This window comes from Salminus brasiliensis, chromosome 16 (genome assembly GCF_030463535.1).
Source record: "Salminus brasiliensis chromosome 16, fSalBra1.hap2, whole genome shotgun sequence".
Classification (NCBI taxonomy): Eukaryota; Metazoa; Chordata; class Actinopteri; order Characiformes; family Bryconidae; genus Salminus; species Salminus brasiliensis.
The window spans coordinates 17,309,790-17,598,147 of record NC_132893.1 but is presented as its reverse complement, the minus strand read 5'-3'; the positions used below and the strand labels follow the sequence as shown (position 1 = coordinate 17,598,147).

The 288,358-nt window shown below is 42.4% G+C and overlaps 1 protein-coding gene across 1 annotated transcript; it reads left to right on the top strand.

Moving 5' to 3' along the window:
* The first annotated feature begins 55,561 nt into the window (after positions 1-55,561).
* Positions 55,562-236,317, top strand: rtn4rl1a (reticulon 4 receptor-like 1a). The gene is made up of 3 exons (XM_072658547.1): positions 55,562-56,156; positions 230,983-231,434; positions 233,599-236,317. Exons 1-3 carry the CDS (start codon positions 56,144-56,146, stop codon positions 234,490-234,492), a joined length of 1,359 nt encoding a protein of 452 aa, XP_072514648.1. The 5' UTR covers positions 55,562-56,143; the 3' UTR covers positions 234,493-236,317.
* The last annotated feature ends 52,041 nt before the right edge of the window (positions 236,318-288,358 follow it).

Below are 288,358 nucleotides of genomic sequence, written 5' to 3'. Positions count from 1 at the left end.
CACTATATTATTCCTCAACCCCATACCGTTCCTTTAGGTCTATGAACATCTGCATAGCTAATGAATATACTACAAAGTCAAATATTCGTATGACAAGGCAGTCATTCAGGATTTTCTTGGTTTGATAAAAGCATCCACTGCACTCCATCTGCTTCCTTTGCCAGTTCCAAGCTCCAAAAGGCCTTTTAAAAGGGAATATTTCTGAGAGATTTACTGTGAGAGTCCCTATTCCAATAATATGGCATGTTTCTGTTGTCTTGCACATGCGGAGAACGTACGCACATGTTGCAATAAACGGGAATGTATACGGATACAGGCTTTTATATGGTTTATATGGCTATTAGTCTATACATGGCCGTTAAACTGATTATTAAAAAAATTAAATACCTCGTTTAATTGGACAGAAATTGTATTCGGAATGCCTGATTGAGGTGTATACAGGGACGTATTCTGATTTTTCTGATTGAGCCATTAGTCTGTAATTGTTAACGGATTATCAGGCTGCATGTAACCGTGGCTACTGTGCCCACTTCTTTTGAAAAGAAGCATTTCTGTGTTTGCTTATGGACAATTAAATATCATTAGCACACTCTGGCTAAAGTGCTGCTAGTGAAACAGTGGCTGACTGACTGGGACACTCGGACTGACTCTCAGCTGTACATACAGCCTGAGCTACAATACAATGAGTCAATGAGCCAATAAACCTAGTTGTGAACTGTGTCAGTGTTCAGTGCTTGGATTAGCCCTGCAGATTTACACAAAGCTCTAACTGCTAACATCAGCTTGTATCTTAGTGAGGTCGCAGTTAAAAAATAAGAATACTGTGACAGACATTTGGTAAATTCCCCACAGTGTGGAACACCGCTGTAGCTTAACCACCGTATGCAACCACCGTTCCACCCAACATCACTCCTAGTGGGATGTTGGTCAGCACAGGCATCTGTTATACTGTTGTACCATAGCCTTAAGCGACTCTGCCATTCAGACACCCAGGGCAGGTGGGTTGCACCACTTAGGTGCCATGGCAAAGCCTGGATGCTTGTCTTCCATGCATATTTAGGGAGGGTGGGTCAAGTTCGAATGGCTCTAGGTACAGATCGGGTTTTGACCATTCATTGCTGTAGAGTACAGAGGGACTGGTTGGCTCTGTTGGCCAGTGTCAGGGTTTTGAATCTGATGTGGGCAGCCACAGGAAGCCAGTGGATTAACATGGTCGTGCTGCTGAGTTCTGATCAGTTCAATTCAGTACAAGGGCCTGATGGTGCACATAGGAAGACCAGCCAGAAGATGAGAGACTGAATGAGTACCTGAGTGATTCAAATTTGCAGCAAGAATCGAGAATGGTCACACACTGGTCATACAAGGCTTTGTGCTTCTGCAGATTGGGTATCCAGTGAGTTGGTGTCCATCAGATCAGCCGTGCTGGGGTATCATACATAATATGATGTACTGCTTCAGATCGTTAGTTTGCTAGTTACTTTAGAAAGCAAAGGAGCGGTCAGGATTGCTGCCTTACCCGACGACATTGCAGGGCATTCCAAATGAAGGGAATTTAACCAACTGAAGTTCACAAGATTAGTGTGTGGGGACTACAAGGACCCTGCTTAGAGACCCTGTGGGATTCTGGTTCGGCTGTGGAGTTTGACTCTCTCCCAGTTCGTGTCGACAGGTCAGTATCCGTGTGAATTAGGGAGAGTGGATTTCTTTTACTCAGCGGCTGAACTCAATTAAACAGTCGAACACGGATTCTAAATTCATTTGTAGGGACAGATTAGAAGCTTTATTGGGATGGAATATTTGACACCACTAGTCTAAAGGATCTATGAATGTAAGGATCTACAATAAAAAAAGAAAATAAGATGGAATAAAAGAGGAGAAGAAGACATGATTGGTAGAGAAGATTGCAGCGAGAGAGAGAGAGAGAGAGAGAGAGAGAGAGAAAGGGATAAAGTAGAGTCATAGAGAGAGGGGAGACAAGACGGACAGAGGGATGAAAGTGTGCTCTGCCCTTATGGAGATGATCAGGATTAAAAGATAACACGAAGAGAGAGAAGAGTGGAGGTGTAGGGTGAAGGCCATGTGGTCTGGCTTTAAAACTGATCCCTTCTGGCCAGGACACAGTGGGATTAGTCTGCATGTGTGTGCATGTTAAGTGTCTAACATCATGACATCTGCTCATCAGGTGTTTGTTAAGTCTTAACCTGCACCTGGATTCTTCTCATTACCCACTGTGAAGCTTAAAGCCACTGAAGAGTAGAGTCATAAAACTTCGGTCTGAACTTGAACCGAAGTGACTTTTCCTTGCTTTATCCAAGATCTATTGAACACTGGGGAACAAAAACTGCCTGTTTTTTTTCTTTTCTTTTAATAAATATCCTGCGTGAACGTCAGCCTACGTCTCCAAGCTCCACCAAACTGTAACATGAAGAGCATGTCCGGAGCCGAGTGGAGCTTAACACTAATGCTAATACACACGCTATAGAAACCCAAATCATAGCACAGTCACCCACTATGACACAGATGGAATTTGTGATCACACCGGTGATCAAACACACACATGAGCACACATGTCTGGAGCGGTGGGCAGCTATTCCGTAGTGATGGCTGCCCTGGGGAGGGAAGAGGGTGAACGGTCTTACTCAAGAGCCCAACAGTGGCAGCTTGCTGAGCCTGGGTATCGAACCCACAACCCTGTCATCAATAGCCCTGAGCTTTAACTGCTGAGCCATCTTTAAGCTGTGGGAACTGCCACAGCTGACCCCCTCATGGTCATTGGATCTGAACAGCATGTTAACAGACACTGCTGACAATCATATTGATAGCCGCTTACCAATAGTTTAACAATAATTGTTATTCATTAGTTGTTTAATCTTTAGTATAGAGTTGATATGTTTTAATGGCCGATTAATTTTAAAATAACCAATGAGAAGTCAGCTATTTGAGCTCCTTATAATTTACATATAATTTACATAAAGGTCTGATGGCTGTGACGGAGTATACATTAAATTTACTGATGATGAAACAGAAGCCATTCAACATTTGAATGCCACACAAAAAGGCATGATTACAAGTAATTCAAAGATTACGAGAAATAATAATAATAATCCATAAGAGGAACAAAAGCAGACGTCTGCCACACAGCTGTTGACATTGTGAAGAATCGTTTACAGTATATTATTATTAGTAGTAGTATATTTTCACCATGTTTAACAAGAGGCTACTTTTCACTGACACACAAGCCTGTCAACGACAATGTGCTTTGGGCATCTTCGAACATTAAAGCCCAGTATTTTGGGTCGCACTTTTATTAGGTCATCTTTTGCACTGTTGTGGGCAAATGTACATCTTTCAGCTAGAAAGCGATTGTTAAGCTTGTGGATCAAAAGACAGAAAGTCTGTTCTTTGTAAATGAGAGCACGGACCTTGTCATTATTGAAAACGGCTCGGAGATACCTTTATTATTGGTTGGAGGACACCCCAAATGAATGGAAGTTAACGACAGATCCCCTTGAATGGTTGAATGGTCCTCTCATGCCTCAGCAGCTCACTTTGAGTGGCATGCGTTGGAAGGCAAAAGCTTGATACAAGTCCATTTATTAGATCCTATCATCATGCTATATTACCCCCCCCCCCATGACATTTTCCTGCGCTCCTCCTAACCCCTTGTGTTTTTCCCTTCTTTCTGTTTTCTTACTTTTGCGTTCACATGTTTTGAGATGGCCAGTTCCACCTGTTCCATCCTGGTTCCATCTTCTCACATTTTCATCTTGTCTGGCTTGAAGCCACATTTACTGTTTTATTTTTCTTAATTCCGTTTTGTTCTATTGTTGTTTTTATTCCTGTTTTGATTTCTATTATGATCCGGTGTCGACCTGAGAAGGATGGGTTACCATTGAGTCTCTGTTCCTCTCAAGGTTTCTTCCTCTCTACCCGAGGGACAGTTTTTCCTTGCCACGTTGCCACTAGCTTGCTTAAAAGAAGTTGGACCCAGATCTCTGTAAAGCTGTTTTGTGACAATATGTGTTGTAAAAAAGTCTATATAAATAAAATCGAATTAAACTGAATTGAATTAAATGGTGAAAGGCTGTGGGCCTGGTCTGCAAGGAGACTCTGCGGTCAGGAGTGACCCCATGCCCATACACAACTCTGCACCTGGTTCGTTTAGAGACCTCTGGTTCATGTCGTGTTTAAATGAACCGCACCAGAGTTTGTTTAGAAACGGGCCGAGATCCACCTTCTCAGGAGGGCCAATCAGAATGCAACTGGTAATACCCTGATAGTTGTGCCCTGCTCAGAACACAATAGATCTCTGATATCTGTGTTTATCTGGTCAGTGCACCTGATAGAGCCAAGCCCACAACAGGCATGACTTTATCGTCCCATAATAGATGTTTAAAGTACTGAAAATAAGGAGGAAGAATAAAGCAGGCAGAAAGGTTAAAGCGGGAGTGGAAGAAGACCAGTGAGAGTGTGAAAGATAAGAGACTAGACGAGACCTAAATATGCGGTGACCCTACCTGGACAAATGTGAAAAGCTGCCTGACGTGAAAAGTCTGTACAAATATTTCAAGCTGGAAAGGTGAAGCACTCGAGGATTTTCATCTTGCTGAAGCCCCTATCCTGTCTTCTCTCTGTCCGTTGTGCTCAGCCAGTGAATAAATGTTTACTTTGTTAGATCTCATTCCTGTCTGCGCTCGTGTCTGGAGGGGCGGAGGGAGGAGGAGGAGGTGTGTGGGGGGGCGCTGCTTGTTTGTGTTTGCCTGTTTGTAGTTTGTTAAAAAAAAAAAAGGAGCCAGAGGGAGAGTAAACAACTGGAAGATGGTGTCAGAGTGGGAGAGAGAAAGAGCGAGCATCTCCTGCACATCTGCTTCTGCATCTTTAACAATTCAAGCCTGAATAGTAATGGAGATCACTGACACCAGACACACATCGGGTGCGAACACTGCACCCTCAGACAACCGCCTGGCTGAGTATTCCCCCTATATACAGAATTGTGTCAAGTTCCTTAAATAAATAAATAACTGGTATATTTCTCTAGATTTCTCCACTCCCAGTATAACCTGGCTCCCAGTTTCAACAGGTTTTAACATGCCCTTGTCCACTCGCCCTTTACATTTCCCCTTCGGAGGAATTCTCAAGGGCATCTAAAGGGCCAGTCCATTACTTTATTATTTATTACCCCCTTAGAACAGCGAAGGATCAAGTACACAACACAAGTGTTGACCTCAGAGGCAGAATGTTTCCCAGAGTTTCCCCATTTTGAACCTGAAAAGAGCCTCAAACTATGTTAAAATGCTTAATAAGTATTTGACTCGCTGGGCTTTAGGTTATTAGGTACTCCATCTGTAGCAAAACTTCATTATTTTACTCTTCCAGTTTGCTAATTACCGAGCTAATGGCTACACAGCTAAAAGAAACACAAATAAAGGAGATACACCATGCTGTTAAACCAAAGCTCACAGTCCGACCAAACACTTATTCACAAGTTTAATGGATCCTTTCCCCATCCCTTCCCCCTTATCTACTGCAATTGATGACCTACAACCTATTTAATTTGATTACTGTTGGAGAATAAATATGACATCTTTAGTTTTGGGAATAAACATTACCCAGCAGAAAGAAGCTGGTTAAGCTGGTTGACCAGAGCATTGAGTATTTATTTGTTTGGATTTGATGGATTTGCTGGTCTACCAGCATCATCGGCCTGACCGAGCTGGACAATCAGCATGACTGCAGGCACAGGGTATGTTTTCGCCTAGGTGACCAGCTTTTCAACCACCTTGACTATCGAAGACCAGCTTAGACCTCCCCAAATCAGCTCCCAGTAAAAGCTGGTCTCGAACTGGATTTTTCAACAGTTACTCTGTGATGGATCAGTGTGGACTGAAGACCTAGGGAGAAGACGTGGATTAACTGTAGACTGCTAAACCTGTCTAAACCAGTCGCCTTCACCAACTATCAAAATCAGCTTTATCTTTTGTCATTTCAGCCGTTTCTTTCACTTCACAGCTACAGTAACAGTAATATCATTTTAGGGTTCTAAAGAAACCAGTAAGCTAGTAGCTAGTATTGTATGTATGGATACAGCTATATTAATTCTAAAAAAAAGCTGGTCTGCTCTTATTCAGCAAAGTGATTTTTAATCATCAGTCTCCAATTAGCATTGTTTTGGAGGATGAACTGTTCCAGAAATCATTGCAATACATGATAATATTGTCATTTAAAGGCCAGTTTCTGCCACTGATATAATGCAAATATAATAGCATCATAATGCAGTTATACCACATTGACATTGGAATTGTAATAGAAAAATGTTTAAATATCATAACTAGCAACAAATCTAGCCACTGTTTTCTGGTGTTATTGGAGACTTTTGGAGACTCCGAGGAACACACATGCTCTTCAGTTACTGTTCTCAGCAGCGAGTTTCTTTCACTTCACAGCTACAGTAACAGTAATATCATTTTAGGGTTCTAAAGAAACCATGTAGCTAGGAATGTAAGTATGGATACAGCTATATTAATTCTAAAAAAGCTAACTAGCTAACTAGTAAGCTTCTTAAAGCTTTTAGAAATTTTTTTAAACATTTGATATGTGGGTCCAATCATTGCAATTTCTTAAGTAAAAAAAAAAAAAAGTTTTAAAGTTGAGTCATTTTCACTGTTTTAGTTTACATAAAGTAGCTTGTCCAGAAAAGGAAGATTTACTCATTAGCAGTACCTCTCAGTAAAAATCTAATTAATTAAGTATGATTATAATCAGATAATGATGTTTTTTACCCTCTGGGTGTGAAACACTACTGAGTAATGCTTTGAATGTTATGAGGGCATGCTGAAAATAGTGACAGAGACTGTGATTTCCTAATCTCGGGTACTGCACACATGAGCGGTACCCTCAAATGTGATAAAGCTGATTTTGGTAGCTCTGCTCAAAGCCTATAGCACACCTATCAAAACCATGTTTCTCAGGCTCTTATTGTCTTTGAGTAAGAGAAACCAGTAATACATGATCAAATATACATGTAAAAGCAGCCACCGCCTCTTGCTAACAAACGCCTGTGTTGGCCAACATCGCTTAAGAGTGATGAGAGGAGAGAGTGCCATCTACTCACTCAGACAGAACACAGCCAATTGAACTCTCTAGGACGGAAATAGCAATCTTGCTTCTCGTTATTTCTATGTTACTCATCTAAAACACATCTGTACCAGTCAGAAAGCACAATAGGTAATTTCATTTACTGGTCCTTCCAGTGGAAAGGAACAGCAAAGGAACAGCTAAATCAGAAACACCATTTAAAAGTTATGTCACTCTCTCTGCTGGTCTCTCTGAACACATTGCCAGTTTTACTGATTAATGAAAACTGCTGAAGTAAACAGATGCAAAACAGCTGCACGCAAAACATCTTTGGGAATAACATGTAAAGCTTATTGAGCTGTTCCTGAATAAAAAGCTGGTCTGCTCTTATTCAACAAAGTGATTTTTTCATCAGTCTCCAATTAGCATTGTTTTGGAGGATGAACTGTTCCAGAAATCATTGCAATACATGATAATATTGTCATTTAACTGATATAATGCAAATATAATAGCATCATAATGCAGTTATACCACATTGACATTGGAATTGTAATAGAAAAATGTTTAAATATCATAACTAGCAACAAATCTAGCCACTGTTTTCTGGTGTTATTGGAGACTTTTGGAGACTCCGAGGTGAACACACATGCTCTTCAGTTACTGTTCTCAGCAGCGGGTGCTGCCGTGAGCCCCAGCCCACAACACTCACAGTGCTCGGTCTCACAGTCAGAGCAGACCCACACCGCTCCACATCCATTTGGACTCGCTCTTCCAAACGTTCTGGCCAGAATTTTGCAGCCCCTGGTGTGAAAGAAAACAGCTATTAGCTCACAGACATACAACATAGTTCAACATATTTAACTCCGATATAACACAGCGTTTCTGCAGCCTCCAGCTCGCTTCCGACAGAGAGCAGCCGAGAGGACAGAACAGCACGCTGGATAAAAGCCAAAGTCTCTGTGAAAATACACGCAAGTTAGCACAATATCCAGGTCAGCGAAAGTGATCGTGGTCATGTCCGTATATTGTGTACAGTCGATAATGTCATTATTGTGACCGGCCTGAGCACAAGCATGTGGATATGCTGTAACTGCGTGTAGTAGAAGACAGAGTGATCTCCAAAATGCATTATTTTCAACATTTTAAGCGAGATTAATGTATTATTTTTGTGATGGGACAATTTGAGAGTGGAACATAGAAATAAGCACCATGCAAGAGATTTGAGCTCTCAGATGATATTTACTAAGGTCCCAGAACTTAGCTAATTAGCTAGCTTGTTTGGGCTATGGCCTGATCGCAGACGCCAGAAGAAAAGACCAGATGTTGCCAATGTCAAAACTTTATAAATATTCTGTCTCCTAAAAATGACTACGTGTCTGACGTGTCACACTTCTGTTCTGCTGTCTTTCTAGTTCATGGCCAAATAGTCTTATTTCCCCATGTGCATTTAAAAGAGCCCACCGTACCCAAACTACCAAGCCCACCGTAGTTGTGAGTTAACGTCATGCTGAGTTCATTTGAAAATGTGACTCAAGCAAACCTGGTTATCAAATGTGGCCAAAAACAGTGGAAAACACTCCCAGAACATCCCTGGACTTAGCAGTCTCAGGTCTGAGGCTTTATCCTCTAAACGTGTGTAATTTGAGCCTCAGTCAGCTGCGGTGTTTAGCATGCTGGCTAGCTGAGCTAGCTATCTTAATATAGCTATTAGCCAGCTGACTACAAGTCCAAACACGGCAGAACCTCAGTCTCAGTTTGCCTTGCTGTTACTCCCAACACCAGCTGCTTGACTTTGCTCTCTCAAACGTCGAGTTTTTAGTCTCGACACTAAATGTTTAGAAGTTTGCTTTTTGTCAGCAAGTCTTGAAGACTTGTTATCCGGCTAACTGAGCTAATGCTAGCTAAGCGGCTTCTCTCTCCTGATTCAGGGCAGCTTAACATTTGCAGTTGTGGCCAGGCTGACAAAGAGTGATTTAACACTTATTAAATTATAAATATAAAATTGCGCTTGTCCACTTAGCTAGTTTTTTCACCCTGTGAGCAAACTGAACTCCATATTTGATAATTTTTTTCAGTTTAAAAATAGAGCAGGTTGAGGTGGTACAGAGGTCCATAAAAATAGCTGCAACTAACAGCCCCACAACCCTTGTAATACAGCATACCGCGGTAATACTTTAAGGCAGTATGGCGGTATAAAAAGAGTGGATACCCAACCCTACTTGTACCGATCTGTTCCCATGGGCTCCTCTGAACAACTACCTAAAACTCTGAAAATCAAGTGACTTGATGGCAAAGCATGGGGAGCTTGTTTAGCTCTCAGCGGTTGCAGCGGTTCAATGAAAGCTGTGTGTCTTTCTGTATTGGCAGAGAATACACACCAAGAGCCCAAGTGCAAGGCTGCTCAATCCTGGTCTTGGAGATCTCCCACCCTGAGGAGTTCAGCTCCCACACAGCTGACTCTAATGTTCAGAAGGCCTTCATCACCTGGATCAGGTGTGTTAGAATCGGGGTGGAGCTAAACTCTGCAGGGTGGTAGATCTCCAGGACCAGAATTGAGCACCCCTGCCCTAGTGTGTATGATTTAGGGGCGCATCAGTGTGTCTTTGCTGGCGTAACGGTGGGCAAACTACACCATGAACTATGTCTCTTAATTATACATAGGTGTGTTCTGGACGTAACGTGCAATAAACCAATCAGCGTTTCACTTGCCATTCCCTTTAAGAGCCAGGTGCGGTCGGACTTTGATGGATTGCTATTTCAGTGGCGCAAAGAGAGAGGTGTACATGCCAAGATAGCAATGAACGTCTGCCGGCATTGTGCTTATATTGTGTTTTCCGCTGCCAAGATATCAATACGCCAGAAATGTACCTGCACACACCTCATTTTGAGACCGCTACGCCCATCATCGTAGATATATTCGCAAGGACCATTGCTATTTAAACAATGCAAGCAGGGAAGGCGTGGAAATAGACGGTTGTCGGGGTGTAAGATAGCAATGAGCATCGCAACGCGTCCTTGTGCGGGGTTTAAGATAGGGCCCTAAATGTTTTAAGTGTGTATGTGAGTGCGTTACTATCCCCCTGTGTTTTTGATCTACTGTGTATTACTGGCTATATTAAGTAGTGCCTTGCCTGCACCTGACCTTTACCATCCACTATCATTGTCTTTTAGATTCACAAATGAATGAATGAGTATGGGAGAGTTTTTGGATAGCAGTTTTTTTTTTTAATTACGCTGTTGAAGTATTTTGTCTACATGGCGAAATATTGTGATAAATATTGCATAAATCTTAAAATGTTATATAATGATATATATACATTATTAGAGAGAGAGAGAGAGAGAGATAAAGCACATAGCTCTATTGAAACTGAGTAGCCCATTGTCAAAGCACATGATGGTTTTGAGTCCGGCTCTTATTTCTGACACGTAGCTACTTAACATGCAGACTGAGTGGCTGAGGCTGGATGATTCAGCAGCAAACTGCTGTTTCTCTATAGATGTATTCATGTTGTTCTGGTTTATCTGCTCCACTTGCTGCCTCACACTCCCCCACATGAATCACACAGATTCACAGAAGTGGCCCTAATGATGAACCAATACAGATGTGCAAATACCCAGTCCCCTAAAAAACACTTCAAAAATCAATGCATACGGAATAACCATGTGTACAGAAACGGCGTTTGTTTCATTCGGGTGTTTAATGTGGAGTTGGTTACGCTGGGTTACAGCAATTTTGCTTTATCAGACACCAAGGATCTTCAGTCTTTTCCTTAATGTTTCTCATTAAAGAGCACCATTACAATCCAACTGTGTCTCAGAAAAAGGAAGGCACAGGCCATTCTAGCTGTTCTCAAATATGATGAAAACGACATTTGAGGATATAGAAAGGATATACTGGCGTGAGTGTATGTCTGTATTGTGCAGTTATGGAAGAATAGTAGGTTGAACCAGTCTGCATCAGGCTGCATCTCTTCACTGAGTTATTTACAGCCATTTATGTCCTGATGATTGTAATAAACGCATTTTATGGGCTGAGATTGCTGATCGTTAATCAGTGCTGATGGGCCATATAGCAGAACCATGGACAGCAACATTTCCCTTCAAAGAATGAACCCATATACTGTATAAGGCTAATAAAAACACTCTCAGCAGAGCTTTGCAAAGAGTCCAAAATAGATCATGGGGAAAAATATACATAAAGTGTGTGTGTGTGTGTGTGTGTGTGTGAGAGAGAGAGAGAGAGAGAGAGAGAGAGAGAGAGAGTGTGTGATACAGACCATTTGCTTAAAACAAGAAGTACACTGTATGTGCAAATGTTTATGGACACCCCCTGTAAAGAATGCATTCAGCTACTTTAAGTTGCACTCATTGCTGACTCTTTGCTGCACTCATTGCTGACATTAACCCATTAGCACCATGCTCAATGTCCCAATACTTTTGTCCATATAGTGTAATACACACAGCCGCTGTAGCAACTCAAACATACAACACAGTATTTCGAGTCATAATCCTTTTGCACAGTTAGTCTTTCATAACATATAAAGAATAAAAGTCTGTGCAAAAGTTTGGACACCCTTAACTGTCTCAAAGGCTCATGCTTTTCATTGGCAAACCCGGCCTGAGATGTCAGCAGTTGTAATTAGGAGCTGTGTGCTGAATCAGATTTCCAAGCTTTGCATGCCTCTGTCTGGCTGGAATAAAAATCTACAGCCGCACTGGACTTTTGCAGATAAGACTGGACACCCTTGCTATAAGCCAAGATATTATATATTATCATTTTGTCTGTGGTTTCTACAGTGCAGAACTGTTTTTCATGTAAATTCCACCTTGCTAACTGTGAAACATGGGGGTGGACGAATCATGCTTCGGGGTTGTGTTGCTACCAGTGGCATTAGCAGTATTGTCTGGATGGAGGGAAAATACTCCATTGAAAGGCTGCTGTCTGCCACAAAAAGGGTTTGCAAGCTGTGATTTCTGTATTAAGCACTGACTGTGTAAGATGCCTAAACTTTTTCAGAGGCCGCATTGATTATTTTCATTTTAATAGATTTTTTTTTTATTCTACATTAGGTCTTTTGTGATGGTCAAGACTTGTACTTAGAACATTAATCCAACAGTGCTTACTGAGGGATACTGTCAGGCCCTTGTTATCGCGCTCTACCCCGGGGCGATCCCGAGCTGCCGCCCACAGGCTCAAATAAGGATGTGTGTTTGATTCCGTGTATCGCTTCATGTTAATTTACGATCTTGTGTGTTTGGTTTATTTCCTTTGTGCTCACATGTGGTTTGGTTCTGTTGTTATCGTTCATTGTTAGGTTCATGTGTTTCACCTGGGACTGGGGGTACTTAAGGAGACTCAACACCATGGTTCAATGCTGAGAATTGTATTGTTTGGAACCTTGAGGTCGCCCCGGTGTTTTAAGGTCAGCTTCGGCTCAGTATCTACGTCCCAGCAAGGTGACCCACGTTCACGGCAGCACGCTGCGGTTCCAGGTTTGGTCGGCCTTGCCGTTTTGCTTAGTGGCTTGTTCCCCAGCTCTCCCCCCCAAACACATACAGGTTCAATTCACAACAACTACAGGTTAGAGCGAGGCTCCTTAAATGATCCCAGTCCCAGGTGCAACACATGGATACATTCTCTTTATAGCGCTGGTCCAGTTAACCCCTTTTTAACCCAGGCCCTGCCAGTAGGATTTCATTCTTGTCCCCCTATTGGTTTTCCCCTCTGTGCTTACTGTTCACGCCAGCTCAGCTCCCGGTTCCTCCCAGTCCCAGGTTTGTTTTGTTTCGCCTTCTCGTTTGTCACGTTTGTGTTGTGTTTACATTTGTACCCAGTAGTTGCTGCTTCTTTTGCCTCATTTGCCCATTTATGTTACCTTGGTTTTGGTTAATAAACAACTTGCTTGGATTCCATCTCTGCGAGTGTTCATCCCTCTGTGTCTGGCCTAGCACGCCATGACAGATCCAAACAGTTGGGTATTTTTTAGTAGCTTTTTAATATATTGTGCATGTCTAAACATTTATCTCTAATTTCTTAGTAATACATATTTTCACAGCTTTCCTTCAGATTCATGGTCTAACCAGTAGTATTTGAATTGGTGGGTCTTTTATTTGGAAAAGAAAAATAGGTAAGTAGGAAAAGGCAAGGAAGTCTGAGTGAACACTTACTACAGGGGAAAGTAAAGAGAGAGAGAGAGAGAGAGAGAGAGAGAGAGGGAGAGGTACATTATGAGTGGTCTAGTGTGTTCAGGTGTGTGTCAGTGTGATTTATGGAAAGGAAAAATATTGTAATGTAGCTGTGGGCTGGAGAAGGACAGTGAGCGAGACAGAGATAGGCTTCATCTTTCATAGCCAATCATTACTCACTGATTTCAACAAGTCTTCAAAGATATATGAACTCTGTTTCTGTCTTTAAGGCCCCGTAACATGAAGGGACATGTTGACACCTGATGACACTACATGTGTAACCACTGCAACTACAAAAGGAGAGCCACTTCATTCTTTAGGTAGGCCAGTACTTAGCATATTGTAGCCAGAGGGGAATTCTCAGGGCCTTCTGAAGTCATTTATCTGAACTGAAAATTGTTTCTGTTTTTATTTCATAGAATCTTGCAAAATTGTTTCAAATGCTAATGTTCACAGCTCAATTTAGTTATTTCCTAATTTTATTTATTTTCCGAACTGTTGCATTATCGCAATAGAAATATGATATTTTCATTTTTACATATATTTTTATATATTTATGTATATTTTATTTATTTAAGTACTGCTGTCTGGGTAAAACTGGGTCCTTGGGTACCACAATTTCGTTCCACCCCATGTACCACATGTGATGCGAATGACAATAAAGTCTCCTTGAATCCTTGAATCCTTGAATAGAACATGTAATACTGAAAAATGAGTGCTTCATCATAGACGTGCTCATAGACATTCTGTTGCTTTAATGATGCACTCTTATTCCATTGTCACATTTCTCTTGAAAACACACAGGAACATAGATTTTAACTGTTGAGATATAAGTAGAAATGGACAGATCAGTGTTTTTGGGGACGATATCAATGGCTGATATTCTTTTAGCTCGATCAGTCAATGTCTGATACCAATTGAGGATGGGGGCTGGATGCCACATTTACGATTCCAGGCAAGCTTAGCAATTCATCATCATGCAGGGCTTCTGTATTCCTCCTCACTGTCTCTCGAGATGTATTGGAGATGGGAGACTAGCTAGTGCTATGTGGGAATTATGTTCCCGCATTGTCTCTCAAGATGAAATGTGCTTCACTTTTTGGAATCAATTACATTTAAAACACTGTGGAACACAGAGAGACCCTAAATAGAGAACTGCAATGTGAGTGAGCTCAGAGTGGAAACCCTACCTGCTGTACTTTTGGCCGTGGTTAAGTGTGGTTAGCTCTGCTGTTCTCTGAAACTCACCGTACTGGGCTGAGTGGTGGACTCTCAAGATGGGTGTACAGTTAGTGGTGTTAAAAGTCTTTACTCTGCTTCCCCACAAGACAAATTAGTTTTAGTTTAAGTCAGACACGCCTAGCTAATAAGTGCCTTTAAGTGCCTTTATTATGCTGCTCTCTTGTTTGATTTAGCTGCTGTAAAAACTGCCTTTCCCCGTGGGATAAATAAAGTAATCTATCTATCTATCTATCTATCTATCTAGCTAGCTAGCTAGCTAGCTAGCTAACGACTAGCTAATACGGCACATGGCTTTAATGGCTTCTGCAGCTGTGCGCACTGTAGCGGTTGAAATGTATGTTCATGTTGTTCTACTGTGTTCACGTATGTCATTAGTTGACTGTAGAGCTATATGCCATAGTATGTTACATACCTCAGCACCTTATCCACGCTGTGTTGGTTTCCTGTGTCTAATGTCTGTTGTATTTATTGCATTGTTCTGATCCCATGTTAGCACTTTATGTATATGTACTGTATTGTATCTGTTCCAGGCTGCACCATAGTTCTAGAGGAACATCATTTCGCTCCACTGTGCACTTATACTCAAATAGAATGACAATAAAAGCCTCTTGACGTGACATAATTGAGGAACTGCAGCGTCCTGTGAGTGGAGGAGCCTCTTACAAAGATACTGTAATCCTTAACTCACAATATGACATCCTCATCTATCTGAAGAGACAAAGAGCCAGCTGCAGTTCTTGACCAGTCGCTAAACTACCTGACCTAACTGTCCGTTGTTTTTATTAACTGAACATTAGCTCACTCACATTTAGTGAGCAAGAAGAACAACAAGCACTAGCATGTTTTCCATTCCACTTTAAATTAAAAAGTATACCATATTTGTAGCTGTTTAATCAAGAATATGCCTGTATTAATCCAAATAAATTAGTTCGGGTCATAGAAGTAACACTTTTCAAACACATTTCACATAAAACATTGTAAGATATTGTCAGTGTATTGTAAATGTTAGACCAATTAATAAAAGCAGGAAGGTTTTATACTGACTTTCACTTAAATCACTTGGTGTACAAGCCTGCTTAAAACCTTTGAACTTTGTTCATAAGCTTGACTAAAAAGGATCAGAGTCAATAGGCAGCACTATTCCTCTTAATAAATGACCTCTTGCAATTCCTAATAGTGATTATTTAAAGATTCCTGATTTTTTAAATCAGATCATAACAACACCTGAGATTCTCTTGTAGAGCAAAACAATGAATACAACTTAATGCTTTACTAGCATTTAAAACCTATATAACATCATTTGTAACGTTTCTGAAACTGCTCTCAGATTTGGCTTAAACCTAGAACCACTGCATTTCCTTTTAAACGGCACACCACTAGGTGGCGTACTTCTAAAACTATGGCACGCCTTGGAAGCCATGGTCTGAATCTACTGGTCTAGAGTTCGTCTGGCTCTCAGGCTCTGTGAACAGATGCATCTGGAATATGATCTTATCAGCTCTCAGGACTGGTAACATTTGAGATGTATCGGCTAAAAGTCGGCCAGTAGCCAAGCGTTTTTTTAAACTCTAGATGCCTTTGCTAGCCTTCACCCTCCCAGTGCTGTGTTCAAGCTAGTGGAAGGGGACAAATGGATCTTCACACCATTTTGAATAATTCTGTTTACATCTTAATTGTTCAATTACATGGAAATTGTGAAAAATCTGAGATATTAGTTTTAGGTTGTAGGAATGAGAAACACATGTCTGGAACATCTGGCAGTTCTGTGGTGTTTAAGAGGTTAAATCCAATAAAGATCCAATGAAAAATGTTGAACTGATAAAGGTAGATACAGTCAAGCTAACTGCCCCTGGACAGAAAGACTTGCCTGTCAGTTTAACCACCAACAAAATGAGGAAGAGACAGTGTCTCTTATCTGTGTTATGGAGGACGCACCTGTGTGGACTTGGCACAGCCCAAAATCCCAGATTGCGTTACATATGGAGTTTGTTACTCACGAGTCGACTCGCCAAGTCAGTACTACCAAGTACACCAGTCCAAAGTTGGTGTACGTTGTACTGAGAATCGCTCTCTTTCTCCTCTCTCGTCTCTCACCTCTCTCACTTTCCTGTATGTGTTACTGGCTCAAGTCGCAGCACTTTTCATAATGCACCGATCTGATTGGCCTGAGTAGCGTCATGTGATATTTACAACACGTGATTGGTTTGGGAGATTGTTGGGCCACTACGGTTTGCCTGTCCGGACCTCTGCTCAAGAGTACATTTTGCGCATAGCCAGACACAAACTTGACTCCACACCAGCAATGTGGAGATTAGATGTTTCCAATAAATTGGCCAGTGAAGGCATTTCTCACTTGAACTGAACCCAAATAATTCATTTACAGTGTACTAGGGGTTTAAGGTACACAAAAGTCATGGTACGGTTCACAAAGGCGGGTTTAGATTGGTCAGTCCGGCCTGAAAAATGTTACTTCATGTAGTAACAAGAATAACAAGAATATGAACTACTTTTATTATTTGTTTAAGTGATATTTTTTTTTTCCCACAGTAAATGATTTGTATGAGAAGTGCACTCTCTGGCCAATTTATTGGAAACAGGTCATTTTCACATCCTATATCTCACAATGTGGGAGTGACACAAGTCATCAGGATTGACTTAATCATTACGTTACAAACAATAACAAATGAACACAGAAAAATGAAACCAATTTCTATTTATTTGTCACTAAAATATGAATATATAATAACTGTGCTGGACCTCGGCACAGTGTTGTCTGGGATCAGGACTTGTATTCTAAAATTTGAAGTCTGTGACACTAAAGAGGAGCTAGCAGCCCTTCTAGGTTCTCCTTATAAGGAAGACGAGCATGATGATGAGATGATAACCGGTCAATAGCACTACACTTGCTGTTTGATATGTGCATCACATCTGTTAGTTACTCTGATCTGAGTGCTCTGAGTTATGAAGCCTAGAATACCAGCGGCGTGAGAATCGGGTTCCGTAAAAATGGATCGGCCTGATACCCGATCCAGCTGGTTTAGTTAGTATCGGGACCGATATCCGATCCTAGTATCGGATCGGTACATCCCTAGGCAAACTGCCCCAGACCTATAATTGAGAAACAATTGAGAACCCCACGCCAAATCTCTGTTGAACAGACTGGCATTCAACAGTTCATCCATTCCATGGCGGTTTGGTACAAATACACTTACCGTTACACCCTTACTGTGTGAAGTAGGCCTGCATGGCAGGAGGCAAAGAAGAGGAGAAACCCGGTGGGGTCTGAGGTGTCTGTATCTGACTAATTATGTTCCACTAATGAACCTTATCAGAGACAGGAGCAGGAGGAGAGGAGGAAGATGTGAAATGTGAGCGAGAAGAAAGAAATAACCTTGAGTGAGAATTTGGGTGAACGGCTTCGAAATATTGCAGCTGCACTCTCATCTACTCGCACCCATACCAAAGCAAAGCAGGCCTCACTAATGACATTTCAAGCATTTCTACTATTTCCATAATCTTACCTACTGAAGTGATTATGTTGCATCATAACAACACTAGAACTATTTATACCAGTAACACACACACACACAAACATGAACACTCAGGCAATGAATCAGATACAAGCACTGTCACAGAGTATCCAGTGACCAACCAAAGTGACTCAGCTGTTACACAAGGCCATATATAACCATCATATAACTGCGCCAGATTCGGATCCAGAAATGAGAAAGGGGCAAAGGAGAAAGAGTGAAGACAAGCTAGACAGAGAGAAAAGAGAGAGAGAAATGAGAGAGGTGAAAAGGGGGGGGGGGAGAATGAAACAAGTAACCAAAGAAAAAATGAAAGAAAAAAAAAGACGAGGATATGAAGGACGAAAAAAGAAGGAAAGTAAACAAGACAGGCCGACAAAATAAAGGAATTGGGAAAAAACTAAGGAAAAGAAAGAAGAGAAACGAGAGGAAAAGAGAAAGGAAAAGAAAAAAGTGAGCAAATAAAAATAAATCAGACCAAATAGACCAAAAGAAATGAAGGACAACAACTAAACCAGGAAAGAAGGAAGGAAGGAAAGACAAAAAGGAAAAAAAGGAGACAAGAGAGGGAGCGAGGGAGAGAGCGGGGCAGACAGAAAATAAGAATAGAGTCTGAGAAGTGAAATCCACTTAAACAGAAGCACGATGTTGAAATTTCATTAAGGCTAAAGGCAGAGATAGTGGATTTCAGAGGGAATATTCTTATTAGCCATCCATGACTCTTCAGCAGTGTGCTCTGTAGAGGCCTGCAGAGAGGATTGAGAGAGCAGATTCAGGAAGCCTGTTGAACAGAGATAAACGGACTGCAGATTGGGGATAAAGAGATTGAGCAAAAGCAATTAACACTCCGTAATTATGATCATTGGTAACCTTTTTGATGGCGAGAGAGCGCAACCAAGCCCAGACATGTTTATGTGTGTGTGTGTGATTGTGTGTGTGTGTGTTTGTGTTTGTCGGAGAGAGCTTCTTTTAGAGAGACTTGAGCACAGTCTTTACCCCAAGCTTGGAAGCGCAGTTTTGGCAAATGAGCAGCAACATCCCGTTTCCTCAGACCGACTGTTAAGGTGCTTTTCCATGGTCTTATGAAAGGAACCGCTACAAAAGAAAGGCTGTCTAGGCCTGGCTTAATCCCCCTTTGTTTAAATCCCAATCCAGAACGGGTGTGGCTAACAGGCCATTTGCTGATAAAGCGCCAAAAGAGGCTTTGAAGCCGCAACAATGCTACAAGACCGCTTAAGACTTGCAGTGTGTAAATACTCTGAGGTCTGAGGTGCGGGGCTAACGGGGCCTAACCACTGTGCGGCTGTGGGAATTTCAGAAATCGAGGCTGGTGAAAAGTTGGACGGCTACTCTGTACAAAATCTGTTTGCCCACAAATATTTTCCATTGTAGCAACCGTTGTGAGTTTGGACAAGAGGCCCAGAGGTGGACAATGAGGCATTTCTAGACTGCTTGTTGTACTGGGGCACATAGAATTTAGAGGGGCACAGGTGTACCCCTCTGCTTACCTAATAATATTACTAGTCAATAGTAATGATGTTATGTACGTATAAGTAATATTATTAACAGCTAAATTATGATATTATGATATAATGATATTAGTTATTAGTAATATAATTAGTTCTTCTTCTGTTTCTTCTTATTATTATATTATTGATATTACTGTCACACACATGCATGAAATATGTCTTTGCGTCATCAGTTCATGTTATATACCCTGGCTTTTTAACCCTGGCTTTAAAATGTGTAGTGTACTGCTATACTGGCTACACCTATACACCGATTCTGCAAGCTAGTCAGTGCCTCTTTGCCCAGCTAACATAAATAAAGCCTATGCTAATATATCTGATGCATTTGCTTGATTTTTTTTTTCTTTAATTTTTACATATTTGTGGTGGGTTATACAGTTATAAGGGGGCCTATCATTACCTTGTCTGTTGCAAGGCTGAGTATCCATTATCCTAAATACCCCCCCCCCCCTCCAAAAAAAATAAAAATAAACTCTGACCGAAAAGCATTAGCTGCTCAAGCATTTGGAAAGTACATTATAAGAAATATAGTGTCTGTCATAAATTTGCATGGCGTGTCCTGTAGTTCTGCCCAGAAATACAGTATAAAATTTTACCACCCAGTATATTGGGCCTAATGGCAGTGGGCAGTCACAAAGTACAAAATGCTTCAGAACTGTTTAAAGCAGCATTATGTGAGAATTGGCATTTCTTGCTCCTGGGCTCCCCCTGCAGTCAGAAAGTGCTAAAGGTCACACTCTACACAGCATTTCTGGACAAGCTGAGAGATACAAAACCTGATCAGTCACTGAGAGTAAAAGAAGCATGTGGACTGGAGGTGGTAGAGTACTATTACAGGACTGTGCACAAATATGACTGTTATTTTAAGGTCAAAAGCTACATAATGTTGCTTTAAATATTTTTTCAATAGTGTTCTTATAGGGTTTTCATTTTTGTGAAACTCTTCTATCCACTCCACTACATTTCAACTCAAAACACTGCCCTGCTTTTTACCCCACTACATTCTGCAGGATGAGTCATTATTCATTAAGAGGGAGAAAACTGGTCTATCTAAGGGAATACATAATGCACTTTTGGATTGAACCAAACCAATCACTCCGCTGCTTTCACTGAACCCAGACCCTACATACTGATTTTCCAATCTCGCTGGATCCTCTGATTCAAGAGGGTTGAAATTTATAGTTAGTCGTCAGTTATGTAGCCAAATGATCCCTGAATTTTGACACAAGTGGACTTCTCATTAGCTTGAATATGATTTTTTTACCTGCTCAGAAGTTTGTCCATACTGTGTAAAGTTTGCACAAGCACAGCTCATATATTGGTCACACATTCAGCTACAGAAACAGATTTCTTTTACCAGGAGTGTCCAGCAGTGTTACCAAGATTGCAGACCTCAGCACTTTCCATTGTTTCCCCGGTATTCACAAACTGTGTGGAAGTCAAGCAACCCCAAAAAAAGGCCACTGCAGAATATTTTGACCCCTATGTATATTCATATGAGGTCTTTAGCTGTGTGTGTGTGTGAGAGAGAGAGAGAGAGAGAGAGAGAGAGAGAGAGAGAGAGAGAGAGAGAATCAGCATTATGTAAGTATTAACTGTGGTAAATACATAAATAGCTCTTTTCTCTTGCTCAACTTAATTCAGGATGCTTTACTGGCTTGGCAAATAGTGCTGTGTTTGCATGACAAGGTTTGAAACTAATGAACAGCTTCCACATTAGGCATTGAACATGCACTTTTGCCAGTGCTGAGTCTGTACCTTGTCCCTGTCATCCTCTATGACATGCTAAGTGGTCAGTTGATTTTAGGGCCCTATCTTACACCCTGTGCAGGACACGTCGCAATGCTCATTGCTATCTTACACCCCACCAACAGTCTATTTTCACACCTCCCCCCTGCGATGCTTTTGCTATCTTGGCAGCGGAAAACACAGGTGAACACTGACTGAAAACAACCTAGGCAGATGTCAACAGTCAGACGTTCATTGCTATCTTGGCAGTGAATTGTCAACACAGGCATGTGCCCATTGCGAGTTAACCCCTGCTTGTTACACACACATGGACATGCAACTGTGCAAACTTTTACATCAACAATATATTCCTTCTGTCTTTGTAAATGACCGAGTGAACAAGCAGGTCAGTTTCCTCTGCTGAGTGGGGTTGGACACGTCCAGGTAGCTGCACCATTGAAATCCACCAAAGTCAGACCACACCTGGCTCTTAAAGGGAATGATAAGTGACACGCTGAGTGGTTTATTGTGCGTAACACCCAAAACCCATGATTAATTAAGAGACTTGGTGCGCTTTTGCACATTTTGAGCCACGCAAGGTGTACTATTCCCATAGTTGCAATAGCAGAGACAAACTGACACGCCTCTAAATCAAGCTGGGCGGTGTGTGGTTGACAGCTCCCCTTAAGATACCTAAAACAGGGCTCATAGTGTTGCTAGATGGTTGATAGTGGGTGCTGTGGTATTCTAGGTGATTGCTTTTGCATGCTTTGTGGTTACAATGCAATTAAATTGAATTCACATTTATTTATATAGCACGAAAGTGGTCACAAAGCAGCTTTACAGAGGTCCAGGCCTGGGTCCAAGCCTGTTTTGAGCCAGGTCAACCTATCCTCATCTTGGTGACACCAGATAGCAGAACAAATAAGAGACAAGGACAACTGAAAATAGTGAAAAAGCTTTGGATAATCTGACATCAGGCCATAAATGATAAAAATATGAATGAAACAATGTGAAGATCCAGAGCAGGACGGCATTGCATGGGCAGCAGAGTAGTGGAGAGCCAGGTCAGGTAATCCTGGGCAGAACTATAGGAACAGGGCATCTTGATACATGGGAAACAGACAGAAATAAAGAAAGAAAAAAAGATGGAGAAGAATGAACAAAGACAAAGGGATTAGGAGGATTATGGCAAAAACTGGTGCGTTTACACAGCAGGGGAACCAGGACCAGAGGGTAGGCAGGCACCAGCACCCAACCACAAATGGATTCGCACCAGCAGCAAGGAGACAGCAGGGGCAGGTCAGGACATGGGTGAGGCAGAAGAAAGGGTTGAAGAAGAGGTTTAAGAATATAAATAGCTGCCCTGTTTTTAACCCGGCATTTCTACACAACATAAATGCAGGTTTACCAATCTTAGACTGTCTTTCCATCTAATTTCCAAGAAAGAAATTTGTCCATTTATTAATAACTTATGAAAAAAAAAGTTGCTGAACTTTTTAACCTTGAGCAGCTGAGTGTGTGTTTCTTTATAAGAGTTTTGCAGTCTCTCTCTTTTCTGGGGAGACCGTTGTGATGGGAGGGGACTGGAATTGTACAATAGACTCTGTTAATGATAGAAATGATATGGGCTGGACCACCAGATTAGGTCTTTCTGTGAAAGCTTCACATTATACGTCACAGCCACACTGGGTGCAGCTACCTAGACCCCGGAACAGGACACTGTGAGAATTCATGATCTCATGGTTAATCACAGTGCTCCTGGGCTACAGCCAGATTTGGCCATGATGCGAAATTAACTAGGTCAAATTTTAATAAAAAAGGATCAAGATTTTTTTAGCCAAAACATCAGTCCCCCGAGTCATTAAATAAAGCTGATGGAACTGTCCCCACAAATCCTGTTGAGCCAATGCAACTGCCTGCAGGTTTTTATTCCAACTTGTTTGCAGAGGCACCGCCAAAGAGGTGTTGTCTGGACACTGCTTTGACCTTTGGAGAGGTCACATGGGCAACCTGCTGAGCTTTTTTAGAGTTATTGGGAGGGACCTGTTAAGTGCTTTGTAAGCCAGCTTTGACACTAAAATATTGTCCTTTTTCCTCCGCACTTCTGGATCCTGTCCCGTTATATTGAGTTTTCATTGAGCTTTCAGGTTTTGGGGATGTCTTTTTTATCATAGATTAGAGTGCTGTACATGGGTGCTACTGCATGATTGAAGTATTCTGGTTCCAGTTATAAGTGATATTAGGCAGGACCGTCAATTGTCAGGGCAGTGGTATTCTATTGCAGTTAGACCCATCCTCTGTTTGCTGGGGAAAAGGTTAATGGATTTTACTCAGTGGTGCAGGCATGGAAGCTTTCCTCATTTTCAAGAGATGGCTTCATAACTTCATAACTTCACAACTTTTTTTTGGGGGGGGGCTCTCTTTTCCAATCCCACCCTCCCAACAATGTCCCGGGTTACTGGCACATTGAAAGTCTGCTTCATTTACAGAGTGAAGCTGTCATTAGTGACAACTGCCATTTGAGGAGAGGCTTGGCTTGGCTGAGAGCAGAGCAGCTGGCGAACACGCCAGACCTCAGGTCAGTGTGACCCTTCAGCTTCTGTTGTAGACTGTTTGGGTGTTAACACCTGCAGAGGACTGTCAAAGTGGAATGATTGACTTTCCAGAGTTGGTGGTGTTGGTAGTTGGTAGTGCAGACCCCAACTCTTGGGTACTTTAGTGGCCTCAAAAAGTCACTATATTTTGCTTGCCCAAAAGATCTTGAACTTCTGGAGTTGAGAGAGTTGCAGGAAACCAAAAAAAGAGCTGGTTCAAAAGACCTGGGAATGGGAGATCTCCAGTTGAGAACTGTATATGGAACAGACAGACAAGTGGCATGGCTTGATCCTTCTTGAGACTTTCTTATATTGCATGTACGTGGTTAAGAACTGGGGTTTAACACTTCTAGGCTTTAACACTTCTAAACCATAGTTTTTTTATTTAGTCAAGTCAAGTCAAGTGGCTTTTATTTTCATTTCAGCTCTGTACACATGGTGTCACATGGAACAAAACAAAAACAGTACAATACAGACAAAAACAATACAGTACAGGACAGACTGCAGAAAGTGCAAGAGGTAATGTGTCTAAGGTGCATAGATATTTAACAGGTAGGTATTGGTAATAAGGTGCAAAGAATTTGCATGGAAATTTAACATGCTATGATGTTATATGCAGACAGCATACTGAGGTAGTAAAGTGTAGAATGTATAAATAAGATAAATAGGATGCAGACAGATTAAAATGCTATGGGTAGTGGGGGGTTTAGTTCAGTCTCTGTTGTTTAGAAGTCTGACTGCTTGTGGGAAAAAGCTATTGCAGAACCGTGCAGTGACCGCACGGATGCTCCTGTACCTTCTGTCAGACGGCAGCAGTGAAAAAAGTGGGGTCCTTCACAATGCTGATGGCCTTACGGGTTCAGCGTGTGGTGTGAATGTCTGTGACAGAGGGGAGAGAGACTCCTATGATCTTCTCAGCTGTCCTCACTATTCGCTGTAGGGTCTTGCTGTCTGAGGCATTGCAATTCCCAAACCAGGCAATGATGCAGCAGCTCAGGATGTGTCTTTTGGAGGTCGCTGATAGCGCTGTAAAGTTCGCTCAGAGCAGAGGTAGCATTAGCGCTATGAGCTAGGTACACTGCTACTATGTACACATAACTTCGTTGTCAGCTCCCTTGGTAAATAAAAAGGTCTGGCTCTGACAATTGCAAACTCCACTAGGGGTGAGCAGTAACTGGAGACTAGCACAGCATTATTACACCATTCTGTGTTTATGTAAACACACACTCCTCCACCTCAATCTTTGCCACAAATCAGCATCAGCATCACACAGTAGTAAAACCGAATTCAGCCTGCGTATTTAACCCATCTGTGGCAGTGGACACAGTCACTGGTGAATAGGACAACGAGAACACACACCTAGAGTGGTGAACAGCCACCTCAGTGCCCAGGGAGCAATGGGGGGATCCTGGAGGTGTCTTGTTTAAGGGCGCCTTAGCCATCAGTGTTGAGGGAGGAGACAACTGATGTTCTTTCCTCCCCCCTGCCCCCCACTTCCTGCCGGTCCAGGGGATAGAACTAGCAACCTTCTAGTGACAGGCACATATCTCTAAACTTTAGGCCACCACTGCCCCCAAGCATCAACTTGTTGTAGTGTGGTTTTGATTGATGTTTCTGTGTTGTATTTTAGGGATTTCTTGTTGGTCTTTAGAGACAAAAGGTTGTGTCAGCCCCCTCTCTCACTCCACCACTGGGAAATAATCCCGACATGGTGATCTCGGATGACAAGTGGGAGGAAAGTAGGGATGCACCGATCTGATACTAGGATCGTATATCTAGGATATACAAGGATCAGGTATCTGATCATTAGTCTGATCCAAAGGACCGATCTATTCACTGAACCCGATTCTAGGCGTCATAATTTAGGATCAGTGTAACCTACAGACATCATACACATATAGCAAACTGCAAGACTCCCCCTATCTGATCAGCATGGTGCCCTCAACCTGTCATCAACAATCAGTGAGTAATCCAGCTCCATATAAGGAGAACCAAGAACTGAGGAGCTGCTAGCTCCTTTTTAGTCTCATAGACTTCGAATTTCAGAATAAAAGTCCTGAGCCCAGACAACACTGTGCAAAGGTCCAGCACAATTATTCTAGTTGTTATTCTAGTTATTATACAGTTATTATATTATTTTAGTGACAAATAAATATAAATTAGTTTTATTAGTTATACAAACCGGATTCCAAAAAAGTTGGGACACTAAACAAATTGTGAATAAAAACTGAATGCAATGATGTGGAGATGGCAAATGTCTATTTTATTCATAATAGAACATAGATGACAGATCAAAAGTTTAATCTGAGTAAATGTAACATTTTAAAGGAGAAATATGTTGATTCAAAATTTCATAGCATCAACAAATCATTGTAAAGTAATCAATCCTGATGCCTTAAGTATCTCCCAGGTGGTCAGGCAGATGGTTTATTAATTCAACAATGTTATTGTATCGGTATCAGGGATTAAAGACTAACCAGGTTTATTATGAATAAAACAAGATCACATATCATATCATATACACCTGTACAACTCTATTAGGGGCAGTGCTACTATGGGAGTAATGCCAAACATTGAAACCCGTGGACCGCCGGTCAGATGGCATGTTTTGTTTATTTAATGAGGTTCTGGTATTGTTTTGATGTTTTAATCTGTTCAGTTCAGCAACAAAACCTGGATGCTTGTCTTCCGTGGATCTTAAGGGATGGCGGGTCAAGCCGAGCCATACTTGAGTCTCAAAGGGCTCTTAGATCGGCTTTTGGCCGGTTTTAACGCTTGCTTTTCTGACTGTTTTCGGTGATGCTGTAATCAGTAATGTGTACGACAAAAAGGCAAATCAAATATGTAGTTACTGTCCAGGATCAAGGGAGGAAAATGCAAATGAGATTTTTTTATTTATTTATTCATTTATATTTTTTTTTATAATAATTTAGACATGAGTGTCCAAACTTCTGTCTGCAACTGCATTCACTGTAAACAATAGTTTGGAGAAGAAAACTGCCCAATCATTAAATGGCCAAAGTGTGGTCCTTTGGCCATTTTTACGGGAAGTTACACTGATGGTTCTTATTTATTTAACAAATCAAATTATAATATTTTTTCCTGATCCTGAACAGTCATATATTTTATATATTTCATATATATTTTGGTTATATAATAGACTTTAATATCAACCTCACAAATAACATGGTCCGAAAACATGCAAGCTTTAAAAACCTCTGAACACAGTCAGCTACAGTCAGAAAAGGGTCAAAACCAGAGTGATGGATAATAAACAGAACCGGCCAGAACTAAGATGAAAGAAATCAGGGCTTTCCAGAGACGAGGAACAAGAGATTCAGCAGTGATTGGTGAAGCCAAGAGTCCCATGATCACCAGATGTTTGCTGGGAGTTGGAGTTCTGAGTATGACTTGGTCCATTAGAAGAACCGGTTTGATGAGAGGAGTGCAGTTCTGCATTGAAGCCGCAGGGCTAAGCTTAAAAGCATTTACAGCTGCTGAGGTTGTGCACGGTTTGCCTCATTCCGCTATAGTGACTATAGTTACTATAGTTCAGTCACTGTAGTAAAACAGATAAAACACTGCTGTCATGTGTGAAGAACTAACAGTGTTAATGATTAATACCTTCAGTGGGTGTAAAGGTGCAGTTAAACACAAGTGATGCGTCAGTGGTAGAACCTGGAAAAAAAAGGATGAGTCAGATCTGAGCTGTTTTCATAATCAGTATGAATGGTGATGAAACGGGGAGTTCACACAGCTGCAATTTGCTATAAATGTCGCCACTGTCACATTCAAACCTCATATCTCCAAAATGGTAACTTTACAGGGGGAGGGAAAAAAATACTTTTAGTGGAACATCATTCAGATGTGATTCACTGTTTAGTCGATTTGAGCTGTTTCTAGTGGTCCATTCATTATGAATGGACCACTAGACACAATGTAAAGAATAACTGCCAAATTCAAAAAGTAAAGAAAAAAAAAGAAATATTCGCTTAACTTACTTTGCTTAATAATGTCCGGCCCTGGCATATTTGCTTCTTAAATAATGATCCTGTTAGGTCACTTAAAGTGCAGCTGTGTGCATGAGGTGAATGAGTGTAAGCCAGCCAGCAACTGGAAGTGAACTGAAACTACTGCGACTGTCAACATCTACAGCAGAGCACACAAATAGGCCAGCATACGTGCTGTCTGGATGGCTTCTCCATTCTGGATTTAGCCTGATTCATGCAGAGTTTGTCTAATGCGGCAATAATATCACTTATAACCATTATATAACCATATAGGGGGAAGACGCACCCCAACGAATCATATATAACCCAGTTTTCTCTGCCTGCGAGCAGAGCCGTCCTTAACTTGCATCTAAATGCTTGTTGCTTTCAATACAGGTTGCTCAAAGGCTTCGTGTGCCCAAGTATTTGATTGATTGATGTTTCCACAACAGGGTCTTATTTAGGGTCTTTGAGAAGAATGTTTTTACTTCAGTATTGAGTTGATTTTTAGCAGTGCTTATGGTTTGGAGGAGCTTGGGTTATGAAAACATGCACTTAAAAGCATAAGATCCTCGAGAAACCTTTGGAGGTTCTTCAGTGTAAGACCATGAAACCTCAAGATTTTTTTTTCCTTGAAAAAAAACCTTCCTTGAAGGTTCCTCAAAGCACCTTAAGCAGTTCCCACAGTTTTAAACTAAAGACAGTGGTGGGGAATCAGAGGTTGCCATGTCTGTACGGCAATGCATTAACTTTACTTATCTAATTTACATAAGTACCTATGTTTGTAACACTTTAGATTCAGACCAGGCTTCGTTTATTAAGAGAAGAGCAAGACTAATCCAAAACAGCAAAACTGTCAAAGAGCCCAAGGTCAAACATCAAATCCTAAACAATGTGTGAAGGCAAACAAGGTCAAAGTCAGGGAACACCCAAAAACAGGGTAGTGAGGCACAAAAGGTTCAGTACCCACACAGATAACAGGAAACCTGCTCAATATGCTAAGGTGCTAAGCAAATACCAATATTTCACAATAAGATAGAGGAACAAACAGGTATATATGAAGGCTAGGTGAAACACAGGTGAGTAGTACTCTACTCGTACTAGTAGAACAATTTAGTACTCTGGCGGTGATGAGCATGGGGAAGGTCTGCTAGTCTGAAGTCTGGAAGATCATGACAGGCAGAGGCCAAAGTACTGACAGCTCCAGACAAGGATTGTTTTTGATGAGCTCTTCAGAAGGTTTGTTGGGGTGGACTGTAGTAATGTAAATCATTTGAGAAATCTATGAAATGTTGACAAAACCAGCAGACAATTTAGCGAACAAATGGTTTGTTGATGCCAGAGAGAGTCTTGAGTCTCACCTCACTGAATAGTGTATAAAAATGAGTGTGCCACTTTTGGAAGGGCATGCATTAGTGTAGTTAGTAAATTGTAGAAGTGTGCAGTAAAGAGGAGACCAGAGTGGTGTTCAAAGCAATGCTGGCACATTTCAGGTCCTACAGAAAGGACCTTTCTGACCGCTTTATATGGCAGATAAACAATCACTCACTTAAAGCAGTGTTATGTAGCATTTTTACTTTATTTACCCTAGAATAACCTCTTCACATCGTGTTATATTAATGCTGAATAAAAGAAAAAAGAATAGCATCTCCATTGTTGCTGCTTCAGTCTCAGAATGCTGCTACTGCACTGTAACTTTGGTGAAGCTGCATGTGACCTCATGCATGATGATGTGTAACCCGAGTCATGTTTGTGTAAAATTATGTAATATTACTGGCCACTTGCTTCTTTCTTTGCCACTGCTGGGTCTGTAAACTACACTCGGTAAGGGGTAAGAAATGTGATTTGTCTTCACTGCAGGGAATTACACTTTCCACCTGTAGGAGGAGCCCATGTGCGAAAAATGCAAATTCTCGCATAATGTTGCTTTAAAAAATAGCATGAACAAAATGTGCTGATCAGTAGAATATGGGCAAACCAACCAAGTTTATAACCTACATGAAGTAAAAATGTATGTCACAACAAACCCCTATGTAAAGAATACACACACATTCCATTGCTAATTCTTTTTATATTGCTTGTGATTTGCGTAGAAAGTGGATGGAAACATCTCTGTTCGTGAATGGTTTCATTATGCAGAAACGATGCCCCCAATTCCCTTTTAAACCCCGATCATGATGCCAGAAACCACCTGGCATGGAAAATGCAGAGCAGTTCAGTCAGAAGAAGATGGTCACAGCTTCATGTTTAATAATGGAGAAGATTGCGTGCTGGTGGTGGGTTGCAGGCAGAGTTCACCACAGCTGGTTGTAATGCAGAAAGTCCTGAGAGGCACGCTGAATCTGCCACATCAGCGCTCTGCTTTATCTCTCCCCAGATTCGTTATCCCTTCTTCTTCTGGCAATTAGGCCTGCTGTCCATCACCTCTCCTCACGTCTGCCTCGCCTCTGCATCCCCGTGTCTTCCCCCTTTCTTCTATTGATTCATCCCTTCATACTGTCGCAGATGAGGAGGATGAGGATGATGAGATCGTTCTATAGGAAAGAAAAAAAACACTAGCCAGGTTTCCATTCGAACAGTTTGCAAATGCTAAAAAAAATGTTTGCAAAAAAGCAGAATAAGTAAATATGGCTCCCTAATCCGACATCCTATTAAATTCCATCTACGACAAGTCTTCGTAACTAAGCCATTTGCAATCTTTTCATGGCTGTGTTATTTGCAGTTCGAAAACAGGACAATAAGTGGCCCACCTAATGCTGGCTGAAGTCTCTGTGGCACCCCATGAAGCCCACCGTACACCTGGGAGCACGAATGTAGCAGACAGTTCTGGGAGAGCATTGCAGAGCAATTTTTCAGATTATTTTTTTTTGGGATTCATCACTTCCTCAGAACCTCAGAAAAGTTGTGTGTCACGATCAGACCCTCCGTAGGGCCAATAGTTTCCAGTCACCCGCTATCCCATGCCAAACTGTAGAAGAATCATGTGACGTGCGGCTAGGTATTTCATTGTTAATTTGAAATGCCCTTTTTTTTCACTCTTTGACTTTAGCTCTATGCTAACTTTCCTGCCTCGTCCCAGCATTTCTGTGCATTTTCAAAATTCACACGCTATTGGTAACCTTTAATTGATGAAATCTGAGTGAAATAAGATTCAAGTTATTTTGCTGGTCGGGCTACATAGCAAAAAAACGACATCTAGGGCTGTGACAATAGCCATATTACCGCTATACTGCAGTTATCTGATGCCTTCTGCAGTGTTGCGCTCATCTCCGCAGTTCTTATTTATTTATAAAATGGATAGTTCCAGCTCCAAGATCTGATTGACTGAATCGTGTATAGGGTTGGGCGGTATAACAGTAATACCTTATACAGTCTATACAGTGAGTTCCTTTAAGAACTCACTGGTAACTCCATCTACAGAAGCTTGAAGCCTTGGTGTAGTCTTGGATGATCAGTTATTGTTCTCAAGTCATGTAACTTCTCAAGCAAGCATAACTCGGTCATGCAGATTCTCCTGTACAACATCTGGAGAATTCGACCCTTCCTCTCTAGAGAGGCCGCCCAGGTGCTTGTTCAGTCTCTCGTCACTTCAAGACTTGACTACTGCAACTCTCTTCTGGCTGGTCTCCCTCTGCGCACCATCAGGCCCCTGCAACTTCTCCAGAATGCAACGGCACGGGTCATCTTCAACGTCCCTAAATTCAGCCATGTCACTCCACTGCTGCGTTCTCTTCACTGGCTTCCTGTAGCTGCTGCCCGCATAAGATTCAAAACCCTGACCCTGGCCTACAAAGCCAAGACTGGACCAGCCCCTCCGTACTTGATGGCAATGGTCAAAAGCCGATCTGCACCAAGAGCCCTTCGAGCTTCAAGTACGGCTCAGCTCGACCCGCCATCCCTCAAAATCCACGGAAGACAAGCGTCCAGGCTTTTTTCTGTTCTGCACCAAAGTCGAGGAACGAACTTCCCCTGGGTGTCTGAATAGCAGAGTCGCTTGCTGTCTTCAAACGCAGACTGAAGACCCACCTCTTCAGAGGGTACTTGGGCTAATAGCAGAGTGGTCACCTTACTGACTTCTGTTTAGTAGTGTCTTAACTTAGAGGTATCTTTGATTTTTTAATCTATTCAGGTTTTTCTTGGGTAAATAGCAAAGCACTTTTGTAAGTCGCTCTGGAGAAGAGCATCTGCTAAATGCCTTAAATGTAAATGTAAATGTCTGTTACTCCCAGCACCAGTCTTCTCCATTTCGCTCTCATGGTATCTGTAGTAAAGCTAGCTAAGTAAAGGCTAGCTTAGCGAGTGGGCTGGGTAATTCTCCTCTAAATGTGGGCTCTCAGTCAGACAGAGTTGAGGCCATTCATCCACAATTTAGTTCTTCGTCCCTTTTACTCATTTGAGTCCTCTCCAAACCTTATTAGAAATCTCCTTAAGAATGTATAGGTATCACACCAAACAAGAAAACTGTAGAAAGAGCCACAACCACTGAATCCACCTCTAGTCCTAACCTTCAGTGTGTCTAACTTTTCATGCAGTTTAGGGCATGTGAATTCCCCATGAACTTGCAGCTGTTTTTCCTCTTCATTCCACACAGAGCCCCCGAGGTCTGCAGTCAGCACTGTACTGCAACCGACCGCACAGGCAGGTAAAGAAGAGAAACTAGATGGGACTGAATAAATAAGGACAGAAGTGAGAGGCGGAGCGGTAATCCTGACTGCAGAATGTGCTGGCGCTGTATCAGAGGAAAAGGTTAGAATTCGCAGTGGGTTTTTTGGATGGCTGCACTTTGACTCCCAAGTCTTTTCTAGAAAACTGCTGCCTGACCAGAGGAACAGGCTGTTCCAGCAAAAAGTAACAATAATGAACTGCGTTATTAGCAGGGAGATGTGGGTCTCTGACCTTACAAATCTCAGACCTGATTTGATGGAAATTTACTTTCATTTACCTTTATTTAATTAAAACTTTTTACAAGAATCCAAGTTCTTCGCCTGCAGTGGTGGTGGTGGTGGTTTAGTCTGAAAGGGGGTGCACTATAAATCAGTGCCAAAATGGACAAAGTCACACATCGTAGTGTAGTTTTGGGTAGACATGCTCTTAGATTTTAGGCCTTAGATTTAGGTCTTTTTCTGTTGTTGATTTCTTGTCTTTTACTAATTACTGATTGTGTAAAGCTGCTTTGTGACCACATCAGTTGGAAAAACTATACAAATAAATACAATTTGATTTGATATCTGGAAGTGAAATAGAAATGACATTTTATGCAGAACAGTAAAACTGGCTCTCATCTGGTCACGCTGGGGAGGTATTTTAATAAAAAGTGTAACTGCAAGAGCAGCTTACGATACATTATTGCATGGTGTAAATAAAAAGCCCCATAACATCCGGTGTTGCATTTACTGGATATGGATTGAAGGGGATCTAACATTCATATATTTCTCTTGTTTTTTTTTTTGGTATTTATATTTTAAAATGAATATTTTAGGATGAATAGGAATGTAAGTCACATATCAGCTGTGTATTATTGCTGTTCTGATTTTGAAAAAAACAACAACAACAAACAAACAGCAACAGCAAGGAGTGCTTATCGATCACTTTAACAAATGAGTGTGTTCAACAAAAGCTAGTCTCAGAGCTTTGATACAGAAATAAAAAAACAAGGTATTAAACAGAAAAAGAATCAGTTCTACACACTGATTGTTTTACCATGTGCAGAGTGTGAACATGTGGTCCTCTGCCAGAGAGATGGAAACCTGTGGATGGATATTTGCTGCCAGAGGAGTTACAGTGCACTGCCGTTCACTAATACACTCGACAAAAATTGTTCTAACAATGATGTAGCTCTTTTTGCATATAGCATCATAGCATCATCTACAAAGGTTTATTTAACAATCTGGAGAACCCTTCCACCAGGCAAAGAACCACCTAAGGCGTCCAAATGGTTCTTTGAGTTGCATGATTCTATATACGGGAGTATTGCTTTTACTAAAGAACCCTACAACTATTTCATTGTTTACAATGCTGAACTCTATAATCTGCCTTTATAAAGGGCTGCTGTTAAACTACTGATAGTCTGCTCAGCTGCTAAGATGCTCCTACACTAGAATGTCCCGCTCATAGAAAATTACCATTTGACAGTAGCATTTTTTTTTGCTAAAGCCAGTAGAAACTTGAGAGTCTTGATATATCAGAATCTATGGAGATTTTTTAAATTAATTAATAAATGCTAAATAAATTAATTCATTAATGCTTCTATTCATCAAAATGTGCAAAAATGCATTTATTTTAATTTGGAATACAATAAAAATAAAAAAATAAGATAAATCGCTTTGAAATAGTTGCACTTTTCCCTCTTGAAAACGGCCAAAAATGTTAGTTACTATGATATGCTATTATTGTTAATGCTCGAATCCCAAAATCGCTGCATTGTAATCACTACTACAAGACTTCTATGCATCATGGTGCATTACTGCTCACTGACAGACGAAACCTTGTGAAAACGGACTGGTTTGGGATCGCTTGGAGCTTATGACTAAGTAATGACCAAGTAAGCCTTTTCTTAGGTCTGTGTTTACCTCTACCCTCTATTGTATAGACCCCCCACCCACCCCCCATCTTTGAAAAAACATGGGGTAAAGAAGAGAAACTAGGTAGGACTGAACAAATAAGGACAGAAATGAGAGGTGGAGCAGTAATCCTGGCTGCAGAATGAGCTGACGCCGTATCAGAGGAAAAGGTTAGAATTCGCAGTGGGTTTTTTGGATGGCTGCACGGCCAAGAATCTAATATACTGCCGTGCATTCTGATCTCCTGTGGACTAAGAGGACAAGAATGTTAAAATAGCAAATAGTTAAAATCCCTCTATCTCTCTCTCTCTCTTGCTTTCTTTCTTTTAGTTTCTCGCTCTATTTACTTAAAACATCCAGATATTGATTGGAATATTTGTATGGGACGGTATGTCACACTTCATGCTTGTCTCTGCAGGACCGGTTCTGTTGGAGAGTGGGTCCAACAAAGTAATACGGGTGAAATGTCATCATAAATGAAGACAAAAGTATGCTAGACAGGGTCAAGCAGAACGTCCTTTGCCCTTATTTGTACCACACAATTATATTTCACAGCTGTATTATTCGAATTGTTTAATACATGTTTATACAAATGTTTATAGTAAAAGTAGTAAATCTAGAGAAGCTGTTTTGGACTGTATTTGAGAAAGATTCATGAGAAATAATAAATAATGATTATATTCATCAAAATGTGCTCCAATGTGATTTTTAGGGGAAATGCATTTATTTTCATTTGGAATACAATCAAAAAAATAATAAATGGGTATATGAAAATAATTAGTTTTTAAATAGTTGCACTTATTCCTCTTAAAAATGGCCCAAAAATGATATAAATTCGATAAAAAAAACTATATAAAAATATTTTTGGATAAAAAAAAAAAAAACACCTATTTGGTGGCTCACGTCACGGCCTGTGTGTGGGTTTATGGGACTTTGGGAAGTTTTCCAGTCTAGTTTGTGGTCAAAAATAAATTGGTCATGTTTCAGTGAAATTAACTGTGTATTAGTTAGTAACTGTGGTCCAGCAGACGTTTAGCAGCTAGCTTCTCCATCTATTACAGGGAACGTCTTTAGTATTAGTTCCAGAAATCTCATTAATCTTTTTCAAATACTTTGTCCAAAAAATTGTCAGATGTTCATGGTAAATGCACCAATAGAAATGCTCCAACCGCTTCAACTGTAAACGATCAAACGGTCCAAAACAGCTTCTCTGGATTTACAACATGGAAGAAGCCCTTTTACTACTTTTACTATAATTTGTTCCCTGTTCACTCAGGAATACCTCAGCATTTTCAGGACTGCTGCTTTTAAGGACCTTTACATGAAAACGTCCCTTAAGGCTCATTTTTGGAAACGAGATGTGGAAGAGAGAAGAATGTTCATAAAGATTAAAGAACCATCACATACTGTAAACCTCTTGTACCAAAGTGTTCAGGAACCTTCACTTCTAAGTGTGTACTTCCGCTGTGTGAAAAGGACAAACCTCCTCACAAATTACCGCGCCTAAAAGTGTAAAAATCAATGTTGTTCAAGTTCAGGGAATTGCTCAGTAACTCCGACTAAAAGGGGGAACTGTACAATTAGAGGAGGAGGGAAGAGAGATGAGAGCCCTTCTGCCGAAAAGGTCGTGAGTTGAGCGCTGCTGGTGAACATTAGGAAGGCAGCCTCTCTGAACCCTCATTACGAGGCAAAAGGCCAGAGAATGGTCACAAAAGGTCAACCAAAGGTTAAAGGCCCATCAGCCGGTCCATTTTTTATGTGCGAGGCCTGGTCTTGTAGAGCAATGTTCTATGATCCATATTTCCTGCAAATGAAAATAATTACACGGTTTCGTGTCTAATTTCCACTAACTCGTGCTTCAGAGTGCATATTAAGGAAGCCTGTTTTTCGTTAACCTAATAATGCTGAGGCAAACGACTACTTCTGCCTTTTAATCTACTCTTCTCCTTTTAATAGTGCGATTTCTCAACACTGCTGTCGGTTCACTAATACATCTGCATACGGTTCACGAATCCTCTTCACCTTCTTTAATTGATACTCTCATTAAACCGATTAATACGCTTTTAGTCATGAGGCACAGTCATCTGCGTGTTGGCTCTGTCATCAGATGCAGTGATGCTGCAGCCATCTGTGGCTGGGAGTCCAAACGATTACGATTATACTCAAAAACAAATGGGTTTAAAGAAACCAAATTTGGATTATTTCCACAACCCAGCACTGTTTTGTTGTACAGGTGAGCTGGGTTGAAATGATCCACCATTTTTGGAGATTCAGCAAATGGTGAAAATGGTTCTCTGAGAAGCTACAAGCTACTCTAATGACTCAAAAAGGGGGAAAAGACAAAAAAATACATGCTGGACAGATTCCGGTTTGAGATACCTGTCTGTGCCTGTGTACCTACCTGACACTGTGACATTGGACGCCTCACATGTCCATTTTTTCCTGCCACTGTTGCCTTTTGCTGCATTCAAGTGTGTCAATTTGATCTGAAAATCTCTGAAAATCCCTCTGAAGTCGGACGCTGAAGTAGGACACTCCATAGACTCCATTGAAATTGTCAATGCAGCACATATCTCACCCACTCCACAACTCTGTGATGAGACACAGGAGCACAGGCAGTGCAAGACTCATTCCACTGAAATGCATCACAGGAGGTCGTTCCTACCTATGGCCAACTCCTCCCTTGATGTGTGACACTACGGTTCATCTGTGAAATACTCAATTATACTGTTCATATGTGCAATAATAATTGTACTGTAATATCATTTAATGTGTGCAATCACTCGGGGGCAATAATTTTCCATATTTATTATCACAGTTACTACCACTATGACACTATGGTACTATATTCATATCATTTATGTACATGTACATATTTCAGTTTTTTCTCTCTATGTTTGAAATTGATTTTAGAGTGTTTATGCTTACACGAACAGTTGCAACTGTAACAAATGTAATTTCCCTCCTGGGATCAATAAAGTATTTCTGGGGGGTTCTAAATTGGCTGAGTTGTGTGATGTTAAACTCTGATGTTTTCAACATGGCCGAACACTGTCAGCACCTCGGTATCGCGCCCTCCCCCGGGCCATTCCCAGCTGCCGCCCACAGGCCCTTGTTTACGTTCATGTGTTTGGTTCAGTGAGTTGATTCATGTTCATTTGTGTACATTTGTGTTCATGTGTGTTCGGTTCACATTCTGTTGTGTTGCTTCAAGGTTTCACCTGGGACAGGGGGGTACTTAAGGAGTCTCGACTCCGCCATTCGGTGCCGGGAATTGTGCGTACTGGAGCCTCCAGGACAACCTGAGGTTCCGCGTTGGTTTCAGGTGTACTTAGGACAGCTCAGGATTCACCCACGTTCAGGAGTCGGTCTCCCAGCTACTCACGTATCAAGCGAGGCTCGCTCGCTTCCTGTTTGGATGCTCAAAGTACCCACGCTCCAGCAAGGTGAGGGAGTTCCAGGTTTGATTGGCCTTGCTGTTGCCCAGCCCCCCTCATTTTATTATCAAGCGTTGCTCAGGGTTTGGTTAAGTTATACCCCCCCTATCACCCAGGCACTGCCTGTAGGGTTTAGTTCTAGCCCCCTTTTGGTTCCTCTCCTGTCATTCTCCCCTTTTGGTTCCTGCTCAGCTCCTAATTCCTCCCAGTCCCAGGTTTGGTTCTGTTCGCCATTTCGTTTGTTAGGTTTGAGTTTCTGTTTATCACTGTCAGTCACTGTTTGCTGCATTTTGCCTCACTTGCCCCCTTTTTGTTATCTGTTCTTGTTAATAAATCTGCTTGCATTGGAATCCATCTCTGCAAGTGTTCATCTCTTCGTGTCTGGCCTAGCACGCCATGACAGAAATCGTAAAAGTATTTTATACTAGAAGAAATATTTGTAGGTGTACACTGTAGTTTCTTGCTTTCCAATGTCATTTAATGGACATTATTAATCAGGTAAACATTACATAACATTAAAAACATTATTAACATGTACTTAACCATTGTAAACTGTTGACCTCTATGAATACGTAAGGGAATAACTAGGCCTTCATTATGCATGCAGTATAGTTGAAGACACATTTGGCTTGAATTAAACTTACTGCATGACAGAAGGCACACTATTCTAAAAGCTATTTCTCCACAATCTAAAATGTGCATATATATATATATGTATATATATATATATATATATATATATATATATATATATATATATATATATATATTAGGTGCAAAGGTTTTGGTGCCGCTTGGTCAATCTGTTTCTGTTGATTGAATGAAAATACGTTCAGCTCCTCTTACAGAGAGCAGCTGAATGCTGAAACTCCTCATTTTCTCCGTTTTAAAGCATTTGTTGTATGTTTGTCTATAATCGTTGTATCAAAGTTGCTGGGTGCTAATTTCTGTCAGAATCATGGCTCAAAAGTATCTTGATTATGGGGGTCTATCGACACTAGCTTTGGATATTCCGCACGAATGATTAAGTCACTCTGGATTAGAGCATCTGCTAAGCGCTGTAAATGAAAATGTGTATTTTAGCATATTGGATATGTAGAAATGTAGAAAGTTCCTGGCATATTCACATGCTAGGTTTTATGTTTTCCAAACTGTTGTCTTCAGTAAATGAACATGGTCTTAATATTTGCAAAACAAAAAGGCACCATATTTATGATTATTATTTGATGAGTGTTTGTTTCTGTATTGTTAAAAATGTTTGTATGTGTGTGTTTTTTTTCTGTCTGTTGTTCCACTGTAAGATGGCTCAACCTTGTGTGTCTGAAAGGATGTGAAGCTGATCAAGAAGCTGCCACTGAGAAAAGGAAACAAGTAAGAAAGCAGAACATTTGCACATCAAACTGAGAAGCTGGTTCACGTTTATTTATATAGCTATTTTAACAGCGGACGCAGTCACAAGGCAGCTCTGCAGAGATCCGGGTCCGAGCCCTGAACAAGCCAATGCCGACAGTATAGTATAGAAACACTCTAAAAAAAACCTTCAGAGGAACCAATACCCAAAAGAGAATCCCATCCTCCTCTGGTTGACACCAGGTAGCACAACAAATAACACAACAAGAGCAAGACAACTAAATAACTAATGGAAACACAGCAATGAAAAATGAATAATAGAAAGTCTAACATTACACAGACATGCTCAGATGTGACCACTGAAAACCACTGAAGAGATGAATGTCTTATCACTGGAGAATGAAGATTAGATTCATGATTGTCATGTTAATAGGAACTCTGTATAATTAGTTTTTTGTTGTAATGGTTTTAAAGAGAGATCAGTCTTATCAGGGGGATGAATGGAGCATGCTGATGAGGTTTATTGGCTTGGCTGGAGGGTGAATGTAGAGGCTACGAATCCAGACCTCAAAATCACTGAAAGTGTTTGGGAGTACTTGAATGGCAGGAGGCAGAAATTTCTCCACATTCTAAGACCTAACTAGGGATGTGCTGAAAAACTGAATGCCATACATTTTGAATGGTGGAGGCAAAATTAGTGTCCGAACATTGGAATTATTATTATTTATTTATTTTTTGGAAGGGTGGTTCTGAAATCAAAAAAGGTCAAAATGATATAGAGCACACCTAATGTTTAGCTAAATACCACTAAGCAAGTTACAACTGAACCAGATGCTTTTTGTAGTTAATTGTGCAGCCCCAGAGCATGTTGCTACCACCACCATGCTTAACAGGTGGTGCAGTGTTCTTCCATTTGAATACCTCAAGTTTACTGCTCCACACAAGACCTTTTATTTGTCTATGAGGTCAGCTTCATGCTGAAGTTTTCTCGTGGTGTTGTAATAGTGTTTTTAGAGCAGGTTCTTCTTTGTTGGACAGCAGCCTCTCATTCCATGGCAATGTAAAACATGCTTGACTGTGCAGGGTGACACTGGTGTTCCAGCAGCTTTCAGTTCATGTCAGGTCTGTGTGGTTTCTGGGTTGGTCCTGACCATTAGAACCAATTTCCACTCAGCTGATTCTGGTCTTGTTCTTCTGACTTTGGTAGAGTGACGACACCTTCCAAATACTTGTAGAATTGATTGGACTGATGATCATGGAATCTGCTGTCATTTACAAATGGCTCCAAGGCACATCCCTGACTTTTGTATAGTTTTCACCTTGTGTTGATTTCAGAAAATCCCCCAAATAATCACCAAATAATCCAAAATCATTAATATAAAAAAGCCTGATATATGTATTGTCAAGATAAAAGGGCTGTACACCTCTTTCACCTTCTCCACATTTTATTACATCACAGACTTACTCTGCAATAGTTTAATAGCCCACAATGACAAAGTGAAAGCAGGTCTGTAGACATTTGTGCTAACTTACAAACTTACTAACTTGAAAGCTCAGATGCTTCGTGGATAGGAAATGCACAGGGTCTCTTAATGAACAGGAGCTTACCAGGTTTAACAGGACTAGCTGCCAGTAAGAGCATCAGTACAGTAGTAACCAAAGCAGACATGAGCAAATCCAGATACATAAACAGAAAAACAAGGCAGAGTCAAAAACCACGGAATCCAAACAACCGACTTACCAAACCAGAATGACAAAATCAAGAAGGAGCCAAGATCAACACACTAGAAGACAGACACAAAGAAATGCTCAGTATGCCACATGGAGAGTTGGCAATACTTCACAAACTTAGACTGAAACTGACCCGAGTGGGAATGAGTCACAGGTGTGTTGAATTAGAACTCTAGTGAGGAGGATCGGGAAATCTGTGTGCCAAGCTTGTAGCTGTAATCGATGCCAAAGGTGCATCAAGCAAGTATTAGGCTAAGGGTGTGTGCAGATATGTAAACCCTAAATAGCACATTTTTGTAATTTTTTAGTAAAATAAAATGGCATTTTCTGAAAACTAGTTTTAACTTTGGAATTACTGGCGATTGTAACTCTTTCTACTCTATTAGAATACGTCTGTCACGTAACAAAACCTGAAGAAGGTGAAGGGGTGTGCAGGCTTTCCAGCTTGACTGTATATAGTGGTTATGTAAGTCCACAGAAATCCACATTTTCTACATAGTTGCAAAAAATGAGCATTTGCCCAAAACTAACTTCTTTCTTCCACTTTATCTGATTTCCGAGCTTCTCATATGCTGCGCTTAGGGGAGAGAGGATGATTCTCAGAAGGCTTGTTGGCGTAGCAAGCATTTTTTAAGGGGTGTCTACCAAAAGGAAAAAGACAGACCATCAGTGTAAGGCGTACACGATCAGCCATTGCATTAACAGCATATGGCATATAGGAGCACTCTGTAGTTCTGTAATTCCAGGCTGTAGTCCATCTGTTTCTCTGCATCCTTTGGTAGCCTCCTTTCACCCTGTTCTTCAGTGGTCAGGGCTAGGGTTGGGTGGTATCCACTTTATTTTTCATATCGTCATTCCATCTCAAAATATCGGGCGTGAGGAGAAACACACACTAACACACCACCACATCAGTGTCACTGCAGTGCTGAGAGTGACCCACCACCCAAATAACACCTGCTCTGTGGTGGTCCTGTGGGGTCCTGACCATTGAAGAACAGGATGAAAGGAGGTTTACGAAGTATGCAGAGATATACAAAGTGCTCCTGTGTGATGGCTGATGAAATGGACAGGGTATATGTGCACAAGAGCTAATAAGTCACGGGTGTGTTAAATTGGAATTCTGTCGAGGATGATTGGGAAATCTGTTCATGATTGGATGGTAAAGAACATGCGAGTGATCAGGTAGAAGGAAATTATTGAAATTGCAGTTGTCATGATCAGGCGCAGGAGGTAGACCAGGGTGCTAAGGTGCATTTTTTAGTTTCCACTGATCTTGATGTGAGTACAACTTAATTGGAGTCCAGCTGTGGTTAATTCAATTGATTGGACATGATTGGGGATTGCCAACACCTGCCAATATAAGGTCCCACAGTTGCCTGTGCATGTCTGAGCGAACTCCATGTCATAGGGTCAAGAGAATTATCTGCAGAGCAGGAACTCAAGGGTCACTCACCAGCATATCCTTATGGAGCTGAGTGAACCTTTCAGATGATCAACCATCCAGGCAGCGCTCCACAAATCACGCCTTTATGGTAGAGTGGCCAGATGGAAGCCACTGCTCAGTTAAAGCCTCAACTCAGTTGAGGGCCCACTTGGAGTTTGCCAAAAGTCACCTAGAGAACCCTCAGAATTGGGGAAACAAGATTCTCTGGTCTGATGAAACCAAAGTAACCTTTTAGCTTGAATACCAAGCATCACATTCGGAGGAAACCAGGCATCGCTAATCACCTGGCTAATGCAATCCCTACAGTGAAGCATGGCAGTGACAGCATCATGATGTGGGGATGTTTTTCAGCAGCAGGACCGGGATGCCTAGTCCTGATGGATGGAAAGATCAATGTGCACCGAGATCCTTGAAGAAAACCTGCTCCAGAATGTTCTGGACCTCAGACTGGCGGGGACCTAAAAACCTAAAAATCCAATTGAACATCTGTGGAAGGAGCTGAACATGGCTGTGTATCGACGCTCCCCATTCGACCTGACAGAGCTTGAAAGGATATGCCAAGAGGAATGGGAAGAAATGTCCAGAAACAAGTATGACAAGCTCGAAGTTTCTTTCCCAAGATGCCTTGAAGCTGTATTCGCTGCCAAAGGTGCATAAGGCAGGTATTAGGCTAAGGGTGTGTGCAGATATCTAATCCCTACATTTTTGTCAGTAAAATAACCTGTAATTACTGGTGATTGTGTGTGTGTGTGTGTGTGTGTGTGTGTGTGTGTAGATGTTTGAAGCAATAAATGAACGTTATCTATTCTATTAGAATGCACAAAACCTGGAGAAGGTAAAGGGGTGTGCAGGCTTTCCAGCTTGACTGTATATAGTGGTTATGTAAGTCCACAGAAATCCACATTTTCTACATAGTTGCAAAAAATGAGCATTTGCCCAAAACTAACTTCTTTCTTCCACTTTATCTGATTTCCGAGCTTCTCATATGCTGCGCTTAGGGGAGAGAGGATGATTCTCAGAAGGCTTGTTGGCGTAGCAAGCATTTTTAATGGGTGTCTACCAAAAGGAAAAAGACAGACCATCAGTGTAAGGCGTACACGATCAGCCATTGCATTAACAGCATATGGCATATAGGAGCACTCTGTAGTTCTGTAATTCCAGGCTGTAGTCCATCTGTTTCTCTGCATCCTTTGGTAGCCTCCTTTCACCCTGTTCTTCAGTGGTCAGGGCTAGGGTTGGGTGGTATCCACTTTATTTTTCATATCGTCATTCCATCTCAAAATATCGGGCGTGAGGAGAAACACACACCACCACCACCACCACATCAGTGTCACTGCAGTGCTAAGAGTGACCCACCACCCAAATTACACCTGCTCTGTGGTGGTCCTGTGGGGTCCTGACCATTGAAGAACAGGGTGAAAGGAGGTTTACAAAGTATGCAGAGATATACAAAGTGCTCCTGTATGGTAAGTGGATTTCTATCATGTCCTCATATTGTTCAGCTAATGTTTTTAATGAAACCTTGAAAAATGTAATGAAATACAAGAAAAATGTCTTGCAGTGGCTTAAAACTGGAGACGAGGACTCATGTTAAAAAAAGCTGCATTCCTAAACAAGCCAATAAAGATTAATGTCCGCACACTGCTAGAAAAAAATCCCTTCTAAGAATTGGTCTGTATTTTCTCATGATGTATTATTAGCTCCAGTACCTGTATTTTATTTTGAAGGGGTATGCTTTCTTCGATTTTCCTCAAAAATGCAGACGCTCATGATGCAATGTGGCACCGGCCTTGTGGCACCATGTTTCCAATGTTGTTATGCTGTACTAATGTAAGTGTTCCTGCTCATGTGAAACACAATTAGTGCTGCTTGTCTGTCGATTGGACCCCGAGGGAATATAGCAAGAGGGTCACAGCTCCTTCACGCGCAGTGTTATGTTGTCTTGCTTTTACACTCGGCTCTTCAAACCGCTCCTCTTCTGCTCTCTGTACTGAGGCTTCAGCGTTTGATCATGCAAGCCTGTTCTTTGAAAACACTCGTTTTTATTTATTTATTTATTTTTAAATTTAAACCACAGTGGCTTTTGCAGCAAGACCCTGGACTCAGAGATTATACTGGTCCATGCCTGGAAGGTTTTGCTCGCTGTAGATGAGCTTTCATAAATTGTAAAAATCAATAACGGAGAAATTTGGACTCGGAACACTGCCAAATGCACTGTGTAACTCTGGTGAAGCGGGACGACCACCGCACCCTGAGTTATATTCGTGTACAATCCAGTGATATTACTCTACCATGCCAGTGCAGATGGTTTGACATCTCTCAGCTTGTCCAGAAATGCATGTGTAAAGTGTGTCCTTTAATGACACTTCCTGAAGTTGTTTAATAAAAAGTCTGAGTCACGTCTCACATCCACCCTTCATGACAATAGGATAACTGTGATCATAGCATAAATAAATAAATAAACATGCAGATAAATGCTCTCACTATAGCAGGTCATTAAAACAGGCTGCAGGAGGCTGTGGTGTGGTGCCGGTGTGTGTATGCAAAGCAAGTGAAACGGCATACATTTGGAATGAAGTGTGTTAAGATGAGGCGTGAGATAAAGGTACGTTCTGCACACTCCCTCAATGCTCAACAGATAACATGCACGTGGGCAGCAAGAACACCCTGGGGGAAACAGGCTTTGGCATTCAGAAACACACCATTGAAAGAGTGAGAGCGAGCGAGAGAGATGGGTTTGCACATTTCAGAATGTACTACCACTACCTTCTCACTTCTGACTTCTACTGACTGTTTTCATTTCCGTAAGAAAATTAAGGTAAGGTATTTGCACGTATTTGTCACTGTACAGTGTGGACTGTACAGCGAAATGTGTCCCCCGCATTTAACCCATCTGGTAGTGAACACACACTCACACACACACACACACACACACACATGTGTTAGGGGCAGTGAGTACACACCCACACCCAGAGCGGTGGGCAGCCAACTCCAGCGCCCGGGGAGCAGAGAGGGTAAAGGGCCTTGCTCAAGGGCCCAACAGTGGCAACTTGCCAAGCCCGGGAATCGAACCCACAACCCTGTTATCGATATCCCGGTGCTCTAACCGCTGAGCCACCACTGCCCCTAATTACTGCATGTGTGTACATGCACATCTGTGTGTGTGTGTCTGTATAAATGTGTTTTTATATTCACACATTTAATTAAAGTCGTCAAAAGCCTCCTCATTAGCCAGTTAATATGTAAATGCATTAATAGATATAAACAGATATATAATACATTTATTCCTAATATATCCCGGTCATGCTTCTAGCCATCGGCAGCCGAAGCCCAGAGTGAGCACGATTGGCCTTGCTCTCTCCTGGCTGGGTAGATGGCGTTCTCCCCCACATTGCTATGCTGTGGTGCTGGTCTGCAGGCTGCAGGCCAGGTATGCAGCGCTTCCCTGCAGTCGCGTTGGTTGCCCAGTGATTGCCTTGCAGTTGCATCGGCAGCAGTTTGAAAAATGAGCGGCTTGAAGGGGCTCGGAAGGGGCATGTGTTGGTCCACCCTCACTAGTGTCCTTGGGTAATTGACTCGCTTATTTCCTTATTGATCATACTTAATATTCAATTGTCTTCTAATAAAATGTAATAAAACGAAGACGACCCAAGTAAACACAATAATAATAATAATCATAATAATTCATTTATTGAATGATTTATGTTTGAAACTGCCCCATATGAAAAAATAAAGCCCCCCTTATGTCCCTCCTAAAACAAACTTTAACCAAAGACAAACCCAGGCATGATCCCCGTTGAACCTAAACATCACCTACAGCGATGGTCTGTTAGTTTGGGGGATTTGGGGATTTAGAGCCCTCTCTGGTGAGAATGTGTAATTGCACCGAGCAAGTGGCGCTGTCTCCTTTCAGAGTGGATAAGTCTGATGATTGCAAGTTTACATGCATTCAGCTTGTCAGAGGAGTAGTTTAGTCAGATCTTGATGTCTTTAGAGGCTGTAAGATGATAATAATATATATGGTTGTTGTTGTCAGCATAATGACTGTATTTAGGTTTTCTTGAAAATGCAGATACATACAGTCACTGTCTACAGAACAACACATGTATATCCACCATAGTCACTTTTTAGTTGAAGGTAAAATTGCTTTAAAGCCTCAGAGGAGTCTACGAACGTGCTAGTGCGCCAAATATGATGTTTTTCTTTTATTCTCTTTTGTGATAACAGAAATACGGTCCAAACATTTCCTGAATGTGACTTAGATCTGCAGTTTCGAGGCTATGAAGACATTTCGCGCTGACCTTATCTGTCTGTCTATGTTTTGTGTGAAACTGACCAGTGGACTCTCAGAAACCTGTCCTCTGCCTCTCACTGTTTATAAACTACTTTATTACTATGTTCCACTACATTTGTGAAGACTCTAGTGAACCCATTTTAAGCACCAAAACAATTACAATCTGAGTCCACATGCATAAGGGTACGTTTCTACAGGAAATATGAAGAGTTTCCAAACTTTCAGGTTTAGGGCCAGAGTATCTCCTTATACAGATCACATGGGGTCTCATTATAGAGAGAGCTGACATTGCTCTGAACATCTGAGTGTTAATCTGCAAGTGCCTTAGAGGGACTCTAGAGGGTTAACTTTTAATGCAGATTAATGTAAATACATGAGAACTGTATTACTGTATTTTTTGAGCATATTGTTTTGCTCATTTATCATAAAATACTGTCATAATATAGAGCGCGATTATGTCCAACAAATGCAGAAAACTAAACATCGTGACAATAAAGTCGTGTTCATTGAGCAACAGCTAAAACTACCTGTTAGCATGAGTCCAGCAGCTAAATAAAGCATTCCTGGCCAGATGAAGACTGACTTTTCCGTTCTGATATCTCCATGTTCACACTAGCCAAGGCATCAGAGCCATTAGCATCCCTGCGGTTGTTATGGTAACCGGCGAGCGGTGCCAGTTAAGTCAATTAAAAAGAAATCGCAAGGACTGCCGTTTTTAATTGAACCCCATTAAACAATGAGAAGTAGACTAAAAGGTCCCAACAAGAAAGCTCACTGTGCCATGATCAAAAGACTGGATTCTGGAAGAGATGACAAGGAAGTGTGTTCGTCCGGAAATGGGTTACAGTGAACCACAGTGAGAGCCATTATCTAGCAGGGGTGAATTGACCAATCAAAATTCCTCCAAGTACCCAGTAATGACTCAGGCAGGAACTCAAGAGAACCCATATGAACTTTAGAGGCCTCATTCACTTTGTGGAAGGTCGGTGTTCCTGATTCTACCATTACAAAGGTAGACATTGGGTACAGAGGATATTCATGGAAGAAGAGCTGCACGTTGAAAACCGCCGTTGAGCAAGAGGATCATATCGGCTAATCTAACCTTGCTACCAAGTGTTTTTGAATAGTATTCTGTGGACTGATGAGCCAACTTGGAACTTTTTGAGAAGACTGGAGGTCCCATTACATCTGGCGTAAAGCTAATGCAGCATATCACTGTTGGTAACATACCAGCTGTTAAACATGGTGGTGATAGTGTGATGGTGTGGAGATGCTTTGCTGCTTCAGAGGGCCACCAGTTCTGACTTCACATTGTGGTAAATGAGTTTGACCAGGCGGTGGACCGGGAGACCTCAAGATGCGGTAAAGGTTTGAACAGGCTGTGGACCGATAAGACCGATGAGACATTCTCTGCTCTCCATAAAATTCCTCTCAGAACTAACCCTCTCTTTTTACCTTCTCCGAGTAAATGGCCACCCAGCCTGACCTGCTGGAAGATTACCCGCTGAGGTCCCCTCTACCTGCGTTAAAAACCAGCTGCCACCTACCGGTCCAACCACCACCACCCATACCAGACCAGTGGCTCACCCGCCTACCACTGCTACCTGTGTGGGGCAGTGGTGGCTCAGCGGTTAGAGCGCCGGGATATCGATAACAGGGTTGTGGGTTCGATTCCCGGGCTCGGCAAGCTGCCACTGTTGGGTCCTTGAGCAAGGCCCTTTACCCTCTCTGCTCCCCGGGCGCTGGAGTTGGCTGCCCGCCGGTGTGTGTACTCACTGCCCCTAACACATGTGAGTGTGTGTTCACTACCAGATGGGTTAAATGCAGAGGACACATTTTGCTGTACAGTGCCAAATACGTGCACCTTTACCTTTAATGACCATTTTAAAACTTTCAAAAAATGGACTCGTAACTATCTGCCACTTGGACTCGTAACTGTCTGCCACAATTAATATTACCACTATTAACTATCTGTTGTATCTGGTTTGGTAATTTTTATCATTAATGTTTAAATAGTTCTGACCAGAGGAGGATGGGTCGGGTCCCCCTTGTGAGTCTTGGTTCCTCTCAAGGTTTCTTCCTCCAGCTCTGAGGGAGTTTTTCTGGCTTGCTCACTGGGGGTCTTTGATCCATCATGTCTTATGTTCTTTCTTCTTTCTTCTTTGTCTCTGTCTTTTATTAATTACTATTTATGTAAAGCTGCTTTGTGACGACAACAGTTGTTAAAAGCGCTATACAAATGAATCTGACTTGACTTGACTTGTGGTCTAAAGGCTAGAGAAGCAAGCATGGTCCTGGGCACTGCTGGTTAGATCTCGGTCAAGGTGCCCTTGAGCAAGGAACCTCACTCCCGATGTCTTGCCCTGGTTCCGAGGTGGCTGCCTTCCGGCTGTGCTTTCTCACTGCCCTAATCACGAGTCTGTGTGGTGTTCACTGCCAAGGATGGGTTAAATGCGGTGCTTGAATACTGTTATACTGCTGTGCAAATACAGGATGTCCCCATTTTTTCTTTCTTTTTTCTTTTTTTTTTAACAAAATATTATCCTACATTAACTGTGGTGAGAGCTACCTCTAGGTCCTGTCTGTGATGACATTTTAGGATTGTTGGAGCCCTCTTTACACACCTTGTGGTCTGCTCTTGAGCTGAACCTGCTTGGACGGCTTGCCTTGGTCATGTTAGCAGTTGTTTTGTGGACAGTGGAACATCTGATTTCTGATTGTTCTGAGTCTCTTCTCAGACTCATATGTATCTACAACTTTCTTTCTGAAGGCCTTTAGAGAGCTCTTTGGATCTTGCCATGATACCACTCAATCACAAGCAAACCAAATGTCTGAAGTCTAACCACTTAACACTCCAATGCATATTATTTAGTAACTACAGGCACTTCTGTATAAATTGGTGGTGCTGTTCTTTGATCGTAAAAGTTTGGCTTTTTTTAAGAGTTAAATAAGACACTTCTCTCTTACCATATTTAAATCTTTTGCAGTTTTTTTCGTATTTAAAGAAATTTCTTTAGTTTGATGTGTTTAGTTATATTACATCCAACTGTCAGTACTGTTCAAATGAGGATTAGTTGTCTATATTTTTAAGTATGTTAAAGAAAAAAAAGTTTTTTGGGGGGTGTCCTATTTCTTTTTACATTTACATTTAAGGCTTTTAGCAGACGCTCTTATCCAAAGCGACTTACAAAAGTGCTTTGCTATTTAGACACTACTAAACACAAGTTAAATAAGGTGTCCACTCTGCTATTCGCCCAAGTATTCTCAGAAGAGGTGGGTCTTCAGTCTGCCTTTGAAGACAGCGAGCGACTCTGCTGTTCGGACACCCAGGAGAGGCTTGTTCCTCCACTTTGGTGCAGGACAGAAAAAAGCCTGGACGCTTGTCTTCCGTGGATTTTGAGGGATGGCGGGTCGAGCTGAGCCGTACTTGAAGCTCGTAGGGCTCTTGGTGCAGATCGGCTTTTGACCTTTGCCATCAAGTATGGAGGGGCTGGTCTGTTCTTGGCTTTGTAGGCCAGCGTCAGGGTTTTGAATCTGATGCGGGAAGCAGCTACAGGAAGCCAGTGGAGAGAACGCAGCAGTGGAGTGACATGGCTGAATTTAGGAACATTGAAGACGACCCGTGCCGCTGCATTCTGGATAAGCTGCAGGGGCCTGATGGTGCGCAGAGGGAGACCAGCCAGAAGAGAGATGCAGTAATCAAGTCTTGAAGTAACGAGAGACTGAATGAGCACCTGGGCAGCCTCTCTAGAGAGGAAGGGTCGAATTCTCCAGATGTTGTACAGGAGAAATCTGCAGGACCGAGTTACGTTTGCAACATGACCTGAGAACGATAACTGATCATCCATGACTACACCAAGACTTCAAGCTTCTGTAGATGGAGTGACCAGTGAGTTCTTAAAGGAGATGACAAGATCATTTTTAGGTCCCGGGATGACTGCTCTATTGCATGACTGTTCAATTTGAAACACTATACAAAAAGAATTATTATATAATTATTACATCAATATTTTTATATAGTAAAACAAGAACCGTCTTATGTGGTGGTACAGTGACTTCTTTTATCAATAATTTGTAAGTATTTCAGATCAGAGGAGGATTTCTTCCTCCAGCTCTCAGGAAGTTTTTCCCTGCCACTGCCATCTTTGGCTTGCTCACCGTAGAGGGGGTTAGGTTTTCATATTTTGTTGATCTCCGGTCCTATTACTGTATTCCTTTAAAGCTGCTTTTGATTTGATTTGTTTATTTGATTATTTAAAACATGAAACCACAAACTATATTCAAACTGTCTACTGTTCTACAAACAGATAAATAGCTACATGAGCTGAGCGTCTGCTTCATTTCGAAGCTGTAATTTAATTTCCAGCTATTCATTTCAGCACATTGTCAGTTTATACTCAAGCATAAAACTCCTGTATGCAGAATCACTGCATGCAGAAGCAGTAGGGGTGTAAATAATTCTGACTGGAGCGAGCGGGCTGAAATCCAGTATGCGTGGACACAGATATTGTGCATTTCTAACTGTTTCAGAAAGCTCTGCTTCAGGCGCAAACGTTCTGAGAGAATGAAAACTACTAAATCCAGGATCATAACTATGAAGTGTCTGTGTGTGACTGGCTCACTGGACGTGATGGAACACTGGGACACTTTTACTGACCAGCGAGTAAATCATCCCACCTCAATTATGGTTTTCAGTCGTGGAACAGCAGGACAAATGCTGAACCAGGCACAGGGGAAGTCCTGCTGAAATGTGGATCCAGTTTGTGGAAGATTGGGCTAAAATGAGCAGGAACTGTCTGAAGTAACGGGTACCTGATAGGATTGATGCTGCTATAAAGGCAAGGGGACGCAGAAATGATGTATGTGAGTAATTTCGGTACAGTGAGCTTATGATCTACATAGCATTGATTTCAAGACGACGACTGCAATCATGAATTTGGCTTTATTACGACATTAATGACTGTGAATGAGACCCAAGTCCCTAATTTGAAAAGAGAAGACTATATATATATATACAGTGGGGGGGGGGGGAGTATTTAGTCAGTCACCAATTGTGCAAGTTCTCCTACTTAAAAAAATGAGAGAGGCCTGTAATTGACATCATAGGTAGATCTCAACTATGAGAGATAAAATGAGAAAAAAAATTCTGAAAATCACATTGTCTGATTTTTAAAGAATTTATTTGCAAATAATAGTGGAAAATAAGTATTTGGTCAATAACAAAAGTTCATCTCAATACTTTGTTATATATCCTTTGTTGGCAATGACAAAAGTCAAATGTTTTCTGTAAGTCTTCACAAGGTTTGCACACACCGTTGCTGGTATGTTGGCCCATTCCTCCATGCAGATCTCCTCTAGAGCAGTGATGTTTTGGGGCTGTCGGCGGGCAACACGGACTTTCAACTCCCTCCAAAGGTTTTCTATGGGGTTGAGATCTGGAGACTGGCTAGGCCACTCCAGGACCTTGAAATGCTTCTTACGAAGCCACTCCTTTGTTGCCCTGGCAGTGTGCTTGGGATCATTGTCATGCTGAAAGACCCAGCCACGTTTCATCTTCAATGCCCTTGCTGATGGAAGGAGATTTGCACTCAAAATCTCACAATACATGGCCCCATTCATTCTTTCATGTACACGGACCAGTCGTCCTAGTCCCTTTGCAGAGAAACAGCCCCAAAGCATGATGTTGCCACCCCTATGCTTCACAGTTGGTATGGTGTTCTTTGGATGCAACTCAGCATTCACTCTCCTCCAAACACAACGAGGTGTGTTTGTACCAAACAGTTCTACTTTGGTTACATCTGACCATAAGACATTCTCCCAATACTCTTCCGGAACATCCAAATGCTCTCTAGCAAACTTCAGATGCGCCCGGATATGTACTGGCTTAAGTAGGGGAACACATCTGGCACTGCAAGATCTGAGTCCTTGGCGGCGTAGTGTGTTACTGATGGTAGCCCTTGTAACGTTGGTCCCAGCTTTCTGCAGGTCATTCACTAGGTCCACCTGTGTGGTTCTGGGATATTTGCTCACCGTTCTTGTGATCATTTTGACCCCACGGGCTGAGATCTTGTGTGGAGCCCCTGATCGAGGGAGATTAGCAGTGGACTTATAGGTCTCCCATTTTCTGATAATTGCTCCCACAGTAGATTTCTTCACACCAAGCTGCTTGCCTACTGCATATTCAGTCTTTCCAGCCTGGTGCAGGTCTACAATTAAGTTTCTGGTGTCCTTCGACAGCTCTTTGGGCTTCACCATAGTGGAGTTTGGAGTGTGACTGTTTGAGGTTGTGGGCAGGTGTCTTTTCTACTGTTAACAAGGTCAAACAGGTGCCATTAATACAGGTAATGAGTGGAGGACAGAGAAGCCTCTTAAAGAAGAAGTTACAGGTCTGTGAGAGTCAGAAATCTTGCTTGTTTGTAGGTGACCAAATACTTATTTTCCACCATTATTTGCAAATAAATTCTTTAAAAATCAGACAATGTGATTTTCAGACTTGTTTTTCTCATTTTGTCTCTCATAGTTGAGGTCTACCTATGATGTCAATTACAGGCCTCTCTTATTTTTTTAAGTGGGAGAACTTGCACAATTGGTGACTGACTTAATACTTTTTTTCCCCACTGTATATATATATATATGTGTGCGTTTATCATAAGCTTACTGGATGTATGAATTATATAAATGTTAAAAGCAGATATAAACAGCAAAGGCAGCTGGTAGACTTTTAATAATAAAGGTCTACTGAAGTTTCTTTGAGCAGTGCCATAGAGGAACGCGAAGAACGTGTTGGTAAAGAACCTTCATATCTGGGTCTTTAAACCTTAAAAAGGTTCTTCACATGGGCACAGAGTGAGGCGGCGGCCTAATGCGCTACCGCTGTGGGGCCTGGGGTTCACAAGTTTGAGTCCCAAGCCATGCTGCTTTGCCATCAGTGGCCAGAGTCTGAGAAAGCACAGTTGGCTGTGCTCTCTCCCTTCAGCTTTCTTAAGCAGTGTTGGTCAGCACAGGTTTCTGACAGCTAGTGTGGTGGTGGAGCTGGGGACCCTGCGCTTTTCTCTGAGCATGTCAGGCGCCTGGCAATGCCACATGGCTGGCTTCACATGTGTTGGAGGAGGAGACATGTGTTAAGTCCTTACCCTCCTAGTGCAGGGAGCATTGTTAGTGCTAGGGGGAGCTACAAACAGGTGGGTTCATTGGAAAAGGGTAGATGAAATATACAGGGTCAGTTCACTTTCCATCAATTACACTGATGTTTAATCACTGATTACCTTCCGTCACACACTTTTTAATCAGGGCCTGTTACTGAGAGCCTGGACATCCCTTCTCATGAATGCATTCAGCTACTTTAAGTTGGTAAATATTGGTACCATTGGTAACATAGATGTACAAATGCACTGCAGCACACACAGCTTGTCTAGTCCCAGTAGAGAAGTACTGCCAATAGAATAGGGCCCTCTAGAGCAGATAAACATTAACCTATTGGCACCATGCCTTATTCCAGACATGGGCTAGAGGACTATAAACCCCCCCCCCCCCCAAGCATTGAGCTGTGGAGCAGTGGAACTGTGTTCTCTGGAACGATGGTGCTCCATCCAATACTTTTAGGATGAGTTAAGCATGAGGTGGGGTCATGATCATCCAACATCCTGACCTCACTAATGCACTTTGTCATTACATGAAACCAAATCCTCCAAAATCTAGTAGAAAGCCTTCCTTGGACAGTAGGCAGTTTTTTAACACCCTTGGTTTTGTTTACAGGACTCGAAATGAAGTTAACCATTAATAATATACTTCAGATCCCAGAATTCATGACATAAAGCAATAAGAATTATGTTCTTACAAATATACTATAAAAAGACAGCAATTATACTCAGAGTATATATGAAATAGTTTTCAGCAGCCAAAAGCCCAGGAGCATGCCAATCTGCAATGAGTCAAAGCATTGCCTGCCACTAAATAATTCCAAATGTGATCTGCATAGTTATAATGGTTCCATTAGAGTCCTAAAAGGTGTAAAATTGTGAACACAAGTCAGCTTTATGTATCCAAACTTTGGACTGGTGATGCATTTCTATTGATTCTACTAATAGAGCAGTATATCTGTCTGCTCAACACAAGCGTAACTTCTCTCCTCACCAGTTACCTGCTCCTTCTCTCAGAAAAAAGACAGGTGGGACAGGTGGGAGCCCGCCTCCCCACACCAACTGCATTAAAACACAAGGGTCTGAACAAGAACACTGATTTTTTTTTTAAATGCTAAAATAAAATTTTATATATAATATATTTCGTTTTATATAGTTTATTTAGTTTTATATAGTTTATTTAGTTTATTTAGTTTTATTTATTTATTTATTTATTTAGGACTCAAGAGAAAATCAGTAAACTGCTCCGCGTCCCCTTCACTTCCCTCGAAGTTCGAATCAGTTTACGGAGCCGATTCTTTTGACCTGTCCGTTTTCATAAGCCGAAAGCCCGATTCATATTTGATTCTCAAATAAAATCACGATAATTCTCCTTTATTTCGATCACAATCGAGTTCAGCAAATTAGTCTGATTTCGCTAGGGATCTGCTCATTAACTCAGCCAGAACACGTAGCTAGCTAATATGCGTGTCTTGAAATACAAGGCTGTCTTGTAAACAGGTAAATAACACACGGAAACGGAACGTGTCTGGGGATAAAATGTATTAATTTGTGGATTTAAATTGTGTGAAAAAAAACCAATGCTGACATCGTTAATTCTACCACACTGCTGAGCAAACACTGCGTTAGAAAAAAGTTTTAGTTGGAGCAGTGAATCAAATGCAGAGAACCGGTTCACAGCGATTCTTCTTCTCCGACTCGCTCGCCGCTGCTCAGTAGAGTGAGGGAGGCTGGAGCGCGCGAGCGACAGAGAGAGCAGCTCCTCGCGCCAGGTAGCCTAGCCTAGCTCAACCTGCCGGAGGAATCCGGTCCGTGCGTGTTCTCTCCACCAAGTCTCACAGTTTAGCTTAGGCTGTGTAATTTTGTGCGTTTGCTAAAATTTTGAGCGCACACGGTTCAACAACAGAGTCCAAACCTCCCGACAGTCTGTCTGTAGTTCTCGGAGGGAGGTTTGGAGGCAGCTCGTGACGGGCGGACTGTGCTTTTGGACATATCCTCGGTTTTTAACGGAGCTGCCCGGAGTCAGTCCTGCCGTTAAACCGTCTCTTCATGGCGGTGTGTTTTTTGGGAGGCTGCCGCTGTTGTCACGGGATGCTGTAGTCGCCACCTGAGAGTCGGGTCAGCTCCTCTGATGTTTATCTGGACCTCCACCCAGTTCCACTCACACTGAGGACGAGAGGGGCCAGATAACTTCGCGTCCCTCTTCCTCCTCCTCCTCCTCCTCCTCCTCGACGCGGAGTATCGCAGAGCCAGGAGCCGAACATGAGGCGCATATTCTGAACGGGAATACCAGACGTTCACGCCATCTCCAGAATGTTCAGACGAGGTAAGAGGAAGACCCCCCACCACCAACCCCCCCCACCCCCGTTCACGAGGCGTGTTTTTGTGTTTAGCCGCTGGTCCGAGCCGTGTTTAGACTTTGCCCGGCCCTGGGAGCAGGACCGGGAACTCGGGGTTCAGTCCGGTCACCTGCTCCGCGCCTCGGGGCTGAGGAAGCGCGCTGAAGTTGGGGCTTTTAACTCTCCCCTATGAAATATTCATGCTCATATCGCTCTATTTATAAGTGTGGCTCAAAAATACACAGCCGGTGCCGCACTGCAGCCCGCAGTCCCTGTAGCTAACCTGCTCAGAGACAGCGGAGAGATCACTCAGTCCGGGCGGTGTTCAGATCTCCACCTAATCCGGAGTGCAGTGTCCCCTACAGCAGAGCACGGCCCAGCTCAGCTGGACCTGCTCAGTATTCATCACTGCTGACGGCCGACTGACGCCGTGGGTCAGGCCGGGTTTGGGTGCTGAGAGCTCAGTAGCAGGTAGCGGTTCAGTAGACTGAGGTGAGGCTCTCAGGGAGCTGACCCTGTAGTTGCCACAACAGAGACCAAGTTTGGAATAGCATGATTAAGATTCACCCAGGGAATCAGTGTGTGTGTGTGTGTGTGTGTGTGTGTGTTGGTTTGCCACGGAGTGGCGCTGATCTGCATAAAGGAGGTCCTGGAGCATTTCAGCAATAGTTGGAGATAAACGCCCCCTTCCTATTTGTCTTGGGGTCACTTGGGGTCAACAGCTAATACAGCTAGAAAGATGCCATGATGCACGTTATTGGGAATGAGTGTTACACCTATCATATACCATACACCATCACACCAACCATAACTTTAAACCCACCGGCTTAATATTATGGAGGTCCCGCCCCCCCGTGTGCCAGCAGAACTGCTTGCATGGACCCCACAGAGTTGCCTGCTTTAGGATCCTTTAGGTACGTTGTGAGGTGAGGCCCACATGGATCATATCAATGAGCCTTGGGTGCCTGTGACCAGCAGTTGACCTTTTTTTTTGGACTGCTTTTGGTAGTTGCTGACCACTGCATACCAGGAACACTTCACGAGACCTGCTGTTTTGCAGATGCTCTGACCCCAGTAGTCTAGTCATCACGTCTCTGGCCCTTGTCAGAGTTGCCAGTTTCCTGCTTCCATCACATGAACTTCAAGAACTGACTGTTCATCTGCTGCTGGCTAATATGTGTGTCTATGGTTTTAATGGAATGGATTATAGGTGTGCAGCTTTCAGTGTGTGTGTGTGTGTGTGTGTGTGTGTGTGTGTGTGTGTGTGTGTGTGCGTGTGCGTGTGTGTGTGTGAGCTGTGAAGTTGCAGAAGATGTTATTTTATGCTAATTTTATGATTCATATCGGTTTCATGTTTTTCCTTCTTATAGATGATATTGATATACTGTACATACTCGCAAATTCTGCTCTGACTGACCATCCATTCAGGTTCTGTTCAAAGGCAAACAAAGGTCTCGGGCCGTTGGGAGGTACTGGAGCTTCTGTACAGTCGGAGCAGTTTAACTAATTTTCCGCCGGCAGATTTTAAAACAGCCTGCTTAGTGAACTGGCTCCTTGGTTCGCTCTTCATTACAGACCTGGCAAGGCGGTGTGTGGGCTCTGGGTGCAGAGAGATAGAAGGATGGAATGGTGGGAGGAAGGAAGAGAGAGTGAGAGAGCGAGAGAGAAAGAGAGGCTTGATTGTGCGCTGGAAAGAGAGCATGACGCATCAGCGATGCCAGTGATCCTCTCTTCCATTTGAAAACACAATAAACACACAGGAAAAAAGAAACCACGGCGAGTTTTATGAGAGTTATGACTGTTTTTGGCTGCTTGTCCTGACCGTGGAAGGCTACAGTCCAAGCCTACGAGGCACTGGCACGGCGGCTCATGGTCGAGGGGATAAATCCGATTACTGTCGAGAGTTTGCTCCATGGGAAAACGATGAGGTTGACTGTTGACTGGAGCATATTGTGAAGCATGGCACATGCACGGAACTACTGTTTCTGTTTGGGGTGGACGGGATTCCTTTGTCAGTGCTCCTGTGGTCATTGTGATAGTGTGGCGGATTGCCCAGAACGTTTAATAATACACATGGCTCTTTTGAACTGTATTCAAATATGATCAGTTGAGGGCTATTAATGTCATTAGGCCATACAATTTAGATGTAAATACTCATTACATAGTTACATAATTTATGACATACTTACGCTGGGGATTACATTTTCACTCTGTATTGCAAGGATGGGGTCTGCGTTTTGGACTTTCTTCTTTTTGCTTCAATTTCAGCAAACCATGCAGGGCAGAATATGGCAATAATATATATTTTTGTTCCTAATTGAAAAACATTTAATCAAATTTCCTGCTGTAAAAAAAAAACCAACCCCACCTAGTTAAGCTTGTTGACCACCTTAGCTGTTTACCTTCTTTTGAGTTTGATGGTTTAGCTACAAAATCTACAAGCATGATCAACCTAACTAAGCTAGAAAACCAGTTTGACCAAGCATGACCACACTGGTTGACCGCATGCCCAGCAAGACCAAGCTGGTCAACCCTCATGACCAGCATGACCAAAATGCATGGTCATTTAGCTGGTTTACCAGCCTAAAGTATGTTTTCACCTGGGTGACCAGCTTTTTGACCAGCTTGGACCATCCGAAACCAGCTACCAGCAAAAGCCAGTCTTGAGTTGTATTTTTCAGCAGGAGAATCTCCTCATCATTTACAGGAAGAAATGTGGGATTGATTGGAAGTTTACACTTTACTCTCAGCTCCTTTTTAAAGTAAGCTACCAGTGAAAAATACTTGTGTACTGGTGTAAATGGGCCAGAACTGAGCCAGAAATGGGATGTAACCATTCCAGGAGTAAAAGTCAAAGTGGCATTACGTTTTGGTACACCTTTTCCTTCACTGTAGTGTGTAAACCTCTGCCATTCACTGTGAACTTGCCAGATATCCAAATAAGCACACGTTTAAGGTGAAAATCTACAACAGCAGACTTCAAACTTTAAGTCAAGTCCCGTTGGTGGGTCGCAGTGTGGGACTGTTCGTGAAGGGTCGTGAGGAAACATAATCTTTTGTTGATCTTCGAGAGCAGAGCTCAATGGATCTTAAATGGATTTTTGATCAGAAGGGGAAACTGGTCCCACGCAAGATGTCCCTTCTGCTGCTGTTTGTGCGCCATGGCAGTGTTTGCCATGAGTGCCTGTGTAAACATGAGAATCATGTAAAAGGATTCCCTCTAGTGACTGGTTATTTCCCGGTCAAAACCAGTGATGGCTATGCTGAGATAAGAGTGCAGAGTAGAGTAGCCTCTTGCATCATACCAATACCTAAATACAGAAACCAATAAGTGTGTGATTATCTTATTTTTTCTCACTAAGTGTGTAATGATGTAGGCCTCTTTTATCATGCTGTTTCGCTTGTGGTTGTTGAGTCACAATCCATTGAGCAAAGGTGTACTGAAAGCTTTAGGTTTAGCTTTTTTATTTTACTTCAAACATTGTTGAGTGGGTCACAGACAACCCAACTACACTTCTTGGTTTTGCCATGGAGGGAAAAAAATGTAAACTCGTGGTCTAAAGTGCAGTAGTATAGCAGTAGTTATTAGGATTTTGTTTGCAATAGTGGTTGTTCTGAGTTTCTAGCACAAATGGCATTTTAACATTTAGATGTATTTATAAGTTCAGTAAGGACCTGCATATCGAACTTACAACCCTGTGGCTAATAGACCAGTGCTCTAACTACTGAATGGATACGGTGAGATTGGTTTAATCTAGGGACCATTCGAAAAATAATCAAAACCGTCATTCAGAACCTCTTCGATTCACTGTCCATTATTTAGATCATTCATCAGTTGCAATTAATTGTAATATTGATTTGAGGTCATATCACCCAGCACTAGTTTAATCAACTGGTCTTTGTGGAAAGTTTAGTTTGACAATGAAGCAATTCTGGGATTTTTATTTTAAATTATTATTATTTATTTATTTATTCATGCTCTCCATACAAATTGTAGAGGAATGTATTCATAGAGAATATATATTCCTGTTTAATCATAACATTATAAGAACTAAATGATTAACTTTATAATTAAAATTTATATTTAATATAATAATATATAATGCAGAATTTGAGTGTTTTTGTTTTTTTCAGCTTTCACAAAAAAGGTTGACGACAGCTGGTGTGAAACCTGTCAGTATATTATTATGTTTAATGCAGGGAATGCACTACATTCAATCATTAATGAGTTGATTATATGAGTTGTTGGCTGTGTTAAGGTAAATTCCATGCCCAAATGGAATATACAAACAATTGAGGGAACAAAAAAGGTTCCCTCATGAAAACCTGACCATTTCCACCCCTGGACATAATCAAATGACAGCACTTTTTTTTATTGCTGGTGATTGTGGCAATGTCTCCAGGTTAACTGTATAATGGACTCGTTTTGCTTGTTGACCTAGTTTAGTATCTCAATTAATGAATCATCTTCACACACACTTCCACCCTCGCACACACATACGCCATCACCTGTGACTGGAACTGTGTCCTCCTCCCCAGATTGAAAAAACCCCACGGTTAATGATGGCACTTAGAAGGGCTGTGTGTGTTGGTGAGTGAGTGAGTGCGTGTGTGTATGTGTGTGCACTGTAAGTTTGTTTATGTTTGGCTGTGGGGGTAGCGTGTGGACACTATCCACAAAGCAAACAATGAACCATTGACAATGTTTGTGAAAAGACATCGATCCCAACAAATCCCCCTACTTTTTACTTTTTAAAAAGTGGCATAAAATGACCTCTATTATGCTTTATGTACCATTTCATGTGACCATGCCTAGTAAAAGGACTCAAGCCTGGCCCTCAGAGCCTTAAGATGTAGACTATATATCGCCGAGGTTTTAGATGTGAAGGACCCAGGACCCGGTGCAGTAGCCAATGCTGCCAATGCAGAAGCAATGCTGGGCATGGCCGATGCTGGATGTGGACAGCGATCGCTGCGGTAGTGGTATTATCAGCATGGCAGCAAAGCTGAGCAGGGCTGGTGGTTGATGTAGTAGCAATGCTGGGCAAGGCAGGCACGGCAGCGATACAGGCGCTGTGGTACTGATGCTGTGACCATTAGAATGAGAACATGTCTTCTAGGTAGGGCTAGGCAATATGATGATATCTTATTGTAGCATGAAAAAATTTGTTTATCGTGATATACAATAACGTTGCTGGCAAATTAAAAACATGTATCTCCATTTTTGCCTATATTAGTTTTCTCCATGGTTTGAACCCTGTAGCTGCTTCTGTACGCTGTGTAAATAATTCTGGATGAATAGACCACTAGAAATGCTCCAAATGACATGGAATAAACTCTTGTTTTGCATTAACAGACAATAAAAGTAAAGAATATTTTGCCTTCTCATCATTTGTTTTAAATGAACAGCAACAATATAATTTTTAGGGATTTTGAGGATATCCTTAAAGATATAGAGTTTGTGGTGTTTTCAGCTGCAAATATCCCATATGCTGAAGATTCCCAGCAGTCTTCCATCGACATAGGCTTTAGTTAATCTTCTGACAGGCCAGATCTCCTTTTCTCTGGTTTTTACCTCACATCTGTAAAGGCTCAGCCCAGCACACGCCACGGCTCAGTACAGTAAAAATAGCCCCAGCCCGGCTTCCTCTCCCTCAAACCAGATGATTAACCCTAACTCTCTGCAAACATTTGCCCTGCTCTCCCTCTTTGGAGTGCTAATTAAATCTGAGGGGTGGCAAGGCCTGGTCTTTAGCCGATGATAATTAGGAGGCGATGAAGAAGAAAACAAGCAGAGGCCCTGTTGTCTTGTAGCCCGTCGAGTGATTAATAATGGATAGGGGGAGGATGAAGAGGGTAATCACATGCTGAAAGGTCAGCGGTGACGCGAACCGGCTTTGGAGAGGAGAGTTTGCACGCAAAGGGTTGTTTGTGGAGGACAGGCTACGCTAGGCGTAAAGGATGCTGAATGATATTTGCATAAGATTAACTTTAAAGAGAGATAATGGTAAACGCTAAGGCACGCACATCTGCAGAACACACAGTGGGGGTGTATACTGATCGCTGCCCAGGACTTTATTGTTTTGCTGTTTTATTTGAGGGGAATCTCAGCTCCTTCCTGGCTGTTGGTGTAATGATTTATGAGAACAAGGCTTGGGACAATAACTGATACCAAACTGTGCAGTGATTTAAAATCTGAGACATATGTAAATTATTATCTTTTGGCTTTCTGTCATGTAGCTCTGCTATGTTTTCTTTGCAGTACACATGATCTGCTCTAAGCAGGGTTTGCTAGTAGCATGCAAACCGCTTCTGTCTGTGTCATATAAAATCAAGGAACAGCCATGAAGGCCCAGAAGCAGAGAAAATGTGACATGATGTTACATCGTTCACTGAGGAAAGAGCAGGACTGAAGGCCTGGTAACAGCACTCATGGTTTACTCATCACTGTATTTTAACAGTATCCAATTTTCATTTAGTCCAATTTGAATACATTTCAAAAAGGAAATGTGTTCATATTGTTAAGAATAAACAAGGGCACCCAGCGCCCCCTTTCAAGCACCCCCACCCCCCCCAAGGTTTGTTTCAGACCTGTGGAAACACCTGCCCACACAAACACACACCTCTGACTGGCCTAATAATTGTCTCTGTCTCTGTTGTAAAAAAAAAAAAGCATTGGCTAACCGTTTTGGGAGCTGTGAAAATATTCCCTTTTTTTAATGGTGGCGAGTTAAAGTGGAGAAACGTCCCTATTCAGATTCCGTTCTTTCTATTTGAAGTGTCACTGTGAATATTTTAAGCCATAACGCTACATTTGGAATGAAAAAAAGAGATGAGAGGCCCTTCTTGGATGGTGCCAGTAAAAGAAAATAGCTCTCATTATCACACATTACTTAATGGAGGAATAAGAAAGTGGCACGTTCACCCCTTCCCCACCAGTGTTCGGATCTCTGGCAGTGGGAGAAGCAAAGAAACTGCTCACCTTCAACATCAAGAGCGTCTTGACAGGAGCCAGCAGGAACACTGATTCAACATGGCAGCCTTCGTTTTCCCTCAAACCTGACATAAAGACGTGTTGAAATAGCAATCGAACTCTTTCAGTTTAGCAACAGTGGATCTGAAAGGCGAGCTTTCGCTGCTCCCCCCCACAGCTTTGAGAGAAGAACTCTCGCGAGTGGCCCCTGCAACAGCATCTCCTCCGGAGAGCGATGTGGGACTGCCCTGTGTCTTACTTCTCATGCTGTCAGACGCTCCTACAGGCAGACTGACAGGGTTAGCATTGAGCCAACGCTGGAGGAAGTGGCTAACGCTGCCAGAGCACAAAGCATATGAGGCTTTTACTCTCAGTTCCACTCTAAACGTCAGGGAAAACAATCATCGCCTCTGCCTCAGACAGGTCCCTCTGGAGGGGGGCAGGAGACCGCCACTCAGAGAGCCTGTGCTAAAAAGAGGGGAGGGGCATGAAGGAGAGGTAAGGGGCCATATCGCTGCTCTCTCATCTAGACCCCAATCAGAGAGTCTTAGTCTCCTTGGAGGAGCAGGGCAAAGGGCCAGCTTTCATCCACGGCTCTCCAGCATAGAGAGAGAGAGAGACAGAGAGACACACACAAAGAGAGAGACAGAGTGCTTAAATAATCTTAAAAAATAAAGATAAAGAAATAAACAATAAAATGGATATTAAGGGTCCAGTGGGAAAGGATGAAACCCACCCTTGAAGATGAATATTAAGTATTTGGACAGTATTTCCTCCATTTTCACAATATCAGAAACCATTGGACAGACCAACATGATTTATATGAGAGTTTGGAGGTGAGTGGATCTGGCACACCAGCCTTCACTGTTGAGCCTTTCATAGGTGTCATGGGCTTAATTCTGCGAAACACTGACGAAGTGAGGTGCCTTCCTGATGCCCCTGTGAAGAGCTTGCAACGCAGTGGGTGGTTGGTATGGACGAAGGACATGGACTGGGTGTAAGTCTTAGGTGTGGGTTTTTATCAGTTCTTGTAGTATTGCGTTATAGTACTGTTTAATTTTTCCGTAGTTCTGACTATAATTGGCCGCGAGCATAGTGGTACACTGTGTTGTACTTGTCAAGCCATCAGTATCGGACCGTAGCGCTTGTCGTGTTCTGCTCACAGCAGCATTAAAATGAACAGGGGTGAAGGGAAGAGGTTGGGCCTCCCTAGGTGGGCCTAGGTATTAGGTGCAGAACTCTTCCTGTAGCAGTTATATAGGATATAATATTTAGATGCAAATCCTTTGCAGTTAATGACTGCCTGAGCATAATCATGGTCATAACCATATTCTCTGCTCCCTTTAGATGCTTTACCAGGCCTTTACTGCCGCTGCCTTCAGTTGCTGCTTGTTTGCTGTCCCTACCACCCTTCATTTTGTTGAGGTCAGGGGACTGACTCTGCTGTTTAACAACACTCCATTTCGTTTGGTTTCGCTTATCGGTTGGTTGTCCAGTTACTTTTGAGCCTGTGAACATTGCACTTTTGCAGACGATTTGTACAAAGTGCCTCAATTATAGCATATAAGAGAGTTGTGGGACATATTAAGGCAAAGTTTTCAAAGTTTCATATAAAGTCACCAGGTATCCACTGGGCTCCTCCAAGCAGCTGCCTAGCACTCTAAATGAATGGATATCCACAAAGCAGGAGAGAGCTGTAAGAAGATAGCAAAGCATTTGCAGGTAGCCCTTTCCCTCAGTCCATAAAATAATTAAGAAGTGTCGGTTAACTGAAATAATGAAGGTCAAGTTGAGGTCTAGAATACCAAGCAAAACTGTCAAAAGAGAACTGCTCATAGGATTGCTAGAAAAGCAAAATTACAATCCCCGCTTTGGACTTGTTATGCAAACAATGGCACAGGGAACATTTCCCCGGTAAAGGGAGCAATGGACTTGATTATATGCCAGCAAATTGTGGATGCAAACATCCTGGTGTCTGTAAAAAAAGATAAAATATGTTTTTTACAACACGATAATGATCACATCTAAGCACATCTCAGAATCCACAGTTGACTACGTCAATGTTTTGACATCACCCACACAGTCCCCCAACCTAAGCATCATCAAAAAACTTTGGACCTCAGAAGAACAATGCATACAATGCGGTCCAAGAATCTCACAGAAACTGAAGCCCTTTACAAAGAAGAATAGAAAAAAATCCCAAACAAGATCTGCAACACTCTTTATTTATTTATGTATGTGTGTGTGTGTATATAACAAAACAGCCTGTCTAGTTATGTAGGTCCGCCTCTTCTCATAAAGCTTTGAAATGGCATCAGACTTTCAAGGTTTCAAGTTTTTTTTCCTCTTAAATATTAAAAATAATGCTTTTGTAGGTCAGTTTATCATCTACTCAGTAACACTTCACAGCAACAGACGTTCTGAACAGGAGTGCCAGGAGATTTCAGGATATTATATATATATAAACAGATTTTATGACATGATTTCACTATATTGGCTAAAAGTTTTACTTCCTTCAACCATTATTTCTTTACAAAAAAAGCTATAATAGCTTATTTCACTAAAAGCAAAATGTCTGGATATCATTTAAACGTATGTAATATTAGATATAAGCTACATTTCAAACACGTTAACTTGCAAAGACATCTGTTTTTGCAACAGTGGGAGACCGAGAGAGTCAGAGAGAAGGGTATGGTTATAAGAAAAAGGGGGAAAAACATATAAGTGGCCGACTGGAATATTGGATTTTTCAATAGCTTCATTACATTTCGCCCTCAAGTACAGCTGCGCCTCTGAGGACTCTACAGAATATATGTAATCTTTTACATTTGCATCCTCCTACACAGACACACACATAGACACGCAGTCAGACAGCCTGCTATCGTCCAAGGATGTATCTTTACAGTCAGTTTAAAATAAATCTTTTTTTTTTTTTTTTTTTTTTTTTTAGAACTCAACCTTGTAACACTGTAGATCACACAGTGTGCAATGCACAATATATGGGAGCTGTTCTTCTGTCTTGCTTTTATAGATTCTTATTCAGTAACATGTAGATCTGTCAGTATTGAGTACTCTTGTGTTTTTTTGGGTACCAAAGCATATAAATGAGATTAATTGAATAATACCATGCAATGCAGAGCCTTTCAAAGATTCCTAAAGGAGAATGATTTATATATGTTTATTAAACATATTCATATAGGTTTCTCATCATTTTTATTTTATATTAAGTTGCGAAACTCACTTTTTAAAGTAATGCTATGATATTGCCATTTTTTGCTAGCACTTCTATTGGCGTTTTAATGGTATATTGCAGAAGTGGTGCATTTTCTTTTGTACCTGTATTTTTCACTATGTATATTGCAGTTTTACAGGGTTTTATGGTCATTTGGTCTAGCCTAAATTAGTGCTATTGGTGTAGCCTGTTCATTGGTGATGCCTGCTAAGCTGTTCAGCCTAAAGAAGATCCATTCATTCATATACACTAACTTCACCATTTAATATTTAATATATATTATATTTGACTCATGTAAATGAAATTTGTATGATTCTGCTGGTGTGAGTTTCTGCTTCATTAGTGATGCACACAAAAGATACAGTGACAGTAATTCATTTTGCTTCAGTAATCATAACAGCCTTATCACATCACACTCACAAGAGCTGCTTTACTTGTGGTTTTATTTGAACAGAGGATAGAGTCCAGATCACTGGTTTTATACACACATGGACTTTGGTGGTATACATATTTCAGCATGCTTTGTATCAGTATTCGTTTACTACGTCTTTCTAAACTGGCTGTTTTCGAGCTGAAAGATAGCATTTGTTTGTTTACCAAAAGACTGGCTGCCTTTATCTGTGTAAATTTCAAGTCAAGTGATCTACAGTGGCTTTTTATGGTCAGTTAATGTAGTACTGGAAAATTGCTGTGTGGAATTGAACAGTGCTCGGAGTGATGAAGCACCTGCAAGCGTTGACGTGCGTGTGCCTCTATTAGAAAACGATCACGTTTTTGGACGCGTCACTGTATGTTCGGTGTGCCTTTAACTTTAACTTTATCTAACTTTATCTAACTAAAACGATATTAGCTACCTCTCTAATATTTTGCCTTTCTCTCTTCTCCCATCTCCCTGTATTTTTTATTTCTCTCTCCCTCTTCAGGTGCGTAGGGATTGGAAGACTGGGTTGGGCGTCAAACCGTGTCTCCACTTCCTGTATCCGTCATAGTGTTGTGATTGCGATTCCATAAAATTCTGAAGCAGCAGTGGCAGTCATTTTATATATGTAGCAGAAACACTGTACGTGAATGGTCGGAAAGGTCCCTGAATTGCATCAATTCCTCCTGACAGTATAAGCCAGCAACCAATTTCTGTTGGCCATTGCGACCACATAGAAATACATACACCTCAAGTGGTCTTTCAAGAGCTATGTCCGTCGTTGGGCCGGGAGTGTGGGAGACAAATGGAGACTGGAGAAAATGGCATAATAAAAGGAAGGTTAACAGGCCACAGTCCAATACATTTCAGTAAAACAAAAATGAAATGACTCGATTCTGGTGTTTTGGCCCAGTCGTAATGCTTGGTTGAAAAGACCTGTCATTGTACTGTGGCTCAACAACGTCTCGCACACTGCTTTTACTCTCTGGGTCTTGCCTAAGTGCTCGCACTGTCTGGGTACGGCTTAAGTGCTTTTCTGGATGCAAAGGCTGTTGTAGCGAGCAGAGCTCTTGAGGTAGTGCAGTTCCTTAAGTTATATTTATGTGCAGAGAGCCCATGCACAAACACAAATGCATATATTTGCCAATATATGGTTCATATTCAGGAGCGCTAGCCAGCTGAGAGCTTGCTGCAGTTTGATGCTCCCTATGTGCTGTTTTCCGTTTTAGAATAGGTGGTTGTGTTAAATTTGAAAGTCTCAGTCTGATTGGACTTGTTATCCCCCACGGAGCTCTGTTGAGGGAGTGATGAAATCTAAAATGAATTGTGCGCATAGACTTTCAGGGTCAGGACGGAAGGAGGAAGCGGTGTTATTCGAAGACTTATTAAACACACACACGCGCACGCACACAGGATCACAAGGCTGCAGGCGTCAGGTCTGATAGATGAAACAGATATGAGCCGTGTTTAGCAGCAGGATTGAAGCTTATAGATACAGTGCAGCCCAGTGTGTTTCTCTTGCTGTGTAACTGAGCAGTGTGTGCGTGTGCGCGTGTGTGTGTGTGCTGCTGGCCGTGTTCACTCTGGAGATGAGAGCGAGTGTGTGCTGGTGCTGTGGGACCAGGCTAGAGACACTCATAACAACAGCCAGGGCAGTCCATCTGAAGAGGCTTTCTCTGTCTGATTATAATAGATACTATTGTCTGAGAGCTGATGGTTATAAATGAGAGAGAAAGAGAGAAAGAGAGAGAGAGAGAGAGAGAGAAAATGAGAGTGATAGCTGGAGGAGAGTTTTAAGTAGAGCTCTTAGTGGATATAGATATAGGGCTTTGCATGTTTGTGTGTGTGCACGGGAGTGTCGCTGTGGTAGCCAGGCTCACGGGAGTGTATGGGTTTTGCCAGGCAGGAACAACATCCTACATTAGCCCTTCAGCATTCAGATAACAAACCTGTTTGAGTTCATGGGATATGTTACACAAAGTCCAATGCCAAGGGGACTGGGCCATTTTTTTGTTATTGGAATGCCCAACACTATGTCCACTCCTTTTGGAAAGAGACATGCCTACAGCATGCATGCAGCCTCTGTCTGCGCTATGATAAAACATCCCAATAAACCTGTAAACTGAGTCAGAGGTTCTCATAGAGATCTAATTGAGCTAGCTGACATCTCTAAAGACCATCTAGCCCCATGTTAGCCATAAGAAGTAGGGCCAAGTTCATAAACATTAGTTCAAGCATTCATGTAGGCATGGATTAAGACTGCATAGGATCACCAAATAGTTTCAGACTATCTCTGTTTTATACTGTCAGATATTATACACATATCTACAAGGCTGCACACATGCAGGTTAAGGTACTCACACTGGCTATAAACTAAAGTAAAACCACACATGTCCCATGATATTAAAAAAGCACCCAGACAAAAGACTCTGAATTATACATGCCTGGATGAAATGATGCAAATTACTTCTCAGAATACTGTGATATCCAGGTCAATACCTGTCTGTAAATCATCTCTAATGAGTTAAGCACAGTGATGAGCTCTGAACAAACACAGCTCTGAGGAAACACGCTTACACCTAAGCTGTGTTTTTAAGTAGTGCTGAGAGAGCGAGCTATTATTTCACCTCACAATGATTAAGCCCCCAGGATTTTGCACAAACATGAGGCGTTATACATAGAGATGTACCGATTCATTTTCTTCTGTTCCGATACTGATCCCGATACATGAACTTTGCGTATCCACCGATACTTGATACCTATCCTATATCATTGTTGGGGCAGAGGCTTAAGGCATCAGGATTGACATAATGATTACTTTACTAACTTTGAAAAAACAAACTAAAATAAATGAACACAGATATCAATTAACCCAATTTCTGCTTATTTGTCACTAAAATTAGTAACTGTGCTGGACCTCGGCACAGTGTTGTCTGGGCCCAGGACTTTTATTTTGAAATTCAAAGTCTGTGAGACTAAAGAGGAGCTAGCAGCTTTTCCCTTCTCGGTTCTTTTTATATGGAGGACAAGCTGGATTACTCGCTGATGACAGGTCGAGGGCACTCTGACCCTGGGTTATGACGCCTAGAATACCGGTGAGAATCGGTGAATGGATCTGTCCTTTGAATCACACTAATTATTATTATTATTATTATTATTATTATTATTATTATTTTCCGATCCATCTGATTTTGTTAGTACCGGGACTGATATCCGATCCTAGTATCAGATCGGTGCATCCCTAGTTACACAGTGCTTTCAAGTAAAGGTGCAATGACCAATCGACTTGGTCGAATAAAATCGACAGCCAATTAAATAGTCGATTAGATAGTGATGTCATCACGTGCCATTTCTCACGCTATCTAGGAGCGGTTAGGGACGCATGTGAGCCACAGATTATTCAACGAAAGATTAATTACAACCAGTTTAACCATAAGGGCCCTATCTTACACCCTGCCAACAGTCTATTTTCACGCCTTCCGCCTGCTTCGTTAAAATAGCAACAGTGCCTGCGAATATATCTACGCTGATGGGTGCGGCGGTCTCGAAATGAGGTGTGTTCAGGTACATTTCTGGCGTATTGCTGTCTTGGCAACGGAAAACACAGAGCGCCACTGACTGAAAACAACCTGGGCAGACGTCAACAGTCAGACGTAGTGCGTACCAGTTGCCAGCTATGCAAACTTTCGACATCAACGAAATAAAATAACATTCTAGAGGTGAGGAGATGTGCCACTGAAATTGCAATCCGCCAAAGTCAGACTGCACCTGGCTCTTTAAGGGAGCGGCAAGTGACCCGCTGATTAGTTTATTGCACGTTACGCCCAAAACACACCCATGATTAATTAAGAGACTTGGTACATGCCTATTGTGCGTTTTGATCTCCTCAAGTCGCACTTAAGATAGAAATGACACACTGACACCCTAGGAGTTACTTTTTACAATAAGAATTCCCTCAATCTCTGTGCAGAGCTGCAGTGGAAACATACAGTTCTATTAGTGTATGGGGGTGGGAGTCTCATATGGACAGGGGCTGAGTGTAAAAAGGAGTAATCTTCCAGTAAGTCATGTCATATTCCGTTTCATGTGCCTGTTTGTGCTGTTTGTGTAAGTTTGTTTCTGTAGGTGCAGGTCCATAATTGGCCACCAGAGGAGCTCTGGAAAAGTCAGAGAGACATTTAAGGCTCTTCCCTTTTTATGACCTTGAAGCACGTCCTGCACAGACCGACCCACTCTGGCTATTCTGTTTGTTATTTTGGGTCACCCCTGAAGTCATGTCCCTCCATTGTTTTTACAATACATTCACACTGGCTCATATAGTGGTCTATACAGTGTCCTAGACCTGGATGTCAACCCAGTCAACCCAGAGACGTTAAAAATAAGGAGACGGTCACTGGTTGAAATATGAATGGGAGTTCTTGTAGTGCTGGACGTCTGTTTACGGATAAGATCCCGGCAACAACAGAAAGAGCCAGTGGCAGAGCGGGACATAGAGGGACAGTGTGAGAGACCCAATGATGAGACGAACAAAGAGAGAAACAAAGAGTGAGAGAGACAGACTGACTGACAGACAGACAGACAGAGAGAGATAGACGGACACTGACGGTATGTAAGTTTGTTTGTGAATGTGTGAGAGCGGGTGTGTGAGACTGTGTTTGTATGCGTGAGACAGAGTGTGTGAGCGAGTTGAGTTGGTTCTCTCAGGGTTCTGTAAGGCCTGGGGACAGCAGCAGAATTTACCCTCTGGAGATGAAAGTGAGCAGTGAAGCTGCTGTGAGACGACGTGCTGCATAGATTCTACATGAGAGAAATGAGAAGTGTGTGTTTGTGTGTGTGTGTGTGTGTGTGTGGGATGGGGTGGGGGGTGGTGAGTCTAAATAAGAAAGATAGGATCAAGATACAGCAGGATTGAAGCCCTCATGAGAAACACACTCGCGTGATGTTCCACTGGGTCTAATAGCTGCAAACAGTTTGAGACTGTCGTGAGAGCGATTACTGAACCTCAGAAACACCAGTGACCCAGTTCCACTGGCAGCTATGCATGCCTATGTTATTACAGGGCCTGTTTCCACCTTCAGATTACTAGTATATCCAGAAACTATCTGGATCTATCAGTGTCTCCACCATGTTTGACAGATGTCATATCTGGTTTGCTTTGGATCTTTAAGCCTCTTGATCTTGTTCCAGAAGTTGTTTTATTTTATTTTATTTATTGATTTATTTTTGTGTGTGTATTTTTGTTTACATCTTGTCGGAAACCCTGTATTTACATTCATTTTGGTGGCCAGGCCGAGACTTATACCAACAGCATAGTGAGAAATGCCGCTGGAGTACTTAACGCAGTGTGGTGACCCTCCTGCACACATCAGCACACACCCCTCATCTCGATGCTCACGCAGCACTCGAAGCACAAAGCTTCAGCCGGCGTGGTTGAAAACACAGCTACACGGTTTCATGTAGCCGTGCTCTCGTGGAAAAAGCGTCCATTTATGGCTGTGATGCGCACACCCCCACCGGCAGCCGCAGGACTGAATCGCACAGAGAAACAAATTGACATCACTGTTTTCTTCTTCAGCGTTTTTGTGAAGCCCTGTCTTCTAGTCAATGTTCCATTCTGATTCCAGTGTGCTGTAGTACAAAGCCAGAACAATAGCTGTCACTGTCAAGTTACTTATAGACTACCGTGCATATTGACTCACAGCTCATTAATGAACTTGGTGTTGCAGACTGAATGCAGCAGTCAGCAAAGCAGCAGAATGAAGATTCATGCCGAGCTGTCAGACTATGACAGGATCATCTCGTGGGATGACTTCAGTTGGAAGAATACAGCAAATTTATAAGCACAGGTGCGTGGATCAAGTGTAAAAGGGGATTATCGGCAAGCTCAACTCTTTTCAGATTTCCAATAATAAAAAATTGCCACCATGCCATAAAAGGAAACGTATTTGATTAAATGGTGACACTTCATTTGATTGACGTTTCCAGGCCCACAGTGTCTCCACCATGTTTGACAGATGTCATATCTGGTTTGCTTTGGATCTTGAAGCCTCTTTATCTTGTTCCAGAAGTTGTTTTATTTTATTTTATTGATTTATTTTTGTGTGTGTATTTTTGTTTACATCTTGTCGGAAACCCTGTATTTCCATTCATTTTGGTGGCCAGGCCTATTTCTCGTACTTAGGCTAACTTTGTTGAACCTGACGCAGATTTCCAATAATATTAGCCTTAGCAGTTGCCATCATGCCATGAAAGGAAAAGTATTTGATTGATTAAATGGTGACACTTCATTTGATTTACGTTTGAGTGGATTTGTTGTGTTGTGATTGGAAAGGCAGTACGCGATTCTGAAGTTCTCAGCGGGGGCTCTCGCAAACCCAGTTTCTTTTAAAGCCTTTTTTCTCCCCAATAAGTGAAAGAAAGAACATTTGCCGCGGTGTGAAAAGAATCTTCCTCATGATGCTCCCCCCTTAACTCTCTTGACCCACAGCATAGCATTTCACTTGGAGCGTGACGATGCACAAGCAGTCACAGTAAGGACAGAGAATGCACAGTGCACAGTAAGCTGTAGACCGAGCACCCAGATGAATTTAATGTGGAACCAAATTTCTCAAGCAGGAGTTCCACCCTCAGAACAACAAACCTTAAGCTGTTGCATGGCATTGTGGGAACTGCAGCGAAATTACAAGTAATTGTCCCCCCTGTCCCTTCCTTCTTCTGTCTCTCTCCCTCCAGTCGGTTAAGAGAACGACTCCCACACTTTCATTGCATTTTTTAAAATTAGTAATCTCTCATCGTTCTGTTTACAAGTGAAATGACTTAATAATAAAATAATAAAAATATAAATAAAAATATACATTAAAATAAATAAATAAATGTTGCACTTTATTTTTGACCCGTTTCTGTTAGGGTTAGGCGGCATAAAGGTAATGCCATATTTAAAATATGGCATTTATTTATATGGCATTTTTAAATGTCTCAGCATTTCAACATTACAACATGTCTGATGGGTCAAGTTTTGGTTCTGTGTCTGTCTAATACATGGCCAAATAAGCCTTTTTGTTACTCCCAATAGCAGTAAATGTCAACATTTACATTTTAGTGTGTACCATCTACTTCAGGGGGACTATGCAACACTAGGTAGAGTGACCTGTAGCTTTGCATGTTCAGAATCAATGAAAAGAGGTCTAGGTTAGTCTTATTCATTTGGGCCAGGTTATGTTTTTTTTCCGGTATTGACCCGTACCAAACCTGTAATGTTACAGACATGCGTTCTGACCAAAAACACAATAATTGCAACAGTCTTGTAACACTAATTACATGTTATCCACTAGTTATACCAGTTAGATATTTATTGATCCCAATATTTCATTCATAACAAAAAGCTTTACACATTCATTACATCCCTCCATGCACTGGATGCCCCCACGACTCTCACTCGCAGCATTCAAAGTGGTGTTTCTGTTTACCCAGACAGCAGCGATGGACTGGAAGCAAGTTCAAGGGATGTTTATTTTTATGTTATTTTAGCTGGTTTGCTGAACGCAAGGATAAGTTCATGTTTCACAGGGAGTGAAATAGCTTCGGTAGGCGAGCGTACATCCTGTTCAGTATCGATGACTCTGTGAGTTTCAGTGTTTGATATCAGTGTTGGATATCTGCACATAGAGGCTGTGCATAGCCTGTGTAAATCAGCTGGACCAGTTAGATCGCCTGTTATCTCCGTCTTTCCCACTGTCCAGCTAGTCTCATCCCCTCAGCTGTGCTGAGCGAGTGAGGACGTGCTCAGCCTCCTAACCGAGCATGTTGTTGAGCATTCCAAATAAAAGCCAGACAAACTATGTAAATGTTAGTTAGTTATTCGTTATTGTTTAATATCTCTTAATATCATTCTTGCCATATCAGAGATGAGGCATCAGAGCTATAATTACAACTACAGCATCTGTTACAGCTTCAGTGTCCATTTTGCCTTCAGTCCTGAGCTGACCTCGCTGTGTTGATATCTGTTCCTGCCTGAAGTTTAAACGTTTAAAGTTCTGTCAGTTTGTAACTAAAGCTATTTTGTCCTCGACATTTGTTGAAGTGATCAGTATTCCCTAACTCTGAAGGCTGTCAAGAAGTCACAAGAGTGTTCTTAATAGACATTTAGTGGCAGGCGGAGAAAGCAGCGCTGTGTTAAGGAAGGCCACGTGAGATCCTTCTTACCCACTGCAATAAAGCTTTAAAATGAGTCTCCCTACTGCAGGGACAGCGCTGATATCCTGCTGACTGAACTGTGCTAAATTACACTGTACAGCTTAATGTAAACAGTATTGTGTGTGTGTGTGTGTGTGTGTGTGTGTGTACAGTACTGCTCTATTGTTATATCTGATTAAGGCAGTATGTCCAGTCCCCCGCCTTTGCCTACTGTGTGTCAGATCTGTGACAGATCCCATCCGATCTGATCTTTTGTGTTTCTATAAATAATACAGCCACACAACTTGGGTAAGATGTGCCAATACACAGCAGTAAAATCACTGTAAAATAGTGTTTTTACACTGTAAAACAGTTTTTAGGATCAGACTACATTCTAACCTGATTTGCTTTGGTAGCAATGACCGTTTTAAACTCTACAGTCTTGCCTACCTGACCATTCAGCTCCCTGTTCCTTTACAGCTCTGCAGTCTAATCACTTAGTGTGTGCATTTGCCTGCTCCTTGGTTCTGAATCCCCCATTCAGAGCTGGTTTAGAACCAAATAAGGGAGGGTGGTTCTCTCTGCTGGTAGAACAGAGCGTTTCCCTGATAGTTTGGTTTCTAAGCAGGCGCAATTCAAGAATAAAGACTGGATGGGAGGAACGTTACAGCTTTCCAAATGGAAATAATGGAATAACATCTTTGTTGTTGCACTGTAAATAAATAACTACAGCCACTGGTTTTGGCAGTGTGGACAAAAAAAACCCGGCAGAAAACAGGCGCTGAAGAGCTGAAATCCTCTGCTGCTCTGCGTGCTGTAAGTTGTTTGCTGCGTCACGTTTACAGCGAGGCTCTGAGATACCTCTAAGCTGAAGTTTTCCTTGTCCCACAAACTCTCCCTTTCACCTTAAACAATGCAGTTATTAGTTATTTTAGTTATTAGTGTTCCGTTCTACTGTTAAAATATACCCAATGTAGCTGCTATTTACTGTTGCTTACGATTTAAGGTGGAATTTAAGGTGGATTTAGCATTAGAGGCCAACTTTTGCTTTCGTTTTGGGTGCTAACTGGTAACATTTCCGCACTTTTTAGTTTTAATAAAGCTCTGTTTTGTTTTACTCTGAGAAATAATGCCACAGATGAACTCTGTCTAGGGTAGCGTTTGAAAAAGTTGAACTGCAGCCTAGAGGATGGCACTCCTGAGGGACGGAAGTGGATCTGAACCCTAAAAATCCGATACCTGATACACACAAAAAAAAAAAAACGCCTGGATTGGCCCCGATCCTGAGCCACTGGATCAGTTCAGGACATTCCTAGTTACTTGTATTGCTACTTTTGCGCTGCAGTTTTCTTTGGGATCTATCTGTGTATTTATCGCGAATCTGTTGCTGTGTAAAGTGTTAAATGTTCTGATCTACAGGGTGTAGACGTAATCGCAGTACACTCGGTCGTCTCCTCTCTATAGTGGACCATAGGACAGTATTAGGCCTGAGTTCAGTGTCAGCTGATATAACATCACTGTTTATTCAGCACTGAAACCGTACTAAAAACAAATGGCTCACTTGTTACACACAGTCAGTCTTATATCGTTGCATTCATGCAGAAAACGGAGACAGGCCGTCTCCAGTGGGCTGGCTGTCCTTACAAACACACTCTGACCTTGCCTATTGATCCTAGTGCCTCTCTCTGGACCTACTTACTAGTCAGCGAAACTTTATCGTGGTGTTTCTCACTGTGCTCCGGAGAGCTAGCTGACGTGTCTGACAGAAGACACTGCCTCAAGCGTTCCTGCAGCAATATTAGTGGTCATTAGAGCTCAAATTAGCAGCCTCCAAGGCCACCATGGCTACCTTAGGACTCGCAGACAGCGTTGAAAATGCAGGTGTTGTGTTTTGGCGCCTGTGGTCGTGTCGTGGTACTTATTTATGCCCCAACTGTACTAAAACCACCACATTTTAGGTTTTATTTTTCACTTCTGCTCACGTCTTTCTAAGTGGAAACAGCTCTTTACACACAGACAGACAGAGCTTTGGTATTTACTGACCAAAAAAAAAAGAGGCAATTACGCACACAGAGCAGTCAGGCATGCCCAGGCAGAGGGGCACTGGAAGGGAGCAGATTTCATCAGGCCTCGTTTGAGATTGACTGTGTCCTTTTGTTCCAGCAAATGGAAGCCCTGCCTCCACCTCAGTGTGACTCTGCCTCGCTAACAAAATTACAGTGAACACAAAGCATGCAGTCCCACGCAGTGTCACTTTAAAGCATAAAGATCCATCAGAGCCTATGGGCTTTTGGCAAGTGTAGGTTGATACGAGCGTCGTTGTGCAACTATGCATATTATTTAATGTGACAAGCAGGCCTCAGTCTGCGATCACGACAGCTGACAGGCTAGTTTCTGGCATCAGGGACCTTTGAACAACACCATTCTTTTAAAGGGGACTAGTCCCTCAGTCACAGTCGTGTGTTCAGTTGTCCAGAAGTTGTTCAGAAGTACAGGACAGTTTTAGAGTTGCTGAACCGTTTTAATCAAAATGCTGAAAATGTTAAGTTAAGCACACATTTGCATTACATAGAAGTCAGTTTTCTCACACTACTGAAATGGGTAAAAATAACAAAGGAGTGAAGGTTAACAATCTTACAGCAAACCACCCCATATTACAATTAGCCCCAGATTAGTCTGGCATTTGTCCACATGTATTATTATAATCACAGAGACACCATCAAACAAGGTTAATACTGCGACTATCTGGTGTTAACTAGTGTTAACAATGATGGGTAGCATTAAGGTATGTCTTGATCAAGTGTCTTGGCCCCCCAATCTGATCTGAGGACTTTAATGCTGAGTATTGGCCGATACTGATCAGATCTAGTTCGTTCTTTGTGTTTACTTTTTTTCACCCGGCATCACTACCACGCTGACTGTCGGCCTCGTCCAACATCGCTACTGTGCCGGTAACATCAATCAACAGGCTCGCCCAGCATCGCTTTTGCAGAGTTAGCATCGCTACTGTAATGACCACTGGCCTCGTCACGCATTGCTGTCCAGGAAAAGCAGTAGAAACACGGACATTATGTTAAGTTTTTATCTTCCACTGTAAAATTGTTTCACGCTGCAGACTCTAAGCTGTGTTGCCACCTTCTGGGAATGATGCTGAAGCTGCAAAATTGCAACCGGATTGGGCTGAAAATAGCTGATACCCCTTCCATTAAGATATGCCTGGATCAGTCATGATCCCAATCCTGTGGATCGGGTTAGGACGTTTCTGGTAGCATCGCTAACAGCATGTGTCTGTTTGATACGAAGGTTCCTTGAACTAATGATGAAGTAATTTAATTTAGCATTTGTATGCTGACGTTATGAATGCCAGCGTGGGTTTCTCTTTTCTGTCACTTTGTGAACATAGCTTGTTTTATGGTCACTTCAAAAAGACGTGTCTTCATCCACCCTGTCAACCTGCTGAAAATACAGCTAGACTTATTATGAATGTAGGATGCCCCAACAACTACTGTAGTTCCTTATTACCAATTGCCAGGGCTGCCAGCTGTTGTTTCAAGATTTGAAGATAAACCCTCTGTTCATTAATGATTAGGACTAATTAATGGTGAATAATTAGTCCATTTTATCTTTTTTCTCCCAATTTGGTATTGCTAATTAACCCATTTCCTCCTAGCACTAGCAATGCTCCTGACACCAGGAGGGTAAGGACTTAACACATCGGTCTCCTCCGATACATGCAATACCAGCCACCAGCACGGACAATTTTGCTCTCTCTGACTCTGGATGCTGATGGTAAAGTGGCATGGCTCGTGATTCGAACTCGCGCCCATAGTGGAGCTATACTGGTAGCACATTAGACATCAGACAGTCTGACTTGACCTTATACTGAAGCAACATTAGACATTACCTACTTTTAGCTTTCCAGTAAAATGGTAAAATAGTAAATGCTTGTTTTTTGTCAACAACATACCAGTCAATCAATATCTGCTGCTATTGATTTGCCCGGTTTTAATGCAGTATGGGTTTTTTCATGTTTTTCACCCCTCCTCTGGACTCACATCCTGGCCTCTGTGTTGCCTTAGACTCATCTGCAGCCTTCTGCAGATCTCTCTCTCTCTCCCTCTCTCCCTGTCTCTTCTGAATTATTAAAGTATGTTTTGATTCCCAGACCAATTGTGAAGCTGAGGCTGCTGCAGCTTTCAGCAGCCTGGTCCTTCTCTCCTTTCCTCTCCTCCTTCCTTCTATCCCTGTGCTTTCCAGCTCCCAGCCCGCTGCGACTCCGTGTTCCACAAAAACGTGACATCTTCCGCTGTGTCGAATTAAGTGTATTTTATTGATCTCAGCTTGTCTCACAGTTGTAGTCCAATTATAGACTCCATCATCCAGCCAACTTTGCAGGAGGGAGAGTTTATTGGCAGCGGGGCCACTCCTTTTCTTCCTAAATAATGCAGCATCTATAAATTAATATAGTGGAAGCGCAAACGGACGGGCTGCACAAAAGGGGGCTATCATTTTGCCTATATATGAGCTGCTCTCTTTGACACAGTTGGCCATTCACTGTTCACTTAGGATCCGGATTAAGGGCATCTTGGACAATCTATGTACTGTTTGTTCCAGACTTACTGTGTGTCTTTAAAGTAACGGTACTATAGGACATCTGCTTGTTTGTGTTTGTGACTTTCACAGAATAAGAGATGTTTGTGTACATTACAAAGACTGTTTTTAAGTTTTCTACTTCTCCAGAAAATCATAATTTCTCTTATCCTGACCATCTACCTACCTACCTATTTGAGGACCAGTGGCTTCGTACTTAAGAAAAAATGGAAAATGCCCATCCTACAAGGTTTTCGGAAATGTCTCTGAAGGCCCTCACTTCCAGGCATTTGGATGCTATAGCATTGCTAGGTGTTTACTATGGTGTTGCTCTGTGCACTGACGTTGCTTAGTGGTTGCTAGGCAGTTGCTATGGTATCCCAGGTGGTTGCTATGAAGTTGCTAGGTAGTTTCTAGGCAGTTGCTGTGTTGTTGCTAGGTGGTTGCTATGATATTGAATGTGGTTTTGCCAAAGGGGGTTACTAGTTGTCTAGTCTGTCACAATAATTATGTTATTGCACTATACAGCTCTGGACAAAATGAAGAGACCACTTAATTTATTTTCTTAAATTTGCGTTTGCATATGCCTGCCATTTTCTTCCAGGCATTTCATCACGCAAAGCTGAGTTACCTGAATTTGCAGACTATGAATGGCATAAAGTCACCCGACAGCAACGTGAAAGACTAGCGGAGAGAGCCTGCCAAGACATGAAAGCTGTGATTGGCAGTCAAGCTTATTTCACCATAGTGATTTCTGAATGCTCTCAAAGTTCAAATATTAGTCCTGTGTTGTTTAAATCTGAATAATAACTTTTTTGCATTAAAATTATTATAATAATTTCTTGCATTGTTTGAGCAGTTGTCATTTCTGCAAATAAATGCTCTAAATAGCAATACTTGTATTTGGAATTTGGCGGAAATGTTGTCCATGGTTTATGAAATACAATGCAAATGTTCATTTCCCTAAACACACTGCCTATAAATAGTAAAACTAGAGAAACTGATCATGTATGGTGGTCTCTTCATTTTTTCCAGAGCTGTATATGGATATGTCCTCAGCCGTTTTTGCTTACCTGGATATTGGCCATTACGTTTACTTGCATGTCGTATTGTTTACATAACCTCTGCAATATTGTATCCATTTGCGTTGCTCTGTTCTCTTGTATGTGGCCACCATTCTTTAATTAGCAGTTACTTGCTTTCTGTAGAAACTTCAGGTTGCAACAGTGACCAGTACATTTCCAAGTACACGTTTACATGCATGCCAACTAGAGTGTTTTCAGTGGTTGTAGAGGAGGATGCTTGTGGGGAAGCAAGTATTTATAATCCTTCAACAAAATGGTGGTGAATGTACTTCTTTATTTTATAAGCTGTAATCCACCTGTTAACAGTTAAAGGAATAAATGATCACAATTACATTTGAACAAAACTGAATAGTATTTTAATAACATTTTCAGTCACTGCTGAAAATTCCATCATTGTCTCTCTGTCAGGACGTTTGGCTGGTGTTTATCAGCATGCGCAGAAGTAAAAGATGAATTTCACCGTGAGCCGAGGCTTCCGCTTTCGTGTGTCATGGGCTGAAAGCCTCACTCACTTTCAGACAAGCCACCAATTGTGACATGACTCTGATGCGACATCAGGGAGAAAGCCTCATTCAGATTCTGACTCGCAGCCGGCCGGCCTAGGAGGACATGGCTGTTCCCAACAGACACAGGCTACCAGAAAACACAGATAGAGAATGATAATAATGAAGGAAGACAGATTCCCTTTGGTATCACCACATTATGGTGCTCGCCTAAGGTTGTATACTAGCTCCTGTCATCACTGAGTTTACTGTACATTCTGGAACTGTTCCTACTCATTTGCCTTTTCCTCTAAAAGCTGCAGCTTATCTGTTCATCAAAGCAAAAATATGCGACCCTGATTTTCGTATCCTGTTGTGCTAAAACCGGTTGTTGTTTTGGTCAGAATAGGCGAATGCCATTGTGAGAAGCTGTGACACGCAGGATCTTCTCAATACACAGCAATCAGTGTATCTAAAACACAGGTGACACTATCGCTCATCTCTCTCAGATCTTCATGTGCATCTCTTAACTCTTAGCACGGGCTGTTTCTACAGTGTGAAAGAGTCTAGCAGTGGCATCAGCAGCGGCAGTGCTTGCATAATCGGCCGCATTAGCGCTCCATCTGCCTCCTGAACAGAGTTTCTGCATGTGGCTCAGCTCCTCAGCTGCCGAGCTGTTGCCTCACTGCCTGGTCTTCAGTTGCTCACCATTTGGATCCTCTGGAACGCTGCGCGACCTGTCTGCTGTTGACTAGACCATAGCGGTACCAAAGAGAGAGCTGCACAAATTCTTTTGAGAAATACTGAATTGAAGGGTTCTTTAGGAAGGCAAAAGCGGTTCCTCTGTCCCTCAATGGTCTGTTCACCTGTAAGCCAAAACATCATGACCTGGTATGCTGTTGGTAGTCTGCTTGCTGCCTAAACAGCTTTCCAAGGTCCAGGTCCAAAGCTTGTGTGCCCAATGTAAGCGCATTCGAAAGTGGACAGGGGGTAGCATGACTTGTGCCACTGTAGCCCTTCTGTCAGTTTGGCCAAGACGGGGTAGCCTTTGTTTCCTGCGCACATTATTTGAGCTTTAGACACCAAACACCCTCTACTGCACTATTTCGGAGATCCTCCAACCCAGACGTCTGGCCATAATGACTTAACACCTGACCCCCCCCGCAAGAACTGTTCAGTTACCATTTAACATATGTCCCAGAGCATGATCTAAGCTGTTGTCACGATGACACGATTAATCAGCATGTTTTGTCTGTAGAGATCTCTGCTTTTTAAAGCACTGCGAATGCTGGCAGGGCACTTTGGGGGCTGCAGAAGAAAGAGAGAAGCAGTGAGCTGAAAACTAGAAGTCACATTAAGCATTCTTTTTAAAGACAAGACGCCTATCTCACCTTTATATCTCGAATGGCAGTGACTGATTGCGTTAATGAATGTGTTTGTGTGTGTGTGTGTGTTTGTGATGGAGAGAAGGCGCTGCATCAAGAAAATATGCTGAGTTGAAGACAGCTTCTGATTTCTATCACGGTAAGGGAAATAATGTGGCGTTAACTGTATAAATCAGTGAATTCTCTGTCCTGTGGTACACACAGGGGTACACACTCCCAAAATGTTTCACATTAAAACTGAATTACCATGATTTCACTCCCATCTCCGGGACCATTCCCTTGAATGATGCAATGGAAGCTAATGGGTGCTAGAATACTCATTACCCACCAGCTAGCTGCTGTTTTTTAATCTGACTTTTAACTAGCGGAGTTGTAAACGGAGCTTTAATGAGGCTATAACTGTAAGGGCCAAAGTATATATTTAGGGCTGGATAGTTGGGTTGCCACATCTTATAAATAGCCATTGATTTGTGCAGTGCTACAGTTTCCAGTGTGTTGGGAGCCCCTACACGTATTGGTTATTCTGGTAAACCTGTTTATTCAGAGCATAACAGCCATGTTCTTTTTATTTGTGTGAATTAAGGGGGCTATGTTGGGTTGCCAGTCCCAAAAACATCACCAGACGCTAAGCATCTTACCTGAGAATGTACAGCCATTTCCAGTTCCTACGTGTTTCGCAGGCTGCTTCGTTGTACCTTTAGGCCAGTCACATCCACAGAGCATCACAGTACAACTAGGACAACGTGAGCACCACTTCCTTCAGCAGACCCATCAATAAGGCCATGTTTCACACATTCCCATTTGGGCAAAGGTTAATATCTGTAGCGTCTCTCCATAAGACTTAGTCCTAGACCTCCCAAAACTCTCCTAGTGTTGTCTTAAGGGTTGAAGGTGATCCACCACTATGATTAATGGCAGAGAAACCCCCCTAAATCATTTTTTTTAAGCTTGACATTTAACAACTTTATTTAGAGTGACCCCAACATTACCAAAAGTAAAACCTGCATTTCCTGAAACTTCCCTATTGGCTCCTGGCATCATCTGCCTGCTTGTTGGGCGCATCGGCTACCTTCTCTTAGGTATGCAGTAGTATTTTACCAAAAGTAAAACCTGCATTTCCTGAAACTTCCCTATTGGCTCCTGGCATCATCTGCCTGCTTGTTGGGTGCATCGGCTACCTTCTCTTAGGTATGCAGTAGTATTTTATGCAATGGTTGACTGCCTGTCCTGAGTGTTGAAGGCTGTAAGAGCAAGTTACCATTTCCTGAATGGCTGAGTGTCACCATGTCAGCTAAGTGCTGCAGTGTTCAGTCTTGCATTACCACTGATCATGCTGTCACTGTTTTTTTGGCAGGTAGACAACAATAAAACTTTAACTTTAACACAAGAACAGTCACATGCTGTTATTTGAACAAGCAAATCTAAGTTGGCTATGCTAATAAATCATCTTAAGATTTCTTAAGATTTCTTTTCTACAGTGTACTTTCAGTGTATATCACCAGTGTAAATATACTGTCTGGGGTCATTTGTCATTTTGACCCTTAGGACAGGGGGAGTATACAGAATGCTAAGATGCTAAGAGTACACAAGGGTTAAAAGCATTCCTTGGTCATCGGTGTTCTGCCATGTTGTAGGCTGATGCTGCCTCCTTGCCTCTCAGCTGTTATCTGTTGTACACAGCTGGCTTTGACACATGCTAACGCTTTTTCTATGCATTTGATCAATGTAGTCCATTTGTTCCAGCCTAATTTTGGCCTTCTGTACAGCGATTGGCACTTCTTTGATCTTTATATTGCGAGACAACAGCAGATCCATAACTAGAATCTAGCCCTAGAATCAAAGCTGTATATATAAATCTGGACAACCCTAATGAGATCTGAGAAGTATAACACGACAATTAGCTTGTTTAATGTGTGAGGTGTGTGTATGTGTGTTTGTGTTCTGTGTGTGTTTATTTCCACTTTGCCGTGCAGAGGTCACCCAGCCTGAATCCAAATCATGACTAAGCTGTCAGGAGCAAATACTAATCTGAGATTTCCACCAGAACTACACAGTGCAAGAGAGAGATTACAGGAACAGAGTGATAGGAATACTGTTCTTTTAATCTGACTGCAGGAGTCTCTCTCTCTCTCTCTCTCTCTCTCTCTCTCTATCTTTCTCTCTCTCTTTTTCTACCAGACCCTGTTACTCTGCTAGAAAGTAGAGGCCTAAATACTGCAGAATGCCTGCCTGCTGAGCACCAGTGCAAGAACAACAACAGCGAGATGCATGTTGAAAACATGTGTGTGTTGGGTGTTGTGTGTGTGTGTGGGTTGGTTGGGTATGTGTTTGTTGCAAGAAAACACACAGTTAGCTGGAAGACACATATCCAGGATGATCCCCTTTCTGCCAACTTTCTGCTTACTGAGAATAATAAAAAAAAGCCCTCGTCTGACAGGGAGAGCCTGTACCAGCGTCCATCTGCCCCACTTTTAGAACTTCCTCTCTTTGGATCATGCTGGTGTTATAAAAGGATATTAGTAAGAGTTCCAGAGAAGATGGCTGATGACGCACTCCGCTGCTGATGGACAGGAAAATGAATCTCGGCTGACGCTGATATTGGCTGGCTGGCTAAAGCACTTCAGAAAGAGACCCAGTGTCTTTTTTTTTTTTTTTTGGGGGGGGGGGGGGGGAAAGGTTATTCTGCCTCATGTTAGTTAAAAATGGCCTTTTCCCCGTGTCTCACTTCAGTGAGTCAGTGGACACACCGGGTTATTTTCAGCACAGTTTAGGTTGCAGATTTAAAAAGGAAATCTGATGTTGATTACATGGTTTTTTTGACCCATTTCCTCCCACCGCTGCGATGTTTGCTCATCGTGAGATGAAAGCCAAATCAGCCTCTCTCTGCATTTCACCTTTCGGTCCTTTTGTTTAGAACGGGACATCTGTGTTCGATTCAGTATTCTGCTTAAAGAGCAAGCGGTTAAAACCACCCAACTAAAGGAGACGCCAACAAATCACAAATGAACTCCTCTAACTCCGTATGCACACGGTTTATGAAGAAACATAGTACAAAGTGCCATACTTAGAAGATTTATAACTGTGTGCTCTTGTCGGCAAAACTTGAGCGGAATATTTATGCAGCCCTCGACTGGTGCACTGCTACTCTAACTTTTATATGTGAATATGAATTATGCAGTGATGTCTAAAACAGAATACTTACTGCTATTATGTAAGCAGACCGGCTACTTTTCAGTGCAGGCCACAACTCTAATGTGTTTTTAATTGAGAATATGCATTATTACAACACAGTTTGACACGTTTGTGAACATGTTTATTGATGGTTATATTAATATAATAATTAATAAAGCTGAAAGGTGACAGATCAAAAAACACTCACTGAGCAGTTTATTAGGAACACTTTAACACTATACAACAGCCTCAGGTCTGCATGGGATGGGTTCTACAAGATATTAGGATATTAGATAGGGCTGCACAATATTTCGCTTTAGTGTGGTCGTCGCTATGTAAGGCAAATGAAGTCAAACACGTCATGCTTTTTTGCTGCTTAATACGTCCCATTTTCCATTACATATCTACCAGAGGCAGCATCTCCCTGCCCAGTATCATTTATTTTACTCTGCTATTAATGTCATGACCTGTTGGATTATTGACTTCTGGTAAAATCTGGTGAAAGTTGCTGTTTTTTAAATATCGCAATATATATTGCAGGATTTTTTTTTTGCTATGTCAGTTTTTCTCCCAATATCAGGAAGGAGTTGGGAAGCTTCTTTTGAGAACCATGTTCTTCTGGTTCGTGTTGACATGATTGACCCATGCAATTCCTGCAGATTTTACAGGACCACTTTCATGCCGTGACTCTCCCGTTCCAGCATCCTAGGAAGATCGCTGAAGAACACTCATTGTCATTGTTCATGAAACCAGCTTAAGGACTTTTGCTTTTTGACTTTATCATAATGGAAGCAGTCGGCAGAACAACTGTAAATTATGGTCATAAAGAAATGCATGTGATCAGCAACTGTACTGGGCTAAAATGGCATTCAAGCAGTTATTTGGCATTAAAGGGCTCCAAAGTGAGCCAAAAGAAATTCCCCACACTATTACACCAAGGCATGTTGAGTCCATAGATTCAAGCTGTTGGTGCCAAATTTTGACCCTACCTGTAGAAATTGAAATTCTTCAGACCAGGCGTTACAGTTTTCTAGTTTTCAGCTGTTCAGGTTTGGTGAGCCTGTGCTCACTGCAGCCTCAGCTTTCTGTTCTTGGCTGAAAGACGTAGTTTTTCTTTACTATAGACTGCTGTGCTGAAGATGCCAGAAGATCATCAGTTCTAGAAATAATCCAAATCTAAATCATAACAAAAATCATTGGTTTCCTTATCCTTTTTTGTTTTTAATGATTTGTCTAATTTTTCTCCCAATTTTGGTACTGCTTATTAACCCAGCTTACCCTTGAAGCTCCCACTAGCAGTGCTGCTCTCCAATACATGCAAAGCCATCCACTTTTTAGGAGGCAGCTAACACACGCTGAGAAAAGCGCAGGGCCCCCAGCTCCGCCACCCCAGTCAACAGACGCCTGTGCCAGCAAGCATCGCTTGAATAGTGAGGGAGTACCATCTACCCACCTGGAGAGAACACGGCAAATTGTGCTCTCTTCGACTCTGCCTGCTGAAGGCAAAAAGGCATGGCTCGTGCCTTCAACTCGCACAATGGAAGCACATTAGTCGGCTGAACCATTCGTTGAGGTGAACGCTATCTACAGCTACATTACATGGCTTTTGCATTACAATGCTGCCGGATGATTAGGCTAATTAGAAAACTGCATGAATGTGTAGATGTACAGGTCTTCCTAATGAATTACTCATGTTATGATATGACTCGGCTAGCACGTTAACTGATGTACCGACGATTCGAATTTGTCTGCTTTTCTCTGTGTAAATTTCAGAGCACATCGTCTGCTGTGGCCTTTTGTGGGCCTGTTCAGGGTTTAATTAAAGGCAGCAATAGCAAAATGCTGAGTGGTGCGCTGTAGTGCTTAGAGAATTGCAGCGGCGCTGAAAGTTGGCAAGCAGATTTTAGAGTTGTTGAATGGTAATTACTGTATTTCCAAAGATGTGTCTCTTCAAGAGCCTGTCATTTCCTCACCACTGCCTAAAGTGTAGGACATTCTGTGTTAATCAGATGGGGAGTCTGTAAAAACTGCCTTCACTTATGTGTTTACCTGAAACGCAGATGATTTGGCTCTATTCAGAACTTCCCCTGGACAAGGTGTACCAGGGTACCTTCCACTGGCACTGAGGAAACAGATGGTCCTCTGGGCTGCCAAGGCCCAGCTCAGCTGCAGGTGTTTTTGTGTGTGTGTGTGTGTGTGTGGGGTGTATGTTACCTGTTTGGATGCTCTCAAGGGTGTTTTCTTGCCCATCTGGAAAAGCTTAGCATACTACCAAGATACAGAGGACTGGAGAATTGTGAAAAATGATCATTATTTTGTTGCATATTTTGCAAGTCCTCGCTCTTTCCCTGCCCTAAATGTGAGAACAGATGTTTGAGCAAACCGATAATGTTTACTATGAGCTGATTAGTCTGTGAGATGACAGAAGCTCATTATAAGTGGAGAACAGTGAAACGTCATCTGAGCATTTTGGACTTTTTTTGCGGCAGTTTACAGCCAAGATTGAAGAAGCAGCGTACCGCAAAAAACAAGACACAGTCAACAGACCAGGATGTGTTTACTTTCTATAGTTTTACTGTGACTGTATTAGGCGAAGAAGTCAATATTATAGAAGGAGGATTTACTAAGATGCGCTGGTGCGTTTCCCATAGTCTGCCAACACTTCTTGCTGGTGGGGGAGGACAGTTTGGATGGGCAAGATAAGCCTGTCATCACCACCAGACAACCAGACTTGGGTTTTCTAAGCCTTGCCTGATACCACTGACCAGGGAAGGGATGCTGAAAGTAATGCACAAGGAAGCGAAAGGGTAGGAAACGAGTGGCAAGCCGTGCTAGGCTAAAAGCTAACCCAAGCCTAGCAGCTCTCAAGATGAGGCCGTTTAGTTAGCTGGAATGTCCGACAGAGTAGTGAAATGTTGGAAATACACAAATGGCGATGTCCGTGCCAAAAATACTACATTTAACAGCACGCTCCGTGTTTCCTTACCACCATAGTAAATAGTGAGCTGGGTCCATGCCTCCAAATCTCCTCTGGTATTAACATTAGCACACAAACTGAGTCAGCAGAGAGCTGGAAACCCCACTTTGTAACTGTACTTTGTCTCGGTTGCTGCGGTTCCTAACCACTTCCACTTCCACTTTTCAGTAATACCGCTCACAGTTGATGGTGGATTGTCTTGGAGGGGAAAAATATCACCAACTGACTTGTTGCAGCGGGGGCATCCTATTACAGCACCACGCTGGAATTTAGTGAGCTCTTTGGAAGCACCCATTCTTTCCCTAATGTCTGTAAAGTCTGCAGACTACATGGCCCGGAATTACACCATTTGTTGCTAGTGTAAACACACAGGTCACAGTTTTGAGTCTTGACAGATAGTGCTGCTATCTGTGTGGTTAGTCCGGCTAGCTGAATGGCCTCATCCGGAATGCTGTGTCCAGTTTGTTTTTGAGGAAGCAGGCATCTGAGAGGAGAAGGAGATGGTAAAGTGGTAAAGCCAGTAGGCTAGGGTTGGCTTTTAGCGTAGCATAGATACCCTCTTTTTATGGTTTTGCTTCCTTGCGCACTGCTTTTAACATCATCTTCTCAGGCAGAGGCACTAAGAAAAGCTGCATTAATAAGACCAGAGCCGTTAGCACTTAATCATCCTCTAAAGGGCAGTTGCATGTGTTTAGTAAATCATGGCAGTCTTTTTTTTTTTAACTAAACATTGTGTAACTTGGATTTTTAGTGAACCATTGCTTATACCGCTTCATCACTTTGGTAGTGGGAAGTGATTTTTCAAGGCCATTTGTAAATGCGTGTGTGTAGTAGTGTGACTACAGTGTGTCCTACTTCCAGTAAAAAAAAAAACAACTCGACCAAAGTAAAATAAAAAATAAGGGTTGATTGTTCAGTCGATCCTGATGTTTGCACTTAGCTCAGGCAAAAAATAGTGAAGGATGAACATATTTTCAAAACGCTCAAAATAGCAGATCAGCAGAGAGATGACAAGGAGACAGGGCTTCAGAGGAGACGGTGAGAAAACACACAAGCAGCTGTCCCAGAGTTTTTCACACGTAGTAGAGGAAGTGAGACATGTGCATGTTTTCTGTCCTTCTCTCTCTCTCTCTCTCTCTCTCTCTCTCTCTCTCTCTCTCTCTCTCTCTCTCTCACACACACACTCACACACACACACACACACACACACACACACACACACACACACATAGGACCTCAGGAGACCAATGCAAAGCTAGAGGACAGAAATGTGAAAGAAAAGCATTGCTGCCAGATCTGTACACACACGCCTCTTGTTGTCTTTTCCTGAGCTCCATCGTCTCCTGTGGTACCCAGAACCTCATAACTAGGAACGTGCACAGGCACACTGATGCTTGGTTAACTGTTCCAGGTCCCTGTATTCTAATACTCTTATGTTGCATCATGGACAGTCAGGGAGAAAATATGTAATATTTCATATATAAATTATATATTAAGAAAGCACAGATTGAGACATTTTTACACACGTGGACAAAATTGTTGGTACCCCTCGGTTAATGTAAGAAAAACCCACAATGGTCACAGAAATAACTTGAATCTGACAAAAGTAATAATAATTAAAAAGGCTATGAAAATTAACCAATGAAAGTCAGATATTGCGTTTTAACCATGCCTCAACAGAATTATTTAAAAAAATAAACTCATGAAACAGACCTGGACAGACATGATGGTACCCTTAATATTTTGTTGCACAACCATTTGAGACAATCACTGCAATCAAAGGATTCCTGTAACAGTCAATGAGACTTCTGGACCTTTCTGCAGGTATTTTGGCCCACTCCTCGTGCAAACTGCTCCAGTTGTCTCAGGTTTGAAGGGTGCCTTTTCCAGACAGCACATTTCTCTCTAGAATCCCTTGATAGTGTTAAGATTTCATAGTACCCTGCACAGATTCAAGACACCCTGTGCCAGATGCAGCAAAGCAGCCCCAGAACATAACAGATGCTCCTCCATGTTTCACAGTAGGGACAGTGTTCTTTTCTTGATATGCTTCATTTTTCCGTCTGTGAACATAGAGCTGATGTTCCATTTTTGGAATTTTCCAATTCCAGTCTGGCTTTTTTATGATTTGTTTTCAGCAATGGTGTCCTCCTTGGTCGTCTCAATGAAGTCCACTTTGGCTCAAACAACGATGGATGGTGCAATCTGACACTGATGTTCCTTAAGCTTGAATTGTGTCCATGTGTGTATTTCCGGGTCGGCCATGTCTGTTTGTTTGTCTTAGGTGTTCTTAGGTGTTGGATTACATTAGTTCATCTGTAAATTGTTCTCACATCCGGATAGCAATCAAATCACTTAAGGATGAGTGAGTTTCAAATACCTGAATGTTCGCAGTACATGATCAGATAATTAAAGAGATGCTGACTCTTATTTTAGTATAGTATGGTATGCTAGCATCCATGTTTTCTCATGCACACACACAATACCCACTGAAACCTGATTCTCACACTAATATAAAAGCAAACTGTTCATCTGGGACCTGTTCTCCTCATTCATTTCGACAGCGATGGGGGGCTCTCTTTGTTTACTCTGTGTTCGAATTTCCGGTGCAACGTCATTAGCGGGTGTCACAATAACTGGAAGTAGAGGGGAATTTGGCTTAAACAACAGTGTTATGAACACAACACAAAAAGATGGGAGTGTTGTGGAGCACCATACGCCTTGCATCCACTGCCTTCCAGAGAAAAGGACCTGCATCCATGAAGTTAAAATTGAAACATCCACCCAAATGTCCATACGTCTGCTCTTACCATTCCGTAGAGAAGATAGCAACCCCAAAACATCCTTACCTAGTGAAATGGCTTGGTTGCGAAGCTCCATTGATGTTGACATGTTGGGTGCGGCTCTTGAGTGAGGCTCTTTGATTTAGCTGTAAGGCTACCGTCTTATCCTGATAGCCCTCACAAGCAACCTAACGTGTTCGTTTCACCACAGCTTCATTACCAAATTTCCCCTCCACAGAATCCTTGAGAGGAGAAACCTTAAGAGGAACCAAGACTCAAAAGGGGAGCCCATCCTCCTGTGGTCGACACTAAATAGAAAATAACAACAAGAAACCCAAACTGAATGAAGAAAAGTTAGGTTAGTTAGTGAGATGAGATGCAGGTAAACAGTCACAAGCACAGGCATGCAGTGAGGGCCCCAGAGCAGGACGGCGGGCAGCAGGGTAGTGGAAAGCCAGGTCTGGTGGTACCAGGATGAGGAAGAGTTGGAACTGGGTGTCTTAATGCATGGTACAGAGACGGAAAGAGAACAGAAAGGAAGGGAAAGATACAAAGGGGTTAGGAGGAGCATGGGGAGGGGGGGTGGTTATACAACTGGACAGAATCCAGTGGGTAGGCTTGAGCAGCCATCCACAAATGGACTCGCATCAGTGGTAAGCAGACAGCAGGGGGCAGCTCAGCACATGGGGGGGAGAGAAAAGAAAAGAGAAAATTGAAGAAGTGTTTAGGAGTTTGAGTAGATTGATGTACGGCCTGTAAAGGACTGCGTTCACTTTGAATACGAAAGGCGAAAGAGACTGTCAGTTTCTTTTAGTTTTTATGTCTTGGCAGAAAGAAAACAAACCCCGAACTCTTCACCCGAAATTTTCACACTCAGTCTTGTATCATCTGGATATTTGGGGCTTTTGCAGTGACTTGCTCAACCTGCAATTACGAGGACTGTAAACAGACTTGTTCTGCTCGTTCCCAGTAACTTAAAAATCCCATCCCAAAGCATAGAAACGCCTCAGTGGGGATGAATGTGATTTTCTCTGACTGCGGCGGAGCAGCTTGGACCGTTTTTTCCATGATTTGTTTTCAGAGAGCTTCAGTATTTGGATTGTATAGGTCAGACCAGCGGTGAGTCATCCCGTTTAAGGAGCATTTTTGATTCTTTAGCCATTAAGTTTCTGTTTCAGAGATAGCAGATATTATTTATTTATTTATTTTTAATCCACACGGCCGACATGTAATCAACCAGCATACAGACAACAGCCATTCCACACAGCGGTTACCCAGAGCTAAGGAGCCAGGAAGGAGATGATTGAGCAAATGATTGAGCAACAAAAAAAAGGGAAGGGAAAAGTGAGAGAGAAAGAGAGAGAGAGAGAGCGAGTGTGAGTGAGATTATGCTTCCAGGCATTCATTCCGTCGATTTGTCAACAGCCGGATCAATATTCCCTCAATCTGTCTTGTAAAAGCATGACCTCAGATTCAGCTGCACAACTAATCGACCATTCATACACGCTCACACTGGAATGCAGAGAATGTAATCAGCCATACAACTCTGTACAACACACACACACACACACAGCCACACATGAACATGCGCGCACACACACACATACACACACACACACACACACACACACACACACACACACACACACACACACAAACCTGTCTGATACTATCTGGTGGTGCTATGTAGCCCTCATGGCTATGCAATAACCAAACACTCTAAACTAATCAGTTCAGTTGGGAATTATCTTCTTCCGTATCTCTTTCAGTACTGTATTCTCCAGAAGAAGGAAAAAGAAGTGCTCTCTTCTTCGTTAGTGACGCAGAGTGAAGAGCAGGAGAGATCAGACTGGTGTGAATAAATCAGATGAAATCAGTTTGTAAAGCTCGCAATTACAAAAACCAATGACAATTAGCCCGGCTTTCCAAGAATTGATCCATATTATGCAGCGATGCCGTGCTTAACCACGGCTCTAATGGGAATTCCAGATAAAGGAAAAAAAAGGAAAACTTTGAAGGAGGCCGTGACCACGCTGTGCAGCTCTATTTTAAGATGAAACATACTTTTGGCATTTGGCCACCTTCCCTCCTCCTTCTCGCAATTCAGAACCACCTACGCTCTGCTCTTCAGCGAGAGAGACACCAGACGTCCCTCGTCCATGTTCTGACACTTGCATGCTCTGAGGAGCGACGGAGCACTCCAAGCTATCGCCTGTCCCAAGAGGGTGAGTCCAGGGGCCAGGCGCTGAGGGGCCACAGCCTCTGGGAGTGTGGAACGCTCTCAGGAGTGTTGTGAATAATGCAGATCCAGGCTGAGTGCACTGGCCAGTCATACAGCCGCAGAGCTCCCACAGTTACCGATACATACTTCTCAGCCTCGGCAAGAAGTGCTAGGGGTTTGGGTTGTTCGGGGAGGCTGCTGTTGTGAAATTTCTTTGTGATAGAATAGATGTTTGAATAAAATTAATGCTGATAGACTTTTTTAATTTTTATTATTTTCTTTTTTATAATCTGGCACTACTAGTGTATTTTTACAGTATAAATATCACCATACAGGTCGTGCATTGTAAAAATGTCTTCAAGTATTGTGCGTAAGCTTGCTGAATCTTTCACATATGATAACCTAGTAAAAATTCCTTTCATGATGCCATAATATTATTAAACAACCATTTAAAATGCATAATAAAAATAAGTGAACAGATAAATTATCAAAAAAAAAAAAGTTAATATAAAATAATGTATAATATCAAAGTTATTGTAGTAGTAAAATTATAATATAACAATTATATATTTAATAAAATGTATATGGCATATAAATAAATAATAATTAAATCAACAAAAAAGCATAAAACATACACATACACTCAAACAAAAACATATACATAAAATGTATAGGGCTGCAACGATTATTCGGCCGAGTTGCTGGCGCTGGAAATGTGTCGACGATATCAATATTTTTATTTGAGTTTTAAAATTTTCACGATTTTAGCTTTTTTAGGTCTATACATAGCAAAGTTACTCCATTACCACTATGGAACTGCTCTATGATGGTCAGTCAATTTTGGTCAGCAAAGCCAAAGTTTAAAAAAAAATCGAAATATATCGTAATTTTGGCCCCACGTCCACAGTAGGTATGAACCAGCCATTATTAACAGCATCGACTATGACGAATAATCACGGCAGCCCTATACATTTTATTTTATTAAATATGTAAAATATATATTATTATACATTATTTTATATGAAAGTTTTTTTATTTCAATTATTTATTATATATTTATTTTGTTTTTATTAAATATTGTTAATATTATGACACCTTGAAAGGGATTTTTCCTAGGTTATCATATGGGAAAAATTCCTCATTTTTCACATTTTTACAATGCACAACCTGTACGGTGATATTTATACTGTAAAAATACACTAGTAGTGCTAGATTATTAAAACATTTTTTAAAAGTCTATCAATTATTTTATTTAATTGTTCTATCACAGTAAGAAATTTCACAACCCCCGTGACTAGCACTTCTTGCCAGGACTTGTAGCCTTTAAATGTGTGTGTTATTGCCTGCTACTTTAGAATTTCCAGTGACTAAAGTGAAAGTGTTAAGGCCAGAATGCTACAGCTAATGCTATTTATGCAGATTGCTTTGTTCGGAATGTAGCTGCGAAAGCTGTCAGATGTTGCTTAGGGTCGATAACAGCATGTTTTCTGGGTGTTTGCTGGTTTTCCGCTGTGTGTGATAGCAGTGTCTGGCTCCGCAGCTTGAGTCACACAATTAACGATTCATACCTCTGGGCCTCGGCAAGATATGGTAGATACTGGGTTGTTCGGAGACGCTGCTATTTTTTGTGTTTGTATTATTTTCCTTTCGGGACACCGTTTAAAAATACTGTCTTCCCAATAAACAGTGGGCGCATTTCGTAATTAATGCGTTAATTTTCTTAATGCGTTAATTTTCCAAATAACCTTGCACCATTTCTGTATTTACGTATTGCTCCGCCTGTATGATTTGGGTTCTAACTGGAAGTGGGTGTGGCTTCAACTGGAATCGTTTTGTAAGCAAGCGCACACATACACAGTAAGTAATACTGGAAATATTTAGACAAGTCCATAATTTGTCTCTCTTGGTATAATGTATTGGGTTTTAAAAACACCCCTGCTGGACACTGCGGAGTCCACGAAGGCCTGACTCCTGCATCTTCCGTCAATATGGTCAGGATACATGTGTGAAAAGGACCTGCAGGAGGGGCGTCTCTGTCATAAAGATGAGGGCGGCTGACAGCCTCACGCTCAATCAATGTTTCATTTGGAGTCCTAGAATGACAGAGATTGATGGCAAGAATAGAAGCTTATGGAGTGCATTCCTTTTCCTGACATGCTTTCTTTATTCTCCGCTGTCTTTAGGCTTTCTGTGCCTACTGCCATTCTTTCGTTCTGGTTTCTTCGAATTTTTCAGCCCTTTTCACGCACCCTTTTCATACATTCATTATTTTTAAATTATTTAAGATAATTATAGTGTATCGTGTGTTGCTGGGTTAGTGGTAAATACTGTGACCTTTTGTTCGCCAAGTCCATATCAGCCTAGCCCGAACACACACAAGCTGATGCACATGCTGATGGATATCTTGTTAAAGTAACAAATCGTCCTGGTGTGGCTGTGTCTCTGCTCCAAGGCCGAGTGAGGTGACAGCTCTGCTTTCTGCCTCCTCTCTCTCTCTCTCCCCACTCCGCATCCATCCGCGGGACAGATTTAGGACACAGCGGCCTGGCAGCGCTGCCTCTCAGAATAAAGCTCGGCTCCTTCCTGTTCTTTCTGGACACTTCCTCACCTAAAGCCCCGCCTTTTCACACGCACACAAACACACACATACACACCATGGAAGCCATGGACACTACCTGCTAGTTCTCCAGCAGCCTAGCAGAGCAAAAGCCAGAACGAGAGATGGAGAGGCATAGCGAGAAAGAAAAAGAGAGAAAGAGAGAGAGAGCGAGGGAGGAGAATGCGAGTTAGAGTGTAGCAGCAGGAGAGAGACAGACGGAGTGTTATTTGGAAGGGTTGGATGCAGTATTGATCAGGCCTTTCTGTCTAAGACTATTTACCACGCTCCAGTAATAGAGGATGTAGCAGGCAGAGCATGTTTCCAAAGGCCACAGCTCAGGTTGCAGGAGACTAATAGGGAAAGGGCCATGCCTGTCAGAGATACTGACCGCTCGTCTGGACCGCAGGCTGCTGCAGCCTCTACGGCAAAGCGTCCACTTTGTTTTTTCTCCCCCACCCCATTCCAAGTTCCCCCATTGCCTTGTAACATGTAACATCAGTGGGGCTGCTATCAGCTCATCAAGACACCCAGTTGTTTACGTGTGTGCATGTAGATCAGTGGTCATCGGCTTTTAGCCTCATTTTCCCCATTAACCTTTTTTCGTCTAGCCTTAAGGAGCTTACCTTTTTAGGGCATTTACAGCTCCATGCTTAGACGTTAGGGCTACCAAAAGGGTTCTTTGGGGAAATGCCACACGTTGAAGAAACACACGAGTCTCTCTAAAGACCGGTCTGACACGCTTGGATCTTCTGTTTGCTACAGAGAAGCTCATTATGAATGTGAAAAATAAAACATGACAGAATGCAGCTGGTACGAATAGACTCGGTGAGGAAATTAAAACGTACCTTTATCTTATCAAAGAAAACAGCATAATGGTAATATCAGGCTGTAAGCTGACAGAATATGCTGCAGCTGATTAATAGACATTCTCGGAGGCACTATATTAGCCAGTGCGCTCTCTCTCTCTCTCTCTCTCTCTCTCTCTCTCTGCACTCTTACCATCTGAAATACAGTAATAAAGTCAAATTAAACAGCAGCAACAACAAGCAGCTCAGTATAATAGATTTCTCTATTAAGTCACTCAATATTTCTCAGAAGTGTGTTTTTCAGGTGTGTGATGTTAACCGTTTGTCTGTACAGAGACGCTGGAAACCCAGTCCTATTAGCATTTTCAGCCGTTGACTTGAATTTCATTTAGTGATGGACAGCTAGAAGGGAACCTGGCTATTGATTGGTTCTTTAGAGATGCATAGGTGGCTTCAGGTCTTCCATTCCTTCCTATTCCATAGAATTTTTAACACTATTGGAGATGGCTGGACCTAGAGATGGGCAATCAGCATGATGACATTTTATTTTACCACATAAGCAATTTAATGTTAGCACGGTCAATTTTGGTATTGTATTTCATAGAAACAGTTTTATCATTTTGAATAGAAATGAAATAAAACTGAGAATGCACAAGTAGTGTTTATTTATCTGTCAGAATATCTCAAAACAAATTGTATTGTGATAAAGGTATTGAGATTAGGGTGTTATGGTTTGAATATTTCATACATGATATTAAACAACCATTTAAAAACAAAACACAAAAAGGAAAAATAGAATAGCATAGCATAGAATATCATTATTTTAAATCCTAAAATCTAAGGGATTTGTTTCTTTGCATATTTTCTTACATTTGCATTTAAAGTCACTTGCATATAAGATAATACCCACAATTTTATATCAAAATGTTCAAAACTGTATCTGTAATGAGACCCCCCTGTGACCCCCTGTGTGAGGAGCTACTCTGAGCTTAAACCTGGGAAATTAAAGTTTGATTTGAGAAACTCTTCATATTTGCTGTAAAAACATACCTTCACTCATGTGGACGAATCGTTTTGGTGCTTAAAATGGGTTTATCAGAGTCTTAGCTTCACAAAAACAGTGGAATGTAGGAATGAAATAGTTTATAAACGGAGAGGCAGAAGACGACTTTCTTAGCGTCCATTGGTACGTTTCATACAAACCCATAGAGGGACGCATGAATCCAGCAAATACAGATGAGGGGTAGATGAAGGACAAACGGACCCACCAGTTAGACACAACGAGAGGCAGTGACGAGTATCTTGACTAGTCTTCACAGCCTCGGATGTATGTCACGTATAATCAGGCAATAAGGTGCAATGGAATGTGCTTTGTACAGATATTACAGATGTACGATATTAATAGAAACATTGGGAAACATTGAATTTGACGTGCCAGTGCGTTTGTAGATTCTAGAGTTTGTAGATTTAACAAATATACTTAAACATTTGCACTAATTTATGTCTAACTGTACCTCATTTTCTACCAAATTTGCGAGGCCAATCACCCAATACCCGTTCCTATGAATACCCCACAACACCCCACCCCACAACATCCCTCCTAATAATGCCCCAACACTAGCGCATGTCTCCTTTGACACATTTGAAGTCGGCCATCCCCTCTCTTTGACTCTCCAGCAACAGCAAACCGATGCCTTTACTATAAGAGCAGGGCCAGTTGCGCTCTCTCTGGCTCCAGCTGCTGATGGCCAGCAGCGTGACCTGGGTTTGGTTCCAGCGCTCCTCAGATTGTAGTGCAGCTATTCAGTCTATATGTTTTCTAATAGTGTATGTAGGCCAGTGAGATGTTTAAGATGGTGGTTTTCTTGGAGTTAAATCTAGTGCTAAAAATGCTAACTTGCATATAGGTTATTATACGTGGTTATTAGCTAAGTAGGCCAAGAACGTACACGTATGGGCTTAATTCTGAGTGATTTAGCTGTGAAAGCTGTCGGATGCTGTTTACGGTCGACAACACCATGTTTGCCACTGTGTGTGAGAGCAGTGACTGGCTGTGCAGCATCACTTTACAACAGATGCAGACTGCAAAATAAGCCTTTCTGCCAGGGCTGTGAAGTTCACACGTGAGCTGAAACGTGAAGAGGGTGCTCTAGAGCATTGGTCCTCAAACCCGGTGCCGGAGGCCCACTTCCCTGCATGTTTGTTGCTTCCCCTGTTCTGACACACCCATACGAACTTAGCAAGAGCTTGTTAATGAGTTCACTGCTGGGTCAGGGTCGCTGGGAGCAGGAAAACACTAAAAACACGAAACCATAACAGCCCTAGTTTTAATGTAGTATTTTTCACATATTCCCCACTTTTAGCTGGACCATTCTGCAGGAAGGAGTGTGGAAACACTACCTTTACTGATGGTAGATGGTTAAGTGTGTTTGTAGTGAGAGGCCATTTACCCAAGCTGGGCTTGTAGCTCTCAAGAAGCACTTAGTGTACGTGTTCCTGCCTTGCCTCTTGCCGTGGCCGTGTCAAACTGTGCTCCTTTCCTCGGCGCCATTGCTCTATACTCTCAAACACACGGCCGGTCCTCCCTTCGCCTTTGCACACAGTCACCACAGACTCCCACTTGAAAACGCTGCAGATCGGGTAGGGGTAGACCTCCCGGACGGGGAGCGTTTGCGAGAGACAATAACAGAGGAGCTGAAACAGGATGGATGTGAGAGATCAAAGGCACGTTCAAGGGCTTGAAATTAGCCGGATAATTAAATCAGTAGATGGATACGGCGGCAAGCCACAGACCGACAGAGGCTCTGAGGAGGATCTTGCGTCAGAGACGTCGACGTGGGGGGTGGAGAGAGACACTTGTCTAGAGGCACCACACTGTCTGTCCGCGAAGCCTGTCCTTATGATGGAGGAGTTCATAGCGAGCAATACGGTGTGATCTATCTCCTCGTGCTTTCCGGGCACATCAAATGGCAGATACAAATATGGCACTTTCAGAAACGTCCTCCCTTCCATTTTTAATGCGCTTAGCCAATGTAGTTAATCACCAAACCCAGGCCCCTGCAGAACGGCCCTGAGACAGACCATCCATTGTGCGCTGCTTGCCTATGAGACGTCGGTGTCACTGCAGACTGATAAGCGGAATCAAGCACAAAAGTAAGCCATAAAAGAAAGCGCCAGCGCACCCCGCAAGAAGTGCAGCACCGCTCTCTGAATTTGGTCATTATGCTGTAATGTATGTCATGGATTTGCACCAAGATCGGAGGGGGTGGGTTACATAACACCATAGCCCACGTGAGATCACATCTCGTCCCTGTTTTTTTAAAGTTGTGATTGCATAGATTGACGGCTCTGGGTGTGTGACAGCTCTGGGAGTTCAAATAAGAACTTTTATTGCTATTAGATAAAAGCAGAGATTGATTTTCTCCTCTCTTTAAAAAGCTGCAAGTGTTTGAGTGACAGCATCTGAAAAACATTGGAAGCCCTACCCCGCTATTAAACTCTCAGCATAGAGGAGTGTGGCAAGATGACCCAGTGAGTAAGCTGACCCACCCCTCCGCATCTACGTTCTGTGCCCAGTGTTTGGCATAAGACCATATATTAAGGAGACCCCCACTTACTTTATATATATATAAATATAAAATCACCCAAAAGTAAATTCGGATCCTGGGCCTTGTCAAAACCCTTCTAGGACACGTCTAGTTTTCAGTGGAGCGCTCTCATTACACAAGAAAGTGAAGTCAAGTATGAGATGCTCTCGGTTTGTTAAATCTATTTTAGAAGTCATGTAGTGTCTCAAGCCCAGCTTAAGGTCAGGCTTGTTTATGATCATTCCGCTTCCCATCCAACAAGGTTTAAGGATAATGTGACCTCTTGCTCCTCCTTATGATTTTAAGACCCTTAAAAGAAACTCGTACTTCTTAGGAAATTTAAATATGTACTGGAATATGTATCTGCAGATGATTATGTAATTAGATGTGAGGTTTTGGGTTATCTAAAGTAAAAAAAGAAGTAAATATTAATATTATTACTGTATTATATAAAATCTGATCATTTAAACCCTCTTAAGAATAAAGTGATTCAATGGTTATGGTTGAGTGATACCATAAAAGGGCCACTTTTGGTTCCTTTAGTTCTTCACATTCACAATAGGTCATGTCCATACTGATTGCCTCTTTCAATGAACCATTTGAAGCACCTTTATTTTTATGAGTGTCTTTACGTCCCGACAGCGGCTCCACCTGGGGCACGTTTTAGCTACAAGCTACAATTTTTCCCAGGATTTTACAGTCATAGTTTTACGTCTGCCTCATTTTTCTCGCAGAGAGGACAATTGACCAAAATTCTAAATAACATTCTTTTTCTCCTTACCACAGCTGTTGTAGTTGAACAGATGTTTCTAACACTGGCACATCCACACACTGACAGCTGCTTCTTCTGCATTTAGCTATGCAAAATACTTGCCTGGATTTTTTTTTCTCCATAACACTATTCCAGACAGGGCCAGAAACCACATGAGCAAGAGTATTTGAGGTTACGTACCAGCTTAACAAGGTTGAAGTATGTGATGATTTTATGCATGCAGTTTAAATTATGCTAACTGATGCCTGCAAGCTTTTAAAATTGTTAGCAAAGTTAGCCTTGTAACTCCACTGCAAAATGTTGGGCTCCAAACATGCCTGGGCTGATCCATTGTACTTTCTGAATGCAATTAAGTATGTTGGTTATAATCTATATATATAATCTATAAGGTGAATAGGCCTATAAAAAGCATTCGACGTTGTGGCGTTGGTGTGCTGTGACACTAGCTATCACCCATTTTACACACAACTCTTGGAGTGAGAATGAATGAATGGAATGGGTGTAATGTGTACCCCCAACACTGTTGTGTCCTCATTCAAATGCAAGTCTCAATTTAAGCAAACAGGTCTGGAACAGGTCAAAACCCTAGCAGTCTAGATTTGTTAATCTGACCCCCCTTCAATTGTATTTACACCAGCATTCCTGCCCTAGTCCAAGATGGCGACGCTGTAGCAGGCAGCGGACACTTTCTGAGAATATGATGCTTTTGTTACTTTTGTACTGGGACGTTCATTCTCAGGGTGACACTGGTGAGCATGGACATCATCACCAGTTATCATCTGCTGGATATGGGAGGAAAAAAAACAGCCTCAGGTTGCTGCGCAAACCAGGCCTCGTGACTGCATCTTTGTCTAAGGCCACTGGCTTGGGGAGGCGACGTCAAAAGCGATGTGCGAGAAAGCAAAAGTGTGGGAGGTGAGGCCACAATTCTAGGTGAGGCCACACCGCACCGACAGGATAGCAGCACTGTCTGCTAAGACTGGTGTTGGCAGACCAATACCAATGTGCTAACAGTGCTAGAAACAGTGACTGTGCTAACATTGTGGCTAGATTCTGTTTAGGCTATTGCAGTGCCTCCCTGTAAAACAGCCCCTTTACAGCACAGCTCAACACACTATTCAGAAGCCCACCATGTGAAAGCGAGGGAAAACAGCTTGTTTCGTTCTATGGCCAAACTTAGGCTCGTACATGAACTTCATGTACGACCCTAACTAACTACATGAAAACCCCATCAGGACATTTTTCACCCCAACCAAAATCGGTCACTTACTGTGTAGACATCAGAGAACAATGTAAACTACTGAATAACTGCACTCTTTAAATCTATCTATCTTTAAAGCATTTCTACAGGCCAGACATGAGGAACGGAGTAGTGTTTGAGTTGCCGATATGTGTATTTACTAATTGGCTGTGTGACAGAATTGTTTATTCTCTTTGGTTTCAGACAGGAAACTAGGGTCCGAGACCTACACCACTACTCTAAGGGTGCGTTTATACTTGACAGCTCTGGTTCAATTAAAACGAAGCCTGGTGCGATTGCTCCAATAGTGCAGTTCGTTTAAGTGCGAACACTGCCTTTCGAACCCTTGGGCACACCAAACAAGCGAGGGGTAGAGACCTCCTGAGCAAACGAACTCGTGCGAACGGTGCGGTTCATTTGAAGTATGAACACAACACGAACCAAAGGCATCTAAACGAACCAACCGCAGAGTCGCGCACGGGCTTAGGTTCACTCCAGCTTGCAAAATGAAGCATCGACCCTGCCTGCCTGCCCGCCCGCATCCACCTGCCTGCCCGCATCTGCCCGCTTCATCATAGGGGAAATCCCATTCAGATCTGCCCACATTTTTGTGCTTTAACTCCTCCTTTTTGTCTGATGCTCTAATTTAGTGTGTGGTTTGGGACACAGCCTCGCTAACACACTACACAGTGTTTCAAAACTAGCCACCATTAGAAGTGCATTACTTGTACATCATGGTTTTATGCTGAGATCAAGGCAGGATCCAGTGGTTCGATTTAAAAAAATGTAATATATTTATTTATTAATTGCTAGTTATTGCGTAGATCACGCTGGTCATATGTGTGTTATACGTTACCTTTTTACCCTCTCCTAATGTCATTTTCTTGCTCTGCCTGGACCTAGGGAATTGAGCTACAAGTACAAACGCCCTTATATCAGATACGCTACATCCCTGCCAGTCTAAATCGCAGCAATCGTGCAGCCCTGCACCAGAACTGCTCGATCTGGATAACCGAACAGGAGTTTACATGAGGTTGGAAAGTTTAATTAGATTTCCGTTCAGGCTGCCGGGTCGAGGCGGCGGAATGCAGTCTAAAGGCTGTTGTTTCACCCTGCCTCTTCATATTAAACACCCTGTCTGCTCTCCTGAAATCTCTTAATTAGATTCACTCATAACTAGATAGCTGTAATGACCAATTTGGGAAATGAGTTGGTATTTACATGTATATTACATCTGAGAAGCAGATGTATGTTTTCAGTTTATTTTTTTGTTTGTTTGTTTGTTTTTTAATCTGCCCTGTTGTTCACTGTCTCTCACCATCAACAAGTCTAATTCTATTAAAATCGAGTTAGGTTTAATGGAATTGAATTCACTTTAATCCACCTTGACTCTGCTATGCTCGATTGCCTCCCAACTGTCACTCAAACACATGCTGCCTGGTGCTGGCTGAGGGGGGTGTGTGTGTGTGTGTGTGGGGGGGGGGGGTCTTGTGTGCGTGGTGTTTACGGGTTTGCAGGAGTGGCAGTGATGCTTGGCTAAGTGATGATCACTGAGCCACGAATCAAGCATCTGCAACCCGAGAGAGGGATTTCAGGAGAGAGGAGGAGCAGGCCTACAATAAGCCTAGCAGAAGTCTCAGGGAAAGCACTAATGCCAGCCAGAAACTTCCCACTGGGGTTCCAGTGGAACACATCGCTTCCAGGCATCTCCAGCATCACCCTTCTGCCTGCTGTGGCGGATGAAACCCACTGCTATTCCCTGACCCTGCCAGTCCCTGTAGCCATTATGTCCACCCACACACCAGGCAAATAACAGGCTCTGATTACCCTGCCACTCAACAGAGTGAGATGGCATTGTGGGGTAGTGAGCAAGGGGCAGCTGGCAGTGAACGGCGGCAGGTGGGAGGGCGAAGTCGAAGGGCGTAGAGGAAATGGAAAGGTTTGGCGTCTAAAGGCTTAGATACTACTGTGATGTTTTTTTTAGTCTGTTCTTTATTTCTATTATTTCATTCTGTGTGGAATTAAACTGCAATATTAACAGGTGCAACATTATGCGAATAATTTATATAAAATTATTTTGAATATTCGATATTTACAATACATTTCCCAGCCCTAGTCCTAACTTCCTTCGGAGATGCAGCACAATCAACAGGACAGTCATTTTGACACACTTGCTAAAAGTTGTAGTTTCTTGGAACCTGTCTCCATGTCTACTTGGTTGTTGCTATGCCAACCACCGAGACAAAAAGATGGAGGTGGAGTGAGTTTCCTGTCTCCTGCAATAGTCTGTTCATTGCCCTTTTTCTGTAACCAATCCCCTAATGCCATTATATGTATTCTGTTACTACACAGGCCTGCGTAGTGTGGCGAGGACGTGCATGCGAAGGTGCACGTCTGCACCGTGTGTCTGCTTCGCCGTGTGTTGTGGTCATGCTGTGGTATATTAGCTGTTTGGTACACTGGTTCACAAGCACTCTCTTTAGGTTCAGGTGAATCATGAGCTCTAACAGCAGGGTAAGTTAATTACACACCTGCCCCGCCGCAGACATGCAGAGAACACACACTGATACCTCCCTCCACCTCCCTCCTTTCCGTCCCCCTATTCCCCCTCCCACTCAGTGAAACCTTTTTTGTTCTGAGTTTCTCATCTCTCCTTTCTCTCTCTCTCTCGCTCTCCTGTTGTCACCCCGTTTTCCACCTCTCTCAATATACACTGTACACTCATACACTATATATCCAAATGTTTGTGGACACCCCTTCTAATGAATGCACTTGGCTGCACACGTCGCTGACACAGCTGTGCAAGTAGTAAAAGTACTGGTGATAGAATTAATAGATATATAGATGGATAAATATGAACCTATTGTCACCATGCCAAATGCTAGTGCTAGTGGGCAGGCGGGTAACCAACCCCCCCCCCTCCAGGGCAGCATTAAGCTGTGGAACTGTGCTCTCTGAAATGATGGATGGTGCTCCATCCAATACTTTTGGGATGAGTTGGGGAGTTGGGGAGAAGGTGGGGTGGTAATCATCCAGTATCCTCCTGACCTCATTAGCGCTCTTGTCGCCGAATGCAATCAAATTCTCACCTCAATGCTCCACGGCAATCTAGTGCAGTAACTCCAACAAAAGCAGGATCAAGTCTTTTAATATCCATGACTTCAGAAGAAAGAATGGATGAACAGGTGTCCAGATACTTTTGTCCATATAGTGTACTCTCAATTCTTGTCTCCCCAATGAGACTCTCTCTCTCTCTCTAGTCATCATCATTATCTCTTCATTATTGCCCCTGTTTGTGGGTGTGCTTGGGTGCCATTTCTTCCTTCGTTCCTCATAGATTTCCTCACTGGCCCCCTCCTTCCCCTAACCCCTGTGAACCAGCGACAGGCTCTCCCAGAATAGAAAAGCCATTACTTACATTTAAAGCATGGGTAATACATTGTGAAAAATCGCAGCCAGGCAGATTTGGATTAACCTCGGCTTTCCGTACATCAAAAGAAAAAATGCAGTCCCCAGCAATCGCACCCAAGTCATGCGGCCTGTGCGCGCGAGGAGAGAGCGAGAGAGAGAGTGTGAGAGGTTTCAGACTTTCTTTTTTCTTTTTTGCATTAAATTGCTTTTCCAGTTGACTCCAAGAATCAGAGTGCTTTTCATGGCCTAGCAAAGATGCGCACTTACAGACCAACAGTTCAGCAACCTCATCAAAAGCCCGAGTTGTTTTCTGAAACAGCACATTCAGACAGACACACTCAAAAGTGTCTGTGTTTGTCTATGTGTGTGTGTGTGTGTGTGTGTGTGTGTGTGTGTGTGTGTGTGTGTGTGCACGAAGGGGAGTTTCATTTTAACTGGAAAAAGTGCACACGGACAGTGAGAAAGAGAAAAGCGAAATTACCTCAGTTTCACACCGTCAAGAAGCCTCACATTATGGAGTGTGAGTTTCAGACGCAGACATGGAGATAAATACCATTTGCAGTGAACTGCTGAGGGAACCTCGGACCACATCAAGCGTAGAATCTCCCCAGACTAAGCTAAACTTTGATTTTACTTCCTCATCTCCATCATCAGCCTCATCATACAGCCCCCACATTACCCTGCCCTGTGCTCAGACCATTACAGGAGCCAGGATTGCCCACCAGAGAGATGCGCTCTTTGGGCGCTCACTGTAATGAAATGAGTGTGTGTTCATTTCCAGGGCTCCCGTAGGCTACACACACACACACACACACACACACACACACAAACATTTCATTACATTATAGCCACATTAGCTTTGGAAAGTGCGTCATATGGCCGAAGGTTTGTGGACACCTCTGCATCCTAAGTGTCTTCCAAAAAAAGGCTTGCCACTAGATTTCATAGGTATCATTGCTGTGGGGAATTGAATTGCTTTTAGCCATGAGATCGTCAGTAAGGTCAGGTGGTGGTGTTAGATGATTAGTCCTGGATTGTAAATGCCGTAAGGGCCTGGAGAGCACAGTTCCACTGCTGAGAGTCCGAGAGAGCACAATTGGCCTCTCAGGGTTGATGGCTTTTCGCCACCCCATCACTCCTAGTGGTATGCTGGTCAGCACAGGCGTCTGTCAGCTGTTATATTGGGAGCTGGGGAGCTGCGCTTTCTTTGGCTTCACATGTGTCAGAGGAGATCCTTACCCTCCTAGTGTTAAGGGCAACTCTGAGGAGTTCACATGAACGGGGATCTGGTAATTGGCTTTTTGAAATTGGGTTGTCTGCGTTTTTGGTCTGTATCCAAAGTCTGTTTTCAGTGTTATCGTGTGGATGGGGAAAAATAACATTTATGAAAATGCATACATGTTCCTGGCTGAGTCTCAAATCTCAAATACCGCCAAACTCCCTATATAGTGAGCTACATGCGTCATTAAACTACAACGCCTACACACAGATAGCACTAGATTTCAGGTTTGGACATATATAGAAATGTAAATAGTGTTTTCAGATTTAGAATTCATAATTTTGTGACTTGTATAGTACACTAAAGGAGCAGTGTGTAAATGTATGTCCCGTACAGGGCTAGCATGCTAATACACAAGGATTCACAGGGTCTATATCATGTTGGAACTACGTATAAATTAAACTCAGCACTGGTACATTCGCTTGATTAGCTGTGAAGAATCTGCCTGCATTGCTTTGACCAAATTATTTCATTATTGTTGAAGCTGCTTGTATCATGTGGACTCTTTGATTGATCAGAATACCCACAGAGACTCATGAACACACTGTGAAAACCTTTGTGATTGGACGGTTCATCTGTAGAGTGCCTCTTTGATATCAGTATTGCCGAGGCCGGCACTGCTGGGGCAATGAACAAACACGCTATTGAGCTGCCCTAAGTGTAATCCTATAATACCTGCTAATCTATTGATTGCGGCTGTTTGTAAGGGATTGTCCGCCAAGTTACGGCGCCACAGCATGGCCAAGTAGAATTTCAGACCTGAAAGGCTGAAAAGGCTCTGCATGCGCCCGAAAACAAACAGAGCAGCTCCCTCCTGTTTAGAGGTCCTTCATTAGAATAAGAAAAGCAAGAACTGACTCTGGATCAGCTGTCTATTTCTGGCAAGTCTGAGTCATCTGATCTGATCCCAGAGAGGCTGCTGCTAAGAGAGTGGAGAACAACTCCGGGGTTGTTATGTACAGCTCTAGCCATTATGGGGCTGAAGAAACAAAACAAAGACAGTGAGTCAGAGACGCATGGCGTGAGGTCTGGAATCAGACAAGCAGAAAAAAAAAAAAAAAACCCAAAACAAAACAAAACACACAACTGTAACGTCTGCGGAGCTGTGTATGCCGATCAGGTGGAGCTGGGTTTGCGATGGGATGGAGATGGAGAGGGGGAGGGAGAGGGAGCGAGCGAGAGAGAGAGAGAGAGTTGTGTGTCAGTACAGGGTAAAGTAGGTGTATTTTTTGGAGCATATTATAAATGTGCATCTGTTCACCCTTATTACAGAGTGAGTGGGCGTCGAGTGTGCAATCTTATCTGACCTGGACCACGTGAACTAACTCCCACAACTGCTAGCCTGGCAGAGCTCTCACTGTGTGTGTGTATGTGTGTATGTGTGTGTGTGTGTGTGTGTGTGTGTGTGTGTGTGTGTGTGTATGTGTGTGTGTGTGTGTGTGTGTGTGTGTGTGTGTGTGTGTGTGTGTGTGTGTTTATGATAAAAAAGAAAAAAAAAAACAGAAAAAATAGGAAGGATTATATGATACATTTCTGAATGTAAGGGCAAATCCTTTTGGGATGCCCAGTGATATCAGAATCACAGCAGTGCTTTGAGGTCCAGCACTGGACAGATGTTTAGATTTGACAGATGTTTGAACCGGATCTTTGATGAGAGCAGAATGTTGAGCTGCTGCTGGGCTGAGGCTGTGAGGTGGTCCTGTTTCAGCTTGTTGGGTTGTCTGGTATAACTACAGAAAAGCTGCAACACCCAGACGACATGTTTCTGCTAAGAGAACTCTGAGCTAACGACCTTATCGGTTAGGGTTTGGTAGTTTCTGGTATGGTTTGGTAGTTTTTAGTATAAGGTGGTAGTTTTTAGTATGGTTTGGTAGGTTTTAGTATGGTTTGGTAGTTTTAGTATGAGGTGGTAGTTTCTGGTATGGTTTGGTAGTTTTTAGTATAAGGTGGTAGTTTTTAGTATGGTTTGGTAGTTTTTAGTATGGTTTGGTAGTTTTAGTATGAGGTGGTAGTTTCTGGTATGGTTTGGTAGTTTTTTGTATGGTTTGGTAGTTTTAGTATGAGGTGGTCGTTTCTGGTATGGTTTGGTAGTTTTTAGTATGTGGTGATAGTTTCTGGTATGGTTTGGTAGTTTTTAGTATGTGGTGGTAGTTTCTGGTATGGTTTGGTAGTTTTAGTATGAGGTGGTCGTTTCTGGTATGGTTTGGTAGTTTTTAGTATGTGGTGGTAGTTTCTGGTATGGTTTGGTAGTTTTTAGTATGTGGTGGTAGTTTCTGGTATGGTTTGGTAGTTTTAGTATGAGGTGGTCGTTTCTGGTATGGTTTGGTAGTTTGTAGTATGTGGTGGTCGTTTCTGGTATGGTTTGGTAGTTTGTAGTAAGGTTTAGTAGTTTCTAGTAAGGTTTGGAAGTTTCTGGTGTATGATTTCTGTTAAACATATGGGCATTAACTTTACACTACAAGACAACAAGGTTATGGTGCAAATATGATAACTAGTGCAACTGAAGGCACTGAAGCTACATATTCCAACATTTAGATCAGATCATCCAACCTGATTGGCAATTGCAGTAAATCACAAACAATACTCTCATCGCTTTGCTCAAGACCTAGTTTTCACATTCCACAAACATAAAAAAAAAGGTTAATGGATCAACATTGGCAAAAATGTACATATCAGATATGAGTTTAAGCCCAGAAATACCCAATATACGCACAGATTATCTTAAAACTATAAGTCACTTGAGGTCATGCATTGTAGTGATATTAATATGGTTAAGGGAGTTGTGCTGTGCTTTGTATTGTACCTAGCAGAGCTTAACTGTGGTAAAATCACTGTAAAATCTGTAATACCCGTTCTGTCATAGCTTATTGCTGTAGTAATTCATGTGGGACAACCATCTGTGTGTTTGTGAACATGTATGGGGCTGAGGGTGGGCATGGAAATCCATCTGTCCAGCTGTAGGAATGAGTGGGCGGTTGAACTCTAAGAACGTGAAATGTCTGTCCATGGCGGTGTGTATGGCTCATCCGATCGTCACTGTCCTGTCACAGCCTGTCACTCTGTTACTGTGTGCTGGATGAGGTGTAGACACGCTGACACACACACACACACACACACACACACACACACACACAGGCATTGTTCACTCACACACATGCTCACACATGCATAAAAGATTGACAGTGATGAGAGGCATGAACAGTGATTCACTTTTCAACTCTAAATTAAACTTGTGTGTGGGAGAGAGAGAGTTCTGCTGTATTCTGATGGTTTACAAATGCCCCCCCCCCAACATGACTTATTTAAAATGTGCTCTGATAAGATATTGATCATAAGATCATAAGATAAACATCTTTATCTTTATCTTTAAATCTGTATGTATTACATCTGATTGCATCTGTACATTAATGACCGTTACTGAGGAGCATCATGTAATCTAAATAATCTGCTTAGCTTACCTTCTGTAGCCACAGCAATATTCAGAGTGACTGATCTGGTGGAGTCATGTTGCAGGACCTAAAACCGTGCAGCTGTCCATGGTCCTGAAATGCCGGCTTTCTGTCCCTCACAGTACTGTCACACTGCACGTGCATTGTGCAGTCATGTAATGTTTGTTTACATGTAATATCAAGAATAACAACAACAATAATAATAAATGAGAATAATTATAAGCATTTAAAGCTAACCAGCTTAATATTATTAAAAACCTGTAATATTACTCAACCAAGACAGGGGGCTCAAAACTTATTTTTTTATGTTATGTTTTTATTGCAGCAGTGGAAAAGTGAATAACACTCCCCAGCTACAGGGAAGCCCACAAGCCTAAAAATAATTCACATAACACACACAGAGTTTCCAGCTACTTGAGGGGAAAAAACTGTCTATGATTACCTGACTATGGCGTTATGTCCCGCAACCTTTTAAACTAAGCCCTAAACACTTGAAACAGATTTTATTATTTTATATTATTATGAATTTTATTATTATTATTATTAATTTTAATATTTTATATTATTATTAATTTTATTAATAATATATTAATTTATATGATTATTTTAGCCTGGTCTGGTGAATTAGTGTGGCACCGCACAGGGTAGCCAATCACACAAACTCATTTACATACTGTAAATCACTATAAACTGTTAAATAAACAGCTTCTTTAATTCCGAGGCATATAGAGAGGTTGGAAAATGGTCATGTTCAAATGATTTATGACTGTTTTGGTACACAAACCCACACAGATGTCATGCTTTGACTTCAAGGGGGGGGGTCTAGAAAAATGATTGATATGGGGCTTTAGTTTTGCTGCTGCCAGGCATCTAGAAATCTATATCTGTCATCAGTGTTCTCAGCAAAACCATAAGAACACTGCCTGACATTGTCTAAGAGTTGCACATGATGTTGGGATCTTGGTTTAATGCAAATATGACAACAAAAAAAAAAAAATTCAGCTGTCTGCGGGCTTCAGGTCACAGACATGATGCCATGGGTCAAGAGACATGACTTTAAGGGTCAGTTGTAATGAGGTTTTGTTTTAGACATTTTTGGAGTTGCTTATTCTAAAACCTAGTAAATGGGACATAGGACATGTTATTCGCTGTCCGTGGTCCTGAAATCACATTTTACAGAAATGGAACAGTGAGGAAAAGTAGCAAACTGTAGACCTGTTGTGATGATCAAAGGTCTGGGCATATTCACACATTCTGTGTCAGCCCTGTTACACTAATTGAGCACATATGCAGGGGGCACGTGTCCCAAATTGGACAAATGATATGAATGGTGTACAGGTGTTATTTATTTGTTATGCCGCTGATGAAATTCTGCCTTACCAATGCTGGATGGCTGATGTGTGCCATGTGAAGCAGTGCCAAGCAGAGGCATAGGCGGAGCTGCCAGCGACAAGTGATCCATCAGCAGTTCTTTGAAAAGACTTAGCTTAAATGCAAGCTGTCACTGGTCCCCGATAAAAATCCAATCACCCCGATAAATTAGCTATACAATTTGCTTTTGTTCTGTCAAAGCTATTATATGAAGGCCATTGAAGTAATTACATTATAAAGAGTCCTCTCAGAGTGCCTTTTAAAATTCAGGAATATTGCGACAATGAAATCCTCTCTTCACCCGTTCAACATGGACGGAACGGACAAAGTCAGCTGTTCCCCGTGGTCATGGAAAATGTCTAAGGTGAAGGCAGGCCAATCAGTGCCATCCCACCTGCTGACCCACCACCACCAGCAGCAATTATAGACATGCCAAGACCCAGACGTGGCATCCACATACTTGCACTCAGGCAAATGAGCGTGCTGTGGAGAGAGCAGGCTGGGTAATGTGGCTATTGACCGGACTTGGACTTGGAGGAGAAGAGGACTGGGGGGGAGGGAGTTTCTCCCACTGACAAGTCCATGAGGGTAAAGGAACCTGGCTCAGCTTGGCCGGTATCGACAGATGCATTACAGATCGGAAATGGACAGGGACAGGTCGTTACTGAGAGAGACAGTGGTGTGGAGAAAGAGTGAGACAGCAACAGAGAACCGTGGATGTAATAGTCGGGGAGCAAAAGAGAAAAGAGAGCAGTGACAATGAAGATCTGATGACTCCGAGGTTGACTTGTCTTTGGGAAGTGACCACACCTGAAGCTCCTCTGGAGCTCTTCTGGAGACTAAGCTTTGGCACCCCACCACCATCCAAGCTCCTCCCTGTTCCTTAGTTGTCTTGCTGTCATATCTCAGTTTATCAAGGTTGTTGGATCTGGCCTTCTCCTTTCTCTGGACCTTACTCCTTTTTCTTGACCTACTGTCTCTTTCTGGAAGGCATGGTCTGAACCTGCAGAATAAGGTTACCATGGCTTTTGTCATTCCCAGTTCTGCAGGTTTTGTAGTTCCAAGTAGTGCCAAGCTTGCAGTCAGTATTTTCACCACATTTTCACCAGTGTCTGAGAACGGGTGACCGTAGTCCTCAAAGCAGTTCCCAGGACAGTTCACATTTTTTCTCAATCCCTACATTTTGTGAGTTGAAGACTATGCAAGTTGCAAGCTGCACAATGAATCATTTTTCAATCCGAAATACAGTATTACCTTTTTCAATACTGTTATCGCAGCAGAAAAGGCTGCAATATGCAAATGAGCTCTAACCGGTCACCATGTTTTGTTTTGTTTTGTTTTATTATGTGCTGTGAACATCCTGACTCATCACAGCTCCAGGTGTGTTTTAGGTTTTCTGTGTAATCCAGTCAGTGTAAATAACTTTTACAGTGTATGTTATTTTAGTCAACAAATGCCAGTGTTTAACCCGGGCGCATACTGTAGATAATAATCTCAATACTAGTACTAGTCCATATAATGCAATACATAATATACAGTAAACCTGTTTTTAGTGAACTTGTAGACCCAGCTGTCCTCCTGGCTTATCGTTCAGCTAGAACACATGTGATCGGACGTTCCCATACACTTATCATGGGCATGAATGTCATGGCTGTACTGGGCTTTCAGTGCTTCTGTTTATGGGGTTACGGTCAGGACTTTGGGAAGGTCATTTCAAAAGGTTATGCATTCCACAACCACTTTTGATGTGTGTTTGGGGTCATTTACATGATTCAACACCCAATTGGGTCCGTGTGTTAACCATCTAGCTGACAGTTGTAGGTTGTGCTGAAGAATTCTGAAGTACACCTTCTTTGTTATCCCATTCTCCTTGTGCAGTGTATCAGTTGCACTGGCAGCAAAACTGGTCCCAGAGCATGATGCTACCTCCACATTGCTTAACAGTTGGTATAGTGTCTTAACTGACCATGAAATTGTCCCCTATAATGCTTTTTCTTTGTTCATGCAGTTCAGCTGCAAAACTTGGTTGCGCTTGAAGTGTTTTAATATTGGAGCAATGGCTACTTTCTTAGAGAGCAGGCTCTCAGTCCATGGTGATGTAAAACTTTCCTGAATATAGACAGTAAGACTAGTGTTCCTGCAGCCTCCAGGTCATGGCAGGTTTCTGTCTTGGTGGTTTCTGGGTTGTTCCTGACTATCCAAACTAATTTCCTCATAGCTAAGCTTGGCAGCTGGGGTCTTCTTTGAGACCTTGGAAAGTGGCTACAGCAATACTTTTATAATGAATGATCTTGGAATATGCAGTTGTTTCGAAATGGCTTCAAGAGACATTCCTGACTTCCTGTGTTCATTTACAATCATCATTGTCAGATCTGCACTGAGCTTTTTGAACTATCCCATAGTGCTGTGTGTTGGTTATTCCAATTAATGCTGTCAAATAAACCTTTTATATGTGGGCACAGAGAAGCTACCAGCTGCGGTCAGTTATAATTAGAGGAATTATAATAAGCGCTGGAGTATTAAGGAGTTTAACTTCCTGTTATTACACACTACTGTGTTTTACTCAGTAACTGCAGAGACTTCTGTACAAACTGACTGGGCTTTTCTTTGGTAATAGAAGAATAGCCTTAACAAGACAATACATTTTGAATCTCCAGCACCATTGAATTAATCTGGATGTATGCATATGTTTGAACCTGTATACATTTGATGATGACTAAATAATTAAAAAAAGTAATAAACAATAAACTAGCTTAAAAACTAGCTGCAGGTATAACCGGCATTTTCATTGAGCGAGCGAGTGAGTGCAAATCTGTGTTCAGGACCATGGACAGCAGCACCACAGCAGCCTGGCCTTTGTAATGAGTGTTTGTGTGTGAAAGAGGTGTGTTTAGCATGCGACTGCTGGTTGCGGCTCACCCCCCTTTCTCTGTCTCTCTCTCTTGCGCGCTCTCTCTCTCTCTCTCTCTCTCTCTGGCCTACTTCTGCCCAAGAGCAGAGAGAAAGTCCCCATCTCTGGGGAGAGAGCGGAGGAGGAGAGGAGAGGGGAAAGAGTGCAGAGACAAGTTAAAAAAAAAAAAAAAAAAAAAAAAAAGTGACAGATGGGGGAGAGATTTTCCTTTAAAGCCATTAGGGTCGGACACACGCTTGGAGACAGAGCACCGTGTGTGTGTGTGTGTGTGTGTGTGTGTGTGAGAGAGAGAGAGAGAGAGAAAGAGCGAGAGTGTGTGTGTCTGCATAGATGTTTCATCTATGAATCCCTATGAGGCCAAGGCTGAGCAGAGGACTGTGGGTAACTGGAGTGGGGCTGTGTTGTTGCTTATAAGACATCCCGTCTGCATGTGCGAGAGGAGCCCATATCGTTCCTGCAGATGTTTCCCATGTTTCTCTAAAAACAGATTCTAGAAGCACATGGTCTGTCTGTCTCGGTCTCTTCTATATTTAGGACATTGCTTAATGGGTGGACATGAGCAGGACGAACAGATGTGGTCATTTTGTATTCTCACTAAAGGGGGGCATTTTAGCAAAAAAAGAGGACACTGCGATATTTTGTTTTACCTGGACAGACAGTATGCAGATTAGCATATCAGTAGTGCCACATTATTGTTATTATTGTATTATACAAATGACTTGTCAAAGTTGCTTTGACAAGTTATTTGTAAAATAATAATAATAATAATAATTGTGTACAATTAACATGTCTGCAACCTTCAGAAGTCTAATATGAAATCATATATTAGGCCTTTCGAGTGGCACAACTGTCTAAACACCAGCAGGAGATTACAGAATCAGTCCCCTGTGGCCAGAGGCAGGGGGGCTCATTAACGCGATGCTTACCGACATGAGTTTTGTTAGCTGACGTAGAAAATAGACGGGTAGGTTCTCCTCCAAGCGTGTTGAGCTGCCCACTGATGTTACATTAGTGCTGGTTCAAACAGATGTGGTCAGCTGGCGTCATGTAACTCGCAGGACGCACATGCCAGCCACTTTCCAACAGGGAGCATTGTGTAATAAAGAAGTCCTACATGAATTCCAAATAAACTGGCATTCCCGAACGGTGGACAGGTGCACGGATACAGTTGGTTCGTGTTCTAGAACTGAAAATGTCCATCAGCATACAACCCTTCCCTAATTCTGACCTGTTTTATGTTTGTTTTAGAAGTCAGGCAAAAAACAATGCACGATTATGTGTGTCGGAAAGCTCTCATAGTTGCTGCCATCTACCCTGAGGCTCGGTATGGATGGATAAATATTGGATGGGTGCCTCAGCCCTTAAAAGGCTTTCCATGTTGGCAGGTGAAGACGCACAGCTAAAAGACATCCATGTTCTTGCATAGCATCTCGCTCTTTTCTCTCCGTCTCGGCCTCTCTCTTATCACCACAGGGGGCACTGACCTCCCTCACCCTCAGTTGGAATATTGTAGCCTTCAGAAACATGAAAACGAAATCAAAACAACTGTCCCCATTGCAGTTTCCGATGGGGATTCTACAGGCCTGCACAATCAAAGGTAAAGCGATGATAATCCAGTACCCCTTTTTTAGCGAATTCTGTTGCATCCGCTTTGTCAGACTGTATATCCTTGCATTGAGATGCTAAGAAACGGCCGAAAAGGAGAAGATCTGAAGTACGAAGATTGAAAACTCCTTGTGTGATTTTGGTCGGCATAGGCGTCTGTTAGCTGTGGAGACTCACTTTCCTCTGAGCGCTCTGGCTACCTAGCGATGTTACATCAGAAGCAGTTCGAAAAGAGGTGGTGAATGATTTTAATGCTGCGTTTCAATGGAGAGACAGGAAGAGGCTTAATGGGTAGACGACTGGTTGCCACGTAATGAGCGGATTTAGCAAACGGATTTCACTCGGACTGACCGGAGACGCATTTCACTACCCATTTAAAACGCATGTGGCTAAAATCTTATCAGGATACTGTCCAGATACTAGTCACATGTCCTGACCAGGTGTAAACAAGATGAGGAGGACATATTCGTCCTGTTTGCTAATATTCGTGATGGCTAACCCAGCAACAATTGTAGTGACAGTTTGCTAACTAGCAACCTAGCTGACACTGCATTGATATTTTTGATATACTGTATATTCTAGATTTCAGCTAGCCCAAGTTCATACAAGTTCATCAAGCTTGGATTGGTAAAGAGAACCTTTTGTTGTGTTGGGAGGGTGAAGTCTTGCATATGCTTCCTCCTAGTCTGCTTTAACTGCCGCTGATGTAACTCACTGGGCAGCTGAACATGCTTGGAGGAGAGCGCTAACTGCCAGTTCTGTTGCATTAGCTAACATACTTTCTGCGCTTTGGGACTTTGGGGCTTTGGCATTTGAACTAAGGGGTGAACGGTTATACCTCACATATCACATATACAGTATATCTATGTATTTAATAATCATCATTTATGCTGCTCGTATAGTACCAGAGTCCATTGACTTCATCAAATGTCCCATTTTTGGTCCTATACCGTGCAGCTCTAATTGACAGGGTTTCAGTGGACAGCAAGTGAATGACCCATGGAACAGACTCAGGGGCATACAATTTAAGATGCTGATTCTTAATGAACCTTCTTCATGTCACTTCCGTAGAACGTTCTGTATCTTCTAGAAGTTGGTACACCCTCAGTATGTAGTGCTGTTGATATGGTCCTTGTTAATGTCCTTTTTTTTTTTTTTTTTTACTTAATCCTGCCGTTCCCATAGCTCTCTCCAAGCCCCTTACCCCCCACCCCCTCCGGACCCTAGTCCACAGTGGAGGCTGTACCTCTGACTAGCGCTGTGATCACACGCTGACTCAGTCAGTACAGTCCTCACGGCCTTCACTCAGATATGCATCAGAAAAATGTCCTCATCATTAGCTCTCTCTTTTCCTAGGTCTCGCTCTCTGCCTCTATCTCTGAAGTGATTGAAGTTACACTTGTGCATTAATTCGGCAGGCGATCATAAAAAGATCATAATGCGGCTATTCAAAGCCGCCTGGTCCGTTCCTCTGTAGCTATGCGCGCGCTTGCATTTCTGCACCGGCCCCTGATGTTGCGCCTGCTTGTGAATAAGCAGCTTCACACTTGGGATTCAAACGGCAAGTCTATAGCTTTCAATTCTCCAGTCCTAAGTGGGCCACTGAAGAGAAAGTAATAGAAAATAAAACGCAGATGTCATTGCTATATATATATACACACACACACACACACACACACACACACACACACACACACATAGTGGAGCTGGAGCGCACCTAAGAATGGACCAAACCCAGACTAGCACTGAGGATGCTGCAACAGGTCATCCCTTCATATAGTCATCCCATTAGCACAGCCGAGAAGTGAATGACGTGACGCTGAGAAGGACACCAGGGCTGTTCAATCTCATTTCCCCTACAGAAGCGTGGAGAGACAGACACTGACCCACTGATCACACAAGGTCGGTCACCAGCTTCGTAGCCTGTCTGCCCATGCAGGAATGTGTGTGTGTGTTGATTTGGGAGTGGGGGAGGTCAGTCTTGTGGATTCTTACGTAGACTACACACTAAATCTTTGGTTAATTCAATTGGTGGTAGTATGGAAAGAGACTGTGTGACTATATGATGGCTGAGGAGACGGAACAAACAGTACAGGGCAACCAGAATGGATTAGAACGGATGTGTGGGACTATTCAAATGTGAAATGAGTCAAAAATGTAGGCAGAAGCTGCTTCGCTATCAGCAGCCGGAGCCCAAGAGTGCATCGGCCATGCTCTGTCCCACTCCAGCACAGGCGTCCGGGGCTGGGGCTAGTGATGCTGTATTGGCGTCATTCCGAAAAGAGGCTGACTTTACATGTATCAGAGGAGGCATGTGATTGACGTTACCCTCCTAGTGTCGGGGCCTTGCAAAAGGGAGAGGGGCAGTCCTAGTGAGCGGGTGGGTTTAAAAAAAAAAAAAAAAAAAAAAAAAAAAAGGGCTCGACTTGAAACTCCTAGCATTAGCATGTTTTTACCTCGGCTGTTGCAGTGGAAAGAGTCCTGTAGATTACTGCTCGTATTCACAGTCAGTGAAGTATGAGGACTTCTAGAAGGCCCAGACTGACGTTTTTTCCAGACTGACCCACCACACCTTGGAAATCAGTATGTGATTGGATGATTCCACTGTGAGTTCCTAATTATGTTGGTGGTTAATCAGATTTGTTCGGCCTTTGCTTGGGCGAATGAAGTCCCAACCAATAGAAAAGCTGAATAAAGGCCCTGACTGAATAATAAGAAATAAGTCTAGGAGTGTAACACTTGCAGAGCCTGAGAACAAGCATGATTGTATTGAATAAAAATGAGCCGACATTAAAGATGCATTTGTTATTTTTTTTTACTACCGGAAATAATTAGACGTTCTGTGAAGGCCTAAAAGCCCTGAGGGTTCCCCATTGATGTTACTAGGTGTGTGTGTGTGTGTGTGTTGGTCAGGGCGTTTCAAACAAAACAAAAAATAGAAAGGTAATCATGCCATTGAATGCATTTATTAAGACTTTTAAGTTGTTCTTTGATGTATTAAACATAAATATGTCACTTTAGTTGGGGTGAAAAATGCCCAGGTGTGGTTTTACAAGCCTATGCAACACGCTGATTTTCCTTTTATGGTGGACTAATGGATGAGCTCTGCTTTGATTGGCTGGTTTACAGTCATGCAATGAACCTACTTAGCCTAGCTTTGACTTTAATCCTTTAATGAGAACTTTTTTGTGATCATTCTTAAGTCATACCAGACGTAAATGCTGTGTGCTGCTGTCCTCTCTGGGTCCTCTCTGTGTCCAGTAGGCATGATTGGGTGTGAGCTGGCTAATGAGACTAGTAGGGTGTGGTAGGGTTAGTTTTAGTCTAGCACCCGCTCGCTTCTCGAGTGGTCCACAGATACACACAGCGATGCTTCCTTCAGTTAGTTTAGTTCAACATTTAGTTCAAAGCCTTTTTTATTATTATTGTTATTATTTTTATTATATATTTTTTTGAGTAGCTGTAGCGCTTAGCCATAAAAGTCTGGATGCACATACATTTTGGGGGCATTAAATTAAATCAGGAGTCAGGACTGTTATGTAACAGTTTTGTGCTTTTGGAATGGGCTCGTTTTACAGCTGTTTGAGGTTCACGGTCTGCCGCTCCCACGTACGTGTACAGCAATGTCACGCCGGAGAGCATGCATGCATAAAACAGTTCATTTCGTGTGTGTTCGAGACGGATTAGTCACTGAGATGTCATCAGTGTGTTGTAATGTCCAGCTGTTCTCCTGATTCAAGCACGGCCGCTCTGTACGCTGACCTCCAGCCGGCCAACCATAGCAAGGTCAGAAGGCTCTGTACTCTTTGTCTCTCTCGCTCGCTCTCTCGTTGATGGATGAGCAGTTTTTGACTGCTAAAGGTTGATACCAGATATCCACCTCAGCACTGCAATTCCAGTGCCAGGCTGAAGCGCCTGGGCACATGTGTGTGTGTGTGTGTGTGAGATCAGTGCTATGTGCACGTGTGTGTGTTTGTTTTGTGGGCAGAGGGCACCCTGCTCCAGTGTGTGTTGTGCATCTCCAGCAGGCCTGGACCTGCACAGATAAGCACTGATGTAACACCCAACCAGAATGTCGTTTGTAAACGACAAAGGGGTGGGTTAAAAAAAAAAAACACAGACTCATGCTGCCTCTCTCTCTCTCTCTCCTCCCCTCTCTTTTTTGGCTTTCTCTCCAACTGTGGTGCAGCAAGGTTTATATTTAGATGTTCTTTTATTTAGGGAGGCGGTGTGGGGTTCTTTTGGTAGCTCCTACAACGAGCCAGCGGCATGTAACACACCCTGGGACAAGGTTTAAAAATAAAACGATCAATAGTAAAACACCGCCTGTCATATTACAGCACATCGTTAACCCTTTGAAACAGCACACTTCTCTATTTCATACCACCACCTGTTTTGGGCCTTCACTTCCAGCTAACCTAGAGCTAATAAATACACAGATTTACTCTATTCTAGTCTAATGACCATAGCTGCTAAGCAGATCAATGCAAATGTCATTCCTGGTTTAATAAGATTATGGTAATATTAATGCTAAATCTGTTTTCAAAGTGACATACACAGTCTTCAGACCTGCAGACGTCTGTTACCAAAGGGTTGTTCGACCCTCAATCCCTTCCGAGTCTACTAATGCTGACTGTAGGCCAATGCCGATTCCCATCTTTGTGTTTCGACAAATAATACAGACCCGTAACTCGGGTAAGATGTGCTAATACACAACAGTAAACCCCAGTAAAACCACTGAAAAAAAAAAAACCTGACCATTCCGCTCCCAGTTCCTTTACAACTCTGCAGTCTAATCACGTACCTTGTGTTCATTAGCATTAGAGAGCTGGTTTAGAAACAATGAAAGGAGCATGGTTCTCCCGCTGGTAGAACGGAGCGTTTTCACCACAGTTTGGTTTCTAACCAGAATTTAAGAGTAACATTAAATCTTCCCAAATGGAAATAATGAAATAAAATATCTTTGTCCAACAACGGCAGAAAATAGACAAACATTATATGAAAGAGTAAAGAGTAAGTTGTTTGCTGTGTCACGTTTATAGCGAGGCTTTAAGCTAACTAATGTTTCCACCTTAAATACTGCAGCAGCTCAGTTCTGCTGTGGAAATGTATACACTGTAACTGCAGCACTATTTAAGGTGGAAGGAAGAGTTAGCATTAAAAGCCAACTTTAGCTTTTGTTTTGGCTGCTTACTGGTAACGTCAGTCACCCCACAGACAAACAACAGTGAAAATAAAGTTCTGTGTTGTTTTACTCACTGAAATAATGAGGATCAGGTCTATATATAGTGCTTAGAGGATGCTAGATGGCACTCTGCTACAGAAAACCTAAGGATCGGAGGTGGATCAGAATCTTAAAAGCCCGTAGCCGATCCATTAAAAATGCCTGGATCACCCCCTGATCCTGAGCCACTGGATGTTGTTACTAACTTTTGATTTGTTCTAAACGTAACAGTAAAATAACAGAAGCTAGAGTGAACATGCATGTTGTAGTAGTCAGGGCCTGACCAGTGGGAAGATTTGGAGTTTTTGTAGTGGTGCACTGTTGTGCACTGTTGTGTATGGTTTTGCTGTATCACCATGAGATCGTAAGATTATAGCAGTTTTGAACTGTAGGAGAATCTGCCAGTGGTTCTTAATGTTGTGGGTGTGGTCTTAATATTCGAATGAACGTGCATGACTGGCGTGGCATGAATTTCTTTATGTTGCCATGGCACCGTACATAGCCTTGACACAGAGAAGTTGCATTTTTTAGCTTTTTACTTTAAATTGCGGTCATGATTTTACCGATCTTTGGGGTTTACTGAGGTTCTGAAATCTCTAACGATTTACCAGCCCATATTTGGTTTCAACGACTGGCATAGGGCAGGGTACGGGTGGGCTGCGGGCAGCGGATCTCCTCAGTGACAGTGCTACGGGACCTCATGTCCATCCCGGCACCCAGCAGCTAAATATCGCAGTGAGGGACAACACTGGGACTGGACCAAAGAAATCTTTTAGGTTTAGGTTCCCAGAGGGTATAAGACATTCTGTGTAAAGTTGCCATTTTGGAGATACAAGGTTTTTTACATTGGTAATTAGCAGACACCCTTATCCAAAAGTACTTTGTTGACAAATCTGTAAAAATCCCTACACTCAAAAAGGATTCTGTACAGTACTGTAAAAAGGTTCTGTGCTGAAGATGAGCCTTTGTACAGCAGTGCTAGCAAGGTCTCTCTTCTACCTCAACTGCAGTCTAGACTTTAGGACACAGCTAGTAGCTAGTATGGTCACATAAGGGTCTCTGATGTCTGGGTGTGGGTGTGAATTGGTGTGAAGCTCCCAGGATATATTTGTTATGACGGTAAGTAGCTGACAGGTGATGCTCTAGATTGATATAGAGGCCATCCCAAATGTGTATGGCCGAGTGTATGTGAAGGCAGGCAGGCTGTTGAAACCCATCTTAAAGATTTATCCTTCTGTGATAGGCCAGCCTTCCTGGAGCAGTTTTGGCTCATATAGGTTTGTACTTTCAGCACATCTGCCGATATAACATCTTAACTCCAGCACCCTCACACCTTCACACTTCAAAGACTGTCTGCTGACTTTCATAACATCACAAGCAGGAATCAACCACACCTGTTCTAAGGTTTTCTAAGTCAAGGCCAAGGCTGTATGATGGTCCAGTCTGAGTCATGACCAAGGCTGAATGATAGTCCAGTCTGAGTCAAGACCAAGGCTGAATGATAGTCCAGTCTGAGTCATGACCAAGGCTGAATGATAGTCCAGTCTGAGTCATGACCAAGGCTGAATGATAGTCCAGTCTGAGTCAAGACCAAGGCTGAATGATAGTCCAGTCTGAGTCATGACCAAGGCTGAATGATAGTCCAGTCTGAGTCAAGACCAAGGCTGAGTGATAGTCCAGTCTGAGTCATGACCAAGGCTGAATGATAGTCCAGTCTGAGTCATGACCAAGGCTGAATGATAGTCTAGTCTGAGTCAAGGCCAAAACTGTAGAATAGTCTAGTCTGATTCAAGACCAAGGCTGTAGAATAGTCCAGTCTAAGTCAAGACCAAGGCCTATCCCAGATTAACATTTGTCTTTTTGGTTTGGCACATATCGTGCTGAGATGTCGTGTCAGCTGTCATTTCTTGCGTTTAAACAATCGCAGCAATGTGCGAAGCCCTTCAATCGCGCCATTGAACCCAAGGCATCACACCACACGCTTCACTCTTAACTCAGAGTCACACATTGCCCTCTGCCAGCAGCTCTTCCAGTCCGGTCTACATCATTATCACTTTGTGTTCCTCCATTCATGCTGGCGTTATCGCCTTCATTCACAAGCGCACAAAAGAAACTGCATTCACCCCCACCCCCCCTCCCCTTTTAAAAATATAAATAAATAAATAAATAAATAACATGCTGCGGCGATGAAATTAACCACAAATAGAAAAGAGAGTGAGAGAGACAACAATGAGAATAGGAAGATAAGGAAGTTATGAAAGCGTGACGTGGCACGGCGGGGCATTGTTCGCGCCTGAATAAAGTCTAGATTGCGCGGGGAAAAGCGAAGGCAGCCGTTTGCGGCTGTGAAAGGCAGAGGGAGGGACCTCTATTGTGCTTTCTTTGACAAGACAACTGAAATAGTGAAATACTGAAAGGAAGGAAGGAGGAAAAGGAGGAGGGGGGTGGGTTGTTGTCCAGAAGCTGCCAGCCCTTCTGTTGCTCTCAATAAATACCAGTGTTTACAGCCGCCTCTTTTGGGGTGAATCATCAAAACCTGTCAGATTGATTTTGCCAGCCTCAGTTTGAAGGCTGGCCTCTGTTTTCCATTCAGGTCTATTTCCGCTGGCTTTGTCTTCTCTTCCGTTCAATGCGGCCTTCAGTTGGCTGCCGCTGACTTGGCAATTAGCAACCTTCAGGTCATGGCACTGTCTTTAATAGCAGCTGCTGTTAGTCTTTTACTTGCCTCTTTTGCTTTTATTCGGGCTCCGCCGCTCAGTCCGTACGCACGCCTTTTGTCGATGTTCTGCCTCCTTTTTTTTAGCCTCTGCTTTATGATATTTTTCACTGCAGAGAGGCAACGACGGGTGTACGCTTTTAAAGAGCAAGTAGTCCAGGATTCTTCATGCCTCTGTTCCTCACTCTGTCTTTGGGTAATGCGATTAAATTCCGAAAACACTCCAAATTCAATTTCAAGCCCTGTGATGTCTCACTCGAGTCTGTGTATTTTTACTCTTCCTCGGTCGTCGCGCTCTCCCTCACGGTTCACCTCGCTCCCCTCTTGCGACTCAGGAGGCTGCTCACATACGCACATCTAATTACAGTGCAGAGAATAAAGAGGGTGGAAGGTGCTCCCTCTTTCCTTCGCCTGTTCTCTGTATCTCACTCGCTCGCTTGCTCTTTCTGCGACTCTGAGCCGCTTAATGAGAGCCACTTGCGTCATTTACACCTTTCTGTGTGTGTGTGTGTGTGTGTGTGTGTTCACAGAACGTGACATAACTTTGTGTGCGTGGATCAGAGGAGCGAAGTGTCCTCATCATCAGTTGCTAATGGGCTTCTGTTTCTCCATATTTTACCTGCACTGCAGCGAGACACTGGCTGCAATACCAGAGAAATGAGCTCCAACTCCCTGTGGGCCTTAACTTGATGGGCTCTCCATGGATTTCAACTTTAAGGGATAAAATTCTGAAGCTCTTTCAGTTTTATAAGTGGCCTAAAGGTTAGAAGCTTCAGACTGGAATGTCATCGGTTCAATCCCATGGCATTTCCTCCCTCAGCATTCACTACTGAGTCCCAATTGTTTCATGGGCATTAAGGTTACTGCTGTGCAATGGGGGCAAGTGTGGGAGTGTGTGCCGTACAGTTACAGGAACCTGGGGTCATGGGTTCAGTCCTCACTCTGATCTCTCCAATTAGCGACCCCCAACGTTTTTTTTTTTTTTTAAACTGTGCTGCCATGTGCTGCTCTTGTTAAACAATGGGAAGCAGTCTGACCAGTGGTTGGGTGTAGATGCAGGTACATAGACTGGTTGTTGAGAAAGCCGAGAACTGTCAAAACAGAAACTACTAGACCATGGCGTAATATACCAGTAAATACAGAGAGCAACCAAACCATACCTAGAACTACCAAACTGTACCAGAAACGAAGACCATAGCAAAAACTACAAAACTATGCTGAAATCCACCAGACCATACAAAAAACTACTAAACCATTCCAAAAAGTACTACACTATACCAAGAACCAACTACCAAACCCATACCAGAAACTACCAGACTATACCATAAGTAACAAACCCATACCAGGAACTACTACTAGACCTTACTGTAAGGACCAAACCCATACCACAAACTACAAATCCATACCAGAACTTACCAAACTATATCCTATGTACTAAACCCATACCAGAACTTACCAAACTATATCCTATGTACTAAACCCATACCAGAACTTACCAAACTATACCATAGGTACTAAACCATAACATAACTTACCAAACTATACCATAAGTACTAAACCCATACCAGAACTTACCAAACATAGGTACTAAACCCATACCAGAACTTACCAAACTATACCATAAGTACCAAACCCATACCAGAAACTACCAGACCTTACTGTAAGGACCAAACCCATACCACAAACTACAAATCCATAACAGAACTTACCAAACTATGCCATATGTGCTAGACCCATACCAGAACTTACCAAACTATACCATATGTGCTAAACCCATACCAAAACTTACCAAACATAGGTACTAAACCCATACCAAAACTTACCAAACATAGGTACTAAACCCATACCAGAACTTACCAAACTATATCCATAGGTACTACACACAGGCCAGAACCTACCAAACTATACCATATGTACTAAACCCATACTAGAACTTACCAAACTATACCATAGGTACTTAACCCATACCAGAACTTACCAAACTTTACCATATGTACTAAACCCATACCAGAGCTTACCAAACTATACCATATGTGCTAAACCCATACCAGAACTTACCAAACTATACCATATGTGCTAAACCCATACCAGAACTTACCAAACTATACCATATGTACTAAACCCATACCAGAACTTACCAAACTATACCATAGGTACTTAACCCATACCAGAACTTACCAAACTATACCATATGTACTAAACCCATACCAGAACCTACCAAACTATACCGTAGGTACTAAACCCAACAAAATATATTGGAAACTAGCAGACAACAAGTTCCAAATCCATACCAGAAACTACCAGACCATACCATAAGTACCAAACCCATACCAGAAACTACCAGACCATACCATAAGTACTAAACCCATACCAGAAACTACCAGACCATACCATAAGTACCAAACCCATACCAGAAACTACCAGACTATACCATAAGTACTAAACCCATACCAGAAACTACCAGACCATACCATAAGTACTAAACCCATACCACAACCTACCAAACTATACCATAGCTATTAAACCCATACCAGAAACTGCAAAAATATACTGAAAACTACCAGACCATACCATACATACCAAACCTATACCATAAACTACCAGACCATACAATTAGTACCAAACCCATACCAGAAACTACCAAATACACCAGTAGGGAACTACTCCCAAACTGTGCTGAGAACTATAAAAGTGAATGAAACGGTTTGATTTTTGTTCTACATGATTTGGCCACTTAAACACTGTTCTCACTTTCTCACAAAGAGATACAGGACAACAGTATAGACACACACACACACACACACACACACCTCCTCTGTGCTTAACCTTGTGTCAGTATTGAACGTCAGTGAAGCCCTGGTTTTGCTTAACACACACTGTTAGCCTGTGGTAAAGATATGCAAGGATCAAAGATGCTGGTATTTGTAGGCAGGGCGCGTGGAGCTGAGTGCCAAATATCAATATGTGTTGGAGGCGGAGGGAGAAGACACAGATGATGCGCGAGCGCCGCTTCCACTGGATGCACTTTTTTGTGTGCTTGAAAAAAAGATCTTAATGAGGACAGACGGATCTCTCTCTCTTTCTCTCTCTCTCTCTCTCTCTCTTTCTCTCTCTCTCTCTCTCTCTCTCTCTCTCTCTCTCTCTCTCTCTCTCATTCATATTCCTAAACACGTCAACACAATCCGGAACACATCTGTAGATAGATGATGCTGGAGGTTGGGGTGGGTGAGCAATGGGAGTTGTGAGCATTAGGCGTGTCCAGCTTCAGTCCAGCATTGTCTTCACTTTCATCCCTTCCCGACCTGCCGGTCAGGTCAGCTGGGAGGGCATGTATCATACAGTTGTCTCCTATATTCTATGTATTTGTCAGTTTACCTTTAAGGCCGATATATGGAAATAACCTCCATCATGATCGGTTACTCTGTATTGTTCCTCATTTTGACAAAAGAAACACTGCTTATAACCGCAACCTCAGTGGGCGGAGCTAAACTCGATCTCGACTTTATTACTATAACATTATTTTTTTAGAGATGTGTGCATGTGTAGATCTTTTTAAAGGAACATTTGATGTAAAGGTTCTTCACACACATATCTTTTATAAACACGGTTCCTTATGGAAACAATGCCATTGCTCAAAGAACCACTTGGAAATGTCATCTGTAAAATGTAATTAATAGAACTGCAATTTTCTTCTGAGGAAAAAATGTTTAGGACACCCAAGACCCTAATTGACTAGTTGGGTAAGGAGGCGTTTCCGGGTTCCGGTTCCAAGTTTGTTAATCACAGGCATTTCCACTTTCCACCGGTCAGCATGCAAAATAGCATTCTACAAGCAATGTTTTCAAGATGTCTGGCCAAAAATAACCATCAAAGATGTTCAGCACATCATTCAGGCTTCGACGACAGCACCCGGGAGTAAGCGGGAGAAGGGCTTCAGGAATGGTGTGGTGTGACTTGATCATCCAGAGGCTTTACAAAAATGCAGAAGTTGCTTTAAGTCAGAGATGCGTAATGAAATAAAGGTATAGGCTATTAATTTTAGTTGATTTTTTAGATCTTTCATTTATTTTCATTTTCTAGGCTTGTTAATCTGCTATTTTTTGTGGTAATACATTTAATACAAATGAAGTTCTTCAGCTCCATTGCCTTCTTTTAGTGTAATTAAAGACATGAAACACAGTATGGTGGTTGCATTAGTCTTTTTAATTAGAATAATCAAAGAGTAGTTTTACAGATTTCAGTGTCTGTCCTCTTTACTAAAGATGATATATTTTCATTTAAAGATAAATGAACTCTGTACTGGCCTGTCTCTCACAGCTCTTAGAATGAATCCAGGCATCACTTTACTTTGATGGTCCACTGTAGATGCTGATTTGACATTCAACTGAATATGCATTGAATGTGCATTAAATGCAAAGACGAGGCACCGCTTGTTTATTGAGTTTTCTCTTTCCCACGGCCGTCAGGTATCCCTAAGTATCTTTGTAAGCCACTGAGCTGCACCTCAGGATCCACTGGAAACCTATGAAAGCTAATCCCCGAGTTGTACCTTGAAGAATTGGCACACAGAGGCACACAGCAACGTAGAGACGGCTTCTTCTTTTGACGTTGATATGTTAATCGCTTATCCTAAAAACACTCATGATTGCTATTGCGGTCCATGGGTTCCTGTAGTTCTCCTCGCAACCACTGCAACCGGAAACAGTGATGCATGCCAATAACGACAGACATTTCCTATACTAATGATCTACCCGTCTCTGGTATCAACTGGGAGACAGTTTTCCCACTTCTCTATGCAGAGCTCTTTCAGCTGTAGTTTTTAGACAGATGGTCAGGATCGGGCTCAATCTGATACAATAAGTCCTAGTGAATGTTGGAGCGCTCTCTAGACCCTACTGCAGAAAAGCAGCTTGTCCGTGTCATGCTTAAATTCTGCATCTGGTTTACACCAAGCATGTCTTCTGTTATTGTGTATTGTGCATCTACAACCTTCTTCAGCCTCAGAAAGCACTTTGGTAATAACATTCATTTACAGATCAAACCAAATGGTTTGGTTTTAAAAAGACAGCCTCCTCCAAAATCCTCTCTAATGATGTTCAAATCATCTGCAGCTAATGTGATGCATCTGATTCTAATTCTAGACATTTGAAGTAGTAATGAATGTTGGGGTGTCTTTTTTTTTTCCTCACAAGAAAATGTAATTTTTTATTTATTACATTTTTACAAATGATTTCTTTAGGTTTATGTGTTTATTAAAATTACCCACATCGAATTTTCATTTGTTAAAATAAATAAAAAAGGTTTTCATGGGGTGTCCTACTGTATAGAGGGTTTTGACACTGAAATATGCCATAATAGGGAACATTAATGGAGAACATTTTGAAATTCATGCATTTATTATTACGTTAGGAGCCAACACTAATAATAATTACAATAATAATAACAAGAAAAAGAATAAATATATGTCAGGTAGATAAATCATTTTAAGGAAAATAAATTACTGACTGACTGACATGGGTTAATTACAAATATACATGTAAAAATAAGGGCAAATATTTAATAACTGAATTAAATACATTTAATTTAAATGCACAATACTATTTTTTGACATGTTTTCTATTTTTTGTTATTGTAATTATTGTATTACTGTGCTGTATTAAGCAATTGCTACTGGCTGCTAAATTTCCTTCGACTCAATAAAGCATCCATCCCTCCATCTATCTATCTATCTGTCTATCTAAATGAAATTCGAGAAAGAGCCTATTAAGCTTGACTGTCTACATTTATTGAACCTTGTCAATAGTGTGCAGATATTTTTAATCTAGTTGGTCCACGCAAGCTGAGGAGTTACAGTGAAGAGCCGTGTGAAGAACAAACTGGAAAGTCAGCAACACCACAGCACACAATGACTCCTAACACAGCGACAGCCTGCAGAACAGGAGAAACATCCAGTGTAATGTGAGATAAGTGAGGCCATTTAGAGACTAGTACAGAACAGTCCTGTAATTTAAATGGCTTATAACACTCCTCCAAGCCTTTTCAGCCAATTTAAAGCATTCAGAATTCATTTAGATCCACAATCTGTCCAAACGACTTTTTCCAAAGCAATTATGTGTTTACTCTGACTGCTCGATGTGCCGAGGGCTCATTAGGAGTCAAGCCCCGACAAACCCTAAAGAGCTTGATTGATAGGAGGCCACTGGCGCTGCCCCAACACATGGACGGTATGGACGCAACCGCACATGCGCTCAGAAATGTAGCATATGTTGTTGCTCCATTTACCCCGAGTGTCATCATCATTACGGTAGCAGTGGAGAACGAGGCTGCAGGCGCTTTAGCAGCAGCCTGATCATAACAGGGTCACTCTACTGTATTTGCATCTGTTACTATAGTGTGGAAGGAATGTGACAGTTTAGCTTGTACTGTTAAGAAATACTGCTACATGTCAAGTCTAGGGAAAACACACACATACATATGTTTTACTATATGTAGTCGTTACCCTAACTGTAATCATCAGCCTTAAACCTAACCATACTCTTAACATACTAACCCTGTATATGCTAACTCTAAACCTAATCCTACCTCAACTACGCTAACCCTAAATTCAACCCTACTAACCCCCATATGCTAACTCTAAACCTAATCCTACCTTAACCATAACCCTAAATTTACCCCACTAAGTCTAAATATGCTAATTCTAAACCCAATCCTTCCTTAATCATAATAACCCAAAATTTACCCCACTAAGCCTAAATATGCTAATTCTAAACCCAATCCTTCCTTAATCATAATAACCCAAAATTTACCCCACTAAGCTTAAATATGCTCACTCTAAACCTAATCCTACCTTTACCGTGCTAACCCTATCTTTAACCCTACTAACCCCTATATGCTAACTCTAAACCCAATCCTTCCTTAACCATAATAACCCTAAATCTAACCCCACTAACCCTAAATCTGCTAACTCTAAACCTAATCCTACCGTAACCATACTAACCCTAACCCCCATATGCCATCTCTAAACCTAATCCTACCTTAACCACGCTAACCCTAACCCTACTAACCCTAAATATGCTAACTCTAAACCTAATCCTACCTTAACCACACTAACCCTAACCCTACTAACCCTAAATAGTAGTGGTTGGTGTGGCGCAACAGATAACACCACTACCTGCCACTGAGCTACCACACCATGTGGGAGACTGGGGTTCGATTCCCAGGCTGGGTGACTAATACTACACTGACCCACCTCTGTAATACGAGTTACCTTGTAAGTACCTAACCCTACTAACTCTAAACCTAATCCTACCTTAACCACACTAACCCGACTCTTAACCCTGCTCACCCTAAATATAACCCTGCTCAACTCTAAACCTAATCCTACCTTAAGCATACTAACCCTGAACCTTACCCTAACAGTACTGATACTAACCACACTAACCCCAAACCTAACCGTAAACATACCTGTACAACCCCTAACCACACTAACCCCAAACCTAACTGTAAACTTAAACTGAACCCTAAACTGAACATTTCCCTACTAACCATATCCATAATAACCCAGAGTAGGAGCTGTGTTCTCATGATGGAATGATGGAGCCCCATCCAATACTTTTAGGATGAGTTGGGGATGAGGTGGGGTGGTGATCATCCAACATTAGGACCTCACTGACACTCATGCAATCCAAACCTTGAAGCAATGCTCCTTCCCTGGACAGTAGAGATAGATACCCCAACAAAAGAAGGATACACTCTTTTTTAAATAGCGTATCCCAATATTTTTTTACTTACTTTGTATGTGTGTGTATGTTGACTTGGACTTGTATTTTGTGACTTATGTTTCCATGTGGTGTTTTTTGTTGGTTCTGAACCCAGAAATTGAGTTTCAGCAGCTTGTTTAAAGGCCACACATTGAAGTTTAGTGCCCTTTTACATTGAAACGTCTACTGGAATGTGAAATTGCCGCATCAGCACTTTTTCTTTGTAACCTGCCATTATTTTCACTGCTCTGAAATATGATTTTTAAACACCAGTTAAAAAGCTGTTTGGTCATGCTTAGCCAGATTATGCTTCCCTACTTTCACATGTCAATTGTGGCAATTTCTATTTTTTATGGCTCTAAAGCTTATTAGATCTTATTTGAGATAAAATATATATATATAAAAAAAAGTACTGGTTGGTATTGGTACTCGGCAGATACTTCAAAATATGATATCGTATTGGTGCATCCTTAGTGCTTACCCTAAACCTAATCCCAGTAATCTACACTTAGACCTGCCCCTAAATGTAACCTCGGCGTCCAACAGCCACTTCAGCACTTTTAGGCCCAAAGCAGTGTCCTCACCTGAGCTCGTTTTTCATGTTGTCCTCTCATTTTATTCCTCACAGAAAGTGGTAGCACACAATCTCTCTCACACACACTCCCACAGACACACCCAGAAAACAAACTGGAGCACTATTGTGACATTATGTTTGCGATTGCTTGAGATCAATAGCTTTGGAATAAACCCAGCGCACTTTACCAGTGTAATGCACATACATCACCATCCTGCTGCGGCTGAAAAACCTCCAGTGAAATATGACCCTCTTCTCTGTTCTGGGTGATAAATAGGAGGACTGCTATTGTTGAAGTCCCGTTCCTCTGGAGCTGTACGTGTGAGCTTGCATGCGAGTGTGTGTGTGTGTTTGTGTGTGTGTGTGTGAGTGTTTGTATAGGCAGCGCAGTGGATCACTGGCAAATTTAATTAAGCGACTGAGAGCTCTTCAATCACAGGGATTAGTGTGTATGTGTGTGTGTGTGTGTGTGTGTGTGTGTGTGTGGTGCGTGTGGCGAGCACCACGGTCCACCACGTTGCTTATAAAAGCAGTGTTTAAAAAAAAAAAAAAAAAAAAAAAAAGCCTCTGATCTAGGAATGCTGGATTGATTAAAAACACACACGGGTCCAAACACATTCATTGTGGCAGCCAGCCCGCTGAGATCCAACACAGCATGATTCACAACTGGAGGAGACATGATGACATATCAGAACATTTGCTTTATGATCGTGGAATCCAAAAATGTCATCCAAAAAAAGCTGTCCCGACACTCAGCCCCTTAATCAACGCCGAAGTCATGCCCATGAGCTCCGTTTTAATCAGCGCTTTAGTATAGTTTAAAAAACAGTTGAGCAGATGTCCAACTTTCACAGTTCAAAAAAAGACCAGCGGGCTCTACTAGTGTCTACTAGACACTATTGTCCCACAATGCAACGCTAAACAGAAACAGGGGAGCTACTCATGTCTGGGGGGTGGTGATGGACAGAGGTGCAAGTGCAGTGTAGATTATATTGACAAAAGTATTGGGACGCACCTCTGAATCATTCAAATCTGGTGTTACATCCAGACCCATTGGCACGGGTGTACAAACTCCAGAACCTAGCCATGCAGTCTGCCTTTACTACCATTAGTGAAAGAATGGGTGGTTCTAAAGAGCTCACTGGATTCCAGCGTGGTGCTGTCTGAGCAACAAGTGAGTTGGTGAAATTTTTTTCTTCCTAGAAATTCCACCATCACCTGTGAGGGGTATTATTAAGTTATTAAGAAGTGGAAGCATTTAAGAACCACTGCAACTCAGCTTCGTGCTCAGTTCCGAACCTGCCGTTGGAGCTGAAAAGCAAGTAAATGTGTGTGTGTGTGTGTGGGGGGGGGGGGGTCTGTATTAATGCGTGGGGTTTAGAATGGCATGTCCTAAAAGCTCCTGTAGGTGTAATGTGTATGTGTCCCTACACTTTTGCCCTCACAATGAATATTAGAATCATGTTCATAAGTACATTAGTATTTTGTGTGCTAACCTGCCAAACTCACACTATTAAGATATAGTATATATAGTATTTCCCTTACTATATTAGTATGTAGCACACAGGTGGAACACACCCTTGGACCACGTTCATATCCTGGAACATCTGAAGTGTTTAAAATCCATAAATGTAATCCATCCATAAAAAAATCATAAATAACTTAAATAAAAGCTTTTTTAACTTGGATAAATGTAAATATATACATTTAAAGTTCTTCTAAAATGACATGTCCAGCAAAAACAAGCAAAAACGAACTCATAGTCATGAGTTTCATAGTCATTTGTAACTTTATTTAAATGGAATGCAAAACTGAAGCACATTTTCTAAAAACAGCAAAGAACACGATTCAAGTGCAGCAGCGGCGTAGATTATATCGCCAAAAGTATTGGGACACACCTCTGAATCATTCAAACCTGGTGTTTCATCCAGTCCTATTGGCCCTGGTGTATAAAATCAAGAACCTAGTCATGCAGTCTGCCTTTACAAACACAACTGAAGCATTCTATTTTCTAAGAGCAGCGAAGAACACTGATTTTGCTAGTTTGGTCCACGCCCTGAGATGGAACGGAGGAGGCGGCCTCCGAATATTGTGCATGAAGCCGGACCCCCCGTTGGTGCGGCGAGTGATAGAAGAGAAGGGAGAAGACGGGTTGGAGCTGGGTGCAACATTTGTTTGACAGAGTTAATCAGAGACAGGTGAACAATCTGTTCTTGAAACTGAAGCTGTGTTGAAAGCAGGGAAGTGGGCAAGCATGAGGATCTAAACAATTCTGAACAGTGAATAGGCGTCAGGGTCATTGACACCCAAGGCTCTACCCAACCTAAAGAATCTGCTGCTGACAACTTGCCTTCAGAGGTCTTGTGGAGTCCACAAGCTCTTTTGGCCGCACAACATTGGGCAGGTGGTTATAATAGTATGGCTGGTCAGAGTACATCAACAATAGCTTAATATTTTTTTTGCAGCACTATTAGGAGATCATGATGATAAGCATTAATATCGTCCCACCCCTGTACTGCAGTTTGGCAGCCGATAGCTAGAGCCGCTGAGGGACAATGACTGCGTCGAGGCCTGAGTGATGTTCTATGTTGTGTGTGTGTGTGTGTGTGTGTGTGTGTGTGTGTGTGTGTGTGTGTGTGTGTGTGTGTGTAAGGGTAATAAATTCTGCCATCCTGAAGGACGTCTTGCTATTTAAGTAGCATGGTCTCTCCTTGACACGCGTCTTTGCCTTAGCAGGTCATGCCTCTTTCCGAAGACCTTTACAAACAGCTTACTGTTGCAAGTTTCTCAGAATTCCTTCTGTCTCTCTCTCTTACGCCCTCTCTCTCTCTCTCTCACTCTCACTCTCTCTCGCACTCTCTCCCTCCCACACTGCCTTCCCTCTGCACACACATTCTTTACTTATGCTGGCGACGCAGTGATCGCACTGGACATTTCCATTTAGCCCCAATATACTAAAAATGTCCATCTGTTCATGCTCTGGCCGTGACGCTTACTCTCTCTCTAACCTAACAAGTAATCTCATATGAAGAGATCGATCAATAGGTTAGAAACCGAGGACAGCAGGACAGAAGGAGTATTCTGTACAACCTATGTTCAAGCAGCGAACGACCTCTCAAGTCGATGCTAAAGACATCCTAGCTAGCCTTAAATAAACTAACCTGTGTAGGCGGCCGGCTTATGCAACCAGCTGGCTCTGGCCGGGGTGCTTGAAAAGGGGCCCTTGAAAAGGAATACGCTGTAATGTACAAGAAACTGCCAGAGATAAAACTGTGTGCTATATTAGACGCTTGGGGAAACACCAGGCCCAGGCTTACCTCGCAGTGTGTCCCGGTGCCCTGTTTTCTTCCTGGCATCTGCTCTCTGCAACTTGGCAACCTTTGTTATGCCTTCAGGGCCAGAGCAGTCTCGGTGACCGAAAGGGGCCTAAAATACATGGTTGAAGAGGGGCGAGGGTGTGTGTGAGATCTCAGCTGCAGCTGAGATGGGTTGTTTGTCTGGTCCAGGATCACTATCACTCTACATCAATCCTGATGTTGGGGTGGGGGTTAATTCATGTGTTTTTATTGGACATGTCATCACACTGTATTTTATTGTTGTATCATGATTAGCCTGTTAACTAGTGGCTAATGTGTTAGATTGGCGCTGTTAATTTAGGTCTACCTATTAATTTGTCTCCTAAGTTCCTTAATGCTGAGAATTGGCCAATACCGATCTGCTCTGACTGCATTATTCCATTTTAGGGTGCGGTCACACCTACGTTGCTTGTTTCAGACCTTCTGGATTTTTTTTAGCCTGAAATAGAGCCGGGCAATATGACAATATTTTATCATATCGTGATCATTTACATTTATGGCATTTAGCAGACGCTCTTATCCAGAGCGACTTACAAAGTGCTTTGCTATTTACCCAAGAAAACCTTAGCTAGTTAGAATAGACTTGAAGTTCAAAGATACCTCTAAGCTTTAGACATTACTAAACACATGTCAATAAGGTGACCATAGTACTCTGCTATTCGTCCAAGTACTCTCGGAAGAGGTGGGTCTTCAGTCTGTGTTTGAAGACAGTGAGCGACTCGGCCGTTCGGACACCCAGTGGAAGTTCGTTCCACCACTTTGGTGCAGGACAGAAAAAAGCCTGGACGCTTGTCTTCCATGGATTTTGAGGGATGGCAGGTCGAGCCGAGCTGAGCCGTACTTGAAGCTCGAAGGGCTCTTGGTGCGGATCGGCTTTTGACCATTGCCATCAAGTACGGAGGGGCTGGTCCGTTCTTGGCTTTGTAGGCCAGGGTCAGGGTTTTGAATCTGATGCGGGAAGCAGCTACAGGAAGCCAGTGAAGAGAACGCAGCAGTGGAGTGACATGGCTGAATTTAGGAACATTGAAGACGACCCGTGCCGCTGCATTCTGGGGAAGTTGCAGGGGCCTGATGGTGCGCAGAGGAAGACCAGCCAGAAGAGAGTTGCAGTAGTCAAGTCTGGAAGTGACGAGAGACTGAACGAGCACCTGGGCGGCCTCTCTAGAGAGGAAGGGTCGAATTCTCCAGACGTTGTACAGGAGAATCTGCAGGACTGAGTTACGTTTGCGACATGACTTGAGAACGATAACTGATCATCAGTTTTGTTATCGTGATAACAATATGCTTCTCTAAGCATATGGAGGATACTGTTAATGCTTAATAATCACTGATCAGCTGCAGGTTTCTTTACCAACAGTGTAATTAGACTTGCTTAATTAGATGAAGAGCAGCAGATGTTGCATAAAAATAACTGTATCCAGTACGGGAGAGTATCTGAATAGTAGTTTATAAGAATCTGTCACTACTGATGTTTTTACTCTGTGATTAGCGTGAAGTATCGTGATAAATATTGCGTACAGCGAAAAGTCTTTGAATACCGTGATAGTGATAGTATTTCTACCATATCGTCCAGCCCTAGACTGAAACCAAAACAGCAGTTGTAAAAGGTGTTCGGGCCACGGTTCGAACCAAGGGACATAAGTTGGTCTCTGCCTGGATCAAACTGAACCATGAATCGGTTTGTCTGCAGTGTGCAAACTTTTTTCGATGGTTTAGACTTTTGGATTCTCAAGATCTTGAAGATGTGCTGCTGGTAGTAATTCCATAATAGTAATAGTCAATAATTTTTTTTAGTTTGAAACCAAAATAGCAGGGAAAGGTTCTTAAGACCACAGATCGATCCAAGGGACCAAAAAGAGGTGGTCTCTGTTTGGATGAAACTGAACCACGGATCGGTTCGTTTACACTTTCTTGGATGGTTTAGACTTTCGGAAATTCGAACCAGTCTCGAGATCAGTGCTTGAAGTTGTGCTGCTGCTAGTAATGCCATAATAGTAGTAGTATAGCGGTCAACACTCGCACCTCTACAAAGCAGCTAATGTCAAGGACAGGGAGATGCAGCCCTTGTAAAACGTACCAGATCAAATTGATACAATGTAGCCAAAACCGTGATCTTGGTCTATACGTAATACAGCCATACAATTTAGGTAAGATGTGCTGCCAAATAATACTGAAGTTAAAAATTATTATTATTATTATGATTTGTTTAGTAAACAATTCATATGATGTGACATTCTGGACTCACCTGTGTTGGTTGGTAGCCTTCTTATTTGAATGACCATGTTACAGTGTGTTAAATATTGTATAATAATATACCATTTCTAGCATTTTGGTGTCTTTCATATTGATTGTGCTGCAATTTGGAGATACAAAGGTCTGCTTAGAATGATAAAATGCTTTTATGCCCTGGTTGGTGCACTTCATGTTCACTTCATGTTCACTTCAAGTGGTAACAAGTCTGCTGTAGTTTACCTCAGGTACCCTTTAAAGAAAAATCAAAAATTGAGCCTGTAAACCGCTGCCCCCTGGTGGACCCAACATGAGGGTCTGCCCGTAACCATCTGGCCAGAATTACTTCCAAAAACCTTGACCTTGCTCTGAAATCCGTCGCACCCTGTTGTGTGTGTTTTGGTGTTCGTTTAATCCCTTGTTTTCCCTCAAACCTCCTCTGTTTGCGATGCGATTCACACAAGCCTTTTCTAATTTAAGCACAGACCCCGTCAGGAAAAGGAAAAGACAAGCTGCACACTTATCCTCAGCCCTTTTCTATGGCCCTCCATCAGTCACTCTCTCTCTCTCTCTCTCTCCCTCTCCTTCCGTCTCTCATCCTCTCCATTTCTACTAAGGAACGATAAGGCTAATTGACTTGTTAAAAGCAGCCTCAGTGGCTGTGGGGATTTACGCTGCAGTGTTGGGTGGAGGAGTGGGGTCATGCTCTGTATGTAAAAGAGCAGGGCCTTGGTAACACACTCTTCTTTTGCTCTTTAGCCTGCAAGCGTACCTGGTCTTGGAGCAAATGCTCTGGAGCAAAGTTCACTTAACTTAGAGAAGGCAGTCATCTGGTGTTTTGGCAAATTCTGGGAGTGGGAGCTGACACTTCCTTTAAGGGCTCTGAGATGCAGAGCTTCAGTGAGATCCTTAGCGATTTCACTCCCAACCTGAAACAAAAACATACCCAATTAACGCTCCACTTCATCAGTGATAACACCCCTATGACTGAAATGCAGTGTTTACATGTTAGCACTGACATGGCAGACATCTTGTTCATTGCAGTACGTGACAACCAGTGGTAGAATAGTGGAACAGCTCCCCTTATAGCTTTTAAAACCCTTGTCTAATGTGTCTGACTCCACCGCTGTGGAAAGTTCTGTACACCATGATGGAACACAGCAGCAGCCGACTCTTCTGTTGCTGCTCTTCTGAATGACATGCAACATCTGCTTTGCCATCGTCTGTCTGCCGCCATAATGTAAACGCAGCAATGAGCAAACCAGACCTGCTAGAGCCTATTTAAACTGCCGCTGGTCTGCCTTGTCGGTTGACTGGATGAAAATCGTGCTGGCCGTTTAGGCTTAGCTTAGGCGTGGCTGTTGCTGTAGTGCCCCCTTGCTGTAACGCTGAGACTGCAGCTTGCACTTATGTAGTGTTACGAACTGCATCAGAGCAGCGGTGCGCAAATCCAGGGTCGTGTCGCTCAAAGCATTTGCACTCACATGACCATGGGCCTAAAAAAATGGTTAGATTGGCCTTTAGCTAACTGTTTTGTTGGAGATGTTTAGAACTAGTGTGCAGTTATCGGAAGTACTTTCTAGAGGTGTAACGACTCTTGAAATGCATAGACAGTGTCTCGATTTTATACCTTTACAATAAAAAAAGTGCAATATCTGAAGTAAAAGCTGGTCTTTATAGACCCAATCCAATACGGTAGTCCCAATAGAACGCACCAGCCATAAGCTAACATGCTAATCACCATTAAACAATATAATACAATGTAATGGCATTCATAATAATGACATATTTAATTACATTCAATGCAATTTGTAATGAATTTTCACTCATTTTTACAACTGTAAAAGTAAAGTGCTTTTTTCTGCATCTTTTCTTGCACACAGCGAAATATCTCCTACCTACAAACATGAATGTGTTATCAGTTAATATCAAATTTAAGCCTGCATTCGTTAGGCAGTGGTGACTGCGACTTCTGCTGATTTCAGCATGACGAGCCAGGCCTGTACTACCTCTGTGGTGACTGTGGAAAAGCAAGAGGCCCCACCCTGATCATGCCCTGTGTCACGAACATTAAAACCACAGAGATCCATCCATTACCTTGCGGTGACATGTGCATCCCTAACTGCATGCATGCGTGCCCCGCCACAGTGCACTGACTTTGCCCGTGTCCTGGAGCCTTGCTGTGAAACCGCTCTGCTGTGAAATGACCGCAAGCCAACCGGAGATTAATCCTCCATGTCTTTCCGCATGCTGAGTTCAGGTGCTAGGGACAAAAAGCAGGGAACAGCATCTAGATACCTTTCAGCCTGCTGATTCGACTGTTTCTGCACCATCTCTGCCTATTTGGTTGCCTTTTTTTTGAAGCACAGTCTGAAAAGAATGTACCTTTAAAGCAGCATTATGTAGCATTTTATATTTTATCAGAACAGCTTAGAAATCGCTGTGATTGTACACTGTATCGTAATAGTGAGAATGGCATCTCTAGCGCTCAGCTTTTCCAGGAATGCATGTGTAAAACGTGTAGTCTCTTACAGGACTGCATACTTCCCGACTGCAGAGGGTGAGCCCAGGAGCAAGAACTACCAATTCTCGCAGATTGCTGCTTTAAACGACAGATATTTGCTGCCCATGCATGCATTCGCAAGAATCAGTACAGCAGTACTAGTAGTAGGGGTGTCCTTCGTCTTTTGAGGGTCTGCTCCACTTCCGATCTTCAGGTTTGCTGTAGCATAGCGCCTCCTCTAGGCACCATTAATAGACATGATCCTCAGCTGCTGCAGATAAACTTTAGAAAGAAAATGACCCTACACACCCTACATAGACTTCATCTCAGTAAGTAAACCAAAACAGAGCTTTATTTGAACCGAAAGTGCAATGACGTTACCAGTTAACACCCAAAACAAAAGCTGGCCTATGGCTTCGAAACACTACACGACTTGTAGAGTCGGCAGGTTGCTGCACTGTTCAAGCTACACGACTGTTCAATCACAGCAGGTCACACACTACACGAGCGTTCCTGGAAAAATTGCAGACTGGTCCGTCTGTTCTCGCTTTGCCATGAAAACACACGTGAGAAGTGACGAAGGATGACGCAATACCGTACGTGAGACTATAGGGGAGTGTGTATATATATATATATATATATATATATAGTGGGAGGGGACTGGAGGAAGCTGTTCTGAGCTGGACGTAAATAAATCTACATTTTTCCAATGAAAATGTTGGTATTATGGTTGAGTGTATATCAGGATGTTCTGATAGAAGCTATATTATGACCCTGCTCCACACACCATGATAAGACTAGATTTGGGGAGTCCTTTCGCTTCTTCCTCGGCTTTCCTCTCTCCTTGCGTTCTCATTGGCTGGAGCGGGACACCGCACTCACTGCCGGTCATAGTTTCGGGTTGCGTCTATGAACAATTTACACACAGCGCTCTAGAGCTGTTTTTTGAACGCGGATATGCCTCCGAGCTGATGTTTTTCCAAAAAATGCTCTTCCAAAATCAGGGCTAAAATCTTTGTCCTTTATTTGACTTAACTTTACTGTCTCATTATTAGATGTAGCCATTACCTTGTACAAAAGTAAAAACCCCAACTAAAACCTTAACAGATGAAACAATCGGCTAGTAGGTAGATTTGTTAGCAAGTATGCTAGCTAGCACAGTAGTTATTTCAGCTAGGAAAGAGGCAAAACAACATGAAGCAGATGGCTAGTTGGTATAGCAGGCATGTCAGCTAGATTGCATAGGAGCAACCTCAACTAATGTTTTACTAAAGGTTGATTCATAACTCTCTAAAACTATGTCAGGCTAAGCTACAGCCCTTTCACACCACATTTACTGCATGTAGCGGTTTTCATTCTGTCCATCAGACTAATTGTATTTCTCTAAGGTCTGTTATTCAAAGCCCTGTCAAACTAGGACTGCTGAAGCTCCAAGAGAATGGCACGACTGTAGCAGACCTGACAGCCAAAGTCACACACATGGCTGGAAAGGAAAGGTTTGATTAAGTGCGCTTCATTATTGGTGATGCTTGTTTAGTCAGGCTTATTTGTATTTTTAACCAGGCTGTCAAGTCTCAAGTCTCAGGAGTTGAGTCACAAGTCCATCAGCATCTGCCTACATAGAACGTACATTTGAATCACTGAGGAATCTTCAGCATTTCAATAGCTGCTTAGGTTTTTAAAGAACCAAAAATAAAGCCTAAAGCCTCGTTTTTGGAACTGTAGGGTCTGTTATTCCCGTATACCCCTATGCCAAGGGATCCCTGGCGCAACGACGGTTGCCGGGACCAGTGAATTTTAATTAATGTGCGAATATGATTATTGATGTTATCTAAAATCTCCTTAATTAAATCCAGATTTGTTTATCTGAGTGACGTCTGAATGACTTCAAACGTGAACACCCGAAGAAAAGTTAAGAGTTAGCATTTTCTGAGGGGGTCCTTCGGTTGGGGGTTGGGGGGGGGGGGGGGTCTTGGATCTTGGATCTTGAAGCTGGATCTTGAATTGGCTGTTCAAGATCCAGCTTTCCCTTGCACTCTCTCTCTCTCTTCCACTCTCTCAGTCTTTCTCTATATCTCCCGTCCTCGGTTTTGCTATACTCACTCTCGACACATAGGTGTCGTTCACGTATGGTGTTCGCCTCATCTTTTATCTGGGTTATAGCCTCATACTTTAATCCATCTTGGTCCACCTGTATGATGTAACTCACTGCAATACTGTTATTGTGTGTCATTAATAACTCCATCTATGCGGCGTTTAGCCTACTGGTCTAACCTGTAGTTAAGAGCATGATGCTATGCTACCGCTTAATAATGCGTATTCATGTTTGCAATTATTCAGACATTACTCATATAATTAAATCTTTATGCAGTCGGATTAAATCAATAATTACGCTCACGCATGTAACCTTCACTCCGGCCCCGGAAACCGTGGTTCCAGGAGTAGGAGCTTTTTTACTTTTTATTTATTTTATTGCCTTTTCGGCGCCAGAGCGAGGTGTGACGTGCAGTCGACACATGAATATTCACTCCTCGTCTCCTGAGGGATTAAGTCTCTTACGCTTACAAGTTATACCGTCTCCGCTGCTCCTTTGGGCTACTCTCATCCAGCTAAACATTCATCTTCATGTACATATTCATACTCTCATTCATTATCAAACATACTCGGCCCGTTATTGGCCATGAATATTCATCCTGAGCGTGAATATTCATGGCCGCTTCTACACAGGGAGCTCAGTGCAGTTGACTGAAGTATACTAGCGTAACAGCGAGCGGCGTGTTCTACGGATGAGTCAGGTTGCGAAAGTGATTGTTGCCGTTTCGCCGCGACTTTGGAAAGGTCACAGGGATGCGCAGCCTTCACCAAGCATGTGTTTCATCACAGGCTTGTCCAGCTTCTCATTTTCTTACCACATGCTCGACCTGTGCCCCATTATTAACACTCTTCTTTTTTTTTTCTCTCTCTCTCTCTCTGGTCCGCCATTGTTGATAACCAACAACCAATGTCATGCTTCATTAGAAGACCATTTGTACGCCCTGAGGAACAAGTCCTCCTTGTCTCGCTTTGCGTTTCTTTGCTCCAGTCATTAATTCTGACCTCTGCTGTTCCATGTAGAGCCATTATTCTAGCGCATCACACCCTGTCGGCCAGGCCAATAGGGTGGCGAGGTGGAGATTGCAGAAAATTACAGCGCTCTACTTATATAGGGCTAGATATACACTAAATCACTGTGTGCACTGCTGGCAGGGCTGTTGTTCTTTTCATCCTGGTATAATATCCTCCTATTGCTGTTTATCCACAGGACCACCGCTGACTACATTCAGCCTTAGTGGAGATTTTCAGTTCCGGGCCTACTCACAAACATCTAGTATTTGTTTGGGGGTTTGTTTGCTGACATTGCTTGTTTTGGCTCTTTATTGATTTGTTTTAATTATTATTATTATTATTATTATTATTATTACTGCACTTACGTTCCAGCGTTTTGGGTGGTGGGGGTACATAGGTAAAACTAATAGGAGATGGAGAAAGAGAGATAAAGACAGGAAGATAAAGAGAGAGAGAGAGAGAGAGAGAGAGAGAGAAATAGACAGATGAAGAAAAACAAAAGTGGAGAAATGACGAAAGAGACAGATGGAGAAAGAGACAAATGGAAAAAGGGACAAAGAGAGACTGATGGAGAACAGGAGGAAAAGAGAGATCAGGAGAGAAAGGGGAAAAGGAGAAAGGGAGATCGGGGTTTCGAAAGTGAGAAAGAATAGACAGATAAATAAAGAGGTGGGGAAAGAGAGACAGATGGGGAAAGACAGACGGATTGAGACAGAAAGATGTGGAGTAAGAGAGAGACAAATGGGGAAAGAAAGGGGTGGTGAAAGAGACTGATGGAGAAATGGGAAAAGGAAGGGATGAAGTATAAGAGATTGACAATGGGGAAAGAAAGAGGTGGAGTATAAGAGACAGTGGGGGAAGGAAAAGGTGGAGTATAAGAGAAACAATGGGCAAAGAAAGAGGTGGAGTATAAGAGAGACAATGGGCAAAGACAGTGGTGGAGTATAAGAGAAACAATGGTAAAAGGAATAGATGAAGTATAAGAGAGACAATGGGGAAAGGAAGGGATGCAGTATAAGAGAGACAAGGGGGAAAGGAAGGGATGCAGTATAAGAGAGACAATGGGGAAAGGAAGAGGTGGAGTATAAGAGAGACAATGGGGAAAGGAAGGGATGCAGTATAAGAGAGACAAGGGGGAAAGGAAGGGATGGAGTATAAGAGAGACAATGGGCAAAGATAGAGGTGGAGTATAAGAGAAACAATGGGGAAAGGAAGGGATGGAGTATAAGAGAGACAAGGGGGAAAGGAAGGGATGGAGTATAAGAGAGACAATGGGGAAAGGAAGGGATGCAGTATAAGAGAGACAATGGGGAAAGGAAGAGGTGGAGTATAAGAGAGACAATTGGGAAAGGGAGGGGTGTAGTGTAAGAGAGACAATGGGCAAAAAAAGAGGTGGAGTATAAGAGAGAGACAATGGGCAAAGGAAGAGGTGGAGTATAAGAGAGACAATGGGGAAAGAAAGAGGTGGAGTATAAGAGAGAAAATGGGGAAAGGAAGGGATGGAGTATAAGAAAGACAGTGGGGGAAGGACGAGGTGGAGTATAAGAGAGACAATGGGGGAAGGAAGGGGTGGAGTATAAGAGATGGGGAAAGAAAAGGGTGGAGAAATAGAGAGACTGATGGAGAAAAGGAGAAAGTGAGGTGGGGAGATGAGACGAGAGGGACAGATGGAGAAAACGAGAAAGGCTACGAGACAGGAAAGGAGAAAAAAGAGGGAGGTGGAGAAAGAAAGAGAGAGAGAGAGACCATCTGGGTGGAAGAGGTGTAGAGGGACACTCATCCCTCACGTGTGTGTGTGTGTGTGTGTGTAGCACGTTGCCTTCACTCTCTCCGTGCCTGTAAAAACACATCGGTTATACAGCAGCACATTTAGACAGCTGGTCTGTGTAAAAACATACAGCATGAAGATAACAGCGGCGGCTTCTTCTAAAGCCTCGCTGAACTGAGAGAGAGAGAGAGAGAGAGAGAGAGAGAGTGTGAGTTTGTAAACTGACTGGGCCTGCAGGTATCTGTTACTATAATTTAATAAACATCCCATCAGCAGCCGACAGAGCAGGATAAGAAGGAGCTTTCTGTAGCCCGCTTCATACTGGAGATCCTGCCTGAGGGCAACACATGTGCTTATACTGTACACGCACTCGTAGCTTCCGTCAAAGGTGGCGATATTGAATCGTTACAAGGTGTTTAATATTAAATAGGGGTGTAAAAAAGTCATTGATGGATCGTGATGGATTGAACAAAGCAGGTGATTTAACTGCATATCTACTGCAGTCAATAACGAGGACCGCAATAATCAATAAAGGATGCCCTCATTTTTCACTGGCAGTGATGAGGCGCTGTGCCGTTCCCGACCCTGATTTAGCAACACAGCAAATGGAAAGAGAAACCTTAACCGGTCCAAGGGGTCGACATCGGCACGGCATGGTAAAAAGCGTGGCCTTAGAAACTGTTTGGCCTGACCTGCAGTGGAAAAGAGGCCATAGGCTGCCTCTCAGCCCATCACGGTGTGAGGTAGCTGTAGTGTAATTCCGTTCCTATCGTCGCTGTCAGTACAAAAGCTCGTAAATCCTACCATTGTCGTACTTTCCAAAGCGTTACAAACAAAAGACACAATATTTGCTGGAATGAGGAGGAGTGGGAGGCGGGATTCGGCCTCGGGATGAACGCACTGAGAAAAGAGGTTTTAAGAGTTTTAAGCTTGGCTTTAAAGGAGGTGAGGGAGGAGAAGACACTGAGGGACTGTGGTAATGTGTTCCGTAGGTTGGGGGCCGTGACACTGAAAGATCTGCCCCCTGCAGAGACCGCTCAGTGCGTGAGATGGGTAGCCAGTGTATCTGAAATCCTGAAAGGATTGCGGTGATGTAAGCAGTTGTTTGTTTACAGTATTCTAAATGTACAGTTTATTGCGAACAGCAGCCAATAGAGCAAGAGAACTAAGTTCCAGTGTGTGTGTGTGTGTGTGTGTGTGTGTGTGTGTGTGTGTGTGTGTGCGCGTGTGTATTTAGACTGACATGTAAAGTTTATTTTCTTGTGTTTAGCAGTGAAATCAGTAAAGTTAATGTTTACTGTGAGTAAGCTGTGAAAACAGTGGCCACACAGAAGCCTGCAGCCCACAGCTCACTGGCTGATCTACCAAACGCAATGCAAGGGAAGTCCAGGTTTATTTTATTTATATGTATACACACACACACACACACACACACACACACACACACACACAATAAACATCACAAATTGCACCAACTTGCTGATGAATCTAAGTTTAATCTAAGATATGTGCTAAATACAGTCATTCATTTTTATGGAGAAAAAAAATTATAATATTAATAATAATAAAAAAAAATAATAACCTAATAATCCTGAATTGCCTGGCCGCCGGGCTCTTTCCATGTCACTACCGTAACGTTAGCATGGCCCAGCTCGCTTAGTGGACACTGTGAGCGCCACCTTCACGAAGCTTCAGGAAGTTAGCTAGCGTTAGGAAGAATCCTAAATGTCTGTGAGAATCCTGAATCCCACGGTCAGACCGAACAATCTGGAGTTGGAACAGTGTCACATCAGCTGGATTCACCTCCTCCACCATAAGCCTGATCCCATTTATATACATTTCTTAGTGTCACCCTCCTAAGTTTCTAATGACGGGCCATTTTAAAATAAAATAAAACACTCACAATATAATAAAAACGAATGAAAAATAATTAAGTTAGTGTGTTCAGATGCCCCGAGCGGACGAAGACCAGAAGATCAATGACGAGCAGAGTAAATGAACTACATTTTCCAGAGAGAAAACGCGTAAAATGGTCACGTTGGACCGGAACACAACAGTAGGGGTTAAAAGGTCGTTGCATTAAAAGGGTTCGAGTGGGAAGTCGGAAGAGGCCTCTCAGCCGAAACCTCAGGAGAGGCCGCTCAGTCTGAGTGTGTAATCTTTGGGTGTGAAATCGCGCGCTCCGAACCGGGCGAAAAGGTCTGCGGCCTGGCAGCCGAGGACCGTTTATCACAGAGATCTGTCACAGCCCATCAACGTTTCTGAAACCGAACACGAGAAAAGTGAGGGAGATCTTACTCACCGCCCAAAACCACATGCGCGCATACACACGTGGGCGTATAGCAGATAACACACACACACACACACACATAAGAAAGAAAGCCTGCGTTTCACAGAACACACACAGTTCAGGCGCACAGGAAAGAGCGAGGCAGAAGAGGAAGGTCTTCATGTTTGAATGTGAGAGTTTTCCGTGTATGACGGAGGAAAGGGAAGATAAGAGGCAGGTTATCTTGCCCGATGGACAGTGGGCGATAGGGCGATAGAGAGAGTGATGGAGTGAAAGAGCGGTGAGCGAATTTGCCGCCTGGAATCAAAATGTGAAGAGTTTAGAGGGTGCGCACCGTTCCTGCCTTCAGCTGCTTTACCTTTTCATACTCTGCACATCACAGGTTTGTGGTAGGGCATTATGACCAGTGAGAAACCAGCAGGATCTGCTACACTTTTGGTCCCATGCAGAAACCCATTGTGACGGAGACGCGTGAGGGTGACGGATCTGTAAATTGGCAAAAAGCCGGTAAAGAATCAAGTGAAAGGTTCTTTACGCCTGAGAGAAAATATGCTTCAGCCATGTAGAAAGTTAGCAAATGCCATCTCGCTCCTTCCTCTCTATGCCAACCTGAAGTGATCACTCTCCTTCTTCGTCTGTTTGACTGCCAACTATATGGTAATACAATTAACCCTTATCTTCATCCCCCTCCTACTCCTCCTTAAACTCCCCTTCTTCACCCTCAACTTCATCCCTCACATACTCCTCCTTAAACTCCCCTTCTTCACCCTCACCTTCTTCCACCTCCTACTCCTCCTTAAACTCCCCTTCTTCACCCTCACCTTCTTCCACCTCCTACTCCTCCTTAAACTCCCCTTCTTCACCCTCACATTCTTCCCCCCCTACTCCTCCTTAAACTCCCCTTCTTCACCCTCACCTTCTTCCACCTCCTACTCCTCCTTAAATTCCCCTTCTTCACCCTCAACTTCATCCCCCTCCTACTCCTCCTTAAACTCCCCTTCTTCACCCACACCTTCATCCCCTTCCTACTCCTCCTTAAACTCCCCTTCTTCACCCACACCTTCATCCCTCACATACTCCTCCTTAAACTCCCCTTCTTCACCCTCACCTTCTTCCACCTCCTACTCCTCCTTAAACTCCCCTTCTTCACCCTCACCTTCATCCCCTTCCTACTCCTCCTTAAACTCCCCTTCTTCACCCTCACCTTCTTCCACCTCCTACTCCTCCTTAAATTCCCCTTCTTCACCCTCAACTTCATCCCCCTCCTACTCCTCCTTAAACTCCCCTTCTTCACCCACACCTTCATCCCCTTCCTACTCCTCCTTAAACTCCCCTTCTTCACCCACACCTTCATCCCTCACATACTCCTCCTTAAACTCCCCTTCTTCACCCTCACCTTCTTCCACCTCCTACTCCTCCTTAAACTCCCCTTCTTCACCCTCACCTTCATCCCCTTCCTACTCCTCCTTAAACTCCCCTTCTTCACCCTCACCTTCTTCCACCTCCTACTCCTCCTTAAACTCCCCTTCTTCACCCTCACCTTCTTCCACCTCCTACTCCTCCTTAAACTCCCCTTCTTCACCCTCACCTTCTTCCACCTCCTACTCCTCCTTAAACTCCCCTTCTTCACCCTCACATTCTTCCCCCTCCTACTCCTCCTTAAACTCCCCTTCTTCACCCTCACATTCTTCCACCTCCTACTCCTCCTTAAATTCCCCTTCTTCACCCTCAACTTCATCCCCCTCCTACTCCTCCTTAAACTCCCCTTCTTCACCCTCACCTTCATCCCCCTCCTACTCCTCCTTAAACTCCCCTGCACGTGAATAAACTCCACCGCTAAAGATCCAGGCTCCTGACTCCTGACTCTGCCTCCAGTATGCCGGATTTCTAACACGCCTTTAAAAGGTTCTCCACCCTCACACATCTCTACTACAGCATGGTTTCTGTAAGGAACCAAAGCTGGCTCTTCCATGGCATCACCCGAAAAGAATCATTTGTAGTACCATAATTTTTATTCTGCAACCTCTTTTTTTTGACTCAGTGGAACTCATTTTTGGTGCCGTATAGAATCATTTTTAGAAGCATTTAGGAATCCTAATGGTTCTAGAAGTTGTCATTATATGTTTGTACAACAGAACCCTTGAAGAAGCCATTTGTAGCATTAACATTATTACAATTATACATAAGTGTTTGACATCTAAAGGGTGGCATTTGTGAAATGCAGCACAGAAAAGTGTCCCGTCAGGGTTAAAGAACCTTTAATCGATGTAATCTTACCCATGTTGTTGCTGAACCGGTGGTCTACTACAATCGGTGGTCTCAGTATGGCTTTAATTTTTTCATTTATCGTAGCAGTACTGCAGTCCGTGTGGCACGCTGGGGAAAAGTGAACGGTGCAGGGACCAGGATCAAAGCGACATGTCGTGTAATACAGTTTCTCTTAAAGCTGAATAGGAGACTCTCTCTCTCTCTCTCTCTCTCTCTCTCTCTTTCTCTCTCTCCCTCCCTCCCCTATCTCCTGTAAGGCTGAGAGGACTGAGGAGCTTTACGAGTCACTGAAGTGATCAGGCGTGATGCACAGCTCCTTCTGCTCCGACACAACACATCAACACACACTGCTTTCACTGATTTAAACACTCACACACACACACTCACAGATGTTTAATGTTTGACCTTCAGCTGAACCAGCACTGAGGAGAACCTGTGAACGTCATGCTTAATCTCCAGCGTCCACACTAGTGTACATTCACACACACACACACACACACACACACACACACACACACACACACACGCGCGCGCGCGCGCACTCACACTCGCCCTCGCCCTGATGCTGGAGTTTAAACCCAGCCACACTCCGGCACTGCAAACGGGTCAGAGCATGTTTTCATCAGCTTGCGTCAGAGAGAGAGAGAGAGATGAAGGGAAGAGAAGGGGGGGATAATAGAGAGAGAGAGAGAGAGAGAGAGAGAGAGATGGAGCGATAGAAGAGATAGATAGAGAGAACTTGAGGAATAAAAATGGGGGAAGAAAAAAAAAGAGAGGGGGACTGGAGAGAAAGACAGAGAGGAGACAGAGGGAAGAGAAAGATGAAAAGACAGCAGGGAGGAAGAGGGGGGAGCGAGAGGAAGGGGAGAAATTACATGCATATAAATGAAAAGGAGCAGGTTACAATCAAGAGAGGGAAATTGATTTCAGGGGTTTGCCGAAGCAGAAACTTACTGAGAGGCAGCTCGTCGGCACTAAACAGATTTGATAGGCTCGACATGCGTGCACACACTCCCTCTCTCCCTCTCTCTCTCTCTCTCACACACACACTCTCACACACTCACAGGTTACTCGGATCACAGATCAATTAACACAGCAATTGGCGATACTGATCTCCTAATGTATTACATTTCAGCGCATTACCACATTAACATCTTCCTTAAATTTTCAGCTTCCCTCATCATATAATATTCAGCTTCATTCCCTGCCAGGCCCCTGACGCTCCGGCTCCATGTCCGAATGTGCAAATCACTCCCAAACCGATGTCCCGCTATCGCTAATTTGATCTGTAGTTATTAAAGACTATCTGCGACAGTATAATCACAGCTAAACTGGAACTGCAGGTTTCTCTTTACTCTTCATTTGGAAGATTTGTGATCTTCTGATTGTGTTGAACTGCTTTCAGGCACAGTCAGAAGGAGAGGGGGGAGGCGAGGGGAGGGGAGTAATCCCAGATTTGAATCTCATTTTCCTTCATTAGATTACAGTCCACGCGTCGTCTTACCAGCTCTGAATAACAGAGGAGAAATATCAAGACGAGGATTACTCTTTAAATAGAAGATGGATATTCTCTCTCTCGCTCTCTCTGCGTGATAAGCAGAGGACGACGCCTGCATTAACAAGACATTCTGAAGTCTGAAGCTCTGACAGTGTTGTGTATCAAACTGTCGTGATAATTACATACTTACAGGTAGAGTCACTACACTGACTAATAGATCCGTTCTGGAGCGCCGCTCAGGTTCCTGGAGACATGAGTTGTAGGCCAGGTTGTAATGGAAGCAACAGGTCCGTGAGCCAGTAACAAGAAAGCATTCAGGGGCCCCAGGAGGTCCGATGGACTTAGGCGCTGTCACTATGATCAGAGTATCGCTGGTTCGAATCCCGGTCATGCTGCTAGACATCGGCAGCCGAAGCCCAGAGAGAGTACAATTGGCCTTACTCTCTCTAGAGTGGGTAAATGGTGCCCCCCCCCCTCCCCCAAACACACACACACACACACCCACACACATCACCCTCACTGGGGGGGGGTTGTTTTAAGTTCCTTAAAATAACAATGACTAAAAAAAAGAAACAGTAAAACCTTGAAAATGTTCATGAAATATTTGATGTACAAAAATGGTCATGCTGCTTTGCCATCAGCAGTCAGAGCCTGAAAGAGCACAGCGCAACTGACCATGCTCTCTCTGTGGTGGGTAGATGATGATGCTTTCTCCCCACGTTCTCAGGATCAGGATGATGTCCAGCACTGGTGTCGACTGTGTTGTCTGATGCTGCATCAACGGCAGTTTGTTAAGAGATGGCGGCTGACTTCACATGTATCGCAGGATGCATGTTCTGGTTTTCACCCCCTTAATGTGGGCAGTATTGCAAGTTAAGGCGGGGAGGGGGTATGGGTAGTCCAGATATTTTCTCACACCCTTAGTCAATAATGCTGATGTTCAAAATTAATGAAATACTAAACACTTTTGAGGGACTTGACATCTGGCTGTCCAGAGTGAGTTATCTGCTACGTCATCTGCAGGTCAGTGCGGGGAATCGGCAGGATATCTAATGCAGATGAGACTCGATCATGCATCCTATGGTAATTTTAATTTGAACTGTTTGGATGTTTTTGCACGTTTTATGAAGTCTTTGTGTGTGTGTGTGTGTGTGTGTGTACCGCATCTCACTCATCTCTGCTTTGGTGAGGCTCTGCTCACTGCTGGAGTATGGAGGCAGAGTAACGTTTGCGATTCCCCAGTTCAATCAGAATAGAATATCGGAGCTGTTTGTGGATCAACAATGCAAAGCTATTTCACCCAGAGCACCATCAGCCTCACACACACACACACACACACACACCAGCTGCAACCCACCTGCAGTAATCAGCCTGCTAAACAGAGTAACTCCATGAATATTTCACACAAAGACACACAGAGACTGCTGCAGCTACAGAACGAGAGAGAGAGAGAGAGAGAGAGAGAGAGAGAGCAGAAGTGAAAGTGGAATTCTGTAGGGAGTATGGAGTGTAAGCGTCCAAGGCAACACACTCATGTGGGGCTTCCCAAATGGGACCCATCATCCTAACCTCACACGGGTAACATCCAGGCAGTGTGCAGTGAACAGCCCAGATGCGGCTCATGTTTAACCCCTCCTAGCCCATCACTAACCCACTGGTGGGCATCCATATGTATGAAACGCATGGGCTAAACTTCCTGGTTCCAAGTTGGGCTAAACCATACATGCTATCTGCACGGCCGGAATCAACTGGATTTCAGATTTGGGGCTGAATTCTGCAGGGAGGTCTGGAGCGAGAGACACATGGGTGGAAGAAGGAGAGAGACCAGGAAATTGTGAAGGAGTGCGAGAGGAATGAAGGTAAGAAGGTGGAGGTGGAATTCTGCAGTAACGAGGGACGCTTAGTAAGAAAGGAGAACGCGAAAGCGGTAAACTGCTGAAGTCAACAGGGAGCAGACCAAGGACTGTGTGAGAGAGGAAGATTAAGAGAGAGAGCAAAAGACTGAGACAGATCAAGTGCGAGTGAGAAAGCGAGGGAGCAAGAGAACATCGTGCCCAGTGGAAGAGAGACAGAGCATTGAAATGAAAGCTGAATTCTGTGTGCTGTCTGAAGAAAGGGGCGAGAGAGAGCGAGAGGGGTTTGCGAATATCTGCATCCTCGGAGCTTCCCAGCGTCACTACCTTCTCCACGGGATCAAGTGTGACGTCTTTCACTGTATGGTCAATACCTTTTAATGCAACTCCGGAAGATCTGAAAGCATAAGGAATCCTTCATGTTGAGCTGATGATCTGCACTTCTTTAGAACGTATAGCTGTTTAGCTCTGATTGGATCAGCACCATGGGCCAGATGTTGCGATTGGCTGCTTTGCTGGGAGCGAGTTACTGGGCTGCTGTCTGCTGTGCTGCAAGCAGAAGGAGAAGAGCGAGAGTTAGATAGATAGAGAGAGGGAGCAGACACTGTTGCAGCAGTTTATTGTGAGCGAGACTTCACCTAAATCTCCGGCTGAATAGAAGAAGGACGGGTACAAATGAATAGTTCTTGCTTTTCACGAGAGACAGACATGAACCAAATCGCTGAATGACCTACAAAGACGCCACCAAAAGTCAATTTCCAACAGCTATTAATGTCTATATTTAGAAAACGCTCACAGTATCACAGCACACAATGTATGGCAGCACAAAGCGCCGGATGGAAACACAGAACAAGGTCACGGCAGACCTTTCCGATTACTTCCTTTGATCTACAAGACTGCTCCCACACTCACTAAGACCAATGGGAGGTAGAACCAGTGACCACCGATTAAAGTTCTCTACTAAAGATCTATGACTTACACTGGAGCCACACTGGAGTCTTGAGACCGGACTTGCACTGCATAGTTTCGAGAGTGGACTGGAAACTTGACTTGGACTCGCATCCAATAACACCAGGCACGAAAAAAAGACTCCAGAGACACAAGAATCAGATTCAAACTCAGCAAGACTAAAATCAAGATTCCTACAGAAGACTCTCTGGACATGGACTCTAACCCCAGATACTTGAATCTTGACTCAAACTTAAGCTCCGAAGATTTGAGATGAGACTCGTACTCCACAGACTCAATTCTGACTCAAGACTCAAACCCGGATTTGCACAGAAGCGACTCAGGACTCAGGAATCAGACTTGCCCTTCCAGAGACTCAAGAATCAGACTGACACTCTCATTTGCATAGCAGACAGGCCTGACTGTGTGTACCAGGTCTCAACACAGACTTAGACTTGCCTTTCCAAAGACTCAAGAATCAGAATCAAACACATTGAGACTCAAAATGATTCAGACTTTCCAATCTGAGACTCTGAATCTCCAATCAGAGACTCGACTTGCAAAGATTTGAGACAGGACTCTCATTCCAGAGACTAAAGACTCTGGAATCGGACTTGAACTCATTGAGACTCACAATGAGATTCCCACAGCAGACACACCAGATTGGACTTGAAATCCCACCCAGAGACTCAAGGCTTGAATTCCAGACTCGAGACTCAACTTGTACTTTCAGCAGAGACTCAAGACAAGCACCCCAGAGACTTCCAGAGGATTCCACTTGGACTTGCTTGAAGAAACTCGTGAATGTCTCTGCAGATAGAGATACCACTACATAAGGAAAATGTCACTGCAGACTATTGCTTTTGACTTTTTTTTCTGCAGTTCTTGACCCCTACGGGTGAGGAAACACGCCCGTAAGCGCTAGATTAAAAGCCGATGACATGGGAAGAGCAGTCCAGGGCAGAAGTCAGAGGTGGCGCATCGCCTCACCCTCCAGTGAGATTAAACTGAGAGGAAAGGATTGGAATAGAGATGATTGCTTGGTGGCTGTATGGATAAACAGTGTTTGACGGGTCAAATGAGGGCCACTTCAACAGCATTTCTACTGGAAGCCATGTGGATGTCAGGCTGCATTCGTATGCACAGAGTCTGTTGGCTTCTTCATGGCTAAGGGTCAACCAATAATACTTCCGCATCCCTGAATCTAGGAATTTGCATAGGCAGCACGTACCATTATCATGTGCACTCAGAGAGGCATTGCACAGCCCTTAATTTGTGACTTAGGAGGTTCCATAGCATTTCAGCAGTGACATACCTGACAAGGCGGTGTGGAGGGAGGTCACGGAATGCATAAAAGGAAGGGTGTGTTAAGAAGCTGCTCAGTGGGAGGTTTCTCGATGACATCGGCTTAATGAAGTTCTCCTATACGGTATTCTCATGCTATACCAAGTGCACACTACACAGATTTTCACTCCAATTTTCCTGTCCAGCAATTATTTTTTTTGCTAGTCTGCTTTTCAAACATGTTAGAAATTCTCTGCGATGCATCCTGTAGCGTGAGCTCCTCTGCAACACGCAGCAGAAGCAATAAGCATCAGCAATCAAAGAGAACACAAGTCAAAACTCCAAAAGTGCAAAAAGACTTTTCTCAGGTCCAGTTTAGCATGGAATGGACGCATCTCGTGCCTATTTGCTTGAGACATTTTGCGGTCACAGATCTGTTTGGGTGAGCCTTGTCTGCGATCACTCATGTAGTGTGAGCTCTACAGTGTTTCTGAGATTCGGAGAGTCATTTAGTATCTGCTTGGCTTAAAACAGACTCTCAGGAGGAAGTCAACAACCAGCTTTTTGGAAAGGACGTTTTTGCTTAAGCATGAGTTGATAAATCAATATCACAAGCCAGCTGTTGTTAAGGCAGTGAACTAAGCAATCGCATCAGTGGAGGGTTGATTTGAAGTGCTAAACACAGTAAAGCACCGCATGGACATTTAGGAAGATTCCCCTAAAGGGGGCGCTATTAGTATTTGCCATGAGTGAGGAGCAAGGATTCATTGACTTGCAACTATAACGAAAGCCTATAGAATCAGATGTTCTGGAACAGCTGGGAACAAGTCCTCATGCACAGTGTCATGCCTGAAGCCGAGAGACTGTGTTTCCTGAGGTGCTGAGCACCATCGAATACCTTTGGGAAGATCTGGACTGGCATGGCCCAAAACCACTCATCCAGGACTAATTGTCAGTACCTGTCCTTACTGATGCTCTCGTGGCTGAATGCTATGCAGTCAGTCCTCGCAGCATAGTTCCAATATTTGGTTGAAAAGGGGTTAAAGTCCCTATTAATGCTAACTGATTTCAGAAGAAGAATCGTCGGACCATCAGTCGTGATTTGCATGTTGTGTAAGCTACAATATAACTCATGTCAGAACTTGTAGATGTAAAGTCAGAGATAGGAGCTCATGTTGCTGCATAGTTTGTGTTGGTCATCCTCTAGTTCTTCATCAGCAGTCACATGACGCATTGGCGCTGGTGTCTGATCCACTCGTACCAGCGCAACACACACTACTGACACCACCACCACCACCACCATGTCATGAGATTGACCCACCACCCAAATACTACCTGCTCTGTGGTGGTGCTGTGGGCTCCTGACCATGGAAGGACAGGGTGAGAGGAGGCCAAGAATAATACCCAGATATGACTGGGTTTTCCTCCCAAGAGTGAAGTGCCTTACCGCCGTCAACGGAGCACTGAGTTTACCATGAGTTTACCTCGCTCATTTTGGAGGGGACTCATCTCTGATATCCAAATTTCATATCCCAATATTACTGCAGAGTGATCATCTGAATCAACCATTTGTGCAAGATTTTGTGCCCCCCGAATAATCGAACACCTCTGAGGGAAATTATGAGATGGACCGTTTGGGGTCGCAATTAGGGTAAGAGCTAGTGTGTAGTCTGTGGGATCTGTGGGAACCCCATTAGTTAACCAAGAAGCTTGGAGAACCTGTGAATGCTGTGACGTGACCATGCGGGGCTTGTTTCGACAACTGCATCGTCTTGGGGCAGTGTTGTGACAGCGCTGGCCTGGAACAAACAGTGTGCATTTCCCCATATTCAGCGAAAAGAGTCCGAGATGGAGGAGCAGGGAAGAGAGGGAGATGTGTGGCTGGAAAGGGAAATGACAGAGGCATGGCAAGAGGGGAAAAATGTGTTTATTAATATTTCAGTGAACCTGCAAGGCCCTTCATCTGACCCGGAACACTGTGAAAGAACTGCTCTTAACAGCACCGCCCCATTTTCTCTCTCTCTCTCTCTCTCTGTGTCTCTTTCTCCCTCCATGATACTCACTCACACTTTCTTCACCCTCACAATCTCTCACTGCTCGCCCTCTGCTTGGCTTCCTCACTCTTTTTTCTTTTTTTCTCTCTGCAGTGTTAATTTTGAGGAGATTTTTTTTCAGCATCACTGCAAGTTGCAAGTCTGGCCGTTTGAGGTCAAGCACAGGTCAGTAGGAATGGGGAAATTATCATTTGCTGACCTGTCAATCAAACACCTATTTTATTGATTTGGCCATTAGGCCCGTTTCGCCTTGCGCAACAGAACTAGGAACATCATCGTGACAGAACATGCCTGCTGGCGTTCACCACTACACTTCATGTCCAACGTGCACATCAATAGGTCTGTAACTAATGATTGGTTCTGTAACCATCCTATTCAATCAATACATGGATTTTTATTCAGCTAATTGGATCTGTTTGCCTTTTCCTCACCACAACCTTTCCCTTTATCATTCAGGGCTCTGTCTTGGAGCAACAAGCAAGTCCTTCTTTCATAGTGCAACAAAGCATAACGAAGCCATATCACCCGCTATCATAAGGACTGCTAGTATATCATTGTAGAGTAGGGTTGGGCAATATTCACTTCTTCCATTCCGTCATAGAGCTTGCCGAGCTCGGGTATCGAACCCACAACCCTGTCAGCAGTAGCCCAGTTAGGTTCAGGTCAATTCGGTTTGCTTACAGGGTCACTTTTATATCATTTAGTAAATGTTAATCCATCAGTCTGACTAGTACAAATGTTAAACTGCTGGGAATCTGGAGAAGAAGCTAATTGGCCTTAGCTTAGTTAACAGGATGACCTTATGTTCACCATAGAACACCTGCAATTCTGGCTGACAGAAACCACATTCAGTTTAGAAGTATAGCATTGGTTCTGTAGCCCACTTGCTAAGCTAGCCTTTGCTTAGCTAGCTCGACTGCATGCTAAATACCACAGCACAGACTGTGTTCCAGCTAACTGAGGTTCCAATCACACGAGTTTAGAGAAGAACCCCAAATTTCCTGAGATCACAAAGTCGAGTGAATGGCCTTAGGAGTGATTTCGACTGCTTATAGGCTCATTTAGCAGACTAGTTCATCCAGATCAGTCATGTAACATCAGCTAAGACACACCGCATCGGCTAGCACTTTCCAGTGTCAGTAGCTTTATCAACTGACTATAGGACTGACTAATTCTTGGTGCTTCATGCTGTTTGCCATCAGCAGCCGGAATCAGCACTTTGATGGCATCTGTTAGCTGTTGGAGCTGATGCTAGTCCTCTCAAAACCACAAGCACTTCAGCAATTGAGTGTTTTCTGTTGTGATGCAATGACACTATAACTGAGGCTACTGTCTGGTGCAGCGTAATAGCTAGGAGCACCACTTTCCACAAGGCTGACTAGTCCCTAGTCCCACAAGTCCCTGAGCAAGACTCGCCGAACACGCCGACCTGTAAACGCTGGAATCTGTTCAGCAGTGAATCCAGCTCTGGTGAATTGCTTTTGTCTGCGTCTAATTTACTACACAAGATGCCTGTTTGCTCCCGCTCTCTTGCCGTCACTCGAAATGCTTCTCATGAAACACGCTCCCTAATTAGGCCGTAATTAGTCCTATTGATCAGGCGGCGGGAGCAGCAGCCTCGGCTGACCCGGAGTGTGCACATGTATGTGTGTCTCAAAGTGTGTGTGAGAGAGAGAGAGAGAGAAAGAGAGAGAGCCCGGGAGCAGCTGGAGGGAGCTTGAGGAAAGCTGAGGACGGCCAAAGCCCCTGAGGCCACATTAAACTGAGAAATGACATGACAGTAACAGTGTGGTGGTCAGCAGGAAGTCTTTGATAAGGACTTTAATCCTTTGGGGTGTAATTCTCAAAGGCAGAAATGGAGGTGGGTTGGTGGAGGGGGGAGGGGGGAGAGTGGGGGGGGTGCTGAACGACCGACTATGCTGAGCTCAGAGAAGAGTAGAGGGAGGGGTGGACAAGTGTGATAACCGCACATGCATACGCTCTCGAATCACGCGCAGTCCTCTCTGTGAATATGAATAACTTCTGGAGCAGCACTTCATTTGAATTTCTACACAGAACTGTTTTTTTCTGCTGCAAAGTAAACAGGTCAGCACCAGAGAACACACAGTGAACCCAAATCATGATCCGGAGTTGCGCAGTGGTGCGTTCAAAAGGACGCAGCGTAGCGATAGAAGGTTAACAAGTCCATTGTGCCTGATTACAAAGGCTGTGAGGAAAGGAAGGGTTTGACAGAAAAAAATAAGGATGTTAAAGCATCAGTATGTAACATTTTTTACCTTAAAATAACAGCTTGAGAATTATTGTTGTGCTTCACTGACCTGTAATAGGAAGAACAGCGTCTCTATAGTTGCTACTCCAGGCTCAGCATGGCAGAAACTGCTTGATGTAACTTTGGTAAAGTGGGCAGGACAGTGCTTTTGAGGACTGCATAACGCTGCGCAATCAGAGTAATATTACTCTAGCACTAGTCCACGTACTTATTTCAGTTATCTGTGATGGTTCTGAATCTCTCAGCTTGTCCAGAACAACATGTGCGAGTTCTTTAGTGGTGGCTTAAAGCACAAATTACACTTCCCTGCTGTAGAGGGAGCCCAGGAGCAAGAAATGGCAATTCTCGCTTATTGCTGCTTTAAATATGTTCTCGTTCCTCTTTACCATTGATAAGATTTTGAAGAATTCTGTGAATCTTTGGAAATAATAACATAGAATTGTGGGTAGTTATGGTTACTTTCATAAAACACACATGGTTTGTTGAGCCATGTTGAAAGCCTTGATAGAAAATCTCCAACATCCCCAATAAGCTATAAAAAAAACATTAAACAGCTTTGATCTAATTGATTTATTTATTTATTTATTTTTTACCGCATGCCGTGTGGTAGGGGTTTTGATATGCCTTGCATCACTCTTTAATCAAGATATAGTCACTGTAATACCTCCTTTATGGTTCAGCAGCTATTCTCCTGAGGAGTTAGTTTGTTTAACCCACTAAACTCTGGAAGGCTGTGGCTGCGTTTGTACGGTAAGGTTCTTTAGCCGTAATGTGAAGTGCGAAGACCACAAAACAAAGCAGATGGTGGTCCTGCAGTTTGGTTTGTCTGTCTGTTTGTTTGTTTGTTTGTTTGAGGGGTCTGAGGTCGTTCGGCTTGTTTACATTTGCAAAAGGAACCATGACTCAGGCGATCTGAGACCACCTGAAACGGTCCGAGTGTGAAAACAGCCTAAGGGAAAATGCCATTCTGAGAGGACTGAGCAGCCATCCGGGTTCATAGGAAAGGCAGATTTATTTATTTATTTATGTATTTATTTATTTATTCTACCTACAAATATTCTTATATATGTCTTTAAACTGAGCAGTCAGTTAACATCAAACATTTAAAACACGTTTTCCGAACTGCAAAGGGTAACAAACACACTCCGAGGAAAGCGCCGTATACCCAGCGTCGATGCACCGGCCAGCAGACCCTCCGTTTTGGGGAGAAAGTGCCGTCTACTGACCCATCTACTGAATCTCTCAGGGATTCGAACTAGTGATCCTTTGGTCATAGTGACAGCCCCATATTCCACTGGCTCACCATGTGCCTGTAGCACTGTGCTTGATTTTTGAGAGGCCCTTGAGAATTTAGGCCCTGAAAGTAAAAATCCACCCCAGGATTTTTGTTCCAAATGTATGCACGGCTCTACTACAGCTGAGAGATGGAAAATTCAGGTCCTGAAAGTAAAAATCCAAACCAGGATTTAGTTCCAACTGTTTGCACAGCTTTACTGCAGCTGAGAGATGGAAAATTCAGGCCCTGAAAGTAAAAATCCACCCCAGGATTTTGTTCAGACTGTATGTGCAGCTCTTCTGCAGCTGAGAAATGGAACATTGAGGCCCAGAAAGTAAAAATCCACCCCAGGACTTTCTTCCAGCTGTCTGGACAGCTAAGCTACAGCTCAACTCTGCCCAGACAGTTGGAACTAAATCCTGGGGTGGATTTTTGTTTACTTCGTTTGTTTACCCTCAGTCTTAGATTCTTTAATCAATTCTAAAAAACGTTAAGCAGCCCATATGGATGAGCATTGCCACAAGTATAGACACGGCTACCCCGGTAGAGAGAGGGAGAAAGGAGAGGTGGAGAGAGGCCATTTAACGCTCAGCACTTTAATGTAAGAGTCTTACATAATCTGTACCTGAATAGCAGCATGAAAAACAGACAGTAAGAGAGATTAAAAATGCAAGCTGGTGGACCTCAGCAGTCTCAACAGAAGTAGGACTAAAGCAGCGAGGAAGATCTGTCTCCGAGCTGACGTTTCCCCATTCCCTCCTCTGCTGGAACGTATTCCCAGTTATGATGAGCCTCGATTTCACTGCCATCGATCAACACGCCCGTGCTTATCCAGCATTCAGTTTTATCTCCACTGTCATCTGGAAAGGCTATTTTAAGTGTCTCATACATCTCAATCCAGGCTCCGCCTCCGCCTCCGTGCCTTGACGGGGACATTTGAAGGAATTACAAGCGGACCACTGGGTTCTTGGTGTGTTTTCCTGTGTAAACGAGGACAAGTATTTACGGGTGGTGCTGTGGATGTAGGGTAGTGTGTGCACGTGTGTGAGTGTGTTGGATTCTGGAGCTGATGTGGTCAGTATTTTGTAGGTCCTACCCTGGCCTTAATGAGCAGTTGCTAAACATCAGTGCATGGGAGATGTAGGCCAGAGGAATGATGCGTCACTGCTGGCGCATCACGAGTGAAGAATAATTCAAAGAATAAATATGTGACCGTTTGGGGTCAGCATTTTCCCACATGCAGTTTTACAAGTCTATTTACAACTAGAGCTGGGCGGAATGAGGAAAAATGTGTATCACAGGATTTTATTTTTGTAAGATTTTGGCTGGTTCACAGTTTATCACTGTGTTTTAATATATATTTATATATTAGTTATTTTTGCCAGTAAAATTGACTATAAAAATGGACAAATCTGTATAGGTTAACAGTGGCTATCTTTAAAACTAACACACATATCTAACAAGAAAAGTGTATATCAAATATGCAAAATAAATAATATTTACCCATACATTTACCTGTCATTATAACAGATCTCCTTTTAGTTTATGAACTGAAATTTAGTGTGTAAGTGTGTAAAGTTTTACTCAGAAAGCCTTTTAGTGTCTCAACATTATTGCAGTGTGTTCCGAAAGTGCTTGCCCCCCGCACGTATGTTAGCGAGTCTCTCTCTATATATAAATATATAGAAAGACGTTAAGCAGAAACGAGTTAGAGCTCCATTTTTGTAGTTTACTGTATGACTGCAGCTGAGGTGTCTCACGGACTCCGCTGGTTGACGACCTCACCCAAAGATCTTATAGGGCTTGTAACGTCTGCCTCTCCTATTTAAATCAGGTGAACGTGAAAACAACTTGAGGCTTCTTCAAAAGTGTTTGTGTGCTAGCTTACGGTCACTCGCAACACCATGCTAAGTGTTTGTGTTTTTGATGTGGAGCATTTTCACTAGATACTATCCACTGCATACCAAGAACACCCTACAAGACCTGCCTGATGTTTTGGAGATGGTCTGACCCAGTCTGGTCGTCTAGCTTTTTTCAAAGTGGCTCCGATTCTTATGCTTCTCTTATGCTTATTTTCCCTCCTTTTATCTTTTATCTGCTGCCTAATATGTATATCCCACTGTTCCTCACTTTTACCCCTTTACCGGTCTTAATGTTTTGGCTGATCAGTGTGTATACAAACATACAATTGAATACATTTTCCATTGCAGGTTTACTTTCAATCTGGTGAACGTGAAAACAGCTTGAGGCTTCTTCATAAGCGTTTGTGTGCTAGCTTACGGTCGCTAGCAACACCATGCTAAGTGTTTGTGTTTTTTTTATACGTCTAAATTACACATCGCTTCATTTCGTGGACCATAGGACAGATTTTGAACAGTATACCAAATGTTGTACAAACCATTGTACCACCCAGAACTATTTACAACCCTGTTATTTTGAAATGAAATTATTATCGCTGAATTGTCTTATATGGTGGGTTTATGCCACTGAGCCAGCCCACAGTTTTCTTTTCTTTTTTTTTCTTTTTTTAACTAGTTTTACCAGAAAGTATTGAGGTCCTCTCTGTGTCTAGTCAGCATTGTGTGCAGACTGTAGCCAGTCGTCTGGGTCAGCTTTTGTTTCTCAACATGAGCTGCGAGACCCTGTGAATTCGAATGCAGAACTGCCTTATGGAGCTCAGTGTCTCGTTACTCACTGTACTAGGCTGAGTGATGTACTCTCAGGAGTGGTGTCCAGTTAGTGGTGTAGAAAGTCTTTACTCTGCTTGCCCCACAGATTTAAATTAGATTTAATCAGATTAAAACAAAAACACTACTATTCGATGCTTGGAACAAGTACACTAGCTAGTACACTTTAAGGGGGTTTTGCAGCCATGACTGAGGTCTGTATTGCCATCTAGTGGTGAATGAGGAGCTGCAGCATGATATGATCTTCCGCAAGGCTTGACCAGTCAAGGCAGGGAATTAGGCCCAAGCCTAATTCTGATATAAGTCCAGAAGCGAAGTCAGCTTCAGTGGTTGTTGGGGGCCAGGTTTGTTTGTTGACGAACCGGACTTATAAGCATGAGCTGGTGGTGCTCATGCCTTGCCTGAGGGCTCGAAGGCTAGAGTGAAGTAAGCAACAGAGCAATAGAGACACTTCTGCTGCTGCGAAGACGAGCAGGTCCCGCTTGCTGAGCGCTTGGGTGTAAATCATCGAAAGTCTCATCATGAACAGAGTATAAGACTACGACGTCATCTGCACAGGGGCAGAGATTCTCACTTCCAGCCCTGGACGGCAATCACTGCGGAAATGTAGTGCTGCTCTCCCCCTGATTTAACTCATTAGCAAATTCTCAAGCTTTTTTCAAGCTGAATCGGGTGTGGAACAGCAAAGAAATGCTTTCCAGGAAAACGGTAAAAGGTTTAGGGACCACTAACGCTCAACCCATGTTTACAGTCACTGTACACCTGCTTTAAAGCAACATTATGTAGCTTTTGTACTTTCAAATCGCAGCAACTGTGAAACACTGCACATCAGTCATATTTGTGTAAAATCCTGTGTCATGTGCCAGTCCACATGCTTCTTGTACTGTCTGTGATGATTCTGTATCTCTCAAATGAAGTCCAGAAGTGCATGTGTAAAGCATGTCTTTAGGGAGAGCCTGTAGGGGGAGCCCAGGAGCAAGAAATACCTATTTTTTACATATTGCTGCTTTAACTTTTCAACACTGTAATGAGTACACTGTTGTATACACTAGTCATACACACACACACTATGTCTATCATCATTGGTCAGTCTCTGACTGCAGAGCTGCTTGTGAGCAGACGTTATTTGGGTAGTGGACGCACATCAGACACATTAGGATCACTTCTAGGTTGGGTGATCCACCACCCAGAGATATCAGAAACTGACCTGACCATGAAGGGCTAGAGGATAGCTAATGCAAACTGAGCGTCCACAGGTGGGCTACAGCCTGTAACTGTACAACAGCAAGGTGGAGATGCACGTTTCAAGGTGTTTCTGATAAAGTGGCCAGTGAGTGTATGTAGCAAATCAGTGTTAAAGTATAAAAAATATTGCTTGTTATAAATAAAAAAAAATATTAAAAATATACTGCTTGTTTTGTTCACTGTTTTTGTTGTTGTTGTTCTTACTGTAGTTGCTCAGGGTGGGGTTGGAGGCAGCTGGTGAGTGGTCTAGCTCCAGAACACACTGACCCCAGAGCTGTCCCAGGTAGTTAGTTGCACATGGTCATCTTGGTTGTGGGATGTATTATGATCTTTTTTTACTGATGGTAGATGGTGTGCTTTGGACTTCAGACGAGATGCAGTGGCTCAGCCTAAAGGAATACTCCAGCGTGCAACTGGCCGCTAGCCTCCGTTAGACGTGAGCATCGAGTTAACAGGCTTTCTGTTCTTTTTTAAGCCCAAGGAAACACTTCAAAAATAGTGCCTGTGCTAACGGCCTGCATGCTGCACATGTGGCAGATAGAGAACAGGTTGAAAAACGCTGCAGTACTCCTTTAAAAGGCCATAGGGAAACACTGTTGTAGTTAAGGTTTCAGTCAAAGCTCTTAACCCTGCAGGGGAATTCAGCCAGGACCAAGAAGGTTTACTGTGGGGGCACAGTCACACAAAGTAGGTAAGCCAGTCCACACACACACACACACACACACACACACACACACACACACACACATACACACATACACACATATATATATATATATATATATATATATACCCACAGTGAGAAGGCGTGAGCAGGAAAGTCTGTTGTTGGAGTTAAGGCTTGGAGGATGATCTCGTCAGTGCATGCTGGCTCTGCTGGTGTGGATAACGCTGCAGACACGCCTCCTACTGCGCCCGCACAGAACCGCCTGCAAATAAACCACAAAACCATCAGACATGAATCGGTGTGTTCATAAACACAATGGAGGAGTGGAGAAGGGAAGTACTTTATACAATGATCGGCCATAACACTAAAACCACCAAGACTACAAAAACAGCAAAGCAGCTCGGACTCCACAAGACCTCCGACAGTGTGTCCTGTGGATCTGGCATCAAGACGTCAGCAGGAGATCCTTACAGACCACCTCAGTAAGTCTTGGGCGCCCATGACCCTGTTGCTGGTTCACTGGTTGTCATTCTTTGGAGCACTTTCGCTAGATACTATCCACTGCATACCTAGAACACCCTACAAGACCTGCCTGATGTTTTGGAGACGCTCTGACCCAGTCTGGTGGCTCTGAATCTTATGCTTCCCTTATGCTTATTTTCCCTCCTTTTATCACCTTTGAGAACGAACTGTTTACCTGCTGCCTAATATGTATATCCCACTGTTACTCACTTTACCTGTCAGAGGTCTTAATGTTTTGGCTGATCAGTGTGTATACAAACATACAATTGTATAGATTTGGCCGGAGAGAATTCGGTGGCTTTTCCATACATTACAGTCTGAAACGCTAACAAATTGGGCTGGGCCCGGTTTCTTAGCATGGTTAGCTAACCGTACTTGGGGCCAGGGACTTATATTGACTTAGGGATCTGCTGATTGGCTCAACATATGCATCACTTTTGCACGGCAAAATCTTAGGAAGGTCTTTAGGATTCCAGGGCGGAAAATGGCGGATATCTTGGTCTGTGGAGGACAAGCTAGCATTGTTTGGTATCTGGTCTGACCGGAAGATTCAGGAGCAACTTGAACGAGAAATGAAAATTTGTTTAATTTACGTTGACGGCATCAAGCAGATGCTCTAATCCAGAGCGTCTTACAAAAGTGCTTCACTATTTACTCAAAAGTAACCTCAGCTAGTTTGAATAGAGACCATGGTACTCTACTCATCGCCCAAGTACTCTCTGAAGAGGTGGGTCTTCAGTCTGCGTTTGCAGACAGTGAGCGACTCGGCTGTTCGGACACAGTGGAAGCTCGTTCTAACACTTCGGTGCCAGGACAGAAAAAAGCCTGGACGCTTGTCTTCCGTGGATTTTGAGGGATGGCGGGTCGAGCTGAGCCGTACTTGAAGCTCGAAGGGCTCTTGGTGCAGATCGGCTTTTGACCATTGCCATCAAGTATGGAGGGGCTGGTCCAGTCTCGGCTTTGTAGGCCAGGGTCAGGGTTTTGAATCTTATGCAGGCAGCAGCTGTAGAGAACACAGCTGTGGAGAGACATGGCTGAACTTAGAAACTTTGCAGACGCATTCTGGATAAGTTGCAGGGGCCTGATGGTGCGCAAAGGGAGACCAGCTAGTTTCATACAACAGACCAAGGCGCTGTCACTATGCTCAGATGATTGATGGTTCGAATCCCGGTCATGCCGCTAGCCATCGGCAGCCGAGGCCCAGAGAGAGCACAGTTGGCCTTGCTCTCTCCAGGGTGGGTAGATGGCGCTCTCTCCCGACATCGCTTCGATGTGGCGCTGGCCATCGCTGGCGTCTGCAGGCTGGTGCGTTGGAGCTGGGTATGCTCAAATAAAACGCTAAAAATAAATATGTGAATTGCTACTTTTTAAAAGGCAGCCAGCATTGGTCCGGGGTTGCGAGAAAGACAGAGAGAGAGAGAGAGAGTAAGAGAGAGGGTGGGAGAGAAAGCGAGAGAGGGAAAGGCGTGTTGTACATATGAGGCACTGTCAAAACTAACAACGTCGTTACTTATTCATGGTCAGCTGTTTCTTCCCACTTCTAGCATGATCTTCAAATGACCTGCATGATGCCAGCTTCCCCCTCACTCTCCCTCTCTCTCTGGCTCACACACACACACACACACACACACACACACACACACAAACACAGCCACTATATACTATCCCTGTAGGTGTGTAGCTCTATATATGTCTGTATATGGTGTATGGCTCTGTAGATAAACCTCCTACTTCTGTTGTTGACTAGCCTATGGCAACATACAGGCCGAGCAAGTGACCAGTACATACATGGACGCTTATAGGGTACATAGTAACAGGGCAGAAGGAACCAAGGCATTTTGGGCAGCGCGGCATATAAGTTTGCCAAGCGATGGAACATGAGATCCTGAAGATTTTTTAAAAAAGGGACGTCAACTTGGCCAGTCGTTACTTTCAACAGGAGCCACTGGACTGAGGTATATGGAGTGAAATTGCTTGTTTTCACCACAGAAAAAGCCTCACCTGGATGGTCCTGACAATTTAATGAACAGTCTATCAACATGTCCCTCTTGTCACCAGCTGTCATGATCTGTAATTACCTTCATGACTGCCGGTCTCTGCATGAACCGCACCGCAAACGCTAAACGCTCAATTTCTTACATTTTTATTTATTTATTTATTTATTTTTAAGCCTGCTGTGTTCTCATACGTAACATGCTGTGTATATATATATCATTTCAGCTGCTGTGGTACAAAGAAACTGCTGACGGTATTTCAGGTTGGTCTGTACAGCTGCTTGGTTCCAGACGTGTTGGGCCCAGTGGCTTCCGGAGCCTGCCCAGGACTATCGCGCCTTGAACAGGGCAACAGTTCTTCACAGGGTACCACGCACATCCATTAACTCACACCTTGGGGGGGATTTAGTTAAAGCCTTGGGTACACCTGGGTAAGTCGTAGCAGATTACGAGAGACTGATTTTTGTGACGAATGAAAAACTAACACAGGCACACTTAAGCGTCTAGGGATCGTACGCTACATGACTGCAACCTGCTGCTGAACCAGACTGAACAGACCCCAAAACACACGTGCCTTGTGTTATCCAAGAGACGCTAGCATTTGCACCGACCCCCCAAAAAAAGGTGTAAAAGCCTTTGGGTGAGGCTGTGGGTTGGAAGAGTCTGCACTTTAATGCTGCTTAATGGTCTTACGGTATGTCAGAAACCGTATATAAATTTAAACGATATACCACATGAACTCTGCCGTTCGGACACCCAGGGGAAGTTCGTTCCAACACTTCAGTGCAGGACAGAAAAAAGCCTGGACGCTTGTCTTCCACGGATTTTGAGGGATGGCGGGTCGAGCCGAGCCATACTTGAAGGGCTCTTGGTACGGATTGGCTTTTGACCATTGCCATCAAGTACGGAGGGGCTGGTCTAGTCTTGGCTTTGTAGGCCAGCGTCAAGGTTTTGACTCTGATGCAGGCAGCAGCTGTAGAGAACACAGCAGTAGAGTAACATGGCTGAATGGCTGAAACATGTACTGCTGCATTCTGGATAAGTTGCAGGGGCCTGATTAAGGTAGCAAGGGGAGACCAGCCAGTTACAGACAATAGCTTTAGTTGAGTTGCTTGTGCATTTAGTTATTTAGACCAAGGCGCTGTCACTATGATCAGCGGATCGCTGGTTCGAATCCCGGCCATGCCGCTAGCCATTGGCAGTCGAGGCCCAGAGAGAGCACAGTTGGACTTGCTCTCTCCGACATCGCTTCGATGCGGCGCTGGCCAGCGCTGCCGTCTGCAGGCTGGTGCGTTGGAGCCGGGTATGCAAATTTTAAACGATATACCACATGAACCATCGAAACGCATCACTGTTTTCTACTTTGTGCAAAATAGAATACAGCCAATCTAGTCATGTGGAAGTGACGCATTTCCAGGACAGTTTTGTACTAGTGTAGTACATGCACTAGTGGGGAGCTGTGGTCGACTCCTGTTGTTTTTCAGTGCTTGGAGTCCGAGAATCAGCAGGAGTCACCACCTTCAAATTAGCTTCTACTGCTACCATTTGTTTTTTACTGCTTCACTTGATGCATGAGCCAAGAGTAAATATGTAAAGCATGAATCCTTTACGTATTAAAAATTCAAACACTTTCCTGACAGTTTTTTGTAAAGATTAATCTTTTTATGATTCTAGGCTCGCAAAAAGTCAACGCATAGACCTGGTTGGTTTTTTAAAAAGTTCCAGCACTCACGTCTCATCCCAACCAGGCCCGAAACATCGTCATATTACAAGCAGTCAACAACTCCATCAGAGTGGCAAGAATGAGGACGTGTGTATGTGTGTGATGAATGCATGTTGTCTCATAGCCGCCGAGTCTCAGCGGGGGCCTTAAAGTGTGCTTTCTGACATTCAAACACACTTGCTGCTACACTGGTAGGCAGGACCCTAAAGGGCCTCCATATGTCTGAGATACGCATCTGGGGGGAAATCCAACGCCACACATGCGCACGCGGAGCTTTTGTGTGATATTTAAAAGGCTGTGTTCTACCTGACTGTGCCATCTGTCTTCATTAGCCGGTGTAGCTAAGATAGAGTGCAGACATGCGTTTTATTCCGCACCACGTAATAGTATAAAGAGACCATCTTAGGCCTTAGGGAGAGAGCGCATAGAGAGAGTGGGAAGTGCTATTAATCTCTCGCAAACACACTTAACACACACTCTCACACACACCTATGCTCATGCACTTACACGTACCCAGAGCCTTTTACCTTCTACTTGCTGGAAGTCTGCTAGGATTTGTGTAAAGAATGGCCGTTAGGGCCGTAGTATGTGATATTTTTTAGAAAGGTAACAAACTCACTGACAAATGAAGATTAAAACCCTGAAGGTGTTCAACAAACGCAAGGCCTCACAAGCTGATACAGGAATTTACTACTAGAAGCGGCATTTCGCCAGTGCTAGGCAGGTTGCCAGGAACAGAAAAAGGTCATTGTCTCTGTACAATAATGTTAGCTATCAAGAGCTATTTTAACTTGCCCTATCCACCTCTTTTTTATGGGATTACTGTATTTCAAGATTATAGCTGATCAGAAATGCTGCTTTTTATTATTTTTTTGAGTGAGTTATTGTTTTATGTCCTATTGAAAGTCTCAGAGACGTTCTGGAACAGCACGCGCTTCGTGGTCGTCACTGCAGCCGAGAGAAGAGGCAAGGAAGCGAGAGGCAGCAGACTTCTCCTACCTGTGTATCACCAGTCAGCCAATCCCAGAAATATAATCAGCCTCGTCCAACCGATCGTCGGCAACTCCAACCAGACTGTTCGGCCCGATTGTACGATTTGCATACGGCTTTTTGATTGGACGCACATAGGAATAGTTTATGTGCACCCTTTTTATGTCCGGATGAAGCACAGACACTACAAACACTCAACAGCAACCACTTGGCAACACCACATGCCTAGCAATCCCCTGAGACACTATAGCAACCACCTTGCAGCACGGTTGAACCAATGTAGAAATGTAGAAAGCAGCACCACCTTTGATACTATAGCCTAGCGCCTAGCGCCACCATAGCAAAAATCCAATAACCACTTAGCAACACCATAGCAACCAACTTCTAACACTATAAAAAAACACCTAGAACACCACAGCTACAGCCTGGTAATGGGAACCACTTACACACGTTTCCTTCAGGTTTTTTTTTATTTATTTTTTTTATGAATATTCATTACAGTGCGTAAGTAAGTTCTTTTTATTATGAGCATGGACCTTAGCTTTTTATAATCCGTGTTATTAGAAAAGACGCTTAAAAAAAGCACCCGGACAAAGACTTTGATGCTTGTTGATGATCACTGGTTCCTGCTAATTGTGCTTACATTTTACATCCTGACCTCTCTAGAGAAGACGGAGCAGTTTAGCTGAATGCTAACGGGCTAAAACTCTAATATTACACTCAGATGGGACTGTAGCATTAATTAGCATGGTTATTGCATCTGCTTCTAATCTACTGGCTTATACTTCATGTAAGCCAAACGTAATAAGCTCATGAAATAATTCATACTGCTATTGTTGCAACTGTTATGTTAATGTGTTAGCATTTAGCATTAGCATTACCTGATCACGTTTGCCGGGCGTTCTGTCCATAGGTCACTAGGTCTGTAAGTCGCAGTGTAATGAATATTCATTAAAAAAAAAAAACCCTGAAGGAAACACAGCGACCAATCAAAAAGCCATATGCAAATCAGACAATCGGGCCGAACAGTCTGGTTGGAGTTGCCGACGATCGGTTGGACGAGGCTGATTATATTTCTGGGATTGGCTGACTAGTGATACACAGGTAGGAGAAGTCATGCTGCTTCTCTGTGCCTCTCGCTTCCTTGCACACACACACACACATGCACATGCACAAGGACCTACATCGCTAGCAAGCTTGCTTATGCATAAACACTAATTAACTAATTAACTACTCCGCACACAGATGCTCCTCTCGAGCGCTTTGCCGAGTAGAACAATAGCGGTGCGATTTACCTTTCATATTCGTCTGCACTGGAGAAGCGCGCAGCAATCTGCACGAGGCAGAGGATGGCTCGGAGCGCTCTGAGAGGCTATTAGAGCGCCTCTCATTTCTCTCCACTAGGCCTCTGGTCTTCTCTCCTCTCCTCTGCGCACCATTTGTCATTAACCACTCTATAAAACCCCAATCAGGAGCTGATGAAACAGCGGCACGGCAGGCCGGGGGCTGGCTGTGAGTTTACTTGCGGAAAAAGTAACCAGTAAGTAAACGCAGCGCGCGCTGTGTATGTTTCGGTAAATGTGCTCCAGTGTTTTTAATCTCCATCTGTGCAAATTCGGAACGGATGACTGATGGATGCTATGGTAATGTCTCTGCTCTTGGGAAAGAAAAGCCATTGACTTTCGGCCCCGGCCCATTAGATTGTACTGTAAATGTCCTACTCCGGCAGTTATTTTGTCCCCCAAGCTGAGTTTCTTTCCCTCTGATCTTTGTGCTCGTATAAATGATACAGCCACACGGTTTAGAGAAGATGCTGCTGATTAGTGCTGAAGTAAAATCACTTTATTTCTCATAAACATTTAATATAACAAGACAATTCTGGACACATTTATGTTGTTTGGTAGCAATGATTTTTTTATGATCATTTTATAGTGTGTTTAATATCTGATAAACCAGTCTGACTCACCTCCCTGACCATTCAGCTCCCAGTTCACTTTGTGCAAGTCTGTGTGTGTGTGGGGGGTAGGGGCGTATCTGTACACAAGATAAGACACCCATATTCACCATTAGTGTTGGACACAGATGGACACAGATGGACACCGGTGATCAAAACTGTGGAGTGCAGAGAGCAGGGAGGGCCCAACAGAGGCATCTTGGCCAGCCCAGGTATTGAACCCACAACCCTTTCCTCAGTCGCCCGTTGCTCTAATCACTGGGGCTGCACCTGAGAACCACGATAAGGCTGCACCTGACACTGCAATATCATTTCTTTTTCTGCATATATATGATAAATATATATATATATATATATATATATATATATATATATATATATATATATATATATATATATATTTACAGAAATGCAGGACATTTCACCAGATTTCAGCAGAAGTCAATGATCCAACATTGGAGTAAAAAAAAAAGATATTGGGCAGATATTACAGGAAAAAAAGAATAGAAAAAAGGCATGAGGTGTTAGGTGATAGAATTTGCCTGCGCTGTGACAAATTGCGATGGCGATGCTAGATTGACACTATGCCTCTCTATCGCTACACCTCTAGTGTGTGGTAGTGCACACACTAAGCTAGGGCTGTAACACAAAAAACACAAAAAAAGCACTACAGTTCCCACAATACCATGCAATCCCAGCGGCTTACGTCTTAAGATTTCCGAATGGTACTCGCTTGCGAAATTACCGTATTTACCTTAATAGCTCGTACTGTGTGTTCCCTGTGCGATTGTGTGTACCGAACTGTCACTGGTACGAATACGTGTACCATTGCACCCCTACTCCAAACTGATGTCTGCTGTTTTTCTGTTGACTGTTCACTGATGTGAAATACGATGGGCTTTTCTATAGCGTGTGTGCTTTGGCCGCGTACTCTTGGCTCTGAAAGCGCTCTTCAGTACTGGTTTAGGATCTGGTAAAACTGGTATTGCACTGGTTACACTTGCTAAAATACATCCTGAGGTCGTTAGAGGGCTCTCTAAATACTGTGGTAAAAAAAAAAAATCTAAGAAATATAACTAGATCTGGCTTAAAATCCATTCAAAAAAGTCCCTGGACTGGCCCTGATTCAGGATATCTGCCCAATCCCAATCCACTAGATCGGATCAGGACGTCTCTAAGAACTGTGTTGAGTCAGTAGTTTTCTACTCTTAGTAAAGTGCAGGAAAACACATCAGAATGATTGGCTGTATTTAGTCTTTTTTCCTGAGCCAATAAAAAAAAACATTGACATGAGCCCAAAAAAGCAATGTGTTGTTCCAAATGGTTGCCATGGTATTGCTAGGCAGTTCCTATGATATCCTAGGTATTTGTTATGGAGTGTCTAGGCGGTTGCTTTGGTATCCCAGGTGATTGCTATGTTTTTGTAAACTAGGCTTTTTGGTTACTAGGCTGCTGCTAGGTGGTTGCGTTGGCATCCCACATGGTTGCAAGGTGTATTGCTAGAGTGCTATTATCAGGACGTGCCTTACATCAGGAACTCTACTCCAGCAGACAGCAAAGGCTGTGGCTAGGGTTGCAAAGGGGTGGAACATTTCCGATACATTTCCAGTAAATTATCGGTAACTTTCCATGGGAACTTTAGCTCTGGAATTTATTGGATGAATAGGAAATATTGGGTAATTTAACAGTTGGAGGCAGAACTTTATAAATGCTTTATAAATTATAAATTAATTCTTTCATTTAATAATCAAAAGTTCAATCAAAAAGCAACAGTGAGAGTCAGGTTTCTAGAAATCATCTGGACATATGCTGTACATGTGATGGAGGTTTGAACAGTGAATGCAGGGGCTGTGGTCTCAGTAGCCCTTCAGTGTGTAATGTGCCTAAGATTGAGGAGCAACTGTTTTGGTATCATATCTAATTATTTTAGCCAAGATTATGATTCCGTATCATTGATTTGTACCAAATATATGTAAGTTTTTCACCTTTAGCTTTGAATATTCCCATTTTATTAATCCCATTAATTGCCATGGTACATTTTCCAACGTTTTGCAACCCTGGCTGTGGCACTGCAGTGAAAAAAGCACATCCAACAACATGACGTAGCTTTAAGCTCTGCAACTTCACTGATCACAGAATAAAGAATCAACTCAAACTGGAAGAGTTATTGTTTAGTTGTCCATCATTTTGGATGGATTGGATGGATCTTGTTGGATGGTCTGGTTGTATGGGCTCCCAATTCCTGAAACACAATAGGCACTGCATTGTATTTCTGTATAAAGCCTCCATACATTGCTTCTGTGCTGACTTTTAATATAAGGATGCTAATCAGACTGGCTCTAATGATCCGGTTATGTTGCTGGTGCCAGTTGTTTTCACTGAGCTTGGCAGTTTCTTTGCTGTGCACCAGTAACTTGGAACACCTTGCAGAGCAATCTAAAGCTCAGCTCAGATTCATTTTCTTCCACTTCTGTTTGTACCTGCTATAGAGGAGGGTTTTTGTTTGCTTTATTTTATAGAAATGTTATTTTGTGTAATGCAATTTTTAATTAGCAAATATTGAAAGTCAGTTTTTTTTTCATTAATTGGTTGTTTCAGGAGCTGTTTTCTCTGGAATGATACAATTTGGGTTGTATTTTGAGTTGTCGATGAGGTAGGGTAGGGTGGGGGTGGTGATCATCCAACATCCTGACCTCACTTACACTCTTGTCGATGACTGCAGTCAAAACCTTCAGCACAATCTAGCTGACAGTTACGCCAACAAAAGCAGGATCAACCTTTTTAATACCCTTGATTTTGAAAAAAAAAATGAAATAGCAGGTGTCTCAATACGTTTGTCCAAATAGTGTGCATTGGACTAGATAAACAATGATTCTATAGTGCCAGAAAGGTGTCCCCTATTGAGGTGGGGGTTAAAGAAGCCCTCTTACAGTACTATATTAAACCTTTATTTTGTTCAGACTGTAAATAAAACCGAGGAAATCAGCATCAGTCCACAATTCCCACATTAGTGCATTTATCTAATCATTTGCCTGTTATTAGAAAAGCACAGAAAACCTGTGGACTTTCAACAGCGGCGTCTGTGAGACCTGGCTTTTCAGTCAATAGTCTTCTGTTCTCTAACGAAGTACAGAGAAGCACAAAATCATTGTCTGTGCTTATTGGCTGTAGCCTATTCTACAGATGCAGAGGACAGAGATAAAGTATTCCTTTATTCTTTATACCTTTGTTAGACAGAAATTCCACAAAGCAGGCAGTCATTGTGGTTTGTTGGACTAGAGTTCATGATCCCAATGTTTCATGTCATGCAGGTCGCATTACCAAAGCGCTCCCCTTGTAGGGGGAGCACCCCATGTAATATCTACAATGCACCTACCCTGCACGTCCACTCAGTGACCCCTTTATAAAGTTCACTTGCCTTACAGGCAGAAGTGCGTAACTGAGTGAAAGTAGAGACGGACTCTGTGAATGTGGACATCCTCTATTTATACTTCTATTTCAGTTAAAGTACAAAAGTGTTGCCTCCTGCAAAAACCTTGTACCTCTAAAACATCAGTTTTACAGGAGAATGAAAATGAATGAATATTCTTGATACTTTTCAATGGATGAAAAATATTTCAGAGCATTTTTATCCAGTTCAAATTCTGACAGTGTAATAATATCAGCCACATTTACACAATGCTAATAACTATTACTCATAATACTGTTATCTAGATGATATAGTTATATTATTTTGAATTGTTAAGACCCTGTGGGTCCTGTCAGATTGCTGGTTTGAGCCTCATACATATTCATATTTATATTTAGCTCCGCTCTCTCTCAAACTATACCTGTCTCATAAATGTACATATCAGAGAATTTCTACAGATCCCTCCCGTCTTTGTATATTCTGTATTTTGTGTAAATTGTGTGTTTTGTATTTTTCATAAAATTTTTATTTAACTTTTTTTTATTTAAATATGTTTAGTATGTATATAGTTTTGTCCTACTGTAGAGCATCAACCTGAGCCTCACCACAAACATTTCAATGCATAAATGTCCTGACATGTGCAAATGACAAATAAACCTGAAACTTAAAAACTTAAACAGTGATGCCATAGCCATCCGTTATTGGGATTGCCACAATTCCTCACTTAGGGTTGCCCACCGTCTCCTCTTCCTTTAGTCTCTTCGCATTGCGCTAGTGGCAGTTAAAAACTAAGCCTGGCTTCATGTGACTTAGAAGAAGCATGTGCTACCTTTTAAGAGGATGCGGATAACAAGTATGCAGAGGCGGGCTGTGTAACCACGTAGATAATCGTCTGTGTTGTGAAAGTAACTGTGCACACACTTGCCTAGGTGCTAAACTAAAGCACATACTGAAGAACTGAAGAAATGTCAATCAAATGAATTTTCTCAAATACAAATACCATTTTCCTGTGAGAAAAACATTAGGACACCTTCATTACTACTAAATGTCTAAAATCATAATCAGATTGCAGATGATCAGAAAATGGTTAGAGAGGATTTTGGTGGCGTGTCAGACCAACATTTAGTTTGATTTGCTCTTGATTTTTGAAGGGACTATTATTACCATGGGTAGAGGCCTTCAGAAGAAGAAGGTTGTAGATGCAGTGGAGTCTAGGAAGAGCTTTAAAAAGATCTCAGAACATTAATTACAATAATTTACAAGTGCAACAACTGCCAACGTCCAGGACGTCCTTGTCAAGTTCAGTCCAACAGCAGACCACAAAATGTGTAAAGAAGTCTCCAACAATCCTAAAACACAGGTCATCACAGGATCTACAGGTAGCTCTCGCCACAGCTGAAGCCAAAGTACAGCATCTGTACAACATGTACAACATGCTGTGGTTCTGGAGATCTCTCCAACATAGAGTCCACTAGGAATTCTTTATTGTATTGGAGCCTGAGGAAAATGTGAGAGCATCTGTCTAAAAACTACAGCTGAAAGAGTTCTGCATGGAGGAGTAGAAAAGAGTTTCTCTCAGTTGATGCCAGAGACTGGTAGCTCAGTATAGGAAACCTGTAGCTGATGTTATATCAGTCAAGTGGGGAAACACCAGCTATTAGGTCAAGAAAATTGTTACTGTTGTTAAATTGACTGCTTCTCTAGGCTAATAGAGTTTTCTGCTTTGTATGTTGCCACTGCCACGGAGGGGGGGGGGGTGTGTATCAACATTCGAAGGGTCACTTCCCACCACTATATGACAGCAATATGAAACGGGGGAAAAAGATGACATGGGGGGGTGGATCCTCACTATCGAATTATCAATCTGCATTTGCAGCCTCTTGGTTGTGCACAAGCAAGGTTTGGAACAGCTAAAGGATGGATGATGGGCATAAAAATTGCCTATTGTTGGACAGATCATTGCCACTGGAAGTGTTTCAGGGCCAGACGTTCCAGCCAAGTGTGGTTCTGTGGTCCAGACACAGGACCAGAACACGACTCTGGCTAGCACAAACTGTCCATGGCAACGGATGGATGCTCTCTTCATGCGGAGTTAGATGTTTCTACTGCATGGTGGATGGTGAGTGTATGCAGAAGAAAAATAAAGAATACTTATTAGAACATAAGGGGTTTGAAGGGATCAGACATAAAGAGAGAGAGAGAGAGAGAGATAGAGAGAGTGTAATATAGGCCAATATAGCGCACGTTTCTTGTTTATCCTTATGCTGGCCAGGCAGTCATATAAAGGCATGAATGATATCCCGCAGCATAATAAACAACCCTGTTCTGCACGTACGCCTATAAGCATTGGCGCTCGTGTGTGACACTGATGACTGTCTGCGAACGGAGAGAGAATATTAAATGCGCTTCTGGCGATTCGGCCTCCCTGGAGGTTCGAAATAAAAAGGTGAAAAATCGAGCTTTGGCAACCTTTAATCTGTGCTCAGTCTGTCTGCGCGAAAACACTGAGCGAGGAAATATAAAGAGGATTCGACTTGAAACATCTGCTGGGGGTTCTGCGCAAACGCATGCTTCCCACTTCAGAGTTGTGGGAGTATTAAAACAAATCCAATGAGATTCCTTTAGAAGCCTGAGAAAAGATCTTGCATCATTGAGCATTTGGGCTCCAATTTGTCCGGCCCTGCTTTCGCCTGCTTTCTCCCCTGCTTTCACTCTCTCACTGTAGTAGGACAGGTCCGTTCTGCACAGTGGTCACTATACCTGAGTGGACTAGGGGCTGCTGATGATGACGTCCCTGGTGGTTTATTATGTATGAGGTGTTGTAGATGCGCTCCCTGGATCTCCAGATCCGTGGAAGCCTCAAAGCTGCTATTTTAGCTCCGTCTTCCCAGATACACATACCAGCATTGCTGGGTCACGAGCTCGCGCATGTTCCTTACTCTCTTTTCTAGGCTACATAACCCAGGATCAGAGTAACCTACAGACATCATAGCAGCATATATATATATATATATATATATATATATATATATATATATATATATATATATATATATATATATATATATATATATATAAATAAGCAGACAGCAAGACCCCCCCATCTGACCAGCATTGGGCCCTCGACCTGTAATCAGCTATCAGAGAGTAATCCATATTGTCTTTCATATAAAGAGGGCCGAGAAGGGAGGAGCTGCTAGCTCCTCTTTAGTCTCACAGTTTTCACAATAAAAGTCCTGAGCCCAGCACAGTTATTAATTATTCGTTATTATTGTTTTACATAGTTAGTAAAGTCTCTCCTAGATGCTCAGGTATATGGTTTATTAATTCAACAATATCGGATCGGTAAACAACGGATCGGTGCATCCCTAGCTCACATATGGCATATTGATGCATATTGTTGGGAGATCCCAGACTTTATTCCCCCAGAATGCCACTGCCGTCCAAGGCCAGAAGTCCAAGAGAGTATTATTAGCCACACTCTCTCCCCCTCTCTCTCCATCTCTCTCTCTCTCTCTCTCTCTCTCTCTCTGGGTGGGTAGGATGGCCCTCGGTCACCCTCCGTCACTCAGCTTGGTGCTAGCCAGCGTAGTCATCTGTTAGCTGACATTAGAGTACCGGCAGTTAGTGTTCTCCTCCAAGCAGACTTAGCTGTCCAATGATGTCACATCAGCGGCAGATCGAAGAGAAGCTGCTGGCCGGCTTCATGTGACATGAGAAAGCATATGCTAGCATTCACCCACCCAGTGCTGGTGGCATCTTGTTATACAGGCGCTTCTAGCTAGTGGGTGGAATTGGACAGAGCTAAATTGGGGGAGGGAAAGAAATAATAGGCTTAAAAATGGAGCAATGCCAGGAAGGGCACAGTTTTTGGTACCTTCCATTGGGTCCTTTCCCCTCTAAAACTCCACAGATCTCTTCAGCAGTTCCAGACGTCTAGACTAAAATCTTAAGCCTTTTGACTATTAATTTTAAGAAATCAGGTCAATCGTATGGGTGAAGGTAGAGAACCTATGTAATCTCTGATAATGTCAATGTAATGTTCTATACCAGTTAAAAGTTCTAATTTCCAAGTCATTTATTGGAACCCCTGACCATTAATACAAATAAGCAATACAAATAAGCCTCAACTGTATGTAAATAATTGATTGTATGCTGAACGTAAACCTGCACCTATTCTTAACCTTACTCTTGAATCAACTCTAAATCCTTACCCTAACCCTAAAAGAGTAAGGTTAAGTATTAGGGTTAGGGTTAGGGTTACATTTAATAGTCACTCATTTACATTCAGCTTAGTTGCAGTTCAGTTGCAGGTAATGGACGTTCAGTTGAATGTCAGGTGAGCGTCTACGAGGCATCCAAGTACAGTGAGAGCCACTATTTTAAGACCGTCCTAACAGCCAGTGTTTACTTTAAACACTTTTTATTTTTAATAAGGTAGAAGTCTGGAGACAGGGCCATGAGTGGCTTTACTGAGGAAATGATGTCTCAAGGATTTCAGCACAAAGAAGTAGTGATAAGACACTTGGGCCAAGTGGGCCAGTTAAGTAGTGAGTATTCCGGCTCATGAATACTTTAGTATAGTTTTCAACCTGTGATCCAATTCTAGAGATTTACAAATGTCATATTATTGATGTGTAAACTTTTCAAAAACAAGACCAATTTAGGTGGAGATTGGTGGTTGATTGGTTTTCTTTGTCTACATTGATTTATCCAATAAGGACAAATCGATGGTTTGTTTATGGCGCGATTATACAATCCAGCAATATTCCATAGACCACAGTGGAATTTGTTTGTCTTTTTAAACATATAATTCTGGATCAATTCTTGTGGGATGTGGAAGCTTTGTGGTTCATGAGTGGCAAAACCATGAGTGCTTTAGGTTATAATTCCCTGATTGTTCCCTGAACACATATCATGAAATACAATATTATATTAAGTTATAAACGCACAGATTGTCTGAAAAATATAAAAATTACTCTCAATTATTCTCACATGCTGAGCTGACAGGTGGGAGCATCCTGTGGGATTACACTGCTAACTTTACTGCTGTTTTAAAGCAGGCCGTTTGGTGAAACATTCAGAAACTGCTGTTTTCTACCCCCCCTGCCACCACCTCTCTATAAACACACTCACAAACACAGCATCTCTCTCTCTCTCTTTCTCTCTCTCTCTCCCCAGGACAGTCTTTAATTACTGAAAGTTAGAATGTCAGCCGGCGCGAGAGGCAATCTCTCCAGATGATGTAAATGTAAATATCAATGTTTAGTCAGGGGAATTAGCCCAGACAGAGAAAATTAACAGTGCATGTGTCCCGACATCAAAGTCTCTCCCCGTCTTTGACAAACACGCTCCAGCTTTGCGGTTAATGGGCTCGCCACGCTGGCGTTCAGCTAAAAAACACGGTGCCAAGCAAAATCCGAGGAGTTTACCGCATTGCTCAAATATTAAATTAAAGTGCGGAAGCGCTCGGTGGCAGCGTTCTCCAGGCCTCGGCCCGTTTTCTCCAAACGCCCGCTTACTCTTTTATTTATTTATTTATTTATTTATTTAAACCGTGTTTGCTTAGTTAAACTGCTGCGCCCCAGCCCTGTGGCATGTGTGTGGAAATGGAATAGAAAAGAAAAAAGAGGGAAACGAGGTGAGGCGCTCCAAGAGATCGAGAGGAAGAGCGGATAAAAACTTCACGTTTTTGTGGGGAGGCAGAGCAGCCGATGCTGATGCCCACATGTAAACAGACCTTTGGCCAAAAGCAGCAGCCGCGAGGGCTTCCGCATAGCGCCTGAGAGAGAGAGGGAGGGAGAGAAACTGCAGGGTTCAGCGTATAAGCTCTTTTCTCCTTTTTTATTTTTTTGCCTTTCCCTTTTTCCCCTTCCTGATCTAATAAGCTGGCAGCGAAAATGCCATCTGTAAAACGCCCATTACCGTGGCTGGCCGCCACGTGCCCAGCAGTGCGCTGCCAGGCCGGGCGTAAATGTCACCCTCCGCTCTCTCCTGAGGAGGGAATGAGGGGATGGAGGGAGGGAGGGAGGGAGGATGGACGACACAAGCCACCGGCTAATCCAATCTTTGCCACTTCATAATCATCATTATTATTCTCTGCTTATTGCGTTATTGCTTACTTTAGCGTGCACTGCTGGCAAACAGAGGGGCCCGCTCTCAGCGTGAAGAGAGGGCTCTGCAGCGCAGCCTCGTCCAGCCCAGTTCGCTGTTCTCGGTTTCAGTGTGTCGTTGACTTCCACTTCACACACCCCAACTTTGTGGATGCGTCATACGTGAGTAACACAAGCGCAAATTTGCTGAAGGAGTTGTGGGGAGTTTAAAAAATGGAACCTCGGGGTTATTGAAGTTATTACTGGACCACTGGTGTCACGACGGTCAACCCAGTAATAGCTGCGATAATAATGATACACTTCAACCATTAGAAAACTCAACAAGTCACAAGTGGCCATCATGATGCTCGTTTGAAGAACATGGGGATCGGGAGAGCCCGTCGATCCTGGTAAGAACCACCGAGCTGGACCTGCAGTTCCACTCAGCCGACTCTCACCAGAAAAAGGGGAACCCCGTCCTTTATATCTTTAACAAAATGAAGAACTATGCGTGGACGGGGGCGGGGCCAACCATTCCCACCAGGCAGTCTTCCCTTGACCCTTAATTCCAGTGGCTGATAACAGCACCCTCAAGAAAAACAAGTTATATAATTGATTATATAAATGTTAGTTTACAGTATTACATAACCCGTGACTTAAAACCACTGTATAGACCTGTTTTAACATATTGCCAATACATTATGACCTTTTACCTTTAATATAAGGTGAACATGGACGCATTATATCCTTATATTCGGATATGTAGACTAAATTAGCATGGTTCCCACTACTTTATAACGCCTTTCATAGTACAAACACCCTTGCAGCCTATCCAAAGGGGTAGGCCTCTTCCTAGTGGTTACATCCCATAACCGGACAGTAAGTTGTTCATACGATACAGTGTGTACTAATTGGATGGAGTGCACCCTAAGGTGACACCTGGGCTTCAGCAGGGCAGAATTCATTCTTATTACATTTGGCCATAAAGTGATGGGGGAACAGGCCACACCTAGTCATGGACAACTGCTTTTCATTCAATTGTGCAATCACTGTTAAACTTGAGGAAATGGGTGGACTTGTAAAATGCCGCTGTAATTCCTAAACAGCTAATGCAATGCAATGCATTTTTGCTAAATGTTTTATTTAGCAGAAATCACACCAGAATTGCTTCATTTCATATCTATTGTGTTGAAGGTAAAATTACAGAAATTGTGTACGTCTGCACTAGACCGTATCAGTAGTCTGACTCATGCACACCTTCTTTTACACAACTCGATATGCATATGCAGTGAAGGGAAATCACACTCATTTTTCTAAATGAATGCATTAGTCACTCACTGAGGTGTAAACGAAGTCATTCAGAGTGGTTTCCATGAAATGGACTCCATCGCATTTCTTTACAGTAGTGCTGGCTTTCATATCCTAAAAAAATGGCCCATTTTTTTTTTTTTTTTTTTTTTTTTTTTTTATGAGGTCTCGGCCCTTGATTAGCGAATCAGGCCTAAGGCTCGTCACCAACTGTAATTAGGACCTGTCAGCAAAAATCAAATTTCCAAGCTTCCTAACTCTCCGACTCTTCAAACCTTGTATACTATCACTCAGCAACCATGGCCCCCTTGAAGCAACTGTCAAAAGCAGTCAGTGATCACAAAGCAAGGGGGAAGGCGATGAGAAGACAGCCAAGTGTTTACAGCATGCAGATTCTGCTGAGTAGAATTCGGGGGAACGGAAGAGGTCGGTTCTCTTGGTGAGAATTATTCATATGCTGGTAGAAAAGACCTCAAAAACCTCCCTGGAACTGCCTAGAAACAACAGGAAGGTTTAGAGTCAGGAGTGGTAAGGCACCGTTCCACTGAGATTGAGTCAAAGCAAACCTTCTATGCGACCTAGTCTCAAAAACGGCAGTTTTAAGACTTGCGCTATAAGCTAGTAATGAGTTTTGGACTGATGAAGACCAAATTGAACCACAATCAGTAAAAGGTATGTCTGGAGAACTAAGTTGGTGCATTTCAGGAAAAGAACACCTTGCTAACTGTGAAGCATGGGGCTGGATGTATTATGCTTTGGGGTTGGGTTGCCAATAACAGCATTGGCAATATTGTACGAGTGAAGTAGGAAGTATGGGTTTCCCAGAAATAGCAGCATATCCTGAAAAAAAGGACGACCCGAAGAGACCCAAACCTCACAGTCCCCTTACCTAAACATGGGAAGTCATTGATAGACAGACCTTAAACAAGCTATGCCTACAAGACAACCCAAGAATATATCAGAACTATGATGCTTTGGGGTTGTGTTGCCACTAACGATATTGCATTGGCAATATTGTACAGGCGAGAGGAAAATAGCAGTAACCTCAACAACAGAATAATGATGAAGATCCTTCTGAAGATCCAGAAACAGAAGCTTTGAAATGGCCCTCGCAGTCCCCTGACCGAAACATCGTAGAACATTTGTGGATGGACCATAAAAAAGCTATGCACTGTAGACAAAGCAAGAATCTCTTGGAACTAAAGGCCTTCTGAAAAGACCAGCACAAAAGATTCCAACTGCAAAGAACTGAAAGACTTCTAGCTGGCTCCAAACAGTGATTTCGGCCCGAGGAGGTGTTTCTAAGTCTTGTAAACACCCCCTTAGAATTATTTTTACAGCTTTGGCTCAAGGACAAAATACATCTTGAGCCCAAACCAAAAGCCAAACACTGATGATAAAATCTGCTAATATGATCAAATTACCCAAGCGTAGCTTAAAGTTCTGCAGACGTCCTCCTTTGAGTCAAGTGAAGCGTTTAAGGGAATCCTAAAGGGGAGAAAAAAAAACTTGTCATGACCTCTTAAGAATGCCCTTCAAAAAGGTGGTGGCTATTACCCCAATTCCAAGTGCAGAGGAGACATGTGGGAATTCTTCTTTTCCAGAATGTGAGCACATCCGAGCACAGTAAAGCTATCTTGCACCCCCAGGAGAGGAGATAAGGGTTAGATTATCCTCTGAAGAGAGTTGACTTCGCTCTTTATCCTGACATACTAATCTGATCTCAGAGCTAAGGGCTCTTGTATGTAGTCCCCACCACCCCCCCTCCCACCCAACACTTTGAGAGCGGTTCTGCTGTGTCTGCCATAACGAGTCGCCTCTGAAGTTTGCTATATAAAAAAAGGTATGATTTTACTAGATCAGCACAGTAGAGGCAGGTATAGAAGCCTCGGCTGTGAGTGTGCCACGGTGTGTGCTGTCTTTGATCTCTCCTACCCGTGATGCTGACGTGATGGAGAGCTGAAGCGCTGTGAGCAACTTCTGACAACTGCATTTCTGTTCATTTCATGAATTCATGGATCATCTAAAGGCTTTGTTGTGGAAGACTGTATATTAGGGCTGTGCAGTAGACCAATCGCTAATCACTACTGTGATACCGGTCATTAGAGAAGTGTACAATATGTCAACTTGTACACTTCCAGGCCTGTGGTATTCCAGGTAGTTTCCATGGTGTCACTAAGTGGTTGCCATGGTTTTACAGGTGGTTGCTATGGTGCTACTAAGTGGTTGCCATGGTTTTACAGGTGGTTGCTATGGTGCTACTAGGTGGATGCTGTGGTATTGCAGGTGGTTACTAAGGCGCTGCTAGTTAGTTGCCCTTATATCACAGGTGCTTTTGAAGATGTTGCCGAGTGGTTACTAGGTGGTTGCTAAGTGGTCATCATGATATCCCAGGTGGTTTTGAAGATGTTGCTGTGGTGTTGCTAGATGGTCACTGTGGTGTCCCATTTGGTTTCTGAGATGTTGCTAAGTGGTTGCTATAGTGTTGCCAGGTTGTTGCTAAGGCGTTGCTAATTGGTTGCCCTCATATCACTGGTGATTGCTATGATGTTGTTCAGTGGCTACTTGCTATGGTGTTGCTACGTGGTTGCTATGGTGTTACAAGGTGATTGCAAGGGTATTTCAGTCAGTGGCAATGGTGGTGTTTAGGATGTTAGGAGCTGGTTGCTAGGTGGTTGTCAAGTGGTTGCTGCGGGGCCAAGTGCGGTTGGTTGGGTCATTTTATTATGAGAAGGGTGCCAAAACCTTTGCAACACGTGCAGCCTTGAGGTGGATGGGCTGCAGCAGCTACACCAGCTTCTGCAGTGGGCACAGGCTCGCCAAACCTAGACTGTTGATGATTGGACAAAAGCAGCTTCCAAAGCTCTTAGAATACCAGCAGAAATACTTTTATTTAGAATTGTTTTATTTAAAACATCAAAACATATCATAACAGTTTGAGTGATAATTTTGCATTTTCTTATATATGAATATGTCAAGAATTCTTTATTTGACTTGTCTCAAACTGAGCTAGAGTAAATTACGCCTCACATGTGGGACCTGCCTGCTCATTGGACTGCTTTGTTCTTAGAGACTGAAGCCAGCTTTGGAGGTGAGAATGGAGGTGAAAATGGATTAAGTGTCCTGGTAACATGAGAGAGCGGGAGGTGTGGGGTAGAATTATTAGAGGAAGCGCAGAATAGATTATAGACCGACGGCTCGGGTGAACGTAGAGCTTGCATGCCTCCGTCACGTAAGACTGATGATGGACACATGATATGCAGATACAAAAATAACATCACACAACGTGATATTTGCTCAGATTTGATTTTCTGAGCTTTGATCAGTAGTGCCAGCGTAGTCGGGGCGAGCTGGTTGAGACTGGAACTATGACTACATCAAACAGAAACTTTTTCCAACCATTGATCTACACTATATGTCCAAATGTTTGTGGACATTCCTTCTAATGAACGCATATAGCTCCTTTAGGTTGCACCCATTACATTCTCAGAGGAGGTGGGTCTTCAGTCTGCGTTTGAAGACAGAAAAAAGCCTGGACGCTTGTCTTCCTTGAATCTTAACGGATGGCGAGTTGAGCCGAGCCGTACTTGAAGCTGGAAGGGCTCTTGGCGATGGTCAAAAGCCGATCTGCACCATCAAGTACGGAGGGGCTGGTCCAGTCTTGTCTTTGTAGGCCAGCATTAGGGTTTTGAATCTGTGCCAGTGAAGAGAACGCAGCAGCAGAGTGACCTGGCTGAACTTAGTTAACCACAAAGGCAGGATACAGTTATTTTTGTTTGTTTGTTTGTTTTTTTAATACCCTTGATTTCAGAAGAAACAATGAACGAGCAGGTGTCCCAATACTTTTGTCAATATAGTATATCGTATATGCATCGCTAAAATATTGTTAAAAGTGACAAGAAAGTCAGTTCTCAACATAGCGTTGTGGTCCGACGACTGGGTCTGAGAATCTCTGAAACAGCCAGTCTTTTGGGGGGGCTTCTGGTCCAAAGAGGGACAAATCTAACCCCTGCCCATCCTCCAAAGCACCTACAATGACTCGCATTCGTCTGGACCGAGCCTTGGAGCAGTGGAAGAGGGCCGCCTAGTCTGATGAGCCCTGTTTTCCTTAACATAACTTGAATAGGCGGGCCCACATGCACCGGTTACCTATAGTCCGCACTGGGCCTCGTCACTGACTGCACAATGCTCTCAGAGGAGTGCGGTAGCGGACGTCCGAATGAGTTCCTCAAATTCACAGGCAGTCATAGAGAGAGGCTTATGAAAGTTTGAGAGCTCAGGCATGTCAGTTCCCCTGCTCTCCGCCTTGTGTGAGGCCCAGAGGAGAAATGGCAAGGGGTCGTGTGCTTCTTCTCGCCACAGGCGGAGGCGAGGCTGAGCAGTGGAAACTTTTACGGGGCGCGTTTAGAAGGGCCGCTGGAGTGATAATGCTGGAGTAGACGTTATTTTATTCATACTGGCGCTCTTTCGCTCTCTGCACGGTGCCACTCTACATCAGGAGAGATTACTGTCAAAGCCATAACCTCAACTAACTGTCACACCTACGCCTCCATCTACCCTGAAAACCTCTACGTGTTCAATTAAAAAGCCTCTCCCTCTCTCTCTCCCTCTCTCTCTCTCTCTCTCCCGCTCGCATCTACACAAACACACATTTACAGCTGCCAATCAACATGGCATTAGAATCCCGTCACCAAACACCAGATCGTTTAAAAATGCTGCCTATGCACGGCTGCAACCTCACCGGCATCCTTTCATCCACGTTTTTACTCATCTCTCCATCCCTACACTCTGCTGGTTCCCTGAGAGAGAGAGAGAGAGAGAGAGAGAGAGCATATTGTAGCTGTTGTGAGTTAGTAATGGTGTGAACTGATAGATGACAGATTAAGGTCAGCCTGTTTTCAGTGGATGTTAATTTGACTGGAGGTATGTGTGCTGGTAGGTGTGCTGGATTATGAGAGGGACTTTGAGGCCCGGCTACATGTGTTTTTAGTTTGTTTGGGGTCCAAACTGCGTTACACCACGCAATTTGGACCCCAATTTTAGCTCTGACTCTCTGAGACTCTCTGGCTGAGTCTGGTTGGTAGTCTGCAGATTTTTCGCCTCCCTATTACATTTTGGACCAGTCAGAGCCTATCAACCGCCATCATTCCAGAGAACACAGTTCCACTGCTCTACAGCTCAATGCTGGGCGGCGCTATACCCCTGGCATTAGGCATGGCGTTATACCCTATGGCATTCATGTTTATCTGCTCCAAGAAGTCCTGTTCTATTGGTCTATACGTCTCTACAGAGAAGTATGTGTGTTAGTGATATGGAAGGAAGCCTGAACTCACTGCCCCCACTCAGTCAGCTACAGTAGACAACACTGTGGTCACTTGTGCCTGGTCCTCGTAATAAACCGAGATTGACACTTCTCAGCAAGTGCTGGCAGCATGAATTCATAATGAATAATATTTAACAAATTCCAGCCAGCAGTCTCGTACGAGTCGGACGACTTGAGAAGCTACTGTATGCTTCTGCATATGCATAAGAAATTGGTTTCATTAGAAGTGAGGGGTCCTTTACTTAGGGGATGGACAGGCCTGTGAAGGCTAAAAGAGATGGAGGAAGAGATGGAGGAAACCTCTGAAAACATCACGTCTCCTGAACATCGTAAAGTTACTCGCTCATGCTGATCGTCTCTTTTCTCCTAAGGGGGGTTTCCAGAGGAGGATGGGTCTTGGTTCCTCCCAAGTTTTTTCCTTGCCACTGCCACCACTGGCTTGCTCACAAGCGAATTTCATTAGCAGTAAGCTGTGGTCATCATACAACATAACGGTCAAGGATTATTCCATGACCAGCATTGAGTTTCTTTAATTACTAAGGAATCGGCTAATGTTTATATCCAGCGGTTCATAACTCAAAAACTCTGACCTAATACAAAGCCCGTAGAGCCCTTCTCTGCACCTCCATATCAACACACAGAACATCACAAGCCAAGCCGAGCTTATCTGCCGCAGCCGTTTCGGAAGGCCATCTCAGCAGTGGTGTAACTGTCATGTCCGAGCAGGCGAGGAAGCTCTTTAAGGGCGGCTGGTAATGATTTTAATTAGCGATGGGGTTTCGGGAAAAAAGCAGAGTGAATCACGGTGCTGCGGGGGGTGTGTGGGGGTGTGTGTGGGGGGTGTTTGCTAGCCTTTATGAACTTACGGTGGGAAAAAAAACAATTGTTTAATAATTGAACTGCCCTCACCTCGCCTCAGAACCTCTGTGCGCAATTACGGCGCCTGAGTTTGTCTACAAGCAACAAACACGAGAGGAATTAAAAGCAGCTATTACAGATCCTATGTGTAACTCCGCTCCACCGAGGAGCTCCTGCTAAACACACACACACAATCACACGCTCACATGCTCACATGCGTGGCTGCTTTACCGAGGTTCGAGGTTGATGGACGCTCATCCTGGTTCTGTCATCCCTAATCTGCTGAAGCTCTCCCTCCGCTTCCTTTCTGCTGCATCCCTCCACCCTCTAGCTCTCCCTCTCATCTTCCCACTTCTCACTGAGTATAAAAGTCAGCACTGGTATGATGTGTCCGATGATACCTTCATGTCATCGCACTGTGTAGTTAATGGTAGAAACACCAGCAGACTTTCATCACTGGACCCCTTAGACCACTACTTATGGACTTACTGATAGCGACGCGATATCCTTCAGCCATTAGCCTACTTCAGAGCTCCAGTCTGGCTTAAGATACGGCGATAGTAAACAAGCAAATGACTGTAATCACTATAAAATGATGATGATTATGATAATCATCCACCGACAGGTGAAGTGAGTAACATTAATTATCTCGTTACAGTGGCACCTGTCAGGGGCAGGGATCGGCTATATAAGGCAGCAGGTGAACACTCCGTTCTTGAAGGTGATGTGTTGGACGCAGGGAAAATGGGAAGGCGTGAGAATCTGAGCGACTTTGACGAGAACCAGATTGTAAGGCCAGGCGACTGGGTCAGAGCATCTATCTCTATCTCAGATAGAGATATAATTGTTTGTCAATATTGCTCTTAAATGTCGACACTGAAAACACGACTACGTTTGTGCTTCTTCCTGTTCTTCTCGGAAGTTGGATATCGGAGCTGGGAATGACGTCTCCACATCTTTCCAGTTAAACATTATTTCAAGACATTTCCTAAAAAACTGTCAGCTAAAGATTTCCGTGTTTACCACACCTTGTTTGACAAGCCTTTACCAGTGTTTTATGGCAAATCTAACCAAAATATGTCCCAGCATTGTTAGCATTGAGCAGGGTTGGTGAGGCTGTCCCGACTTTCCAAGTGGGAACGGTCCCACTTGTGCTGCCGTTCCAGTCAAAATTTCCTATTTGAAATCTGACAAAAATCTGACATCCTGGTACAAATGGAATGCAACATAATATTTTAAACCAACGCATCGTCTGTATCATGGAAATGTTCAGTTCTTTAAAAACTGTAGATTTTTATAGTTTTTAAGTCTGTGAAACACAATAACTGTCATGGCTGGTTAGGCCAGACACCAAAAGAAGGAACACTCGCAGAGAAGGATCCAATGCAAGTACTTTTATTAACAGAAAAGGGGTGGGTGCAACACAGTGGGTAAACTAAAGCAAGCAATGTAAAACAACGTAAACTTGACAACTAAAACGGGCAAACACAAAAGCACACCTGAGACCGGGGGGGCTCGGGGAGCTGAGCTGGGTGAGCTGGTGAGGGAGAACTGGAAACAATACAAAACAACCTACCACGCCATGCCCGGGGAGATTTCAGAGGAAACTAAGGACAAGCGTGAAATCACGCAGAGATTACACAAACTAGGGGGGGGGGCTGGGGAACCAGCCGCTGAACCATAAACGGCTAGGCCAACCAAACCTGTATACGCGAAGTGGAAGAGGGTCGCCTAGCTGGAGCGAGAGTCGTGGATATATCCAGGGAGCGAGCGAAGGTGCCTCGCAAAACTCGACACTAGAAGCAAGGTCCGCTAGTGGACCCGAACTGTGAACAAACCGTGATCTGAGTCACGAGCCTCTCGGCTACCTCGAGGCTCTGAATCTACAATTCTCGGTGAGGAGCTCTCATTACTAAACAAGATATGACATGATTAACAAAACCAGGAACGTGAGACGACAACCGAACTGAACCAAACACATGAACATGAACAGAACACTGAACCGACACATTGAATCTACAACTGAAACTCAACAAAAGGGAGTCTGCGGGCTGCGGCTCGAGTCCGCACCGGGGGCGGGCATGATGACGCGGACCTGACGATAACATGCTTTTTCTCATTAACAATACACAATTGCTTGCTACATGTCATCATTCGACTTCGTTCCGAGGTGTTTAAATAAATAAATAAATACATAAATTATAGTGGCTACAGCAGAATCTGATTTTTTAAAAGTTTCCAAACACACAAGGCGTTGAGTACTTAAAATTAGCACGAAACAAAAAGGTGGTTCATACATTGGGCAAAGTTTCAGTCATTCTGAACGATGTGCCGCCAGAATGGCAAACCTCCACAACTGTTGTCTGTTCATGCTGGTAACTGTTGGTAGGGAAGCTTTAGTAAATTCATTGTTTTTGTAGCCACTAAATGCACTCGTTATTAAAGACGATATATACGTCTGACTTTTCAATAAATGCAGGACTAAGAGAAAATATTATTGCTAGAATCTGGGCTGTTAGCCTTGATGGGATATGATCCACGCTGAGTTTCCTGTTTTACGCTTTAATATGTAAACCTTTGTTTACCCTTTGTTTAACACTGCATGATACAATAACAAATATTTGATGTCAAAATCAAAAAAAAACAAAACATTAAATTTAATTAAAAATTTATCATTTAGATTAATTGACCAATCAATACAATAGTCAATAGAATTATCACTAGAAAAACAATCATTAGTGGCAGCCCTGATTACATATTTAGTTCTTTATGGTTCTTCTTTAACCAAGGATGGTTGATTCTTCAATGGCATCAAACATTTGAAGCACCGCTATTTTTAAGAGTGCACCAACACACTGACCAAACACACCCACACACATAATGGTGGCGGGGTCCTCTTTTTTTCAGCAGGACAGTACGTCCTACCACACTGCGCAGAATTTATGGAATTTAATGATCGATTATCTGTGGGAAAACAAGGCCGGATCCATGGAGGCTGTATCTTGCAACTTGCCGGGCTTAAAGGATCTGCTATCTCGGTGCCAGAGACCACAGGACAACATCAGAGGTCTTGTGGAGTCCATGTCTTAGTAGGTCAGAGCAGTTTTGAAGACACAAGGTGGGCCTATCAATATTAGTCCGGGGGGTTATAATGGTATAATGGCTGATCTGTGTGTATTTAGGTATCTTCTATATTTCTCCAGTTTTTCCTATCATCATTGTAATCGAAAAAATACTATTATTATTATTATCAAGACAGTGGGAAATATGATAATAGGAATTGTAGATCGTCCACCAGACCTCCTCTTTTCCTCCATCTCCTCCTGTCATCACTGTAATCAGGCACATGGTGGGCAGGCTGTTAGTGCAGCATTCTCATTGGTGCTTTCATTTTTAGCCTCTGCTCTCACTCTCTCTCTCTCTCTCCCCCTCGCTTCCATGTTAGGAACCATGGCTAAAGTTGCGATGCACCCACACACACTCAGTCACACATAGACAGACGCTCATATACACACACACACTCACACACACATGCAGTCATAAGCAGGCCTGCTGCCAAGTGCCTGAACCAGCGCTGAAACCTTCACAATTATCACAGTCCTTGTGGCAGCTGGGAGTTGAGCTTGAGGGAGGAGCTAACTGCTAAGTTCATCTAAAATTAAAACACAACACACACTCTCTCACACACACACACACACACACACACATCCATACACTTACAGCACAGTCATGTAGCCTCAGAAACACACAATTACTGCTAATAAGGGAGAAGGTTCTTGTTGAGGCAAAATGGATCAATTTCACACTCAGCGGGTATGAGAAGAAACAGATGGAGAGAGTGAGAATGAGGGGAAGTGAGGTAGACGGGAGGAAGAAAGAAAGAAAGAAAGAAACGAGGACAGAGAAACAAAAAAAAGAGAGAGCGAGAGACTGTAACGTTTCAACGCACCGTTTCATTCCGGTGAGTTTCTTTTCGAAGCTCATTTACCTCTGCTCATTACAGCGGAGACATTCCTTTCAGAGTTAATGGCCATTTAAATGAGATCCGCCTTAAATAGTGAGTGTTAAAATAGCATGAACTAATGTATTCTCTGCTAATATCCACAATCATAACAGGCCCTGTTCAAGCAAGTGTTAATGTAGCTAGATAGAGAGTAATGAGGAGAGATGACAATGAGACAGTAGGGGGTACAGGTGGAGGTGAGCGAGGGGGATTATCCAATACCAGATACCAGATAATACCAGATTTAGAGCATATTTGGTTTTGTCAGGTTTTTAAACTCAAGCACATCCCTTTACATCCCAGACTGACAGACCACAACGCTGTGTCCATTTTCCGGGAAATATTTTCTGCGTTTTACAGACGCATTCAAATCAGGCTGACCAATCAAAGCTCTATTGTTATGGTTGCAGACCAAACAACTGAGCATCAAGACGCCGAACACGAAAGCTTCTATGATGAGCAGCAACATGCTGACTACAGAAATGCAGAGACTGTATGGCAGGGCGTAGGTGAAAGGCTGGGCAACGACACTGAGAACTTCACAGACACTTTATGGGCCCTATTTCAGCGGGCTTGAGGTCCGTTAACCGTCCGTTAACCGTGCACCATGCAGCTTGATTTGGGGCGTGTCAGTGTGTCTTTGCTGTCATAACAGCAGGAAAAGTGCACCTAGCGTGACTCCAAACATGCAATAGGCATGTACTAAGTCTCTTAATCAATCATGGGTGTGTTTGGGGCGTAATTTGCAGTAAACCAATTAGCGGGTCACTTGCTGTTCCTTTTAGCAGCCATGAGCATCTGACTGTTGACGTCTGACATCTGACCTGTTTTTTCCATTGCCAATATAACAATACGCCAGAAATGTACCTGAACACACCTCATTTCGAGACTGCCACGCCCATCAACGTAGATATTGCATTAGATATTGCGTAGGGTTGCATTAAAGTTCAGAGTTCAGTCGTGTTTAATAGACATTTAGTTGAATGTTAGTGGAATGTCAGATGAGCATCTATAATGGACCAGCCAAATAAAGGGAATGTCCATCCATTTCCTGATATTTACAGTGAGATACATAAAACAACTTAGGTGAGCAAATGTACAGACTCAGATTCTTAGTCCTAATGTTTGCTGAATGCATCAAACTAACCACCCACAGGCATTGGCATCACCAAGCTGTTTAATTCTTCTTTGGTGATACTTCTTCTAGGCTTTTACTGCAGCTTCTTTCTAAGTTGCTTTCTGCTTTTAAGGGTTTCTATCTTTAGTCTCTTCTTCAGGAGGGGAAAAGCATGCCCAATTGGGTTGGGAACTGATGAAGATGGCCTCCTAAACCTTTGCATTTCCCCCAGATGTACTCCTCGGTTGTGTTGGCAGAGGTGTTTGGGTCTTTGTTTTGCTACATGGTTCCTCCCAATTGAATTTGTATTGGATGCATTTCTATTGACAGGCTGTCTGAATTCATTCCTCTGCAACCATCATAAGTTACATCAAGCACAAGTTATTATGTGGAAAGTTGTAGCCACTTTGTCATGGTCTATGAGTAGACTGGTATGGTCACCCTCAGCTGAGAGGACGTTGGTTTGAATAGTCAGGAACAGCCTAAAAATGCATTTAACGCCAAAAGCATGCATTTAAACTCTTCATATCCAGCTTGGCCTTTCAAATGCTCTGCATTCTCTTTCAGATGAACAGCAGGGCGACAGCGGCATTTATTCCGTAGTCTGCTGATGAGGAACAAAGCCACATGTTATACAGAAGAGCGTGCTATTTCTGCTCAGGCTTTAGCCTTGAGATAAGAACTGAAGCAAGCGTGAACAGCTCCCATGCTTAACTGATGCTTATTATGGGAAATCGGAGACGTGGCTGTTAAGGTGCACTGGGGCAGGACGCTGGTGGATCTGCTGCCGCGTTACTGGGGCCTCCTTTCGGAAACACGTTCCATAACAGACTACTGATTTCTGACTGGAAATTATAAACGGGGACTGAAACAATGCGAAACGTTGAGCAAAGTGCAAAAAAGAAAGGCTGGCTGCTGTTTCCATCTGATGAAAGGTCTGCTTTCCACTGCTCACGGACGTGTAGCTTGAAAATCGGTGCTAAGAGTACTGTTTTTATTTCATGCTAAATATAACTGGCTTGCTTTAGACATACACACACAGCCAGTGCAGGGGCGCATTAAAATATTATACCCTGCGCCGGAATACACTCTAAGACACAAACCCACACTGTCTGTGCTAAGTAGGAGTCTAATTAGTGTTGAGGTGGAATTTGCAATCGTCCAAATGACCCAATTACACTGCGCTGCATAAAAGTGTGTGTTATTCTGGCCGTGCGCGGTTCACTCTCTAGATCAGCAATCTGACATTTCACATTCTCGTCAGCCTCCTGTTTTCTTTTACCGATGAAAAAATATATGCTGTTTTTTCTGTGGTTAATTTACAGAAAACTTTCCAATGTGGGATATTGTCTGTGGTACAGTCCAAATCATACAAAAGTATATGCCCCAAAAGGATCCAAAGCAGGACAGCATTGCAGTAGGCAGCAGGGCAGTGGAGAGATTGGTCAGGCTGGGCCGGGACTCCTAGAAAGAAAACCGAAAGCAGGAGAGCATGTACCAGGGGCTAGGCAGGCAGCAGCACCCATCTCTCATCAGCATCAAGCAGACAGCAGAGGTCAGTGCAGGACATGAATGAGAGAAGAAAGGAGAAAAGGAAGAGGGGATTTAGTGATGGGTCTGTAAAGGAAGTAGTTTAGAAAGACTACAGCAGTATTGCTCAGAACCTTGTAACGTTTTTTGCAAGTTTTGTCTGTGATTAATTTACAGAAAACTTTGCCAATGTGGGACATTGTCTGTGGTGATCATGATTGACTACAGCCTTGATTGAATAAGTCCTTATAGGCAAGTCTGTGGCCAACTTTGCAATGTAGCTGGGGCAGTTATTTCAAGACAGTCATTCGAGACCAGGCTTCTTTCTTTGTGAATGTGAAGAGACAAAAACAATAATTTGTAGCATTTGGCTCAAAAATGTCCCAAAAACTTTTTTTCAGCTTGTTCTGCACTTGAGGGGGTGGGGGGGGGGTCCTCTGCTTGCGGCATGACCAGTAATCTGATTGTGCCGCAAGCAGTTACGTCTGACATACATTATGTTATTTGTTCAGTCTGTGAGTGTTCCTAATGTTTACCCAAGCGCTATATATTCAGGAGGTTAGATATGATAATCTGCTTAATGATGGTAGGTTTGAAGCTAATTACAAGCCATGATTACCTGTCAGGACATTTCATGACTAAAGATGGGAATAAGGGCATTTGCCCTGTGGGGGCAACAGATGGGAAGAGATGAATGAGACCATGAGAGGAAGAGGCTTTTGTGTGTGTGTGTGTGTGTGTGTGTGTGTGTGTGTGTGGTGTGTGTGTGTGTGTTGTGGTAAACTAATCACACCTGTAGTCAGAAGGATGTGCAGAGCAGCCGTCAGTCAGAGAGACGCCAATCACTGGGATTTCACAGCTGGCTGGGTTTTTGATCCCACACAAAACTACACAGCGGCCTACGCTCCTGGATTTAGGAAATAGGAAAACGTGTGAGTGTTTGCTGAGCGGGTTTGTCCGTCCGTCCGTCCGTCCGTCCGTGTGTGTGTGTGTGTGTGTGTGTGTGTGTGTGTGTGTGTGTGTGTGTGTGTGTGTGTGTTTGTTCGAGTGTGTGAGGAAGCAGTGCTTTCAGTGCTTTTCATTGTCCTCTGTGAAACCATCTGGATGTATGATGTATATAATTTGGATTGTATTATAAAAGCATATATAAAACCAAGTCCAAGGTTCAAGTCTCTTTCGAGCCAGCTGAAAGCAACAGTGGCAAGGAAAAACTCTGGTCGACAACGGATAGCACAACAAGATGGACAAAAACTAGAATCAGTGCGAGGATCCAAAGCCGGACAGCATTGCAGTGGGCAGCAGGGCAGTGGAGAGCTGGGTCGCGCTGTGCCAGGACTCCTAGAAAGAAAGCAGAAAGTGGGAGAGCCTGTACCAGGGGCTAGGCAGGCAGCAGCACCCACCCATGGGTGGCCTCTCATCAGCATCAAGCAGACAGCAAAGGTCAGTGCAGGACATGAATGAGAGAAGAAAGGAGAAAAGGAAGAGGGGATTTAGTGATGGAGTACAGCAGTAATGATCAGAACCTTGTAATCTTGTGTAGTACAGAACAACGACATCTGAAGTCTGTAGTGGAGGATTAACCGAAAGCTTTCACCCATCCAGTACCCTTGTACACTCCTCCCTCTAAAACACAAACACCTTCCAAGGCCAGGAGCTCTCCTCCACGCATCTTATGACTCTCTCAGCCTTGTCCGTTCTAGCCTGGCTCTGTGTGTGTGTGTGTGTGTGTGTGTGTGTGTGTCTCTTTGGGGATTGGGGAAGAAGCTGTTTCTGAGTGAAGTATGAGGCTAATGGCTGCGTTTGGCCATTTCAGTCCGCAGCTGTACACTATAGGAATCCTCTTGGGAACGGGCCGAAGAACGTACAAATGTTTCTGTCAAGGCAGAGAAGTGCTGGGGGAGTTGAGGTGGTGGGCAACATCTCTCTCTCTCTCTCTCTCTTTCTCTCTGTGTTTCTCTAACACACGTGCTGTCAAACACACAAACGTGCATCAGTGCTGACTTAGCTTAAACACTGGGTGGGCATGCTTTATTAGCTTTATTAGTAATTACTCATTTAGCAATAATGTTTATTAAAACCTATGTAGTGATGGCTTCTCTACGGCCCCGCCGTTACAGTGTATATGGGAAGAGGCCCTCCCATCGGCCTGGTGCTTTTACTGGAGCTGTGCACCTTTACTCATCATCATTTCGGGTTTAGCTTCATTGTCCTCCTTTTTCACCTCTTTGGCTATTGGGTAGATTTGTGCAGTAACAACATGGTATACTGTGGTATTTCAAAATTCTGTTGTCTCTATCTAGTAAATGGCCAAGAAAGGCTCATTAATTCATGTGTATTTAAAAGGGGCTGTGAAAACAAAAGAATGGGCTCATGGGTTGCGCAGGGGGCTGCTGTGATATGCCTTCAAAACTTTTCAGGTTCTCTCCAACACCCTATGCCTTAACTCTTTCGCAACCAAGTCGTACTCTGTTTCAGTCCCAGTCGTTTTTTTTTTTTTTTTTTAAAACCTTTAGCTTTGAGTGGAGCCGACCAGACTGGAGCCAGAAACGACTGAGCGCATGGAGCAGTTACGTTGTGGTAATGAGAAAAAGCTTTATTATTTGAACTGAAGTGTTTTAGAGACCATAAAAAAAACATTAAAAAATATTGTCGCCTTAAAATACTGATGTAGACGCAGATTTTTAGCACTAGCGCCATCGACTACGCCGGCTACAGTGACTAATAGTGGCAGCCCTAACTGGATCAAATCTGTTTTGATAGAAAAAGGCAACATGCCTTTGAAGTGGTGGATGCAGCAGTAGTGCCATATGTTTAGAAATGCAATGCAAAATTCAGTCTGCCCTTTCTTCTCTTGTTTTAATCTCAACAACATCCATCATGACACCATGATAAACTTAATGTCCGAAACCCCACCTGTGCACCCACACTCCTAGACACTTAAAGTTTGAAAAACACACAGTCGATTGATGGATGCACACAGAGTGTCATTGACATACGAGGCAAAGCACTTGCAGCTCAAAAGCCTACAATAGCTTAACAAGCAGCCATCACACCCCCTCTCCATTAGTCTTTACATGTAGGCTGAAAGGCCTGTCCAGCGCTATGGTGTCACTGCCAATCTGCTGTTCTTCTCATCTGTCATTCTTTGTCTCTGGGCTAGACAGAACAGTGCGATCGTGAGCAAAGTGACCAGGAAAGAGGAGGAGGAGGAATAGACAGCTTTCCATGAAATTCCCATATGAGCCCATTTTTGAGATTGGAGAGCCTCAATGCCGGACAAGTGAGTGTCCATCACACTAGCCCACATCCTACATGTCTTTCATTCAGTCTTTCGTTCAGCACAAGACTGTACTGTACTTTCTGTATGGGGCTGCACTGATACTGAACAGCTGGGTCAATAGCTATGGTGGATACGTAACTCCTTGTGGTGGAAAATAATACACTGGCTGACGCTATGTTGCACAGTCCAAACTACACCGGAGCAACTCTGAAACTTGAATGTAGTGTCCAGTCCTGCATTTTGCGCCTTCACTGATATCCTCAATGTGAACAGAAAAAAAATCATAGGCCTAATCTCTGAAAATGCTCAAATCATGGAAGCTTATAAGCTTATGTGGGTTGAGTACGGGAGTCGAGTCTTACATCTCTAAGTTGAAGTTCAGATCTATGAGGTCGCATCTCAAGTCTCTGAAGCACGAGTCCAAGTAAACTTTTGTGTCTTTGGGTTGAGAGTTCAAGTTAAGTCCTGAATCTCTGAAATGCTAGACAGAGTTTTGAGTTTTTGGACTGGGGTCTGAATCTGCGCTGAGTCTCAGGTCTCTGGAGTTTTAAGTCTTTGGGAGGCTAGTTTGAACCGAGTCAAACGTCTCTGAGTTTCTGGACGAGTCAAGTTTTGAGTCTTTGGGAGGCCAGTCCGAGTAAAGCCTTCAGTCTCACAATTGCTAGTCAGTCAAGTTTTGAGTCTTTGAGATTCTAGTCTAAAATAAGTCTCAAGTCTCTGAGTTTGTAGGCTGCGTCATGTTTTTAAGTCTTTTTAGGGACTAATCTGGGTTGAGCCTCAAGTCTCTAAATTGCTAGTGCAAGTTGAGTTTTGAGTCACTGTCTCTAGTCTCTAAGCTCCTAGTCCAAATTAAGCTTTAGTTCTTCAGGGTGTTAGTCTGGGTTGAGTCTCAAGTTTTTGATTTGCTAGTCTGAGTCAAGTTTTGAGTCTTTGGGAGGCCAATCCGAGTAAAGCCTTCAGTCTCACAATTGCTAGTCAGAGTCAAGTTTTGAGGCTTTGGGATGCTAGTCCAAGTTGAGTTTTGAGTCACTGTCTCTAGTTTTAAAGTTGCTAGTCCAAATTAAGCTTTAGGTCTTTAGAGTGTTAGTCTGAGTTGAGTCTCAAGTTTTTTACTTGTCAGCAAGAATAAAGTTTTGAGTCTTTTGGAGTGCTAGTCCAAGTTAAGTCTCAAGTGCTAGTCCGGGTTGAGTCTCAAATCTCTAAATTGCTAGTCCAAGTTGAGTTTCGAGTCATTGTTCTTGAGGTGCTAGTTTGAATTGAGCTTTGAGTCTTTGGGTGTTGGTCTGTGTTAAGTCTGAAGACTCTGAATTGCTAGTCCAAGTAGAGTTTTGAGTATTTTGGTTGCCAATCCAGGTTAAATCTCAGGTCTCTGAGTTTCTAGTTGAGTTATGAGTCATAGTCATAATCCAAGTTGTTCGGGGGCTAGTCCGGGTTAAGTCTCTGAGTTGGCTGTCCTGGTTGGGAAGTCTTTGGGTGCCAGTCTGAATCAAGTCTCAAGTCTTGAGTCTCTAAATTGCTAGTCCAAATAAAGCACGTGTTGAGTAGAGACTTGAGTCTCTTGGGAGAAAGTCAGGGTCCTGAGTATTCAGTTGAGCTTTTTTATTTAGTCTTACTGTTAGCTGCAAGCATGGCGTTGTACTAAAGCAAATCCAACCAAAAACAAAATAATTGAAAACCCTTCAGTCTGAAGGTCAAAACAGAACCGCTACACTCTGTACATTCATGTTTAAAAGAAAGAAGCAAAAGAACTGGCTAGCATAAGCACTGATCAAGCTAACATTTTGCTAGGCTTTAAAGAAATCTGCAGTTTTAAAGAAACGGCCATGTTTTAAAGTGATCTGCAGCTTATTATAACCTCAGACAGATTAGCTGAAAAGACTGCATTTACTGCATATAGCGCTTTGGCATGTCCACACAACTGAAGGTTTTTCTATAATGAAAGCCTCATTATTTAAAAGTCACATAAAAACTGGTGCTACTGTGAGCTGCGGGAGAATGGCATTGCAGTAATGACTGCTCATACTCAGTAAAACCGCCAGGCCTACACATCAGGTTGAAAATGAATGCTTGGCAGTAAGTCTTGTGTAAAATGTAAGTGTAAAATATATCGATTTTTTTTTTCTCAGCATGACAAAAACCGTGGAAAGCTCACCAATCTACACCTTTCCTTTTGGTTGTCAATGACGGTATGTGGACTCCATGGTGGGGCCCTTCAGATTCTAAAGAAATGCCCATTTCCAAGGCCTTCAGCTAGGACACAAATATCACAGCTAATCCAATGAAAGCACAGCAGGATTTGTACTTTCTGCCCCAGCTGAAAACAAATCCACATCTCACAGGACAGAGGACACCTGATACAGTTCTACAGAGCCGTCATTGAAAGCATCATTACATTGTCTATTATCATCTGGTTTGGTTCTGCTTTTGCCCAGTTGAAAAGCACATTTCAGCGAGTCATTACGTTTAAAATTGAATTTCCATGGCACTGTTCAAAAAATGAAAATGCCTTTATTGTATCATGGCTGTGGACAAAAGGTTAAAAAGCCTCCCCGATGTGTTTCGGCACAGGCTTTTCAACCTTTTGAGGAGGCTTTTCAACCTTTTGTCTGCAGCAATGATACAATATAGGTTTTCATTTCTAGAACAGTGGCATGGAAATTCATTTCTGTATCCCTCTTTATGAAGCACCTTCATTTGACACTCGATAGCCCCTTTGGCAGCGCTGAATTTTTAGGGTTATGGAGTTTGAAGGTCAACATTGATAACCTCTAACAATCCTGGAATATTGAAGTTTTCCGAGACTACTGCAGACTCCGGCACACCCAGAACACCAACTGTTCCCGTCACGTTTACCTCTGACAAATACTTTGACTTTGGCATATACTTTAAATCCACTCATATCAAAATCGGCCAGACGCATTTTTTTTTTTTTTTTTACGGCAATTCAAAGCTTTTAGAAGGCTTTAAAAATGTTAATATTTATATAGCAGTGATACATTGTGCATGTCTACATACCTACCTTTGTATCTGCACATTACATATCATCGAAACTTTAATGATGACTACTGTCAATTGTGTTCTGGGCTGCTGATTGGAATTAGATTGTAAAATGTAAGAATATGAGAGAGCTGTCTGCCTTAAAAGGTCTTACTTAAATTATGTACTGTACTGTAAATGGTCTCTCTCTATCTCTATCTCTCTCTCTCTCTCTCATATATATATATATATTAGAAGAATTGCCAGATTATGGCAGGAAGTGAAGGCAGGTGATTTCCAAAAACATATTTTTTTATTTTAATTTAACTAGCAATTGAACTGGTTTCATTCAGGTAATACAAAAAAAGTAAACAGATAAACAATCTTTCTGGATGTTTTTATCTTTTTTAATCAGGTCAAATCGCAAAAACACTTTGACCTGTTCCTCTTTTTTTTACTGATCTTCAAAATGAATAATTAGAGCATGCCATGCCCAACAACTGAACTGCAAAACTATGCAGATTAGAGGAAAGTAAGAACAAAGATTAATCTAACTGGTGCAAATCAAAAAAAGGTAGTAGTATAGCATCCTTTGAGTTGGCACTTTTTTAAGTATAATGAGAAACCAGCTTTTGCATGCTTCTTTAAATAAGAGAGTTCAATTTGTAGTAAATTACATGTACTACTACATACTATTATTTCTCAACAGGACATTCATTACTCAGTCCATACGGTCAATATATTGTCAATGCCATTTAAGTCTTAAATATATAAAATAGCAGCTTTACAGGAGAATTTAAAAAAACCTTTCTAACTTTTAATTAGAAGTTACATTGTACAAAAGATTTTTTAAGTGATTTGGGATCATTTTGATCTTGAACTTACGATGAACTGGCATTATGTTGGTCTTTTCTCTGAAAAGATTTCTCCATAATTTTCCTCTGTTGTATTTAAGTTGGAAAGCACTAAACTTGGCCTATGTGACATCAGCTCAACTGACAAACCAACCAGCAATCTGTTTACATCACCTAATTCAATAAAGAAAATGCCTTCTGTGCTCTCAGCCTCTTTGCTAAGATTTGAACTGCATGCAGCAGCCAGCTTTAACTCCACTAATTCATCCAATTTGCTTCCCCAGCAAACAATAACAAAAAAAAAATGCACCAACACCATCATACCGACCACACACTTGCTGGCTTAAGCTGCCTCCATGTTTGTGTGCTAATTTAAGCGTAGTGCTCAGCATGCACTCCTATGAGGTCTTTCCCTCGTTATTCGCTAAAACAGTGCTGAACGTAACTCGTAGCATGCTGTGAGAAGTGCACGGCAAACATTTTGTTTATTTCTTTGCTATTATATTTAAAAAATATTTTACGTCAGTCACATCAAGTGAATAAATGAATCATGAAGAGTCATGAAGTGTCACCAATTATTCTGCAATCTACCATGCCTGCACAGTTCTGAGCAGGCAGCAGCTCACGATTTTCTTTTTAGAGAATTCACCTACGATTTAACTGCATTGATATAAATATTAGTATTTCTTTACATAGATGGTCTATTATAGATGCCTCGTAGATGCTCACCTGACATTCAGCTGAATGTCTGTTATTTGCAACTGAACCCTAAGTTGAATGTAACCCCGCCCCTAACACAAACCCAAGCCTTATCCTTAACCTAAACATTAAATCTAACCTTAAACCTAACCCTTACATTGACCTTAAGTTTAGATTTGAGGTTAAGGTTAGGGTTAGGTTTTAGGGTTGACTCAAAGGGTAGGGATAAGGTTAGGTTTTAGGGATGATTTAAGGGTAAAGTTAAGGTTAGGTTTTAGGATTGATTTAAAGGGTAGGGTTAGGTTTTAGGGTCGATTCAGGGGTAAGGTTCGGTTTTAGAGTTGATTCAGAGGTAAGGTTAGGTTTTAGAGTTGATTCTTGGGTAGGGTTAGGTTTTAGGGTTGATTCAGGGCTGAAGTTAAGGGTAGGGTTAGGTTTTAGGGTTGACTCAGGGGTAAAGTTAGGGTTAGGTTTCAGGGTTGATTCTTGGGTAAAGTTAGGGTTAGGTTTCAGGGTTGATTCTTGGGTAGGGTTAAGTTTTAGGGTTGATTCTTGGGTAAGGTTATGTTTTAGGGTTAATTCTGAGGTAGGGTTTAGTTTTAGGGTTGATTCTTGGGTAGGGTTAAGTTTTAGGGTTGATTTTTGGGTAAGGTTAGGTTTTAGGGTTAATTCTGGGGTAGGGTTAAGTTTTAGGATTGATTATTGGTTAGGGTTAGGTTTTAGGGTTGATTCAGGGGTAAAGTTAAGGGTAGGTTTTAGGGTTGATTTTTGGGTAAGGTTAGGTTTTAGGGTTAATTCTGGGGTAGGGTTAAGTTTTAGGATTGATTATTGGTTAGGGTTAGGTTTTAGGGTTGATTCAGGGGTAAAGTTAAGGGTAGGTTTTAGGGTTGATTCTGGGTTAGGGTTAGGTTTTACAGTTGATTCAGGGGTAAGGTTAAGGGTAGGGTTAAGTTTTAGGGTTGATTTTTGGGTAGGGTTAAGTTTTAGGGTTGATTCTTGGGTAAGGTTAGGTTTCAGGTTTGATTCTTGGGTAAGGTTAGGTTTCAGGGATGTTTCTTGGGTAAGGTTAGGTTTCAGGGATGTTTCTTGGGTAAGGTTACGTTTTTAGGGTTGATTCTTGGGTAAGGTTAGGTTTTAGGGTAAATTCTTGGGTAAGGTTAAGTTTTAGGGTTGATTCTTGTGTAGGGTTAAGTTTTAGGGTTAATTCTTGGGTAGGGTTAAGTTTTAGGGTTGATTCTTGGGTAAGGTTAGGTTTTAGGGTTGATTCTTGGTTAGCGGTTCTGCCATTAGCCTGCACACACAATAGACTCTAGAAACAGAAAACTTTACAAACAAATGGCATAATCAAAAGTGAAATAACTGAACAGCAGATAGTGACCTGCCTTCCTTCTGCACCGTCCTTCTCTTTCTTTCTCTCTCTCTTTTCCTCTCTGTTCACTCCTCTCGCCACACACTACTATCTGTCCTGTCTTGATTTAGTATGTTGACATTTACCTTCTCCCTCCCTCTTCATTTCTCTCCTTGATGCGACCGTCTATGTGTGTGTGTGTGTGTGTGTGTGTGTGTGTGTGTGTGTGTGTGTGTGTGTGTGTGTGTGTGTGTGTGTGTGTTTCAGCACACTAAATGGTACACCATTTGTCTCCTCCCAGTGTACCGCTATAATGGCCTCTTCTCTCTTTCTAGATGCCATTTTCCTAGCCTTGGCTGAGACAGCGTTCAACTCAGCCTCCTACTCCTACGTTTTACACTATAGTGCATCTATAAATGATATATAAATGTTATGGAAAGATTATGTAGCTCCTCCCCGGGCAAAATTTAAGTAAGTTAAGTAGTTCCACTCTCTTGGACTCCTGACCACGGAATGGTGCGGCATTATTCGAGATCAAACTTGCAATCTGACAGGGTCAGCGCTTAGACAGTTGTGCCACTCGGGAGCTGACAGCAGCTTTTAAACTGCAGCACTATTACAGTTCCAGCTTACACAGCGTCTGACTAGAAGCATAAATCATAATATGTGTACTGAATAATAAAAATTTAAAAATCAGACTGCTTCAGATTAGCCTAAATAATTAATTCGGCCTTTCCGACTCGAAGTTGCTGCCTAAACACTCTTTTAATAAGCAAGTTTTGGCGGCAGCTGTCACCACATCCGTGTTCATCTGCATGCAGCCATCGGTCAGGCAACTTCTCCAATTCTCCACCGAAGCACGGAACACCACTTTTTCAATGTCATGAGTAGAGCAGCTGTCTAAAGTGTTGGTCCTATCATTAAGAAGTCAATGGTTGGATCCCTGGTGATGCCACAGCGACCTGTGGTCAGGAGCCCCAGACAGCACAGTTGGCCTCGCTCTCTCTAGGTGAGAATAATGGCCCTCTTTCTACCCCATCATTTAGCACGATGCTATCTAGTGCATGCGCCTGTTGGCTGATGTGACGGAACAAGACAAGCTTGCCCTGGTCAGCGTGGGTCCTGAGCCTGTCTGGACACATAGGGTGCAAGTCAGCAATTTACACTGGGCAGGGCACCAGTCCATCACAGGGTGGTACTTCAGCCCAGCCAATGCACCTACCAGCACGGTTTTGAGAGTTGGAAGGAAACCGTAGTACTGGGGAACCCACAGAGATACGGTGAGCATTCCCAGACAATGACCAGAGCAAGGATCAAAATCTTAACCCATGGCCCCTGTTGAGCGGTGTACACCCATGTAGAATTTTGATTAATGCCAGTGGCCAGGGGTCATTGATTCCAATCCTGAGCCATGCCGCTTTGCCATCAGCAGCTGGAGTCTGAGAGAGCACAGTAGTCGTGCAGTTTGAAAAGAGGCGGTGGCTGACTTTACATGTATCGGAGAAGACAAGCATCTCTTTATCCTCTTAGTGTCGGGAGCATTGCTAGTGCTAGGGGGAGAAAAGGGATGGGGGAGGGGGGGTGATTAAAATAATAATAAATCCAGTGCTTTAAGAAGGCAAAAGTCACTAATAAATGATTTTAATTAATGAACTAATCAAATCATTAAATTAATCAAATAATTCTGTGACAGTGATGTTTATTCTAAGCAATTTTAGCTTTGGAGGCCACTGATGTTAGTGCCGTACGGGGCTCTGTATCTTGGACGTGTGCGGATGTTGTGGAGAATGTCTCAAATAAAAACGTTAGCTCAGGTGCGACCCTATTTAGCACACTGCCCTCTTCTCCTCAGGCATTTTCACACACAAAAAAAATCACAAGGTAAACACACCACCCACTCAATCACACCGAATACAGTCCCTCAAGGACGAAGGGGGGGTGGACTGGAGGTCACAGGAAAAAGCAGATTCTGAAAGTCAGACCTTTCTCTGTTTTCTCCTTGCTGCATGTAACCCCTGTTTTTTCACACACTCTCGCACCCCCCCCCCCCCCTTCCACTTTCGAGCTTCAGTTTCCCATGCCAAAGAAATTAGAATGCCACACAAAAGGCAGGAGCACTTGCAAACCGAGCATGCCAGCAAGAGGTATTATTTCTCAGCACCAGTGTTTGGGGAGTTTCAAGGACTGGTCACTGCAGGGAAGGAGAAAAAAATGAGGAAGAAAACCATCACTCCCAGTTTCTTTGACAAAACACTTTTCTGTTTGATTTTCTCTTTCATTCCCTAGCCTCCCCTTACTGCTTTAAATGTAAATCTTTCACACCTACCACACACATACACACACACACAGGCACAAAACCAAATAAGTAAGAGGAAAAAACCAACCCACACTCATACACTCAGCCATAAACATGGAAACCTGCATGAATGGAAACTCACTGGCCATTGGCCTTCAGTGTTCGCTGTGTTTCTAGGGACCTAAAGGAGTGCAGCGAGGGCAGGAAAATGGGTGTGCACACTGAAGCAGATACGACCGGTTTTTAGAGATATTACAAATCTATGGAATTTATGTACACTGCTCAAAAAAATAAAGGGAACACTAAACAACACAATATAACTTCTGTGAAATCAGACTGTCCACTTAGGAAGCAACACTGATTGACAATCAATTTCACATGCTGTTGTGCAAATGGAATAGACAACAGGTGGAAATTATTGGCAATTAGCAAGACACGCTCAATAAAGGAGTGGTTCTGCAGGTGGGGACCACAGACCACTTCTCAGTACCTATGCTTTCTGGCTGATGTTTTGATCACTTTTGAATGTTGGTGGTGCTTTCACACTCGTGGTAGCATGAGACGGACTCTACAACCCACACGAGTGGCTCAGGTAGTGCAGCTCATCCAGGATGGCACATCAATGTGAGCTGTGGCAAGAAGGTTTGCGGTGTCTGTCAGCGTAGTGTCCAGAGACTGGAGGCGCTACCAGGAGACAGGCCAGTACCCCAGGAGACGTGGAGGAGGCCGTAGGAGGGCAACAACCTAGCAGTATTCAATGAGAATATTTCATTCATTCAGATCTAGGATGTGTTATTTGAGTGTTCCCTTTATTTATTTGAGCAGTCTATTATAGCAATTGTTTTGTAGAGAGTTTGGCTAGGCTGGACACCCAGTACAGAAAAAAATAGCAAAGAGCCATTAAGCCTAATGAGTAAGTGTAGTGCTCAACTTCTACTGTTCCTTCCTACTGTTAGTGTCGACTGAGTGTAGTACGTTTTGCTTTGTAACTAAACATAGCATTTCCTGCCTAGTTCATTAGCTACACCCCCAACCACACATACACACGACTGTAGGCTAGGCATTTGGATCTCCGTGGGTTGGCACTTGTTTACTTGATTATAAATCTCTGCGGAACAGAGGGTGTGTTTTCCAACTATCCAATCATAACTAATCATATGGGAATGTGGGTGTTTTCCAGTTGCTCAATCCCAATTGTGTAGACATGTTTGTTTTCATTTTCCAATAAGAATGACTTAGGAGTTAGTCATTATCTGGTCAGCGTTCAAGTTCAACGGCTTGCAGCTGAGGAAACACACAGAGCCTGAACGAAGCCTCTGCCTTATTCAGAGAACGACCAGTACTTTGCGCTAAAGCCACAAAATCATCACAAAAATCACTGGTTTCAGGTTGGGGTAAATACTCCAGAATGGCTCGGAGGGACCTGCTCCTTTCTTAAGCTTTGTTGGCCAGAATCTCAAGATTTCACTTTTCAGTAAAATTAGTATGTTAGTAATGTGTCAGATAATTATTAAAATTTATACGCCACCCAGGTATACTTTTCGTCAGGCCTAGCAATATTAGACCTTGTTTACATCTGGTCACTCAAATGCGTTGTCAAGCCACATAAAAAATTAGTCAGTAAGATGCATTTAAACCAGATACAAGTTTGATCACTCTAACCACTTCGAGAGGTGGTCTGAGATGCATTTGAGCCTCGTATAATAGCAGTGTAAACGCATCCGTCTCTCCAAGACACATTCAACAACTACATACCCTTCCAGTACAACTGAAACAACTGTACAAATTGTTGGGCCACGAGCGAATTCGCTTATTATGTCCCACACAGTGATCAGATTGCAGTCTGACTAACCGTAAATGCATGTGGCTAAAAGTTAGTCACATGAGGTGACCAGGTGTAAATGGGGTCTTACTGGTTGACCCACACTGCAACAGCTGCAATGATGGTCAATCTAAACTGGAAACTGAGTCTTATGTAGCCTGTAGCTCCAAGTCGTATTAACCAAAGTTCATTAGACTCAATGGTTGCTTTTTTTGCCAGTGTTCTCTAAAATCAGCCTTGGCATTGTAGCATAGTGGATATCAACAGTGCCCTCACTGTAGTAGACTGAGGTCCGATTCCCTGACCAGGCAGGCACACGTTTACCTTTACATTTACAGAATTTAGCTGACGCTCTTATCCAGAGCGACTTACAAGGTTACTCATATTACAGAGGCGGGCCAATGTAGTGTTAGAGGTCTGGCCCAAAGACTCTTATTGATGTAGCACACTATAGCCACCCAGACCAGGAATTAAACCCCAGTCTCCCACAAGGTGTGGTAGCTCACTGGCAGGCAGTGGTGTTACCTGTTGCACCGCACCAAAGAACCGCTGATATGAAATAATGCAAGTGTGGGCAGAGCATGGATGGGTCAACTGAGAAGGGACGCATATGTATCATATGTGTTTTACAATTGACCATCATATCAGTAAAGCCCTGTTTAACTGAAACTATTCTGTCTGTTTATTATTGGCCATCTTAAACAATATATATATATATAGCTTATTGTTTAATATATATAATATATATATTAGTTCATTAAAATTAGTATCTGTGACAATGTATATATATGTGTACAATATATATGGGGTTGTAAAGCAAAGCACACAGGAGAAACCACAGGAATGCTGATACCAGCCTGCTTATTATAATCGCCGTCAGACAGAGGACCACAGTCGACTTCCTTCCATTTTTTTCTGAGCTCACAGCACCTGGTATGGGGGCTGTATTTGGCAATCAGGCCATTACGGCATGGTGTGCCAGGCTTTGAGGTTAGTGTGTGGCGTGGGGTGGGATCACCCTAAGATGCTGAGGATTCTGGGGGAAGAGGCGACTATCTCAAAGACCCAGTTCCTACTGGCCATAATCGTGACTGAGCAAGGCCATCCGACACATCCTACCATAACACACTACATGGTGAGGGGATTAAGTGAGATGTGTATACGTGTGTGTTGGTGCACTACGCATATCTTAGGCAGGAATCTGTGATTTAATCGTACTACTACCCTGACATGATGACGAGTGACTGCAAATGGAGCCCTATAAAAACACTTTTCGATTCTGTATTAATAAGGAAACGGTGGCAAGACGTTCATTGGTGAGTGTTGTATATTTAGAAAGGATTCTGACATACACTACATAGACAAAAGTAATGGGACACCGACAGATAAACCCCTTTTCACCTACCAGTTACACCAGCAGCTATTTTTGGCATCCTATTCTAAATCCATGGGCATTAATATGGAGGTGCCCCCCTCCCTTGTTGTAGTTATACCAGCTTCCACTCTTCTGGGAGGGCTTTCCACATGATTGTGGAGTGTATCTGTGGAAATGTTTGACACTGTCAAAGTAAGACACTGATGTTGGATGAGAAGGCCTGGCTTGCAGTCTCCATTCTAATTCATCCCAAAAGTGTACAGTGGGGTTGAGGTCAAGGCTCTGTGGGTGATTGATGTGGAGGAACTTGACTGTCCTGCAATCAAGGGTGAGTTTTTTTGGACCTTGCTTTGTACACTGGGGAACAGTCATGCTTGAACAGAAAGCATGGTTCCATTAAGTTGGAACCATACAATTCGGTCTGCTAAAGCATTAAAATTTCCCTTCAGTGGAACTAAGGGGCCTACAGACCAGCTCCTGGAAAACAACCCCATAGCATTATCCCCCCTCCACCAAACTTTACAGTCGGCACTGTGCTGTCAGGTAGATACCGTTTTCCTGACCTTCTCCAAACCCAGACTTTTCCAGACTATTTCCAAAACATGATTTTCTGAAGTTATCTGATTATTTTGTTTATGTAAAACACACACTACCTGTCAACAAACAAATCAAACAAACAAAACTAGGCATCTGGGTGCAGACTATCAGAGTAAAGTGGTGAGGGGGAGGGAGTCAATGCTTTAGACATGAATGAGTTGTTTTTCTAAAGAGCCTCTAAATTGTAGAGGTTGTAATTTGGGGGGGGGGTTGTTTAGTTATGCTAGCAATTTCACAATGTCACAGACTTCTAATAAATTTACGAGAGGCTTGGTGGAGTTGCTTTTCACTCCGGTCATCTCTATCAGGATTGCTGTCTGAGCTGCTGTCTTATTCTCATCTTAATGATCCGATCAATTATCTATATTTAATATTATCACACGTTTTTTGTCTTGGCTCATGCAAACTGGGCAGGAAGCACGTTGCTGTCCCCTTTCATTTAACCAGGGTCATACCCACATTCTGGGGGTGTGGCATACACGAGAGCAGCAGTGACCAAAAGCCACTTCTGTTTCTGCTCCATTGTTCATCAGTTTCATGATAGTGTTCAACAGAGCATGATGGTAAATAATGATCAGAAGGAATGTAGTTGCCACCCTTGCAAATATTGACCCTGCATGATTCTGCGAAATCATCTGTGACTAATGGCGAATTGTCGTCAGTTGTGAGAGAGTGTGAGACCTTTCAAAGTCTTAGAGGGGCCAAACTATGTGGAGTAGAACTGGAACTCCTCATCATAACGGTGCTATAAATGGGTCGTTGAGTGATTCAACAGAAGAAGCACTTTTGGTTCTATGAAGAATCATGGCTGTAAAAGAGATCAACCTAACCTTCACTTAAAGGTTCTTCACACTGAAAATCTGTAAACAGAATATTGATCATTTCCTTCGCAACTAAATAACCAGTCAAACGTTTTACAGGAATCAGTAATAAAACAAATGCTCAACACAAGTAAACAAGCCAAAAGGTGACGGTGGCAAGGAAAACTTTCTCAAAACTGGAGGAGAAGGTCACTGAGGTCACTTTACACCACATCAGTCCATTGTTACACTCTGACGTACCGATATAATCATTAACATGCTTAGCAGCAGTAATGGTAAGAATGCTAAAAGTAATGGTGATGGTTAATAGCAGTAACACTGCAATAACCCTGTATACGTCAATGTAGTCAATAGTGAAGGGTGGACAATTGGTCTGAGGCAGGTAGCAGGACGGGTACTCCGTCCGTCAGTCTTCCATCAGTGACAGGCCGGACAGGTGGGCAGTCATTAACTTGGATGTAATTAAGATGTAATTTACAGTACAGTAAGACGGTATATACAGTAATGCTGGCTTGAAACTTCTAATTGAAAGATGAGTTATTACACTTTATCCATTAGTTTTAAACAAATGTATGACTTGCACAAAAAAAGGGAGTGAAGAAGTGTGTGTGTGTGCGTTAGTGCATGTGTGATAGATGAAGGCTTTGGAGAGAGCTCTGTCCTGATTAGCAGTGAGACAGCAGAGAGCAGCTAATGAAAAGACATTACCGAAGGATCAATGACTCTCTCACTCTCTCAGTGACTGGCAAGAAACACAGCTAATGAAAAGGGATTACTCGCTTCAGACCAAGGCCCTCTCTCTCTCTCTCTCTCTCTCTCTCTCTCTCTCTCTCTCTCTCTTATTTTCCCCCACTGATAGAGCACTGGTCTGCTGTTTATCAAAGACTGAAAGAAAACCCGTAGAAAGGAACGCCGATCCTAATAAGCAAACTCTCTGACACATTATCAACTATAATCAGCATGTAAGTGTGGCAATAACTCAGACCCATGCGTCTACATGAACACACACACACACACACAATATTTTTTAGCTTTACAAGTAGCCCTGCTGCTCAGTGCTTGCAGTGAAGCGAATGCTGAAACCTGCCGCTCGTCACAAACACTAAAGTCTAGCTGAACATTTGCTCAGGCACAAATCATCCACAATATTCAAATCACACTTCACAGCCAGCGCGCAGCAGCATAGCACTATTTAGCCTCCGCAATAAACCCATCCACCCATAGCAGCGTACACACACTGAGGTCAACACCCAGAGCAGCCACTTGTGTCCAGTGGGTTTGGTACCCTGCAATGAAGTGATCCTCCTGCCCCCTCCCCATTTCCTGCCGGTCCAGGGGATCAAACTGGCAACCTTCCGGTCACAAACCCGCTTCCGTAACCTTTAGGCCGTAGCCGCTGCCATAAAACAGACATTATTTAAAACATTCATAAACATATAACAAAATTCCTAAACAGTATTGGAACAGAATGCTTCACATATGTCAGTGCTCACCTCCTCAACCCGGGCACTGTTTTTTTTTTTTTACCTGGTATCACGCCTGAAACGTAACCATGCTAAAAGGCTACACCCACCAATTTTTTTTTCTCTCCAAAATCATTTATGCATTTGTATATTGTACATGTGTTGTGACTGAATACTACGGCGGACACTCTGGTAGGTGTGGCCTGGATACTGAACGCCTGGATACTGAAAAATGTTGATTATGTGCTAATATGCTAGTTAGCATCTCATCGTTCTGGGCTGTAAGTAACGTGAGTAGACATACACTACTTTCTCTCAATGCTCACGATGAGCGGTCGCGAGTATGTTTGTCAGACCCCTCATCCAACACGGAGCGATCGTTTTGGCGCCGTCACAACATGCTAATGTTAACTACGATAACTGAAACTAGTGAACTACATTTCCCACAATGCAGCATCACCGAGCGCTTACAAAACCTTGTAAATGTATTTTTCCACTTTTTTGACATTTTTTTAATGGTTTTATATCTTTTTGAATTTTTTACATAGTGTCCACGATGAATGGACCATTAGAAATGCTCCGTTGACTTTCATTAAAAGTTAAGGTTTTTCCCATCTCCTTTTTTTTTTTTTTTGGGAGACGGCGACGATATGTTAGATCAGGGATGCACAACTCTGGTCCTGGAGGGCCTGCTTCCTCAACTGTTTGGTGATTTTCCTTGCTCAAACACAGCTGATTCAACTCATCAGTTCATTACCAGCCAGAATGGGTGTGTTTGAGTAGGACAACTACCAAACCTTGCTGACGGTTCTACAGCAAGGTGAGCAGTGCATGTTATTACGAACTAGGCGTTTCTGTTAAAGCGGACATTGAGGATATATTGGTACGTTGCACTTTATCCAGCTGTTGAATGGCAGACATTCAGCAGCTGACCCTCATTAGCCAGGGTATCCTTCTGCCCCCACAACAGTTAAGCCTGGAAACACACACCACCAGCATAACAAGAACTGTACTCGACCTGCAGCGTTTGTACCAGAATCCTCCGTTCTGTTCGGCTGGCTGATCTAAAGGCAGTTGATCTCGCTGGAGCTGATCTCTTCCGCTGCCCTGCCTGATCCTTTTCTACGTTAACTGAATCTTTAGCCTTGCTTTGTTAAATGAGGCACAGTGTATAATGTGCTGCCTGCTGCTTTAGCTACTGTTAGCTACTTACTGCTGTGTGTACATGTGTGTGTGCGTGTGTGTGTGTGTGTGGGCCTCATTGATTATTTTGAGTAATGGTCTCAAGCAGACACAAATGCACGAGCTGCGCCTGCTTCCAAAGAGAACCCCCCCCCACCCCCACCCCCCCTCAACAGCAGCGGTCCATGCTCACCCACCGTGCGAAAAAGACAGCATTTTTTCAACAGGGATAACTGCTCCTAATTTGCTTACCACACAGCCATGCAGCAGAATCACCAGCCGTACATTACCTGATCCCCAGTGCACGCGGTGTTGTTACTCCAGCCGCTGGCGTCCCCCGTAAGCGCTCATTTTACATATCATTGCCGATTTAGTTCACGTCGATACCCTGTCGGGTTTCTTTATTGTGGAAAGTGACGCGCCGGCCTAAGCCGAGTTCACCCCGAGTGGATAAAAGGTAAACACGTTAACCTTGTGTGACTGGACACCGACTCTGTGGTAGGCCCCGTGCCAGTAACGGAGACCTCGTATTTAGCTAATCGTGTGGCAAATAAGCACGGTAGACTGGAAAATCTCATTTTGGGGACTCAGGGGGGAGGGGAGTGGGGGGTTCTTTAATTTTTTTTTTTTTTTTTTGTGTTTCTTAGCTTCAGAGTTAGAAAACATCTAAACAAGTAGTGCTGCTGCTACTACCACTACTATTACTGCAGTGCTGCTACTACTGTGCTGCTACTACTACCACTGCTATTAGTGCAATGCTGCTACTACTACTGTGCTGCTGCTACTGCTACTACCACTACTATTAGTGCAGTGCTACTACTTCTGTGCTGTTACTACTACCACTACTATTAATGCAATACTCCTACTACTACTGTGTTGGTACTACTACCACTACTATTAGTGCAATGCTGCTACTACTACTGTGCTGTTACTACGACCACTACTATTAGTGCAATGCTGCTACTACTACTGTGCTGTTACTACGGCCACTACTATTAGTGCAATGCTCCTACTACTACTGTGCTGTTACTACGACCACTACTATTAGTGCAATGCTTCTACTACTACTGTACTGCTGCTACTACTACCACTACTATTAGTGCAGTGCTACTACTACTGTACTGCTGCTACTACTACCACTACTATTAGTGCAGTGCTACTACTACTACCAGTCGTATTAGTGCAGTGCTACTACTACTACCAATCGTATTAGTGCAATGCTTCTACTACTACTGTGCTGTTACTACGACCACTACTATTAGTGCAATGCTCCTACTACTACTGTGCTGTTACTACGACCACTACTATTAGTGCAATGCTCCTACTACTACTGTGCTGTTACTACGACCACTGCTATTAGTGCAGTGCTACTACTACTACCAGTTGTATTCGTGCAATGCTTCTACTACTACTGTGCTGCTGCTACTACCACTGCTATTAGTGCAGTGCTACTGCTAATACTACAACTGTACTACAGGTACTATACTATTGCTACTACTTCTACTACTTAAATTACTGTGCTGCTACTTCTGAAGTATTAGTAGTCTTACTACTATTACTACTAATAATAGTACAGTAGTTTGTTGTGGGTTTCTTCTGGATACTCTAATTTTGTCCCATTTCCCACAAACACACAGTAGGTGAATTACCCATTCTCAGTTGTAAATGTGTGTGTGTGGAACTCTTTGATACACTGACATCCTGTCCAGGTAGGCTCAGGATCCCGTGCAACCCTGAGCAGAAAGAAGTGGATAAGAAGATGAATGAATGAATAATAAATTTTTTCTTCTACAATGGTGACTTGGTAAAACCGTCACCAGACACACACGTCTTTGTGGTGTTTCAGGGATTTAGCTTAGTAGCGCGCACACACACACACACACACACACACACACACACAGACACGCACAGTCTCAGAAACATCTGTGTTTGTCCACTGGGCCTTTAAATGGCTTTGACTAAATGCATCTTGCACTTTATAAAAACGCTACTTGGAATATTTCTCTCGCTTCCGTGAACCAGCAACGAATCCCTAAACTGCGACTTTTTCATAGAAAATCGGTCGGCCATATGGCAGGCCGCAGATTTCACTGGATAATTCCTTCCACTTTGTCCCAAACCTCTTTCCTTTACTTTATGTATCTTACACAGACGCTCCCTCGCACGCATTCACAAATGCTTTCACTGATAACAAATGGGATGTGATAGAGACTGTGAATCTACATGCGTAGCATATGGTATGTAATATTTGAGAAGGACCTCGGAGTCCAGTAAATCAATGTGTGTATGTGTCTATTTGTACACACGCACCCTGATTTTGGGGATATGATCTTTGGTGGATGATTTAATGTGGGCACAGTAATACACAGGGATTACCTTGCTCTCGGTAAGCATGTTTGTGGGATGGGGATTGTGTGTGTGTGTGCGTGTGTGTGTGGGTGGATGGTTGGAGGGTTGATATGCAGCCCTGCTGTAGGAATACACAAGGATTACCTTGGCAGTTGTTATACGGGAGTACACAAGGATTGCTGAACTATTTGAGGTGACTTGTACATGTGGTCATGCCATCATTACAGCGGTCTCCGTATTCTGGCAGGGCAAATCCTTTGTAGTCCACAGATAAGACTTTCTGTAAAAACAAGTGTCAGCGGTTCAGTGCTTCAGGTGGTCTCAGAGTGCTGAGTCATAGTTTTGCTGTGCACATATATATATATATATATATATATATATATATATATATATACATATATACATATATATATATATATATATATATATATATATATATATAGACTCCACCCACCCTTCACACAGACTGTTCTCCCTCCTGCCATCAGGAAGATGGTACCGCAGCATCCGGTCCAACACGACCAGACTCTGCAATAGCTTCTTCCCCCAAGCCATCAGACTTCTCAACTCCAGACACTGAACTGATGTTTTTTTCTGTTCCATGCACACACACACACTCTCTCTCTCTCTCTCTCTCTCTCTCTCTCTCTCAGACCCTCTGGAAGCATTTTGCACTAACAACTTTACTAACTCACTGGATTGAATATTTATTGCACACTGCATCATTTGCACACTACCCCTAAATTATTTATTACTCTTTGTCTGTATTGTGTTGTATTGTCTGTCTGCACTTGTACTGTGTTGCTTTTGTGTTCTGTATGCACTGTGTCTATGTTGCACCATGGTCCTAGCTGTGTTCTTTAATTATATATCTGTATTCCTTAGTCATGTAGTTACGCTTAATACTATGGTGATCTGTTTGCTCAAAAATATTATTGCTGAAGGCTCTGTCCTGGACTCCATATCACCTCGGTCTTGTGATCATCTTGATGTTCCGGGTCAGCCTGGCCTGACCTTGCAGATATGGTGGACAGGCGCTGCCTATGTGTATGGTGCATATCATATGTGAAGGCAAGGTATACATGTTGGGCCCTGCCTGCTCTCAAACCGGTCTGCTTTCAGGCCTTTCCAGACAGCATTTAAGGGCCATTGAGTGTTAGCTGGGAGGGAATCGCTTTGGGAACTCCAGCAGTATGAACAGAAAGTGGTTTAAGATCTCAGCAGTGCTAAAGAGAGCCAAAGAGAGAACCACATCCCTTTCAGAGTTCGCTTACGTCACGGATATATATATATATATATATATATATATATATATATATAAAAAAGCAAGCCGTGAGATCAGTGGCAGCGGGTTTACTTTACCAGAACCAGAGTTAAGTTCATTTATAAAGGACTATGTAAACGCATGGACAGACCGCGTGGACATAAAAAGAATGGTCAGCCTTTCCAATTACCGCCCACGTGTGTGTGTTGAGTCAACACTCTTTAATCAGTTATGTAGGGCAGCTCGTGGCTTGCATGCTAAAGATAAAAGCACGGAGCAAAGCTGTAGCACTTGGCATGAAAACACACTGATAGAGAAACAAACGGTGCCCCACTTCTTGCTGACAGGTGCAGGAAACCGAGTTTGTCCAGAACAAAAGAGGGACAGAAGGGGGGCGGCTGAGACGGAGCAAATCCGAGAGAGACAAAACCAGGGAGCAGGAGAAAGCTTCATTGCTCATTAGTATTGATGCGCCATCATTCGAATGCACACAGTCCCCTCGGACTGTCCATCTGCAGAATACCACGGCTGGTCTTCGGTCCACGCGGCCGGGGAAAAAAAAAAAAAGGCAGAACATTTCATATGCTTGACGAGTGAAAGGAAGAAACGACAGGGTCGCAGACATGTCCCCAGCTCGGGCCTTTCAATTAGTCTCCCAGCAACCAGGCATTAGCTACGTCACTCAGGGACAGAGATAGCGGCAGACGCTCACGTAGCGATAGAGCGAAGAGAAGCCAAAAAAAAAACGAGACGGAGAGAAGGCTGTAGCGTCTTAATGGCTGACAATGTGAAGCTCAGCTCTGCTTGGTTAATGGGAATTACTGTTTCTAGAAAGAGGTTTGAGTAGTTTTGGTCTCTTGAGTTCTGCAAGGACATCTGTTGACAGAAATTTTAGCTGTGGATTTTATTAGAGTATATGATTAGGCACAATGCCTCGCATGTCTGTTAGCAGAACGCCCTGCCTTAAAAGAATCCTTTGTAGTGAGGCATTTGTTTTAGCTGAAACAGACGAGCTTGCTAAATTTCAGTATGGAAATTGATGGAGCAACTTTTTTTTCTTTCCGAAAAAGGGGCTCATCTATACTGTAAACACACTCTTAAAGGGTTGTGATTTGCACGACTGACGATCCAGAGGGAAGTGTGATTCTACAGCAGTGACTGAGAGACTGGAATTTTTCAAAATCATACCTACTGCAGACATGGATGTGTCCAAAGTGCAGACAAAACACCGGGCATGGAGACTGTTCGACCAGTCCACAGGGAGATGCAAATGCGCCTTGGCCGCTCATCAGCTAAATTCATGCTGCTGCCTTTCAGGGACTTTTTTGTCTGTCAGCCAACTTCAACAAAAGCTTCTTTTCTTTATTGATCAACAACACTGAGGTCCATGGAGCATGACTTTTATTTATTTATTTATTTATTTATTTATTTACAGCATGAGGAAATAAATCTGATTCACATAATTCTATGCTAATACCAAATAAAATGTAATCTGGGGGTCTAATGCGCTACCACTATGGTTTGGGGGTCGAGAGTTTGAAATCGCTTTGCCATCAGCGACCTGAAGCCTGAGATTGGCTGTGCTCTCTCCAGGTGGGTAGATGGCGCTCTCTCTCTCTCCCCTCATCACCCTTAAGCCATGTTGCCTCGTACAGTTGTCTGTTAGCTGGTTCGGCAGAGCTTGGGCCCTCTCGCTTTCGCCTTCAGGCTTCGGCAGAGCTACGAACGGGTGGGTTAGCTGGCTGTACCAAATACAGCGTTAAGCGATCTGTACACCGGTGGCAGTTGTGGCCTAAAGGTTAGAGAAACAGCTTCAGGTTTTCTCCCTGGGTGATGAGATGACTCTGCATGTGTGTTTTCACTGTCCTAATCACTTTTAGTGAGTGTGTGTGTGTTCACTGTCTGGGTTTCTAATTGCATTAAGGCTGATTACAATTACACCCGCTTTACAATCACTGTAACCTTTCAAACCGGAGCTTCCTCCACTGCGGCATTGCCCAGCCTGAGGCGTGGTCTGCCGATCTACCGTGAGATGTCACTCAGAGCAGGAGTGAGGAGACGAGCGTGCGGCACTCATAACTACAATGAAAGATGGACAGCGGGGCTGGCAGAGGAGCGGTGAGTTGGCGCCGGGACAGGATCCCATCAAGTCCCGTCCCGAGTATCGCCTCTGACGGTGCTGGCAAGGATGGGCCCCGATGCGTCCAAAACTATTTACTCAGTCCATTATTGAGACAAGGGTCTGTTGTGTGGCCAAACAATCACAGCCCAGAATCTGCGTGTCGAGAGCAGTGTGCCGCTTTGGTGACATCTCAATCCGCCCATCTATCCCTCTCTGTCACACTCTGCTGGCCTTCTCATCGCAGGGTGTCTCTACTGATTATCATTCCATCCTGCGATACTCCATTAGTAAAAGTGTCTGTATCCCCGGCCCAGCATTGATCTATTTTCAGAGCCACTGGCGTTACAACAGTACCACTCCTTCTGCAGTGTTTTAGAGACGGAGTGTGAGAGCGAGAGAGAGAGAGAGAGAGAGAGAGAGAGCGAGAGAGTGAGAACCCTTGTGAAGTTTTTGTCGTCTCTTGAGAAAGAGGAAGAGAGGAATGCAAAGTGGACTGTAACAGAGAAGAATATGAATGATGAAAGCAAAACTAGGACAATAAGGAGGTATACAAATGAGATAAAGGAGGGGAAGGGGGGGGGCACAATAATTGCATGCTCCAGTAGCCATGTCTGCATGTCCAAACTTGATAAATAGAAGAATATAAGTGAAATTTATCAAGAGACAGCTCATCAGCCTCTGGCTAGCACTTTTTTATGTACACACACTCACCCACACACACACACAGATCCAGTGTAAAATGGCCAAAAAAAAAAAAAAGAAAATATGGCAGCTTCATACCTAATTAACAAGCCCGTATGTCCATGATATGAGCGTCCAGATAAGGTTTGAAAATAATTGAAATCAGACCAGATTGAAATAGGAGAGAGAGAGGGGTGGGGGGGTGGGGGGTTTGAATGAACATGAAAGGAAGGAGAGATGGAACGATACAGCTTAAACGAAGCGAGCCAGGGACAGGAGGGATTAGTGGTAATCAGTACAAATATATTTAGCCCAGTCTGGATTTTGTCGTAGCGAAAGTGCTTCAAAACACCTCACCGACCCTGCTACTTTTGGGGTTTTTTGCATCAACTTTTCATTAGTTTAATCAAACACTGCTAGCTGTAGTTTAGTGAAGTGAAGGCAGAGATATTGACCCCTTTCAAATTATGCTTACTGTGATTGGCTGTGACTGTTCGCTTTTCCTTTGCACTTCACAATGGGTGCAGATTAGAGCTGGAGAAAAAAAGCAATTGTATTGCTAAGTATTGGTATCGGCTGATACGTCTGTGATTTAGCCGATCATGAGAGCCTTTTTTCAGCCACTAAATGAAGCTACGGGGCGGCCGCATGGCTGCAGAACCCTAGTAAAGCCAGGGTTGCCTGTGTTGTTTTACTTATTTATTTCGTTTGTCAAATTATTTCCCTTTATCACCAAACATGCTACTACTGATACCAGATAACCCACCCTTTCGTAGCTCCCGAAACTAGTAGGGTAAGGATAGGGCTGGGCGATATAGTAAAAATACAATATTATGATATTTAAAGACATTTTTCACGAGACACAATATATACAAATGTCGTCTTATATTGTCTTATATTCTTATTCCTTATATTGTCTTATATTCTTAGTCATATATAAATCATGAAACATGTAATCACAGACTAAATACATCAGTAGCAGGAGAATATCTTATAAACTACTGTTCAGATCCTCTCCTGTACTGAATAGAGTGATTTTTATGCCACATGTGCTGCTCTTCATCTAATTAACCCAGTCTAATCACATTGTTAGTAATGAAACCTGCAGCTGATCAGTGATTATTAAGCACTAACAGTATCCTCCATATGCTTAGAGAAGCATATTGTTATCACAGTTACAAAATCTATCACGATATGATAAAATATTGTCATTTTGTCCAGCTTTAGGTATGGACTTAACACTTGCCTACTCTGATACATGCAAAGCCAGCTGCTGCCTCTTTGCAAACTGCCGCCGACGTGGCATCGCCAGGACGCCGACATGATGCATTGCCAAGTTTGTCTAGAAAGGTTAATATGGCATCCTGACCCACCCTCGATCAGTGCTTAAAGATGGTGTGCGATTGTATCAGCCCCCAAAACACTGATTGGACCATTTGTAGTACAGATGTTTGTGTTTTTGAGGATAATATCATTAGGGAGTAGGGAAAATACCCTTTTCAGGAAGTAATAAGTAAAGTAGTGCATATTCAGTGTAAGAGAAGTAATTAGACATTTGTAATGGATGTTTGAATAACTGGCACTGGAAAATATACATGTACTTGCATGCTAGGTTTAATGATAAGCTAATATTAGGGCAGTTATGTAGTATTGTCATTATATTGACATTTATATAGAACAGAAAAACACTATTTTATCTAACAGAGCCTCCTCCCACATTTACCAACCAAGCACTTTATTAGGAACACTGTACTAATACTAAGTACAGCCTCAACAATTCTTTGAGATACCTGTCCATGTTGCCAGATTCTTCAGGTGCACTTTAAGGCTGCTAAGCATCCCAAAAGACCACAAAAGAACGCCACTAAAGAACGCTAAACCAGATTGAGATGACTGTTTGCTTTGTGACTTGGTGCATTTTCATGCTGGAAGTAGCTATTAGAAGGTGGGTACGTTGGGTAACCTATGGCCATGGTGGATTAGCATGCTCAGCAACAATACTTAAATAAGCTGTGGCATTCAGGCAGTGCTGGTCTGGAAGTTTCATCAGACCAGGCTATGTTTTTACCAGTCTTCAACTCTACAGGTTTGTTGAGCCAGTGCCCACTGCAGCCTCAGCTTTCTGTTCTTGGCTGACATAAGTGGACCATGATGTGGGACACTAGTTTGGCTATTCTCCATTGATCTCTCTCATGGACCAGAGATTTCTGTCTGCAGATCAGCCACTCCCTGGATGTTTCTTCTTTATTTCACCATTCTGAGGCAACCCTAGGGCCTGTTGTGCTGAAAATCCCGGGAGATCAGCAGTTCTAGAAATACTCAAAGCATCTAACACCAACAATCATGCCAAGCTTCAAATCATATTTTATCTCAGTTTTTGTAGGTGTACATATTGTCGTCTTATATCATACTAATAATTATATTATCTTCCTACTAAGAAGCAAAGCTCCTGACAATCAGGAGCCCAGGAATCAAACCTGCCTTGTGCTAGGCAGTAGTGGGTGGTATTCACTACGCTATCCTTACAATCATACACCACCACTATCAGAAGCATTAATCTTGGGCTTCCATAGCCTGAATAGGTGAATACACTGACCAGGGAAGCCCAGATGTCTGCAAATGTCTGGTCTAAGTACCCATAATATGTTTGGTGTTGATTTTATATGTGGAAAATTAACAAAACGTATCACTTAAAATTTGACTATTGAAACGAATAGCAGTAGTGATTGGTGATGGAAAGTTTCCATATATATAGATTCTATGGACTTGAACTATGGACATATGGTGCAATGTTTACCTACTGCGTCAAACTGTGTTTATTTTAAAATGTGCAGAAAATTAGTTTTTGATCATATATGGCCTCCAAGCATGAATATACAGAATTACAGTAAGCTGACTGTATGGTATTAGATAAACAGTAACTACAAATGGTTATTTACACATGCAGGTGGCCCAATCCTGAGCCAGCTCATTAACAGCGGAGGAATAACTGCCACAAATCACCATTATACTGGTCATTATTTTTTTCTGCATGCAAAGCAAGAGATATGAGTTCAGAGGGTTTTATGAGTTATAAGTTCTGGTCATCTACTCAGCCTACAGCATTCCTTCTTACTGCAGCAAACAGCCCAGTTATACTTTGATAGTTGGAATATGTTGTAATCTCCCCATTCACAGAGGTAAAATCCACTTGCTCCATCCAAAACAATAGCAGGGACAGTCCGAGTCGCCGCCCAGCAATGCAAAGCCAGCTGCTGCCTCTTTGCAAACTGCCGCCGACGTGGCATCGCCAGGACGCCGACATGATGCGTTGCCAAGTTTGTCTAGAAAGGTAAATATGGCATCCTGACCCACCCTCGATCAGTGCTTAAAGATGGTGTGCGATTGTATCACCCCCCAAAACACTGATTGGACCATTTGTAGTACAGATGTTTGTGTTTTTGAGGATAATATCATTAGGGAGTAGGGAAAATACCCTTTGCAGGAAGTAATAAGTAAAGTAGTGCATATTCAGTGTAAGAGAAGTAATTAGACATTTGTAATGGATGTTTGAATAACTGGCACTGGAAAATATACACATACTTGCATACTAGGTTTAAAGATAAGCTAATATTAGGGCAGTTATGTAGTATTGTCATTATACTGACATTTATATAGAACAGAAAAACACTGGTGGTCCTGAATGTCATGATTTCAGCTCTTAGGTGTAGTGATGTGACTTGATCCCAATTGAAATGCCGGCTTGAATAAGGATTTTCAGTCGCCAATAACATCCATCATACACTTTTTTTTTTTTTTTTTTTTCTTGCCCATGTAGAGAATAGGATGGTGACAGTGGACTGTTGACGGCAATCTGCTCAGTGCAGTTTTCGCAGCAAAGTCTGGCTGTATTCATTCAGCATAAGGACTGTGAATGTTGATGTATGATGCTCATTATGCCGCCCTGCTCCGATTTCCTTTGAGTTTATTGTCAGTGTTATTGAGCTCACTATCCTCTGATGAGCATCTCTCCCAGTGTAATGTGTCTCAATCTTACCTGAGTTATGAATTACGAAGCGCAATAACGCACCGCACTGCACTCCTTAAGACAGAGTGTGTGGAGCCCAGGAAAAGATAAAAGTGCTGGGAGCAGGCACGATGGATGAGTATCAATTCGAGCCGAGAAATGTGACATGATGTGATAGTGGAAGGAATCTTGGGAGAGGCTTGCGTGCTTGACAGGCAGAAACTGAAGATGTTTGTATAGCTGGGTCTTTGCGCTTTTGGGCTTCTGCCTTGTGATGGATGTGCAGGTGCACAGAACACACCACAACACTTGAATCTTAATCCAAGCTTCATTGTCGTGACCGGCCGGGATTCGCTGCTGTAAGCATCCATGGTGATGGAGGCGCACCGTGATGTCTGGATCGTATCGGTATCATTAGATAATATCTAAATGAGATCTGGATTAGACCAAGGTTTTATTTTGAACCTCATGCATGTGTTGTACTTTAAAAGAGCAGAGCGTTAACAGGTTAGAATGTGTACCATAGAGATGCATCCCAGTTCCAACCACCCCATATTTCAGGCATGTATGTAACCTATGTATTAGGTTAGCAGAGCTGTGAACAGTCTTGCAGTTTAAAAACACATCATGATGTAGTGTTTATGTTATGAGTTTTATCAAAACCAAATTGAATAAAATGGACATTTCTTGGGCAGATCTTGGTATTATATGGTTATATTATATATTGGAATTTATATAGATATCCCAGTCCAATCCAGTGCATTGGGATCGGGCTGATGCTGGACTATTTTGAATGAATTAAAATGTCAATGCTTCAGTTAATTTACTGTTCTAGTAGAGTAGAGCACCCTCTAGATACCATTAACAGACATTACTAAAATTATATATGTATGTAGATAACTCCCATTATATATATATATATATATATATATATATATATATATATATATATATATATATATATATATATATATATATATATATATATATATATATATGGAACGTTGAGAATCTGCACTTTGTTTGTTTGGTGGATGGGATTGAAATAATCTTTATAGATGCTGAAAAATGATACTGAAATCTTGAGTTTTTGGTGTTCTTTTAAGTGATGCTTTAAAAAATATTTTGTTTATTTTATTTAATTTTATTAATTTTTAAGTATCTCTAAGCTCTAAAATCAAACATTGTGAGTGTGTTCTATTCCAGACTCGATTTTTAGTTTTTCTCCCTCATCCATCCCCATACCGCTGACTGCTTTTGGTTGCAATGATTTTTTAAATGATATATGTGTATACATGTGTGTGTGTGTGTGTGTGTGTGTGTGTGTGTGTGTGTGTGTGTGTGCACAAATAAATTTGACATGACTTGGTATCGCTGTCAATATGTGGTGACTTCTAAGGGACAAAAGACACTCATCCAAGAACCTCTACGTACTTTATATAATCTGTTACACAATGGCAGTTTACATGGCAGTTCGTTTCGAATGACCTTGAGGTCAATGTAAGACCTCGCAGTGAATTAACCCAGAATTTATATAATTATAGACAGAGCCTATTTGCATAATATCATACCTGGACGTGCCAGAGTTCACTTTCCGAGAATCTGACTAACTGTTAATCTCAGACACACGTGTGTGGCTAAAGCAACTCAGCATTTGGTCTGAAATGAGAGTCAGGAAAATGATGCAACACTTACACTCAGAGGATTGCAGCTGTCACCCGCTTGATTTCTGAGCTGTGTTTAAACATCAGGATGTGAGACAAACTGAAAACTCCACTATCAAGTGCAGAAATGCCGTACATCAGAATCGGACATTATCATCTCACTTATACACACACACTGAAAAGCTGCTTTGTGACAACATCTGTTGTTCAAAGTGCTAAATAAACAAACTTGAACTTGAAGTTATACACAAACACACACACACACACACACACGCGCACACAGAGGAGGGGATCATGGAACGGATGAACACAAACTGACAGGGCAAATCTGTCAGCATGACGTTGCACGTGTAACCGTGTAATCAAGCTTTCCAGGATTTCCACCACCTGTCCCTCATATATGCCAACTCACACACACACACACACACGGTTGAGTTCTGCTTTTGGTTTACCTGCAGCTGTGTACACTATATACCAGCATGGTGCTGCACATGAACTTGCTGAACAAACAGTTAAGTATTAAACACACACACACAAACACACACACACACAGAAACAGGCAGGCATTGCTGTGGTAAGCAGCAGAAATGAGGCAGTAGTCAGAGCAGTGTTAAGCACACACTCCGTCATCACTCACACAGGTTTACCGTCTAAGGCAATATCGATCTCGCTCTCTCCTCTCATTCTCTCTCTCGGCAGGTTCTCTATATCATTTTCTAACCCAGTCTTTCTCACACTGCACTACACGTCACTCTCCCTCTCTTTATGTTATCCCGAGGTGTCTCTCTCATTCTCTGTTTATGTGTACTGGGTGTGCAAATGCACACACACAGCTTGTCTAGTCCCTATAGAAAAGCACTGCCAAAAGAATAGGACTCTCCGGAGCAGATAAACATGAACGTATTGGCACCATCCCTAATGCCAGGTGTGGGCTAGAGGGTTAAGGGGGTTAAGCCCACCCAGCATTGAGCTGTGGAGCAGTGGACCAGTGTTCTCTAGAATGATGGTCCACCGTCCACACTTTTCTTGTCACAGAATGCAATCAAATTCGCACAGCAATGTTCCAAAATCTAGTAGAAGAAAGCCTTCTCTGGAAAGCAGAGAGTTACTTTTTTATATACCCTTGATTTCAGAAGAAACAATGAATGAGCAGGTGTCCCGATACTTTTGCCCATATAGTTTGTGTTTGTAGTGTTTATGTAATAGTGTTTAAATTTGAATGAAGAAAATTGATGACCTCTGTCCATGCCGGTAAATGATCTACCAATCACACTAGAGCTGGGTGGCATGTCCCTCAGGAAAAAGGGGTGTGGCCACCATGACCCAGTGCCTTTATTTACCATCCCTCCACCAACACCCAAAGAAACTTGGAGAAGCGTAATAAAGGGGGGAGAGGGAGGCTCTAACTGTCTCTGAAGCGACATACCTGTCCCTTCTTAGCTCTTTGCTCTTATACCAGCAGGCTTGCTCTCACTCCTGTGTTGAGGCTAAACCGGCCCATTTATGCACCATCTGTGGCTCGTTTCCCTCATCTGCATCAGCTGAGTGGCATCAGGGCCAAGGGCTTGGTACCATGGGGGCTGGCCCATGGCTCCCCCACCTCCACACTGCCACAAAGTAGGTGCGTTCCAAAGCCTAGGCTGCAGATGAGGTAGGGGGCGGGTGCTCAGTAGGACTATCCTATGAGAAATCCTTCCTAGTGGCCTATTGGTCACAAACGGAACCGTCTAATTTTCAGGGTGCTGAACTTGGCTGCATTTCTGGGCTGTATTCACTTTGGAACAGCTTTCTATGACCCAGCGGCCGAGAAATGCAGCCCGGCCCGGTTGCAGCCTAGGCTTTGGAACGCAGCTATTAACATATCAAAAAGTCTCATTTGAAAGACTGTAAAATAATTACAGATATAGTATTACAGATATGCCCCCCCCCCCAGTCTCTTCCACGGGTCTCTTGTTTATCATCTTCTATAGCCTATATCATCTTCTAAACCACAGCCAACAAACCAACAGAGGAATCTGGGTTCAGCCTATCAGGGAGGGAGAGGGTTTTTGTTATGCCCACATGCATAACATTTTTTTCTATACTTTTTTTATACATATTTGAGGTTTATCTCATTTCAGAGCTGAGAAGTTCTGCTGGAGAACCTTTGTGCATATGGAATAGAATTAGAGCCATTTTTATCATCCAGAATATCAAACATCAGCATTTTTTAATATTAGCATATATACAGAAGGCACATATTTAGGCACTGTTTATTTTTTCTCTATTGTAAATGTGTTGTATTGAGACACTGTCATTGTGTGTTACATGTCTCTCTCTCTCTCGCTCTCTCTCTCTCTCTCTCTCTCTCTCTCTCTCTCTCATTTCAGCATCAAAGAGTTGAACTGATGCTCAGCCAGGCTTATTCTCATTTATACAACAGTGTCCTTGAGCCAAACTTCATCCTTATTGGCCTGCTCCATTCCCACCCCTCTGCACACTTCAGAGCCACACTTCCCATCTGCTTTCCTTCACTAGTGAACAGAGAAAAGGGAAGTGCAGCAACGTCTAATGTCGATGGACATGAAGACGACGATGCGTGTGGTATTCAGCGTAGCAGTGTAACCGTGATGCAGGGGAGTTGGGCCTCAAGCTAGTGAGCGCATGTCGTTTCCTCTATCGGGGCTAGCAGCTATTAAAGAAACCTCCTCCAGTTCAGATCAGCGCAGTTGTGCGGGCAGTAAGCCTTTGCATTGTTGTGTTGACAAACGGAGCCGGGAGATAAAGATGGGGGCCGATACAGTTGTTGCAAGATCCAAGCCCTCTAATCCCATTAGTATATCTGATTTGCCTTTTTTTTTTCCTCCCCCAATATCTCTGTCCCTTTTTCTCCCATCTCCGTCCTTATCTCGCTCCCCGGCACGTAATTGCTCCATCTTTTGGCGGCGGTTATCTTCATCTGTGACGTGCTCTTTTTGATTTGTGTTTGTTGAATGTGCACCTGCAGCTCAAGCTGCGTGAGCCATGCAGTGACCAAATTGCATTGTAACAGTGAATAGCTCTTGTTCTTACTCACAATCTCTGTATGTCTCTCTCTCTCTATCTGTGTGTGTGTGTAGGCTGCGGTCTGGAGTTCCTCCTGGTGCTGTGTGGGTTGGAGCTGTCGCAGTCGTGCCCGCGCCACTGCATCTGCTACAGCTCGCCTAGCACGGTCAGCTGCCAGGCGCACAACTTCCAGGTGGTTCCCGAGGGCATCCCGGCGCAGAGCGAGCGCGTCTTCTTGCAGAACAACAAGATCCAGCGCCTGCTCCAGGGCCACTTCAGCCCCACCACGGTCATGCTGTGGCTCTACTCCAATAACATCTCCTACATCCAGCCCTCCACCTTCATGGGCTTCACCCGCCTGGAGGAGCTCGACCTGGGCGACAACCGTCACCTGCGCTCGCTGGCCGGTGACACCTTCCAGGGCCTGGGCCGCCTCCACGCGCTCCACCTCTACCACTGCGGCCTGCTGAGCCTGCCGGCCGGCCTGTTCGATGGGCTGCACAACCTGCAGTACCTCTATCTGCAGGTATGAAGCTGTGGGTTACTGAGTCAGCCTCACCATGATGCCACAACCATGAACACATTTACATATCGCTGTCCATTTAGCCTGTAGCTGTTTAGGTGACCCGTTCACATTCAAGTGGTACGCAGTGCTGTCCTTGCAGGCACTCTGTAGCTGTTGAGGATGTGTTTTGTCTGTCGTAGAATATAGGCTCTTTTTATGACCCCTCTCCAAGATGACCCTCGTGAGCGTGACCCTCGTCGCCAGCACTTCATACTTGCTTAAGGTTCTCTTCAGCTGTAATAAGTTGAACGCGAATCCATAAAATGCTTAGCTTGGCACACTTGTCTTGGCACAAAAACAGCCCCGCAAACATTTGTAAAGTCTTGTATAGACATCAATTTATCAGTCTGGCAGTGCTCCCAGTCCCTGCTGTTGCTGTGGCTACATCCAACTTGCCAACCAAAGCATGACAGAAGCTGTTCAGAATGTTCAATATCTTGTACGTTCTTGGCAGCACAGATTCATTCTCGTTACACTGAAGGAGAGACCAAATGACGTCCGGTTCTGATGGAAATTTCAGTATTAAAAAAAAAAAATGAGAATTTAGCACAGACACCTTCCTCTCACTGTCAGTAAAACATGGCATGTATAACATATTGGGAAGGAAACAAGTACAACAAGTCATATCATATCGTTCAACACAATATACGTGGATACTGAAGATGACATTCAGCCATGTGGAGCAATTAAAGTAGTTTAATACGGAGTTTATGACATAAAAAAATATTGAAAATATCCTTAAATGTCATAAAAATTAACCAAGCAAACCAACAATTAAGGATTTCATACCAGGGCCGTCATTAGACCCTGTTTACCAGGAAACGATCAATTTCCCATAATGCCCCAGCACCCTGTGCATCTCCTGTGCATTTCAGGTTTTTGCATGAAGGCTATGATGGCTGATGTTTTGGTCAAGGCCACCTTATAACCATATATCCTATTAACAGTACATATTAGACCACTGAAGCAAGGCATTCATTAAAGTAGCGAAGACATCAGTTGCATTAGCATAGGCTTTATTTATCCCAGCCAATAAGAGGGGCATTGATAACACAAGCAATCTTGGTAAATGAGCATTGTGATAGAGCCAGTGTAACAGTAACCCACTCATTTTAAAGGCCTGGGTTATCCAGCTCACATAGATTGATGATGCAAAGATAATGCACAGAAAATCACAGCTTTACATGTATTTTTATGCTGCAAAGGAATTATCTTATGCATGTACGTGACAGTAATATTACTAATATAATAATAATAATAGTCACTGTTATTACCATGTTAATAATATTAGTAATAATGATGATGTTGATAGCAATTAGTAATATTAAGTAGTAATATTATTAGGCACGCAAAGGAACACAGCTGTGCCCCTTTAAATTCTGCGTGCCCGAGTAGCCACTGTTTTTTAATACACATCTTTCATGTAAAATTTGAAAATAAATTCATATTACTAAAAATGTAGATTACATAAAATTATTTTAAAATATATTTAAAGATTTGGGCATGTTTGTATATTTGGATGGATTTTTTTGTGATCAGAAATAACTGATAACATTAATTAATATATAATTATAGATGCTAGTAAACATAAATACAGCAGAGTGTGTTATTTTATCAAGCTGACTTTTTGCTTTCAATTTTCTCTGGCATAATAAATCACTGATTAGTCAAAACAATCTGGTAAAACAAAGACTGTGACGTCCAAAGAACTACTATTTAATATTAGAAGTATTAATATTATTTGTATTCGTTCGAACATTATTGTTTAGCTGAGTAAATCAACTCTTGGCTTTCTGATTGTAACTTTTGCAGGTGCCTAAATCATTCGCCCTATAAATCATTTGAGATTGAATGTAGGGTGCCTGCGCTCAACGTAGAAGTGAAGAGTAAAGCCTTTCTGTTCCTTTCAAGGAGACTTCCTATCACACAGTGAATTCATCCCTCTGCAGTGGCTCTCTGCAATGTCCATTACCTATTGACTGGGAATAAAATGGATGGTCTGTCGGCTGAAGAAGTTAGTTTAGAGCAGAATTGAAATCTATTGAAAGCATATCTTTGTCTGGGTGTCTGATGGCTGAACTCTTTATCCGAATATCTAAACCGCCCGGACTGTCTGTCTCTGCAGGACAACCAGCTGGAATTCCTGGAGGACGACATGTTCGTGGACCTCCTGAACCTCAGCCACCTCTTCCTGCACGGCAACCGGCTGTGGAGCCTCCATCAGAACACGTTCCGTGGCCTCGGCGCCCTGGACCGCTTGCTGCTACACCAGAATCGGCTCCAGTGGATCCATCAGCTGGCCTTCCACGACCTGCGGCGCCTGACCACGCTCTACCTGTTCAACAACTCCCTGCCAGAGCTGGCTGCCGAGAGCCTTGCGATGCTGCCGGCCCTGGAGTACCTGCGACTCAACGACAACCCGTGGGAATGCGACTGCAAGGCCGTGCCACTCTGGGACTGGCTGCGGCGCTTCCGAGGCTCCACCTCCTCGGTGGTGTGCGTGGCTCCGCCCGAGCTCGCGGGGAAGGACCTGAAGCGGGTGAAGAAGGAGGAGTTGCCCGCTTGCACAGGTTCCGAGTCCCTGCACCAGAGCAAGTCCAGCCAGGGGGACGTAGGCGTGTCGCTGAAGAAAGACCATCATCACCGACTGCATTCCCACCACCACCATCCTCACCTGCCTCACCAGGACCAGCACTTCCCTCCATCGTCGTCACCCCTGCCGGCACCTCCGAAGGCAGGACGGAACAGGAACTGCACGAGGCACCGCGGCCGGAAGGGTAAAGGTCAGAACGAGGTGTACAGCCTTAAAGACTTGGGCAGCAAGGAAGAAGACGGCAAATACGACCCTTCAAATCCTGGAGGTTCCCCGCCGAGACGGAAAAACAAGTGCATCCCAAGGACCTCGGTAGGGCCCCCTAGCGGGGTTCAAAGAGCCACCAACCGAGCCATGTCACTGGTGCATTCTCTCCTCATTCCTTTCTGCCTGTCGGCCCCTCTCACTACCTTTATACTGCGCTGAGCCAATGCTGAGCCCTTTCCTTGCGGTTACTCTCAAATAATAACTAACTCCGTCCTCAATCTACTCCGGCTCCTACACTAATGTGTGCGCGTGCGCGTGGGTGTGTGTGTGTATGCGTGTATGTGTGTCTTTTCAAGCGTGCGGTTATCAAACGTGTGTTTATGTGGTAAGCCTCTCTCGTGACAGAAAGCAGATGGAACTCTAAATCTCGAGCCTGAAATTTAACATGAGATTTAAAGGAAGAAGAAGGGAAAAAAAAAAAGCCCTGGATCTCAGCTTACAGCGCGGTGGAGTTTGCAAATCTGGCTCCGACTTCCCCCAGAGCCGGTCTTAAAGACTTTGTCCGTGTGTACTCTAATCTTTTGTACCAACTCGTTTCAGATCCAAGGTCACAGTCATATATACGCCATATATTCGGTAACGAGCGGCGGAGGACGAGGAGCATATATATAAATATATATACACACACACGTTTTGCACACATTCCAACCCACACAGCACTGCAGGCTCATTAGTTACCCGCCGCAATCTGGACGAAGACCATTATCTGCTCCCCATCACAAGCGCCGGGCCCTCGGCCCACGGACACGCCGATGCGCGCTGCTCTCAGCAGGGCCAGGCGCGTGGGCGAGACACAGCAACCAAATATTAACACGGGCGCTTTCAGGTATGCTTGTGCTGAAGAATTAGCCTGTCAGCATTAAAGGGTGGGTACTTAACTCGGTCTCTCTCTAGCTTTAGACACGGAGACACGGCCATATCCAAGCTACGCTAAGCTCACATGTGGGTGGGTCTGCGCATATTATGTCCTTATGTTTCATCCCATTTCTTTTTTTTATTTTTTTATTTCCTCCTTCTGTTTCCAAAGCACACTGAAGTCTGTTGACCTTAAGCTGCTAGCGTGGGTTTCATCTGTGAGGTGGAGAGGAGCTCTGCGCCAGGGACTACTGCGTGTCTACTGGGTGTCTGAGTGTGCGTCTGGTTTGCTTAGCTGCGGAAGGTGTTTGCCATTAAAACCTAGAGGGAAGATGGTTGTAAAAGTGGAGGTGGCGAGGTCAAATATAGCTCCTGCCATGGCAGTTCACCCGCGTGTGCTATCCATCATTGTGATACATGGGCCTTCTCCGTTTCATTGCTCACCGGGAAATCTATCTACAGCACGCCACGGTCAAGGGAATCCACAGAGGGACAAAACTGTCGCCAGCGACGCTTCCGCAGGGTGACAGCAGCAGAGGGACATCGCTTCAAAACCCCTTTAGCCATAATTCTGACTAACAGAAAGTTCCTGAAGCCAGCGAGGAAAACGGGCAGCGCTCCATTTGGACTGGAGGACTCACAGCACTTTTCCCAGCCCAGTCTCTGTGTTCCCTCTACTCAAAGACTACTCATAGAAGTTTATACTCAAGTGAACTGAGATTAATATGAACTAACTAACTAACTAACTGTCATTGTGAGCATTGATTTATTTAAGAGCAGCACTCGTCAGGTTCTGAGGAGGGGGGGGAAAGACTTCTGTCTTCCTCCTCGAGGCGAGGGGGAGGGTTTTTGTTGTTTTTTGCTTATTATGCATTTTTCGTTTTTCTAATCGTTCATTGTTATAATTTCAGACATAGAACTTTCAGTGCACCGTGCTGTCACCCCCTTTTCCTCCCCCTCAGCCTGGTCCTCATCCTGTGCTCTCTCTCTCTCTCTCTCTCTCTCTTACCCACTCTCTCTCTCTCTTTCTCTCTTTCTCTGTGACTCAAACTTTTTGTCTGTTGTTATCAAACACCACCAGACTCCAGAAGCTGTTTCTAAAGAACATTAAAGAGAAAATGTGATCTTACTGCTGACGGCTCTGTTTGGAGAGACTCTCTTTACGCTGTTTGTTTAGGAGTGTGTGTGTGAGAGAGTGTGTTTGTGAGAAAGACGGTTAGTATTGTTGTTATTTACACAAATAAAAAAAATAAATAAGTGCCCCAGAATTGAGAAGGGAACCCAGAGGTCCAGTGACATGATTATTACACTCTTAGGATGTTTTCACACCTATAGTTGGCGCACAGGGCAAATTCCAAGTGCACCAAAACACAACACGGTCAGATTTGTCTGGAGTGGGAGCAAGACAGTAAATACAGGAAGAAGGTCCTGTGTTCTGGACTAGTGCAGTTTAACATGGGGCAACAGCAGAGATTGCATCTTTTCATAGCTGTAGTGATCACCGGGTCAACACGCCTGGCTGTGGGAGAGTTTTTGTGACCAGACCGAGATCACCTATTCACAGGGTTTTGGTCCACACAAACTCATGGACTAGCGTGGTAAACAACTCCTTCACAAATTGAACTTCTAGCTACTGCACTGGTGAAGCGTGTTGGTTTGTGCGGCTGCCAGTCTAGTGACGATGCATTAGCTTGTGTGTTGCAATATTTGGTATCACTGTAGTTGGATCCTCAGCCTGATATTCAACTAAATATATATTAAATGCAGCTGAACCCTTTGCCGAATGTAAATGATGGTCTATTGAATGTAACCCTACCTCTAACATTTGAAACAACCCTAACCTTACTCTTGCATCAACTCTAAATCCTAACTCTTAACCCTTAACTTCACCCTTGAAGCAACCTTGAAACCCTATAAAACCTCACCTTAGGTTAGGGTTAGGTTTTAGGGGTACATTTAATAGACAGTGATTTATATTCAACTTGGAGTTCAGTTGCATTTAATGGACATTAGTTACCACACCACATATCAACAGTCTGACTGGTTGTGACCAAAAAAGGGCGAGCAGAAGCAGGGTGTGCATCGGCAGTTGCCAATGAAAGTTAAATAGGTACATTTCTCATAAGTGCACGTCACGTATACACTGCTTCCAGTTTCCAGTACCCCCAGTTATAACTATTACAACCATGGAAAAACGTATTCCTTTGCTTACATAACATAAATGGGTTGAGTGGATCAGACGCCGCAGTGCTGCTGGAGTTATTAAACAGTACAGTCCACCAACCACAAATATCCAGCCAATAGCGACCTGTGTGCAGCATCCTGTGACCGCTGATGAAGAACCATGAAGCAACAGATGTGCTGTCTCTGACTTTACATCCACAAGGTGAACCGACCAGGTAGGGGACAGGGAGTGGACACAGTGTTTAAATACTCCAGCAGTATTGTTGTGTCTTATCCATTTGAAACAGCACAAGATCCACTAAAGCTCCGGTCACACTGCACAGGGCTGTCAGCGATGTAAACAGGACTCCTTTTTTTTTGGTTTTACAATTCAGCATACACACTGGAAAAACGACTAAAAACCACAGAAGAAAGAAAAGGAAAAGAAAAAATAATCACCATCTAATCCCACCTCCTGACTGACTGTGTACCATGCCGCTTCCTGCTTGTGTTGTGTTTTGTAATGTGAATGAATCACAGGAAAGCCAGTACAGACCGCATCATAGGTCACATAGCACATTGGTCGGGGAAGCACAATCAGAGCTATTTGGAGACCGTAATTAATGTATTCTTCCCGGTCCTCGGTTACCCATAGTTCTCTGTGCATATATCACCAAACAGCCTGGTTAGACTATTTCATATGTGTGAAGAGTAGGCTACTTAAAAAATAGTTTTTTTGTCATATAGCAAATATATAAAATTAAAAAATACAAATAAAAAATATAGATATAGAAATTTGAGTTTTCATAAGACGCAACACCAGCCCATTTCAGATTGTCTGATTTTTTTTATGAGAACCGACTCTTATATATCATATATGTCCACCTATTTAGCCTACCAGATCTGATATCTGCCCATTCATACCACAGCTCTCAGAAGAGCTTCAGCTATGACTGCTTATGGAATGAAGAGCAATTCAGGACAGCACAGCAACAAAAGCAGCCTGTGATAATCTAAAGGATAAAGCAGGGTGGGGAATTTTTATTAAAATGATATGATAATGGATTATTAACTACTTATACTTTTTTTAATGTAGGATACAGATGTATTTACAGTACAGTGGTTTGAATGTTGAGTGTTGTTGCAACGCATCTTTACAGAGATTCGAGCTCCACCCCTGATGAGCAATTCAAGGGCAACAGTGGCAGGAAAAAGCTCCTACTGAGCATGATGCAAAAAGCTTGAGAGGAATCAAGCCTCAAAGGGGGAAGCAATCCTTCTCTGGTCGACACAGGATGGCAAAACACAACAAAAGCAATAAGAATTAAGATGATTAAGAAAATGACTAATAAGCCATGAAGGCTGGTCAGAATACTGGATTATGGCTAAAAAACACCCACTTAAATGTTACCAGCTATAGAAAGCAGAACAATATATCACAGCCACAACATGGACAGAACATGCCAAGATAAGAATAAAGCCTGTAAAACAGCAGTTTACAAAGTAAAATGAAATCTTATCTGAAGGTCTGTTATAAGCTCTGTATACAGTATTATAAGTTATGTGCTTTAAATGTCCAGGCACAGCTGTAACCAATAACCATGACTACAAGCGTATCAGAGATTACCTGTATCTGAATGAAAAGGAGATATGGTTAGTGTAAGGTGCACGTATTTGTCACTGTACAGTGTGGACTGTACAGCGAAATGTGTCCTCTGCATTTAACCCATCTGGTAGTGAACACACACTCACACACACACACACACACATGTGTTAGGGGCAGTGAGTACACACACACACCCAGAGCGGTGGGCAGCCAACTCCAGCACCCGGGGAGCAGAGAGGGTAAAGGGCCTTGCTCAAGGGCCCAACAGTGGCAGCTTGCCGAGCCCGGGAATCGAACCCACAACCCTGTTATCGATATCCCGGAGCTCTAACCGCTGAGCCACCACTGCCCCTAAAACAGGTAAGATACAAAACTAACTACAACAGCACCGCACCGTTAGCATTAGTACCTTTTAAATTTTAGCATTATTAGAATGTAAATTGAAGACTTCTTCAATACAGGGTTTTTGTGAAGCAAATTACAATGATTCAGCGGGAAGACATACCCACAATTTGACCACATCTGACATTTGCCTGTGTAAACAATGACCGCAGATGTGTCTCAACCAATCAGATTTCAGGTATACGTCACAGACAGGTTGTGTAAATCTTCTGCTAGGGCTAGATGTAGGTCCCTGCAAGCATTACTGCAAGTTAACCGGTGCTGGTGACCTAAATGAAAGCCTATTTTTGGTGGCTTGAACGAAACACAGTTGTAAGCCCTGCTAGCCTGTTTATACCAGCTGTCCCTGCTAAGAAGTCTTTAATAATGAATGGACAGGAAATGGACCTAATCAATAACCAGAGCTATTTAAACGAACCAGTAATGGACAGAGACTAATGTTAGAAGCATATCAGAGGTTTTCTGATAAGAATGTAAATGAGAATGCAATCTATGACTGCCATAAGAACCTGTTAGTGTGAACATGTAAGAAGAGTGTATAATGTCCAGGACTAAACTGTCCTAGTCTGTCCAGCTGTAAATATCTCGGTAATATCCAGCTGAGGCTTTCAGTCTGTGGTGAAGGTAAGGGTGAGGTGGTCATGCAGTTGAGGATTTCTGACACAGCAGGTGACTCCATGTTGGTTAAACTGGTCCAAGGGATAGCTGAGCAGAAACACCCAATCAAAGACAATTCTGCACCAGCATTGATCCAGATAGGTAGACAGTGGCAGTTGTTTAGCTTGGGAAAGAATCATCCCGATGGCTAGTTCAGTTTGGAGTCACTGGACACAATATATCTAGGATTCCAAACAGCAACTTTGCCAGGCACAGCCCTTACCGCTATGCTATGAGTCAGAAGGTAGCACAGACATGAGCGCTGTCTAAGCTACCAGCACCCCTCTGCTCCACCATCAACAAACCTGAGTAAGGTGTGAATGTCTACTACAAGCACACATTCTTCCTTCTGGAAAGCCAGTCCCATTACTAAACACATATTAATTAAACAGGTGTACCCCTTATTGTTCTACCAAAATACATATTTACAGAAATAAGCCTTTTTAAACAAGCAGATCCAAGCAATGGCTTGAGATGTACAACATGTGTTTGGGTCAACAGGTTCTAAATGCAGGGAAACACTGAAAAGATTGTGTATACCATCTGTATAAGCATCTGTCTGCTAAACTTCAGCCCACCGTAAGTGAGTCTTTTCATATTTAGCTCTCTTTAAATGAAATAAGCTTACTTTTATGAATGTAAAGCCAAAATAATATAATAATAGGCAAAATTGTTGCAACTATGCTTTTTATATCCACAATATAAACAATTCAAGATGGAACTCTGAGCTCTTTCTGGACCTCTGTAACACTGATGAAATCTCAGATTACTTAGTGTCGACACCTGAACTTGTTTACAACTCTTAGACTGGGCAACCCTGAATTATGACTAGTGTTTATCAGTGTTAAGAGATCTGACCGATCACATTAGTAGCCTTGGGGAAAAAAGCATCCAATGATTCAGACTTTGGACCATGTGTGGACATGTGAACAAGGTAGAGATGGTATTTATAGGACAGTATTCATAAGATAGGGGCTTCAGGCACGTTCCTCCTCCCAATTTCTTTTATCATCACCACCATAGTTACCATTCCTCATTGAATCACCTCTAAAATGATTATCACGTGTATTCTATTGCATTTTGCCATTTCCTATAGCAATAAGCCACCTGAGACCTTATATTAGTGATTAACAACAATTATAATAATAATTAATTATATATAATAATTAATCAATGCCCAAGTTAAATTGGGGCACTAAACAGACCACAAGTGAGCCCTGCTGTGGTCCTTTTCGAGATGTCCGAGTTAGTTGGATTGTGTTCACCCAAAAGGAACCATGACTCAGCAGTCTGAGAACACTCGAGACCACTTTCACAAAGTGGAGACATGAACACAGCTTTATATGAACAGTCATTTGACTTTGCGTGGACCACAAAACAAGGCCTGGAACCTCAAAATCTCAGGTTTTCCAGTAAATGTGGAACGGAGGTACATATCCCGAGCTGTACAAGAGCCAAGAAACTATTGGCTATTACTATTTTCATTTAGTAGATTTGTTTTTATTGAACAATATTCCATGTTTATTTAATATTATGCACACTACGATCTTCCATTTGGCTTGCTAAGCTCACCTGAAGTGAGCCTCTACCAGTATTAGCTGTAGTTAGAGGAACTGTAGCGCAGTAGGGCTTACAGTTTATCAGAGGAGGATGAATTCTGTTCAATGGCTGAATGGCCTCAATGCCAAAACATGCTGAAAATAAATGATGTTAGTGGATTTACATGTGTAAAATGCATAAAACCATAACCAGTTAAAGCATAACTTTGTCAAATAAGCACTTAAATAAGCACTTAACCCCTGAACGCAGCAAGGCGTATTACATAATAATTACAGGCACCAGGGGCTGTATTGGCTCAGTGGTTAGAGCTCCGGGTTATTGATGACAGGGTTGTGGGTTTGATACCCGGGTTCTGCAAGCTGCTACTGTTGGGCCCTTAAGCAAGGCGCTCCCCGGGCGCTGCAGCAATGGCTGCCCACCGCTCTGGGCTTATGTGTACACTGTCCACTGTGTGTGTTTCACTGGTGTGTATGTGTGTGTTCACTGCACAGGGATAAAAGCGGTGTGTGTCCGACACAAATAGTAAATATAGTTGTGTTGTCTTGTCTTGACTTCTGTACAAACTGGTACGGATATTCTTTAGCAACCAAAGTTAAGAATAACACTTTTGCAGCTTACAGGGTTAAGCGTCAAAGCAAAGCACTGTAGAACCATATCTGCAATAATGGGTCTAGGTTTGAGTTTCTAATTTGCAGTACCAGTCAGGCCTCTTCGGGTCAAGTCTCATGGTCAACTTGTGTCTAGAGGTCGGGTTCAGACTTCAATTTAATATCCGTGCAGGCCGCTAGGAACAATTGGCAACCATGTCTTTGCCCAATACACACACACACACACACACACACTTCAGTATTTTCAGGGAAATAAATACACGAGCAGACAGAACACAGAACTATTACGGAAAATCTTTAAGTACCGAAAGGTCAGGATCATCATTAAAAGGGCTTATGGAAAAAAAAATTCAATTTCCCACACTTCCCTCCATGGCCACTAATGCAAATCAATAGGAGAGTTAAGTGCGAAATCGGCTTTTTGTTTTCTCATTCACTTTAAACAGAGTGATCGCAGAGGAAGCCATACTTTCCTGCATGACTGAGGATGAACTGAAAATTCTATTACAACTCATGAGTACACTGGAGCTGCCAATGGGCTGCATCAATCCTCCCTCGCTCTCTGTCTGTCTCGCTCTACCTCTCTCTATCTCTCTCTCGCTCCCACTTTGCTCAAACACATACGCAGCCTCACATATAAAATAGACAACTGCACATAACTCACACAGCCATATACACACACACACACACACACACACACACACAATAAAATCTGATTCACAGAGGCAGACCATGAACACACACTGTATGCATAATTCACTGTCAGATACCAGCGCACACATAATTCACATAGACACACATGTCATGTACACAGAGGGTGCACATTTTTCTCTTTCATACACACACACACACACTTCCTCTGTCTACCTCTCTCATGCTCTATTCTGAGTCTGGAGTTGTTGTGCAAAAAAAGAGGGCTGGTAAAACTTTGTCTTTGAAGGGTCTATTACAGGAGCTTTAGCTGGTAACGCTGGAGGACCAGTATTTGTCCTATTTGGAATATCCGTGAGGAGCAAATCAGTTTCGGCTATGAGCTTCCGTCGGAAAAACACAAACATGCCTCCTGCATATGAATTCACCTGCGCCCTCTTACTCCCCTCACTCTTTAAAATGTACCTGCAGGCCCTCAGGCTAACTCTTCATTGCTGAACCTCTCCCGCACAATCCCCTTCTCTGTCAGCAGAAGACACATCATGGATGCACTGAGCTTCTCTAAGCGCCATGCACAAGCAGCTCTCTGATCTAGGATCAGATGCCACCACCCAATCTTATAGAAAGAGCACCACTTTAGTTGCAGGTGTTCCTTTTAACCAAGCTGTAGTTTCTTCCAACCGAGCACATTTCTACATGTTTCTACATTTCTGATCTACTGGCCTCAGCTTAGTACTTTCCAGTGAAATGTTACTCTACCAAACTGGTCAATAAGCCATTTTTTTGAGGGTAAAGTATTGAAGATTACCTTTATTTTCTATGTTGCTGAAGTAAATGTTAAAATTACAATCATAAAAAAAAAACAATCAAAATAATGATAAAATAAACAAATTAAGATTTCATTAGTCGCAGAGAAAGTATAAAACAAATAATAATAACAATAATAATAATAATAATAATAAATAAACATGTAAATATAGTAAATGAATAAAATAAAAAAAGTAGAATTACAAAAATCAAGTAAAGCATTACAGGAAAATAATAAATTGTGCTAAATTGTCACATCATTCTTTTCTGAGCATATTGTGGATATGGTTCGAACAAGTAGGCACATTTTATTAGAAATCAGTCTCACAAACACACCACTTGACAATTTATGATATTCTAAGGGCTTATGAAGGTTTTCCTATTAATTCTTCACAAAATATTGAAACTAAAGTAAAATTAGCTCCTCACATAAGATCATCAACTGGATGTACTGACAAGAGGGCATAAGATCACTTATTAAGATCACTAATGTCACAGTGCACATCGATTAAGTTGCCTGAATGTGGACGGACCCTGTGGTCGCTTAACCAAATGTCTATCCTTGGAGATTTTTGGTAGGTACTGACCACTGTAGATCGGGAACACGCCACAAGACCTGATGTTTTGGAGTTTTGTCATCTACCCATGACAATTTGACATCTATCAAAGTGGCTCAGATGCTTCTGCTTGCCCATTTTTCTTGTTCCAACACATCCACTGTTTACCTGCTGCCTAATATGTATTTTACAAACTTTGGCAGGTTTGGTTATAATTTCATAATAAGTGTTATTCACTCTATGCCCACCATAACTGGCCTAAAATGTGACCAGCCTAAGGTGACTTTACCCAAGTCATAATTCCTTATTACACTACTACAACATTGGAAAAGCAGCATAATTAGCGATTTAGGGTAGTACAGCTTAGGAAATATTTATTTATTGAAAATAGGTGCTAACATGGAGTGCTGAATGTCCAATTCCTCAAGAAGCAAGTGTAACATCCAAAACAGACCTAAATAGAGCAAGACACTAAGGCACAAAAAATCTGACACCAAAGATTCTCACTCTGTGTTGATTAGATGGCAGTTCTGTCACAGTGTAAAAAAAATAGTAAAGTCAGCTGTAATGGTACTAAATTGCACTCAAAAAGCCAATGAAGTGGTAAGTGGGAAATTCGGGAATCTACATGATGTACATATAAAATTAATAATTATTAATTATAAAATTATCTACATGTTTTTTTTATTCAGCTTTTATCAAGGCAGATCTTCAAACACCTAAATGGAGTGAAGTTATATTTACTAGTTACCATCTGGTAAATGCATCTGCCCAATGCGGGTGCAAGCTGTTTGTGGTTGGGTGCTGCTGCCTGCCTACCCCCCGGGTCCAGTTTCTCCCTCTGTGTTAACTTGCCTTAATAACCATAATTCTCCTAACCCCTTTTTTTCTTCCTTTCTTTTTTCTTTCTACTTCTTTCCCATGTTTTGAGATGCCCTGTTCCGACTGGTCTGTCATGGTACTACCCGTCCCAGCTTTCCACCACCTTGTTCCCTGCTGCAATGCTGCCCTGCTTTAAATCATCTCATTGATTCATTCACACAACTCTAGCTACTACATAGCTGTGCATATGACTGTTATCCTGTATGGACTTTCACATTAGTTCTGAGTTCTGTCCTAACTCACAACCTGCTGTCACATTAGCCATAGCTCTTCATTATTTCACATTTTCTGTCTTATTATTCTATCTGGTGTTGACCAGAGGAGGAGGGGTTCCCCTGTTGAGTCTAGGTTCTTCTCAAAATGTTCTCAAAATTCTCAAAATCAGACATGCTCCTGCCTGCACTTCAGCCCTCTGAGGATAAAACTAGGCACTCTGGCCTCAACCTGTCCACGGGCAATCTCAAAACGATCTGATACAAGCATATAAACAAAAGCAACATCCACCGATACACTCTCCAGCACCAGCGCTTTAGTATTCATCCCATAGTTTCTCATTAAGGCCTCCCTGTCACTTCAGTGTGGGTTTAATTAAATGCAAGCATTTGGAAAATTAAAACGAGCAGGGAAAGAAGTGAGAGGAGTGCAGGGGTACATGCTAACATGCTAACAAAAAGAAAGAGCATTAGAACAGAGGAAAAGGGAGGGGGGGAAGGGGCAGGGAGAAAAACTCCAAGGGCTCCCTCATCACCTCTCTCTACCCTACTCTATCCCTCACTCCCTCCCTCTTCTAGCCCCTCATTCCCTGAACTGGTCCCTGCCTCCCAGATCAATCATAAATCTAATGTCGCCCTGCCTTCAGTAATCTCGTACTTTCCATAATCCTTTTATCCTGCTTATTTAGTTATTCAATAGTTTCCTTTTCCGAGTCCAAGGACACCTGGCAGCACAAGCAGGCCCTGACAGTAGAGGAGGGAATGGGGGGAGGGGGAGGGGGAGGGGGAGGGGGGTGTGGAGAAGGAGAGGTTAGCTGATAACACGGGTGAGATTACAGCAACCCCTACAGATAGGGGATGGAATTACACTGCCAAAGTTCCATATTTCCATATTGTTCCATAAAGGAATGCGTTTCGATTTTCATGACCACGTTTTCCTGACTATCTGTTTACAAGCAATACCCCAGGAACTGATAAAAAAGAAAACCCACAGTGATGAGACTAGGCAGGAACAGCTATGCACTGGAAGGATTGTCTATCGTTGATGGTGTGATAAATATGAGACTGAAAGGGATTCGGTTGGAAAATTCCTGCAAGTCTCCAACGCTCGTCAGGAGCTCAAAAAAAAGTAGACAGCAGGAGTCCTCGAAGTTTCTTTATCTGAGCCTTGAGCTCTTTGGCACAAGTGATGACCTCACGATATGCTTGGGCCCCCTCAGCATTTATTAGCCCACTCTACCATACTGCACCAGCTGGCATTTCAGCTACAAACACAAGACAAATCTCTCTCTATATCTCTCGCTTCCTCGCTCGCTCTCGCTTTACAGCTACAATTCTCTAACAATGCACATCCCTCGCTGCAGCCCCCCCCCCACCTCCACAGAGAGACAGAGAAGACTGGATGAGTATTTGACATATTAACATCTAATATGAGCCCAAATAAGCTCTTAGGCTCAGAAACTGGACTTCTTCTTTAATTGCACACTTTTTTAAAGCTCTATATGCACCTGCATCTACACAACCACTGCTCACACTGTCTTTTTTCAACTTTACAGGAGAAGGGAAAAAAAACGTCTTAAACTTCAATGGACATCAATGTCAAAGATTTTATTCCTGGTCGTTTTGTAGCATTTCTATTGGTCTATTCATCATGAACTTCTACCACAATGTGAAGAACATTGTGACAAATTATGTCCCTATAAAAATATACAGAAATAAGTCCTAAAACTGTGGGCCAAATATTCTCCAATGTCCAAATCAATAATCAGGTCACTGTCACACAGTTATAGCCTGCCACACAGACCACATAGACTGAAAAGTGTTCAGTTAAACAGTGGGCTTTGCAAGGTAGTCGAGTTTATTTTATTTGTGGCTCTATTTTTATATTGTCATGGCAATAAAAACTGAAAACCTGATTAATTGTTATTGATAATAGATTTAACATAACATCTCTGTTAGCCACAAACACCACAGAAGTGTTTGTGGCTCTTTTGCTTTCTGTTGCTCTTGTTTGCTTTGGTGCCATAAAGCTAGTATTATTGCACCTATGATACTGCACCTACCTAGAGAACTACCATACCTAGAGAACAAAGAACAGAGATAGTATGAAAAAAGGAGGCACTTTTGTAGATAGTAGTTGTAGTCTGAATGTGAATGCTAAACATGGCCTATGGGAAAACCCTTCAATCAAAACAGTGCTCACTTAAAGTCAGAACCTCCAAACTCCTACGAGAAAAACAGCCTAGCTATTATATTATATTATAATCAACTCAGTAGATAGAAGAGTCAATAGATGTCCAGATTGGTCTCAATGAGATTGGGCTGTGGTTGGACCACTACAGTTGAACCATGTTGCCAACATGATCATAAGATCATGATTAGACTAGTACTGAATCACTAACGTTCATGTAAACATAGTTATTGTCTAGATTCTATGGGAGACGCACAGAAAGGTTCTGCAAAGGGTTCTGAGTGATGGCACTAAAGAACCCATTTGTGTAAAAGATATGAGAGAGTATGAAGAACCTTGAGTAGGACATGATGTTAAGGTTCTGTGCCAGAAACTGTACCTTAGGTAGAGATGCTTTAAACCTTAAAAAGATTCTTTAGTAATCTTTACATTATATGCCAGTTCTTTGCAGTAAACTCTGTTGAGGTGTTTCATACCTAAAGAAGGTTCTTGACATTTCGTTTTCTAAAGAAGCATCCACCAAAAAATTCTTAATCTATGTCATTGTAAAAAATAGTAATTTTTAGAATAGCACAACCTCTCTCTCTCTCTCTCTCTCTCTCTCTCTCACTCACTGAAGCTTTTCCAACTGCCACTCCAGAATTACAAGCCCATTTAGTAAACTCATCTCTTACCGAAACACTCTGATAGAAAGAGAAGCCCATACAAAGATTTGATTTTTTTTGTCTCTGATTATGTAAAGTACACTCCTTTTAGTTCCAGTGGATTAAATGAAATGTAGAGAACTGCGAACAGACCTATTCTCAGTTCCATTCAGAATGGGTATAAAATAGCTTTGCAATGATGACCTATTTATACCTGGGGTGGTGTGTTCTTTATAAATTGTATGGTACCAAATAATGCTTCTAGATCTGCCTGGTGCTGCTGTTAGCACAAACAAGTGCATCATAAAATACTGCTCACGTCATATTTTAAAACATAGCTATTCCAGGAATGAGTCTACCTGTGTTACTCAATTATTTAAATATAGAAGCTGCATGCCTATTTTCAACCACTAAGACAAATGTTCCTCACTGAATGAAATAATAAGCAGGACTGAATAAATGCAGTTAGAGTGTATAGGCCATGCGCCATGTAACCCATTAAAATCTGTACTGATCAACAGATCTGCTGTACCTTTATTGTATATTGACATATCAGTGCTGGCATGGGGTGTGAATTACATGTATTGGTGTTATTACATTGATACATACCTAATCTCACACTGATTTCCTGTTTTTCTAGTTAGAGCAGTTTGTGACCTCGTCCACCTTTCATGCGTGTCTTTACCCAGCTTCTAGTTAATTGGTGTCCACCTAGCGGAGAAACCTCACCTGGTCCCTGAGCTCCAGCTCTATAGCCAAGAAAGCCCAGCAGCGCCTCTACTTCCTCCGGAAGCTGAGAAAGGCCCGTCTTCCTCCACCCATCCTCACCCTCTTCTATAGAGGGACCATAGAGAGCATCCTAAGCAGCTGCATCACTGTCTGGTTTGGGACCTGCACAGCCTCTGACCGCAAAACCCTCCAACGCATTGTGAGGACAACTGAGAGGATCATCGGAGTCTCTCTTCCCTCCGTCATGAACATTTACACTGCCCGCTGCATCCGCAAAGCAACCAGCATTGTGTATGACTCCCTTCACACAGGCTGTTCTCCCTCCTGCCATCAGGAAGAAGGTACCGCAGCATCCGGTCCAACACGACCAGACTCTGCATTAGCTTCTTCCCCCAAGCCATCAGACTTCTCAACTCCAGAGACTGAACTGATGGTTTTTTCCTGTTCCATACGCACACACACACACACACTCTCTTTACTTCCTCGCTGGACTTGACTTGACTTGACTATATCAGCTATTTCAACTATTTCTAGAGGATATGCCATCATAATAATAATAACCATTTGCTTATCCCCCCTCCTTGTAAATACTGTATTTATCTCTTTATACTCAGTATCTTTAGAGGAGAGTTTAGAGGGGAGGATGAAAGTGAACTAGAACCTCAAATCAAGATGCAAAATGATCTGAGTCTTTTGGTTGTTCTATTTTTACAACAAATGGAAAAAGACCCCTTTTACACCTGGTCACTTCATACGTCTTAAATATGAGGATTATATCTAGATACGGTCAAGCCACATAAAAATGCAGATGTAAACACACCCAAGCTTCATTTAAAACACATCCAATCCCATCACTCAAACCACTTCAGGAGGTGGTCTGAGACGCATTTGACCCCCACACGTTAACACATCCGTCTCTCCAAAACGCATTACATAAGTACAACCATGTCACCAGTAATAATTGCCGCGCCATGAGCAAATTTGCATATTCCGCCCCACTCAGCATATTTCGGATTTCAGTCTGACTAACCAGAGATGCACTTGACTACCAAGTGTAAATGCATGTGGCTAAAATCTTACCAGGATACGATCCAGATACTACTGACATGAAGTGGCCAGGGTCTGAACAGGGTCTGAAGCAAAACAAGCCATTTTCAATCCTAATTGTTCAAACCATAAGACATTAAACATTGAACATGTAAAGATTCAAAATATAGATATCAAAATAGGAACTGCTTTTCCAACTGGTTACACTTTCATTTTCAGAACCTCCCCCTGTCAGTCACCAGAAGCTAAGCAGAAAAGTAGATGTATCAGGGTTGAGGAAATATATGGGAAAAATAGGGAACACATAAATCTGCTCCTGGGCATGCACTTAAGTAAGCTAGCTAACTAGCTAAGGTAGTTATTTAGCCATTCAGAGACCCGAGTGTCATGTAAGGAACCTTCAAATTGAGTACTGGAGACCATTTAGCGATTTCCTTGTATGTATTGCTCTAAAATGACTCCAGTGAGCTGATTTGCAGAGCTTGAAACCTTTCCAAAGTCACATCTCTCTCTTTTCACCAGACCAGAATTTGCCATCAGTTTTCTGGTTTCTTTTCTCTGGAGCTTTTCTTGCTGTGTAGATACTATCCAGATCACTTCATCTTAGAATTTGGGATCAGGTCTGCAAGCTCAAGATTAGCATTTTACCAACTACCTATTTATACAAAGTAAAAGCACTGAATCAGCAAAGTTACTCGATACACATCCCATACACATTTTGCTGGCTGCAAGACAGAGAGACGCTCCCATTAGTGTGTTCATGACTATTCATAAATGTGAAGAAGTAGAATAATTTCACTTAAGGCAGTGGTCAAAGACTATTTTCTGTATAGACATGAATAATCATCAGAATTCCAACAGTCTTCAGCAATATCCTATCAGTCCCAGAGCCTTCCGGAAAGGTTCAGTCTCCTACAGCAGACCGTGCCTGTGAGCTACAGTTTTTCTTTTTTAGATTCTAGCTTAAATCTACAGGAACCGAAAGGCCTCAAGCTCTGAAGACTGCTTCACTGGGCCAAAGAAACTGTGTGATAGCCCAAACCAATCATTTTCAGCGTTACACTTCCTTTCAGGGCTCCCTTCTTGGTTCATTAGCAGCAGAATTTGAGAGAATACAGTAAATTAGGGGGAAGAAGGTGTTCTCTTCTTTTTATCTGCAGAGGAAGACAGTCAGGAAAAGTGCAGAGAAAGCTGATGCTGTTAACTGTCAATGTTGCAAGTTCATGCTGCACAAAGTTAGCTTACTACAGTAGCTGTACATCCCAACTGTTTGAACAGCAGCTTGCTATTGAGTTATGCCAACAATGCACAAAATATTAACGAATGTAGGTAGGATTTACATGTAGATCATGAAAATAACAGAAGTGAAAAGAATGGAAGGGCCAGTGACACTGGATTGTTCTTAGTTCTTCTAGCATCTAGAGTTAGTCCCTTCAACCCAACACTCACCATCCAACCGTTATCCCAAAGCTATTGGTGTTCAAACTTGAGGCAACCTCCTTCCATTAGTTTTGAGCAATTTCACTACTTTCACTATGGTCTCCTTTAGAGGGATCAAACATATACCTGAAGAGCTCTACCTGCTCTGCAAGAGCTTCTTTAAACGTCCGTTTTGAATGAAGAGCAAGCCGAGTTCATGGTACATGGCCACACGTGGCCAGGGCCAATGTGCGGAGTACAGTGCATCAAGTAAAATAAATCTAGGGTCTCTATATTTTTAACTGTGCAGAGCTGCTGTTAATCTTTAACCAGAGAAGCAGGGCAAGACAAAAGCACTGTCCAACGCATATTATTCCAGAGGTCCATGTGTTTGTTTAGATGTTCTCTGACAAGCTTCAGATGTACGATGTACAATGTGTAGTCCCTAAATGATTAATAGCATTTTCGTTAACCCTCTTGAAAATGAGAAAATAATAATGTGTGCGACTGTCCAAATACTTATGGACCTGAATGTATATTTAAGTAGTTTTTATTATATATAGAAAAAAAAAGTACTGAAGTTCAGCTTAGTTTGTGTTCCATACAAACAGAACATTTTGAAGGAATCCATTTTTATTTTATAATCTGCAGTAAATATCAACTATTTATATGTAAAATGTATATATAAAAATGTATATATAAAGTAGTGGTGATGTACAAGCTCTTCAGTGTTACTAAAGTGGCGGTGCATCATGCCACCAGCTTTGACTGGTGGGCTAGCTGGCTACCAGGGTAAATTTTAGTAACAAGTAACAAGTAACAAGTCACGATTGTTACCTTACAGCTCAGTTTTATTTAGGACAGATTTTCTTTGAAGGTGGACATAACAGTGTTTGTGGTTCATTATACGCCAGTTTTAGTGTCATTATTCAGCTGTGCCAGTGTAAATATAGTTTTCTATTCTAGGACACCTTTAAGTGACTAAATTACTCAAGAACAGGCAAAAAGTACAGCAACAAAGTACTTTATTACTTCACACTCCCGGAGATACTAAAAACAACAACAACATAGTCCTGGCTGGAGTACAGCACAGCTTCCATTACTATGCTTGCTAATATTGCCAGCTAACAGGAAGAAAACAGTTTTTTGGAAGATGATAAAATGCAGCAGAATCTACCAAGCAAAAAATTGCCTGTCAAACAGAAGCTAGTTTGGCGTCGATTTTTAAACCCTTTGAACAGCTCAGGCTTCTCCAGTGCTGAAAACACTTCTATTCACTCATCTTCCCTACTGCTCAGTCCTACTCGTCTTTAGACTCTTTCATCTGCGCTAAACCAAAACATCTGGCTGAACATCAGGCCTTACTCCATTTTTAATTGAGTAAAGTCAGGTGCATAAGCATTTGGACAGTGACTCAATTTTACATCCATAAACCACCACAATGGATATCAAATGAAGGTGGTGACTGAAGTGTAAGCGGCTAAGTAATTGGACAATTCTAAATATAAGGAGTATATTTCATACTTGGATGCCGGCCTGAAATTTGGACCCCCTTACCTGCTACTTGTTTGTGGGTCTTTGTGCTTTCAGTTTTGTCTTCAGTGAGTGAAAAAGCATGCAGCAAAGGTTGCAGTCAGGTGATTGACCCTGCTATTTAATGTATTTAAGGCATAATTCATTTGTAGCGTGAAGGACTGTCCTATCAGTTCTGTAGCATTTGACTAAATATGTGCAGAGCATATAGCTCCACACACATTAGCATTCATCCTATTACTTTTACTTCTAACAGTTACATTATCAGTAAACACCAGTGACCCAGTTCCATTGGAAGCCATTAGTTCCCTTGCCATAACAGTCCCTTCACCATGTTTGACAGAGATGCTTTGGATCATTAACTCTTACTTTTCTTCTCCATAAACAATTAATCTGTCCACAGAATTCTGTCTCCGAGCTGCACAGGTCTTTTATATGTTTTGGTCAGTGTTTGTATGGTCATCAAGGCTTCTCTTGATTGTGAACTTTGACACCTACCTCTTCGAGGGTTTTCTTGAATTGAAAGAGAAGCTGCTAAGGGTTTTTTCTTCTGCGACTTTAGTTGTCTTCCGTGGGTCCCTAGGCTTTTTGGTTTTGCAGAGTTCACTACTGCATTCCTTCTTTTTACTAATGTGCCACTTTTTTTCCAGGCTAAAGATGAAGGCCTTCTTTACTTTCATCATCACATTAACTTGCATATTTAGAGTTCCTATGAATGGCTATTAAATGTACATTTTAATCAACTCTAGACCTTTTATCTCACTTTAATTTGTCATAGCCAGGGTACAGGTCACACCTTGCCATGAAACCTATCAGTCAACTGTCCAATTATTTTTAAGCCTGCAAAAATGGAGGGGTAATGGCTAAATTCCTAAATGGTTAATGCAATTGTTTTTGTTATTCTGGGAAATCCACTTTAATTTCTTTTTAGAACTTAAAGTGAACTTGGACGTCTATGGGAGGAAAACAGAAGTGAATTTAAATAGGTAGTTCTCAGCATGTTATACCAGACTGTTTTGTGGTTAAATTGTAAAAAAAAAAAATTGTAATTTAGATTTGATCTGTTATTCATTGGACATTGTGGAAAGATTTCACTTCAGAGAAACCTGTGACATAGTTTAACTTTAGTAAAAAGAACTGCTACCATGAACCATTTATTCACAAATTGAACATTGCTACTATAGCTGCTCATGAAGAACAACATATGCGTCTGAGGCCTTGCCTGGCTAACATAACAGAGTAATGAAGTTCTTTTTCATTCATAACCTACTTTTTCACGCCATGAAAACACAGGACCATTAACTTAAGGAATGTATTCTATCGCTCTCGCTAAGGGAGGCGCCACACACTCTGAACCATGCCAGGAAAAAAGGAGCACACACGCTGCTTTTAATTGTCTGCACACAAAAACATGGGCTCCAAGAGAAGACTTTTAGAGGGTCGGCGAGCTTCCCCACTGGATACACGGACCAAAAAATGAGAAGCTGAAATGTTTAAAAGCTCTTGGTTCACATCTAAGTGAAATGGAATGTATGATTAAGGCCAGCTCATTAGCCAAGAGCCCAAACCATTTCACAGGACACATGTATAAAAGGAGAAATGGTGCTAATTAGCTGACAAGTGGTAAAAAGAAGATCTACATTTAAATCATAACAAAAAAAAGCTGGCAATGGGCTTGTCATTGTGAAAAAAGGCCAAGCAGAGAAATGCTGCAAAAATGTGTTTCACACAACTTCCTTCTCACCAGCTTGATGGAATAAGACAGGCAGGCGTTTTCTCACTCAGGTTAAACTCAGACGAGCTGAATGCCTGAATGTCTTGTAGAGATAGCGGAGATGGAGCTTACTGCAGTGCTACCTGTTAGAGAAGTACTGAGCAGATGATATTCAGTTTAGCCTGCTTGCAATACAGCATGTCCCAAAGTGCACACTTTTGTGTTCTGGAGTGTGTGTGTGTGTGTGTGTGTGTGTGTGTGTGTGTGTGTCTTCAGTGTGAGTCCTACTTCTCAAAACGAGCACATCGGGCAAAGTTACTGGGCAAAGTTTACAGTATTTCTCTCTCAGTTCAATGTGTTGATGAATTGGGGAGGAACATTAGTATTGCAAGAACATCAGCAACTACTTGTCCCACACAGATGCAATGCATACACATACATATTTGGTGGTCTCAACCAGTGCTTTAAAAAAACGGGTTCTTTAGTAAGCAATGTGGTTATATATAAAAGCATAACTAGCTCGAGGAACCATTGGAACTATATATAGTATATACCATTGGAATAAATAGTTATTTGCCTGGTTGAAGGATTGTTTTCTATCATGGAGAATCACTTGCATATGGTCCCCACAGTAAAGAACAGATGGTTCTACATAGCACCAAAAGGGTTCCACTATTGTCAGGACATATTCACAGATGATACACTTCTCAGCTGTATCTTTCACTCTATAATAGGGTACATTAATTGACAGTACTTACAACAGTGAGAAACACTACTAAATGATGAAGTGATGTCTCAATTACTCATTAATTAACACTACTTACCATAGTCTTAAGCCTTACTTAATGGTTAAGCAGTGTCTCGATTACTCTTTCTCAAGTAATGATAGGTTTAATAACTAACTAAGGTCTTCATCTATTTTTAAGCATTTAGCTTAATTAATTTAATAAGTACAACTACAGATAAAACAGTATTAGAATTAAAACCATGTATTAATATGTGTGTGGATAATATTGCAATATTCTGCAATATTGCTCTCGCCATTGTGACAGTATTTCATCATAAATGAATAAAACAAAATGCTCAAAAACACGATGCAATTTTACATGGTGATGTTTTTAATCAGCCTGCATTACACGTTAAAAATGCTTTTACTGTCCACTATATAGAGACTATTGTGGATATGCATGTTATTTCTGTAGACAATGATAGTATGTAACCTTACTAAAACAATTATGCTGATAAGAAGGACAACAGTAGCTATATGATTCTCCTACATCCTCTGAAAACATTTCCTTCACAGGTTTCGACTGAGCTCTCTCTGAATGCTCCACTCTGAACTATTCCACTGACTGAATGAATGAATGTCAACTTGTAATGATCAGATTCAGCCACTCTAAAGGGAGACTGCACTGCATCACAACTTTAAAAAGTACTCTACCGCATACTCAGTGCAATTACACATTCCCACTACAGAGCTCTCTAACTCTCCCAATCTTACGATAGTCTAAGACTATCGCTTTAAAGTGGGTGTTTTAGAACAGGGAACACCAACATGTGCAGGATAGGGGATCCACGCCAAAACCAGACCTGGGCAACACTGCTAAGCGGCAGCAGCTGTACATTGTCCACATAGTGTAGATCAGGTCTGGTTCTGATCTAGAAAATTGATTTTTCTAGAAACTAGACGACTCCTATTTAGTTCACAGTAAAAACATCAAAATGAATCAGTCATATGATCCACAGAGAGAGAGAGAGCGAGAACAATAAAGAGATTTGAACTGAGAACAAGAGGTGTGAGACGAAAGGAAGAAAGAAGGGGGTTATTTTTAATCTGTGAAGATAGCACATCGATTAAAAACATCCTTGGCATTCAGACGTGATATAGAGAAGTGAGGAGACTTGTGGTTAGCTCGCAGAAATCCTGCAAAACCCTGTGTTGTCAACTGTCTGCCACAGGGAGAGGTTTCAGCAACTTTTCAGTAGACTGGGAGACTAAAAATACACGATCAAGCCGAAGCAAAACAAGCCTCCTTTCCGGCAGCAGCTCAAAGCCCAGCCTGTAGCACAGAGCAGAGATCCAGGCCCTCCGTACAAACACACAAGTACACACCCTCACAACATGCCAGTGCACAGATATACACAGCAGAATACCACAGCTATGCAAAGCACAGCTACATGGAGCATGCTGGAAACTAATTCAGACGTAAAAAAAAAAAAACAGCACACACAAAACACACAAACGTTGTCCTTTCTCACTCATACACACACACATAGAACATGCCCATAACAAAATGTACACAGCCAACTGCACAAGCTTAGTTCTCACACGAGAGAGTCAGCGTTGACTCCTGACTTTACTCAGGGCTCTTACTTGAAAGTTACACCTGAAAGTATTAGCTAAAACTTCATTATATCAGCTGACAGATTCCTGTGCATTGAGGGAGAGGGAGGGCCATCCTACCCACCCAGACCAGAATGACCAGAGTGAGGTCAATTATGCTCTCTTGAGAAGTTCTTCTACTGCAGTTCACATTGTGTCAGGTTTGATACAGCATTAAACAACAAGCCTTTCATTAAAAAATAACACCTTCCCTTTGAAGGACAGTCTACTTAGGTACTCGATCAGTGAACTCCTTTTAGACTAAAAACAAGGGAGCATGCTTTCACTTTTCTTTTAATATACTTATTAGAGATATACTAACCAACATTTTACTTAAGTATACTTGGCTTATACGGACAAGTATTAAGAAAAGTTTAAGTATATTTGGTCTGATATTTGGAATTTGCTCTAAATATACTTTTAAAAAGTATAACTAAGTATTCTTGCTGTATACCTAAAGTTTTAATATACTTGGCTTGTGGTTCAGGGATGGTATAGAGAGGCTGCATGACAAATTTAATATCAAATATCAACCTCCCATACAAAGTGTGTACTTATGCTGTTTTGTTTCGAACTGGAATTCAGTTTTTAATCAATTTTTGTTTTGAACTGGAATGTGGAATTTTGTTCTTATATTTTGACAATAAAAACTAAATTTGAATTTTTAAAACAAATTGCAGTGGGATAGGAGTATATAAGTAGTCAACAAACAGCATAGTACAGTTGCAGCACAGTGGCGCTACATGCTACATAGCCCCAGAGACCTGGGGTTGTGGGTTCAAGCCCTGCTATGTGCAGGTTTCTTTTCTGTGTGTGTTCTGTCAGGTCCCACACCCCAAAAATACAAATGGGAGGTGTGAGTGCCTCAGGAAGAAATGGGTAAAAAGATGGATGGTTGTAAACTAGTTGTGGACTCAAGGTTTACTGCTCTTACTCTTAAATTTACAACAAATGTTTTCAGCATAATATATGATTTTAGGATCATAATCACATCATAGGACCTGCAACATAATGCAAATGAAATCACACACATCATGCTGCGAATTGCTTGATACAAAAGAAAAATTCTGTTCTCATTTTTACACTTTAACCAGAAGCAGATTATATCTTGTATTTTACTTCAGTCTCCGACACAGAGGGCATTTTTTATATAATGGATTATTGACTTCTGGAAATATCTGGTGAAAATTCTTGTCTTTTCTTTTAGAGTAATATATATTGCTGAACAACAAAATATCACAATGTCAGTTTTCTTGCCAATATTGTGCAGCCTTACTACTACCACTACATGTGGGCAAGAAGTATATAATCAGCCCTATAAACAAACTAATTCATTAGTCGTGTCTTACCTTTCAAGGCCGAATACACAGCATGTAGCATTCTGTACTTTAAAGGGAAGGTTATTCTGTAACCTAAATATTGTGAGGCCGGGCTAGATCACTTCTTTAGTATGTTGTCTATGTTCCACCTAGGGAATTACACCTCAGGGAAAAGATAGAATGAAAACCCAATGTTAAATGTACAAAGCTCAAAACTTAGGATCCTACCGACTACAAGAGGTAGTGACCAGGTATACCATTTGTTTACAAACGGTCACTAAATTCACTGAATTTCACGATTCCACCTTAAGAATTGCACCCCACGAAATAGACTGCAATAGAAGCTGACCACACACTCCCCTTGAAATCACATGCATGAAAGTACCCAAGTGTACTGGCTGTTATCTGGACACTGCACTGAAATGTTCAATAATAAAAGGCTTGTTCTTTGAAGTCATAATACATCTAACAGGTTTTCAGAAGAAGAGGGTTTCCTTTATACAATGCAGTGTGGACCTAGTGATAGTCATCCAAGTTATCAAGGTAATGGTCCCGAGAAAAAATCTTTACACACCTGTTTAATACAACACTACATGCAAACTATTGAAGGGTACACATTTTAGCCCGTTCTAAGAGCACAGGGTCCCTGACTGGACTCACAGTTTAACCTAGTTTAACCTATACGACAGTTATTTTCCACATGTTTATTAGAATGATAGGATTCTGTAACTGGCACAGGCCCAACACCGTGCCTGCAGTTAATAACAAGACTAAACTAAAAGTGTCTAGAAAGACTTGATACTCAACTTGTACTCTCGCCCCAGGGACTTCAGACTCGGACTTGCTCAAAGCGACTTGGGAGCATTTCTGTCTCTCACAGGCACACACACCACACAAAGATACACTCAGACAAATGCACAAAACTGAAATACACATAATATGCTGAACCTTGGGTTTTCTCTCACTCCCTCACACACACACACTCTCAGACAAATGTGCAAAACTGGCATCTACAAACCATGCTGAAACTTAGTTCACACACATCCACGCTGCCTTTTCTTTTCCTGCATTATTCAGTTGCGAGGGGAAAAAGAGTGTGGAATATAAATTCCTGGTTTGGAGAGGCGGGCAGCTCCATGCTTTACTCATGCAGAGACAGACCCCAGCTGTACCACCTGCTGCTGCTGCAAATACAAGCCTGATACTCTTTACCACTAACATAATACACTGCTAATATGCTCTAGATAAAACAGGTGCGCAAACATTCAGCCGGCCACAAGCGGCATCGCTGAGAGATTACACAGGCCATAGAAAGTGATCCTATTCTTATCGATGCACAGCAAGTCCATGATGATCCTATCAGGGCACACACCTGTTTGTATGTTTTGCTGTAATAAGGACACAGACTGAGGTGAGGCATCTGTAAGAGCAAGCTCATTCCTCTTACTGCTGTGGGATTTCATAGTGCTTAGCATGAGGTTTTTCCCTCTTATTTCAGAAATAGCCTGTTAACTCTCTTCTATGGAGGCGTGTGTGGCCACCTGAGCCTTGACCTTCGGCGCTGCGGCTCTACAAGATTAATCTGCAGCACGCTTGCAACAGCTGGGAACACACAATACGAAGAAACAGTGATGTAGTTGAAGCTGTGGAACACAATAGGGACATAGGTTCTCCCCCCTTTCAAAGCAAAGGTTTGCCAAGTTTTTGCTAGTGTTGCTTTACACAACTTTGTTCAAAGTCTGGTAGACAGGTTGCAGATTGTACAGTGCAATGCAAATGCAATGTGACCGAGCACTCAGCATGGACTGTGCAGGGAATAGATCCAAACTTCCTAAATTACTTAAACTTTATTAGTTTATTTGAAGCATTTGTATCATGCATAGACTGATAAAAATAACACCTCCTTGTTTCTACGAACATTGCCCATTGTATCAGCTCCACTTCCTATATAAGAGCACTTTGTAGTTCTATAAGTACAGATTGTAGTCTGTCTGTTTCTCTGTATACTTTGTTAACCTTCTTTCACCCTGTTCTTCAATGGTCAGGACCCCACAGGCCCACCTGTTGGCTGGATATTTGTGGTTGGTGGACTGTACTCAGTCCAGCAGTGATTCTGAGGTGTTTAATAACTCCAGCAGCACTGCCGTGTCTGATCCACTCGTACCAGCCTGACACACACTGCTGACACACCACCACCATGTCACTGTCACTGCAGTGCTAAAGTTCAGCCCAAATGTAGCATTAAAAACCTAGAAGAAAACCCAAACTGTGTGTCCTGACAAACTTTCCAACAACTTGGATTGGAAATTAACCTAACAAATATTTAAACACTATTTACTATTTACTAATAATGATCAAATTATCCCAATAATTATTACATACACAAACAATTTATTTAAAAGTCAGTGTCAAAATATACATATATGTTTTTGTGAAATTACAAGAATGAAAAGCCCCTTTGAATTAAGAAGCATAAGGATGTGCACTTCATCATACTATTAGCAACATGCCATTAAATGTGCCTCTTTTCTATCCTGTAGCCTACTGTACCTGCCCTGTACTGTTCCATTGCTAGCTTTTTAACAAACATCTCCATAATCTGATCACACAGATTCAAAGTTCAGCCTCTACCAGAAAATAATAGCTTAAGAAAAAGCACACTGCCCAGGGTTTGGTTCCGTTGCCAGGCCATTGTCGATCACCATAGACCGACTATTTTGATGGGTCTTTCACCTCCATTTGTAAATACCGAAACGTGACAGATGATAAAAATGTGTGGTTTGATGATCATTAATCAGTCACGTTTCAGTATTTACAAATGGAGGTGACAGACCCATCAAAATAGTCGGAAAACTCTCAAAATATGCTTAAAGCTTGGACAGAAGGAAAGCAGGTGCTACAGAAGAAATAAAAGCCCGCAATATGGAGAAGTGGCAGCACAGGTGAGTGGACTGCACTTGCAGGGCAGTTCGGTGTGCCCCGCTGACTGAAAGACTTACATCACCTTTCTCAAGAGTTTATTTCACGCATGTGTGACTTTACAAGCATGCAGATTAGCATTTAGAGAGAAGAAGGAATGGCAAAAGAGTGAACAAATAGAAAGAGAGAGGGAGAGGACTAAAAAAGCTACCCTCTCATGCAGGCCCCAGGGCTGACGTGGTAGCTGTGATGGGATTGTCGCGTATGAAGAAGATGAGTAAAGCAATAATCTATGCTGTCAGTTTCAAATGCATGTGTGTGTGTGTGTGTGTGTGTGTGTGTGTGTGTCTGTGTGTGTCTGTGTGTGTGTGTGTATGTGTGTGGAAGAGAGAGAAATGACTTTTGGGTAGTCATTTTTGGATGTGGATGTGAAGTACAACCCATAAACATTAAGCACCAGTTTCCCAGACATGGGCTACGCAGACCTCTGAATGGAGATTTTACATTGACACAAAGTCCAATTTTACCTGGTAAACCAGTTGTGTATTTTTTTTTTTTAAACGCAAGGAATATATGGGGTTTAAATATTACATACTGGTCTATAATACATTATTAAACATTGCATGGTGGGGGGAGGGGCTTTTACAGAAGGGTCTTCAGGTGATATTGTAGTTGTCAAAAAGAAGCCTCCACTTGATACATATATATATATATATATACATACACACAGTTCCAGAAAAGCGTTGTATTTCATAAACCATGGAAAACATTTCTCCTAAATTCCAAATAGAAAATAGCTATTTAGAGCATTTATTTTCAGAAATGACAACTGCTCAAAATAACTGCTCAAATAATGCAGATAAATTATTATAATAATTTTAATGCAAAAAATTTATTATTCAGATTTAAACAACACAGGACTAATATTTGAACTTTGAGAGCATTCAGAAATCACTATGGTGAAATAAGCTTGACTGCCAATCACAGCTTTCATGTCTTGGCAGGCTCTCCATTAGTCTTTCACGTTGCTGTCTGGTGACTTTATGCCATTTATAGTCTGCAAATGCAGGTAACTCAGCTTTGTGTGATGAAATGCCTGAAAGAAAATGCCTGCCATTCACGTAGAGATGCAAATTTAAAGTGGTCTCTTAATTGTTTCCAGAGCTGTACATATATATATATATATATATATATATATATATATGTAGATCACAACAGGCCGTTTATTTTTTATTTTATATAGTTATTTGCAAAGGTTTTGTCAGAGTATGCAAAAGTCACATTTTGTAAACACAGTATCTGTATCAAATAATAATATTTTCAGCCAATCCTAATGCAGAGTTCATCTGTCTTATATAAACAAAATAAATATCTAAATCAGTGAATCAAGTTTCATTTGACAGCTTGCAAACACTTTCCATAGTTTATCCATACGTCATGGACATTGATTACTTTGACAGTTTGCTTAGGGGAGCATTATGTTTAATTAGCTACAGAATTTGTCTTATTACTACTTCTCAATAAATAAAATGACAAAATTTGTCATTTGACCGAGGGTGCTCAACTATCACATACCACTGAATTGATATATATACATATATGAATAAATTGCTTGGAATCAACAAATTACAGATTTAGCTTTTTAAGGTTCTTCACATGCACACATTTCTTTCTCAAGGTTCTTTAATAAACCAAAATTGCTTCTTTACTGGAACTGCCCAAAACCCCTTTGGAGCACCCTTATTTTTTGTGTGTAGTGTAGTGGAGTTATTGGGCTGTTTCCCTCACAATTTCAACAGGTTGCATGTCTCCGGGGTTCTGATCAGTTGGAGACAGGTTGGAAATGGACAGATTGCGTTCCAAGGTTTTTGTTTTTCCACCTTGTACCAGACTCACACAGACATACTGAAACATACACACACACATATGAGCAGATGGTGTGACGGAAGACATGTACACATTCCCGCGGTCCAACCCTCAGACGATGAACTTTATGCACTCAATCCTCCCACCCCCACCCCACCCACCCCCAACACTCACAAAGATTATGCTGCCAACCAGCCATACAGCACCAACTCAAAAAAAAAAAACATCCCCAAAGCAAGGCCAAAAAAAGTTAAGCCATCTTCTTTCACTCGTACACATAAAATCTACATGATGTGACGGAGGAATGCATTAAGGCTTCAATCTTAGGCAGAGCCGGGTCAGAGCTTTGAGAGAGCTAATCCCACGGCTTGCAGCTCCGCCGCGGCCCGGTCAGACACACACTGAGAATAGCTGACATGCAGGGAGTATGAGTCACCAGGAGCTGGCAGAGGGAGCGAAGACATCCAGCAGAACATCCACCAGTAAAGGCGGCGGGGGGTGGTTAGGACTGGTGAAGGAAATGGCCTGCAGCAGCAGAGGAGAAGCCGAGCCGCTGATTGTTCAGCGCAGATAGGGGCCGCTCGCTAATTTTCAGCAGATACATGTTTCACGGCCTTCGCACTTCATAATGTGAGGAATGCCTGTCATTTCTAGATGTAGCTGCAGGCCTCCCATCTAAAAACGGTCACTCAAAACAGGCAGGCACGCACAGTGACACACACATGCGCACACACATTAGCTAGCCACTTTCTGTGATGTGACTAATGCCTGTCATGTCTGGCTGTGTTGATAATTGACAGTGGCTGGAGGCTTCCATTAGATTGTCCACTTATACAGATGCATGCACACACACACACACACACACACACACACACACACACACACACACACAGACTCACTGTCTCTTATACACACACACACCTGGTGTCAATCAGAAAGAAAAGGTTATCCAATTCTTCTTTCTTACCAAAGCACTCGCAGCTATGGTGAACCTACCATGAAAGAGTGATAAAATGCTAATTCAAGCAAACGCAGCCTCGACAAAGGCAAAGTCACAGCTTTTCAAAGTACCAGCACTAACAATATTCAGTTTCAGCAATTCAGAAAATGGTCACATCCACGTCCCAACATCAGTTTCCAACGCAGCGTGACTTGTAATTAACACAGCACATTGGACAAAAGCTGAAGTGGCAAGAAATCAATAGGAGATATAACGAGAGGCACAGTGTGTGTGGACACAATTCGTTCGATTCGCTCAGTCATTTATGCCTGACACCACACACTCAGGGTCTTTTAATGTGCTTCAAATTGCAATGAAGAACACACAGCTCTCCATATAAAGTGCCAGGCACCTGACCACACCCCTCCTCATGGCTTTCTTTCCCAGCACTCTTCACAGGGTTTCTGAACGCACTGCTCCAGGACCCATAATAAACTGTTAAAAGAATTCAGCACAGCATCCAGTGCTGGCTACAGAGCGAGCTCGGCCCCAGTAGGGGATCCAACCCCGGGCGCCAGTAAACATGGCCTCCTTCCTGACCGTGAGAAGACATGGTGGCTCATTCAAGCTCCATGCTCCATATTCTCTCTTTCTCTCTCTCGACGGGAAAAACATCCAATGAGCTACACAGCAAAGTTCGGCCATGGAGAAGAGCTTGATTGTGAACGAATTACTCCATGATTTCAACTAGATCGCCACCGGCAAAGCTACCCTCCAGACTCTGCCCAAGAATTCAGCCAAGCACATTTACAGCCATGAAATACTCTCTATGACTGCACAAGCCTACATCGTTTCTTAACACTAAACCTAAGACGTCTTACTTAGCAGCTTTTGCCTCTGCACAACTTTCAGAGGAAACTGTTGGTGGTCGTGGTTTGCATACTACATGACTGATCAGCGGCACGGGGTCACAAATTACAAGATCTTTCAACAGGAGGAACCAGAGACGAGTGTGTTTGCTTTCCAAAAATGTGTTTTGACACAAAAACACATGCGAGAACTGATGCAATGTCAAGCGCGAGACACAAGTTACATCAACAACAACAACAAAAAAAAAAACTGAAAAAAAGACAAGAATATGGATGAGAAAATTGATTAACTTGCCTGCACAAACTTCCAGTTGCAACACTTTTCACACTACCGGATTTAGATTCGCAGACAGGTTCATATTACGCAGACAGGTTACTATTTTTAAACCTGCTATATTAATTTGTTGGGGGTTTGCGAGGTATCAGCGATCACCCGCCAAGCTCTAAGATAGCGTCTTTCAGCAATTCACACATAGTAGCTCCGAACAAATGCAGATACACCCTTGACCTAAGGCTTTTGTCAGTGGTCTCCAAAAAAAAATCAGGGCTAAAACCATGCAGTGGAAACCTGGCATTACTGAGACTTATGACGCTTGTATAGGTACTGTTATGTACCTTATCATCAATCTACACTACCATCCAAACACTTGGCTTTACAGGTTTCAGATCATTTGTAGGAAACTGAGAATCTGAAAACCTAAAAATCTGAAAAGAAGTGCTGGATGTGCCAAGAATGTTCAAGCTGGTTTAAATGCATGGTTCTATTGAGGTTCTTCCACAGATTTTTAAAGGCGTTTAGGTTGAGGGGATTGTGAGCACTGAAAGTCTTCAGATTTGTCTCATGAAGTAGTTCAGTGTGGATTTTGAAATGCGGGTGTGATCATGAGGCTGCTGTACTCGCTAAAAATTGATAATAGTGACTGCATAATAGGTCTTAAAACTAAAACTACATAAAAACCTAGGGATCGAGGGGTTTATTACTTTACAAAGGAAACGGCTACAGGTAAATGCCTCTTATAGCCGCCATCTGCTTTGTTGGCATTAATTATTTAAATTTAAGGCATTTAGCGAATATATTTACATTTAAGGCATTTAGCGAAATCTCTTATCCAGAGCGACTTACAAAAGTGCTTTGCTATTTACCCACGAATAACCTCAGCTAGTTTGAATAGACTAAAAATTCAAAGATACTACTTCTAGGCTGCTGCCCAGAGGAACCCATGGTTGCTAATTGCTGGGACAAGGTAACTAACGACTGTGCATGAGTTATAGCCCTTGCAAGCTAATTTACCCCTTATGTTCTGTGACTTTTTTTTATTCTTCTTAACCTAAGAATTATTAATAAGTAACCATATTCAAAGCATGCACATGTGAATTGGCAGTTCTAGCAGTTATAACAGTAGGGGGGGGGGGGAGCCAGGAACCACTGATGATTCTGAGGTGTTTAAAATGGTAAGGTCTGAGACCTTGGAAAGAGTTATCAGTTTTTGTGGTGTTCAAACTTCTGCATGACCACTCTAAAATCAAAACTAATACAATACAATACAATACTAATACAAAACTAAAGTAATACACTAATCATGCTTACAATATTAAACAACAACATTAAATAATGAATGAATGATAAAAATATCATTCATGTTATGCCTTTTGACCATGTCACTGTGTGGCCATCCCTGGTCAAGAATTGTTTGACTATTTAGATACTGTTCTGATATTCAGATAGAATTAGATATACATGAGCAGGAATTAGATTTACAGGGCAGTAATTTTAATCTCTGCATTTTATTCTCTTTATGTCTTACTGTTTTGTGTCTACATGCATTTTTACTTTACTTAAATGTTGTGAGCTGCAATGTAAATACAACGTTGCTGTCATTATCATCATCATCATCATTCTCATTGTCATGTTTCCCAATCTAAAACAGATTTCCAGTAAACACATCAACATACATCATTTCTACATGAATTATTTACCCCCTCATTATACACAGGCCCTTTCAGCCTCATAACCACACTCTCAGTTCAGTAGCTTGTGACACGGCTCATTGGAATGACATAGATCAGTAAACAGCTTCCGTATATAAAAGCCAAGCGAAGGGAAAATGCATTTTAGCTACAAATCTCTGCTCACACTCACTGAGGGTGTGGGCCAAACAAAGAGGAGCCCAGAGAGAAACTGCTGAATCAGGACATTTGAACGAAATAACAACAATAAACATATCAGGGTGAGGATAATTCATGTACATTACTTTTATCATCCCACACCCTGCCCGCTCTGCCACAAACACACTTTATTTTCTCATAAGTGTGTGTGTGTGTGTGTGTGTGTGTGTTTTCAGCTGATGTCCTAGAGAAAACAATGTTGCTACTTTGTTGGGCTTACTTCAGTATAAGAGAGATTGTTTTCTCAGCTGAGTTGCTAGTTGTTATATGGGAAGCACTTTAAAGCTCATTAATGGTGTAGCCCTGTTCCTCTACATTCAGCTCAGAGACTTTCTCAACCAAAACAGATTCATTCCAATATGTACTAATTGCTTCTAACTGGTGCAGACTGCTACATAAAGCATGTTGTGGGAATTAATGAAAAGAAATCCAGATGTGTGAGTTTGTAGCTCCAAGCTTAACCTACTTAGTATATTTTATATCAAAGTTTATTTCATTGTTGCACATTGTTGCAATGATTGCAGTAGACTGAGTCTTACAGAAAATGACAATCAATGTTGAAGTATTACCAAAAGTGTCATGGCTTGTTAGGCCAGACCAAGATGGAACGAACACTCGCAGAGATGGATTCAAAGCAAGCAGATTTATTAACAAAAAGCAGATAACAAGAAGGGAGCAGGTGAGGCAAAATGTACCTTAGAAAAGCTTACTTAGAAAGCTTCAAGGTTCAAATAACCATCAGAGGGAATGGAATGTAACTTTGAATTATTAGCTGCAGCAATCTACAAGTCCTGTGGACAGATGAAGTCTGAGCAATGGCATGTTTGAAGAAAAAAGGGTGCAGAATTTCATTCAAAGAAAACTTCTCCAACTGTTAAGGGGAGTGGATGGATCATGCTTTGGACATGCGTTGCAGCCAGTGGCACGGGGGACCTTTCACTGGTAGAAGGAAGGGAATTGATTCAATTACATACCAGCAATTTAGGAAGCAAACATCACACCATCTGTATATAAAAAAGCTGAAGATGAAAATGGGTTAGCTTCTCTAGCACAAACCCAATAATCTGTAATTTACAGTGGCCTACCTCAATAGGTGTAAGCTAAAGGTTTTGCTATGGTCCTCACAGTCTCCTGGCCTAAACATCATAGAACATCTTTGACAAGAGGTCAGTAGAGTAGAAATGTTAAGACCTAGAAGGGAAGAATTGGTGAAAACCCCTCAAACAAGAAATGAAATACTCTAAGATAGCTACAAAAAGTCAGAGTGTTAACAGGGAGTGTTAAGTACTGGCCATGCAGAATGCCCAAACTTTTGCCTCTGGCCCTTTTTCTTTTTTTTGTCATTTTAAAACTGTAAAAGACAGAACTAAAATAATCTTGCTTAAAATATTACAGATGTGTGTCATCTTGAACTTTATGCCTTTTGGAAATTGAGTCATCTCTTACTCACTTGGTTAATTACAGAAACAGAAATGTACAGAAAGGGATGCCCAAAGATTGCCTAAAACTGTATAACATCATCAGTTTGGACAATATCCCTTTAAATCTCCCTCAAAACTTGTATACAAAGGCCATTACACATTAATGACACACAGCCACATAGCTGGCCAGACATACAACCACAGCAACTGAAACCCTGCGGGATTGCTCCCTTGGCAAGCCCATGTGTTTAGCCTTAGTGTCTGCTGTGAGTCAGTCATGTGTGTCTCTCTGGTAAAAGGCCGCTGGCATGGCAATAAGAACAGACATGAGAGCCATAGACCCTTAGGCCAAGAGAGGCAGAGAGAGAGAGGCAATAATGAGACAATAGACACAGCAAACTGCAAATACACAATGCAGTTTTTAATGTACAACGAATGATCTATTCTACTGTCTTGGAGGGCAAGAACATCTCCCTAGTGTCCACTGAATCAATCTAAACTGACAAGACAAGCAATTAATGCTGATATGTTGAATCAATATCGCTAACTGTGTTGCACAGTGCAAATTTATTAACCTCATTTATTTTCCTAGTTGCTAATTGGCTCTGAAGACATGAACCAGTAGGTGCCTTGAATACATCTGGCAATCCTTGAACTAAACCTTGAACGGCGGCCTTCGCATACGGCCCGACTTCTCAAAAGGCTATAGTGGAATAAAATGGGAGTGTGGGGATGAGTGCGTAGGTGCTGGGCTGGTTATCCACAGATAGTTGCCTTAATGCCACCCTACACATGTAGGCACTGAAGGCTGCGAGACTGTGGCAGTCAGGTTAATTGAAAGAGTGTGGGCGCTGTCAGGGGTCATGGCGATAGTGGCAACCCACAGCTCCAGATAAGCTGGGCTTCATTAAGATAAGACCCCGGCGAGGCCAACTGTGATCAGGGTCCATGACTCCCTCGATAACCACCATCTCTCTCTCTCGCTCTGTGTCTTTCTCTCTGCTCCTCACAAGAGAATCAGCTATAAAAAAAATAATAAAGTATGCCTTCTGAGATCAGCCAGAGTACAATAAGTGAACTAAAGTTTATGAATGATAAATTGAACAGCTGACCTTCAGAGATTTGGGGGTGGACTGTTGGTAAAAGATGATTTTAAAGTAGCTTGTGAAGAAAATGTTACATTTTGAGAGGTGTAAATCAGCAAGATTTTTGTTTGCTGTTGTTTTTCACTCTTAGGCTAAACTCGAACTATGATTTTTTCCCCCTGACCCTCATTATAACATCCTCTATATAAAATGTGTGTGTGGCTCTGCCTTTTCTGTGGCAATACGGTCTTTCGTTTGCATAATCTGTGAACGTCCAAATTATTATTTCTTATATATTATGGTTCTCGCTATAGTGGCTATTGCTTTTAGAAATGGAATCATGGTCAATGTAATTGGATAATTTAATACAAAATTACAAGAACAGACTTCTACACAGTAATAATGTAAGGTAAATAAAAATATACAATGCAAAATAAGTGGCTGCATAAATATTCACCACCTTTCATGTTAGGAACCTCAACAGAGGTCCAGGCAACTGGGGCTAGTAGTCTCACAATTGTGTTAAGTGTTAAGTGATTGTAGTATAAAGTCTGGAAGGTCCAGCCACTGGATAATCAGTAGACCCGGCTACAAATACACCATGAAGACAAAAGAAAAACACAAAGGAAAAGCTTTTTGAAGAATAGAATAGGACATGGGTACCAAAAATATTTCCCAGTTACTGAACTGCTCCCTTGGAGTTCAGTTAAGTCCATTATTAAGAACTGGAAGGAATATGGCACAAGTGTAGATCTACCCAAAGCAGGCCGTCCTCACAAACGGAGTGACCATTCAAGAAGTAGACTAGTGAGGGAGTCAAGACTACTACTGCCCATTACCATGCAGGCTTCAAACCTACAATTCCTCTTACAAATCCTCTAAATAGCCTCTAATATGGATTATGTCAGCATGTATCGGGCAGGACCATGAATTTGAAAATTTAACCTAATATTGGAACTACATTATCATTTGCATAGAATTCTGCTTTGTAGTAAGCTGGACAGCAATGTGCAGAATGACCACCTCTAAATGGCCACCCCACCATTCAAGTATGTGAAAGAAAGTCATGTTTTAAATGACATGGATTTGTCTGGGCAAAGAAATGAAGATCTGGATGTGTTTTGAGTGAACATTATGTAAACTGATCTAGGCAAGTTCATGCTAGGTTTTTTATGCTACTGTCGTTAAACATTATTATTATATTCATAGTTTTCATGGTCTGGGCAGGTGGGGCCCAGTGTAATCTTTTCATGGGGCCAAAAGTCCCCATCAGTGCCCCTGTGTCTCCTGTTGGTCTTTGGTTGTTAATATTAGGTTGTAGCTCACCTCTATAAGGACTTTCCATTGTGCTTTTTAAATGATCTTAACAGGATGCCCACTCCCACGAAGAGTAGCAACAGTCCTAAATTTTCTCCATTTGCATAACAATGGGTGAATGAATACCCCGGCTTTAGCCATACTTTTGTAGAGTTCCCAGCTTCAAGTGTCTTCTCAAAGTTGTTTGCACCGAGGCATGGGTCACACTAACCAGGCTTTGTATAGTATTACTTAATGGAGCTTTTGGTTCACGTTTCTGGCCTGCATTTCTTTATCTTTTTCAAAATAATGTAATATTGACAGGTGAAGTGAATGACATTCTTGATCTTGTTACAATGGCACTTGTCAAAGGAAGGGGTATACATAGTAGGTAGCAAGTGAACAGTCAGTCGTTGAAGTTGATGTGTTGAAATAAAAGAAATGGACGAATGTAAATACAAAATTGCAATGGCTAGCTGACTGCGTCAGAGCATCTCAAAAACGGTCTTGTGGTGTGTCTCCAGAAATGTGCTCAATAAAAGACAATAACAGTATTGAACCATTTGTGTTATTAGTTTAGTTAGATTGTGCTTGTTTCTAATTGTAACTTGGACAATAATCAGACTGCTTTTTATTAGTAATCAATGCAGTACTGTCCTTCTGTCTGGTTTAATGCTGCTGTAAGATCAATGCTGACTAGGTCTCAGCAGACTGAATCGACTGCCCTGGAGCTGCCTGAATGTGCCATTCACCCTCTGGCTGAGCCAGAGAATCCCACACTCCACACATCCCTTTAATAAGACCTTTGCATTCTGCATACTTTGCAGACTTTTACCAAAATCATTACTACCAACATAACTAATTACATATTCATAACATAACAATCATAAATCTTCATTTCCCTGATAAGATCTCTGACATTAATTGGTGTTTTTCAGGGGTAGACCTGAAAGTGACCTTGTTTTAGGGTCACTTCTATTCCTGTTGAAATCAGAAGTTTACATACACTATATAAAAAGACACATATGCATTTTGCTCATAGTCTGACATAATTGTTTCCAGTTTTAGGTCAATTACGCTAAAGTTTAAAAAAAACAAAGATTACTATGCCTTTAAACAATTTGGAACAGCCCAACTTGGGACATGATGTCATGTCTTTGGAAGCTCCTGATAGGTCTATTGGCAACATCTGAGTTAATTAGAGACACACCTGGATGTATTTTAAGGCACACCTGAAACACATGGCTTCTTTGTGTAACATCATGGGAAAGTCTGCACAAGTCTGGCTCATCCTTGGGTGAGATAGGAAAGCCCAACCATCACACTGCTCAGAAAGGAGACAGGTTCTGTGTCCCAGAGATGAACATGCATTGGTCTGAAATGTGCCCAAATCAACCCAAGAACAAAAGCAATAGACCTTGTGAAGATGCTGCCTGAAGCTGGGTAGAGTGTGTCATTATCCATGGTGAAACGAGTACTGTATCCACATGGGCTGAAAGGCCACTCATCCAGGAAGAAGTCATTACTCCAAAAGAAACATAAAAAAGACAGATTAATGTTTGCAAATGCACACAGGGACACAACCTTAATTTTTGGAGACATGTCCTGTGGTCTGACGAGACTAAAATTGAACTGTTTGGCCAAAATGACCATTGTTACGTTTGGAGGAAAAAGGGGGAAGCTTGCAAACCTGAGAACACCATTCCAACTGTGAAACACGGGGGTGGCAGCATCATGTTGTGGGGTTGTTTTATAGGAGGGACTGGTGCACATCACAAAATAGATAGCATCATGAATAAAGAACATTATGTGGAAATACTGAGCAATGAGCAATACTAAGCAACATCTCAAGACATCAGCCAGGAAGTTAAAGCTTGGGAGCAAATGGGTCTTCTAAATGGACACAAAGTGGCTTAAGGAGAACAAAGTCAATGTTTTGGAGTGGCCATCACAAAGCTCTGATCTCAATCCTATTGAAAATGTATGGGCAAAACTGAAAAGGCATGTGCGAGCAAGGCGGCCTACAAACATGACTCAGTTACACCAGTTCTGTCAGGAGGAATAGGCCAAAATTCTTGCCCAAGCTTGTGGAAGGATATCCAAAACATTTGACCCAAGCCATACAGTTTAGGGGCAATAGTACCAAATACTAATTCAATGTATTTCAACTTTTGACTTTGAGGAAAGTAATAAAAATTGCCTTTAAAAATTCCCTCTCATTATTCTGGCATTAAGCAAATAGAAATAATTTTGGTAATCCTAATTGACCTAAACGGGAAAAGTTTATTCTAAATTCATGTCAGACAGTGAGAAGAAAATGCACATGTGTCTTTTTATATAGTGTAAACTTCTGGTTCCAAATGTATATGCAGTTTAATCAGTCAATTATGTGTAAGTAGTGCAGTACAGTGCAGTGCATACAACCATGCAGATACGGTCCAGCAGCTTTAGGTAATCTTCACATCAACCATCAGAATGGAGAAAATGTGATCTGATGGTGTTATTGTTGGTGCCAGATGGGTTGGCCTGGGTATTCCTAGAACTGCTAATCCCCTGAGATTTTCAGTTCAACAGCCTTTAGAGTTTACTCAGAATGGTGGAATAAAGAAAACATGACTGTATCATTTCTGGACGTTCTTCAAAAGAATAGGTTTCATTCAAGACTTGCATGTCAATTTCTTAATCCTAAAGCATTGGCATTGCAATGTTTATTTCATAAAGACCAAACAGCAGAATATGGGATTGCATTTTAAATTGTAACTATAAATATAAAATATATTTATAGAATTGAATTTTGTTAATATATGGTTAGTAAAAGTTTTCTCAGATAACCAAACTTACCCTGCCAGCTTGATAAACATATCATTGGGCAAGTTGAGCCAAAAGAGGTGTTTTATTCCTGTCTCAAACTTTCTTGGATATAGGTCATAAAAAAACAAGCTCCACTACTCTCACCCTAGTCCACTGGTAATTGTCTATCTTAGCCATGACTTTCTTACTGCCACTAAAACCTGCAGCTCCAAGACGTCTGTTCACAGTTGAAACTAAGACCTGGTCCAGTGTTATGCTTTGCAGCAAGGTATTGTCAAGTAAGCCGTCTATCACACAAGCTGTCGACTCTCAGAAACTTGTCTTCTGATGCAGTTGCGGATTTGAGTCGGTCCAACCTCTTTCGTTTTCTCCAGTTTTCACAAGCCTTTTGACGGCGTAGGAAACTGTACTGTCCTTTCTCTAAAAGGTATAGGTAAAGGTGCATGTATTTGTCACACTGTACAGCGAAATGTGTCCTCTGCCTTTAACCCATCTGTGGTAGTGAACACACACACACACACACTAGTGAACTAGGGCCAGTGAGTACACACACACCCAGAGCAGTGGGCAGCCAACTCCAGCGCCCGGGGAGCAGAGAGGGTAAAGGGCCTTGCTCAAGGGCCCAACAGTGCAAGCATGCCGAGCCCGGGAATCGAACCCACAACCCTGTTATCGATAGCCCGGTGCTCTAACCACTGAGCCATCCACTAAAAGAAAGTGCTTCATTTCTAAGGGTCTTTTTCCAGTTTCCGTTATGAGCAATCTGAACTTGCAATGATAAAATACTGTGGTCAAGAGTGCAGTAACACAGTCTATTCAACACTGATTTTATAGCTGACCATTGACCATGTACAGTTTCTGGGTATTCACTGGACTTGAAATGCTTAAATGTAAAAAACTAAATGGGGCTAATTGAAAACTTTTGAATGGTAGTGTACAAATATTTCATTTGGACACACATATTCGGTTAGTAACTTTGCTACCTCACCACTAGTATTTATTTTTACAACCACCAGTTAGCCTTTTCAGTGCACATTTACACAGACTATCTGAACCACCATGAGACAGTGAGAGCTGAATGAGAAAAGCTCAGTACAAGTGATCAAATGTACTGTACTAAGATACAAAGATATGGTAGCGATTTCAATATTGGAATGATAATAATGACCCATTTTCACATTTATCTATGAATAATATATTGGCTGTGAACACTGCAGTAGATGAAACTGGAGTGCACATTGACGGCTGGGCATGGGCTGAATATAGAAGGAGTTCAAAAGTTCAGGAGTTCATCAGAAATGGAGAACGCACTCTCTCAGGGCCTGGCTCAGGGGATCTACAGCACAGGACTGAAACTAGTGGAGACAGGACATAGAAGGCAGCGGATATGAAAACAGGGTAAACTAATGAGACGGTAGGCAAGCAGTGATTTAAAAAGATCAGAGAGGTGCCTCGGTTGCCTGTGAAATCCACTCGACATGCTCAAATCATTTCTTTCTCAAATTACGCTGCTTGGTGTGTGTGTGTGTGCAGAGGGATGAGAGGGCAGATTATGAAGGTGTGAGTCAGGGAGTTACAGCTGATTTCTGCTGCTCTTGGAGAGCGAAAGCATCACGAGGCAAAACCACATTCTCCATGCACTGCACTGTCACATTTCATACACACACACACACACACACACACACACACACACACACAACTGCCTCCCCCACTCTCTCTCTCTCTTACACACTAACACACAGCACAGTTTGTCCATATTTTACCACATTTCCTGATAATTCAGCCTCTGAATCATAACTCAGCCTCATCTATATAGCTGTGGAATACGTACACAATAACTTTCAAACCACCTGCCTAATTTTGTGTAGGTCCTGCTGGTGTCACCACAACAGCTCCGACTTGTTGTTTATAATGAGCTGAATCGACCCTTTCTCAAAATAGAGTACATCATTGTGTGGTAAAGTATCTGGAAGCCATCCAGTTTGAAAAATTAGCAAGCCTTTATAAAGCACCCTCCCCCTTCCCCCCCAACTTTGATTTTTAGCTCATTTTCTTTTCTCAATACACAAAATATGTGATGTTTACTTTGGGCTGGGACAGCTGTATCATTATCACTGTTGCTGATTCATCAGAGTTGAAGGAAAAAAAAAAGCTCTGTAGTGCTGCCACACAGTTCAAATGCTCAACTGATGGCACATCTATTTTTCTAAAAACTTTTCCAACACAATTTCTGAAGCATGTCAATCCTGCTGTTTTTAGCCATCTGCATGGATCCAAGAGGAGAGAAATATTTAATAAAACATGTAAGGCTTTCTAATCTAATTTTTTTTTAAAGATGTCTTTACTTATAACTGTTTTATTGTCTGTACTAAATAAAAAATATATATAACAGCTGCTTAGTAACTTTATAAATAAGAAATGGGCAAAATAATACCAATATTAAACTTCTTTACCCAAATAATGAGTAGGCTTAAGTCTCCTAAAAACAACACATGGGCTCCAATCACTACGGCCCGGAGTTTGCAAGTTCAAATCCCGAGCAATGCCACTTTGCCATCAGCAGCCGGAGTCCGAGAGAGCACAACTGACCTTGTTCTTTCTGGGTGGGTAGATGTTGAGCAATATTTTGCTATGGTGGTCGGCACAGGTGTCCGTTAGCTGGTGCGGTGGAGCTGGTGACCTGGTGCTTTCCTCCAAGCGTGTCCGCTGCTGGACATATTTGAAGTTTGAAAAGAGGTGGTGGCTAGCTTTGCATGCCTCAGAGGACTCCCTCTAGTGTCAGGAGCATTGCTAGTGCTAGGGGGAGCTACGAGCGGTTGGGTTAACTGACAGTACCAAATTTAGAAGAAATACTTAAGCATAACTAAAATGGACAACAATGTCTTAAATAAGGTAAAAGCGGTGTAAATAGCCTCTTGTATGTTCAAATAGCCTCCTCTTTAGTAATGTATTTTCTGGTTGTGGAGTTAAATTAACCGCTATCACAAAACAGTGTCTCAGGCATCAGACACTATATTTATAAACATTTCATGTAAAACCTTTTTGAGGAAGCTTAAAGACAATTCTTTAGACATCTGGTTTCCGTCAGCACTACTGTAAACAATTCTGACTCGGTTATGTTCTCCAGAGCAGAACATTTCACATCAAACCAATGTGAACAAGTTTGTTTACATCTCAACCATTTAATTAAGCAGACATTTTTCAAAATTCAACAAACTTCAGACCATTTAGTTGATGGAAATGAGATTACCCCTGTTCTTCCCTGGGTTCCCTACTAACTGAAAAATGTATGAAAACACACGCACACACATGCCAGCATCAGCACTGACTTGATTATATCCCTATCAGATCTTTCCCACTGCTGTCCTCTTTCTCCATTTCACAAACCATCTGTCAGGAGAAATCGCTCAGATGAGGCGGCACCCACGGCACAGCTGATAGTGGAGGGATAAGACATAATCTAACTCCAAACTGCTAGGATAAACCTCGTGAAAGCTTCCCTATCAAACCCTGTTATGGCTTACTCTTTCTCTGGTCAAATCTCTCCATCTCTCTCTCTCTCTGTAACACATATACACATGCACACAAAGACGGTGGCACCCGTGGTTGCATTTGACGGACAGGTCTGTCTCAGGCAGCAGAGGAAGGCTTCAGAATTCTAATGAAGGACAGCTGAAGCACTTTGCTGCACTTAGACTCCAACGCTGCAGTCAGGCCTACAAATCACTCCCACACACACTTACATCTTACATACATACATACATACATACATACATACATAAAAATGCATGTGCGCGCACACTTACGGAGAGTGAGGTATTAATGCCATAAGAGAGGGAGAGAGAGTGTTACGGAGGAAAAACCATGTTTATTGATTTCAAGCAAAGTGACTCTTAATCTAAAGATCACGATTTGATGAGCATGAAACTTCAGTGTCTTTCAACCAGGCGTTTTTACCTGGTTATTTACTGGCAATTTAAATACAACCTGTAAATGTACATGCACTAGAACTAGTACAGATTATTAGCAGTACAGTTGATCCTTGGCGGCCTCGTGTGAAGTGAAGCTGAGCGATTGTAGGGAAAAAAACGTGAATAGGATTTTTTCACATGATTCTAAAGTAGCAAAATCTGTATGCACAAGTGGCTGCTTCTGGGCAAAAGCGTCGCAGCATGGCTGGCAACGCTTGATTCAAAAAAATAGAGGAGCTGATGGTCGTTCATTCTGAGGACGTTTCGTCGTGTTTATGGGGAATTTCACATGCGTCCGTTAAAATTCTGTTTAAAGCCTGCAAATTTAAATGATACAAAACCCAGCAAAAGCAAAAATTATATTTAATTAATTAAAAACTTTCACAGGCCTTAGGCTGGTGGGTAGGCTTAACACACACATGTCTGAACACACTTTCAGGCCGCCGCCCACAGGCCCAAATAAGGACTTCCTGTTTGTTCCTGTTCATTTGTGTTGATTGATGTTCAGTTGGGTTCGTTCACGATTCATTGTCTGTTCATGTGTTTCACCTGGGACTGGGAGTACTTAAGGAGCGTTATGCCCTTTGTTCACTGCTGTGGATTGACTCTACTGGAATCTCTGTGATGCTTGGGGAGTCCTCAAACGTTACCGGCGTGTTCAGGTCAGCTCTAGTTTTGCGGTCCATGTTCAGGAGAGATTCTCTGTCCGACTCGAGAGGCAAGCGAGGTACGTTCGCTTTCTGCTCAGGTTCCAAGGCGACCTACGTTCTAGGCAGTACTCTGCATGTTCAGGTTAGGTTGGCCTTGCTTTCTAGTCTGGCAGCTGGCTCTCCAGTTACCCCTGTGTGTTTGCGATGTCTGATTTGTCACGTTTTGGTTCTGTTCATGGTTTTGCCCACGTTGATGCACTTCGCTTTTCGTATACTTTTTGTTTTGCATTTGGTAAATAAAGTATCTTGCTATGATTTCCATCTCGGCGAGTGTTCATCCCTTCAGGTCTGGTCGTACATGACACACACAACATTCAAACACAGCATTTAATTACATTACAGAATCATTAGCAGAGGTGGGTAGTTTATACTAATAATCTGAAGCAATGTGAAAGTAATATTATTGTCCAGAGCAAAGACAATTCAATGAGGAGACCTCCTCAATATCTCCAGCAATGAAATCAGATAGAAAGGCAAAGCAGTTCTTTAGCATGAGTCTCCTGCTGCTCAACTGTGTCTCCTGATACACCTCAGTATCTCCTTTTGAGTTTAACTACAGATCTCAAACATCTCATTATGCTCAGATCTGCCAAAATAACACTCATTTACTGAACACAGGAGTCTCAATGGGAACTTAACCAATCAACGAGTTCCTGTTTTATTTAAGTCATTTTATTCACCTTAATGGTTGCACGTCTAGCAAGAATATGCATTCATGATTTTCCAGTATCCTTGATCACATAAATCGTTATCTCTCACCGGAAGCCCAGATAACCAAACTGAAGCTCTCTTATTTGAGACACATTATCAGAAAAAACAATTATGCTCAGAACATTTAATAGTTAAAAAAAAGAGGATGACCAGAGACGCAAGGCCATAAACAGAGAAATCATGAATGAGCTATTAATAAACCTGAAGATACAAACAGAGGGCAGGATGTTTTGGAGATTAATATGATTTTTTTTTTTTACTATGCAGCATTATTTCTGTTCAAGAAATTAAAGGTAAAGGAATAAATGATAAAGCTGGTTGGACAGTTGTCTGTATTAATTAAACTGAATGTGTTTAACTCGGGTTTGTTTTAAATAAATAAAAATGGAGTCTTATGATAATAAATCAAGACAAGAGATCTTTTATTTATGTCGCATTTGTTTTTTATTGTCTATTGCTATACATCCAGCTTCTATCAGCATAAAAACTGAAGTGTGTTTGATGTAAAAACCTTGATTACAAGTCACACAGTAAAAGCAGAGTATTATAAAGTATGGAATACCCAGGAAAGTATAGCTCCATCACAATGTTCTTGAGCATATGGAACTGAATAAATGTAACTAGTTACTACACACCTGTAACCACCAGCTGCATTAGCCAAAATTTTAATAAGTGCCAATCACACTTTAGGAATAAACTTTCACTGCTAAATAGAACCCAATTTAATATTTAATCATCACACTTACAGCTGACTGAAGAAACATCCATGCCACTTGTCAATGAGTGAGAAACACACTGAGTAATGTTTTACAGAAGACTTCACACTCCATCAACACAATGTTTAGCACGGCCACCAAAGACAGAAAATTCTTTCTTTTCATTCAATCTCCCCCCACCCCATTACACTCCTATGTAGAGGAAGTCACAGTCATTTGGATTAAAAGGGTACATTTATTAAAATAGACCACAGACAATCTTGTGGGAGTGGACAATTTAGAACTTCCAAGAAAATGACCACCAGGTACACTTCTGCAATCTAATATTTTTATTGATTGCAATCATTGATTGTTACTGTTTTATATAGGTAGAAGTAAAAAAAAAAACAAGTCTTTTAAAATGTTTGCTTCACGTTTAGATTATAATATTTTCCTCAAGACAGCAGGTCCTCTTCTTAGCAACAGCAGGTACATTCACTCACAGCACTCTGTTGTACGTTTATTCTGAATGGTTGATGAACGAAGTGGGTGTACAAACTTTCCTCAAAGAATCCCTTTGCATGATGGTTCCTAAAGGATCTAATATAATATATAAGGCTAATATATTTGGATCCAACTATGAGGAACTTGACTACAATAAAACGTAGGTCTTAACCCTGATGCTGGCCTACAAAGCCAAGAATGGATCAGCCCCTCTATACTTGATGGCAGTGGTCAAAAGCAGATCAGTACCAAGAGCCCTTCCTGCTTCAACTTCAGCTCAGCTCGACATGGCATCCTTTAAGATCCACGGAAGACAAGTGTCCAGACTTTTTTTCTGTCCTGCACGGAAGTGGTGGAAAAAACTTTCCCTGGGTGTCTGAGTCGCTTGCTGCCTTCAAACACAGACTGAAGACCCACCTCTTCCAAGAGTGTAGTGTTGAGTATTGTGGTCTCCATACTGGCTTTTGCATTTAGTAGAATCTTAGCTTAAAGGCATCTTTTGGATCCTAGTCTATATGGTTCCCCTTTAATAACCTTTTTTTAAACATTCCTTAAAACATCTTGAAAGGTTTCTCCACAGTTCCAAGTTGAGGTTCCTAAAGAATCTTGCCATTTTAACAGTGCGGTAATGAGTGTAGAAGCTAGTGTACAACTGAATGAAGCTAGTTCCATTTTCAGTAACCATAACAGCACAAATGTTATAATTGGCATGAAAATATCTAAATAAATATCGATTTACCCTAATATAAAGTGAGAGGTACAAAACCTATTTAAAATAGCCCACGAAAGTGACACCCCTGCTTAAGGGCCTGCAGTACAAAAATTTGCTTTAGTTTCAGAAGCAAAATAAGTAGGTTGAGCCGTAATGCTGCATTCAAAAGCCCTGATGCACTTTTCCATGCTTCCTCCTTGTTGGGGTGGTATAACCCACAAATTAAGCCTCACAGAATCACAGTGACTGCGGCTGATAGAAGCTGTTCAAACAAGGAAAGGAAATTTATAAACCAGTCACCTCAGAAAAGAAAAACAAGCACAACTACATTATTGACCGAATCGTCCTGCTGTGGGAAATGCAAGTTTAATTTAATGTCTCTTAACCTCATCACAGTGCCCTCTGGAGAAATCAATTATTCCTTCACTCACTTTCCAAGTGCCATTTAAAAGAAAGAGGACACTCATTGCTCATTCAGTGACAGCTTTATTAAAAGAAGGACGTCGTATTTACAGACCCCCCACAAGCTCGGAGAGTGAATTAAAGCTTTAACTTTCTTTGTGTTGATAAAAATTAACGTAGGCATTCTAATTTCAGGTGAATAAGTTGTTCACAGAGAGTACAATCAATGTTTTTTAGGCAAATAAAGTTTAGATGAACAATTTAGATGTGTTTTCAGCACCTAACATTCATTCAACTCATTATCTGAAAGAAGAGTAACTGCAAACTTATCCTTACAACTTATCCCATAGATAATTTGTAACAAACTGGTTAACTAGTTGTGACATGCTAAAAAGTGCTGTGTTGCTTTCTAACCTAGGTAAAGGCTTTTTGACCCTTTTTGAACCATATACTAGAGGTTTTCCATTATGGATAAGAACCATTTAACCAGCATTTAGATATTCAAATGATGCTTTGAGTCGTCATCATTCTGTATGGAATCATTGCCTTTACTAAAGAATTCTTGAAATACACTTTTCAATGGTGTAAATACATAAGGAAATTCAGTAGCACTTTTTTGCAGTACAGTAAATATCTAGTATATAATGGGTACTATTATCTGCCTCTTATATAGTTTTTCCTTTGTAATTAATAATTGAATTCTTTATCTGGGGTTTAAACATGCAGGCATGAGTATGGCATTGGGATGTATGGCTGCCAATGCAAATGAGTCACTGGTGACAGCGGGATGACTTCTAAAGTGTATATAGCTTTGCATTTTGCTCAAATTCAGACAAATTCTGCAATACTTATAGAAAGGTGTGTCACAGTATAGCTGGAGAATGGCCCAAAATATACTGTGAAAGCAACCCAAAAGCTTCAAAAGGCAAAGAAATCACTTAAATACCACAGCCAGTCATCTGGCATCAACCCAATTATGCTTTTCACTTACTGGAGACAAAACTGTACACAGAAAGATCCACAAACAAGCAGCAATTGAAGATAGTTGCACTAAAGGCCTGGCAAAACATCTTAACGGAGGAAACTAAGTATTCTGTGATGTCTGTGAGTTCCAGACTTCAGGCAGACTTCACGCTGCAAAAATTTGCATCCAAGTATTGAAAATCTTTATAACTGTTAGTTTTTCCAATTACTTTTTGGCTTGTGAAAATGAAAATGGAGGGACTGTGTGAAAAACGACTAATTTCTTAAAGGGAATATTATTGTGAAATCCCTTGAATTAAAGCTGAAAGTCTATATTGCATTTTTTCTGCTTTAGCTTGTGCCCTGCTCTCCCCTACCAGTAATCTGGTCAATTCTGACTCACAATCTTCAGTATACAAATAAAAAGCCTAAAAGGTGGCTACCACAGTTTAGTGTTGTTCCTGCTGTAACACACCCGATTCAAGTAGAGCCCTAATCATCAAGCCTTTGATAAGCTGATTCTGGTTTGTCAGAGCAGGGAAAACTGCATGCTGTGCCGCAGGCCCCCTGGACTAGCAATACTCGTCCCTGTCCGACATGATGAAAGGGATGCAGATGGTCACATAATGGAATTACGTTACATTCAATTTATTGTAAGAATTCAGCTGAAGCTATTTATAAAACCCTTTATCTGTCAAAGCTGGTCCAAGGCTAAATACACTACATTTCCCTGATGCCCCCGATGCTTGTGCATTTAGCCTGAGGCCTCTGTATGAAATGTGGGTATGATGTGAACAATCAATCAAACTGTTCAACAAGCAAATGACAGAATTATTTAAGGCATAAAAGGTCACTTCTCATGATCAGAGCAAAAATGTCTACATATCTACCATTATATTTACTGTTTTCTATGAATCATCTGTAATTCAGAGAAATTCAGCTTTTTTGAGGGGTTTGTCAGAAATTGCTGTTGTGGAACATACAACACATGAACAGCAGTATGCTCTGTACATCATGCATGCTGTAACATTACCTTTAAAAGACCAATAATACTATTAATAATAATAATGCAATCACACTCTCACTGACAGAATCTGCATTCGGCCCACGTGTGAGTAATGCTGTTGTGCCTGTTATGTAGCAATTGAAAACACAGAACTGCTTAGAATCTTCAGAATTCAACAGAATTAAAAAAAAATACACAGGATGTAGCTATGGAGAAGTGCTGCGTCCTCAGCTGGACATTTGGCACACAAGAGAGAGGAATTCTATGAGATTAATTGTGTTATAGCAGGGATTGTAGATAGAATTAATGCTAGGGACATTAATGTTGATCAATGTAGGAGGTCATAAGTACAGTTCCACTACATTTGGTATTTTTTTTTAACCAAACCCTAAGCAAGATGTTTTCCTTTGTTTCTGTTGGTGTGGGTATTTTTTTATGCTGTTGATATGATGAGTGGAGCATGTCTCTAGCGAGTACGGGTGGAGAGTGCTGCCTTTTGTCTCTACTGGGCGTGCTCTCAATCCATTTTTACTCTATTGTGCAAGCATAACCAAGAAGGCAACATCCATTTTGGCCATCTTTTGACTTCAAAGTTTGAGAATGAGAGTCAATAGGGCCATCATGACATCAAGGTAATCCTATATGCAGTCTATGGTCCGTATACATAAATATTTACATGGCGTTAGCATCTTCCAGCATAGTCCCGCCCAGCTCAAATCCAATACAAGAAATACAAGTGAGCAAAAACCGAGTACATTCTAATTGTCACCCATTCCATCATATTATCATCCTACCACAAATATCCCCTCACATCCCCTCATAATACAACCACAGACCTCAGAAATATTTAAAATTCTCTCCTTATCCAAAGTATCTGAAGATAAGCATGCACTAACTCTATGTAAAACGAGCTCTAAATCAGTCTAATGAGTTTCCTTATTATCTCTATTACTCTAAGAGGGGTTCCCTAAATGAGGTGCAAAGGGCTTGAACTGGTAGGTCTAGAGCACTGGAGAGCCAGACAGTGTTATGCCTCAGACAGACTGTGCAGTGGATTAGGAGCAGAAACAAGGGAATACGTACACTCTTTCTGGTCAGGAGAGATAGAATTAAGAGCAAGGGAGGGTGTATGTTTAAATCCCCACTCATCTCCTAAATATGCTAAATACAAAATCACTTTACACTGAGATAAATGAGGCTTAAACATGGTTTATCTTGCAGGTGAATGCAACAACATCCCCTCATTCCCTCAGTGAATGGTTTTAATTATGAACTACTCATAACACTACTCAATAACACACTGGCTAAAGTCGGAAACAAAAAGTACTGCAGGTGCGACATGTTGGATGTGTATGTAGCTGTTTTCCCATAAATGCTAAGAGACATGGAGCACTTCTACACAATTCTTTCCACTGAAAGTAGCACATAGAAGTAGAAAAACGCAATTAATCATTTTGCATCAAACCCCTTTGTGTACATTACAAAAATAATTAATGCTCAAATAAAAAAAGCATTAAAGAGATGCTTAAGAGATGCTTAAAGGAGCATTAGGTATTTTATTTAAGAAACACAACCTTTAGCAGTGAAGAGGTGCTGAACACAACACCACTGGAACTGGATTTTTCCCCACCTTTGGATCCACCTTTCATTCCCAACCATAAACACAAAGCACAGACCTTAAATCTCTTTCAGAGTGACTTTGCATCTAAATCATACACATACTTCACATGTGCATCTTGGTACAGCAATGGCTTTTTACCTTGATACGTGGTTCTGCACACTATAAAAGTAAGCTACATGATGGTAAAATTAGAAACCCAAATCACTATTTACTGTCTGATAGTTCCATGAGTTTATCAGTCACTGCCTGTGTTATCTATTAGCATTGTTGGCTGCCATAGACCAGTATTATAATATATATTTACTCAATGCTATATGTGTTATATACAAGTGATAAGAATTGATCTACTTCATTCATCATCATTTAAAATGTAAAGTCTGACTGGTTTTCTCCATGTGTCTTTAACCAAACACACAGAAATGGGGTTGAGTATTGGGGTGCTGAAGAGTTTCGCATATAGACTGACAACAGATTAGTGCTCTCAAGATTACAAGGTTAAAAATGGTTTCTCAGGCATATTTTCTATTCTTGTTAAAACAATTATTATAAAAAATTATAATTATTATAAAATAGTTAATTGTGTTCTTCATATTCCACAGTTTGAATTGGTGTTTAAAAAAATTTAAAGGGAGAGTACATTAACCTGTGCTTATTAAAATTAAGTTGTTTTCAGAGAACCACTAAATTGGAAGGTTCATCAAGGTTCTTAAATGTAACTCTTTTACGGTATCACTCTTTCACTTTTTCAGAACTGCGTTGCCAAGGTTGGTAAAGTGCAGCGAATAACACTGCTGACCTCCATGTGGCAATCTGGGGTTCCCTGCCATGTTATATCAATGACAACGTTATACATTTTCTTCTCAAACTCATTTTACAACAGCCAAATCTGACCAAAATGCTTTACTGCGGAAAATCTAAATAAAATGCAAAATATAAAATTTACATTATAGTCATAGGACACACTGCTATAACCCATTCAATGTGCCCTACAAACAATTTAGCAATTTACAGCATTTAGTCTCTGTAACAGCATCTGTCACACAGTGTAAACAGAGCAAAGCAGAAATACAGCATTATCACTGACTGCCCTAGTAAAAAAAAAAGGTATACTTGTAGTCACACATTAATGATCAACACATTTATAGAGTGCTACAATTACACTATTTATGTACTTATTATACTTGAATTCTACAAAAGTATACCTAACTGTGCTAAAATGGAACTATTTTAAGTATAAATCACATTTAGTAAGTATTTGAAATTTTTATTATATGCTGAGCGTATTAGATATGTACTTTAACAGATAAGTTAAATTGTATTTTCCTATAGACAGTCAATCCTGTTCCCAGTCCTAGATTTTGTTCTCTGGTTAATGTAATTCTTTGGAGCCATAGTGAGCACAAACACATAGGGGGTGTAGTCTTGGGGCATGGCTACACACTGATGGTGATTGAAGGATGCCCAGGATGCAAATAGGTGGTGCCAGGAGCCAATGGGAAAGTTGCGAGTTTTGCTCAAATAGGTTGTATTCCACACACAAACCCACTGTATATTATTGAACGGAGCTGGCTCCGTTACTGGTCTTGTTGAGAACCAATAAAATGGAAGATGTTAAATCCAACATCAGTGCAGTTTTTTTTTCTGTGAGCTGTTTTTAAACTTGCATGGGCCAATCATTGTCCATTTGCCAATGGCACCCAATGAACCCTATTATTGTAAGTTGATTCAACTTAAAGATCTGTAAAAATCAAAAGTCACAAATGTTCACCTAAATAAAAACAGTTAAATAATATGTGGGATATATCCAGTTTTACATACAACAGACTCGGAATTATAGTATAAATATGATGGTTTAAGTGTGATTTAATGAATTACTTACTTTACAAAAATGCACAAAAGTCTATTTCAACATAATTATTTTATAAGCATATTAAATGAATCTATTTTTTAACTTAACCAGTGCTTAATTTTAATGTATTTATAAAACATGCTATATTTTAATTGTAAATTAACTTTTTTTCTTCTTTTTTTTCAATAATAAAACTCATAAAACTATATTACTCATAAATCTGGGAATGTTTTAAATACAATGAAGTGCATTTTTTTCACTTGACATTTGATGTCATTGTGTTGACATTAAATGGCACCCATCCTTCTTTCTAGCATTCCATAGGTGGAAGTCATTTGATGTCAAAGAAGGAAATCAACAAGAGATAGAACTATAATTCTGCAACATTTGGCAATACTGCAATTAAATACGGTCATGCCAATAAAGCTTACTGAGCTGATAAGATCCAATGCAATGAATTTTCCATGATGAACATTCCAACACAAAGGCATGCACACAGAACCAGCAATGAGAAATGACATGTTTCCTAGGTATGAATTTCAGTTTACACCCAAATACAGCCATTTAAAATGCATACCTGAAGCATGGCAATTTATGGCAACATTGCTACCTAAGGCAAGGCATTGGAAACCACTTAAGTCAACTGTAAGAGAGGAAATGCTAATCTGAAGTGAGGGGATGCACGCTCCCCACTTCATACGACGCAGAAACAGGAATTCATTTACATAAGTAGAACTAAATTGAAGCTAGAACACAGCTCTACTGACTAACATGAGCAGAAACACACACATTCCGGTACACCGGAGGTGCACATAACAAAACACATCCAATTGTTACGCCTACTTAAAAAACATAGACGAAATACAGGCAATATGAATACAAGGAAGTTATTTAAAAACTATCTATGAACTTGAATTCAAGCAATTATTCTAAACCATGAGCCAAACAGTATGACTTTATGACTTACGCAGTGACTGACATTGAAGATTTCAGTGTTTGATAGGAAGCAAGCCACAGTAGACACACAAATAACTTGTGGAAATTGACAATATGGAACAGTAAAAGTCAGGTCCAAGAAAAAAGTAGCAGAAAAGCAGAAAATCATAACAGGTTTTGCTTATTAAGTACAAACTGTGCATTATTAAAGGCATAGTAGAAATATCAGGGCCTTCTAGGCCTTTAATAGAAGATGAAATATTTCTGTATGAAACATAATAACACACAGTTAAACTCTTTGGTTAAAGATACCCAGTCATAGCAGAATATTATGACCACCCCTGGTTTGGAATGAACTGAGCACATTATCAGCTCCACGTTCCATACAGGAGCACTTTGTATATCTATAATTCCAGACTGTAGTCCATCTGTGTATCTGCATACTTTATAAACCTCCTTTCACCCCTGTTCTTTAATGGTCAAGACCCCACAAGACCCCCACAGAGCAGGTGGTATCTGGGCAGTGGCTCATTCTCAGTACTGCAGTGACACTGACATGGTGGTGGTGGCGTTTTAGTGTGTGTTGCAGTGGTTCAATTGGGTCAGACACAGCAGGGGTCCTAGGGTAATAGG

What these genes read in the sequence shown, in the direction of transcription:
- rtn4rl1a (XM_072658547.1), top strand. An exon ending in TGCAGTACCTCTATCTGCAG is followed by an intron (nt 231,435 to 233,598) that starts GTATGAAGCTGT and finishes CTGTCTCTGCAG; the next exon opens with GACAACCAGCTGGAATTCCT.